Genomic DNA, 246351 nt, shown 5'->3' on the forward strand with positions numbered 1-246351 from the left:
AACTGATATACCAAAATGAACCATGAATTTGCACTCAGTATCATGCTTAATTCTTTTCATTGTTTCCATTACCCCCCACTATAACAAATAAATCTCTCTCTCACACACGCGCACGTGCGTGCACACACACACACACACACACACGCGCACACACACACACACACACACACACACACACACACACACACACACGGAAATCCATTTATTTTTGTAAAGGAAATCCACAATATTTGAGAGTTATCCAAGCTAGTGTATAATTAGTTCAATAAGGAAACTGATTTCAGAACCCCTACTGTGTAATTTGTTCCATTGAAAGTAAAATGATTGCAGAAACCTACTTTGATAGCACGGTTCAATTCTGAAATACTGAGTGGTTCAATATTCCATTAATGTTACATAAATTCATTCTCGCACTTTATTTCTCAGATATAGTTTGCACTTCTTCATACCATGGTGAGGTTATTTATTTTCCTTCTGTATCATAAATAATCACATGCCCAATCAGGTTCTTCTTAATACAAAACATGAAATGGACCAGAATGCAAAAAAGAATTTGAGTTATCAAAAATCAGTAGTTGAACAAAATGAATCAATGTCTGCTAAGGAATCCAATATTTTTTAATAAGAACATCCTCCATCATCTGCCAAGCTCATTCACTGTATGATAAAACACTGCTTTCAACGAGTATGGACCTGCCTCTTTATCACAGTTATATATGTGGGGTTTGAACACCCCAGGTGGCTGCTCCTTAATCATCAGTTATTATATAAATTACCCAACTGGTCCTTGTAGAGATAATTTTTGGCATTTGTACATTAATGCCAGAAGGCTGTTAACTTATTGCAAGTGAATGAGCCATTAATTTTCTTTCTTATGTGTTCCCAACAGACTTGCCTACCAAGTTCACGTATAGCTCCGCCTCTTAAATTGTCTTTTAGGCTGTTCCTAAGGGTTTTAGAGAGATTTTGGAGTAAAATATTCCATTTGCCATCTTCAGCTTTGCTGACTTTAAAAAAATTCACCAGCTGATTTTAAAATATCCAAAAAAACATTGAAGTTTACAAGGGAGTCCATTGGTCCACGTTGCCCAATAAAGAACTATTCAACCTATTCACACATCCCAGCTTTTGGTCCATAATCTTTCAGGTTTGGCACATAAATACTCTCCTGTCACATTTTAGTGAAAGCATATTTCTTCAACTTCCTTTAATCCAGCCATTTACCTTAAATCTGACCGCACAAGTTAATGACCTCTCTGCTGAGGGGAACAGATCTTCCCTATTATTTCAATATTGATCTGCCATAATCTAATAAACCTCAATTAAATATCCCTTTATCTTCCTGTTTCCCATCTTTGGGACGTGGGAAGAAACTGGAGAACCAGGTGGAGATCCATGCTATCACAGGGAAAATGTGCAAACTCCACAAAGACAGCATCGGAAAGACAGCTTGAAGCCGTGTTACTGGAATTGTAAGGCAAAAGCTCGACTAGTGACTAGCTGTGTCACTGGGTCCTCACACCTCTCTGCTTTGAATTCCATTTCCCCTGTCACCTGATCATTCCAATGACATATTTCTATAGCTTTCTCCCTTATTATCAATCACATGGCCAACTTTTGGATCATCTGCAAACTTCTTAATTGTGGTTCCTATATTTAAGCCTAAAGTGCTGCTCTCAAAAGATCAAAGGGCCCAGCAAACAGCCAGCCAGTCACTGGAACAGCTATCAACCATTACTTGTGGGAGACCCAGTGGCCCAGCTAGTCGAGCTGTTGCCTTACAATTCCAGTAACACAGCTTCAAGCTGTCTTTCCGATGCTGCCTTTGTGGAGTTTGCACATTTTCCCTGTGATAGCGTGGATCTCCACCTGGTTCTCCAGTTTCCTCCCACATCCCAAAGACATGCAGGTTAGTTGGGCCATTAATTGGCGATTGTAAATTGTCCCTAGTGTGTCGGTGAATGGTAGAATCTGGGGGCAGTTGATGGAAATGTGGGGAGAGTAAAATGGCATTAGTGTAGATGGGTGCTTGATGACCAGTGTGATCTCGGTGGGCCAAAGGGCATGTTATGTGCTGTATAATTCTACAATTCTATTTCCTGCTGCTGAACCAATTTTGGATTCAATTTGCCATTTCCCATGGGCTTTTCACTATGTGATTAGTTAGATCCTGTCCTTAACTGAAGTCTTAACTTCTGTATTCTTTAACAATATATTGGTTGCAGTAGGAATGAGAACTCTGGCCAATATTCTTTTGTTGCTAACTTTTACAATACCAGGCTAGGAAAAAAACTAAAACATTTACAGTCTATTTGGCTGAGCTTTTCACTGAAGAAATTGGTTGAGTTTTGGGGGGAGTTTTGTCAATCCCCACACTGGAGTATCTGGCTTCAAGTCTGGTTTTCCCTCTACCCCAGCTTTCTCTTCTACATGACAGCAAATGCTTCTCCTTTTCTGAGTTATTACTGATTCCTCAGGGCAGTGTCCCAGGCAATCCATCTTCAGATGCTTCATTTCTGACCTTCTCCACATTACAAGGTTGCTATTGATTGCACAATTTTCAGTTCCATTTGCAATTCTTTAGTTAATGAAGCAGTTTGTGATTGCTTGCAGAAAGACCTGAACAACACTCAGACAGACTGATAAGTGGCACACGACATATGTGTCAAGCATTAATCAAAAAATGAGATCCAGCCTCCTCTCTTTGATAATTATTGGCATTCCCAATGCTGAATTCCACACCGTAAGCATCTGGGGAAAGGGAGTGGGGTGGGGGCAGTGGAGGTTCATTGGATGGTCACCATTGGACAGAAACTTAACTGGACAGGCGTGTAAGTACTGAGGCTTCAAGATCTTGACTGGGCATTCATTGGCAAGTAACTCACTTCCTGACTCCCCAAACCTTCTAATGTTTGTAAGCACAAGAGAGTGTTCTTCACATGCCTGAATTAGTGCAGCTTCAACAAGAATTTCAACACCAGCTAGGACAAAACAATGTGCTTGGCACCCTATGCAGCATTTTCTCAAGCCAATTAGGAATAGGCATTAAATGCAGGTGTTCCCAGCAACACCCACACCCCAAAAATAGAAAGAACCAGTTATATCCTAGAAAACCTTTTGACTTCAGAGAATCACATAGTACAGGAGGAAGCTATTCAGCACAAGGCATTTGTCTAACTCTTGGGAAGCATAATGCAATTTCAACATAGCCCAGCAAATTTCAAATTAGCGTGTTCGAGATACCAACTCTTCTGCCAATGAAAACAGTCATTCTCTATCTATTCTATTATAATGTCTCATAATTTTGAACTTCTCTTTTAACCGTCTTTGCTCCAAGGAAAACAGTTCTGGGGAGAGCTTCATTTTGTTCAACTCATATTTTCACATTTTTCTCTCACTTCTTAGCATTATATTGTTATGCTTAAGTCAAAGTGTTGTATAAAAATAATTAAAGTTCATAACTCTCCTTTTTCATATCATGTGGATATGTGCTTCTAAAAAAATTGCTTCTTTGGGGTACATTTGTCCTTAATTTGATTTCTGCTGTTTGCTACTTCTCTCCTAAGACAGTCTCTCAGAGTCCAGCATAAATTGCTTTCATTCCATTTCTGAGGAGCGGAAGGTGTCTGTGTGTGATTTCCTTTAATGTGGGTTGCAGAGTGAAGTAACATGAAGCAAGGTCGACATACAATGACAAGGAGGTCCAAAGGTGACTGGGTGGACTACATTAACAAATGCACATGCACAAGCACATATTTAGGGCTTGTTCCTTTATTTTATGCAGGTAAGCCACTGTCCTTCATGTCAGTGAATCCACAGAAGCTCTTGTAAGCACAATCTGTATAATGGGTTTATACTGTTCTCTAATTCACACATCACCACTAACTCTTATAGAAATGATTACCACCAAAACCAATCACTGATATTGCCAATGTCCTGCTGTCCAATGAAATAATATTCTCCAGTAAGTTCCATTTCTTTGAGATAATTGTTTACTGTTGACTCAATCTTGATCATTTGCAATTTATCATTCGCCCATATTAATCAGAATGTTGCAATTTGCTTATAGTCCTATTTCATTACAAAGCAACTCTCTTCAGATATATTGCAGTTCTATTCAAACTATTGATTCCCATTATCTTCAACCACTTTAACATAGTGAAATGCAAGTAAGAATATTTGTAATGAGTATTAAACGAGATGGGACAGCATATTTTGTCACTGGAGCAGCAATCCACAGGCCTGGCCAATTGAATCAATATCAACATCCTACTCCTGTGGCTGGAGAATTTAAATTCAGTTAATTTAAAAGTCTGAAGCGTTGCTAAATATCAGAAATAGCAAAAATGCAACTAACAGATTATCGTACAAATGTGATTCCTTAATTTATTCCAGGCAAGGAAATCTGTCATTATCTAATCTGGCCCATATATGACTCCATTCATGCAACAATGAGGCCACCTTTAAACTGGCCATGTTGCAGCCTTCCAGACTCAATATCAAGTACTATAACTACAGGTAACTTGTTTTCTCTCTCTGTGTCAAAACTGACCATAATGAGGCAATCATCTACCTGTGATAATAGCTAGTTTTACTCTCTCCATTAACATAGCCTGATCTGTTTGGCATATCCTTTAACCCTGCGTTTTGCACCTTTTTCCATTTCTTTTCCTGTATTCCCTCTCTCTAAATGCCCTCATCTCATAGCTTTTGTTCCATTTCTTCTTTCTCTAACTGCCCCTATTAACCCATCACACTGATGATCTCTACAACAATTTCCCATGGCAACTGTGGCTTCACCCTATCAAAGACATTCCCTTTGTCCTATCCATTCCTCCTCCACCTTCTCTGCAACATAAAACTATTTTGTTTTCTCTCTCTCTCTGAGTTCTGATGAAGGCTCTCCAACTTTGAAACACTAACTTGGTTTCGCTTTCCACAGATGCTGCTTGACCTGTTTAATGTTTCCAGTATTTTCTGTTTTTATAGCCAGATATTTTCATTAATAGCTTGCAATTTCTTTTATCCAATGCAGCTGTTTTACCAGTCATCATCCCAAATAATGAACAAGGATGTGATACCACAAGGCTGTATGTCCCTTTATTTTACCAGCAATGCAGCCTTTAAATACACCAGGTATCTCAGTCAGGAATCCACCTGATGGGATACCATCACAAGTACCACCTGCTGGACGTATATGTAATTACATAAAGGGAAATACCCAGCTGCAAATGAGAATCAATACAGAACATGGCGGAAACACTCAGCAGGTGAATCAGTCTGTGGAAAAGTAGTTGGAGTAACATTTCAGATGCATTTTTTTCATCATCCATTTTCATACGAAAAAATGGTAAGGGCATTTATTCAAGGCTGAGGTGCATAGATTTTTTTGATAATAAGGGAAACAGGGGATATGGGGTTAGTGCAGGAAAGAGGTGCTGAGGTAAAAGATAACCAAAATCTTATTGAATGGTCGAGCAGACATGAATGAGCTACTCCTGGATCTATTTTCTACGTTCTTATGCAGAATTGATAAAGAAGTCAGGAATTAACAATGACATTTAAAAAGAAAATGCTGGAAATACATGAAAATAAAAAAAAACTTCTGATGTTGTAAATCTAAAATAAAAACAGAAAATGCTGGAAATTCTCGGCAGGCCAGGCTGCATCTTTGGGAAGAGAAACAGACTTAACATTTCAGGTTGAAAACCCTTTGTCAGAACTGGGAAGGAGAAAACAAAAGAAGCTTATTAAACCACAGGGAGGGTGGGGAGAGGGGTGATATCTCTATTAGGGTAAAAACCAGGGTAACCATGGGGATAAACTGCCAATAAGATTAATGAATGAATGGGAGCAGTGAGAACATTGACTCAAGAACATATATAAAAGAATGCAGGAGTTGTGAAATACAGAGCAGGAAGCCGTGCCCACCAGGTCAGACTGGGCATGTCTTCTACTACTGGAGGACGAAAAAGGAATAAAAGGGGTAAAAAAACAAGCACACTGAACCAATATCACAGATGAGTGACTGATACAGACATAGAAATCAAGTTACCTAAAGCTGTAGAATTAAATATTAATTGAAGTCAGCTGCAACGTGCCCAGACAAAAACTGAGCTTTGGCTCCAAAAGACAGAAATACTCAGCAGATTAGTTAGCAACTGTGCATAGAAGAAAAGCAGTTGATATTTCACATCCATGACCATTCACCAGAACGACATAAATAACAATCCTACAACATAGCACTTTTAATTAGTTAGCTTTCAAATCTTAGGTGACAATTTTGATCACCATCCTCTCTAAAATCTCCACTGACTTTTATATTCATTAAATGGTCAAAATAATTCATAAAGCCAAAATTACCTTCACTATTTTTAAAAGTACTGATTTTTTGTGCTGTAAATTAATGAAGCATAAACTATAATTAAAGAGTATCTGATTGAAATCTATCAGTATCAACAAAATATACACCTTTTGCTCTATTAACCACCACAATAAAACCTGCTTTTCCTTCTACTCAGTCTGCTCAATCTGAGTTTTGTCACAATGATATATTTCATTTCTGTCTAACCTCTAACACATCAACCTTTTGTCTCCTGAATCTAACTAAACTGTTAAACAGGGTTAGCTCACTGGATAGATGAAAGAAGCAATAATATCAACAGATGCTCCTTCTACCTTTGAATCAATCTGGTTCATCAGTATCTTGTAAGGGAGGAAATTTGTCATTCTTGCCCAATGTGATTGGTTCTTAAACACCCTTCGAAATAGCCTAGCAAGCCATTCATTTGGCAATTAAGAGAGACAATAAGTACTGTCTGAGTCATTGATGCCCATATCCCAAAAATGAATAGTGCCTCACTTAACACTGCCTCACAGAGCACCAATTTGTTACAGCTCTCTTGATCCTCCAGTTCAAACACTCACAGGCACTGGTTCCCAGTAATTTAAATATGACATCCACTTGGACTGTGCGCTGCTGTGCCATGAAACTGCTGTGAATCCTTACCCATCACTCACGCTCTGGCAGCAATGAATGTCTGTACAGATAGCCTGTCTGTGAGGGCTGATACTGGGTGAGCTGGGGCGAATGGTGCAACCACTCAGCACTGAGATGAAGAGCTCAGGGCTGTACCCTGGCTGCCACAATGAGTGCGGGCCATGGCTGGGGAATGTACAGGCTCAAAGGTTGATAACCACAGAAAGATCTCTGAGATAGAGAGAGCTGAACAGCCAAACAAAGAGAGACAGCAGCATCCATCACATCCAACAGGTGGTGATGAGAGACAGACTGCATGAGTACACCACGCACAATGCTGGAGGAACTCAGCAGGTCAGGCAGCATCTACGGAGGGAAATAAGCAGCCGACGTTTCGGTTGAGACCCAGTCCTGATGATTGGTATCGACCTGAAACGTTGGCTGCTTATTTCCCTCCGTAGATGCTGCCTGACCTGCTGAGTTCCTCCAGCATTGTGTGTGTGTTGCTCCAGATTCCAGCATCTGCAGAATCTCTTGTGTCTGTATGAGTACTCACCATGCAAACCAGGGTACAGCCCTGAGCTCCACATCTCAACACAAAGCAGCTGCACTGATCGCCCCGACCTGCCTAGCACCAGCACTTACAGACAGCCTCTCCACATCAAACCATGGGTTATTCTTTACTGGATTCACACCAGGTCCCTAGTACAGCAGTGATGTCAGTAGTTGGCATGCTAGCCTTCATTGGTCAGGGCACTGAGCGTAAAAGTTGGAAGTTTATGGTGCGGTTTTGTGCTCCACCATCAGACTCCCTGCACATAGCATCATGTAAGCAGCATTCACAAGAAAAACATAAATTAAACATAAATTATACACAACTTTTACAAGAAAGAACACAATTAGAACAAAAAAACAATGTCCATTTTAGTGCAAAGTGATCAAAGTGGTCATAGTATTGCTAAACTATAGTGATTAGGGTATTAAGGTTGGTTCAAGAACTGAATGGTTGAAGGGAAGTAGCTGCTCTTGAACCTGGTGGTGTGGGACATCAAGCTTCTGCACCTCCTGTCCAATGGTAGCTGCCAAAAGATGGCACAGCTCGGATAGTGGAGATTGTTGATGATGGATGTTGCCTTTTTGAGGCAGCACCTCCGTAGATACTACCAATGGTGGGGAGGGATGTGCCCATAATGTCTTGGGGAGAGCTCACTACTCTCCAGAGCTTCTTACATTCCTGCGCATTCAATTTGCCATATCAGACCATGATGCAACCAGTGTAGCCAACGCTTCATGATTGGAGCATTGGAAACTATTTTTAGAAATTCATGTCAGTGATCTTGTGTTGCTCTTGGATCTCCATTAATCATCCCAGGCAGCTTAGGAGATGATGATTCAATTTCTTATTCTGCTATGAATATATTATCCAAGATTTAGGTGTTTGTCAGAAACATCAGCCCTGTGATCTTTTTCTGCTGTCTGATGCCTCCCAGGTTCACAACATCTGTGAAAAACATATTTGTCTTTAATAATATGCCAGGTGTCCTTGGTATCAGCTGGGACCTCTCCAGACAGGATGTTAAATGGCTGGGTGCCCCACATTCTATCCATTGATTGTTATCATTAATAGTGAGGTGGAATTTCTGGATCCTCGGTACATATTTAAAACTTATTAATTTTGTTAATTTCTTCCAGTCCTGAAAGCTAACTTCTTTCTGCACTGATGAGTAGTTCTATCTTCACTTTAGATATCCAGCATCTGCAGCATTTTGCCTTAGTATTAGTGGAATGTAATCCTCAGCCGGGGCTGGTTCTAAACTGGTGTAAATTGGTATGGCAGTGTCTATATCATCTTGGGAGAAGGAAATGCAATTGTCCCAATCTTCACTGCAACCATCATTCTCACCACCATAGCACTATAGAATTATTTGACAATTTCAATAAATTTTTGTGGTCACTTTAACTTGGAGAGAATTTTCCAGAGACATTACTCCTGATAATGTTGAATTTCTCTGTTAGGTCAACAAACTGATTGGAGAAGGCCACATTTTGCTCTCTGTATTTACTTTGGAGCCATCTGGATGTTGTTGTCCCTCTTTCTGTTAAGTTGAATATTTTTAACAATTTGTCACACAAAAGAACAATAGTCATTCAAGGATCTTTCCAGCAAAAGAAAAAGAAGAAATGCCCTGGTGATTAGCACAAAATGATTTCCTTTTGCCTTGTAAAGATGGACAATAGAAAAATTCCTGAACTTCATGGGACTTTTCCTTTGTGCTACATAGGTTGTTTGTTTAGAGCATTTCCATTAGGTAGATACCACCAGCTGCTATCGGCCAGAATAATTTCAGAGCCAAGTGTCTTTCCACTTGATCATCTTTTGAAAGACAGCTTAAATTTGGAAAGAGAAAATACATAGCTGGAATGATCATAAATCAGTGATAATATCTTAGCATTCAAATTATACATCAGCAATTATCCAATCTCCAAAATCAGATTATTGTCACATTATCATTGACATTATTATCTTACAGACAATTTTAATGAGAATATTTTATTCGTCAGTTCCTTGAATTTAAACTGATCAGGCAAGGCAATTTCAGGAATTTCTGGAGCCAATAATCAAATAAAAGTATAACTGGGACAAAATTAAGGAAAGGAAAACACTGAATAGCTCTGAAGAGTCATTCTGAAGCCAAGAACCAGGATAGACAAATTGAAAATGGAGCATTCCAGCAGTGTGCAATATGTTATTCATAAACTTCATAATCAAGTATTGGAGTTCTAATAAATGTGACAGGCACACTGTGAAGTGATGAGGTCTAAATCTAAATCTCTGACTCTTTGCAAGGTGATTCCCGATTTCAGTCATGTCACTGTGATATCTGCTAAGCTGAGGCCAGCCACCTACCAGTACAAGATGAGCCAAAACTTCTGTTACCTATTTTTATTTAGTAATATTTTTTCTGTGTAGCTTCCTGCTCAGGCTACCAAACTAAAATTGCAGCCAAGACCTGAAGCAATATAGAGGACTAACATAAACAAGTAAAATAGCACCTTTGAAAGCGCTGGAAGTACTCAGCAGGTCTTTGACCTGAAATGTTAACTCCATTTCTCTTGAGGTGGTCTTTAGGATACCAACAGGGAAGAGTGGTGAGGCAATCAGTAACCAGAAGTTAGCCAAGTATGGTCAGAGCCATTAAAAAACACCAAATGCTGCCTGACCTGCTGAAAGTTCCCAGCATTTTCCATTTATATTTCAGATTTTCAGCATCTGCAGTTTTTTTTATTTAAAATGGGACCTTGCCAGCTTGTAGTGGGTGTCCTTAACTTAGCTTAGCATATTAAAATAAGAGAGTTAGCTTCTGATGACTTCATGGTACATACTAAGCTTTAAAATTAAGATGGCTTTACCTCGCGTTCTGAAGCATGATTTGGTATTATATAAAGGCCCTGAACATACCTGGCCTACTTCTGGTTATTGACTGGCCCACCACTCTTCCCTGTTGCTTTCCTAAAGACCACCTCAATTGCTTTTTCAAAAATTCCCCTCCTCAATCCAACACACACTCATCTCCTCAAAACAATTCCAATTATCTCCTCAACGTTCCCCTAGCATCTCCTGAGCTGACTACCCATCCTTTCATCTCCACAGGCAAATTACACTCTGCTCATCTCCACTGATTGTAATTAGAGCTTCAGTGATGGGCATGCTGCCCAGAAGAGGATCCTGACATTGACTTGCTTATCTTTCCAATGCATTTGTAGGATTTTGACAAGACAGCATCGGTGGTACCTTTCCAGTGCCTTGACCAAATCTCAGAAGCATACAGAAGGGCAGGGATAAATGCTACCCAGTAGACAATGCATCCTAGGGGAAATCTGTTCACTTTAGGCAATCCACTGTGCATACAAACTCTTTGGGGACTTCCTTCAAACTGCATCTGTTCTTTGCAGCAAGAATTCAGTTTATACAGGATTTCTACTGCATATCCAGCAAAAATACACAGCAGATCAGGGGCAGCTCCAAACAAATTCCTGGCATATGTTTACAAGGAGTAGCATCTTCTTCATTGCTTTTACAATAGAAAATAAACACAAAATACACAATGTCCAATTGATCACTGAGAATTTAAATTTAGATGAACTTACACAATCGGAGAAGATTTTTTGCCAAATGACTATGGCTAGCATGGTGAAGCCATGTTGTACACTTATCAGGCTGCACCATAGATGTTTGCATTTAATTCAGCTCAATTCATGAGTAGACCGCTGAAGTCCTGGAAACAGTACAGAGAACATAACAAGCTTGATTCTTCGAAGACTGAATTATCCAGAAAGGTTAGTAAAATTTGATATGTGCAAACAGCAAGAAGGAAAATAAAAATGTCAATTAAACACAAAATAGTTCACTTCAAAATAAAAACATAACTCAGTGCTACTTCTCGCCAAGAGAAAACATTATTGTCTGCAAAAGCCTTTCTATAGATGGGAATTTGCTCTGTAATTCCCCTACAGCAGCTTAAGATTTTAATTTATCTGTGTTGTGACTTGCTTTTTAATTAGTGTTCAGAATGTGTGACACACATTCATGGACATCCTGGGGCTTTAATGTGCAAATATCAAAAAAACTAATTATTCACTGAGAATAACTAAAGCTGTAAGTTTACCCTGCAGGCTATAAGTTTTAGGACAGATATAAAGTCAGATTTCCTCCAAGGAAAAAGTTCCAAGAAGTTTACAGATGTTGGCTTTGGGAGAATTATTCTGAACTTTCCTTCCTATGGCTTCTCAGTCTTTTTTTTAAATTATAATTCATCAACAAGGTTTCAACGTGCTTCAGGAACTCAATAACAGGGGCAGGGTTAGCTTTGCTGTTGTTAATATCTGCATTTACTTGTTAATGAGCCATTACAATACAGAAAAATAGATGTATTAAATGCTGAACTTCATAATCTTTTTAAACATAATTGCATGATATCATGCAAGCTGGAATGATGTTAATAGCAATCAGCAGTCATTTTCCCAATACATCAAGATTCACATGCACGAGGCTTGAGCCCCTTTTGGACCAAGTTCTTCATATCTGATGTAGAATCATGTGGGGAGGTAACAAAGGAAGTGAAAATCTAAGAAACTTCAGATGCTGGAAATCTAAAATAAAAACGGGCAAATGTTGGAAATACTCAGCAGGTCAGGCTATATTTGTGGGAGAAAAACAGAGTTAACATTTCAGGTCAAAAACCCTTTGTCAAAACTGGAAAGGAGAGGGTGGGTGAGGAGGGATGTCTCTGATAGTTGAAAATCAGGGTGACCAAGCTGTAAACAGCTCATCTAGTCAGTGAGTGAATGCGTGCCGTTAGAGAGTGAGAACTTAGATGAGAGAACATAGACAAAAGAGTGTGGGAGTTATGAAAGGGAGAGGAAGAAAACATAACCAGCAGGTCACACTGGGCATGTCCTCCACTCTCAGAGAACTAACAGGAAAAAAATGGGGAATAAAAGAATAACAAGCTGAGCCAATATCACAGATGGACAAATGATACAGACAGAAATCAAATTACCTTAAGTTATAGAATTCAACATTAAGTTCATAAGACTGCAATGGTCCAGACGGAAAATGAGGTGCTGTACCTCAAGTTTGCATTGGGCCTCATTGTAAAGGTAAAGGATGCCATGGACCGAAAAGGAGTGGGATATAGAATTAAGGCATCTTCAGCCAACTCATTCTTGGGTTGAACCATATATGTTTCACCAGCAACAGATGCCCATTGATCTACAAATCACCAGCTTCTCCAATGCCCAAACACCACCCCACACATACAGATCTAGTACCAAGAGGATTTCCACTCACTTCAGAGAACAGTTCCACAATTTACCCAATCATCCCAATTCCAATATCAGTACTGTCGTCTAGTGATACTATTTCATTTGGTAAATAGTCATTTTTGAAACCACTGACAAGCAGAAAATGCCTTCCCCATGAGCACATATAATCACCATCAAACATGTGTTCTCCTAGGACTGGCAAAGTTCAAAAATAAAACAAGGACAATCAAGAAGAAATGAACCTGCAAAAATCTTCCCTGTCCTAGTGCAGCAAAATATAAAACAGTGCCTGTAATCATATTAACCATTCATAAGACATGACCTTCTTCCCAATTAGGAACCAACCCAACACTTCATTTAGCATTTCACTGCATTTAGCCTAGCAATTGCAATCTTGGCAGCCAACAATGCACACCAGAAGAAGCTACTTCCAGCTACTGGAGATTGTTGCTGGTTAAAAAAATGAATGTTGCAATGAGGGGAGTGAAATGGGGAATGTTATCAGGGAGTCAGAGAGACCTGACACCCTTCAGAGCTGCAGCCAGTTACTCCTAGCAAGAAATTGCCAGGTAGATTTTTGTGAGAAGTAATATTGCATGAATTCAGTCTATTAATGCCTGAACTTTGGAGAAGCCTCCAAAGCAAGCAAATGTCCTTGCCTGTTCCACCTGAGCACTGCAGAAAAAGTAGATTCTACTTTCTCCCACTGAGCATAGATTTGGGAGATGTCCCCAATGCAGCAATGAGCAGCAAAATTATGAGATGTGGCAGAGATCAGCAGCAGCAATCAGGAAAGACCCTGAGTGCAGAAAGCTGAGACTAATCATGACCTTCTCCTCAATGAACATACTAATCAAGAATACATGGAATAATGTATTTATGGTCAAAGGAGGTCACAAGTTTCAGTGAGGACATTTTGAATCTTTGGCACTTTAAGGAGCATGGTTTCAGGAGAAGTGTGTTTAGTAAAAATTTGGTTGTTCTGTGAGTGAATGGTTTTTCAGACCAGTGAGGTTGAAAGTCATTTATGAAACTAGTGGAATGCAATGATACCAAAACTAATCCCTGCGGAATACCTATTAGTAACCTTCACTCTGTAACTCATCATTATTCTCAACAGTGCATACAATTTTGCACCATTGCTGCCCTGCATCTAATTTGGATCTTCCTAGACTCAACAATAAAGCTATCTATGTTGTTACTATGTAGCAGTAGTGAAATAGGATACAAATTTAAATTCGAGCTTTAAATTTGGGCTTTATCCAGTACCATTAAAGTCTGCTTTGAAGCTGCTAAGATATGAAACATAGGAGAGTGCAGGATGCTCGCTCTGAAATTTGTCAATGATGCCACTGCATCTTCTGAAGAAGGTTCTCTCCTTTACACAGCAATAGCAGAGAAGAAACCTACCCCCATGCCAGGTGTATTTCAACCCCCAGATTTCATTTAAATGCAACAGTTCAATATTTACTCATTCCAAGTGAAAAGCTGCACCTCACAAAGACTGCCCAACCAGACCAGATTAGTGTTGGCTAGCTGACAAAGTCATCCAGTTGGGTTCTAGTGATCATGACTATGTCTGAGGAAAGTGAGAATCGTGCATTCCTATGGGCCACAGAGACCTGTGAGCACTCATAAAGAGAGCACTCATGCTCACTGATGATCACCTCACACAATCTAATTCGAAACTGATTCATATTATTTCACTGATGGTCAAAAGAATTTTGAGGATTCACATTGCTTGTCACCACTGACCACATGAAGTGCACCATCAGATTGCATTCCAGTCAGTCTCATAGCATCTATAGTTTACAAATGCACCTCCAGTCATTTGAAGCCCTATGTAAGATATCTTTATTAGTCACATGTATTTCACTGTGTGTTTCAATGTGCATCTTTTGCGTAGAGTGTTCTGGGGGCAGCCCACAAGTGTCGCCACGCCTCTGGCGCCAACACAGCATGCCCACAACTTCCTAACCCGTACGTCTTTAGAATGTGGGAGGAAACCAGAGCACCCAGAGTAAACCCACACAGACAAGGGGAGAACGTACAAACTCCTTACAGATAGTGGCTGGAATTGAACCTGGCTCACTGGTGCTGTAGTAATGTTACACTAACCGCTACAATACCGTGCCTGCTCACAATATCTGTGGCAGATATAATATTAACAAGCAAAACTGCATCTATTTTTGGGCCTGCTGCAATGTGTCCTGGAGCAGCAACTTGCTCCACATTGTGCTACAGATATCCGAAACTATGTCAGGTGCCCATGCAGCAATGCTGTCTGTTTTCTGACATTGCATCCAGGCAAATGCAGATTGATAGAGGACCTTAGCCTTGTGGACGTTGAGTAAACACCCATCCTCTATAATGCTTTGGTACACAAGTCAACAATGTCTTAGAGCTCAGCTTCCAAGCATGTGCAAATACATGCATCATCTGAGAGAGCTAGGATGGCATTCTCTCCTTGCTTAAATAAAAAAAGATGAAATAATTCCTTCATGAGTGGAGTGTCTCAGTCACCTGTCTGATGTTGCAGTGATCAGCAAATTGGTGAGAATTGGCTATTGTTGCTTGGAACAAGCCAGTGACCAGAAAATTGAAAACCAGTCTCTCTTTGAGCTTCATGGTCCAGGAACTTCAGCAACTCTCTTGCCCTGGCATAAGAGAGTGGTTAAAGCTTCTCCCACAAAATTTCACATATCTCCATGATCAAAGACTTTGAAAACCTTAGCCTACAAATATATCGTATATTTTCTGTAACTGTTACGCTATATTCTGCATTCTATTATTGCTTTGCCCTTGTACTACCTTGATGTACTGATGTGATGAATGATCCATATGGATGGCATGCAAAACAAAGCTTTCCACTCTACCTTGGTACATGTTACAATAATAATCCAATTTAACATACTGCTCTTGTGACAGCTCCTGGAAGGGTTTGCATCTCTTAAAGACTCTCTGTTCTTTACAGATGGACATGTGTTTGCCTCCCACTCTAGAGTTCTCAACCCATTCTGCATGACTTGTCATGCCTATCTCAAGGTTTCCAGTAATGGACAGCTGCTGGCAGTGTTACCACTGAGCACCCACTGAAAAAGTATCTTAGCAGGTCAGCTGCCAAAACATTCTCTCCCTCGTTACATCACTGTGGAATTTAAAGAGTGCTTGAGCTGGTTGCTTTCAGTTCTGAGGCAACCCAGTCAGGTGCAGGTTTGCCCAGAAGTTCTGGTTGCCACATTACAGGAAGGATGTGCAAGCATTGGAGAAGGTGCAAAGGAGGTTCACCAGGATGTTGCCTGGATTATTGTGTATTAGCTGCAAGGAGAGGTTGGACAAACTTGGATTGTTTTTGCTGTAATGTAGGAGGCTGAGGGGCAACCCGAAAGAAGTATATAAATTATGAGAGGCACAGATAGGGTAGCTGGTCAGGTCTTATGACCTTATGAGTCTTATGAACTTCAGTCAAATGACTGGAGGCACATTTGTAAACTTTAGAGACAATGAGACTGACTGGAATGCAATCTGATGGTAACTTCATCTTCCCAGGATGGAAATGCCAAATACTAGCGGGCATAGGTTTAAGGTAAGAGGGGGAAAATTTAAAGGAGATCTCTGTGACAAGTATTTTCTTTACACAGAGAGTGGTTGGTGCCTGTAACGTATTGCCAGGGGAAATGATGGAAACAGATATGACAACAACATTTAGGAAGCATTACATGAACAGGCAGGGAGATTGGCATCATGGTTGGCACAGGCATCATGGACTGAAAGGCCTGTTCCTGTGCTGTACTGTTCTGTATTCTATGATTCAATGCAGTTGGACTCACTGACTCTCTTCTGCCAAGAAAAGACACTTTTTTTGTTCAAAGTGTTCATATGCTGGAAAGAATAAATACAAGGGACATCAACTGAACAATTTTGAAACTGAAATCTGAACCACTTCTCCCAAGAATATAGAGAAATGAAGCAAAGGCCTCAGGAATGACAATAGATTCCAATTTAACATCAATGTAATTCTTTTAGAAATGCATAGTTTCAGAGCCAATGAAGGTGAAAGTGTACTTCAGAACAGCTATCAGCAATTGAAATTTGCTTTTCAAACATAACAATCAAATCTTTCCAGAAGTCATTTCGACAGATTTAGCTTTAACCTTTCTTACTAGGTTATAAAAAGCAATTTGCATTTTGAGAAAGGGCTCTTGTGAAAGCTTTTTTTTGTGTCAAACCTCATTTCTGCAGTTAAAGATTTACCAAATGTTCTATTCATCTTATATTTACAATGACTGGACTTACTCAGTATTTGGAGTACAAGTAATTTTTTTGATGCAGGGAATTGATACAGAAATGAAGTATAACAGCAAGATCAATTAAACAAATTTTGCATTTGTCCAGACATTATGCGAATACAATAAAACATTTTATTAAGAAAATACGATCACCTGCTATCAAAGTTTGATGGGCATTAGCTCTATCAGATGTCGAAGACCACCTGCAAAACATAACCCATGCCTTGATTCATCACTTGAGGTCCCCACCCACCCACATATACTTGCTGTTATACTTAATTTGTATCACTTCCCTGCATCAAAAAAATTACTTGCAGTCCAAATACTAAGTAAATCCAGCCATTATAGATATAAGATGACTAGAACATTTGGTAAATCTTTAACTTGGACCAGATGCAAGGGGCCAAGAGTGCTAACGCCTGCATCAAAAACATGAAAGCAAAGCAAAATAAGTAAGAGATAACTGAATTTACCATACATACATTTTCCTATCTAATCTTCAGGATGAAAAAATCCCATTCAGATGAATGAAATCACTGCTCCTATACCTGGTACAATTAGAGTCTACATGGAGCACAGCAATGGAGCGAAGACATGGTAGCATTTCTTGACACACGCTGGCACAATTCCTGGACTTACAGGGGGTTCATGCAACATCAAGAGCTTGGGTGGCATAACCAGCTAGGAGAATGAATATTTTTATCTTGAAAAATGACGGCATAGTCATGTTCCTCAAAGCCATTGCCAATCCTCTGTTCAAAACCTATGTGGTCCTAGTAATCTGTCAGAGGGCAGACTGCTGGACTGCTGTGACACTTTGCAAATCTCCTTGAACACTGATATCGATAACCCTAATAGCAGTACTCTGACCTGCAAAGGTAGAAAATTAAATTTACTAGTCTGAACTTCATCCACTGCAGTACTCAGATGTTGGGTGTCTTCTGCTGGTACTACAATGGAAGCTGACTTCAGCCATTAGGTGTTGTATCAGAATTCTGCTTCACACAGCTATCCACCTCTCCCATAATGGAAAGGAAAGGCTCCTAGAACTGTGCAAACTCTTTTGCCTGACCAATTTTGGACTCTTCCATGCATGTTGACAGGGTACGCGATCCTTCTGGCAAGCTTCCCAGTTCACTGTTTCATCGTTCATATCCATCTATCTTCTTCTGTAGCCTGCCCCATTAAAGTCTACTTCTGAGTTTTATCCATCAGAGCTTATGTCCAACATCAATCTCCAGGATAGTGGAACCTTTACTATCCTTTTGCCCTGCCCCTGCTGCAAGCTATTGATGACCAGATTCTTACGATGTACCAATCCTATCTCTAAGTATCTGAGCTGGTGACTGGAAGTGTTAAACTGGGCGACAGTGTGTCTTTATCTTTGTTGTTTACTTGCTGTTGCTGTACTGCCTGCCCAGGTTACAGTTTTTGTGTATCTGAAAAGATAAAGGCATAAGAGAAGGTGGAAAGAGAATGGAAGAGATGCTTGCTTATACTGTGGACAACTTTTATAATAAGAGATTCATCATATAGATATCATCTCCTTCAGTGATTTCTGGCCAGACACTGGACATAGCCTGAGCAAAAGCCATTCTAATGATGATCATAACTGCCAGTCAGCTTCAGCTGAGTCCAGTTGCATATTGCCCTGTCCTACAAGAGAAAGGGTGTCAAAGAGACATGCAATGTGTTGACAAGATACATCAAGTCAAGCATGATTGTAATAGCTGATACTGTGTATAAGTAGTAAGGCCAGGCTGTGAAGACTGCAATAGTGTAGTGTCTGTGAGGGTTTATTACTCAAGATAAATTATAGACCAATGGAAAACTAAATTACAGAAAAGCAAAGAAATTTGCCTCTAAGTACATAAATTATTCATCAATAATGGATAAAAATGATTTCCCTAAATTTTTCAAAATGGAAAACAGAACTGAGGAAGAAATGCTTCAATTTTTTAGACCATGGTCAGAACCTACCTGGAGTAATGTGTATTTTCCATGATGTGAATTTAACTATAATGAAAGGTCACTATGATAAAAGGTAAGTATTACAAAGGGAAACTGATTAAACTTTTACCAAGGGTAATACTGTTAATTAAAGCAAAAGGTTCACTGTGAGTATTCTTCACCTTCTGTCTGAAGAGAAGTGGAACACTAATAAGATAGAAAAGTAAGGGTCTACAAGTGTTATCAATATGGACCTACAATAAGCATTCAATAAGGCTGCTCAAAGAAGTTTTCATCAAAAATATATTTGGAACCAACCTTTGAACTTGAGTTGGAAATTGGCCAGAGGAAAATGGGACAGAATACTGATTAATAGAATGTGTGATGTGCTATTCACTTGGGGTTTGTTATGCAACCTAATGTCCTTACAGAGTTCATATGGAGGGTCACCTGGCCCTTTATGGATCAAGTTCATAGCTCCACCTCTTCAACCAAGGCTTCCATAGCTGTGATTGGAAAACCTTGGAATTCTTTTTTTCTATATTATGCAATTATTTTCCAGGGCAAAATGAATTTATATTTGTCCCTATATCTAGACTTTACCTTACCTGTAAATATGTTTAATTAATCTGCCGGCAAGATTTTCCAATTGTTTTATTGGTTTGCTTTCTGCACAGGTAGCAATGGATAATTATTCAAACTGGAGACAATCACTGCTATACCATTAGCTACTTTTGCTTCAACAATGCAGCACAAGTAACTTATTTGCATTGGCAGTGGAAAATGTCTGCATTAATTGTCACTAATCAGTAATCATACCTACTGTTGGTTGCTTGCCAACACCTGGATTTTGCTGCTTGTTGTGAAAAACAAATGTCACTTTCCTCTTCTACACTTCTTTTCAAGAACAAACAAATCCATCACATCCACAGAGTGAGACATGCAGGAGAGGCACATAGAGGAAATGGCACACAGTGAGAAGGTGTGAAACAGTGTTAAGTACTGAGCCAGGCCCACAAGATGAGACATGAGGTAAAATAGGATGAGACTCAACATGACGAACATAAGGTGAAGAACAGTCAGACAATGAGGCAATATGGGTAGAGTTCAAGAATAAGAAAGGTGTAATCACTATGATGGAGCTATACTGTAGGCTTCCTGATAGCTAGCAAGAGACAGATGAACAGATATGTAGGCAGATTATTGAAGGATGTAAAAGCAACAGTGTAGTTGTGTTTAATTTCCCCAATATTGACTGGGACTCCCAGAGGCTTAGTTGAGGCAGATTTTGTTAGGTGCATCCAAGAGGGTTTCTTGAAACAAAATGCAGATAATCCAACTTGGGAAGGGGCCATACTATACCTTGTATTGGGAAATGAGCCTGGCCACCTTAACGGAGATTCAGTGGGAGAGCATTTTGGGAACAGTGATCACAATAAGATTTCAGATAGTTATGGATAAGACTGAGCCTCAAAGTGGTAAATAGGGGAAGGGCTAATAACAACAGTATTAGGCAGGAGAGTAGACTGGAAGCAGCTGTTATTGGGAAAGTCCACATCTAACATGTGGGAGTTGTTTAAAGGCCAGCTGGACAGAATTCAGGACCAACATTTTCCTGTGAGGAAGAAAGACAAGGATGGCAAAGTTTGGGAACCTTGGATGACAAGAGATGTTGCAAATTTAGTCAAAAAACATGTGAAACTATATGTAAAGCTTAGGAAGCTGAAATCGGACAGTGCCTTTGAGGAATATAAAGCAAATAGGAGAGAATTTAAACAGGGAATCAGGAGGGCTAAAAGGGCCCATGAAATGTTCTTAGTGAGTAGGATTAAAGACATTCCCAAGGCATTTTATACATACATTAAAAAAAGAGTGTAGGACTAGGCAGACTAGACAGAGGGTAGGACTACTCAAACATAAAGCAGGGAACATATGCCCAAAGCCCAGAGGAATTGACAGAGATACTAAATGAGTAACTTGCATTGGTATTCACCAAGGAGAAGGTCATGGAGGATGGTGAGATCAGGGAGGGGTATGCTCATATCAAGAAGGAAGAGGTGTTAGATCTCTTCAAAAGCATTCAGGTGGATGTCCCCAGGGCCTGATGGGATCTATCCTAAGTTGTTGAAAGAGGCAAAAGTGGTGACGGCTGGGGCCTTGACAGAGATCTTTGCATCCTCTTTAGCCATAGGCAGGGTCCCAAAGGACTGGGGAATAGCCAATGTTATTCCACTGTTTAAGAAGGAAAGTAGAGACAAATTAGGAAATCACAGGCCAGTGGATCTTACATTAATGGTAGAGAAATTATTGGAGAAGATTTTTAGGGATAGGATCTACTCACACCTGGAAAATCATAGACTTATTAGGGATAGTCAGCATGGCCTTACATAAGGGAGATCATGTCTTACCAAGTTTTTAGAGGAGATAATGGAGATGAGGGTAGGGCAGTGGATACATGGATTTTAGTGAAGCTTTCAACAATGTCCTCATGGTAGGCTGATCCAGAATATTAAGGCACATGGAATCCATGGAGATTTGGTAGAATGGATTCAAAACTGGCTTGGCCATATCGTTATTAGTCACATGTACATCGAAACACACAATGAAACGCATCTTTTGCGTAGAGTGTTCTGGGGGCAGCCCGCAAGTGTCACCACACGTCCAGTGCCAACATAGCGTGCCCACAACTTCCTAACCCGTACGTCTTTGGAATGTGGGAGGAAACCGGAGCACCCGCAGGAAACCCACGCAGACACAGGGAGAACGTACAAACTCCTTACAGACAGTGGCCGGATTTGAACCCGGGTCGCTGGCACTGTAAAGCGTTACGCTAACCACTATACTACCATGCCTGTGTTAGAAGTCAAAGTGTAGTGATGGAGGGGTATTATTCTGACTGGAGGTTTGTGACTAGTGGTGTTCCACAAGGATCAGTGCTGGTGGAAGCAGACATGATATCAATGTTTAGGAGGCGTTTAGATAGACACATGAATAGGCATGGAATTGAGGGATATAGATCACGTGTAGGCATCATGGTGGGCACAGACATCGTGGGCCAAAGGGCTTGTTCTTGTTCTATACTGTTCTATGTTAATAAAACTTGTTCAAACTGCAATACAAGGCATTGGTCTCAAGGACAATGGGGACAAGGGCCATGGGGCCTCACTTCTGTCATTGATCTTTATTGCCACTTCTTGTCATTGCTAATACATCTTGTCCTATGGGGGTCCTGCCGGGCCTTTTGGCTTCTTAAATTTGATGTTTTTGATAAAAATGTTTAAAGTAGCATCAGTGAATCTGATGAGCCTGTTTTCTTCATGTGCCCAGACATTTGTAGCCTTAACTTTTACAGTACTTGAGGTGCTGTGCAATGACATCCAGAAGAGGTTGGATTCAGTGGACAGCTCACTTCTAAGAGCTGAAATCTTAATGCCACTCACAAAACAATCACAATGCCACTAAGACAAAAAGATGCAGTGCCTGTGAATGTTAATGCATTTTATTATAGGCATTACAATTTCTAGTTCTTTTTGTCTGTTTTATATACTTTTGAAACAGGCAAAAGGTCCCTTGGATAGAAAACAAAATTGGAAATGTTAAATAATATTTATTTTCAAAAGGTAAGATACTAAATAAACTCTAAAATGAACTGCCTGTTTCAAAAGTATATAAAAATGGCTTATATAGTCCTTAAATATAAAGTTTATTTATTTATTTCCTCTAATCTTGAAATAAATGGATCTTGACAGGTCTTAACTGAATGAAATGGGATTTGTGATTCCCATGTCCGATTAGGGATCCCTGTACTTGTTTTCAAATAGAAATTCCTGAGGTTGGAGATTTACACCAGTTCATCAAGATTTATCACATCTCTGCAGAAATTGTTTCCTATATACAGGTTCCTACTTGCCTTGAATCTTCATTAGCTATGTTCAGTCTAGGTCAAGGATTATAAACCAATACATGTACATTCAACTTCAGATATATAGAAGTTTAGTATACAGTAATGTCGGACTGTTACCTGCCATTATACCTTGACTGCTTTATATGGTGCATTATGTCATCAAAGAAGATACTGCATGAATGCATCTTTTTTAAAATCTTATCTTCACCTTTCCAAAAATAATATTTTGCAACAAAAAGATAATTGTCGATATCTCCAAATTAAATTTGCTTATCATTAAATAATTAAGTTGTATTAAAAGGCTTATACTACAAATGTACAAATCAGGAAATCACCAATTCTCTATCCACAATTTACCTGCCCTTAATCAATTTATGCATTCATGGCAGAAGTCATGAGGAGTAAAGTATATGTTGAATGTAATGTCTGCATGTTTTTTTATATCTAAATGAAAGCAGTCGCTGATTTCCAGAATCCTGCCAGACAATTAAATTGGGCGGCATGGAGGGTTACTGTTCCTTTTGAACACTACTTCAGTCAACTGTTTGAGGCAACTTGGTTTACAAATTGATACTACAATGAATCTCTATGTTGGTCTGAAATCAAGCAGAGGTATAGCTATTGAGAAACCAATCTCTATTGTTGGCCCAGAACCTGCAGCAGCATTTCCCATATGCTAAGTGTGCCAGTATTGCATATATAATTGCTGATCAGGATATTGGTTGATCTACCTGAAATATTCTTTTTACCAAGTGTCAAAAAGCATAATTGCCTTTACTTTTCACTCTAAGGAAAGTTCTTCCCAAAACACAGGATCTGGAGGGCTGAATGCTAATGTTCTCAATTAAGTGTATAACCACAAAGAAGTGTGTTCTGTAAGTAAAGACAGCAAGCATATTCTAAGGAAAGGAGCATCGACCTCAAAACAGAAACATATTCTGATCACTGCAAAATCACTGTTGATGAGAATATTCCCATAGGTTCGAGTTCAAGCTTAAATTTTGGAAGAAAGGCTATCAATGAAGATGATTACCAGCACTTATTAAAAAAAACCACAGTTGTCTGAATCAGAATGTTAATATATATCTATTCCTTGCTATTGATAGGCACTCTTGAATTTCATCAACACACCAACACCACAAAGGTTATCCCATCATTAACACTAAAATTGATAGGACCAACTCCCAGTCAGAAATCTCAAGGACCATGCAAGAGAAACATTCATTTTTCTTTTTCCACTCAGCCTGCATAATAGTAACAGGAACAGAATTTGAATCAGTGTCTTCACAATTACGCTCTATTTTACTTATCCATCATCTCCCACTTTTGCTTTGCATCATCATACGTTTTGTCCTGATTTCCTTTCTAAAAAGGAAAAATGATTAGGTCTCGCATTTACCTATTCTTCATAACACATTCAAAAATACACATACAAGCAGATATAATCTCACATTAGGTCCTTTCGACCAAGGTGTATGATATTAGGACTTATTCTTTCCTGCAGCAGGCCTAATGATCAGCAGGAGGGGTAGTCAAATGGGACCAAGCACAACTGAGATAATGAGAGATACATACTAAACTCTTGGAAGAGCCCTTAAGTAATTTCCGTACATTATAAAGCCAAAAGACAATGTTTTGTTGGGGACATTGATTTGTTTGGAGGACCACTGTAAGCAGAAATGTATTTCTGTTCTGAAGAAAGTTCATCCACCTGAAGCATTACCTATGTTTCTCCCTCCATAAAGGTTGCCTGATTGGCAGCATTTGCAGCATTTTATATTTTAAAAGCAATATTGATTTTATATTAAAAGCAATACAGGTTTTTGCTTTTCAATGAGTATAGATATTCCCAGTGTTGCCAGAATATCATTTTAAAACTATTTTCGATGTTCCCACTAAGCAGAGCAGAGCATTGGACCTCACAATTTGGTTTGTCTCCTGTAAAATGTTGCTCAGTATCCCTGTTGGGTTAATTTTCATCTCGCATCCTTTTCTATGAAGCAAGGCTCCCAAGACTATGGGCTGGGCAACCATAACTCCTCACTGTCAAACCTCACACCTAACCTGTCTGGTAGCCGAGTAGTAAGGCACGATAGTGTCACGTTAGTACACAACAAGCCAGAGGCCTGGACTAATGAGCGGTAGAAGTAAAACATGGACAGCATGGACACGTTGGCTAAGTAACAAACAACAGAGCATTTTGGTGAATGCTTATTTTTCAGACTGGATAAAGGTAAATTGTGGTATTCCCCAGGGATCAGTGTTAGGTCATTGCTTTTTTTGATCTATATTAACCTAGTCTTGAGGGTGCAAGCTGGAATTCCTAAATTTGTACATGATACAACACCTGTTGATGTTGTGAACGGTAAAGAAGATGGTAATAGGTGCATTGCCATCAGCTCACATCACTCCCTGCCCCACCATCTACCTTCCCTTCCCATTTGTTTGCGTCCAACCCCAGATAAATCTCTTTCCCAGTTCACTTACAATTGCACTTTACACAGAGGGTTGTAAATCATAGCAACTCTCCACCTCAGCAGAATGTGAATGCTGAGTATATTCAAGCCTCTGATTGATATTTTCTGTATATCAAGGGAATCAGTGGACATAGGGATTGGATGGGAGTCCCTTTTCCTAAGTCATTACTGTATATTATATATTGATTAGAACCTTCCCACCACTGCACTAACCCTTGTGGCACCCACCTGATAACAGCCTCCCAAAATGAAAATGTTTCTTTTATTCCTACTTTTTTTGTTCTATAACCAGTCAATGGTCCATACCAGCCAATACCTCCAACCAGAGATTTTACTTTGCGAAACAATGTTATGAATGGCAACCCATCAAATGGACGTACTACATAATTGGTTCCCCCTTAACTACCCAGCTAGGTACATCCATAAGAAATATTACATTTGCAAAGCATAATCACTCTTCCATATATCCAGTATTCCATATCCTGCCCAATCATATTATGTGCTGTATTACCATATCCTTAATAATGGATTCTATCACTTTTCAGGACCATTTACGTCAGGCTAACTGGTCTTCAAAACATAGCGTTCTCTCTCCCTATTTTCTTGAATAGTGGGGTTTTACTTCCTACCTATTGGTACTAATCAAACATCTAGTGAATTATGCAAAATCATTATCAACTAGCTCTTCATCCACTTGTTTTAGAACTCAAAGACATAGGCCATCAGGTCAAGAATATTTGTTAGCTTCTAATTCCAACACAATTTCTTTATTAATATTAACTTCTTCTGGTTGCTCTCCTGAAGGTTGGACTGTCAACTCCCCATTCATTTTGGCATGTGAATTGACTTCAACTGTGAAGAAATATATAAAATACTTGTTTAACAACTTTGCCTTTTCCTTATCGCCAATATAATTTTGCCTGTCACTGCTTTTAAAGGGCCAATATTTACATTCACTACTTTCTCCTTTTCAACATATTCTTATAATCTGTTTATGTCATGCTAGCTTACTCTCAAGTATTATTTTCCCTGTCCTATCAAGCTTTGGTTAACCTTTGCTGGTTTTGAAAACTCTTCCAATCCCAGAAGTAATGTGTGATCTGCAAAAGTAATGGCTTATTTTAAATTAATTACTATATTTACCTTTTTAGTGATAATTTATTAAAGGATCAAATTTTTGATGGAATTTGTATTTCGCAATGAGTTTTATATTCATTATATATTCAAATATATTTCTTTAAATATCAAGTATTGTTTATCTGCTATCATGGCATTTAATTACCCTATCTATTTTTGCCAATTCACATTCTCTAACATTTAACTAGTTTTATTTAAGTTAAAGTCTGGTGGATGGAGACAGGTGTAAGGAACTGCAAGGTCAGTTGCAGTTAAAGAACTGCAAGAAACTGCAGAGCATTATGGACACAACACATCACGGGAACCAGCCTCCCCTCCATGGACTCTATCAATACTTTTCGCTGCCTCAGTAAAGCAGCCAGCATAATCAAAGACTCCAGCCACCCCAGACATTCTCTCTTCTCCCCTCTCCCATCGTGCAGAAGATACAAAAGCCTGAAAGCACGTACCACCAGGCTCAAGGACAGCTTCTATCTCGCTGTTTTAAGATTATTAAACGGTTCTCTAGTACAATAAGATGGACTCTTGACCTCAATCTACCTTGTTGTGACCTTGCACCTTACTGTCTACCTGCACTGCACTTTGTCTGTAGTTGTGACACTTTATTCTGCATTCTGTATCGTTTTACCTTGTACTACATCAATGTACTGTGTAATGAATTGATCTGTATGAACGGTATGCAAGTTTTTCACTGTTCCTCGGTACAAGTGACAATAATAAACTAATTTCAATTTCAATTCCAATTCCAGCAGACAAAATGTGAACCTCCAGGAAAATGAATCAGCCAGAGCGCTCTGAACAACGCCTCGATGCGAGTGGCAATAAAAGGATTTATTTTTACAATGGACAGGTGTTCTGATCCGAAACAAACCATTGAGCCCAGCTGATTGAAATCCCACTCCTTGCCTGGACCTGACACCAAGCTGTCTGAGCTGCTGAGTATTTCCAGCATTTCTGTTTTTATTTCACAATTCCAGCAGCTGCAGATTTTTCCGATTTTCAATCCCTATCAGCACACCCTTCATCACTTTTTCCCAAGCATTCCTCCGCATTAGTCTCTCCCGTTCGGTCGCCTTGAACACAGCGACTGACCTGAGCCCTCCTGCTTCTGCCATCTACTGGCGACCGTCGCCCTGACAACAACTCGGCCCTGTGCGCAACGATGTCGCGTCCGACCCGCAACGAACTGACGCTTTTAAGACTGTGAAAGAAACCATCTCCTTATCCGGACCGAAATGGAAAGAGATAGAAAATACAACATCACATTATTTTAGTTAGTGTCACCCACGAAGCGGTAATAAATAAATTGCGAACGGCTGCAGTTGCTGTCCGGAACTAGGAGGGGGCTGTCGGTTGACTCCGGACGGTAGTTGTTGGGGGACCGGGAAGCTGCTTCCGCTCGGGTAAAGGTGGGAGCATGGTCCGCGGCGGCACGTCGGAGTCCGAGTCCTCGTCGGACTCGGAGGGATCGGATCTGTCCGACTCAGAGGTCAGCGGGCTTTTGAAGCGCGGCTTCTCAGGCTGTAATAACGGGGGTTGGGGCGGTGGATTTGCTTGGCCTGGGGCTGAGGACGCGGGCCCAGTTGGAGGGGGCTCTGCGGCTGGACTCGTGGTGGCGGAGTGTCCGGCGCCTGGGCTGTGAATGTTCACCGTCGGAAGGTGCTCCACTTCTCGTAAACACGGCGGTGAATTAATTACTAGTGAATGAAGTGACCAGATCTCACATTTCTAGGTGATCGCCGAAGAAGCAGGGAAAGCAGTGTTAGTGGCAGTAGTGTTGATACGGAATTGTTTGTCGCTATAAAGTTGAATTAGAGAAAACACCATGGTGTGATCCTCGACCATTCGGATTGGTTACTTGTGCCAATTTGTTAACAAATGATTTTTCAGGCATTAGCACAACCGAACAAAAGAAACTGCAAAATTGTCTTCCTGGGCATCACGGTCAGCAAGAATGACTGATACTGAGCCGTGCCAATGGTGAGTCCATGGAGCTTGGGACTCACCCATCCACTGTATTGCCAGTCTACTGGCTCCTTAAACGTCCCACTTCCAAGCATGATGTAATAACACCATGGAATGGCACAGTGCAAAGCCTCATCATTTCCACCCACAAAATGTATCAGTCATCTGGGTATACTTTGTGCTTTTTAACACTTTACTCTGTTACCTATTTTGCTCAGGAAACAACCTGGTAGCGAGAATGGGTTGAATGTACACACCTATTTGTGTGAAATTTAAATGAGGTGCTTAATTGTTTTTGGCTTCATTTTTGTAAAGTTATTCCATAAACCAGCATATGAGATCTATGATAAAACAGAACTCTTTTCAGTTTCACATTGAAAGACATCTTAAAAATCTGAAATGAGCCGAAGATTTGGTGTTAATGCTCTGACATCAAAGAATCAGACAAGTTTTCTGACTGTTGAAATGTAGATTTTTTGTTTAATTTTTGCTTTTTTTTTGCTTAATTGGGAAAAACAGCCAAATCTTACATTAACTTAAAAATGAGAACTAAATATAACATTACACTATTTTCAAATAGTTAAAATACCCTTCTTCTAAACCTTTTGAGTTCATGTGAATCTGTGTGCACTAAAGCAGATACATTCAGTAATGGAGGTCACAAATAAAAAAGCACTATATTTTGTATTTCACTCAGCATCTTTGTTTTTGCTTGTACTTCTTTGGGGGCTTGGTATTGTCTGGAGGAAAATGCTGAAGTTTTCACTTAAGCAGTTACATTAAATGTGTCTGCATTAATCTTTATTTTTCTACAGCTTCAAGAAGCATATTCCAAAGGTTTGCTCAAACCTGGTTTGAATGTAGTAGAGGAGGTAGAGAAACAATGTGTCAACAATGTGGTGAGTTTTTAACTTTTCTTTTAACATTAGATTCTGCCTTTTCTCAATGTGCACTAGAAAGTTGATTATCTATTTTTGCTCTGAGGTAACTGAAGCTGTTGCCATGATCTTCTAACACAGTGAATATTAAACACATCAATGGTCCAAAACTGGTTCTTTTTTTAAATTTATTCATTTTTTGGAATCTGTTTATTGTTGGCAAGGCCAGCATGTATTGTCCATACTTCATTGCCCTTAAGAAGAATGAATTGAACTGCTCAGTCCTTCTGATGAAGGTACTCCCATAATCATGTTGGTGATGGTGTTCAAAGATTCAGATCCTACAGTGATACAGGAACAGCATTTATTCTCTGTTCAAGGAATGCAGCTTGAAAGGGTATAGGCAGGTGCTCATGTTCCCCTGTGCCTGAAACCCTTGCCTCACTTGGAGGTAGAAGTTGCAGATTTGGGAGGTGCTGTCAGAATAACCTGGATGAGTAACTGCAGTGTATTTGGTAAAAGGTGTACACTACAGCCATTGTCCATCACTGGCGGATGGGGTAATAATGAAGCAGGTTGCTTTATCCTGTTTGGTGTTGAGTTCCTTTGGTATTGTTAGAGCTGCACTTAATCGGGTCAGTGGCAAGTATTCCATTCAACTTCTGACTGTGCCTTGTAGATGGTGGAAAGCTTTTGAAGGTATCAGGAGGTGAATCACTTACTACAGGATACCCATCCCCTGACCTTTTCATGTAGGCACAACATTTATCTGTTTGGTTTGGTTGAGTTTTTGGTCGATGGTGACCCTAGAATTTTAATTGTCAGGTTGGGTGGTGGTGGGTGCTCCAATGCTGTTGGCAATAGTAGGCACTTAGACTCTCACTGGAGACAGTAAAATTGTTGGATCCAGTGATTTTCGAATCCGCAGGTTCTTTCAGGAGTCCAGGAATAAGTTGAAAACAACTTGGTGCTTCACAAAGTTTTATTGGAAAAATTTAAAACAAAGAAACAGTCACAGAGCACATGGCACTAGCTTTACTACTAGGAGAAGAGTCGAGACAAAAGGAACTAAAGATGAGCTAGGGCCGGGGGGTGAGAGAGCAAAGAGAGAGATTAACAAAAAATGACGCCTTTTATACCTAAGATAAGAGGTACTCCTTAGCTAACAACAGTCCAATCAGGAAACCTATTAGATACCTGTGGCCAAACCAACCAATGAGAAAACACACATTCAACTGATGGACAAACCAATAAGCTAGGAAGTGGCCATTCCTTGTGCAGCCACTTGAGGTGTATTAAACACTGTACATGTCAAAAAAACTACTTAAAACAGTCAAATCCAACACAGTCATTACCTGGCACATTTATGACACTTGCCAGCCCATGCTTGAATGTTGTCTAGGCCTTTTTGTGTGCAGTCTCGAACTGCTTATTTGCTAAGGAGTTCCAATGCATTTGAAAATTGTGCAATGATCAGAGAACATCACTACTACTGACCTTGTAATATAAGAAAGGTCATTGATGAAGCAGCTGAAGATGGTTGGGCTGATGATACTGTGCTGAGGAACTTCTGTGGTGATTTCCTGGGGCTGGGATGATTGACTTCGCTCACCCAAAGCCATCTTCCTTTACAAGTTATGATTCCAACCAACAGGTTATTTTCCCTTTGTCCTTTGACTTTACTTGAATTCTTTGATGCCATACTTTGGTGAAATGCTGCCTTGATTTCAGTTTGCTCCATATTTCCACAAAAATTATCAAGGGGCTTGGAGTCAAGTGGTCCTATAGGAACCCATCTGAGTGTCAGTGACTAGGTTATTGGTAAGTGCTGCTTGATAATGCTGTCAAAAAATCTTCCAATACTCTGGTGATTGAGAGTAGACTGATTGCACAATCATTAGCTGGATTGGATTTCTTCTGCTTTTTCTGAATAGGAGATATCTGTGCAATTTTCCACATTGTAGAATAGATGTTATCCTTGTAACAGTACTGGAACAGCTTGGCCAGAGGTGCAGCTAATTCTGGAGTTAAGTCTTCAGTAATACAGATTTGTTTTTTTTAAGGCCCCACTGCTTTTGCTGAAGCCAGTGTTCTCAGCTGTTCTTAATGCCACATATGTGAATCAAATTGGCTGAAATGTGGCTTCTGCAATGATGGAGCTCTCAGGAAGAAGCCAGAATGGATCATCCATTCAGTACTTCCAGTTGAACGTGGCTGTGAGTACTTCGCATTGTCTCTAGCATGGTGAGCCCTGCCATTGTTGAGGATGGGGATATTCATGGAGCTGCTTCCTTCCATTGGCTGTTTAATTGTCTGCCAGGACTCACGACTCGTTGTGGCATGACTGCACAGCTTTGTTCTGTTGGTTGTGAGTTGCTTACCTCTATTTGTTGGATACTTTCCTGTTCAACACAATACTCCTGTGTTTCCACTTTATCTCATTATCAGGTATGCCTGGTAATATTCTCAGCATGCCCTTCTGCGCTCATTGATCTAGGGTTGATCACTTGGCTTGATGCTAAAGATGGAGTGAATGATGTGCTGGACCATGAGGTTACACGTTACGATGATTGTATATTTCTGTTACTGTAGACAATCTACAACACTTTATGGATGCCCTATTTTGAGCTGCCAGGTCTCATTCCGTGCACTTTTAGTGCCACCTAACACAATAGAGAGTGAAGATGGGACTTTTTCTCTGCAAAGATTTATGTGGTGGCCACTTCTACCAGTGCAATTATGGACAGATATAGGTCGATTGGTGAAGATAAGGTTAAGTAGGTTTATCCCTCATTGGTTCACTACCTACCACAAACCATAATCTGTAGCTATGACAGCAACAAACCAAGCTGGCCATCAAACCACTCTTGGAATTAGGTCCCGTCTACTCCATCTTGCCTGTATACCTCTGTACCATCCCATCTAATGGGTCAATTCTGCCAGTGGGATGGGACATACCCTGGGATTACAATGGAGGAGTCTGGGACATCTCTGTACGGTATGATTCTGCAAGAGCAACCATGGTCATTGCTTCACTAATCTGCTCTCCCAATTTAGATGTTTTTGAGGAGAACTTTGCGAGGTCAAATAGGCTAGGAACAAATTTGCCTTGACTGAATTCATTTGATAAGTCAATGCAGGGAAGTCTGTCCATTTTTATTTTTTCTGTTTCAAAATGATGATCTTCATATAACAGAGTATTTGCTGGTGGCTTAATAGTCTAGAGCTGCATATAGGCCAGATCAGGTATGGATGGCAGATTTCCTCAGGTGGGTTTTTAAAGCAATCCAATTGCTTTCTTTTTGTCATCATTACTAAACACTTTCTTTAATAGTTCCTCATTATTAACTGGTTTTAAATCCCACAACTGCCATGGTGGGATCTGAATTCTAGTGCCTATCCTGCACCATTCAGTCACCATTGAGAAATATCCATGTACTGACCTCAAGTGGTATGGATTTTATACATTGTTTGCTGAACCAGATTGATTCTTGTAGCAGTTTGTGTTGTATTTCCTTTCGCATTACTACTGTTGGAATTACAAAGATTTATTGTAACAGTCACATAACTTATTGTTAATGGTTCTGTACACTTTCACAAACTGCTATTTACAGCATTCTCCAACTGAATTAAGGAAATTCACTTCAGGGTGTGTGAATTTTGTATATTTACAAAGCAGTCCCAGTACAAAATCCACTGGAAAATCTTGTACCTGGTCCTGTTCTCTTTTGGAAAAATATTGGAAAGACATTTTTAACATTATTTCAAATGTATTGAAGACTGATTTACAACTTTGCCCTATCACTGCAATTTTTGGATTATCAAGGATAGAGTCTGGCCATTTATCTGCTTCTGCTAACCGTATGATTGCCTTTGTTACGTTAATGGCCAAACGATCCATTTTGCTTAAATGGAAGGATCCAATGCCCCCTACTACTTTTCAATGGTTCTCTCAAACTATATTATGTTTAAACTTGGAAAAAATTAGGAGTGGTACTGTTGATCCTTTGCTTAAATGTGAAGATATTTGGAGTCCATTTATTCAATATTTTCACATGATATCGATCCCCTTTCAATAACTTTCCAACTTAATGGAGTTGATGACATAATATTGCTCTGTTTCTACTGAGACATTTTAGTCCAGTCTTTTTGTTTTTTTAAATTTTTCTGTTTAGCTTAGTTTGGTTTGATGTATTGTTTATAATTTTTCATATTGATTTGGGGATTTTTGCTTTTTTTTATATAATAAATCTTTTTCTTTCCTTTCTTTTATATTATATTCATTTACTAAGAGATTGTTGGATCTACAGATTTTTTTTATATTTTATTGTTCTTTATGATTATCTATGCCATGATTGTTGTCCTGATCTTTGTATTACATGTACAAACATTGTTATATATCAATCTGTATTAATTTGAAAACTAATAACAAGATTAAAAAAGAAAAGGAAAATCTTGTGCCGATTTAGAGGGTCTAAGTGGGTTTTTAAAACTGTACTATAAGCTTTAATTAGTGGTAAGCATACTCTTTTACTTAAACTCTCCAGCCTAATATGTCTAAATTTATATGTGGATCCCTTGCACAAATGAGATAAAAATATGAAAGGGTTTTTTTAATTTAGATGCAATTAGATGTATCTGTTCTGGTCTTTGTTTAACATGTTATATCGTTCATTAATCTTTTTAAAAAATTGCAACAAAATATTTTATCTGAGAAAGTTCTTTAATGTGACTGGATGCTCAGCCACTTTGACCGCAAACTTAATGTCAGGGATTGGATTCATTTGAACCAGAGCCTGGCAGCAGCAGCCATCAGAAAAAGTCACGTCCTTGTTGGAGCACTTTTAATTTAGAGCAAAAAAATCCTCTCTGACAAGGATGTACCTTGTCAGTCAGCATCTGTGGAGGGAAAGGAATAGTCGGCGTTTCAGATTGAGACCCTACATCAGCATTGGGAGTGCAGAAGGAGGATAGCCAGTACAGAGGGGGAGGGGTGAGGCAGGGAACAATAGGTGATAGGTGGAGTGAGGGATGATGGGCAGATGGAGTCAGGTAGGGGAGAGGGAGGAGTGAAGTTGGGAGATGGGGGGGGGTGATGGGTGGAAACAGACATGGGATAAAAGAGCAGATGGAGCCAGGCGGGTGTAGCGGAGAATGAAGGTGACGTGGAGGTATAAGTGCTGGACTCTGCTAAGTAAGGAAGGTGATAAGTGGAACCAGATAAGAGGGCTGAAGGGCAGCTGGAACCAGGACAGGGATTAGATAGGAGACCCATTTGGAAAAGTGTGTGGTGGTAGGTGGATGGAACCAGGTGGGGGAGGGGAAAAACTGGATGATGGTGGAACTGGAGTAGGTTATTGGGATATTGGTTTATTATTGTCACGTGTACTAAGATGCAGTGAAAAGCTTTTGTTTGCATGTCATCCAGTCAAATCAGAATCAGGTTTATCATCACTGACTTGTATGTCATGAAATTTGTTGTTTTGCAACAGCAGTACAGTGCAAAGACAAAAATCACTTTAAATTACAAAATAAATAGTGCAAACAAAAGGAATAATGAAGTAGTGATCATGGACCATTCAGAAGTGATAGCAGAGGAGAAGAAGCTATTCCTGAATCGTTAAGTTTGGGTCTTCAGACTCCTGTACCTCCTCCCCATTGGTAGTAACAAGAAGAGGGCATGTCCCGGATGGTAAGGGTCCTTGGTGATGGATGCTGCCGCCTTGAGGCACCGGCTCTTGAAGGTGTCTTCAATGGTGGGGAGAGTTGTGCCCATGATGGAGCTGCCTGAGTCTACAACCCTCTGCAGCCTCCTGTGATCCTGTGCATTGGAGCCTCCTTACCAGGTTGTGATGCAACCGGTCAGAATGCTATCCACCATACATCTATAAAAATTTGCAGGAGTCTTTAGTGACATACAAATCTCCTCAAACTCCTAACGAAGTAGAACCGCTGGCGTGCCTTCTTCATGATTGCATCAATGTGTTAGGCCCAGGATAGATCCTCCAAGATGTTGACACCCAGGAACTTGAACCTGCTCACCCTTTACACCGCTGACCCTCAATGAGAACTGGTATGTGTTCTTCGGACTTCCCCTTCCTTTAGTCCACAATCAATTCCTTGGTCTTGCTGACATTGAGTGCGAGATTGTTGTTGTGACACCACTCAACCAGCCAATCAATCTCACTTTCGTGTGCCACCTTGTATCCATACATAAGTACGTCGAGGTAATAAAAAGAAAAATGGAATGCAGAATATACTGTTGTAGCCACAGTACAGTGCAGGTAAACAAATAAGGTGCAAGGGCCACTGCGAGGTAGATTAGGAGATCAAGAGCTTATTTTTAGTGTCCGTTCTGATGACAACCGGATAGAAGCTGTCCTTGAATCTGTGGTACGTGCTTTCAGTCTTTGTCCAACAGGAGAGGGGAGAAGAGAGGATGACTGGGGTGGTAGGGGGTCCTTGATTATGTTGGCTGCTTTCCCGAGGCACCAGAGAGAATAGATGGAGTTGATGAAGAGAGGTTGGTTTGCATGATGGATCTGGGTATGTTTACAATTCTCTGCAATTTCTTGCTGTCTTGGGTCAGAGTTGCCATATCAATCTGTTATGCATCCAGATAGGATGCTTTCTATGGTGCATCTGTAAAAGTAGGTAAGAGTCATCAGAGACATGCGGAATTTCCTTGGCCCTTTGAGGAAGTAGAGGTGTTGGTGTGCTTTCTTGGCCATGTGGCTGGACCAGGACAAATTGTTCCTGATATTTACACCTCAGAACTGAAGCTCTCGACCATCTCAACCTCAGTACCATTGATACAGACAGGTGTGCACTCCACCCCACTTCCTGAAGTCAATGACCAGCTTCGTTTTGCTGACATTGAGGGAAAGATTGTTATCTTGCTACCATGCCACTAGACTCTCTATCTCCTTGTTATTGTTTAAGATCTGACCCACTGTGGTGGTGTCATCTTCAACTTGTAAACAGGGTTAGAGCAGAATTTGGCCCCACAGTCTGAGAGGACCTAAGTGGATCAGAATGGGGGGGGGGGGGGGGGGGGGTGGAGAGAGAGAGAGAGAGACACGGGATAAGGACTACCTGAAGTTAGTAAGTTTGTTGCTCATACCATGGGTTGTAGGTCACCCAGTCAGAATGTGAGGTGGTGTTCTAGTTTGCATTTGGCCTTGCCCTGGCAGCGGAGAAGGCCGAGGACAGGCGGGTCAGTGTGGGAGTTGAAATAGCATTCAACCAGGAGCTCAGGATGGCCATTGTGGACAGAGTGCAGCCGCCCTGCGAACCGGTTGCCTGGTCTACTCTTGGTCTCGCTGATGTAGGGGAAGCCATGTCGAGAGCACTGAATGCAATAGACAAGGTTGGAGGAAATGCACATGAATCTTTGCCTTTCCTGCAATGGCTGTTTAATTCCCCGGACAGTGGTGATGGAGGAGGTGTAGGACCAAGTGTTGCACCTCCTGAAGTTGCCAGTGAAAATGCCAGGGGCAGGGGGTGGTGGGTGGGTAGGTAGGCATGAGCAGACTAAGGAGTCATAGAGTGATCCCTGTGGAAAGAAGAAAGGGGTGGGGGCCAGGGAAGATGTGACTGGTGGGGGGACTGCTGATGGAAAATGATAAAGGATGATGTGCTGGATATAGAAGCTGGTGAGGTGAAAGGAGAGGACCAAGGGAACTCTATCTCTGTTCTGTCTGGAGGGAGGGGGCATGAGAGTTGAAATGTGGGAAATGGAGGAAATGTGAGGGATGGCTTAATCAACTACAGTAGGGCAGAAACCACATTTCTGGGGGGGGGGGGGGGGGGGGGGGGGGGGGGTGGTGAAGAGGGGAGAACAGTCCAGATGTCCTGGAATGGAAGGCCTTATCTTAAGAGCAGATGCGGCAGAGACAGAGAGACCAAGAGAAAGGTATGGCATCCTTACAAAAGACAGGATGGGAAGGGGTGTAGTCAAAGTAACTGTAGGATTCGGAGTGTTTATAGTAAATGTGAGTGTATAGTTCGTCTCCTGAGATTTGGACAGAGATGCAAAAAAGGGGAGAAGTGTTGGAATCTCCAAGTGAATTTGAGGGTGGGGTTGGCAAGAAGCAGCAGCAATGCATTTGCCGATGTACAGAAAAAGGGTTGGGGAGTGGTACCAAAGAAGGTTTGGAACAAGGATTGTTCCATGTAGCCAACAGACACCAGAGAAAGTTTGCATCGAGGACTGTTCACTTCTCACCCCCCAGCCTCTGGCTCTATCCCTACCTGGCTCTATCCACCCCACTTTTTTCCCTTGCCTGTTTCCACCTATCGCCCCCCCACCCCAGCACTATCTCCTAATTTCGCTCCTCACTCTCCCCCACTTGGTTCCATCTGCACATCATCCCTCACTCCACCTATTATCAACTGCACCCCCCCTCCCCTTTATACAGCTAACGTCCCTCTATGCTCTCAGTCCTGATGCATAGTCCCGACCCAAAACATCAACCATTCCTCCCCCCACCCACAGATACTGCCTGACCCCCTGAGTTCCTCCAGCAGTTTGTTTTTTGCTCCAGATTCCAGCATTTGCAGTCTCTTGTGTCTCCAGAGCACTTTTTCCATTTTCCCAAGGTTAGCAGAAAGTGTCTTTGCTCTGCTATTGCTAAGTTTCCAGCAGCCAAACTCTTTGGAATTTAATAAAGCTGAATGAGCTGGAATGCATAGCAGCTTTGATTGGTGCAGCAAATGTACTCTGGTCTGAAGACTTAGCAGAATGTTTACTTTGTTTGTGCAAGTGCTTATTATGTCCTCATGGTTATTGTTATGATAGTGATTGCATGTTTATAAATTTGCATATTTGTGTATCTTCAGGTGGGCCTGAACCAATGCCTAGAAGACTTCAAGAAAGACCTGAAGTGGGTGGAGAGGCTGGATGTGACAAATGGCCCAGCTGCTGACGTCATAGCAAAGGCTGAAGGGAGATGTGTAGGACAGGAAAATTCAAATATTGATCCAGAAGATGACTTTCAGCGTGAGATGTTCTTGTAGGTATAAGGTTTAGCAGTTAAGTTCAATCTCATGGATGTCTAATCACTATTAAGAGCAGTTACAGTTACTCAGGGTTTAAAATATTCCTTTTCATTGAAACATATTAATCAGAATGTTTACATACTTTGCTTTACAATTCTTATTTTATTATTTCTCCAAAATGCCTCCTCAAAGATGGATTTGCAGCATGCAGATTTTGTTGCTTTGCTCATAAAATATTTCTTGAAGTTTTGTATAGGGTTGAATTTTTAGAATGTGTATGCATTGCTCCCAATGGAAGATGCAGTAATGCAGGAAGCCATTACATAACTTTATCACTTCCAAAAACATTTGGAGTGGTAACATCATGCAATGGTTTTCTTGACGTTCCTGCAGCCTTCATTGTGAGATTGCACTTTTGAATTTTTGACTTTTTTTTTATTTGGACTCAGACCTTCCATTTATGTAGATGGATAGAAATGGAAGTTCTGTTTAGATAATGGATCTGTTGGGGTGACATACGTTGTTCAAAGTTTTGTCATGATTGCCCCGAGTCCTAATTTGTTTTTAATGATTACTGCACTGCAATACAGAATGGATAACAGAAATAGATTATTGATGCTTGAAAGAAAATCCTTTTTATTATATAAGGGTGGTGGTTACTTTAAAAAAAGACTGATGAAAGTTGAGATGGCAATAAGTTGACATTGTTAAGCTATCACAGTAGCAGGAAAAGGACAAACTTGAGATTAAATGTCTTTTTACTTTCGGTAACTGGTAAGAGACTGGTAGGAATGGAATGTTTAGTTTGTTCTCTTACACTTTTTTCATCCTAATTATCATGAATTGATTTATTTCTTATAGTTTATAACTTTAGACTTCCTTGTTTCATTTGCACCAATTTTAAAAAAAGTTAACATCTCTGAAGACACAAATAGTTAACATTTCAGATCAATGACCCTTCAACAGCTTTGCTGAAAGGTCATTGACCTAAAAGGGTAGCTCCATTTCTCTCCACTTTTGCTGCCTGACCTACTGAGTGTATCCAGCATTTTCAGCTTTCAATTTGGATTTCTAGCTTCTGTAATTTTTTGCTTTACAAAACAAACATTAACACCTTTCCCAATGCAGATTACCCTGCGGCAAAGTATTTTATACTTGTTATAATTTCACTTTAGTTATCGACAGGCACAGGCAACTGCATTGGATGCATTGCCTCGACTACAGCGACTGAAAATTGCAACAAAAAGACCAAGTGACTACTTTGCCGAGATGGCCAAATCGGATCAACAAATGCAGAAGGCAAGTAACTTCTTTGCCTATTGGAGGGATTTTTGCATTAACAGAACATTTGAAGGTTTAAAGGGTTGATATTAAAAAAAAACTATTTTACAATTTCATAATAAACACTATGTTAATAATAATTATGCAATATTTCCTAACAATCTGATATATTACCTATGATTCCAGGCTTTTTAAGAAAGAAAACGTAGATGCCAGTGGCCGGCTTACTTAGGATTTTTTTTGTATTTCTTAAGCAATTGAAGCTTGCATAAACCCTGATTGGTTGTGATGAGGATGCAAAGAGGCTTCAAGACAATATAGACTAGTTGAATGAGTGGGTAAACACCTGATAGATGCAGGGTAAATGTAAAGTTATGTACTTTGGTAGTGAAAACAGAAAGTCAGGTAATAAATTGGGACATGTTGATGCATAAATGGATCTGTCAAAAAGCAAACAAGCAGGTGAAAAGATGTTTTGAGGAGAGAAGCAAGAATGACTTGCTATAATAATAGTTTAAGTGTACAGTGTTGGTCTCCTTATCCAAGAAAAGTGTGCCATATATATAGTGTGCCTTAAAGCTTCCGCAGACTGATTCCTGGGTTAACAAGACTGCTGTACAAGGGGAGATTGCATCAACTTGGAGCCACAGAATACACCCAATTAAATGCATCTATTTTATGTCCTTACTCAGTTGGTAGTCTCACTGCTTGCAGCAGAAAAACATGTTTCAGGTGCCACTTTAGTTTCTCAGTACACAATGGACTGTTAAATGCAGTACTGAATTACCAGAGATGCTATTCTTCAGCAGCAATCCTAGCCATCTGTTCAGTGGTTCCAGGGAATGTTAAAGATTCCTTTTTTTTTGAAGAAGAAGGATGAGGAGTTCTCCCATTGTTTTCAATACTCTTCCATAAAGCAATACCAAAAAAAGCAAAGTAACTGCTTATTTAGCTGGTAGCTTGGGGAATATATGTCTGCGTATCACTGAGTAAAGTTTTAGGTAGTTCACTGCAAAATCTATTAGACTAACTCGTAATTTTTTTTCTCCCCTTTTTCTAGATTCGAGAAAAAATGATATCAAAGCAGATGTCAATGGAAAAGTCTGAAAAGGCCAAGCAGCTCAGAGCATTACGAAAATATGGAAAGAAGGTATTTATTTTTAATGTATGAACATCCAAGGTTCGACATTGTGGTTGATTTATTTTTCATTAGGAATAACAAATATTGGTATGGGGTTTTTTTATTTTAAAAAAAAGTAGGCAGATTCTGTATTGATAAAATTCAGCTATCCTTGCAACATATTTTCAAATGTAATGGTATATAATTTTAACCTATTAGTTTTTTTAGTCCAATGAAAATGATAGGGCAAGAATAATCAATGTTAATGTCTTTATTTTAACATGATTATAGAGGCTATGTGGGGATTTCTTTTAGGATTTTGAAAGGCACTGATAGAAATTTTTTTCTACTCTTCTATTTTTTTTCTACTGTCCAAGACTGGAGGGTATAACCATTGCCAGGCCAATCAATAGAGTTAGGAGGGAGGTCTTCACATATAGTGGTAAAGTGTAAAACTGTTGCCCACAAGTTATTAAATGTGAGGTCAATTTTCTTGAATCTCAATTTGTTAGACTTTGTTGGTATAAATGAACATAGAGCTGTGGATGGAGAATAAAGATACAGATAGACTATGAATGTAAGAGTGGCACCAGTGGTATTTAAGAATGGTGATATTTTAAGAGAATGCTTTAACTGAATATTCAGTATAGGGTGATTGTGTCTTGCATTTGTCTGTTTAACCTGCAGAAAACAGTATTGTTTCCACATCACAGAAGAGTAATGTTGGACAGCCACCTCAACAAAATATCCCCTAGGAATCTACAATTACTTTAGAAAGAACCAAATCAATTTCCTTTAGCAATCCATTTGTTAAATTGGAGACATTTTGTCAGATGTGACACCCCTGTGCCAACAGTATAGCATTTAGTTGTTGGTTTGTTGAAGAATAGGCAAAAGGGCTGTTCCGGGCTTGCAAAATATCCTGTGATGTGACATTCTCTAAGATAAAAATAGCTATCAGTAATTTCTTGAATCAGAGCATTTACTGTAATTTTCCACGTGAAGGGCTGGTCTTTGTTTTACCATTGTTCTCCAAATCCATGAAACGTATTCTGTGCTATTTCTATATGTTCTAATGTGGTCAAGCTGACTTTCTCTTGTGACAATTGAAACTGCAAGGAAGTGAATGAAGCATAACATGGGGATGATCTTTGCCTCTGATTTGAATTCCTTCTTTAATGATCCTGTTTCATGGAATGCTGCAAAAATACATCATCAAGGGATTTCTTTATCAAGAGAACAATTTAATCTGGTTCTCTTGATTAAACTCCACCCCCCCCCCCAAAAAAAATGATAACTAAATGCAGTATTTGTTTATTTTGAAAGAAACAGTGTACAGCTTGACTTTTTCTCCTGCCTTTTCAATGCAATTAAGGCAACATTGCTTCTGGTCACCTATTAAGAACTGGTTCAAGTGCCAGTTCTTAATAGGTGACCAGAAGCAATGAGGGTTAGCCCACTATTCACTTGCACAAAATAGAGTGTAACCTGAGCATGACCTTTCCAATATTCATTTAAATATGCTTCACGGTTGCAGATGAGGTACGACAAAGGCAATTTGCAACTTGTCAATGAATATTCTTTCATCAATAGGTTCAAGTAGAAGTTATACAGAAGCGCCAAAAAGAAAAGAAGGCCATGATGACTGCAGTGAAAAAGTACCAGAAAGGTTTGGGGTTTTTTTTTTGCACTTGCATGACAGATCTAAGGTTTTTTTTCTTTGTACCTTTCATTCTTTTCAATTTCTTGGGTTTTAACATAGAACATTGATGAAAACAAGCTAGATGTACATTGAGGTGTTTTATATTTTCCAACTTATTCATGAATGCAAAAGTACAAGTAAAAGTGATTTTTTTTTTCCCCTAATTTTCTTTGATCTTCAGGACTTTCTGATAAACTAGATTTCCTTGAGGGTGATGAGGCTTCTTCAAAAACAAAAAGTGGTGGAGGATTAGTAGCAGGATCTGCACAGCGGAAAAAAGGGTAAGATTATATCAATGAGAAAAGTACACTTTTGATCCTTATTGTGTTTTTGTTACCAAGGACGTAATCAGAAAAGCTAGCAGGTAACCATTTATTGTTCATGTAATGTTGTTAAATACAGTTTTTACTTAAAAGCAAGGCTTCCCAACTGAGGGTTGGAAATCAAAGTCAGTAATGCAAGAAGTTAAAACCAATGCTGAAAATACTCGAGCAGCATCAGGGGCAAAAAAAAGGTTAATAACATCCAAAACTGTAAGAAGTTTATAATTCAAATACGAGGCAAGGGAAGTGAAGTGAGAATTGGGTGGGGGGGTGGAATATAAAAGGTGGAAAACCAGAAATTTTAAATGGTAACAAAAAATGTATGGCAAAATAGTGATAAAGGGCAACTAAACAAACAAGCAAAAAGGAAATTAAGGATGTATAAATGATAGTTCAACAGCTGCTGTATGAAGAAATGAAAGCAGAAGTTGTGATCTAAAATTACTCAACCCAGTGTTGAGGCTGGAAGGTTGTAATGATGACGCTGTTTCTTGAGGTCCTGCCAGGCTTTGTTAGAACAACCTAGTAGGCTATAGATTCCAACCATTGAGGGTATGAGTGAGATGATTAAAATGACAGATAACTGGAAGCTCAGATTCATTCTTGTGGACTGTACAGAGTTGCTTGCAAAGCAATTGAATGCAATGTACAAAACTGAAAATGAGTAAATTGCTGTTTCACTACCAGTTAGACAGGGAAGGAAAATGTTGCGTCACTGTCGAGGACCAGTCATGAAAGTCTGTATCATTTGAGTTTTTTCCTTTTGTGTATATTGCTTGGCATGGCACATTGTTAATGAAATGTTGTGCATCAGCTAGTATTTGGTTCAAGATTGTTTTGCCTTAATAGGAGATGGTGTGCCAGAACCACTTTGTCTGCTTATCCTGTAGTGTTGCAACTTTAGAGACTTAAATAGAAAATTAAATCCAGTGACCTGGCTTGTATTCACCTGAGCATTAGGATAATACTTTATGCATCTTTGTAAATTAGTCCTGAATTTGTCAAGGTAAGAAGATGTAAGTAGATTATTTTTGAATAAAATTGTAGGACTGAAACAAATGGCTCTCAATAACCAATTTTGTTTTTTAATCCAGAATAAATGCAAAAAGGAAATATAAAAATGAAAAGTTTGGTTTTGGAGGAAGGAAGAAAGGCTTAAAGTGGAACACCAAAGAGAGTTACGACGATGTCTCCAGCTTCAAAGCAAAAATTGCACATTCAAAAAATGACCGTTTTGGAAAAGGAGGAAAGAAAAATGCAAATGTGAGTTTCTTCTTTATTTATATTATACTTTCAGGATGAGTTGACCATTAATGAAACCATGATATTTTAGTAGCAAAAGTACCCAGAAACCCATGAATATTCTCCTAGAATGTCACCTGCCTCTGCCAATGAGCTTAAATTCATTTTACTTCCAACTAATTGGAAGGATATAGAAGAACAAATGTAGAGGGGAATTGCAGATGTGAAAAAGCCATTTAGTGAAAATAGTGGATTTAATCTACCCTAATATTATCATAACATAAGGGATTAAAAGGAGGGAGAAGTTTTGTGATATGTTTTGGGGAAAATTACTATTGTTTAGTGGGGAATGAGGCAGGTCAAATTAAGTGAATCTGAGTCAGAAAACATTTGGGAAACTGTAAGATTTAAGCTATGGGAAAGGATATGGACCTCTAAGCTAAACACTAGTAATTCAAGAAGAACCAATTTTAATGAAATGAGAAGATATCTGCTCGGTCAAATTGGAATTGAAAATTTGCAAGCAAAATTGTAAGAAGGTGGTTCAGATATTTTCTAGGTCCCTTCCTATGATGGAAAAAGCAAAGGCAGTTTAAAGCCAGGGCTCCCAGAGCAACCAGAAAGGGAGGAGTAAAATAAGCAGGGGTAAAAAAAGATTGTATGTTAAATAGGTAACACAGATGAGAACCAGCTGAATAAAATGTTCAGATGGAAAATTAAAAAAAGAAAAAAATTAAGAGGGGCATGTAAACATTAAATGGGTAGTAAGAGGAGAGGTGCTTCAAATCAGACCATAGGGAATCTATCTTTGAAAAGAGGGGTCGGGGCCAAGGTACTAAATACTTTGGTCTTTCCCAAGGAAGACAATGCTGCAAGAGTCTCAGCAAAGGGAAATGTAGTTGAAATACTCACCAAGTTTTAAAAATTGATGGAGTTATTAAAGAGCTAGCTATGCTTATTGGATAAATCAGTCCAGATGGGATCCACCTTGGGTTGCAGAGTGAAATAAGAATGGAAATTGCAGAGGCATTACCATAATCTTACAAAGGTATGCTGATGCAAGGGGAGCTCCTGGGGGCTAGAAAATGCAAATTTTGCCTTTTTTTTTTGAACAAGGGTATATAGAATTAACCCAGCTTCTGCAGCTTAACCTCTGATGGAGGAAACATTTCAGAAGGAATAATCGAGTTTGGAATTAGCAGTCTCCTGGACAAGTATTTATTGATGCATGAAAGCCAGCAAGGCTTGTCTGATTAATTTGATACATTTTCAGTAATGGGGTCGATGGGAAATGCAGTTGGTATGGTGGACTTTCAAAAGGTGAAAGAGTAACACATAATAGGCTTGTCATTGAGGTTGAAACCTGTGGAATTAAATCTGTAGAAGCAGTATGGATGGAAAGTTGGCTAAATAGTGAGGACCACCATTTTCATAGAGTCATACAGCACAGAAACAGGCCCTGTGGCCTTTGAGTCCATACCTACATTAATCCTATGTTAATCCCATTCTTTTTCTCCACATACTGATCAACATCTGAGTGTGTGGAGCAAGAGAAGATTGTGCTAGTCACCTTCACACACTCTGGGCAATTTTCAGTGGCCAGTTATCCTACCAACTCAGATGTCTTTGGGATGGGGAAGAAAATTGGAACACCTGGAGGAGACCCACACATTCACATGGAGAATGATCAAACTCCACATACAGCACCAGAGGCCAGGATTGTGGGCCTACTAGCTGTGTCATTGTGCCACTCATAATGTATGTTACTAACTGTAGACTTGGGTGTGCAGGATACAACTTCCAAATTTGCAGACAGCATAAAATTTGGCAGCATTGTGATCAACTTTAGGAAAATATAGGCAACCTTGTGGAATGGGCAGGCATATCAGATGAAAATTAACACAGTAAAATACGAAGTGTCTGTAGGGAGAGAGAAGCAAGACAATGTAAATTATAGGGCATGATCCTTAAAAAGGGTAGAAGAACGGAGATCTGGGAGTATATGTACAGTGGCATGCATAAGTTTGGGCAACCCTGGTCAAAATCTCTGTTACTGTGAATAGCTAAGCAAGTAAAAGATGACGTGATTTCCAAAAGGCATAAAGTTAAAGATGACACATTTCTTTAATATTTTAAGCAAGATTTACTTTTTTATTTCAAAATAACAAAAAAGGAAAAGGGCCCAAAGCAAAAGTTTGGGCACCCTGCATGGTCAGTACTTAGTAACACACCCTTTGGCAAGTATCACAGCTTGTAAATGCTTTCTGTAGATAGCTAAGAGTCCTTCAATTCTTGTTTGAGGGATTTTTTTCCCATTCTTCCTTGCAAAAGGCTTCTAGTTCTGTGAGATTCTTGGGCCGTCCTGCATGCACTGCTCTTTTGAGGTCTATCCACAGATTTTTGATGATGTTTAGGTCAAGCAACTATGAGGGCCGTGGCAACATCTTCAGCTTGTGCCTCTTGAGGTAGTCCATTGTGGATTTTGAGGTGTGGTTAGGATCGTTGTCCTGTTGTAGAAGCCATCCTCTCTTCATCTTCAGCTTTTTTACAGACTGTGATGTTTGCTTCCCGAATTTACCAGTATTTAATTGAATTCATTCTTCCCTCTACCAGTGAAATGTTCCCTGTGCCTCTGGCTGCAACACAAGCCCAAAGCATGATTGATCCACTCCCGTGCTTAACAGTTGGAGAGGTGTTCGTTTCATGAAATTCTGCACCCTTTTTTCTCCAAATTTTCCTGCATCCTCACCACAAAATTCAGTGTCAGAAGTTTACAAAGGAACATCTAAACAAGCCTGATGCATTTTGGAAACAATTCCTGCGGACTGATGAAGTTAAAATAGAACTTCTTGGCCGCAATGAGCAAAGGTATGTTTGGAGAAAAAAGGGTGCAGAATTTCATGAAAAGAACACCTCTCCAACTGTTAAGCATGGGGGTGGATCGATCATGCTTTGGGCTTGTGTTGCAGCCAGTGGCATGGGGAACATTTCACTAGTAGAGGGAAGAATGAATTCAATTAAATACCAGCAAATTCTGGAAGGAAACATCACACCGTCTGTATTTTTAAAAAAAAAAGCTGAAGATGAAAAGAGGATGGCTTCTACAACAGGATAACGATCCTAACCACACCTCAAAATCCACAATGGACTACCTCAAGAGGCACAAGCTGAAGGTTTTGCTATGACCCTCATAGCCCCTTGACCTAAACATTATTGAAAATTTATGGATAGACCTCAAAAGAGCAGTGCATGCAAGACAGCCCAAGAATCTCTCAGAACTAGAAGCCTTTTGCAAGGAAGAATGGGTGAAAATCCCCCAAACAAGAATTGAAAGACTCTTAGCTGTCTACAGAAAGTGTTTACAAGCTGTGATACTTGCCAAAGGGGGTGTTACTAAGTACTGACCATGCAGGGTGCCCAAACTTTGGCTTTGGGCCCTTTTCCTTTTTTGTTATTTTGAAATTGTAAAAGATGGAAATAAAAAAGTAATCTTATAATAAAGAAATGTGTCATCTTTAACTTTATGCCTTTTGGAAATCAGGTCATCTTTTGCTCACTTAGCTATTCACAGTAACAGAAATTTTGATGGGGGTGCCCAAACTTTTGCATTCCACTGTATTATAAATCATTGAATGTAGTAGAGTAGGTTGAGAAAGAATACAAGATCCTGGGCTTTTTTAGGCATAAAGTACAAAAGCTAGAAAGTCACAATGAACGTTAGTACTGATTCGGTCAGAACTAGGGTTTTGTCCAGTTCTAGGTATCACATTTTAGGAAAGACATGAAGGCCTGAGAGAGAATGCAGAAGGGATTTATTGGAATGATTCCAGGAATGAGGGATTTTGCTTACACAGACAAACTGGAAAGCTGGGGAACAGTGAATTTTGAAGAGCAATCTTAGGAGGCAGTTAATATCATGAAGGAAGCAGAGAGTAGATTGGCAGATGGGACAAAAGGAACAATGTAGCAGAAGGTAAATGGCAAAAGAGGAAAGTTTTATTTTAATACAGCAATTGTTTGGAATTTGGAATGTGTTACAAAGGGGAGACAGATTTAGTTTGCAGTCAAAGCAATTTAACAGTTGGGCTGTTTGCTTTGCAATGTTGCAGTGACATTTTTTTAAAATAAGATTTTCCAGTTGAATTTTTTTTTAAAAAGACGTGGCCCCATGGTGTTTGGGGAAGACCACCTGTTGCACTACCAAAAACTTGTCTCTTTTGCACAGTTAACTTTACTTCACTGTCTTGTATAATTTATGTATAACTTATGTTCTGTGTGTTGCTGTATAAATCTACATGTCTGTGATGCTGCTGCTGCAAGCAGGTTTTTCATTGTACCTGTACCTCACCATACTTGTGCACATGACAATAAACTCTACCTGAATATTGGAGATGGAAGAGACAGTACTTTGTGCTTGGCTGTAAGACCATAGAGGCACACTGCAGTCCAAATTATTGGCCTTCAAGGGAGGAACAGAAAAATTAGGTAGTAAAAATAATCTATGAAAATGTACTTGTGGGATCCATGTTGTCTTCAAAGCTTTTGTTTATTTCATGGCCTTCCAAATTTTCTCTCTTGGGAGAAAGAGAAGAATGTTCAAAACTTACTCATTTGAAATACTAATTTCTGCATTTTGTTTTTTGCAGAAGCGGCCAGGGAAAAGGAATCGACAGAAAATGAAAAACAGGTCACGAAAATAAACTGAAAATGGATATATTTTCTTATCTAGTTTTCCCGCAGTGTGGGATTTAATGAACTTGGCTCTCCTCTTTTGTATATGTACATTGACGTTTACCTAAGTTTGGCACCAATAGATCTGAATAAAAAGACTTTGGATTTGGATGGAACCAAGTTCTGGAAACTCATTATTAACTGCAAGTTCAAAATGATTTTATAATAACTGGAGACTGTGATGAGCTAACTTTTAGTTGTGGGTAGATTGCACCATTTAGTTACTTATTACTAGATATTTGATGTTAAGTAATTTCCAAAACTCAATGAATGAAAGATTAACAATTTGTTAATATTTGATCCTGGAATAAGTGCATATATTTATAATGACCATGGAATAGTTAAACAATGGAAAATTAAATCCAACTTCACAGTTCAATTTATTTTTGTATCTAGCATAACAACGCACTTCAACTTCCTTTGATGTATTTGTTGACTGGTTTGGCATTCCGTTGTGCTTGAACCTTTAAATTGTCATAAATAACAATATTTTTAGCTGGTGGCAAATTTAAATCCATACTGCCAACACTTGTGTATAAAATCAAATGCTGTTCTGGCATACTGTAAAGTAACTTCAGAAAAAATTGCAATTATAATGCATTTACTGTATTGTAATTGCTGCCACAATAATTCCACATTTAGTACATCTGTTAGGTTTAACAAGAACACTCATGATTAAACACCATTCTTAGGGATTATTGTTCAGTAGTAGGATATTACGTTGGTTTTTACTTCTATTGTCCTTGTCCAAGACTGATTGGAAGAAACTTTTTTTTGCTAATGAAAGTCCCAACAGAAAGCTAAATCTTTGTGCTAATTACTAATGGCTCTGGAAGTACAGAATCCAATTTATCATCATTGACTTGTGTTGTGAAATTTGTTTTACAGCAGCAGTAGTGCAAAGACACAAAAGTTACTTTAAATTACAAAATAAATAGTGCAGGGGCCAGTGGAGGAATAACTAAGTAGTGTTCATGGACTGTTCAGAAATCTGATGACAGAGGGGAAGAAGATGTTCCTAAATCGTTGAGTGTGGGTCTTCATGCTCCTGTACCTCCTCCCCGATGGTAGTAACGAGAAGAGGGTGAGTCCTGGATGCTGAGGGTCCTTAGTGATGGATGCTGCCTTCTTGAGGCACCACCTCTTGAAGGTGTCCTCGATGGTGGGGAGGGTTGTGCCTGTGATGGAGCAGTTAGAAAGGTAAGAATTTGACATGCAGAGATAAACAGGAAAATATAATACTCAATGCTCTTGTAACAGAAGATAATACTTGTAAATAGGAGTTGGGTAATTTATCCCAGAGTGCATATAAGTTGTGCTTTGCTGCTCTATTTTTAGAGGGACTTGTGTGATGCTGTGAAAAATCAACTTGATAGTTATTATCTTTACTAAAACTCCCAAACCCAACTGTTAACATATGGAATTTTCCCCATGAGATTAAGTGATTTAATCTGAATGGAAAGGAAATTTGGTTTTTCCAACTAATTACTCACTGGTAGCTTTAGGGAAGATCATGTCTTTGTTGTCAAGTGTGGGGTTTTGAAAGTTGGGAAAGCACCAAAGTTTGTATTTTTGACTCTTGATAGATTTCTAAGCAAAGATTTTTTTTGTAAAAATAATTTTTCTCAATTTGCAGATATATAACTCTGTATAACACCATACTCTTAATTTGCATTACCTATATTCTGTGATCAAATAAGAGGATTCTTACACTGGTTCTAGCCCCTCAGTGTGCAATGGTGAAAGGCCTTAAATTGTGGTCTTTTCCCTTTAGAGTATTTGCATTGCCTGTACAGAATTTCAGTATGTTACTCAGCATGTAGTCCTTTACCTTGGAATGTGTCAATCTGCAACATTCACCAACTCTTTGTACTGGAGGATCAGAGTGTGTCTGAAGGAACAGATCCCATTGTTCCACAGCTGATTGGGATGAACTCTGACAAGGGCCACTGCATTTCCTTCCAAGACTCTGGCAAGTGAACATTCCAGTTTGGATGAAAATGGATGACGGTCTCACCCCCCACCACAGCAATGTTGACACTGATGTGCAGCGCCACTAACACCCTCACTATGCATGAATGATTTGACAGGAAAGGTCCTTTGTAGCACCAATCGAGCAAGGCCATGCTGTTTGTTTGCATGTTCTGATGAGGTATTCTGCCAAATGACTTTTGCAGTCAGATTGGAGGACCATTTTGCAGGATCATGAAGTGCAGTCCATTGACTTGTATCAAAAATGTCTTACACAGACCTTTCAATGAGGGACAGGAGGTATAACATGGTTCAACTGAATGGCATGTTTCCAGACCCATCCTTCAGAACAGTAGGGATAGTACTTAAGCACCTAGTGATAATTGTTGCTTGAGTACCCATGATCATTGCATAGTTTGACACAGCCACACACAAAGGTTGAATGCCACATTGAGTAGATTTCTGTCATTTGCAGGAGGTTTGTTCATTGCATCTCCATGAACACAATCTATATTCTTTCTCCAGAAAAAAGCTGATGACTGCTGCAGCATGGGAGCAGGGAATGAAACTCAGCTGCATAGTATGTAGCAACCGTGTGAGCACCTTGCATCTCATGACCAGTTTCTTTGTCCAACTGGGAGGGAGTGCAGTTCCCACAATACCATTTCCTGCTTCACCTTGGCCACACACTCCAACCAGTTCTTGCATGCACCAGCTCCTCTGAATCATGTTCCCAGCACTCTCAGTAACTGGACAGCACAGCGAAAAGGGCAAAGTATCAGTTAGACCAATTGGCACAGAACATGGCTTTGCTTTTGCTGCAATTAGTTCTGGTATCTGGGACCAATTTGAATTGGTAATAGTTGCTCAGCAATTCCAGACCAATTGTGAATGTGGCAGAAAGATGGTAACCCGGAGGCATTAACTGCCTGGTCCATTCGCCCCTCTTATATCCTCATCCTTGCTGAGGAACCAGAAGGGTCAAGACAACCCATAAGACATATTTGATCTGTTTGATATTTGATTGGGAAGCTTTATGTTTCCCATCTATTAAATAGAACTGTGCTACTGATGTCTTTGTAGATCTGTCATATTCAATTGTGAATTCCCTATCAAAACCCCATTTTGGAGAGCTTATCCATTAGGTACCTGGGCAATATTCTGTCAAAGGCCTTCTGGTCAAGCTGACCAGGCAGGTATCCACCCCATTATTCCACACATGTCTGATCCCAGTGAATCACCAGACCCGGGGCAGTCTGCTTGATTGGCAGTGATCTTGGACAGAATCTTGTAATCTATATTAAGCAGTGAGATGGGTTTCCAGTGAGACTGATCTTGTCCCACTGTTTTCTGCAAGCAGATAAAGGTGATGATGCCCTTCTCGTGAATTCATTCATATTGCAAAGCACTGTGCATTCCAGCAGTTATGGGCCAATCCAATGTCAAGGAGTCAAAAACAATTGACAGGCCATGGCCTCCAAGGATTTTATTCATCTTGAAAGAACACACCAACTTAGACAGCTCACCAAGAGTTGATAGACCAGAATCTTCCACTTTTTCGCAACTAAAACCTTGACTCCGAGAAATGGAAATTCTGGGAGGCTGTGTTGTCAAATTACCTTGCCCTGCTTGAAGGATTTGAGGATACTAAAAATTTCAGGCGATTCTGTTCTCTCTGAGAACCTTCTGGAGGAAGTGCAAGCTTGCCTCATTCTGGAGTTGGCACATTTCCTTCTGGATATCACTTTCTGAACACATTTGAGGATGAAGAATTTTGATGTTCATCCCAATTGCTTCTCAGTAGTAGACTGGAGAATCAAAGCCAAGTTTCACAATTCTTCAGTCTAAGTAATCACTCTTTAGATTCCTCAATATTTTCAGGGTTCATCAGTTTCATGTTCAGCTTTCATTTTCCCCTGATGGCCTTGCGGTCTTCCTGTAGGTAACATCAGCCAACAGTGATCAGAGAACACCAATGTGATATCAGTAGATTGATCTTGAGTGATTGGATCTCAAAAATGTAGTTTGTCTTATACTGAGTGAACTGACCTGTGTGGTCTTCACCAGGTAATTTTCTGCAGCTTCAGGGTTTGCAGTACATCCAAGGAGAACAGACCTAGCTTCTCCAGTCTCTTCTCATAACTGAAATGCTCCATCCCAGGCAACATCCTGGTGAATCTCTTCTGTATCCTCTCCAGCACTATAATATACTTCCTTTACCCTGGTGACCAGAACTGCATGCAGCACTCCTGCTGAAGCCTGACCAAGGTTTTGTACTATTGGGGCATTACCTCCCTACTTCTGTAGTTGATGCCCAGACCAATGAAGGCCAGTATCCTGTATGCCTTCCTATGGAATACTGAGCTTCTGTCCTGGCTCTTTTTTGTCTGGGCTACATTGCACAAGAAAATAGGAGCTGGAGGAGGCCACCCAGCCCCTTAAGCCTGCCCCGCAATTCAATATTATGGCTGATCTGTACTGGCCTCAACTCCTGTTATGTGCCAGTTCCCCATAACCCTCAATTCCTCACTTTCAAATATTTATCTATCTTCACCTTAAATATATCTAAGGCCTCCATACTCTCAGGGGCAGAGAATTCCAGAGATTCACTACCCTTTGAGAGAAGAAATTTCTATGCACTGCAGATCCACAGCATACACATTGCAGGAGCATTTGTTCCCCATGCTGATTTACTTAATCTTCAGCAGAGGAGAGATTGCTCTTGTCTAATATGATCTCTGGGAACCTCTTACTGCCTTGACACCCTGAACTTTGGCTCCTTTGGATCTGTGAGGTTTCCTCTTTCCTCCAGGTGTCAACCAGTCCATCCTAGCCACTGTTTGGCTTTCCATTTCTTCTGTGTCGACTGAACTGATCTCAGTGATGGCTGTGGGGTGTACATTACATTCCTCCTCTGTGCTGTTCCTTGCTCTATATCCTCCTCCTCGATGAGATGCTTCTCAGCTAGGGTGGTGGCGGAGGCTAGAGTTCTGGTCTCTTTTGGAGTAGCTACGATTGCTGTTATTTGCTGTTGTGTTTCCTTTCGCCTTGCTACCTAGGCAGGGTTGCAAATGTGGTTTGGGAAGGTTTTGTAGAGGTGATCCACATCCCCACACAAGTTGCAGCATTTGGCTTCCTGGTAGTTGAGTACCTGATGGCCCTCCATACTGCATCTTAGAAGATTACTGTATTATGAGGTTTGTTTTGTGCCTGGAGTTTCACAGGTTCGACGCATTTTGCATTATCCCTGGTATACTATGGCTCGTGACAATAAGAAATAGGATGGCAGGTGGATGATGTTTCTACTTATGTGTGCCCTCAGTTTCACCTTGATAATTCTTTTGCTGCTCCAGATATTATGCATGTCTTGAACATCTGTGATCCTTTCTGCTCTGTATTTGTATCTTCTCAGGAATGTGAGCATCATGACAACAGGAACAAGTAGGTTAAATTGGAATTGGTATATTATTGTCACATGTACTGAGGAACAGTGAAAAGCTTGTCTTGTATACCGTTCATGCAGATCAATTCATTACACAGTGTATCAAGGTAGTACAAGGTAAAACAATATCAGAATGCAGAATAAAGTGTAACAGCTACAGAGCAAGTGCAGTGCAGGTAGACAATAAGGTACAGGGTCAAAACGAGGTAAATTGTGTGGTCAAGAGTCCATCTTACTGTACCGGGGAACCATTCAGTAGTCTTATAACAGCGGGGTAGAAGGTGGTACAATGATACTAATTTAATAGATTAAATTAACTGCATTTGCTCCTTCTCCCATGGGAATGGGAAGAGAGATCCTCAAGTGAGGATCAACATAGACATTCTTTTCCTCTCACCTTGAATGTCTTGATCAACTTCAGACAGCCTTCAACTTCCCTAAGAGTAATGTAAAGTATCCACTCAGGAAAATCTTACAAGCTGAAAACATCTTCAGGTTTAAAACACTTTGCCCAAGACCTCTCTCACTAAAAATTCTTCACTCCCACATTGCATTCTCTTTGGAGGACTTTATATGCAGCCACATGGTGTTCCCTAAGGCAAGTTCTCTGTATCTCAGTTAAGGACACCGCAACTTTACCGGCACTGGTCATTGCAATTTCACAAGCCAGTTCTCCTTGTTATCTTTCTGGGTAAGCCTGCCAAAGTATCTTGAGCTTGTGCTGTGGACTTGTAGTAATTTGGAGAGATAAAAAGCCAGATTTGTTTCATTTTGTAGAATTAATGTGCTGGTATAGCTATATTTTTCTAACCCTCGTAAGTTTCCTGGCTAGTTACCTTTGGCCATAATGATGTTTAGTTTCATACCCAGGCTATTGTAGCAATTTAAGGTTGGCAGTTGAGGTCAATTGGAAGTTATCAGTGACTTTTAGTTTGAATTAAGTATTTGGCTTTTTCTTCTTTGGAGATCTAATAGTAATACTATGAAAGAAATACATCAATACATGTGCCACTACCTCTTACGAGTAAATATGTTACATAGAAATTTTTACATGTATATGAGTGGTTGACTCAAATCTTGTGATTGTGGTTGAAGAATAGACTGACTTAGCAAGAGTACAACTGCAGGACAGAATGGGACATGGAGCTTGGAGAACCATGTGTGAGTTGAAATTCCACACACTGGAAAACTCTGCCTCCACCTTCTTCCATGTAGGGCCCTCAGTTAAAACCCATTGAATCAGCTTTTAGCATTTGCTAACCTCTGCTTTATCTTGCCAGCTACTTTTGTCTGATTATGTTTTTGTGAAGCATCTTAGTATGTTTTCTTCTTGTTAAAGGAGCTATAAAAATGCAATTGTTGCTGTTAAATGATGTGGAATGAAAGAGCCAATCAGGAAACCAGTGCTGGAATGGGCCAGTTTCAGCACGAAAGGAACTGGTTACAGAAGCATGTTACAGTAAGCAAGTGTCTCACTTGGAGGAATTATGTTTTATACAAGATATCTAATACTCTGAATTGTTGGTAAGGTTTGACTATAGCAAGATTTCTATGATTTGTGGAACAGATTTTCTGTTTTCTCCCCACATTTCTCAAGTATAAGAAGCATTTGTTCATGTAACCAGCTGGGCAAAGAAAACAGCCTTTTCAGTTCAAATTACGTTATAAATATCAAAAGGCCAGGCCACTTGTTCAATTGCAGCATATGTTTTCACAATGAAGAGAACATTGGAGACAAGCTGACTATGATTTAGCACTTTTTTTGTGAAGACACTGAGCAGGTGTGTATGTGTGTGTTCATAACATCAAGGAAGTGCTATGTATGGAGGAATCATTTGCTAAACAGGGTATGGGGATAGGTGGCGACTGAAGAATGTTGCTAATATCTAGAATGAACACTGTTAAACTTTTGGACAGTTCCATGGACATTGTCATAGTTTACGGAAAGGTTTATGCAGCCATGTTAGATGGATGAAGTTAGGTTACAGATCAGCCACAATTTCATTGAATGACTGAACTGGCTCCAGAGAATGAATGGCTTCTCTTCCTATTTTTCTATGGAAATGGAAGTAGTGTCTTCATATTGTTATTGGATTTATTAAGTTATAAATATATTATTTGTTTTATTTAAAATCAGAGCCAATTGCAAAACATATAATCAGTCATTTTACAATAAATATCTCAGAATGACTTTCGGGGTGTTGCCTGGTTAATTGTTTTATTGAGTTTCTAAACCTTTTGATTTTAGTTATTTTGGTGTCTAATCAGGGCAAATGACTACTTTGGCACCATGATGAAGTGGAAGTCAGTCATGCCAGTTTTTTTTTTAATTCCAAACCCTGCTCAGTCTGAATATTCTTAAACTTATTGCATGTTCCTGGAATATAGGTGCTCAATTCTGAGTGATGTTATTGACATAAATTGTAATGATAGTGAGAAAATAGCTTTGAGTTTCCTGCTTTTGCATTTATAATATGCTCAGGATACACTAGAGAATTAAACGACAGCTGTCACCAGGATCAGCATAGACAGACTACAAGTGAATAACGTTTGAGCATAAAGTGTGTAGAGAGTTTCATTTATGCCTCCTCCAACTGGAATCAATTTTTGCAGTTAGTTTTTTGGCATTCAGTAAATGAATTAGCATGAAGAACAAGGAGCATCACCAAACCTAATGTATAACCTTGTTATAACTTTGTTACAGAACAATAGCTTACATTTGTAGAGGGCATGCATTTAAGGTGATGGAGTAAATTCAAAGGAGATGTGCAGGGCAAGTTTATCTGCACAGAGTGGTGGGTGCCTGAAATGCAGTGCCAGGGGTGGTGGTGGAAGTTGATATGATAGAGATGTTTAAGAGGCTCTTAAATAAGCACATGAATGTGCAGAGAATGGAGGGATATGGACATTGTGTAGGCAGAATGGATTAGTTTAATTAGACATTTAATTAGCAGATTAATTAGTTAGGCACAACGTCGTGGGCCGAAGGGCCTGTTCCTGTTCTGTAGTGTTCAATGTTCTATGTTTTGTATAGCACCTTTAATATAGTGAAAGGATCCAAGGTGCTCTATGATTAATCACGTCAGGACCTGCAGCTAAAGTCATCTGGTCATCCATCTAAAGATACTGAGGAAGGGTCATTGCCCAGAAATGTTTCCTAGTTTCTCTTTCCACAGATGCTGCCTGACTGGCTGAGTTCTTCCAGCCCTTCTTGTTTCAGATTCCAGCATCTGTAGTTTTATTTGTTTCCTCTGTAAACCGCTCCGCTCCACTCTTCTCTCTCTCCTCCCTCCCAACCCCTCCTTATCCCTTCCTCTTTTCCTCCAATTAAGTCTTGCCACTTTGCTCCACAACGTCTCTCCCCTTCTTCTCTGTACATTCCTTGCCTCACCCGTCCTTCCTGCTCTGCTTTCTCTTCTGCCCCTTTCTCTTTCCTCCCACTTCTTGTCTTCCCCACCCTCTTCTCTGTCCTGCCTCCTTCTCTTCCTCTGGTCCCCTCCCCTTCTCCCACACCCTTTCTCTTCCTCTCTCCGAACCCTCTTCCCCCCCCCCCACCCCCCTCCCCACCCTTTTCTCTTCCCCCACCGACTTCCCCTCTTCCTTCTCCACACATCTCTATCTGAACCCAGTCACCATTTCTCCTTTCACCTTCTTACCGTTTCCCTCTTTTTCCCTTCGCTTCTTGTCCCTTTTGCCATTCCTTCCCTTTCCATTTTCTTCCTTCGCCCCTTCTCATTTCCCACTTGTTCCTCTTCCTTCTGGTACAAAGCCCACCCTCTGCCCTCTCCCATCCCGCTTGAACTCCTCATCTGACCCACTGCCAATCCCACCCTATCCCATCCTCCACCAAAACCGTAGCATTCTCCTTTTCCATTGCCCAGTATATGATTCCATGAATCCACCCGAGATGTTTGTACCATGATGCCGTTCAATGGTTATAACCATTGAACCGATTTGGCAAGTAAAATACAATTATTTATTTTTAGATAAAAGGACTAGAATTCATTTTAAATGGTATATTTTCAAGAAAAAATGTTTCAGAAAATCCTTGCTCGTTTATTTGCACAGTAACAGTGTGTCAAAACACCTTACAGCCTGTGTATGACATCATAACGAGAATTACACACAGTCCTTCTGCCTCCTCTTAAGACAACGATGGCCTGATGCCTGATAGTTATGAAAGTTTTGCTGTGTGTTCATGTTTTCCTACAATTTTATTTGTTGGGAATTCACAAACATCAGAGTTTGGGCGACGTTACAGAATTCCTTCTGGATCCTGGAGCCTTAATTGACTGAACTTGCTTCTAATTCACGAATAACTACACTACTCGTTATTACCAGCAGGGAGACTAAATGTATCGTTGAGAAACGGTGTACAGATAAGACGGTAAACGCATCTTCCAAACTGGTGCAGGTGATTACAAAAACACATACATACACAATGAAATATATCTTACTCATAGTGCATTAGTCTATGATGAAATACAGCACTCCCTTTTATGGCAGCCATTCCCATAGTGCTGTGCACTTTCTTGCCACGGAGCCATATTGAGTAGGGATTCTTTATAAACAGGCTGAATGGGACGCGAAGAATTTTTTTTTAATTCTGTCATTTTGAATGAGCTTATCTGCCACAGATCAGTTTAAGCATTCCGCAGCGAAGAAGCATATGATTTTACCAGTGCGATGAAAAGGTAATCAAGCCTCGATTGTAGGAAAGTCTTCCATGACAACTCTGCATCAATAGTAATCGGTGTTTTGGGGCAACAAAAGTCGAAAGAGCTGATCGAGATTTATGTTGCTGCTGAACGTGGATACATTTCGCAGCAATGTTTCCATTATGTTCCCAGAGATCTGGGGTTGGTCATTTTGAGGCGAGGCGTTCCATTTTAGAACGTTTGGGATTTTGTTGTGGTGTGAAATTGACACAACTGCCTGGTAACCAGGTTTGTTGCTATCAGGCCGGCCTTCTCCCACCATGTAGTCGAAAATTATACTTGAGATTTCCTCCTCCCTCCCAAAAAAAAAACTTTAATTAAAACCTCGCAACATATTTGACTTGTAATCGTTTTATTCTCTGGCAAGGTAGACTTGTCTTCCGGATCTATTTTCGAATATGTGTGCGTACTGACGGTCCTTTAAATTTGATGTGTGTAGTCAATAGTCGTAACACAACTCTTTTCGCGAGTGCTGGGAACTTTTTCCGAAGGGTTTGGACCGGTTAGTTGAAGACTCAGGAATTACATGTGTGAGCTTTGAGCTAATTACGAACGTCGTTTACCATCTGGTGTTTGATTTGCCAGTGTTTGAGAAGGAAATATTCGTATTTTGTGCGAGCGTTTGGACTTCTAAATATCTTTTCCTGGAGTTTGGAAAGTAAGATGGTTACTTCTCCAGTTTTGGACACTGACTATTATTTATTGATCTTTTCGATTCCATTTGTGGCCGAATTTCCGTTCAGTCTTTGACGCCGACTTGTTTTATTTCATCTTTTTTTTATTCTGTGGGTATTTAATTGAATTGTGAAACATTGACGAGACATCTTAAGATTTCTTCTTCCTTAAGGTAGCTATACCATCGAAGGTAACTATACCATTGCACCGTACTAGTGAATACACGATGAATTATTCATTGTTTACCATTGTTTATGACATAGAAGTTTCCACTGTAAAAATAGAAATTGGAACTTAAAATGAAAAAGGTAGACCAGATGTGTTTACAAATGGAGCTTTTTTTCATATTATGGAAGAAATCCCCATTTTAAAATGTTTTGGAGCTTCCACTATTAATTAGAGTTCCAATAACATAAAAATAGAATAAGAATCAGGAAATTAAACTGTGGTGAGAACACGAGGGTGAGATGAGAAAGCGGCAAAATATAGTGAAAGAGTGAGGAGCTGAGAGTTTTCTTTTGGACTGATTAGATCATACAGAAGAGTAACCCATAATGGCATGTGAGCCCAAAAAGCTCCAGAGAATTTATTTGTCTAATAGATAGCATCAGGAATAGAAATGGGACTGATTATTCTTTGAGCTTTCCTTGCTACTTGACTTTATGCTGCTTTGATTACTAGACACTACTATGTAAACTTAATATAACAGTGATGGTATCAGAAACAATACAGTTGGCCTTTGCACACAAATGTTGGGCAAGCAAAAATTGTTTTTGGCTCCTGCTCCTATGCAGTATATTGTGGCATCATTTAAGTGTGTAGTTCGATTGGGTTTTGCCCTGAATTGAATAATTCTGTAGCCAGCATGGATCCTAATGTACTGCATAAATTGCTGCCTCTCAGGTGAGGCACTGAAGGCTCAGTCAATAGTCTCATTTGGGGAGCAGTGAGGGTTGCCAGAAGAATAATATCAGTGATTATTTTAAATAGAGCTCGGAAGTGATTTTATTTTTGTTCTTTAGGTCTAGTGTTGCTATTACCAATCAGTTTTAAAATAAGCCTCCAACAAATGAGTCACTTGGTGCTACACTGCCCTTATTTACCAGATTTCTTCTTGTATAGAGTCATAGAGCAATGTAGCATGGATGTAGCAGGCCCTTCAGCACAACCAGCCCATGCTGACCACGCTGCCCACCCAGCTAGTCCCAATTTCCTGTGTTCGGCCCATATCCCTCTAAGCCCCACCCCTCCATGTACCTATCCAAGTGCTTCTTAAATGTTACTATTGTACCTGCCTCAACCACCTCCTCTGGCAGCTCATTCCATATGTTCATCACCCTCCACGTGAAAAAGTTCCCCCTCAGGTCCCTTTTAAATCTTTCCTCTCTCACCCGAAATCCATGCCCCCTAGTTTTGGACTCCCCTACCCTGGGGAAAAGACTGTTACCATCAACCTTATTTATGCTTCTCATAATTTTAAACATTTCTGTAAGATCGCCCCTTATTCTCCTACGTTCCATGGAATAAAGACCTAGCCTGATCAATCTCTCCCTATAACTCAGGCCCTCTAGTCCTGGCAACATTTGCATAAATCTTTCCTGCACTCTTTCCAGTTTAACCACGTCTTTCCTATAACCGGGTGACCAAAACTGTACACAGTACTCCAAGTGTCGCCCCACTAATGACTTAATACAACTGCAACATGATGTCCTATACTCAGTGCCCTGACTGATGAAGGCCAGCGTGTTAAATGCCTTTTTCACCACCCCGTCTACTTGTGATACTGCTTTCAATTAACTATGCACTTGTACTCCTAGATCCCTCTGCTCCAATACACTCTCGAGTGCCCTACCATTCATGGTACAAGTCATACACTGGTTTGACTTTCCAAAATGCATCACCTCACACTTCACTGTATTGAAATTCATTTGCCACTCCTCAGCCTACTTCCCTAACTGATCAAGATCCCCCTGTATTCTACGATAACCTACTTCGCTATCCTCCTAGTTTCATATCATCTGCAAACTTACTGCTCAAGCCTTGTGCATTTGCATCCAAATCATTTATATAAATAATGAATTGGTATAGAACTACCTAGGTAATGAGCTGCAACCAATGTAGAGTGAAAGTCCAGTGCGTCATTCAAGCTCAACACAAGTGAGACAATGGAATTTAATCTTTGTTGCTACTTTGACTTACAGAGATTTGGCATGTGGACCTAATTTTAAAAAGACAAACCTCAAATGTTGCTGACTTTAAAATGGTTTTTCTCCCCCAAAGTAATATATACCTTAATTGCTTTTTTTGCTACATCTGTAAAAATAAATGAAGAACAGGAGAAAGAAGTATTAGGCCATACAGACCTGTTTTCTGCAACTGACTGTACAGAAAAAGTGAGATAACTGCTCATTTAGGAATTGGATTGAAGTCTATGGTGAGGTTTTTTAGGGGGAAATCAGGACAAGTTGCATATTTTACAGAGGTTTGCAATGTAGTGGATTATAAAGTTGTAACACCCTGTAATTGCTCTTTATTTCTTTTTAAGAACATAGAAATATATTGGAGATATAATTCCATGATGCCAAAAATTTTAAAAAGATTTGAGTTGTATTCATGGCAGAGTCATGAATATGCAAAGTGTACATACTGTGTGGAAATGGGCTTGATGATCCGAATGGTTATTTCCCATTTGTAATTTATGTATAATTGCTAAATATAAAATGATATAGTAAAGACAATGGGAATTTTATCCTTGCCACATTGATTTGAATTATGCATCCCGTTGTATAAAATAGATCAGGACTGAGAAGCCAGTTACATACAAGAAGATAGAGGTACCATTTGCCTTTTATAGTAAGTAATCACTTTATAATGAGAATACTGGACATTTGTAGATTAGGTTTATGATTTTTGCTGTATACATTATTTGCAGGTGCTGGATTTGATGCAATTGCTGTGGTTGATTTGACTCTGGAATGGCAACATTCAAACAAGCCACTTGTATTTCAGTCTAAATGTTGACGTTTCAGCAAGTTAATCCAAGTAATGTGACAAAGGAAAAGGATTGGGGATAAAAATTTGAAATTGGTATTAAAAATGGAATTAGATTTTGTATTGCTTTGTACTTAGATGGAATTAACTACAGTTGTATAAATGGGCATTATAAATAAGCGTTACTACCCATCTATTTCTCTCCATTTAAATTGATTCTGTTCTAGAAATCTAGTAAATCAGTTTTTGGGACACTAGATGTTCTATTTTCTTTAGCAATAAAAGTATTTCTGTCCTTTTTATGAATTCAGCAATTTGGATTTTTGATAGCTTATGAGCTTGGTTGGACACGGGGATAATGCCAAATGTATTCTCTAATAAGATTTAATTTCCTAATTTTTCTTTTGTATCTTTTACTTGTATGTATCTGGCCTCACAACCGAGTTACCAATTTCTCATCATTTACCTACTGCAGGATAGATGCAAGCTGAAGCCACAGTGTCTGGTACAGGTTATGAGGTGTTTCTTTCTTGACATGCAATTCCATGATCAAAGTTAAGGATATAGATCGCAGTGGATTTGTATTTTACTAAATGAGAGATTTGTTAATCTACAGAGTGAATTTACTCCAACAACAAGATCCAGCTGATTACATTATTCTTCATGAGTAAAGTTTGTTTATAATGATGACACTTTACAAATTGTCCTTACAACAATTTATAGAGTAGTTTTGTGGATAACCACAATGTGCTTCATGAAATAGTTTTCATTTTACAAGCTTTTAGTAATAGTGCATTATTTGGGTAAAGTCTTTAATACTTTGTGGGATTACGGGCCAGCAGCATTCTTGTAGTTCAAGAAGCAGGAAAGTTTAAAGTACCTGTGTTTTTTAAAAAAAAATCTTTAATCAGTATTTTCATCAATTTATTTTTTTGCTGGGGTTAGAGGGAAAATGATGGAAAGATATTTCAGGTGTGCTTAGGTCGAGGCTTCAGGAAACCCCTGTCATTATGTGACTTCTCTATCAGGAATAGCCAGCTGCCCAAATTATTCTGTATTCCTGGTTGAGCAAGAGTAACCTTGCAAGATGGTGAGAGGAAAGGATATCGATAAGAATGAATTCTGAAATAGACACTAAGTAGTAGTTGCTACTATGATTAAAAATCATTTGTAATAGTGAATTATACACTCCTAGATGGGACATTGTTGAATTACTGAGAACGTGGGCTCTAGATCCTCAGAATAATGTTGAGCAAATAACATGGGCACAATGAGGCTGTCTTGCTGGAGGGAGCTAAAAAGGCAGAAAAATTGGGATTGCATTCCATTTGAAAAGAAGAATAAGGTGCAATTAGATAAAATCTTTAACTTTGCAAAGGGAATATGCAAGAACAGAGAGTGTATGACTGTTTCTAGTTTTGAGGAGCCCAGGAGTAGGGAAGCGCGCAGCGTAGTGAGGCCTTGAAGTGCAAAATAGTGGTTTGGTGAATTGAAGTAGAGGCCTTGACAAGGTTTATATCGGGTCAGATAGGGTTGAAGGAAGGGGATAAAGACAAGTTTATTAGATTACAGGTGTCAACTTGCACAGAAGGTAAATACCAACATGGTAGTGGCCTGAAACTTGAGTCCATAATTTCCACGTAGAAGGTGAAGATTCACAGAATACCGGGGAAGAGTCACTTCATACCAAAAGAGCCTAAGTATCACAAACTTCCTTTTGAAAATGGTTTCTTCTGGACATATAATATAGGAGGCACTTGCACATATCTCATTACAGCAAGACTGAAGCCAACATTTTCTAAAGGGTGGATCTGCCACTCCATTTATGAGCAACCCTTGTAACAAAATACAAACATTGGTCACTACAAGCTGCATGTACCAGTAGCCATTGTAGTTTTTCACATTGAAACTAGTAGCTGCTGTTTGGGCTCTTCTCCGTGTAGCTGTTCTATGCCAGCTGTTTTCTGAATATATTCAGAAGCTTCCCTTTTAACCATGTTTTATAATCAGAGGCATAGAGTCATATAGCACAACAACAGGCCCTTTGGCCCAACTGGTCTATGCCAACCAAGATGCCCATCCAAGCTAGTCCCATTACCTGCGTTTACCCGTGTCTTTTAAACCTTTCTGAATCAGAGAACCTTTCAGCACAGAACCATGGCCTTTGACCTAACCTGCCCATACCAACCATTTATGCAATCCAACTATTTATGTAAATCCAATTTACTACCAATTGGCCGACAGGCTTCTATGCCTTGGTGATTCAACTGGGAAATTTACTTTCCGGTTAGTGAAAGACTGGACCCTGAGGTTTTTCGGAAACCACCTAATTCCCCTGATAGTGTCTTGCTGAGTCAGAGGTTAAATCTTCAAGCAGCATTGTTGGGTCTGTACCTGTAATCCAGGCCAACATCACTGGAGCACAGAAGAGAGGCTTCTTAAAGATACTCTCTAAAGATGATAAGTTGAAGGCAAGTTTATCTGCTGAGGTGGATATAAAAGATTCCCGCAGTTCTCTGTGCCCTGCAAACAATCACCCTTGGATCGATATGACTGAGACAGGCCACCTAGTCGTGGATCCATTTGCTTTTTCATGGGACCTTGGTGTCACTCATTGGCTATGAAGTTATTTTTGGGATGTCCTAAGGATGTGAATGATGCTACATAAATACATATATGTTTTTACTTTAAAGTAAGTGAAGGTTCAAATAGTTGGGGGTTGAGAAAAGGCAATTGTGATTCCTACTGAATATTCACTCTCAGTGTGGTACTGAACCGTTGATTCCTGGATCTGATAGATGACGTTGCTGGCTATATTTTACAACCTGGGCATCCATCCTACCTATTTATGTTTTTAACAGGAGCAAAACTCTTTGGTTAAACATTTATAAGCATTGGGACTAATGGCTGCAGCAGCAATTTTATGGCATGGACCTCTTTAGGAATGCTTTGAAGCTGCTGATAGCATTACAATCTGCTAGCCTGATGTTGAGAATTAGCGGCCTCTCAACAGGCTGACTTTATAACTGGTCTAGTTTGATATAACAGTTTTGCCTATATCATCGTTGCCTCAAATGCTGAAGTAAATGAGCCTAAGCAAACTGGGTGAGGCAAAAAAGTATTTTCAGGCACGTAAGTGCCACTGATTAAGCTTCTGCATGCTAATCTCTACCTTGTACAGAATTATAGGCCAACACCCTTGGCACAACCATGTGACAATGTTTAAAGAATTTTTGTGTAACAACTGGAAATCTAAACTAGTGCCATGACATTTTGTATCAAACCACAAAGTTGTGTAGAGTATCAAAAGTAAAGCTTTGTATATTGTTCTATTACATCATCTTGCTTTCAGACACACTACCTAATCAAAACAATATGTGATTTTCATGTAATTTGGACGTTGTCAGTATCAATATATCTTTGTAATAGGTTTTAATAATTTTGATGCATAAATGTTTTTTTCTGCAGGAATGCAAATTAGTAAAGGCTGTAGGGTGAATGGGACTTTATATCCTCAACTGGCTGACAGTGCTACCTGCTGTGTTGCTACTGCTTCCCTACTCAACTCCTGCAGTCGTGCGTATCCCATAGAATTATGGACCAAGAATATGAGCGGAGGCTTCTTCGGCAAACACATTTCCAAAATGTCGCTGAAAATATGCTTTCTCCGGTAAGCAAATCTGTGCTTGTTCTGTAGGGAGCAGTGAAGTTAGAGATTAATATTTCACTGCCTGAGAGAGGAACCTTGTATGTTCGTGGATTGAAAGTTATTATGTGGGTTTGTAGTACATCACTGAACTTAAGAACAGAAGCAGGACTAGGCCCATCAGTCCTGTGAGGCTACCCTGAATGAGATCATGACTGATATCACCTTGACCCAACACCATGTTCTCACTCTCTGCCCACACCCCTTGACTCTGTTGTACTTTAAATGTCCCCAAATCTTTTCTCTTGAATACATTCAATGATTCTGTCTCCATAGCACTCTGGGGTAGAGAATTCCAAAGACTCACAACCCTTGGAGATAAGAAGTTCCTCCTTAACCCTGAAATAGAGGACCCCTTATTCAGGTTTCCCCCACCAAGGGAAACATCCTCTCAGCATCCACCTTGTCAATACCTCTCAATCTTACATATTTCAGAAAGATCATCTCTCAATCTGTACTGCAGTGGGTATAGGCCCAACCTATTCATCCTTTCTTCATGCATCAACCTCTTCATCCCAGGAATCAACCTAGTGAACCTGCTGTGCCCACTGTGACACTTTACTCTGTACTGTTATTGTTTTTACCTGTACTACCTCAATGCACTCTGTACTAACTAAATGTAACTGCACTGTGTAATGAATTGACCTGTACGATCGGTATGCAAGACAAGTTTTTCACTGTACCTCGGTACAAGTGACAATAATATACTAATACCAATATAAGTGCATCCTCCCTGAAATGTGGAAACTCGAACTGTGTGCAGTACTCTAGGTGCAGTCTCGCCAGTGTCCTGCAAAGTTGCATCAAGACCGCTGTACTTAATGCTCCATGCCGCTTCCATTAACTTTCCTAATCACTTTCTGTACCTGTTTTCTTACTTTTTATGTTTCAAGTATTGGGATCCCCAGATCCCCTTTTATTAGAACATTTTGTAGACTCATTCTGTTTAAATAACACTTTCCTTTTTCATTCTTCCTTAATGGAGCAGAGATTTATATTCTCAATTCCCAGGATACTTTCAGTAGTAATATTAGGTTGTGCTTGAGATTATAACAGAAGTGTCACACCTGTAGTATTCAATGTCATGAGCTGTATTTTCAAAAAGCTAAACTTTACAAGATATAAGCAATATTACAGATCCTTATACATTGTGGTGTATCATTATTTTTAAATATCTGTAGCTCCTTTTCTGATAAAGAACTGTTGAAACATTTTCTGTGGTTTAACCAATCAGCAAAGATTGGCTGGGATTCTTTCGTACATCTGAGCCATGTAATCCTTCTGGAGGTGTGGTCAGGATATTCTCCCAGGGTTTCTGTATGTTGCAGTAAATTGTTTAGCTTCTGTAAATGTTGTAAGTGTGAACTTAGTTGAGCGAGTAGCTGAGCAGTACAGAGAAAAGACACTGAAGTTATGTTATTAGTTACTCCTTTCTACAAATAAGATCTCTTGACTCCACTGTCTTTGTCTTGCTTCCAACATCCTTTTTCCTCACTGAAAGTGGCTCCTTCTCCTCTTCTCATGGACATGATGCCCCTCAGCCACGCTGCCCATCATGTTCCATTCATGTAGTGATGATTCCCAGCTGTACCCCACAGACATCTCTCTCAACCCCTTAATCCATGTTTTTAGACAGCATGCCTGACATTCAATACTAGATAAGCAGGTATTCCTTCCAGATAACCATTAGGAAAACTAAAACCGTTCTTCATGGTCCCCATTAGTAACTTAGCCGCTGATCAGTAGTTAGGGAACAACCTCCTTGGCAACCACTTGAGCTAAACCAAACTGTAAGCTCGATCTCCTATTTGACTACGAAAGAAACATTGAACCATATATTCATGCTCTCATAAAAACATGAGTTTCCATGTCAGTAATGTCACCTGACTTTACTCCTTCCTCAGCTTATTAACAGCACGAGCACTGCCAGCCATCTTTCAAACCTCTGTAACCTTGATATCATCCAAAGCCTACCTACTGCCTGGTGGGTCCTTACTCCCACTGAGTGCTGTTCATCCATCACCCTTCTAACTGCTGACCCTGAATTTTCAAATTCTTATTCTTTCTAAATCTCTGTTCTTGTCTCCAGGTGGGGAAGTGGGGCTAAATGGGAGAATGGATCAGCTCATGATAGAATGGCGGAGCAGGCTCGATGGACTGAATGGCTGACTTTGGCTCCTTTGTCTTATGGTCTTATGTATATGCTCCAATTCTGGTCTCTTGAGCATCCTGGATTTTAAATCACTCCAATGGTGATGACCATGTCTACAGCAGCCAATACCCTAAGATCTGGAATTCTCTCCCTAACCCCTTCCCCCAACTCCCACTGCTTTTTAAATGCTCCTTAAAATTTACTTCTGATGAAAGCCATGAGCCCTAAGATCTCTTTGCATATCACAACGTCAAACTTGCTTTGAGAACTGTCTTGAAGAGCATTGGAAGGTTTTACTTTGTTCAGTGCATAGTGGTGGTAATAATGGTAGATCTGGGGTGCGGTGCACAGTTCTAGATGATGCATCTTTCCAAGAATGGATTGGCTTTGGAATGAGTGAAGTCTCAGTTCGCCAGAGTGTCAGGGATCCCAGGGCCATCTCTTGAGGAGACGTTGCATAAAGTAGGTTTGTATTTCCTGGGTGAAGAAGGTTGACGGGTGATTTGATTAAGGATTAGAAATGATTTTAAAGCTGTGGACATTTGTCCTTGATTCTTTGGAATAACCTGTTGCTGGAGGAGTCCAGAATAAGAGGGAGCAACTTCAAAAATTTAGAGTTGGTCCACTCAGGAGTGTAGTTAGGAAGCATGTATTCACATGAAGTGTTTAGCTTTTTCCTCACAGGAAGCAGTGGACGCCAGCTCAGATAATAATCCAATGCCTAACAATGATGGACTTCTTTTAGGAAGGACATAAAGAGGAATGGTGTTGGGGGAAGAAATCAGGCCAAATCAAACTGAATTCCATGACAGGCTTGAGCTGCTTCATGGTCTAGTCTTGATCCATTGTTATCCTGTTTGGGCTAGGGCAAATGGTGGAACTAGCAGAGTCAGCCTGAACACTGTTTAGCCAATGCATTGCTGATGATCTGCTTCCTGAGCAGAGAATTGGACTCAGCTTGAGGTCAAATGTCCTTCTGACATTTTGCTTTTAAAAGCTCAAATGAATATTGGTAGCTTGGGTGATGGAAACTGAGGATAATTGATACCAGTATATTAGTTTCAACATTCTGAATTTAAGGAAAAACTTTCTGAATTGATGATAAACTTCATGACGGGGGCTGGGCACGATGTTTATAGCTTCACATGTACGATATATACTGCTGATAGATATAGATATCTTTTATTAGTCACATGTACATTGAAACACACAGTGCATCAAAATACATCTTTTACATAGAGTGTTCTGGGGGCAGCCTGCAAGTGTCGCCACGCTTCCGGTGCCAACATAGCGTGCCCACAACTTCCTAACCCATATGTCTTTGGAATGTGAGAGGAAACCAAAGCACCTGGCAGAAACCCATGCCGACATGGGGAGAACCTACAAACTTCTTACAGACAGCGGCCAGGATTGAACCCGGGTCGCTGGAGCTGCAATAATGTTACGCTAACCGCTGCACTACCGTGCCTACCCTTATGAAATGCATGGGATATTCCATCATCCATAGCAATAGTGCTGGCTCTCTTTATAATGAAGTCTTCTCTTCTGGAGTCTGGGACTTTGGGCAACCTCCCTAATACAGCAGTGTGAGATGTGGCAGAGACCAACAGCAGCAGCCAGAATGGTCTTGAGGCCAGGAAGCTGAGAGTGACTCTGATTTCCATAGGCAAACCAATCAAAACACGTTGTTTGTGAGGATAAAGGAGATCACGGATTTCAGTGAGACAAAGGGTGGAGTTTGTGTGTATTGGCCCTTTTAAAATAGTGCAGTTTTGGGGGAAATGGGCTCAGTAAAACTTGGTCATTGTGTAAATAGGTACTCTCACTTTTCAAACCAGTGATGTTGAAAATCTCACAACAGCTGAATTTTGTGTTGCACTGCTATTGATATCACTCAGGAGTTTCACTCCATGGAAAAAAAAAGTTCTATGGGAATGAAAATCAAAAGCAAGAGAATTTCGTAACAGGTGCTGAGGTGTAAACTTGAGCAAATTTGTTGTATTACAGAGCAACAAATTTCTCAACCTATGTTTCTAATTTGGAAATATAATTTTGTAATGACAGTTGAAAAAAGAAAGCAACTTGAACTTAATTATTTTCCTTGGAAGGAAACACACATTCTCTGCAATCAATTTGCTTGTGAAATGTAGGTTTTGCTTTACTTTAGAAGCTGTTGAATGGGAAATAATTGTCATATTTTTTGTGTTTTACCTTTTATTTGCTTGATTGTAATCTCTACACTAATCCCCTTTCAGCTTCTTTCAACATGCCCACTGCCACCCCATCATTCTCTACTGGCATTTATCACCACTGCTTCCCCTCTGTTCTGAATGTCATTGGATTGATAGCTCATTGCTCCTCATGCTATTACCATAGAAACCGTCTCCATGCACTTTAACCACGGCATCAAACTTGAATGACGTGATAATTTCAAGGCTGATGCTGGAAATGTAAATGTGGAAACACTTTTTTGGTTTCTGTTTCCAAAATATGGCATCTGTTCCAAAGCTTTTGTGAACAACAGAGTTAAGAAAAAATAAACACAGACCTCATTTCTTACTGCTGTCTGGTGTTTGACTGTTCCGAGCAGTGGCATTGTGAAGTTACATGTCGTCAATGAGCTGTGTTTGTAAATGATGTGAATGGGGGTATCCTGTTTCAAGTGAGAAATTTCTGATAGCACTGTCATTCAAGCAATGTGATTCTTAATCTCTGTATGGTCCTGGGAAGGGTAGAGGAGAGATTTATCATTTTTATCTTCTGTCTCAAGATGATTTTGTTTTCTCTGGCAATCTTAGAGATTTACAGTAGACTTTTAATTTTGCAGTATACACTTCTCTTACTTAGTATTATCACCATACTAGGGCTTGTTTTGGGAATTGTTTTTGAAAGTCCCACCCCCACCTGCCTCCTGGGGATTCCTGTGAGTGTTACTGCTGATCCCATTTGTCTGAGGTAAGGCTGGTTAGTAGATAAAGGCAGGCTTAAGCTTGCAGTAATTAGTACTGTGAATTCCTAATATCTGCTGTAACTTCAGGGAAGGGTCTAAAAGAAAGACATGTGCACTGTAGGTAGACACCAAGCCAAAATTGTGGGGTGGGGGGTGGAATTAACTTGTGCCACCTGGATCAAATTTCAGAGGTTCCATGTCTGATCAGATGACTGGTGTTGTTTGCCATCTGGACTGATGCAGCATCTGTATGACATTGAAACCAAGTAAATCTATTGCTTGGTTCACTTCACAGGGGATCTTTTAATGTGCCTGGGGACACAAACCCTGGGAAAGAGCTGAAGGGTTAAACTGCCCCCTGTTATGTAGAGCGATTTGCACTTGCTTAGTGGCTTGTTGTAAATTGGTAGATAGCAGCATCGACTAAAAAATGTGCTGAGGTGAATTCTGGTGTCAGCTGGTTTGAACATCTATCGATGGATTCCTGTCTGTTGTTGGGCCGGCTTGTATAATGGGACAGGAACTTGTGGCTGAGAGCTGAATTTAAATACTTGTCAGAAAAAAATCAATTGCAGGGACCAGATAGTCAGCTAAGTGGAGGAGGAAACATAAAGCCCTGTAATTCTGCATAATGTGCAGTAAATGAGCAAACTTTGTGTCCTCTCCGGTCTTCGCCACTGTTTGTGTTCACTCGAGCTTCCTCCTGTATTTCCTTATCTCCCTCAGCATAAGCCTCTAATCCCTTCTGCCCTAAAATGTACTATTCCCTTCAGCCAGCAACACACAAGATGCTGGAGGAACTCTGCAGGTCAGGCAGCATCTATGGAGGGAAATGGATAGTCGACGTTTCTGGTCAAGACCCTTCATTTGGACCAGAATAACATTTTGCTATTCCCTTCAGCCACCTGAGTAAAGAAGTTTTTTTTTCCAAATTCCTTAAAGGATTTCTTTCTGATTCACTTATGGTGATGGTCTGTAGCATTGGCCTTCGTATACCTCCAGTCTTATCAAAAGATTTCACGGTTTTGAAGAACTCCATTAGGTCATCACTAAACATTTTCAGATCAAGAGAAAAGCCTTTCTGCCTGTTCATCCCTTCATATTGGACATGGCCCTTTTTATTACCCCTGATATCATCCCTGTAATTTTTTTTCTTTCTTCCTTCACTAACTCTGTATTACACAAGTGCCAGAATTGTATGCCATGGTCCAAGTACAATTTACCCAGGTTTGAAACTTGCAGATGATGCCAGTTTAGGGGTGAGCTAATCAATATTGAAGTAGACTGCAACAAAATTACAAGAGGGCATTGTTAAACTTGCAGACTGGTCAAATAATTAGCTGATGTGGTCCAACATTGATATATACAAAGAGGTACATTTTGGAAGGAAGAACAAGGAAGTGACTTGTTACTGGAAGTGCACAAGTCTGGGTGGGATAGAGGAACAAACCACTGACTCCTGAAGGCTGTCACACCCAGTTTCTCCACTACTTTTCTGTAATGTGCTTTGTTTTTATACCAGGCAGGGTTGTTAGCCCTGTGCCTAACCCCCCAAACTAGAGATCCAGTGGGGCTGTTGTGTTTAGCCTCTCCTTCTCGGACCAATCCTTGAACCTCCATTGCCAATTTTAGAGATCATTGGAGCATGCCAGCTGCCCCATCAGACCCACAATGGGTACTGCAGGTCAGGGAACCCATTAAGAGAGCAACCAAGCACTAGGGGTTACAGAAATGATAAGTAAGGACATTACACTAAACCTATATCAGACCTTGTCCTGTGTCAGACCTTGGTTAAACCACACATAGAATACCGTATGCAGTCTGATCACCATATTACAAAAAGAACAGAGAGGCATTGGACCAAGTACAGAGAAGATCTACAAGGTTGATGCCAGAAATGCAAGATATAAAAACAGAAAATGCTGGAAACACTCAGCAGGCAACGCTGAGTGTTGCTAGCATTTTCTGTTTGGATTCCAAATTTTCACCATCTGCAGTATTTATAATTTCCAGAAATGCCATAGATGTATGTATCAGAAAAGAATGAATAGACCAAGTCTGCTTTTTCTCGAAGTGTGAGGGATGACCTAATAGAGATCTTTTTAAGATAATGAAAGGTTTTGTTAAAGTGGCCACGGAGAAAAAATATTTCCATGTGGAAAGAGCATAACTTAGTCTGTCAGTATAAGAGCCACTGAGAACTTCAGTAAGGATTGACCCAAAGACCAAAGGTGAGAATGTGGAATTCACCACCACAGGGAGCGATGCTTTGAGGTGCATGGCTCAGAAGCACACAGGAAGGTGGGGACTTCTGTTTGGTGATCTGCCAACTTAGCACCACATTTGGAAAGGTCCAGGACCTCAACACCCTTCTCCGTCGGCTGAAGGCTGTGCTGGTACACGAAAGGTGATGGTGAATTTTGTTATCAATGTCTGCCTTTGCTGAGAGATGGCTACCAAAACATGAAAAGTTTTCAGGAATCCAGTGCTGGATCTTGATCGTCCAGTGAAGGAGTCAACAAAGACCTGGAGCTTGGTCTCTGAGTGTGCACGTTTGCAAGTGTTGTTTGCATATTAGAAACTGTGACCGAGATTGGGACGATCTTGGTTCTGGAGTGGAGGCAGCATGGATTGAACAATTTCCCTCCTGTCCTATAACTTAGCCCCACTGCAACTGGAAGCTTGTTGGAGGTGAGGAGTATTGAGAAGAGGGTTTGAGTGATGAAACAGCTTTGCTTAACCCCAACTGCGTAAAGATCAGGTCTGTGTTGGGCCCCGGTATTTTTGGATCCTGACTTCCATGTCTTTGTGTAGAAAATGTAGAATAGTGATAGATTTCTAAGGACTCAAGTACTTCTATACTTCCTCTTGGTTGACAGGGTCAAAGTCTTTTCTGAGGTGAAAGACAAAAACACTGTGGTCAGTGCTGCTCCTACAATATTTTTTCCAGTTGTCACATGAGGAAGATCATGTAGATCCCATCTCTTGATGGGAGAAGCCTCCTTGTTATTGGGGGGGCAGCTCTGCTGCCGCAAGGAGGATCCTAGTGATGACTTCACCAGCAGCAGGCAATAGGAATACACTCTGTAATTACCCCTACTTAACATCTCCTTCCTTGAAGGTGGTCTCGATGTAGTGTCTCTCACATCCAAATATGGTGCTAACCAAGTGAGGTGCTCCCACACCCAAACCGTGAATCCATTCCCATCAGTCAAGGAAACACAGAGGAACCCATCAACCTGTCTAGTTACTGTGGCGTGCTCACAGCAGGCAGCATCAGGTGGGCAAGCAATACTTTTCCTGAGGTTTTCTGGATCAAATTTTGTGTGGTTCTGCAGTAGTCTGCATGTGGTTTCTGTGCTGTGCTGAGGAGTAGGATGATCAGAGGATAGTTGTTGGGACCTGTGGAGGCAAGGTGACTCGGTTGACCACAAGCAATTTGGGAGAAGGTTGAAAATGGAGAGATGCACCTTGGAGGAATAGAAGGACGCTCTGAGGTTTTGTGGGAAGCAGGAGCTGAGAGGGAGGTAGGGAACTGAGGGAGAAGAGGATTGGCTATATTGCTCACTCTTACCCCTTCTAGAATCTGAAAAAACTCAGCAGGCCAGGCAGCATCCGTGGAGAAAAGCAGGCAGTCAAGGTTTCGGATCAGGACCCTTCTTCATGGATGCTGCCTGGCCTGCTGAGTTCCTCCAGCATCATCATGTTTTTCATCTAGATTCCAGCATCTACAGTCCTTTGTTTCTCTAGAATCTGAAAAACGTGGTTACGTAAAACATTGTCCATGCTGAGTGTTTACTACAATATTTTTAGTTTCCAGATATTTCATTATTTCCTCCTTTCAGTTGTGAATGTATGACTTTTCTTCCTACTGACATTAAGCTGCCTGTTCTATAATTTACTGCTCTTGTTTTATCATCCATCTTAAGTATAGGTGTTAGTTATCTACCAGTCATCTGGACCTGCACCATTTGTTTTTAACAAACTATTTAGATGTTTCTAATTTTGGCTCTGCTGTGTCTTCCTTAAATTCTTTTAAAATGGTTAATCCTCCGAGTTTGATTAGTCTATTTAATATTTTTAAATGTGTTTGTGAGATTTTGTCCTCTAATGTCATTGCCCTCTGTCTCCTTGATAAGTTCTGAATTATGCATTACTTCTGTTGTTCTGCCTGAGATTGAGTCCATCGCTCAGTATCTCTTTTCCTATCCTGATATTTATTTCTGTAAAATATTTTGTGTTCCTTGAGTATTTAATTTCACTGTTCCTCTTGGACCTCCTAATTATATTTTCGACCTCTCATCTGTTCTACTTGCTGCACACCTCTTTGCTTACCCACAACATTTCCCTTTTGGGGTCATACATGGGTCTCATTAGTGTTCAGTTGCTTCTTGTTCTTCAGCAGAAAATATTTTTCTAGCGCATTTTAAAATGGTTTTCATTGCTCTTCTGTATCATTATTTACCAATTTTGTCCATTGTAATTTCCCAAGTACCATCCTAGCCCTTTCTATTTGTGTTCTTACCTGCTCAAGTTCATTCAATATTGCTAGATCCAGTTCCCCTGTTGCTCACCTTGCACAGTTGATTTAAAAAAAAATGTAGTGCATATAAACAGGAGTTCCATTTTATTGTCAGTCTTATTACCACTTCTAGCCAGTTAGCCGCCCCAGTAGCGTGATCAATCCTGTATGTATTTTGCCTGAACCTGCATGAATTTTACTTGTCTTAATGATAGCTATATTGCTTTTTTTTAGCTGTCATTATGTGAACTTATAGCTGTATCACCTCCCTTATCTCTCCTGATTATATTTATGCCATGAGTCATTTAATTTTCAATCTTCCTTTCTTTCTCTAGCCATATCTCAGTAATCCCTACTAAATCTGATTCCTTGCACTGTGTCATTGTCTCCAATTTCCCTTGTACTGTAGACACTTGTCTGTTACTATAGAGTTTAACAAGTTTCTCAGTAGTTTTATTTGCTTTATTTTTAGCGATCATTTTACATTCTTCTATAGTTCCGCCTATTCCCGAGCCACTGACATTGCCCCTTTAGTACTGTCAGATGTAACATTTCACTCAGAGCTGGAAATGTGGGTGGTAAAGGGAGGGAAACGTTTGTTTGAAGGGAGAAGTGAGCAATTTAATGGTTGTAGTCAAGTGGGAAGAACTAACACAGGCTGTTTTCACCTTCTCCAATACTTACACAGCATCCCAATGCCTGAAGGAATTAAATTGAATTCAGAAGTTAGGCTTATGCTGAACTCAGTTACAAGAAATGTCATATACAAGAGTACGTGCATTTAAGGTGAGAGGGGGAAAGTTTAACGGAGATGTGCGGGGCAAGTTTTTTTTCACACCAAGTGGCAGACACCTGGAACTGGCTGCCAGGGGTAGTGGTGGAAGTAGATGCGATAGTGGTGTTTAATAGGCTTTTAGGTAGGTACATGAATATACAGGGAATGGAGGGATATGGATCACGAGCAGGCAAAAGAGATTTTAGTTTAATTTGGTATTGTGTTCAGCACGGGCATTGTGGGCCAAAGACCCGTTCCTGTGCTGTACTGTTCTATGTTCTATTTTCTAATTAATTTGCATTGTTTTAGTGCCTAGGGTCATTACAGATAAAAGTCTTCACAAAGATGATGCCGAGGATAAGAGTCCTAAGTTGTAAGAGGACACCGTAAAGAATGAGGCTCTTTTCGTTGGTTTTGATTTAATTAATAGCCAAGAAGGATATTTCGTATAACATGCGTTTTGTTGGATGTCCAACTTCTCGTGACCACTTGTACCAAAATCTTTTCAGTCTAGACCATGTATTTCAATGAACACACAACTCCAGATGCAACAGCATCACATTAGAACATACTGTGGACACATAGCAGGTCAGGAAGTATCATTGGATGGAGAGACAAAATGAATCTTTCAGATTGATGATGCTTCATCAGAACAGGTCCATTTATTGTCTTGAAATGTTAACTTTGTTTCTTTCCACAGATGCTGCCTGACCTGTTGAGTATCTCCAGCATTTAATGTTTTATCTCAGATATCCAGCAAGTGGAGTTACTTTTAGAACATTGAACATAGAACAGTACAGCACAGAACAGGCCCTTGGGCTCACAATATCATGCTGACATAGCTAATCCCTTCTACCTGCAGAAATCCCATATCCATTTTCCCCTCATTCATGTGCCCATCCAAGCCCCTCCCCCACTGAATTTGCCTCCACCACCCTATCAGGCAACGCATTCCAGGCATCCATCACTCTCTGAGTAAAAAAAAATGCCTCTAACGTCTGTTCTGATCCTCCCTCCCTCACCTTAAATACATGCCCTCTGGCATTGGAACGCTCAATAATGGGAAAAAGATGTTGCTTGTCCACCCTATCTTTGCCCCTCATAATTTTATACATTTCCAACTGATCACCCCTCAGCCTCCGCCGCTCCAAAGAAAAGAGCCCAAGTTTGTCCAGCCTCTCTTGATAGCACATGCCCTTTAATTCAGGCAGCATCCTAGTAAACCTCCTCTGCACCCTCTCTTAAAGCCTCGACATCCTTCCTGTAGTAAGGTGACCAGAATTGCATGCAGTACTCTAAATGCAGCCTAACCAGAGTTTTATTTTGTTTTGTTTCGTAATAAAGACTGGAGACTTTAGTTGCACAAGAAAATAAAGGTTAAAATAATGTAGACAAAAATGTGCTAAATATATATCTATAATTAATGTTGCCTTGGGGAAAAGCATGTATTATTTCTATAATTTGATAAACAAACTGCACCCATACATGTGGTTTCTTCACATGATGTTTAATGTTTAAGGGTGCTTTTGGAAGATGTTACACATTTTGAAGAGTTTGATACATCTTTAAGCTGATGGTTAATAATTCAATAGTTGCACAATACTGTTGTCTGATTATGCACTATGTACACTCTCTGTTTATTTCTAAATAGCTTCTGTTTATAATGCCCAAGATTAGATGCATTTTGAGATTAATTTATCTTTAACTGCTGCTGGACATTCTTTTTAAACAGTCTGCCTTGAGTACACGACATGTGACCTCAAACTCGCCAGCAACCCTTCCTCGCAAGACAGGTGACCGATTTATCCCAACGAGAGCGAGTTCCAACTGGAGCATCAACTTCCATACCATAAATGTAAGATAATATTGACAGCGATTGAAGAACTAACACTGGCTGTTGTTACCTTTTCCCAAATCCTTTGTAAACTATTGATGAGGGATGCTGTTAAATAAGACCGATATTTGAGTATTTAGCAGGGGAGAAAACATTTAAGTGCAGGCTGTGGGCACACTGATCGTGGCAGTGAAATGCATGCTGAAGTAAATATAAGAGATCTGAAATGCACACCAGTGCACTGAGGAGCTTAAGGCATCTTGTTGGAGCACTGAGGAACTGGGAATATTTGGCTGAACAACAACAGATGGAACTTTCAACACACCATAAGAAATTTTCCATCCATTTATGATAATAGTTGGAAAATTGGTGTCAGTACTTGCAGGATTTGGCAATTAACTGCCTGTTGCTTCAGAAGATGCATCAATTGTTGAAGGTCTTGTGAAAAAAAAACTTCTTTAAAAAATTTTTTTCAAAAGACTTATGATTTTTAAGAGTAATAAAATATCAGGTCCTGGCAAGCTTAAAGGAAGCACAGGAAACATCACCCACCCAAATGTCAAACCATCAGGATTTCGGAACAATGTGATAGCAGTTTATTGGAGTTTTACTGTAAACACTTCCTTTAGATTTTGTGACAATTATCCTGAACCCCATGTCCACACTTAAAAACTACTTTTTGTTCAGTGAGAGGGAACATGTTTCTGGGAAGGTGCAGATGACTGGGAAAGGGAAGAGGGAACATGTTGTCCTATCCCTCATTCTGAAGGGTACCAATGAGAAAAGATATTCACAAGTTCGTCAAAAAATTCCATTCCTTAAAAATTAATTGCAACTTTGTAACAAATACTCTATTAATCTATTGGTAATAACATTCTGGTATTAGCAGTACTGTGTTAAAAGTGTATGTGAAAAGAGAATGTTCTTTCAGTAAAGACTTTGCTGTATTTTTATCAGGAAAATGGAAAATCGCCAAACCAGAATCGAAAAACAAAAGAAGCAAATTCTGACAATGGGAAAGGTACAGTACATGTCCATATTCTCTTCAACATGGTAAAGTTAAATATCTCTTTACATTGAGTATCACTGTATGTTCATTGTCAGGGAGTAAGAGGAGTTTGTGATCCTGTGACCAAAAGTACAATACTACTGCCCAAAATGCTGGTATCTGTGACAACACCAATAGGTTTGAATAGAGAAACTGTCACTAATGACCTGAATATAACACGTAACAGTTTGATCTCCTGAACTTTGGAAGATGGAAGATCAATTTGTGAAATAGGAAATTAACTCTCCGAATAGAATGACCCATGACCCCATTTGATCTTCAACAATACCACATTCAGTCTCCTATTAATGAGAATAAGCCTCAATGCATATTATTTTAGAACATAGAACAATTACAGCACAATTCAGGCCCTTTGGCCCACAAAGCTGTGCCGAACATGTCCCTACCCTAGAAATTACTAGGCTTACCCATAGCCCTCTATTTTACTCAGCTCCATATACCTATCTAACAGTCTCTTGAAAGACCCTATCTTATCAGCTTCCACCACCGTTTCCGGCAGCCCATTCCATCCACTCACCACTCTCTGAGTAAAAAAACTTACCCCTGACATCTCCTCTATATCTACTCCCCAGCACCTTAAACCTATGTCCTCTTGTGGCCACCAATTCAGCCCTGGGGAAAAGCCTCTGACTATCTATCAATACCTCTCATCATCTTATACACCTCAGTCAGGTCCCCCCTCATTCTCCATCTCTCCAAGGAGAAAAGGCTGAGTTCCCTCAACCTGCTTTCATAAGGCATGCTCCGCATTCCAGGCAGCATCCTTGTAAATCTCCTCTGCACCCTCTCTATGGCTTCCACATCTTTCCTGTAGTGAGGTGACCAGAACTGAGCGCAATACTCCAAGTGGGGTCTGACCAGGGGCCTATATAGCTGCAACAATACCTCAAGGCTCCTAAATTCAATTCCTCGATTGATGAAGGACAATAAACAATATGCCTTCTTAACCACAGAGTCAACTTGCGCAGCCACTTTGAGCGTCCTATGGACTCGGACCCCAAGATCCCTCTGATCCTCCACACTGCCAAGAGTCCTACCATTAATACTATATTCCGCCAACATATTTGACCTACCAAAATGAACCACTTCACACTTATCTGGGTTGAACTGCATCTGCCACTTCTCAGCCCAACTCTGCATCCTATCTATGTCCCTCTGTAACCTCTGACAGCCCTCCAAACTATCCACAACACCCCCAACCTTCGTGTCATCCGCAAACTTACTAACCCACCCCTCCACTTCCTCATCCAGGTCATTTATAAAAATCACAAAGAGTAAGGGTCCCAGTATAGATCCCTGAGGTACACCACTGGTCACCAACCTCCACTCAGAATACGACCCTTCAACAACCACTCTTTGCCTTCTGTGGGCCAGCCAGTTCTGGATCCACACTGCAATGTCCCCTTGGATCCCATGTCTCCTCACCTTCTCCAGAAGCCTCGCATGGGGTACCTTATCAAACGCCTTGCTGAAATCTTTGGCACAATAGATTGCAGTGTATTATTTTTTGCAATGTAAGTGGAAATGGTAAATGTGATTGATTTTTAGCCCATTCTGTGCTGTTAACAGTAAGAATAAAATCCAATAATGAACCCATCGTGAGCACACAATATTTCCCTTACTCATTGTTGCATTATACAATTGTCATCTTTCTTTTGTAGTGTAGTATTGAGGGCAAGATTCCCCATTTATAACAAAGTGAGACAGATCTGTCATTGCCCCGAGATCACTGACCACCTGCCTACACTCCACGCTGTATGTTCCAAATTGATCATTGGCACAATGATCCATTGGGAGCCCAGCAGCTAGCATTTCAAAGTGGGGAAGCGCAAGCAGCTGGTTGCATTCACAGAATGATTTTAGACAGCCGTTGAGACCCCATCACCAGGCTGATTGGCTGTCAAAGTCTTTGATGTTCATAAAATTACTTGGAACCCAGTAGGGGAAAAAATCTTAATGGCTTTTATTACTGTAGCTAGAGGACCTTGTTGCAGAGCTTCTATCAAAGCTAGCCAGTTGGAATGTTAAGTCCTAGGACTCTGCCTGGCTCCTTTGATGTTCTGTCTATCTGCATTATCTTGTGCTTCACTTGGTCAGCATCAATGCAAATTTGCCCATTTTTTTCCCCCTTGATATTGAACGCAGTGATGATTTGCGGGAATCCGTCACGTGTATCTAGCAGTGTGTGTGGGATATGATGTCATCACGTGAGCGGTCCGGTCCAAGTCCCAACTGCAGGAGGCTAACCCCTGCTCCCAGATTTCCATTTGACAAAGCCATCAAGGACTTTGAATAATTCCAAATCCTCCTCCAGTTAAAAATATTGTTTACCTTATCCTAACCCTTCTCATTTGCCGCCTCCATTCATATGAATGGTCTAACCGGGAGCAAATTCAGTGGATAGATACCCAGCATAACTGCAGGAGGAGAATTGCAGGAAGTACACACACTGTCATTGGACTCCATGTGATCTCCAATATAAGAGCCCAGCTGAGAAGACACTGGCAGAGGTTGGCCAGCAAGTTCAGAACCTCCTCATTCATGTGGCAGCCCTGAACTCCCTGGCACTTACAGTGGTATTAAAAGCCTACAGTTTGGTTCTGAATTGCCAGCAAGTTCCAACTCATTTTCTATGAGGGTAATTAATACTTGAGGAAATTTTATATCTGCACATTTTTCTCATGCACTTTTCTTTGGCTTGACATTTACAAATAAATGTCATGTATCAAAAAAAAAAACATACTAATCCTGTACATTAAGACAAGGTTGAATGAAGATGTGTAACTTTAGCTTTAAAACCAATATTATCTGCTGTGGCTACAATTTGGATGTTTTTTTTTATATATCTGTCTTCTCAGCTTTCTGCTTAAACCTGCCTCTGTCCACTAGCTAATTAACACATTGTCAGACATCGATGAAGAAGTGTCACAGGTTGCGATACTTAATCTGATTAGAGAACTGAAGAATATTGTAGCGCAGAAATATGCCATTGGTCTAGCAAGGCTCTTTGTGATCTTCACACCCTAATAACTCCCACTCTGCTCATGTATCCTTTACAACTTCTCAAACTTGTGTCTAATTTCCTTATTTTAGGATGCGTAGAGATCTACTATCTATAGTATTGTCATAGAGTCACATACTACAGACACATGCCCTTTGGCCCATTATGTCCATCCTTGTCCATAGAAAATTCCAGATCCTAACAATCTTCAGTTAAGGAAATATATGTAATTTCTCCTTCAAGAGAAATAATTTGAAAATAATTAATGTCATCTGGTACAATGCTGTTACTTTGCCAAGCAAAGAGGGTCACCACTCCTTGAGCATCCAGCTACATTGTGACCAGAGCAATTGAATTGTCCATTTGACTGCTGGTTAATTTGGGAGCTCGCATGATTCCTTAGTCCTTTGGTTGTCATTGTCCTGGTATTATATTTAGGCTCATGAAGTTTGCAGGGCACCTATGGGAACCCATGCACCATGTGTGTGGTTGATGACCTCCAAGAACTAGACCTCTGGAGCGGCACACTGTGGAGCATGCTAGCACCAGTGGAAAGCTGAGCTTGCAAAAAAGCCGAGCTTGCAAGAAAGCCAAGCACAAACAATATTGCAGCTTTGTTTCCGGACTGCACTCTTATTAAGCATGGCATTATTACAGATACCATCATAGATATTTATGAACATTCAGTCCACCAATTAGGCCACCTTTCTCCAGATCTGAGTCACAGCAGTGGTATGACTGGTTCCTTCGCAGTTGATTGAGAAGTCCATTCCTCATTTACCTTTTTTTTTAAAAATAATTTTTCTACATTGTGCTTTGTTCTGTGTATGATCTTGGATTTGCTTCTTCCCACATGGTGACAGTCCACATTTGTGATGTAACTTCTAAGTCCAGTTTATCACCAAATGTCAGTGCTGGTAATTTTGTTCTTTAGTCAAAATGGTACTTTTACGTGAGCTTTGTATTCTGTACCATCTCTGACCTACCAATAATTGGTAATTTGATGGAAATAGTTGCTTCTTATTTCCCTTCCCATGAACCAGAACTTGCACTCTGGCAGACTGCTTTGTCTGCCAGTCCCTTTGTACCTTGATTTTGTCATGATATTTTTATTGCAGTCCATATGGATATCCCCGTGGATCCACCTACTGGTTGGCCTGCACTTGAACTTAAAGTTATGCAAAGAATCTTTTCTTATGTTAACTTGCACCCTCGCTCAGCATTGTAAATAAAGATTTCATTAGATATTCTGTATCTGGCAAGCAGAGCTCTTGAGCAATTTATCACAGTTTCCCTTGTCTGTAAAACTCTGGTTACACCGAGTACTTGTGAAGTAATGCTTTTGTGTTGAGTTTAAGAAGTGGCAGTTATGTTTGTGACATTCTAATGGTTCTGTTTGTTGGCCTAGCCTCTGATCACAAATGAGCCAAAGTTTTTTGTAATTCTTATTTGGGATATTGGCAGAGCTAGCGTTCTTTTTGGAAGAAAGGAAACTGATGAGAGGTTTAACTGAGGTGTACAAAATTATGAGGCATTTGTAGTTAATGGATGAAAGGCTTAGAAAAGAGATTTTGGGGGGGGCGCCTGGGGGGTGGTTTGAATCCATCTAGAGGGGTTTGGGTCTGGAACTCATTGCCTGAAAGGGTGTTGGAGGCAGAAGCCTTCACCCCATTTAAAATGGACTTAGATGAAGCACTCAAGGAAACATGACTTGCTGTATTAGGGGCCTTGAGCTTGGAGAGTTGCCCCTATGACATGGTCTAGATATTGAGAGTACAGATCCAGCCCTGAATGTAAGGTACTTGGATTGAGCAGAATCACCAGAATTTGTGACAATGAGTCTGCCTGGGGCTTCTCAGTAAGAAGCAACAAGTAGTATGGTTGGAATTTGAATCTGTAGAGTGCTACTTGGAATCTTTCTTAACAGATACTACAAACACTTTTTTTTGGTGTTATTTGAGATGTTGAGACAACAGAAAATAAAATACAAAACATTGTGAATTATTAGGCTGGTTGGGAACATCATGGAAAAGTTTGATCCCTTTCCTGTTCAGTCTCCATGCAGGAGTTACTGAATAATGATCATCTTGCTAACTTTGGCTGAATATCTCTGCCAGCCCAGCCTGGAGAGAAGAGAATGGCTGTCGGACTAAATATCACCTTTTCCGCTTCAGGATACAGTCCTGATGCAGGCAAATGGGATTAGTGTAGGTGGGCGAAAAGGTCAGCATGGACATGGTGAGCCGAAGGGCCCCTTTCTGTGCTGTACAACTAGGACTCTATAGCTTAGCTGGAAAGATTCACCCATCTAGGTCAGCAGGTTATGTGTTCAAATCCTACTGAGAAGAGCAGTGCTGAGGGAATTCACCACTGTCATGGATGCCATCTTTTGGATGAATGTTAAACCAAGGTCCCACCTTGTCTCTTAAACGATCCATGGCATTATTGAGGAAATTTGGGTGACCTAATGACCTGACCAGTGTTTACCCCTGTCAATATCACTGATAGATTATACCCTTGCTGTTTACTGCTGTTTGTTTGAATGTGCTTATATCTACTGAGCAGAACGAAGTGCTGATTTTCTTTCAATTGTGGTGTATAGTTGCTGGAGGAGAGACGCTCCATTGTGTTTAGGTGTGAATTCCAAGTGGTAAATGAATTAACATAGTGATCTGCAATAAAATGAGTTGCTGTTCTCCATGGTGATGATGGGATGGTGGTATTGCTGTAATGGGATTTCTTGTCCATTGGCAGATGGTGTGGCATATGCTGCCTTGCTAAAGAATGAGTTACTGGGAGCAGGCATTGAAAAAGTGAGTGATCCGCAGACAGAAGATCGGAGATTCCAGATGCCAATGCAGGAGCGACGCAATCTATTCAGAGTAAGTGAATAATGCCATTATTTATAGACTGACTAAATTAGCCCCTTTGTTTCTGGTCAGCCAAATTGTACTACGCACAATCAGAAGATGTTTCCTTTATTGAATTACTAAACTTGACAGCATTGCAGCTAGAGCTGAATCAGAAAGCTGCCTCTGATTTATAAAGAGTCACCACGTTGATTAATTCTCTGCCCCGCCACCCCCCGTCAGTTCTGTTGTGTCTATAGTGCATTCTGGGGTGAAAATGACATCTTTTTGGTCGGCTTTCGAGCAACTTAAATGTGTGTTTATAAAACTACCTCCTGCTTGACAGCCCTTCAGTCCAACAATTTTAGGTGCGGCACCTACAAATAGCCATATTCCACTGCAAGTTTCTTCTTTCTTTGCTTCTGAGACAGAAGGCTGTGGATTTGTGCCCCCCTCAAGGATGAATAAATAAACCTAGATTAGCACATTAATGTCTCATTGCCCAAGATCAGTTTGGCCTAGGGTTCAGGTGGATGTTAAGAATTTCTGGTTCTATTTTGAAGAGGATCCAGGAATTTGCCTGTTATCTGAGGAAACATTCTTTCCTCAGTTTAAGGTGCTAAAAATAGATTAATCAGCTCTTCTTCTAATTGCCTTGTGTAAAATTTCGCAACAATATTGATAGAAAAGTAATTCACTGTATGCTAGTTGCTGATGTGATGTCATTAGGTCCCACTTCTCTTTGATTTATTCTTCCACCCATGGTTAATTGATCTTCCAAAGGAGGCAGATACATTTAGGAGACTCCACAATGTTAATTTTTTTGACCCAGATTAGTGATAGTGAGCTCTATAAGCTGCTTTACTCACATTCTTGTACACTTTTGTGTTGGTTTTGAAAAGCTTTTAGTAGATTTCTGTCTTAAGCTAAAAGATGGACACACTAGAACGTAGAACACTACAGCTCAGTACAGGTCTTTCGGCCCACAATGTTGTGCTGACATTTTATCCTTCTCTAAGATCTATCTAACCCTTCCCTCCCACGTAGCCTCCCCATTTCTCGATCATTCATGTGTCTATCTAAGAGTCTCTTAAATGTCCCTAATGTATCTGCCCCCACGACCTCAGTGCATTCCATGCACCCACCACTCTCTGTGTGTAAGAAAAAAACTTAGCCCGACGTCCCCCTTATACCTTCCTCCAATCGCCTAAAATTTATGTCCCCTCGTGTTAGCCATTGTCGCCCTGGGAAAAAGTCTAGGTACCACTGAATCCTTTTTTTTTGAATAAAATGTTGATTTGCATCTGTGTATTTAAAATAAGCATGAGCAAAGGCAAAGTGGTCAAATATTTTTAATTACATATTGATGAACTTGGATTCTTCATTACCATAGCATAAACCTAAAAATAACTGTGAAATTCATTCTATTGTTAAAGGTTTACCTTGTATAAGGATTTCACTTGTTAGTACTTAATTCTGCTTCACTGTGTGTTGCTCATTGCAATAGAATGTGGTTTTGAGTCGAGTTTTAATCAGTGTTGCATTTTTTTTTACAGTATGCTTTGAGTACAAAGAGATCTACTACTGAAAGTGGGAATGAGATTTCTCCGTATTCATTATCCCCTGTCAGTAATAAAAGGCAAGTAAAGGAGCATTATTGACTCATTGTTCAATAATTCTTCTCTTTTAGAAGAATAAAGAACCGTAATTGTAGATTAATTTTAAAAATGAGTAGCGGACTTGTATGCTTTCTCAACCGACAGTCTGCCTCCAAATTTCAATGAGTGTCACACTTCCACTGCTTTCTTAAAATATCAGTCTTTATAGTGAGTTCTCTTCATTGGTGAAACATTCTTAGTCGAATTGCTGAGAACTTAATTTCTTAAACTCATTTTTGTTGCTTCCAACATGAACAATTGTGACAAATATTTGTGGTCTATTAATGAAAATGAATCTTTTTCAGATGAAGTCAGTTTATTTGAACTAGTTCTGCTTGCTCTCTAATGCCATGAGCAGTTATGATTCAAATTGCATGGTGTTTGATGATTGTACATGCATATTATATAGGCATCAAGTGAAGGATCTCAGTGTTAGAATGGAATTATGTTTCTAGCACTCGTGCAGCATTTTAAAATAATACATGTTTTAAGGGAAAACTAAGTAAGAGATAGAGCAATGGATTTAAAGTGACTCCAGGAATACACCAATGTAGGCAGAAGAGGCTGATCGTCTTCTTGGCTTTTACACATTCTATGGTTTCACGTCTCCAAGTACTTCAGTTGGAAGTGAATGGTTGGAGCAAAGGATTGGTAGAAGTGTATTAGAAGTAATGATTAAAAACAAGATCAATCAGCTTTGTTTTGAAGAACCATTGGAAAGAAAAGCTATGAGCTTGTTTCAGCTACTCAGAGGAATATTTCTCTTGCTCTGCTTTTTATAACTCTTTACCTGTTTCCATAGTGTTTAATTGCCAGTCTCATTCAAAAGCTGTATTTGTAAATGTTTCTCTTGGGCTCATTACTGGGGAGATCTCGGCAACTAACTCTGGAAAATGTTATAAAATAGGTTGAACCTGTTTTATGTTTTTAAACTAAAGGTTTTATCAATGATTTAAAAATTATGTTCTGTATCAACCAAGGCAGAATTTCCTTACTTGCCCAAGATTGGACTAAGCAAACTATATCTCTAACTGACCATAAATTTAATCTGCTCTCCACCTTTCTCAAACAGTCAAAAGTTGTTGCGGTCGCCACGGAAACCAACAAGGAAGATTTCAAAGATTCCATTTAAAGTTTTGGATGCTCCAGAATTGCAAGATGACTTTTACCTCAATCTAGTGGATTGGTCAGCAGCAAATGTCTTAAGTGTTGGTCTCGGTGCATGTGTTTACTTATGGAGTGCGTGTACCAGTCAGGTAAGGTGCAGCTTGGTTACCTTGTTACAAACTTGTTGAGTTTATTTTGTGCCTTTTCATATGAAGTATCTGATCATAAAACAGAAAAGCTTATCTTGCTATCCTGCTGCCTAGCGTCCTATTGTGTTGTTGTTCAGCCAATGTTTCCTTGGCAACAGTGCACTGGTAAGCTGTTCCCGACTTCCATTACTGTACATTGCTACAGAAGGTCAGATGTCAGCACTTCATGCCAAGGTGGCTGGTGGATGTAGCACAACCTCAATTATTTCCTCTGTGATCACTCACATTGATTAAAAAGTAATGTGCAGGTACTAAAAATCTGAAAAGCAGAAAATACTGGGAACGGTCAGCAGATCAGGCAGCATCTATGCAAAAAGAAAGATTTAACTATCAGTATTTTTAAGTAAGTTTATTGTTTTATGTTTCTGATCATTTTAATGATGCAAGTTATTTTGAACTGTTTTTAAAAGGTCTGTAATAATCAGAAATATTTAGAAGCAGCTCAAATGCCTTTGTTAGTGTCAAAGTCAAGTTTATTGTCATGTCCACAAGTACATGTATGCACGGGTGCAATGAAAAACTTACTTGCGGCAGCATCACAGGCACATAGCATTAGAGAGACAACGTTCACAAGAGAAACATAAATTATACAAGGAAGAACATATTTAGAACGAGGAAAAAAATGAAGTACATTGTAATGCAAAATGGTCATAGTGTTGCTACAGTGAGGTAATGATTAGGATTGTGCAGGTTGGTTTAAGAACCGAATGGTTGAAGGAAAGTAGTTGTTCTTGAACCTGGTGGTGTGGGACTTCAGGTTTCTATACCTCCTGCCCAATGGTACCTGCAAGAAGATGGCATGGCCCGGATGGTGGGGATCTTTGATAAATGTTGCCTTCAGGCACTGCCTCCTTGTAGATACTACCGATGGTGGGGAGGGATGTGCCTGTGCTGTATTGGGCTAAGCCCACAGCTCTCTGCAGTATAGTGGTCTAATAACAGCTTTGCCTCTTGATGGGCCTGTGTTAATATAGTGACATGCATTATCATGCCTTGGTAACATCTCAGCTTTTATTTTGCTCATGCATTGAGGATTCAATTCTGGCTCACAGTCTGAGGGAAGCAGGGGTAAATTAATGTTGCCTCTTTGGAGTTTGAGATTCAAAATTTACAAGGGCTTATTACCAGCAGAACCAGGAGCTTAGGAATGAACAAAAGGCACTCCATCTACTGAGTTTTTCTTCCAGAGGCAATTGAATTACCTTTTCATGTCCAGAAACAACAGGAAGTCCCACTGCTAATCCAGTTTCTTTAATAAATTTCTTATTAATTGCTTCCTTTTGATATTCTTTGAATCTATTTCTCTGACTTGCTTTCCTTTAGTGCCAAATGGACAGCCATCATCTGCAGTTTGAGATCACGGTCTTTCCTGCCCCACTTATTAAATGGGTGGCACATGTAGAACTGCTGTCTCGTAGCTCCAGTGACCTAGATTTGATCCTGATCTCTGCTGCTGTCTGTATGAACTCGTCACTTTTGCCCTATGATTCTATGGGTTTCTCCCGGATGCTCCGGTTTCCTCCAACATTCCAAAGACCTGCTTATTGGGAGGGTAATTAGTTACTGTAAATTATCCCTGGTGTAAGGTGGTGGGAGAATGAGGGTGAAGTTGGTGGGCATATGAGAGAGAATAGGCTATAGGGGAATAAAACTGATGGGATTGTTCTGAGAGTCAGCATAACTAAACGAGTCAAACAGCTGCCTCTTTATATTGTAAGAAAATCTGATATAATGAATTTAAACTTTGTTTTATAAGCATATTTTACCATTTAATTAGTTACAACCACAATCTCTCATTGCTGCTGTTCTTGCTGCATGAGAGAAAGCTTAATAAGGAACCTTGCATTTGGCCTGAATAAATCACTATTTCAATGATTCATGTGGCTTCTACCTAATAAAGGATTCTGGTCCTTTGGGACAATTATTCTGCAAAGATACCTGAGTAAGAGTGTTAAATTTGGGGGTCAGGGAGGAAATACAGATTTATCGAGGGATTGAATTTTGTCTTTAAGTAAAGAGAAAGCCACGTTAATTGTGCTTTGCTTTTTCGTTTCCTAGGTAACAAGGCTATGTGACCTCTCCATAGATGGGGACTCTGTTACATCTGTTTGTTGGAATGAGAGGGTGAGTGAAATCAGGTGCATGGTCATTACTTGCTGCATTCAATTCCTGCTCTGCTCCTTGATCAAATGTCCAGTGAAATTAGTTAGATTTTATTGAACACTTATTTCCAAATTTTAATGATTTTTTTCTCTTTGATATAAAGGCTATTATTTACAAATGAATTAATAGTAAAATATTGTGAAATATTACATTTTGTCTATTGCGTTTAGTTGATTGATGTGTCATGGATCATTTCTAATCTGTGCAAAAGGTGATTTGCTACTATGTTAGTTAAACTGCTGACTCTGGGTTAGCTGAGCAAATGAATAGATAGAAAATAGCTTCTAATTTTTAATTAGAAGACCTGGTATATATTTGAATGGAGCCTTGAGTTATTCATTTTTAAAAATAGAACTACAGATTCTAAAAACTTAAAACATAAAAATAGAAAGTATTTGAGAAGCCCTAATAAGACGGCATTAAAATGAAGATGATGTTTTCAAGGAATCATTTCCTCCCTACCTTGTGCAATGAATGGAATTACTGTTGACCAACTTCAATGCATAGGCTGAGGGGATACCTTGGATATTATGACAAAATGATCTGTAAGCAGTTTCTTCAGGTGATGTAGATGGGTCAGGAGTGCACGGAGAGGTTCTGTAAATTACAGGGATACACTTACTTCCTCCTTTCCCTCCCTTCATTCTGGCAATATGCCTGATCCATTCCATGGAGGTGCTTGTTGGATATTGCTTCAGAATTTCCCTCTATCTCGGTTTTCAGCTGTCACTACCAGTACCACTATTATTCATCTTGCATGGGAGGTGAACTATGGGAGCAAGTCATCAATCTATCCACTGCTGTCTTACAAGCAGGACCTTCATTGGTCTTTGGGGAGGAGGGTAGCACAGCTGGTAGAGCTGTTGCCTCACAGCTTCAGTGATCTCGGTTTGATTCTGACACCTGGTCCTGTGTGTGTGGAATTTGCGTGTCTTCCCTCTGGCTGCATGTGCTCCAGTTTCCTCTCAACATCCCAAAGTCGTGCAGGTTGGTGGGTTAATTGGCCACTGTAATTTGCCTCTTGAGTGTAGGTGAGTTGTAGAGTTAATGGGAATGTGGGGAGAATAACATGGGATTTGTGTAAGTTTTTTGTGGTCAAAGGGCCTGTTTATGTGCTGTATTGTTATTATGAAGATAGTAAAACATTCTTTTAACATGCTCAGGGGAATTTTGTGGCTGTGGGCACCCATAAAGGATACGTACAGATCTGGGATGCAGCAGCTGGGAAGAAGCTGACCTCTCTCGATGGCCATTCCGCTAGGGTTGGTGAGTATTAACTAGTTGTGTTTAAGTTGGCAGATGGAAGTGTGGGAGTATAGATATTAACAGATGGTAGAATCAGCATCTAAAGTGAATACCACTCTCTTGTAACTCTTCATGAATATTTGTGGTTTGAACGTGTCCTCATTTACATTATCTGTTCTGTAATTCTGGCATGTATCTTCAAAAGAGCTGGACTATTCATTGGTGCAGACAGGAAACTCCTCTTCAGAAGGGAAGTGAAAATCTGGATTTCCCTTTATTTCACCCCCCCCCCCCCCCAGGGTCAATTGAAAATTTCAATGTGAAGTTTGATAGATTTTAGTTTGTCAAGGTTTACAAAAACAAGGCTTTGACTTAGTTGAGTCGTAAAACTGATTTGAGGGACCAAATGAACTACTCTTATTTCTAAGTCCCCAATATAACTGTCTGTGTAGGCAACCCTGCATTGTGGGATTTTGTTTTAATTGTATAATTGTATGTCTTGTGTAACCTTTGGAAACAAGAGAGATGAACAGCTGATATTTAGCAGTATATGTACAAATAATATTTGCTTTGCACCATTTTCTGAAAGTCCAAATTGGGTAATTGAGTGAGATTAGTCCAATCAGCAGATTTAAGAAATGGAGAGAGAGGCTTGTGTTTCCATACCAACTTTAAACCAACGAAGGACAGTCATTGTTGTGGGAAATGTGGCAGGCATTTTGTGAGGAGCAGCAGTTGGATTCTGACCTGATTTATTTTTTGGTGTTATTGATTGAGATAAATATTATAAGGAAAGGTGGGATAATGCTACTACCTTCTCTTTGCAATAGTGCCAAGGAATCTTTTGCATCCTCCTGTGATTGTAGTCAGGGCTTTAAGATTTTTTTGAAGTGTACAAATGTGGAAAGGCAATCTAATGATACTAGGTTTTCAAATGGATTAAAATGACATTATTCAATTGTGAAGATTTAGGAATTTTATGCTAGAATCCAACAAAATTTATATTGTCCAGGAAGAGCAGGGCTGTTTGCTTATCGTTGTCCCCATTGTGTTTTATTGAAGGTTGGTGTTTTCAAGAGGATGGGGTTGGCAATAATTGCTTAAAATAGAAATTGTGGTGACACTATCAATGAATATAAATTCATGATTTGTTTTGTGAACACATTGTAAAGGCGAATTTAAGAAGAACTGTTTTGTGTACTACAATGCTGATGTATTTTGGTCTTCAACTCTGCTATCTTACTTTACTTTGTTACATTACTACCACCATCATGAAGTTTTAATAATATGTTGCCTTTGAGTAAATGAGGCTACTGTTGCTTAAATGTTTCATAACTGTTCTGAAATGACGATGTTGAGGGATTGAAGTGGGACAGCATTTATACAAATGCTGATTTTTTTTTAATGCTGTGTTGCTTGATCTGTAGGGGCTTTGGCCTGGAATGCTGATCAACTCTCATCAGGTAGTCGGGACCGTCTCATTCTACAGAGAGACGTACGGACACCCCCACTTCAGACAGAGCGCAGGTTACAAGGTCACAGGCAGGAAGTTTGTGGGTTAAAATGGTCTCCTGATCACCAGCACCTGGCTTCTGGGGGCAACGACAACAAGGTACCTGACATCTGTTCCACTGACGTCTAGAATTGGTACTGTCGTTAGAGTTGTAAAGTTTGTTAGGATTTGTATGCTCCTACACCAAGGAATAAAGTGAATGGATTGCAGATTCTGGAAAGTTGAAGTGGTGTGTGTAATTAAACTACATTCCTGCTATATTATACTTGACCTGGATGCGAGCGTGTTATTGTGACTGGGGAGTGGATGGAAGTTCTCTTGGAATTTGTCAAATTGTTTTATGATGTAAAGAAGTTTTTGTGAGGTCACAGTTGTTGACTAATTATATTTCTATTATATTATAGCTGCAATTTATTTATCTTTTCAGCTATTTGTGTGGAACAATTCCAGTCTGAGCCCAGTCCAGCAGTACACAGAACATTTAGCTGCTGTAAAGGCCATTGCCTGGTCCCCTCATCAGCATGGACTCCTGGCTTCAGGAGGGGGCACTGCTGACCGCTGCATCCGTTTCTGGAACACACTGACTTGTCAGCCACTGCAATGTGTTGACACAGGCTCCCAAGTCTGCAATCTTGCATGGTCAAAGCATGCAAATGAACTGGTGAGTTTCTAAAACTGAGCGTTGTGGCAAATTGAATCTTCAGTTTATTAGTAATCCACTGACGGATGTAGGTGTGTGCACAGATTGAGTTAGCGTAGAAAGGAAATTCTAGACTAAGGACTTTATTATCTTTTGAACATTTCATTCATATTGAAGACTACCTGTTACCTAAAAATATCTTAGTGGATTTATTCATTCTGTTATGTCTTCAGAATATTTAGCACTTCATTAATGTCAGGCTCTTCTCTGGGAAGCACAGTCTGTGTCCTTTACAGTTGTGGTAGACCATATATTCTTCACACCAGAGAAAGAGGCCATTGAGCCTATGCTAGCTCTGAGTTTTCCGGTCAGTCCTTTCCCCCAACCTATTCTTTCTCACATGCACAGAGTACACAGGGGAAACCTATGCAGTCATAGGGAGAAAACTGGTGAGACTGGCACACAGGCAACACCTGAGATCAGAACCATACCCATCTCACTGGAGTAGTGCAGCAGCAGTGCTATCTACTGTGCCACTGGATCTGATGACTATGAATTTAAGTGCTCAACTATAGATGGCAGACTTCAGGACATTTCCAGTTTGGCTTTGGATATCGGACTTGGGATTTTAACAATCTATTTTCTCTTTCTCCTCTTTCCCCCGGGAGTGGGAAAGTTACTTTGATCCTTTGTAGCAGCAGGTTGCTGCATCCATAAGATAAGGTGAAAATCAAAAAGCTGCAGACGCTGGAAATCTGAAATAAAAACAGAAAATGCAGCAAGGGTGGGGGGGGGGGGGTGTGGGAAGAGAAAACAAGTTAATTTTGGGTAGCAGAGAAGGTGGTCTTCTGGTCTTGCCCGATCAGAGATATTTCTCTTTATTCTACCCATCCCTCCCTCACCACCTCTGCTAGTGATTGTCCAATTCTGCAGCTAATGGAGTGCGAGTGTTCATAATTGTACCTCAAGGTGAAAACTAGTAATCTTCTAGCAGTGGCAATGAATCCTAGTTTACTCTGTTCTGAAGCTTATTGCATTCAGCAAGCAGACTAAAGTAACACCAGTTCTTTTGAACTGCCGGAGCTTCCTCCAGTACCCCTACAAAAAGTTGCAAAAGCTTTTTTAATTCTTGTTGTTTTTGCAGATGGTGCGCATTAAAGGCAGGATCTAGGTGTTACGGACTCAGTGAAAGTCCCTTTAAGATAGAGAGAGTGTGTGTATGTGTGTGTGGGGCGTGCTTACGTCAATAGAAGATAAAGGACGTAATGACGTTGTTGAAGAAGTTAGAAGAAGAAAGAGAGAGAGAGAAGGGAGAGAGACACCAGCCTGCTTGTTTTCTCTATCGATGGATGAGAAACAATAACTGTGTTTGCCACTGAAATCCATGTATGGAAGTTGGAAGTAATCCGGTGGAGTTCACTTTGTTGCTGACCTGTAGAAGGAAACAGGTATTTGTATGTGGACGACCACGGTTCGGATGCTTTTCGGGGTGAGGAAGTCACTACCGAGTAAACACTGAAGTGTCGTTTGGGTTCCATCGTGGAACATTTGGATTTCGTATGTACTCTCTCTATGTTTTTCTACATCTACATCTTATCTTCAGACAACGGTGGTTGTTGAAGAAGCCCTTGCTCATGTTTCACCTTATGGCTTGCGGAACTGAACTTTAAGAACCATTCAGGAACTGGGAGTTTTGGACTTTGTCACACACACACACGAAGAGTTTAGTTTTGGGGTTAACGTTCGAGGTTTAACATTCTTGAATTCTAACATACTAACATTTTTACTTTTATTTTACGTATTATCATAAGTAGTGATTAATAAAATAGTTTTTAACACTGAATCATGCTCAGTGTGTTTCTTTTGTTGCTGGTTTGTGACAAAAATTGGGGGCTCGTCCGGGATAGTTCCCAAGGTTAACGAGTGTCGTCTGGGATTGTACCCCAGATTGACGAGATTTGTTCGAGATTCAATCCAAAGATTTTTGAGGGAGGTCTGATAAATTCTTTTTAATTGGCTTGTGTGTGTGGAAACCAGCAGCAATGGATATTAAGGCATTTTTGGAGTCACCAACCCAAAAGGGATTGGAGGTGGCGAAAAAGGATGATCTGATAAAGATTGCTACAAGGCTAAACCTTACAGAAGTAAAGCAGTCTATGAGAAAGGCAGATATTCAGAGACTGATAGCTGGCCATTATGTGGAAAAGAAAGTGTTTGAGAAGGAAGTGTTAAAACAGTTTCCTGGCAGTGAAATAGCAATTTCTGAGGCACAGGTGCAGCTGGCAAAGATAGAGGCTGAACGAGAGCAAAATAAATTAGAAGCTGAACAAAAGCTAACTCAGATGAAGATAGAAGCTGATCTAGCAATGAAGCAGATGGAGCTGGATAACGAGGAGAAAAAGAGGCAGCATGAGTTACAAATGAAGCGTAGGAGTTCGGAATCTGATTCTGATGATGGTTTTTCAGCCAGTAGGGAGGTTCGATTAGTCCCTCCGTTTGAAGAAGATCAGGTTGATCAGTATTTCCAACATTTTGAAAAGGTTGCTGTGAGTTCAAACTGGCCAAGGAAAGGATGGGCTCTTATGGTACAGAGTGTGATTAAAGGTAAAGCTCAAAAAGCTTATTCTGCTTTGTCTGTTGAGGATGCAGCTGATTATACCAAGGTAAAACAAGCTATTTTGAAGGCCTATGAATTGGTCCCTGAGGCTTATAGACAAAAATTCAGAGACTTGAGGAAATCTGCAGATCAGACTTATATGGAATTTGCCAATGGAAAGAGAATATGTTTTGAACGATGGTGCCTGGCTAAAAATGTAGATGGGGATTATGATAAATTGACAGAATTGATACTGGTGGAAGACTTTAAAAGATGTGTTCCAGCTGAATTAACAACATATTTAAATGAAAAGGCAGTGGAAACTTTACAAGAAACTGCTAGGTTGGCAGATGATTATGCTTTAACCCATAAATCCAAATGGGGACAACCTAAAACCTTTCAAAAGAGTTACAAAGACAATCCAGGTAAACCAGAGATTAAATTGGGAGGTAATCAAAAAGGAAAAGATGAAAAGAAGCCAGGGCTGGAGAAACCTGTTGAGCGTACTTGTTATTACTGTAGGAAACCTGGCCACGTGATATCTAATTGTGCCCTTTTGAAGAAAAAGAAGGAAGCTGGGCCCAATGCTTGCTTTCAGGCAATTAAAAATCAAAAAGGTTTAGGAGATGCTGTTAAAGATCAGTCCTTGCAAGAGGGAAAAGCGGAAAAGTTGGAGGAGGTGAGAAAAGAATTCCGTTCGTATGTATCAGAGGGTTTTGTTTCACTGAATGATGAGTCACCCCAGGTGCCAGTGAAAATTCTTAGAGATACTGGGGCTAGTCAATCTCTCTTGCTGGACAGTGTTTTAAATTTTGGTGAAGAAAGTGACACTGGTGAAGTAAATCTAGTACGAGGCATTACAGGTGAGACCATGTCTGTCCCTTTTCACAGGGTGATTTTAAAGTCAAAGTTCGTAGAAGGACCAGTCGAGATAGGGATAAGACCTAGTTTGCCAGTGGAAGGAGTTTCTTTGTTATTGGGAAATGACCTTGCAAATGGAGAAAGTGATCCTGTGGTACGGTTAACAACCAAACCAAGGATTGATGAGTCTGAGGATGATTCAGATGTTTACCCATCATGTGCGGTGACTCGAGCTAGAGCTAAAGAATTAGCCAAGACAGACAGTCCGGTGCAGTCTGATGTGGTTCCTTGTGACAGTCCTAAACAGGAAGAAAATTTTGATGCCTTATCTGAGACTTTTCTGTCTTCACTGGAGGATCAACATCCTTATAGTGAGCCTGAATTTAAAGATTTGTCTTTGTCGAGGAAGGATTTTATGGTGGAACAGACAAAGGACCCTGAGTTGACAGAATTGAAAGAAAAAGCTCTCTCATGTGAGGAGATTGAAAAGGTGCCAACTGGATACTATGTCAAAAATGGAGTGTTAATGAGGAAATGGAGACCTCCTCATGTTCCTGTTACTGAGGAATGGGAAGTTATTCATCAGGTTGTTGTTCCAAAAGTTTATAGGGATGAGATTTTAAACCTGGCCCATAGTATGCCTTTGGGTGGTCATTTTGGTGTGAATAAAACTGTAGGGAAGATCTTGAAACAATTCTATTGGCCTGGTTTGAGAAAAGATGTGGTGATGTTTTGTCGAACCTGCCACACATGTCAGATGGTAGGTAAACCAAATCAAAAACCCCCTGTGGCTCCTTTGAAACCAATTCCTGCTTTTGGTGAACCCTTTTCGAAGGTGATTGTGGACTGTGTTGGCCCCTTACCAAAGTCTAAGACTGGAAATCAGTATTTGTTAACCATCATGTGTGCCACTTCTAGATTTCCAGAGGCAATACCCCTTAGAAATATTAAGGCCAAGACGGTGTCAAAGGCTCTTGTAAAATTTTTTACCTTGTTTGGTTTGCCAAAAGAAATCCAATCTGATCAAGGTAGTAATTTTATGTCAAAAATTTTTCAACAAATAGTCTATGAGCTGGGAGCAAAGCAGATTGTATCATCTGCATATCACCCAGAATCTCAAGGAGCTCTGGAGAGATTTCATTCTACTCTCAAAAATATGCTGAAGACTTATTGCTTTGAAAACACCAAGGATTGGGACGAAGGTATCCATTTACTTTTGTTTGCCGTTAGAGAATCGATCCAGGAGTCAATAGGATTTAGCCCGTTTGAGCTTGTGTTTGGACATCGGGTGAGAGGACCTTTGGAGTTGTTAAGAGAGCAATGGGTTAATGAGGAAGTTCACTTGAGTCTGTTGGACTATGTCCAAAAATTTAAAACTCGGTTGGAGAGAGTCTGCCAGCTAGCGAGAGAGAATCTGAAAACAAGCCAGATAAGAATGAAGACATATTTTGATAGACATGCTCGGCCTAGGACATTCGCAGTGGGGCAAAAGGTGTTGGTATTTTTCCCTAGCCAAAATAATCCCTTGCAAGCTCGTTTTTCTGGACCCTATGTTATTGAATCTCGAGTGACTGATCTAACATATATAATCAAAACACCAGATAGACGCAAGAAAACACAACTCTGTCATGTAAACATGCTAAAACCTTATTATGAGAGGGATTCAGTTGTGGCCTTGGTGGATGGTGAAAAGGTTGTTTCTAGAATGCCTGATGTTGATGTTGAGGAAGGCCAATTTAGACCAAATATTGTTCCATCGAAACTGAAAAACCAAAATATCATGGAGAACCTTGAAACGAAGTTGGACCATTTACAAGTTTCACAAAAACAACAGATGAGAGAATTAATTTTAAAATTTAAAAATCTGTTCCCAGATGTTCCAAACAGAACATCGATAATTACCCATGATGTTGATGTTGGGGATGCAAAACCAATCAAACAACACCCATATCGAATGAATGTGGAAAAAAGTAAACTTGTTGATCAGGAAATCAAATACATGTTGGAAAATGATATTATTAGACATTCTACTTCAAATTGGAGTTCGCCCTGTGTTATTGTACCTAAACCTGATGGAACTGTTAGATTTTGCACAGATTACAGGAAAGTGAATGCTGTAACAAAGTCAGATGCTTACCCTATTCCTAGGGTGGATGATTGCATAGATAGAGTGGGAAAGGCAAAATTTCTTACAAAGATTGACCTACTAAAAGGGTACTGGTGTGTTCCATTAACAGATAGAGGAAGGGAAATTTCAGCCTTTGTAACCCCTTCTGGATTGTATGAATACAATGTTTTGCCATTTGGAATGAAAAATGCTCCGGCAACATTTCAAAGAATGATTAATTCAGTGATTCATGGGTTAAAGCATACAGATGCCTACATTGACGACTTAGTGACTGGGAATGATACTTGGGAAGATCACATCTCTGCGTTAGAAAGGTTGTTTGAAAGACTTTCCAAGGCTAACCTTACAGTTAACTTGGCTAAAAGTGAATTTGGCCATGCCACTGTGACGTATCTTGGTTATGTTGTAGGTCAAGGCAAGCAAGCTCCTGTTCAGGCAAAAGTTCAAGCAATATCTGAGTTCCCTATTCCCACAGGTACGAGGACTGTTAGAAGATTTTTGGGAATGGTTGGATATTATCGAAAATTTTGTAAGAATTTTGCTGATATTGCTCTTCCCCTAACTAATCTTCAGAAGAAGGGAGTAAAGTTTGTTTGGACAGATTCTTGTCAAGAAGCATTTGAGAAGCTGAAAGCCATTTTATGCTACCATCCTGTGCTCAGAACACCTGACTTTGAAAAGCCATTTTCATTAGCAGTAGATGCCAGTGATGAAGCTGCAGGAGCTGTGTTGTTGCAGAAGGGTGACCTTGATGATATTGACCATCCTGTAGCTTACTTTTCAAAGAAATTTAATGAGCATCAAAAGAATTATTCCACCATAGAGAAAGAATTACTGTCGCTTGTTTTAGCCTTGCAACATTTCAGTGTATATGTTTGCACCGCTCAGAAACCATTGACTGTGTATACAGATCATAACCCATTGGTGTTTCTGAGCCGAGTCAAAAACAAGAACAGAAGGCTGTTAAACTGGAGTTTAATTTTGCAAGAGTTTGATCTCATGATAACTCACATTAAAGGCAAAGATAATGTGATTGCTGATTGTCTTTCCCGATGTTAAATGGGAAACATGTATCTGTACTAATCTGATAGTCTGTAGTTGTGTAGCATGATAATTATTAAAATTACTAACTATGCGCGGTTAAAATTTTCTTGGAAAAATTTTTTTTTAGGTGGGAGGTGTTACGGACTCAGTGAAAGTCCCTTTAAGATAGAGAGAGTGTGTGTATGTGTGTGTGGGGCGTGCTTACGTCAATAGAAGATAAAGGACGTAATGACGTTGTTGAAGAAGTTAGAAGAAGAAAGAGAGAGAGAGAAGGGAGAGAGACACCAGCCTGCTTGTTTTCTCTATCGATGGATGAGAAACAATAACTGTGTTTGCCACTGAAATCCATGTATGGAAGTTGGAAGTAATCCGGTGGAGTTCACTTTGTTGCTGACCTGTAGAAGGAAACAGGTATTTGTATGTGGACGACCACGGTTCGGATGCTTTTCGGGGTGAGGAAGTCACTACCGAGTAAACACTGAAGTGTCGTTTGGGTTCCATCGTGGAACATTTGGATTTCGTATGTACTCTCTCTATGTTTTTCTACATCTACATCTTATCTTCAGACAACGGTGGTTGTTGAAGAAGCCCTTGCTCATGTTTCACCTTATGGCTTGCGGAACTGAACTTTAAGAACCATTCAGGAACTGGGAGTTTTGGACTTTGTCACACACACACACGAAGAGTTTAGTTTTGGGGTTAACGTTCGAGGTTTAACATTCTTGAATTCTAACATACTAACATTTTTACTTTTATTTTACGTATTATCATAAGTAGTGATTAATAAAATAGTTTTTAACACTGAATCATGCTCAGTGTGTTTCTTTTGTTGCTGGTTTGTGACAAAGGATTGCACTGCTGCTTTACAGTAGAGCTTCTGGTTAGGAAAGTTTTGATTGTGATATTCAAGGCAAAATAGGAGATACTGGTCAAAGATAAGAGAATGAAGCCACGTTGTATGACCTTAAGGTTGAAGTACATTAGGTGACAAATATGTTGTTAATGTAGCCAATAAAGGCATTGTGTGATCAGCCAGCTTTGTTGATTTTTACTTGAATCGGTCTCTTTTGTATGAAGCAGGGTTATTTTTGATTAAAGTCTATCATCGTTTCATTAAGGTTCAAGTTTTGTTGTGACACTGCTTTGCCTTTCCAGGTTAGTACACACGGCTATTCCCAGAATCAGATCTTAGTGTGGAAATATCCATCCTTAACACAAGTTGCCAAACTGACAGGACATTCATATAGAGTGCTCTACCTGGTAAGTGTTTTAATATTGTGAATGATGACAAGTACTATAGGTTCTTTAGTAATAAAGTGTTACTGGCAAAAAGTGTAACATTTGTAAGTACAGTGTGTAAACAAGAGTGACTCAGATAATATTTCATATTTTTAATATTACCTCAAAGAAAGTGCAGAGCAGTATTCTGAGACTGTATGCTATAACTTCCCATTTGAACCTTATCACAGAATCTAAAAGACTGACTCTACTTCACATTATGATTACTTTCAACTGTAAAAACCTTAAGGTATCTTTAGGCAGTCCAAAATACTATACAGCCTAATTGAATAATAATAACACAGTGTGGTCTTCAATTATTAAATGTCTCTATTCACAGTGATTATTTCTCTTTCAGTTTGCTTAATGTACCTTAATTCTTCTGTATTTTGATACAGAATGTTGGAAATGTTGTACAGTGTATGTGAAATTAATGTTGGTATACCTTTTGTATCTGGGATATCTTTTGCTGGTATAAGCTTTCAGCTTTTACATAGTTTTACCTAAAAAGATTATTTGCACACAAGTAAATCATGCAATAGTAAATTTGTATTTCTCTCACTCCTTGGTCCTTTCTCTAAATTGCATTTTTCATATTTTACAACAAAAGGGTAAATAAGGAAATCAATTGAATTCACACTTGTCTTTTCAAATTCCTGTAACAGGTTTGTGCCACTGCCTTATCTATATGCAGAGAGCAATCCCTCCCTAAAATTCATTTTGAATGGATTATTTTCAAAGCAGTTGGTGTCCATGCTGGATTTCTGAATGTCAGCCAACAGAGGGCACTCAGTCAGTAAGCAACAGACTTCAAGTTTGACAATGAGGCTGTGACCGAGTCACATTAGCACTTCCATTAATGCTTGTTCTTATTTTTAAAATCTGGGACTTCTCCCCACTTGCACTTAACAGGTGTTCATGTGTCTCAGGGAATGAAGAGAGGAATATATTCTCCTTTTCCAGTTCCCCTTGTTAATCTGATGTCAGTTTCTACCATTTCACCCACTCTGAACCAATTAGTTTTGTTTTTAAATAGAGGGTAAATGAGCATTCCTTCAGTTGGAGAAGGATTGGAAGTGCTATTCTCCCAAAACTGGTGCAGAGTCCAGTTGTGTGTTAGAGCTGGCAACTAAGAATATTCATTAATTTTGTAATTCAAATGTAACTTTTATTGCAGAAGCAATTGACTCTAATAATCAATGGTATTATCATTCAAAACACATCCAGCACAAGAGCTAGAGGTTTAATACCTCTGACTTGCAAAAGTAGGGAAAGTTATTTAAAAATAATTACAAAATTCAAAACATTGGTGGTTCAGGAAGAAGTACAAGGGCAAAGTGATAAATTTGTACCACGTGAAAATGAAGAGGTTTTCAAAATTGTCACTTTTTAAACTTCAAGTAAAGGACTAGAAGATTTTTTTTGTGTGGAGGGTTGCTGAAGTAGGAGGAAACCAGGATAAGTATTTAAAGGAGGACAGCCATAAGGTTGGTTTCCTTTTGCTATCGAAAGCAGGTAGTTAAATAGCCTCCTTGAGTCATAAACGTAAGGTCTTGTATTTACCTGTACAACTTTGCCAAGCAATTTACAGATCTGAAATTCTGCAGAAGATCGAGTTGTCTTTCAGACAAGCTCCAGTTAGTTATGGTGGGACATAATGTGCCTGCACACACTTTCCATTTATGGTTTGTAATGATTTTCCATTTCATTGATCTTTAGGCCATATCACCAGATGGAGAGGCTATAGTGACAGGCGCAGGAGATGAAACTTTGAGGTTTTGGAATGTTTTCAGTAAAACCCGTTCTACAAAGGTATCAAGTGTTTTAATGTTGTTTGCTGGCAGAGTTGTGTTGTAAACAATTTGGTTAATTTATCAATATAGGTTTGTATTTTTAGGGGAAAGCATAAGTTTTGCTAATCGATTGCTGATAAAAATGCTTAGTTCCTGTTGTAACAACTCAATGTTTCAACTTTTGTCTTTTTTTTTCTTGCATTAGTTTGATTATAATATTCAATTGTACTTTTTTCTGTAATTATATACAACAGAATTGTAACCACTTCAGCCTGATTTGCGATTAAGTTAGTAAAGTAAAATTAATCCTGGGGAGCCATTAATCCATTGCCACAATTCAGAGGAATTAACTACTCCCCATTTCAAACTGACCCAGTGTACTTGTGACATCCTACCTTGTATGAGAGAGACTAATATTTATGTTGTACCCTTTCTCCACCTCCATATCCCACATTGCTTCGTATAAATGGAGCAATTTTTGAAACACGATTACAACATTGCATAAAGTAAGGTCAGCCATTTGACAAAGCCCAGAATTTTCTGGAAGCAGTGATTTCCCCTTGTATTAATCTCTCGACCCATTTAGTCCATTCTTGCCTTGTGCAGGTCCCTTGGAAAAAACAGATTGCGTATACTGTTCTGATTCTCATCAGTGAGGCCCTGTGTAGTGCAGCACATTCCACAAGTAAACTGTTCTTGTGCAGCCAAGCATCACTATTTTGTTTGTTAACATTCCTGTGAAAGCCTAGGGCAATTTATAGATGTGCCAAATAAATGGAACTACAACTACTTCACAGAACCATAGAAATGTTTCAAGAATACATTCTCAACCTTCATGGTACAGCAGGCTAAAAGAAAGATTATTTAGGCAAAATACACTAGGTACACTTAGTGGCCCAGAAATGTTGGTGTTGTTAGTGTTCTTTTTTTAGTTCCAAACGTAATTAGTGTGGTTGTTCATCACCCAAACACCATCCACACTCACTGCATCTGACAGAATTACTCTGGGTGCATCCCGTAAAATGCAAAGTGTTAGCTTCCTTTATTCATTAGCATTGACCATTTTTAAACACTTTTTCCTTGCATTTTCCATGCTCACTTAAAACAAAACATAAGTAACACATGGACTCCATCCACTCAACAGCTTCACCCCTTCTCCACCCCGACCCTTTTGTTCTGGCTGTGGGATTTATTTCCTCCCCCTATGAACCCACATTCCCATTAAACTGACTACTGAACTACATTCTTGTTACCATAGGAGCTGACGTTGTAAATCATTTCCTTGCCATTTCAGAATTATTTTCATCACTCTCTTGATCCTCTAACCTTTTAGAAAAAAACCAATGAGATCCCTTCAGGTGTTGGCATTTATACCACCAACTCTGGACTCCTGTACACCTGTTAATCCCATAATTGGCAATCATGCATTTGGCACCTATGATCTAAATAGAATTCCCTTCCTAAATTTTCCCCCTCATTTTCTTCTATTAAGCCAATTTTTTTTTGACCAATTATTCAAATCTCTGCTGCTCCACCCCAATCTTATTTTGGCAGGTCTGTGAACTGAGTATTTTTCATGCTAACTAAATGCAAGGTGTTGGAATGGTACAGAACAAATCAATAAAGTTGAAACACTTGATTTTTAAATACTGTTAGATTTTCTCAATAGCTTATTTGAATTGCTGCCTTATAACTAACCTTAGTATATTGTTAAATCTGATAAGTTTGTGCATACATTGTGCCTCCTGATACCACTTAATTGTTTAATTTCTCATTTTTTAGGAATCCAAATCTGTCCTTAACCTTTTTACAAGGATACGGTAAAACTATCCTGAAGAACACTGATAAAGCAGATTCCATCATCCCCAAACATAAGCAGCAGTAAAGTTCATCAGAGCTAACATAACTCCCTCTTCACTGTTTTTGTTCAAGTGGTCAACGCACTTTCATTTGCTGAGATTTGAGGCTGATTGGACAAGACAATGTTGGGACGTTATTAACTCATCTCAACACAGGTGGATGACAGAATGCGAAAGGAGTTTGGTGTTAAGGGAGAGAGTTCACTTTATATGTATCTATTGTACAATGTGTACAGAAACTATTTATTGGACTAAGGATGATACTTTGATGCTCTGTTAAAGTTTGCATGGAAATGGGAGTGTAGGGAATGGATCCAGAATTCCTTTGAATCTTTTGTATAGAAAAAAGCCTGAAAAGAGATTTACCCGTGGTGTCTCTTCAAAAAATTGAAAAGGAAGGTATTTGTTTTTTTTTATTTTAAATTAATCACCCCCATTCTATGTGATCATTTAACAGTATCTGCTTCTAGAGCTGAGGAATTTCATTTTCTGTAATTTACATTGCACTTATGAATCTTGTTCAGTTGGAGTCAAGTCATTACAAATGGGATCCATAATTAAAAATATTTAACATGCAAGTTTAAATTTTGTTTATTTATAAACTGCCTCCTAATGCTTCTTTACTGAGGAGAACCAACAGTTCAATATCTGCCTTAGTTGAAACCCACTCCACGAGTTGCCACTGTAAATACACCATCCTAGCACATGTTCACCTGAACCCTCTTCATGGATGATTTTCACTTTTGGGTTCCAGACTTAAATTTTCATGCAGTGTTTAGAGATTTGGGCTAGCTTGTATAAAATCTGCCATAATAGTCCACCTACCCCTTTTTGTATTGGATCAAGTTGGCTAACCAACATTCATAATTATTAAGATAACATATGAGTTATAGCTTCCAGTACAGTTAGCAAATGTGCATACATCAAAGCACATGAGTATGGACCTTGCACAATGTCTGCAAGACAAAGGTCCTGTTTTCTGGCAAAAGGTTTAAGGTGAGATTCTGAAAAATGTGCATCACTTATTACGTGGGAGCCATCTCTCAGCAAAGGCATTTGTCACTGGTGAATTCACCATTGCCTTTCAGGCACCAGCACAGACTTTTGTCAGTTGAGAAGAATAGTACTTAAAGATCAAGACCTCAAACCTGGCACAAACTTCAGTGTGTGCAAGGCAAAAGAGATCCTCTCCCTCCTATATACTTATGACACCTGGTCTACCTATGTACAGCAGGCACCTCAAGGAATTGGAAAGAAACGACCAATGCTGGCTCTGGAAGGTCCTCCAAATTCACTGGCAAGATAAATAAACCAATGCCAGGATCCTCCCCTCAAGCCTGCCCTGCCATCCATTATGATCATGGCTGATCTACCCCAGGCCTCATCTCCTCTTCCGTGCCAGTTCCATACAACCCTCAATTCCCTGATCTCTCCAACATTTCTCTCCTCCATAATCGTGCAGTGTGGAAAATTTCACCTCTAATCTTCTGCATCTGTGTTAACCATGGAGTTCAAACACATTAGTGCCTCACTGGTGTCAAAGATAGAAAAAGATAGCAAGTTACGTCCTTTTTTGGTTACAACCAGCTTTCTTCCATGATAACTGACTGATGGGTGTAAATGTGACCTCAAGGACTAGCAGCAGGTTCATGTAGTCTTTGTGATTTAGTTCTCGTGTCCAGTGTACCTGCAACTATTGAACATTGCAGTAAGTGTACACACTGCGAACCAATGTTGGAAGAGAGCAAGAAATCTGCTGGATAGCAGCATTGAGTGATAGCAGCCAAAGTATACTGGGTGCAAGAGAGAAGAGCCAAAGCATGAGATGACAACAAACTGCCCCATCCCAAGATTTAACAGGAAGATTGAAAGTCTTGCATTCTGTGACAGGAATATATTTAATTGCGTTCCAGGTAGGCCCAGTACTACTTCCCCATTACTAAAGCTAAAACTTTACCCCCTTCATGATCAAGGTAGTAGGGCTGCTGATAATATCTGCATCATAATTAGCTGCTTTGAATTGCCACACTCACCAGATGTTGACCTGGGAATTGCACTCCCATGCATCAGTCCTGTGGATGATCCAATTTCCCCACCAGCTGTGTCATCCCACAACTTCCTGCTTATAGTTTCAGCGCATTGCTGTCATAATTGACCATCTCTGTTAATAGCTTCACCTGTACATTTTGAAGATAGTGTAGTTATGGCAAGGCAAACTGTACTATTTTCCTGTGCTGCACTTCTAATTTATAGGAAGTTGGTATCACTACTAAGCCCCATCCCTAATTTCACACAAAATGATAACAGACCACTATCTAGCACTGCTGCAGCGAGATCTAAACAAGTTCCTCTTCAAAACAAGTGCCCGTGCTATTACTCCCACTGTTGCCTTTTGTACATTCCCAGAAGACAAAGCACATGCTTCCAGAACACCACAATTATTAGTGGAAGAATTGTAAGCACAAATTAGAAGTGGTAAAGCAACAAAGTGTCAGGACAACTAACATCATAAAAACACCATTTAGGTAGCATTGGTTGTGTGTTTGTATACTTGTTTAATGAACAAGTATTTTCACTCTGCCAAAGTAACGCTATCTGAGGCTGTATTCGGAACCTGATGGCATACAAGACAGATGCAACTTTGGAACTAGTTGCAGCGACTACCTTTTCTCCACATTAAAATAAACACACCGTTATTCAGGTTAAAAATTGCCTTTCTTTTAAAAAAAAATTATCCTTACTGTTCCTTTTACTTTATCTAAAAATGAACCATGTGCCAAGGGCCTTTGTTTCAGACAACAGTGAACTTCTTGCAAATGATGTCCAAATCCTCCCAATCTTCTATACAGACTTGGCAATACTTTAAATGCGAATTTGAAAATCTAGGGGGAAATGACAGATTTGTTATTACATAGCTCTATTTATTGCTGTGGTCATCCCAAAGTAAATTACAACAATGTTAGTCTTGCCCCGTGTGGAATCAGGCAGTCAAGTCAACTGACAGATTCAAACTTCTGAAACTGTCTGAATGTCCACACTTGACCATCTGCATTTTAACACTAAGTGGCCAGTGATTCAAATCTTGTTTCTCCTCAGGCTGAGGGGTTGGGGATTTGTTTCCAGCTCTCTAACAATGCACAGAAAAACCACACAGTCTCAGTCTGCATAACAATCTGGTCAATCAGGTAAGATTGCAAATCAGGATTACTTGCAACCAATTTATTCTCACTTCCTGTTGGGATTTGTGGTCTTTACTTGGTAGCACAATTAAAACAGTTCTCCACATGCGTCAAAATTTCACCTTGTACACCAAACTCCAGCAAATATATTTTATAAAATAATGCTTGCAATTTTTCAATAAAACATTACCTCCACTTTTTGTGAGGCATCGAACCCAGGAAGTCGCCTCATAGTTTCCCTTTTCAATTATTCGCACGTATTTGATCTATAAAAATGAAACTGTTATTCAGGTGCTTGTTTGGTGTAATATCTAACATTTGACCAAAGAAAATTATATTGGTATTGGACAGCAGTTGTAGAGAAAATCATGTGGTTGCCTGGAGCTCGTTACCTATTTATCCAGTAAGATTTTTCTTAGATAAATGACTCTTTTAGGATCTATTGAAGAAAATTGCTAATTTGAGGAAACATTTCTTCTAATGGAGCACGACTAACTAAGCTCATTTCAGAAAGAATGATATGCATTCTGTGAAATATTGAGAGAAAGCTAGAGTGAGAGAACAGTGGTGTGTGTGTGTGTGGTTGGGGGGGGGGGTTGTTGGCAAAGTTTAAAAGCAAAAGGGAGAGAAAATGAGGAATATTTTCATTTCATCAGTCTCATCTGGATTCCTATCAAGATCTCAAAGCTGAAGGAATAATAGATTTGATTGAACTTGGGACTTATCTCCAACTGCCTATATTGTCTACCTTAAATGCAGACAGCCTGAATTTTATGCTCAAGGTTTCTCATTGTTAGATCATTACTTGATCACAATTTTGAAGTCAAAGATTTGTTCATAAGATACTTGAAATAATTGGATTTCAAACACAGAAACAGAGACATTACATTGCACACATATGAAATAAGACAATGGCCTTTCACAACATGCATAAAGAGTACATAATTTAACTACACGAATTGAGCTTTCTGTTCTATGTCTAGAAGTCATGTTTAGAATTGTCATGGACAGGGATAGGAGCAAAGAGGACGGGAAGATATTTAATTGGGGAAAGGCGAATTATGAGGCTATAAGACGAGAGCTTGAGAGTGTGAATTGGGATGACATTTTTGAAGGGAAATGTACTATAGAGATGTGGTCAATGTTCAGGGATCTCTTGCAGGATGTTAGGGATAAATTTGTCCCGGTGAGTCAGAGAAGGAATGGCAGGGTGAAGGAACCATGGGTGACAAGAGAGGTGGAAAAACTAGTTAGTAAGAAGGAGGCAGCATACATAAGGTGTAAGCAGCAAGGATCAGACAAGGCTCGTGAGGAATATAGAGTAGCAAGGAAGGAACTTAAGGGGCTGAGGAGAGCAAGAAGGGGCTGAGGAGAGCAAGAAGGGGACATGAAAAGGCTTTGGCGAGTAGGGTTAAGGAGACTCCCAAGGCTTTTCACTCGTACGTGAAGAGCAGAAGGATAGCTAGAGTAAAGGTAGGTCTGATCAAAGACAAAGGTGGGAAGCTGTGCCTGGAAGCTGTGGAAGTGGGTGAGGTTCTTAATGAATACTTCTCTTCAATATTCACCAAGGAGAGGGGTCTTGATGACGCTGAGGACAGTGTTAGTAAGGGTAATGTTCTAGAGTATGTAGATATCAAGAGAGAGGATGTATTGGAGCTGTTAGAAAATATTAGGACAGATAAGTCCCCAGGCCCTGACAGAATATTCCCCAGGCTCCTTTGTGAGGCTAGGGAGGAGATTGCTGAACCGTTGGCTAGGATCTTTGAGTCCTCGTTGTGCACGGGGACGGTACCGGAGGATTGGAGGGTGGTGAATGTTGTCCCCTTATTCAAAAAAGGTAGTAGTCCAGGGAATTACAGACCAGTGAGCCTTACGTCTGTGGTGGGTAAGCTGCTAGAAAGGATTCTAAGAGATAGGACCTATGATCATTTAGAGAATCATGGACTGATTAGGGACAGCCAGCATGGCTTTGTGAAGGGAAGATCTTGCCTCACCTGCCTGATAGGGTTCTTTGAGGAGGTGACCAGGAAGTTTGATGAGGGTAGTGCAGTAGATGTGGTCTACGTGGATTTTAGTAAGGCATTTGACAAGGTTCCGCATGGTAGGCTTCTTCAGAAGGTCAGAGGCCAAGGGATCCAGGGAGGCTTGGCCGTGTGGATTCAGAATTGGCTTGCCTGTAGAAAGCAGAGGGTTGTGGTGGAGGGAGTGCATTCGGATTGGAGGGCTGTGACTAGTGGTGTCCCACAAGGATCGGTTCTGGGACCTCTACTTTTTGTGATATTTATTAATGACTTAGATGAGGGGGTGGAAGGGTGAGTTAGCAAGTTTGCTGATGACACAAAGATCAGTGGTGTTGTGGATAGTGTGGAGGGCTGTCGAAGCTTACAGAAGGATATTGATAGGATGCAGAGCTGGGCTGAGAAGTGGCAGGTGGAGTTCAATCTGGAGAAGTGCGAGGTGGTACACTTTGGAAGGACAAATTCCAAGACGGAATACAAGGTAAATGGCAGGATTCTGGGCAGTGTAGAGGAGCAGAGGGATCTGGGGGTTCATATCCACAGATCACTGAAAGTTGTCACACAGGTGGATAGGGTAGTTAAGAAAGCTTATGGGATGTTAGTTTTCATAAATCGTGGGGTTGAGTCTAAGAGTCGCGAAGTAATGATGCAGCTTTACAAAACTCTGGTTAGACCACACTTAGAGTATTGTGTCCAGTTCTGGTTGCCTCATTATAGGAAGGATGTGGAGGCATTGGAGAGGGTGCAGAGATTTACCAGGATGCTGCCTGGATTAGAGAGTATGGATTATGAGGAGAGACTAAAGGAGCTAGGGCTTTGCTCATTGGAGAGGAGGAGGATGAGAGGAGACATGATAGAGGTATACAAAATATTAAGAGAAATAGAGTGGACAGACAGCACCTCTTTCCCAGGCACCAATGCTTAATACAAGAGGGCATGGCTTTAAGGTAATGGGGTGGGTGGGGGGGGGGGGGGGTTGGAGTTCAAGGGAGACGTCAGAGGGAGGTTTTTCACTCAGAGAGTGGTTGGTGCATGGAATGCACTGCCTGGGGTGGTGGTGGAGGCTGATACGTTGGTCAAGTTCAAAAGATTGTTAGATAAGCCTATGGAGGAATTTAAGATTGAGGGATATGTGGGAGGAAGGGGTTAGATAGTCTCAGGAGTGGTTTGAAGGTCGGCACAACATGGTGCGCCGAAGGGCCTGTATTGTGCTGTATTGTTCTATGGTTCTATAAGTGTTATTCATCAATACCATTTTATTCAATTTTGGAAAGATATTATACAAACATTAATTAAATCCATGCCATCTAATATTATAAGGGTGTTTTTTTTTTAAAAGAAAGCACACAGTCTTGTTAAATATGAACAAACTATACCTGTAAACCTGATGCCGCTAGGTACTGGATTTTGAACTTCACTCTGATTGGAGGTTTAGCTTCAGGCTCCTCTGCATCTACACTCGGTAGTCCCAGATGTGCTTTCATTACAAATTCTTTCCCTCCCTTAAGCAATTGAGCAATGATAAAACATTATCGGATATCACATATTCTAGAAAAGGTTTTTATTAAAGATAAACTCCTAAACTGTTGGATAGTTATTTCCCATACTTGTTTATATTCATTGATAAGTAACCACAGGAAAGAAAACAGATTGTGTGTTCAAGTTGTTGTGAGAAGCTGTTGGTATCTTGTGGAGTGATTTCTAAGTTGTAAGATCTTTCCAACCACTGCTTGTTTGTGGGCTGAAATTACCACAAAACTTAATTTATTTAAAAAATCCTCGGTATAAATTATACAGTTCAGAAGAATGTGTTCCTACAACAGGTTAGTGTGAACCATAGGCAGTACATGGGAGTATGAGACTGTGTTTAGCTCATTTTAGTTAGTGTCCATAACTACTGACATGGACAAAGCCGTTCCATTTACTCATAACAGCAAAGCTAAATGTTATGAAATTCTGTAGTAATAAAATTATTTCCAAGGTTTCAAATAAGCTGCATGCCATTTTCACAAAATGAATAACTGCTAATTACAGCTTTTGTTAGCTGAAGAACAATAACATAATTTTAAAGTAAATTTAACTCAGCAAAAATGAGCTAACAGGAGTGTTTAAAGGAAATTACATTGCCAGGCCACAACTCAGCAAAAATGAGCTAACAGGAGTGTTTAAAGGAAATTACATTGCCAGGCCACAGAAAAAAAGATGTGAATGGTCTGGTTCGTAGAGAGGTTTTAAGAAGCATCTTAAAGGAGAAGTGAACAAGAGTCAGAGGTTTATGATGAGGATTACTGAGCATAGAACCAAGGTAGCTGAAGCATGGCTGCCAATGGTTCAGTGATTAAAATCAACAATGCACAAAATGTCAGAATCAGGAGTGCCAAGATCTCAGTGGCTTTAGGGCTGGAAAAGGATAAAGAGGAAGGGTGGATTTGAATGGATTTAGATGGATTTGAAACAATAAGGATTTTAAATTGAGATGTTGTTATTGTGAGAAGCTGTTGATATAGTCCTGCAAGCACATGGGTAGTGGGTAACAAAACTTGGCACAAGGGAGAACAGGAGTTGCAGAGTTTTGGACGAGTTCAGCTTTACGTGGAAGATCAGAGTGTATTGGAATATCAAGTCTGAACGTAACAAAGGCATGAGTGAGGGTTCCAGAAGAAGATCAGCTGAGAAAGAGTTAAACATCGGTGAATTGATGAAATTGTAAGTGGAAAGGCCAAGTTATATCATGGACACATGGTTAGGAAGGAGTAAACCTGCATCCTTACAACTCATAACTAGGTTAAAGATAACACCAAGACTGTGAATGGTAAGGCTCAGCTTCAGTGAATGGCCAGAAAGAGGGATTAAGGATCATAGTTTGAGGTAGAACTAGAGAGAATGGCTTCAGTCTTTCAAATATTTCATCTTGTATATTAAATTCTCAGATTAGCTTTAATGATAAAAGTGACACAGTGGAGTTGCAAGGCTGCAGGTTCACTCCTTTCTCTCCCCACTGCTACTTGGCTTCCAATCTAGAATACAATGATGTGGGATGGCCCATTATTTGCAGGAAAAGCAAACATCATTGTCAGTGTGATTTTGTGAACTATTAATAGTCAGCTCAGAGTGCCAGGCATTGATATGATTCTGATCTGCCATCTGTGCTTTAATGTTACTGGAGTACAGGGTACTATAAAGAAAATAAATGGGCTGTACCATCAGAAAAACTCTCCCAGGAATCAAATGCTGAAGGAAAATATACTAAGCAGATGCTTAATGGTGTCTGTAGTTTAATTGTTTCATGTATATAGAAAAACACATAGCAGTGAATGAATACTAATACATCAATAGCTGTAGAAATGGTTAGGATTTTTTCAATAAATGCACTCAGAACAGAATAGGTTTTATTTTTTAAAAATAAGCTTTTTTAAAAAATGCATTTCCTTTTGAATCATCAATGGAAGTCATGAAACCAATAATTTATTGGGGCAACTTAATATTGAATAATTACCATAGTCATAATTTGTTCTGGCTGATGTACTTCTTACAGATCAGTAGGGACTAATAGGGAATTAGAAATATAAAGATTTTCTGAATGCAAAACTCTGGCCTGGTAGAGTTCCACAGCAGGCAGCAAAGTTGGGCCTACAGAAGTATCAAAGGCACATTTGTTTTAGACTCTTCTAGTAGGTTTCTCATCTGTCATTAATGGATGTGTTGAAATTATCCACATATAAACTGAAAGGAATTTATGTCCAAATAAATACTACTCTAATTCTGCCAGTATTGAAAGAAATACAAGTACAAATATAACAGCAAAGTTGTAATAGAAATCATTTGTGGGTATTCCATTTATCCCAGATTCACATGTGACTGTTCAGAAAAATATTTTACATTAACTTACTTTAATTGAATTCATGGACCAGATGATGGCACTGTCCGCAGGTGCCCATTCTACAGAACCTTTCATGGTGCTGAATCTTGGGGATGAAGCATCACTGGGGACAGGGATAATAATGACAACATCTGTAGCTGTAATGCGCTCCTTGAATTGTCCTTTCACCTGCAACATCATAGAGAGTCAGCCATAGAATATCCATTTCTATAATTTTTGCAAATGTATGTGGACGTAATGTAATGGCTTAAGATACAATTCACTGTCTGGAATGATACTAACCCACACAGCAGTAAGGCACACATTTTGGACTTCCAGTCCGAACCAAAACATTTTTTTTAGTTGTGTTTGTTCTGTGGAGGGTAGAAAGGAGGTTACAAGGATGTTACCAGGGCTGGAAAACTTTAGCTAGGAGGAAAGATTGAACAAGCTAGCAATGTTTTCTTTGCAATAGAGAACATCAAGGGAAGAGTGAATTGAAGTGTACAAAATTGAGTGACAGAGTAAATAGGAAAAATTCATTCCCCTTACCAAAGGGGTCAAAAACTAGGAGGCAGAAAGTTAAAGTAACTGGTAGGAAGGTTAGAGGGGAGGTGAGAAGAAAAACAAATCACAGTGGATGGTAGAGACTGAAGGTCACTGCTGGAAAGAATGGCAGAGATAGGAACCTTCAACACATCTAAACAGTACATAGATATGCATTTGAAGAGCTGTAATTTGTAGGGTTACAGAAGGTTATAGACCAAGTACCATAAATCAAGTTTGGCTTGGTAGCTGTTTGTCATCTGGCATGGATATGACGGAGAGAATGGCCTCCTTCTGTGACATGAGTTTCTATGATTTTATAATTTAGCTTAGTGCACAACTGGACTGGTACAAATGCTGTCAATCTCCCAAGGTAGGGAAGAGTAAAAATTTCAAGGCACTTGTTTCTGTTCTTCATCTAATTACCCAAGGAGGAAATTATAAGTCAGGCAACAGCAAAATGCAATGTCTTGATGATGACACTACTCTTTGTTGGGAGAAGATAAAAGATCTTCAAAATGATGTGTTGGAGACATCTTTGAGATATATTTCTACATAATAGTCAAATGCACCAAAGAGGAGAAGTAAATAGAATTTAAAGTGAAAATCTCTTCACTATAGGATGCTATGCAGCTAAAGGATCTGGAACTATGCAAGTTTCTCAGTTAAATTAACACTGCAGGGTAAAAACACCACAAGGGTATCTCAGGCTATCATGAGCTTCAAAGCCAAAGGCTGGAGGCAAATTTCTTAGCCTTAAGTCTTGGCCGTTTCCACGTAGGAGGTTGGTTGAGATATTGAAACAATTGACTTGTAAATTCACAAGGCCAGGGAATAATGCAAAGTTGCAGGAGGGCGAGAGGATTAGGAGAAAGGGGGAATGAAAATACTTTATAAGAATAGATGGTTGTTTGATGATATTTCTTATGCAAACAAAATCCTACACATTGTGCTTACATATTTGTTTAAAATAACCTAAATCACCCAGTCTATTTCATTACCTTGTCTTCCTACTCATTTCCTTACCCTTGTTGTGATCTCCATTCTGCTATGTGAGTATTTCTGTAGAGCTGCTTCAACCACTATATATGGTCTGACCTGAACAGATATGTACCCAGAGTCATTTATACATTAATATGTCAATTATTTTACAATTCACTTTATATGGAATAAATGTTTTTGCACTTCGTTATGTGTATTAATATCTAGAACATTATTTTCATAGTTTACATTCCTTCCAATTTAACTTTGCAACAAAAAAAGTGAATATTGTTATAATATCTGTAAATAACTAAAAGACTAAGCTCTTCAAACAGTATTCCACAATCAGAAATCAGCTCTGTTCAGTTTTATCTTTAACTATCACCAGAAGGTGACCTAGCAACACATTATTGAAATAATGTATTCAAACAGCAATCATGTCAATTGAAGGAGCTTGAAAGTAGCTTTATAAATTTGTATAATTTATAGGTTATCTGACTGAATTATAAACTTGGCTTTTTAAAACAAGATGATTCAAGGATGAGAACATAAGTTCACTGAAGTGCCCAGTCTATCGCTCGGATGTTTCCTGAGAAACTTCCATCAAGTGTTATAATACAGGATAATACATTAATACAATTTGTCATATCTCACATGGTTGGTAACTCGATAGGACATCAGCTCAAACTCCTTGTCTGGTGGGATGAAGGAGATGACACGTTCATTTTCAAAGCGAGATAGCCGAACAGACGAATGGAATTTTATATCTTCAAAGTCCACAACATTAGCTTTTACTGCATTGGAATGGGAAAGTTAGTATTAATAAAGATCGAAACTCTCGCCTCATTTCATCTATAAATGAAATGCAAGTCGGCTTCATTTGTTTTAATAAAACAAATTTGCCAGAGAAGATGTTCAACTATTCTGGGAGGAATACCCTCTTGACTTTCATCCTCAGAGTGCATATTTATTTGAATTCAAGATTGGAAAAGTTTTAAAACATAGCACCTTTGCGTGTTGATTTCAAAATGGACACAATAAAAAAATAGAAGATTTATTTCTGGATAATTATATAATTTGGGTTTGATACTATATCCTGAAGCCCTGACATCTGTTTTAGATGGTGTTGGTGTATTTAAGCATGTGTACTGAATGTACCATGTGGTATAACATTTGATACATGGTTGTAACAGACACTGCTGTTAGTTGAGAGTTTGCTACCTTCAATAAAGTATGTACTGCTGATAGCTATTCCTCTATTTGGAATTGAAATATTATTGTCACTTGTATCGAGGTACAATGAAAAACTTGTCTTGCATACCATTCATACAAATCAGTTCATTACACAGTCCATTGAGGTAGTACAAGGTAAAAACAATACAGAATGCAGAGTAAAGTGTCACAGCTACAGAGAAAGAGCAGTGCAGGTAGACAATAAGATGCAAGGTCATAAGAAGGTAGATTGTGAGGTTAAGAGTCCATCTTATCGTACTAGGGAATCAGTCAATAGTCTTATAACAGTGGGATAGAAGCTGTCCTTGAGCCTGGTGGTACGTGCTTTCAGGCTTTTGTATCTTCTGCCTGATGGGAGAGGGGAGAAGAGAGAATGACCCGGGTGGGTGGGGTCTTTGATTATGCTGACTGCTTTACTGAGGCAGTGAGAAGTATAGACAGAGTCCCTGGAGGGGAGGCTGGTTTCAATGTTATGCTGAGCTGTGTCCACACCGCTCTGCAGTTCCTTGTGGTCCTGAGCAGAGCAGTTGCCACACCCCAAGCAGCAACTGTGAGTATTTTGCTGACAAGGAGATGCTCTGAATAAAACAACATTATATTGAATTCATTCTTAATTGCTGATGCAGAGTATAGATTGATTGCAAATACTAGTCATTGAATATGCATGTGATCTGGGTTAGGGAAAACATTTCTCCACCAGATCATCTCCCCAGGAAAAAAAAGTGCCTATCACTCAAAAGTATCAAATTACAGATTCAATACATTGTCAGTGGCAACTGAGATACAATGCTACCTTATAAGCCACAGAGTAAGATCACTAACACATTAATGATCTTTTCTAGGATTAAACATTTTTAAAAAGGTAATTGGGCAATCTCTGAAATTATGTCCAAGAGCATTATTCGCTATTTGATAGTAGAGACTTGTTTTAATCTCCACTGTATTACCCGAAATGGCAATGAAAACAGATTCAGCAGTAACTTAAAACAGACCAGGATATATAACTGAATAGGACAAAAGTAGATGCAGGGCTATAGCAATGAGTAGGATAACAAAACCACTTCAATAGGTCGCTCAGAGGCACAATGGTCTGAAAGGCTTCCATCAGTGCACACTTTTTCCATTTGGAAAAGTAACAATAAATGCTTGCAACTACACTGCCAAAAAATAAAGCGGCTTTTGTTACTTGTTAATAAAGTTGTCAAGGTCAGATAAATAGGGTCAAAGTGAACCTGGTCTGATCATTAGGTCATTCTCAGGGCTCCAGCCATTTTCCACCATTGAGCCTGTGTACTTACTTGGATTCTGGTTGAAAAGAGCATTGTCATTAAAACACAAGCTGACTTCAGGCATCCCACTCAGGCAGCAATTTATCAGAATTTGCCCCAGAATCTCACTGTGCACCACAGAGCCACGTGTATTTACCTGCAAAAATTCAAAGTTTCAGAAAGGTCCTCAAGTTCTTCACAAAAGTTTTACTATTTAATCTGTAGCTCTAATTTTGCTTATATGTGCTATAATGCAGCATGTGACAACTTCCACTTCTCCAACCATACAACTTCAGGAAATGCAAGGAGGACAACAACCTTCCCTGGTTTATGATGTAGAATTATGCTGATATCATAGCACAGAAAAACATTTATTATGCCTACCATTTTAGTACCAACCCCAAAATTATGGGGAAACATGCAGGCTCCATATCAACTAACAGATGCACAAAGTAAGCAGAAACAGTCCCGATAAAAAACTCTTTGTGGAAAACTGTATGAGAAACTGTCCTGAACTCGTCCTTATTTTCTCTCTCTGGCCCATTTTACATCCAAGTTGATACTACCTCCCTAATTCTCAGCCTTTAATCATCTTAAATATTCCCATGTGTGACACCACACACTGCAAGGTGGTCAATATGTATTGTCACATACTACAGCAATACTACCATTCTTCTTCCTTTCATACCCATCTGTTCCTCAGAAATGAATGTGTTTATTGTCGCTGCCAGTTTATGATTATGCAAGTTTCATAAGATCATAAGATATATGAGAATAGGAGCAGAAGGTCATATGGTAGCTAGAGTGTTCCACCATTAGGAAAGATTATAGCTGATCTGCTTCTAATTCCCTCCATTTATTTTCATTTACTGCATGCATGCACTGTGTTTTGGTATTTCACAACTTCTTTCCTTTTTTTCATTCAATTTATTTCCCTTTCTTCCCTGCTTGTAATGGATTGATTTGATTTTCCTTATCCATTCTCCTGATTATCATGTTATTGTTTGTGGTAAATTCTTGAGCTTTGCACATTTCTCTCACTGTGTGTCCTGCTCTCAAAACTTTGAATGGCTCTTCCAATTGTTCATCTTAACACATCATTGGCTTCCTTTCAGTGGCAACTTAAGCTATCCTTGCTGTATATCTTGCATCTTCCACAGAATTGTTATCAATACCACAAAAAATAACATTACCCCTTAGCTATGCACTGAACACACTAATCTCCCTATCATTCTGGCATGTGGCTGGGTATAATAAACCATTAAGCTCTTGCTCCTAAACAGGCTTCCTAATCTCCTAAACTTCTTTGGAAGATTTGAGAACTTGTGTTGACTTGCCACAGTGCTAAGAGGTTAGATAGGGCAAAATTTGTTAAGCACATCCAGGAAAGCTTTCTCACGCAATATTTAAATGGCCTACTAGAGAGGGGGCAACATTCAATTCCTATTGGGAAATGAGGCTAGGCAAGTGACTGAAGTGTCATTTGGGGAGTTGTATGGGACCTGTGACCATAATTTTATTAGTTTTAAAATAGTTATGGAAAAAGATAAGACAGTCTACAAGTTGAAGATTGGGTCAAAGATAATTTTGATGGCATTAGACAGGATCTTGCAAAGACTGGTTGGGAGAGGCTGTTAGCAGGTAAAGGGATGTCTGACAAGTGGGAGGCTATTAAAAGTGAGGGAGGGAGAGTTCAGAGCCAACATGTTCCTGTTAGAGTGAAGGGTAAAGCAGGCAGGATTAGGGAACCCTGGTTGATGAGGGATATTAAAGGCTCTGGTCAAGAAAAGGAGGCGCATGTCAGGTATAGGCAGGGGGAGAAGTGATCAAAGAGTACACTTAAGAAGGAAATCAGGAAGGCAAAGGGGGATAGGAGATATCCTTGACAGATAAGATAAAAGGAGAATCTGAAGAGATTCTACAAGTATACTAAGAGCAAAAGGGTAACTAGGGAGAGAATAGGTCCCCTGAAGGATCAGTGTGGCCATCTATGCATGGAGCCACAGAAGATGGGCAAGGTCTTAAATGAATACTTCTGGTCTGAATTTACCTTGGAGAAAGTCATGAAAGCTAAGGAATTCAAGGAAGAGAACAGTGATGTTCTGAGACAAATAGATATTATGAAAGGTTAGGTGTTAGCAGTCCTGAAGCACAAAGGTGGATAATTCCCTGCAGCCTGACCAAGTGTATCCTAGGACATTGTAGGAAGCAAGGGAAGAAATTGCTGGGGTCCTGGCAGAGATTTTATATCCCTCCTTAGCAATAGGTGAGGTACTGGAAGACTGGAGAGTGGCTAATGTTGTGGCTTTATTTAAGAAGGGCTGCAGGGACAAGCCAGGGAACTACAGGCCAGTGAGTCTAACATCGGCAGTGGGAAATTTACTGGGAGGGATTCTGAGAGACAGGATCTACCTGTATTTGAAAAGGCAAGGACAGATTAGGGATATTCAGCATGGTTTTGTGTGTGAGAAATGGTGTTTCACAAATTTAATGGTTTTTTTTTTGCGATGACCAAGAAAATCGATGAACCCAGGATCTTCATGGACTTTAGAAAGACTTTTGGCAAGGTTCCGCATGATAGCCTGGCTCAGAAGGTGAGATACATGGGATCTAGGTAAGCTAGCCAATTGGATACAAAATTGGCTTAGCGGAAGGAGTCAGAGGGTGGGAATGGAGGGTTGTTTTTCTGATTGGAGGCCTGTGCCCAGTGGTGTTCTGCAGGGATCGGTGCTGGGTCTTATTTTGTTTGTCATATATATTAATGATTTGGATGAGAATGTAGATCCCATGATTAAGTTTGCAAATGACACTAAGATTGGGTGTGGTGGACAGTGAAGAAGGTTGTCTAATATTACAACAGGATCTAGATCAAATGGGAAAGTGGGCAAAGGAATGGCAGATGGATTAAACTCAGACAAGTGCAAAGTGGTGCATTTTAGGAAGTTAAACCAGGGATTGACTTGCACAGTAAATGACAGGGCCCTGCGAAGTGGTGTAGAACAGAGGAACCGAAGGGCACAAGTACATACCTCTCTGAAAGTGGCGACACAGGTAGAGAAGGCAGTGTTTGGCATGCTCGCCTTCATCAGATGGGGCATTGAGTACAAGAGTTGGGATGTCATATTACAGCTGTACAAGATGTTTGTGAGATTGCATCTGGAACACTGCGTGCAGTTCTGGTCACCACACCATAGAAAGGATGTAATTAAGCTAGGAAGGGTGCAGAAAAAATTCACAAGGGTGTTGCTGGGACTGGAGGACTGGAGTTATGAGAGAATGGACAGGCTGGGACTATTTTCCCCGGCGAAAAGGAGGCTGAGGAGTGACCTTATAGAGGTCTATAAAGTCATAACATGGATTTTCACAGATAACGTGGATTTTCAGTCTTTTTCCCAGGGTAGGGAAATCTAAAGCTAGAGACCATTGGTTTAAGGTGAGAGGGGAAAGCTTTTAAGGAGACCTGAGGAGCAAGTTTTTCCACACAGAGGACGGTGGGTATATGGAACGAGGAGTAGGTGGTAGAGGTGGGTACAATTACAAAGTTTCAAAAAGGTATTTGGACAGATTCACGGATAAGAAAGGTTTAGAGGGATTATGGGCCAAATGCAGGCACATGGGGCTAGTTCAAGAAGACACTTTGTTCAGCATGGACGAGTTGGTAAAAGGGCTCATTTCCATGCTGACTCTAAGTAGATCGTAATGATGATATTCTCCCTTCTCCACAACCTTTTCAATTTTTCCCAAAATGTTGCTTTCTGGAACAATAAAGCATTTGGAACTTTTGCATGGGTCTGCAAAAACTAGTATTCACCCTTCCAATTATGACATTTCCTTTTTCTACCAACTTCCAAACTGAATTGTTCTCAAATTTCTTACCACCCCTTCCCCCTACAAATTGACACCACCTCCACAATGTTTGGGTTCACCTCAATGCTGACCTTGAGTTCAATTAATCTCAGGTGGAGACATTTACTACAGATGTGTGTTACCTAATTTAACATTTGTCTGTTGAAGCTTCTAAAACCTGCAGGAACCACAGCTCATTGTCCCTTCCTGAGTTGCCATTCTTATTTAAACGATTTTACTGGTCGTAATCAAACTATAGTAATCAATCAAATCTTAAGTAGAAGTTCAATCACTAAAAAAAATATTCTTGCCAACTGCACATCATTTAAAATATTCAAATGCTTAAATATTAGAATATAAATTAGCCATAACGGTTAAACATGAACATTAAATATAAACAAGTTCCCCTGCACATCAGAGCAGTTTTGTTCTTTATAATTGAAACTTAGCAGACCTGGCAATGCTAGGCACAAGTTTCTATCTGTACATCTAAGATTACCTTCAAAATCGAAACTAACCAGGAAATTAATCGACTCAATGATATCCATGAAAAGTTCATTCTTTCGATATTTGATTCCTTCTGATCTCCAGGATACTGCATTGGTTACAGCAGCTGGAGGTCTAGGTGCCCCCTGCTTCAATTTGTAGCTTTCCTGTGTGATGTATCTACATCAAATCAGATAGAAGATGGAAAAGACAGACAGTATTGTAAATTTTAACATCACAATAAAAACTACATAACAACCACTTTTGTTTTAGGACCTTTAAATTTACCTCGAACCACATCCCTGAAGAAAGGTAGAGGAAGTAAAAAAGCAAGATGCAAAAAGACAATGATGGATAGGGAGAATTAGGAATAGTTTGGGTTAAGGTCTGATGGAAGAGAGGGGCTTTGATAAAAATTTGGACTGATGAGAATGGCAAAGGATTTAACTGGGACATGTTAGGATTGGTCCTGAAGTAGTTGGGCTCTGCAAGACAAAAGTTGGCAGGGATTGTTAATGTATGTGGAGCTGTGCTAGATCAATCACTGGGTGCAAATGGTAGGTGTAACATATGGGAGCAGTATCATAACATTGACTTCATTTTTCCATGTATTTTCAATGATTTTAACTGTTTCCGGGAAAGGGATGGAATTGGTGGTTCGGCAATGGTGTTTCGGATAGAGATCAAAGACAATGCTTTGGTCCTCCAAATATTTAAACAGAGGAAGTTTCTTTTTATACAGTACAGCATGTCATCAGCAGACATGGAAACAGTCACCATGTTTTCCATTGATGCTGGAAGGAAGAAGTAGGAGGGGCAAGGATGATCTTCTGACAACACTAGAGATAATAACATGGGTATGAGAAGAGGAACCATTGCCAGTGAATCTCTATGATGAGATGATGCAATCCTATCCACCTGGGTAACAGTGGAAAGACATTGAATGAGAATGGTGTGGTTGATATCTTCAAAGACTGCAGAACACTCATGCAACACAAGGAGGGACGAATTACCTTACGTACCTATGATGGCATGAATGACTTTGATTAGAGCTATTTCATTATTACAACCATGGCAGAACTTAATAGTAAGGATTCCCGCAAGGACAACTAGAAAGATGGACGTGAATTTTAGAGGCTACAACACATTTGAGTAATTTGGAATGGAATCATTTGGAAGAGAAAAGCTTTGGAAAGGAATGATTTTGAGTACTTTGGAAAGGAAAGGGGTAATTTGGGAAGCCCTACTTCTGACATTTGCACTGGACATTAGTGTGATCCCAAAACGTGGATTCAAAGTTCTCAATGCCATCCCAAATATTTAGTCTTCATTTTGAGCAGTCATGGGCCAGGGAATTGCAGCAGCCAGTGGATTCATTGCACTTTTTCTAAGGAACCTTTGAGAAAATCCTTAAAGCTCCTGTCCACCTGATATTTCTTGCCATGATGCACCTTGGACTAGAGTGTCTGGATTGCAAGTCTGGTCCCAGGCATATGAATGAGATGGCCAGCCCACCGGAGAAGAAACGTAACTAGTGCTAGAATGTTGGCCTGGTGGTTCACCTACTGTGCTATTGCATATGGAAAATTGAGGAGACAATATTGGCGACATCTCTTGAATGTTTTCATTATCAATGTTTGCATTCAATGTGAGGTGGCTCCTGGTGGTCCACATTTTCCAGGATATCATGAATCTTTATTGTCAAAGGGTAGTATTATTCAGTGGGTACGGACTGGCAGAGGACATTTGCTTACGGATGTTAAGTGTACGGCTCTTTCTCAGACACTTCAGCATGTGGGTCAACAATGACTCGAAGCTCGGACTGCAACTTGTGCATGCACAATTGTTGTCTGTTTGATGTCTGATATTTTAGGGCGATCTTGGTTCAGGGATGGATGCAATATAGGTTGAACATGTGGTAACTTCTATTAGAAGTACAGTTATATAGAAGATAAATTGAAACCAGGTGGTGGCTCAGCTGTAATACATGACTGGCACGCCCTAATTCAGAAAAACAAAAAACAAGGTTACAAAGATTGTTCCACACCATTGGAATTGAGGAAGTGGTTAAATTAACAAAATATGGACAGATTTTTTAAAAAGCAGTCAACAATAACTACTTATGTCAATAAGTAATTATATAACTCAGCCTACCAAAATGAATATACAATTAATTTTCTTTTTACAATTAATTTTAAGATAACCATTTAGATGGCAGGAAAAAAACATTCAAGTTATTTCAGAGACAAATCAATATGGATTTACCCCAAATGTTTTTTTCAGGTTTATATCCTTCTGTACCACAGTGAAACAACAGCATGCCATTTAAGCCCAGCCTGCCATTCAATAAGACCACGGTTGATCTATGTGGTAACTCCTTTTTTTTACTACATTCCTCAATAATTTTAATGAACAAATATCTGGCAAACTCGGACACAAAGTTAACAATTCACCCAGCATCATGTGTCTTTTGCAGAAGTGAGTTCATGGAATGTACTAAACATACACCAGACCTGCAGAATATACCTACTCCTGCAGGATTGTTGTTTCAGTGATCTGTGGGTAGCCAAAGTCCATAATCTCATCAAGGAGCTCATAGATTAGAATAAAATTGTCTTTTATACTCTCCTGTTCAAGATCTCCAAAATACTCAATAAAAATCTAAATAATAAAAAAGAAAAATATATATTTAGCCACATAAACAATGAAGTTGACAGCTTTGCATTACAAATCTCTTTTGGTTTAATATTTGGGATGTTGTGCAGCTTTTAAAATTCTGATAATTTTACAACATGTCAACTACCAGTAAAAATATATTTGGCCAGATACATAATGGCACAGGAAACAGATGCGAGTGGATAATATTTATTTCATTAAATTCTGGTTGGAGAATTTACTTCAATAGATGGAATGATAGGGTACTACAGCACAGAAACAGGTCCTTCGGCCTATCTAGTCCATGTGACCTGATCTTCTGCCTCGTCCCATCTACCTGCACCTGGACCATATCCCTCCAAACCCCTCCCCACCCATGTACCTATCCAAACTTCTCTTAAATGTTACAATTGAACCCGCATCTACCACTTCCGCTGGTAGCTCATTCCACACGTGCACCACCCTCTGAGTAAAGTTTCCCCTCAGATTCCCCTTAAATATTTCACCTTTCACCCTAAACTTATGTCCTCTAACTTCGAGTGTCACACAACCTGAGGGGGAAAAGCCTGCATGCGTTCACCCTATCTATACCCTTCAAAATTTTGTATACATCTATAAGATCTCACCTCATTCTCCTGCACTCCAGGGAATAAAGTCCTCACCTATTTAACCTATCCCTAAAACTCAGGTCCTCAAGTCCCAGCAACATCCTGTCAACTTCCTCTGTACTCTTTCAAGCTTATTGATATATTTCCTGTAGGTAGGTGACCAGAACTGCACACAATACTCTAAATTCAGCCTCATCATCCCAACTCTTGTACTCAATACCCTGATTGATGAAGGCCAATGTGCCAGAAGCTCTCTTTACAACCCTATCTACCTGTGACGCCACTTTCAAGGAATTATGTATTCCAAGGTCCCTTTGTTCTACTGCACACCTCAGTGCCCTACCATTCACTGTGTAAGTCCTACCCTGGTTTATCATCCAAAGTGCAACACCTCAAACTTGTCTGCATTAAATTCCATCTGCCATTTTTCAGCCCATTTTCCTAGCCGGTCAAGATCACGCTGCAAGCTTTGATAGCCTTCCTCACTGTCTACTATGCCCCCAACCTTAGTGTCATCTGCAAATTTGCTGATCCAGTTTACCACATCATCATCTAAATCAAAATAGATGATAAATGACCACAGACCCAGCACCGATCCCTGTGGCACACCACTAGTCACAGGCCTCCAGTCAGACAGACAACCATCTACTACCGCTGTCTGGCTTCTCCCACTAAGCCAATGTTGAATCTAATTGACTACTTCATCCTGAATGCCAAGGTACTTAAACTTCTGGACCAGCCTCCCATGCAGGACTTTGTCAAAAGCCTTGCTGAAGTCCATGCAGACTATGTCCACTGCCTTTCCTTCAACCGTCTTCTTGGTAACCTCCTCGAAAAACTCTCCAAGATTGGTTAGACGACCTGCCACGCACAAAGCCATGTTGACTATCCCTAATCCGGCACTGTCTATCCCAAATGTTATGTATCCTGTCCCTTAGAATACCTTCCAATAATTTACCCACAACTGACATCAGGCTCACTGGCCTATCATTTCCTGACTTATTCTTAGAGCCTTTCTTGAACAACATTAGCTATCCTCCAGTCCTCTGGCACCTCACCCATGGCTAAGGACGTTTTAAATCTCTCTGCCAGGGCACCTGCAATTTCTACACTAGCCTCCCACAAGGTCTGAGGGGACACCTCATCAGGCCTTGGGGATTTACCCACCTTCATTCGCCTCAAGACAGCCAACACCTCCTCATCTATAATCCAGATACAGTCCATGACCTTACTACTCTTTTGCCTCAGTTCTGTAGTCTGTTTCTGTCTCCAGAGTAAATATGAATGCAAAAATTCATTTAAGATCTTCCCTCTCTCTTCCAGCTCCATGCATAGATGACCATGCCGATCTTCAAGAGGGCCATTTTTGTTGCTTGCTACCCTTTTGCTCTTAATATAGTTATAGAAGCTCTTGGGATTCTCTTTCACCTTGTCTGCCAGAGCAACCTCATGAACTCTTTTTGCCCTCCTGATTTCTCTCTTAAGTGTTCTCCTGCAATTTCTTATACTCATCGGGCACCTCATTTGATCCCAACTGCCTCTTCCCGACATGCGCCACCTTCTTTTTCTTTACTAGGGCCTCCATATCCCTCAATAACCAAGGTTGCCTAATCCTGTTAGCCTTGCCTTTTATTCCAACAGGAACATACAGATTCTGCACTCTCAATATTTCACTTTTGAAAGCCTCCCACTTACCAAGCATCTCTTGAGGAAAACAGCCTATCCCAGTCCATGCCTGCCAGATCCCTCCTGATGCCATCAAAATTGGCCTTAATCCAATTTAGAACCTCCAACTGTGGACCAGTCCTATCCTTCTCCATACTAGGTGCCAATTCTTTTGCAAGAGGTGCTGGAGCCAAGGCAATTGAGGAGCACATTGTGTCCCCTACCTGACCAGGACTCAAAGTAACCAGCTCTCAATTCTGACTTCTGGTACCTTGGGATACATTAGGGAAGGAATGGGGGTGGGGAGGGGAGTGGTGGAGAGGGGGGGGATGATGGAGGGTGGAGGGGGGTGGTGAAAGATAGGAGATGCAGCAAATTCCCCTGTGTTGGATTCTGTATAAGACATCCAAAACACTGATTCTTCGACTGAAAGCCAGAGGTTGATTTTACTTGTTGCCCATTCTCCAGCTCTGGCCACCAGCAGACTTGGAAAATTTGATCCAGATCCAATCCAGTGTCAGATTGCTCTAAAAGTGACAGTTCATCTCGGATCAACAAGTCACCAATATCCAGGAACCGGCGGACAGAGCAATGTGGTCTCTGGAGAACTCACGGGAGATCCAGGGAAATTCTGTGAAAGTCAAATTCTTCACCAGCAACTTGTCAATTTCAACAGGTATAGGTTGCAATATCAAGACATTGCATCCTCTTCGTGAGTTGTCCTGGCTTTTTTTTTAGATAATAATTACAGCCAGCATTTGAGACAACAGTATTTTTTGTTGGAAAAAAAGGACACCAAAATAACAGGTTCCAACATCGCTTCTTACACCAGCACAGATAAGCAACATATTTATCAGAGGCACTGCTTCAAGGCGGTGGGATCCATGAAGGATCCCCACCATTCGGGTCATGCCCTCTTCGCACGGCTACTGTCAGGCAGGAGGTAGAGAAGCCTGAAGTCCACCACCACTAGGTTCAGGAACACCTACTTTCCTACGATCCTTCAGGTTCTTGAACCCACCTGCACAACCCTAACCCTACATCAGCAATGGAACACTACGGATTAAGGTCTTGTTTTTACACAGTCCTTTTCTTCCCCCACTGTATGGTATAATTTTATGTATAATTTATATACAATTTATATTCTGTGTGCTGTCTGTACTTGTGTGCCTGTGATGCTGTTGCAAATTTTTCCATTGTATGGTACCTCACCGTACCTGTGTACATAATAATAAACTTGACAGGTTGCATCTGAGGTTGAACGTACCTAAAGGTTAGGGGCCCTCTTCCCCATGAGTGCAGCCTGCCAGAGAGTAAGGAAAGTCCTTCCCTCATTTAACCAAATCTCTTTGAGGCAAAATCTGGCACCGCTGCCACCCATGTCTTTTCGCTCACCTCATGCGCAAGGGTTTTCCATAAGTGCTTGGTGACACCATGACTCGAGTTGCACTTCCTGCTAGAAGCAAATACTTTTTATCCATTGTTTAGAGTCATGAATGGGACAAGGGTTGGGCGGGTGGAAGAGCAGAAAGAACAAGTTCCTCTGAAGTGCAGCTGAGTAAGAAAACTTTGGGAATACCGCAGTTTATAATTGACCTCACAGTGGGTTCTTGAGTTGTTAGGAGTCACTGACCAATCTCTGTATCACCTAAAGCAGTTTATTGAAATCATTAGAGTCAGTCACAACTCTCCTCCCCAATAGTGCAATGCAAACAAAAAGAGGGAAAATAGTTGTATTAAAGTTTATTCTTTTATGAAAAAGATAATTTTTTACTTCAATGCACAAAGGATTGTTTTTTTTAAAATTAGTTGAGATGAACCTTCTGAGAACTAAATAATTTGGCCATGTAGTGCAGAAAAGTGTAGGTGTACTTTCAAGAACTGAATGTACCACGTGGATTTCTGGTAATTTGCTGCATTAGATATTGCCTTTAGTCGAAAGGTTATTACCTTCAATTAAGGGTGCTTCACCTCTTGCTTTTCAAGCAGGAACACAAAAGACACCACAGACACTATGCTGGCAATGTGGATAGAATCTTGCTTGACAGAGTAGCAGGACAGCGATGTGGTATAACTAAAATAGAGAAAAGTAGAGGAGTGCGGATGACAGGCAGTGGATGTGGCAGGTAGTTGGCATGCTCAAGAGTTATGGTGGACTCAGGCCAACATCCACACCACTGTCATTGAGGCCACTTTAAGAAAACAGTTGGCTCCGTTGAGCATGCCATGTTGTCTGCATGCCAGACACTAAGCATCCCCAAATAAACACTCTATTCTGAGTTCTGTTACAGGAAGAGATTACCAGGCTGACAAAGGAAAACGTTTACAGATATACTCAAGGTTTCCTTGAAAAAATGCAACATGTGATTGAATTTGAAGGCAGAATACAAGGTTAATGGCAGGGCTCTTAGCAGTGTGGAGGAACAGATAGATCTTGGGGTCCACATCCATAGACCCCTCAAGGTTGCCACGCAGGTTGATAGGGTTATTAAGAAGGCGTATGGTGTGTTGGCCTTCATTAGTCGGGGTATTGAGTTCAAGAGCCGTGAGGTAACAATTCAGCTCTATAGAACTCTGATTAGACCACACTCGGAGTATTGTGTTCAGTTCTGGTGGCCTCATTATAGGAAGGATGTGCAAGCTTTAGAGAGGGTGCAGAGGAGGTTTACCAGGATGCTGCCTGGATTGGAGAGCGTGTCATCTTATGAGGATAGGTTGAGCGAGCTAGGGCTTTTCTCTTTGGAGAGGAGGAGGATGTGAGGTTCCTTGATAGGATGTCTACAAGATGATAAGAGGCATAGATCGAGTGGACAGTCAGAGACTTTTCCCAGGGCAAAAATGGCTAACATGAGGGGGCATAATTTTAAGGTGATTGGAGGAAGGTACAAGGGGGATGTCAGAGGTAAGGTTTTTTTTAAACACAGAGACAATGGTAGGTGCGTGGAACACACTGCCAGCAGAGGTTGTGGGGGCAGATACATTAGGGACATTTAAGAGACTTAGATAGCCACATGAATGAGAGAGAAATGGAGGGCTATGCAGGAGGGAAGGGTTAGATAGATCTTAGAGCAGGATAAAATGTCAGCATGACATCGTGGGCCAAAGGCCCTGTACTGTGCTGTAATGTTCTATGGGTACCCCATCCCATGACCACTCAAAGTGGAGAAGGTGCATTCAAGATGATACTGAGAACTTCAAGTCCATACACTGGGAACACAGTTTAAGACTTGTACACTTTACTAAAGGGGTTAAACAATGCACACAACACAGCTTTTCTTTAAGGCAATAAATCCATACAAACCATTAAATGATGAAAGAAATGCACCATCAGGCAACCCCTGCTCCACCTGTTGAAGAGTCTGGGGTTTCCATGTTGGCTTATCATCACCTCAAAACCCACAAAACCAGAGTGGAAGCAAGTCATCCTCAAGGGATTGCCAAAGAAGATGATCTTTAAGATCTAAATTGTACCATATGGTATGATTTTTGATTCCCTATCTTGCCATTCACTGCTATTGGTGCGATTTACTGCCTTAAGTAAAGGATGGTCTGCTGATAGCTCAGCTTATGTTATTTGCTTTTTAAAGCAGCAACACAAAACAAAATGTACAAACTCCAAATGTAGCATCATACATGACAGGTAGTTGACTATTCACTATTGGACTGGCAATACTTACAATTGGCTTACTTGGTCACTTCCGAACTTCAAAGTCTTTCCTAAAATCTATTTCTTGAACAATTTTAGCTAGTCACTTCTTCCATTCCCCTTCCTTTCCCAGCTCAGGCCTGATCCCCGTTGTTCCCATTGATACCGGGGGTTATACAGGTGCAAGTAGTTGATATATTGACATACAATTATTAAATCATTTAAAATCCAATATTAAACTTCAGTGAGATGCTGCACTTCCCTCATTTGCTAAAATTCTGCAGTATAATTCCTAAAGCTCACTCTCTATGTTGTGCAAAATTGTTTCTAGCAACATGGTCATGAATCACTCTTATTCACATTATAAGAATTTATTTTCTTAGGGAAAACTGTTTGCCTCCATTGTTGCTATTCAATAGACTCTCATTGAAACATGAACAGATCAAAATATTTCAGTTAAACTGAGCAAAAATTGACCTCAGGTGACATTGAAGGAACAGCTGGTTTGGATTAAATTATATGCGACTTTCATTTCAATGTCATGGACAAAAGCCCAACAACCCAATTTTCAAACTGTTCCACGATTCAGATAGAGACCCCTATGGAAACTAATCAGACATAATTTTTGAAAGATCCAATTTTTTTTGCATGTTTTTTTTAATTAAAAAAAGCTAACAGCAAAAGTAATAAATGTCAGTCATTAGACAAATATAATCATTTGATTATATGTGGACATTTGGACAACTGGACAAATGGAAATTGGCTGCCTTGTACCAGAACATTTTTGAACGCAGGAACAAAGATTAATAAACCAAATTCATGTTTCATGAAGATATTCTCTAACATTTAAATTTATCAGAACAAACTACCCCAAGACACTTAAAGTTCGAAAAAGAAAGAAAGGCAAGTTTTGTTAATTTAACATCCTTCACACTCAGGATAACCAAAGGGGCTTCACAACTAATGGATAACTATTGATGCAGATCATATAAGCAAGCAAATGAATCTCTCCATAGGGGACTGTTAATAAGGAATTGCATTATTAAATTATCCACACTCATCAGTTGACTTTCAGAATTTGATTCCAACTTTGTGCCAAATGCCATTAAACATTTAAAGGAAATTCTCTGAATTACATTACAATTAGTAATTTATAAAGGGAAATTAAACTCATCAATGCAACGGAGGAAGACAATGTATAAAGTCCAAATTTCTAATCAATTCAGCTGTGTAAATAAGGGCACATCAGTCAATGCAAGGCAGTGTAACCATAGATATTAATCATTACCTTCTAGAACTAACTAAGAATGGCATTGATTAACTATATTAACCAACTTCTTTTTTGAAACAGTATGTTTAGATCACTGTGGTTTTTTTAATCATAATAACTTGGGGAAAAACAAGTGTCTCCATAAACAGTCTCCAGTACCGAGGTACTGAATTACAACAATCTGTTAAACAACTGCTTCATAATTTCTGCCCCTACTAGTGAGATATAGTTGATTAAAACTGATACATGTCAACTAGTTGGTTACATCAGTTGGAGTTATTACTCAGTAGCTCATACATGGCAAACCACACTTCATATCATGTAATCTATAAACACAACCAACTTTTCAAAATGTTATCCAAGAATAGGGTATATATGGCTAGGTTCTGGGGATTATAAACAAATATTTCAAGTCGTCAGACGATAGAGACCAGGGCAACTGATTATAGGTGAAACCTGCATCAGGTGTGGAGGAGAAAGAAGATCAGTAAGGCACTAGATTTTATTAAAAAGTACATATGAAGACTTGTTTTCTTTTACAATTAGCTGAACAGAGCATACAAAGTGCTGAAGTTACTCGTATTCCATCTCTAGGGCCATGTGTATACCTCTAATTTATCATCAGATGTTAATATCTGAGAGGGCAAGGGAAATTACATCATTTCTTGAAGTTTGAGGCAATACTCAAGTAGGTGGAACCCATTTTCTTTTTTCAAAAGAGAGAAGAAGTCTGGCCTGACTTAAGTACCAGCTTAAAAAAATAAAATGATCTTGTTTTGCACAAATGAAAAATTGGAAAGGAGAAATTATCAATTATTTTCCACCTTTCTTATATGCAAACAGTTAAAAGCTTTGACCTCTAAATTACTAGGAAAGGCACCTGCAGCACATAATATAAAGTCATTCAGGAAATAATTCTGAGCACTTTCTGAAAGTGAAGGAATTGAGAAAAATTATGAAAGAAACAAAAATTTAGAGTAAAGAGGTAGATTTTCTGTAATTAAATACCTTTTCCCCTTAAGCTTTTATGAAATTAAAATTTTGGAATTCAGAGGCCTGAAGTCCCATACCACCAGGTTCAAGAACAGCTACTTCCCTTCAACCATTTGGTTCTTGAACAGGCAAAACCCTAATCACTACAGTTTAGCAATACTAATGAGCACTTTGCTCTAAAATAGACTTTTTTTTGTTCTTATTGTGTTCTTTTTTGCAAGAATTGTGTATAATTTATTCTTAATTTATGTTTTTGTTGTGAATGCTGCTTATATGATGCCTTGTGCCTGTGATGCTGCTGCAAGCAAGTTTTTCATTGCACCTGTGCATACGTGTACTTGTGCATATGACAATAAACTCGACTATGACTTTGAGATTAACATTTAAGTGGAAAAGAACCTCTTGAGTAAAGTACATTGGGACCTAATTATAGAATATAAATGTACATCATGTTGGCTCACCACATTCTACTTCAAACTGAAATAAACCATGAATTAAATATCAATTTATAAAAGGATACTTTGAGAAAAACTCCTATTTAATTGCTTTATAATGTCATAAAGAAATTGCTGAGAACACAGTATGCAGTAAATAACTGAATACATATTGCTGATAAAAAATACAACCATAAATATACATTTTCACCTCAAGTTCCTATCTTGCAACCATGTCTTGTCTTTAAGACAAATAAATTATCAATAACTTATTTTGAAAATTATAAGTATTTGCTTGGATGCATTTATAATCATTTTCCCCACAATTCATTCACTTACACATTTTTGTTAAATTATGGTGGCTGGAAAAATGATTCTCCCATAGCTGAAATCAGTAACTATTTCATAATAAGACTACAAAGGCATTTATTTCAATTCAGCTGCACAAAGTAGGGCAAGCATCTGATGTGAAACTAATCAGTGATACCACAAAATATTGAGATCTCCAAATGGTTCATTTACTGTAATTAATATTAACCTTTCTGGCTTCTGCATTTTAATCAGACTGGCAATGTTATTACATTGGACAGCTCAAAGAAAACAATGAAGCCAGCAGCACAATTACATTTCATTGTTAAGAAGGTAGAATAGGACTATATTTTTGTTATAATGCTTGAAAAATATATCTTAGAACAGGCTGTGGTATCTTTTACCTACCTGCTTTACTTTGAAGAGAAATGAAAATGATAATGAAATGTTGGTGTTTCTCTTAATTGTACACACCACTGGATTTCAGGTTAAGGTTCTATGACTTCCATAGTATGTGCCAAAGTACAAACTTGTGAAAGTATAAAATAAAAAAAACCTTAAAATTGAATTTAATTCAAGGATACTGAAGATGTTTTTGTATTTAATCCATAGAAAATAGACTTGGTCTTGCTTTAAAATAGGATACAAGGCTCCATCCTCCTCTTTGTTTTGAAGTAAAGGCATGAACTTCTCAATCATCGACATTTCAACATCCCCTCGGTAATTGCGCGAGATAAGAACCTGTAAATCATTACTACAGAATGTATCATTGACCATAAGCTACATAATTTCAAACATGGAAAGAATATTTATATTATTTTGATGGCTAATTGATTCCAAATGATGAAGTCCTCTCCACGTGAATTCAGAAACCAGCATAATGCTCTACATGCAAAGTTTAGAATAATCCTGTTGAAAGCATTGAATTCAAAAGAACACCAAGCCAAATTGGGAGTTAAATGATTGATGCATGCATTAAAACACAGGTTTATATTCAATTAAGAGTTATTTATTTGCAAGCCAGCACAATTGACCTATTTACATGCGAATCTTTAAGCTGAATACCTCAGGCTGTCTGTGACAATGTTACATTATTAAGTAGACGCATCACTCGAAAACATGTTGGTTTGTGGGGAACAGCACGTATATACTCAAAGTGTACACACTACAAATGACACAAGATTGCTTGCATTTATGTACCACCTTCAGGTTGAAGCATTTTCACAATAATTAAAATGCAATAACTTGTATAGGCAAACAACTTATTATAAGGATGTACTTTAAAAAGGAATCAAGCAGGAAAGTGGACAAGATGCAGGATGATTTATGATCTTATTGACTGATAGATCACAGGTAGATAGGGTGGTGAAGGCAACATTTGGCACACTGGCCATCAGTCAAGGCAATGAGTATAGGAGTTGGGAAGTTATGTTGCAGTTATACAAGACATTTGAGAGGCCACACTTGGAGTTACTGTGTACAGTTTTGGTCACCCTATTATAGGAAAGATGTTATTAAACTACAAAGAGTGCAGAAAAGATTTACCAGGATGTTGCCTGGACATGGGGGCCTGAGTTACAAGGGGAGGTTGCATAGACTAGGACTTTATTCCCTGGAACGCAGGAGATTGAGGTATACAAGGTCATGAGGGGCATAGACAGAGTGAAAACACCTAGTCTTTTTCCCAGGAAGGGGGTGCTAAAAACAAGAGGGTGTAGGTTCAATATCAGAGGTGAGAGATTCAAAAGGGACATCGGGGCAGCTTCTTCACGCAAAAGGTGGTATGTATTTGGAATGAGCTGCCGTAATAGTGGTTGAGGCGGGCACATTAGCAACATTTAATAGCAACATTTAAAAGCCATCTCAATAAGTACATGGATAATAGAGGTTTAGGGGGCTACAGGCAACACAGTTGGCATGGACAAGTTGGGCCGAAGGGCCCGTTTCCATGCTGTATGACTCTATGAGAGAGAAGATTTCAGGGGGTTATGTGTCTAATCCTGCTGCTATGTTTAAGTCTAGGCCTAACGACGCTGCACTTGAGTTGAACAATAGTTCAAGTTAATGGCCACAGTTTTCTATAGAAGAAATTTCAGATCTTAGTTAGGTATGCTTCAATGAAAAAGTAGTGGAGAATGGTCTGGTACTCCCAGAAAAGCAAGTTGCAAAATAGGACCAATTACTTCAGGCCATTTACTAGCCTTTTGGGATAGAATTGGGGCAGGTGTAGCGGCTGCTACCGTGATGTGAAAGCAAGACACTAGTCGGTGAGCTGCAGAACAAAAACTGATTTATTTTCCTGCCTTGCACGGGCCTTTTAAGAGGAACGGTTCCCGCCCACCGACAACGGAAATGACGTATGCACTACATCAACAAACTTCTCCTGCGCGCGGGTTCTCCCCATCACTCGGGGAAGACGAAGGCCCAATGCCATCTTGGGCCTCACTGCTCCGACGACGCGCGACCCGACCGCCGAGCCAGTTCACTTGCTCAGACGGTGAGTCGCTACACAACCACCCCCCAGAACCAGTGATACGGTCCCCAATATTCGCGGGCTGTGCTAGCCGTTGCTTAGGAGGTCAGCCTCTGCGTCGCAGTGTTGGGACCTCGACCAGTTGTTGTAGATCTAAATGGGCCAGTTTGAGGCAGTCCATCGTGAAGACCTCTTCCTTGCCCCCAATGTCCAAAATAATGGTGGACCCATTATTCCTGATGAGCCGGAACGGCCCCTCGTATGGTCATTGCAACGGTGTCCGGGGTGTGTCCCTGCGAACGAAAACGACCTTACAGTCTCGTAGTTCCTTGGGCTCACAGGATGGGGCTTGACCGTGCCGTGAAGTGGGAATTGGTGCCAATCTGCTGAGCCTCTCGCGCAGTCTTTCCAGGACTGCCATGGGTTGTTCCTCTTGGCCCTGAAGGGCGGGTATGAAATCCCCTGGGACGACCAGGGGCACACCGTAAATGAGTTCAGCTGACGAAGCATGGAGATCTTCCTTGGGGGCAGTGCGTATGCCGAGCAGGACCCAAGGCAGTTCGTCGACCCAGTTAGGACCTTTCAGGTAGGCCAGAGCTGATTTCAGATGGCGGTGGAAACGTTCCACCAACCCGCTTGATTGATGGTGGTAGGCCATGGTGGTGTGCAGCTGCATCCCTAGCATGTTCGCTAATGCAGACCAGAGGCTGGAGGTAAACTGGGTGCCCGTCTGAAGTGATGTGGGCCGGAAAACCAAAATGCAAGATCCAAGTTGTGAGCAGCGCCCGGGCGCAGGAATCAGTCATGATGTCAGATAGAGGGGTTGCCTCTGGCCACCTCATGAACCGTTCCACGATGGTAAGGAGGTACCGGGCTCCTCTTGAAACTGGCAGAGGACCAACGAGGTCGACGTGGATGTGGTCGAACCTTCTACGGGTAGGCTCGAACTGCTGTGGCGGGACCTTGGTGTGTCATTGGATTTTCGATGTCTGGCAGTGCAGACAAGTCCTGGCCCACTCACTGACCTGCTTGCGCAGGCCGTGCCAGACGAACTTGCTGGTGACTGGTCGAACAGTTGATCTGATGGACAGGTGCACCAACCCGTGTACCGAGTCGAAAACGCGTTTCCGCCAGGCTGCAGGAACCATAGGGCAGGGTTGACCTGTTGCGATGTCGCAAAGGAGGGTCTGCTGACCAGGACCGACTAAGAAATCTTGGAGCTGCAGGCCCGAGACTGCGGTTCTGTAGCTGGGCAGCTCGTCGTCGGCTTGCTGTGCGTCAGCCAGGGCTGTGTAGTCTACACCCAGGGACAAGCTGTGGATGGTTGGTCTAGAAAGCACATCAGCAACAATATTGTCCTTTCAGGAGACAAGTTGGATATCCGTTGTGAATTCGGAAATGTAGGACAAATGTCTCTGCTGATGAGCTGACCAGGGATCAGAGACCTTGGAGAAGGCGAAGGACAAAGGCTTGTGGTCAGTGAAAGCGGTGAAAGTCCTGCCTTCTAAAAAGTACCAGAAATGCCGGACCGCCAGGTACAGCGCTAGAAGTTCCCGATCGAAAGCGCTGTATTTCAGTTCGGGTGGTCTAAGGTGCCTGCTGAAAAATGCCAAGGGTTGCCAACGGCCTTTGATTAGTTGTTCCAGTACCCCACCAACCGCGGTGTTGGATGCATCCACCATGAGGGCGGTTGGGACGTCTGTCCTAGGGTGTACAAGCATCGTGGTGTTTGCCAGGGCATCCTTGGCCTTAATGAAGGCAGCCGCAGCCTCATCGTTCCAGGCGATGTCCTTGCCCTTGCCAGACATCAACGAGAACAAAGGGCGCATGATTTGGGTGCTGCAGGAATGAACCGATTGTAAAAGTTGACCATCCCCAGGAATTCCTGCAGGCCTTTGACCGTGTTGGGACAGGCAAAATGGCGGATAGCGTCTACCTTGGCGGGTAGGGGTGCTGCCCTGTCGCTGGTGATTCTGTGGCCAAGGAAATTGATAGAGTCAAGTCCGAATTGGCACTTGGCCGAGTTGATCATAAGGCCGAAATCACGGAGACGGGAGTACAGTTGGCGGAGGTGTGAAAGGTGTTCTTGGCGGTCACGGCTGGCGATTAGTATGTCATCTAAGTAAATGAACACGAAGTCCAGGTCTCAGCCTACCGTTTCCATCAGCCGCTGGAAGGTCTGCGCGTCGTTCTTAAGGCTGAATGGCATTCGAAGGAATTCGAAGAGGCCAAATGGAGTGATAAGCGCAGTTTTGGGGATGTTGTCAGGGTGGACCGGGATTTAGTGGTATCCCCGGACGAGGTCCACCTTGGGGAAGATGTGGGCCCCGTGTAGGTTCGCCGCGAAGTCCTGGATGTGAGGGATGGGGTAGCGGTCCGGGGTGGTGGCGTCATTCAGCCTGCGGTAGTCGCCGCAGGGCCTCCACCCGCCAGTGGCTTTGGGGACCATGTGCAAGGGGGAGGTCCAGGGGCTGTCTGATCTGCGACCGATCCCCAGCTCCTCCATGCAGCCGAACTCTTCCTTTGCTAGGCGGAGCTTGTCTGGAGGTAGTCGTCGTGCTCAGGCATGAAGGGGTGGCCCTGTGGTAATGATGTGATGCCGCACCCCGTGTTTGGGCATTGAATCTGTAAACTGAGGTGCCAAAACCGATGGGAACTCAGCTAGGAGCTTGGTGAACTCGTTGCCAGACAGGGAAACGGAGTCCAAGCGCGGGGCTGGTAGGCTGGCTTCTCCCAGGAGGTAGGTCTGGAAAGTTCTGGAGTGCACTAGCCACTTCCCTCGCAGGTCAACTAACAGGCTGTGGGCCCTAAAGGAAATCGGATCCAAGGAGCGGCCAGGCGACAGCGGCAAGGGTAAAGTTCCAGGTAAAACGTCTGTCGCCGAATTGTAATTGAACTGTACGGGTACCGAAAGTCCGTATCATTGTGCCGTTTGTGGCATTGAGTACAGGACCTTGTTGCCTGTTACAAGTGTTGCGGCCGGTCGGGGGCAAAATACTGACCTCTGCTCCAGTATCAACGAGGAAATGACGTCCGGACTGCTTGTCTTGAACAAATAGGAGGCTGTGTTGGCTGCCAGCCATCATAGCCATCAGCAGCGGCTGGCCCTGGCACTTCCCTGACACTTGCAGGGTGGGTGGCATCGACGGGCCTTCGCGCCCCACCTTTGATGGTAGAAACACAGCTGGTCGCCAGTGTCGTCGTCTGTGTTTCTGGGGTGTGGTCGCTCAGTTGCTGGGACTGGTTTAGGTAGGCGTTGGGCTCGCAGCCTGGCGATTTGGCTGACAGACGACCCGCTCTCGCGTTTGACCTTCCACAGGACATCTGCCCAGGCAGCTACCTCAAGTGGGTTGCTGAAATCAGCGACGGCCAACAGCAGGTGAATATCATCGGGTAGTTGTTCGAGGAAAGCCTGTTCGAACATTAGGCAGGGCTTGTGTCCCTCAGCCAAGGCCAGGATCTCGTTCATTAGGGCTGATGGGCATCTGTCCCCCAGACCATCGAGATGAAGCAGGCGGGCGGCATGCTCACGACAGGAGAGGCCAAAGGTCCGAATAAGGTGGTCTTTGAAAGCCGGGTACTTATCCTCCTCCGGAGGAGACTGGATAAAGTCTCCAACCTGGGTGGCTGTCTCCTGGTCCAGAGAGCTGACCACGTGGTAGTACTTTGTGGAGTCGGAGGTGACCTGCCGAAGTTGGAATTGTGCTTCAGCCTGGTCGAACCAGACGCTGGGCCGAAGCGTCCAAAAGGTGGGCAGCTTGAGTGCCACTGCATTGGCTGCTGCATTGTCGTCCATTGTGCGGGTCCAAAATCAGTTTGGACTGTCGGGGTCACCAACGTAGCAGCTGCTACCACGATGTGAAAGCAAGACACTAGTCGGTGGGCTGCAGAACAAAAACCGATTTATTTTCCCGCCTTGCATGGGCCTTTTAAGAGGAACGGTTCCCGCCCACTGAAAACGGAAATGACGTATGCACTACGTCATCAAACTTTTCCCGTGCACGGGTTCTCCCCGTCGCTCGGGGAAGACAAAGGCCCAACGCCATCTTGGGCCTCGCCGCTCCGACGATGCACGACCCGACCGCCAAACCGGTTCGCTTGCTTGGACGATGAGTCGCTACACAGGTGTCCTATCTGGTCTTGCTCTTAACCATTTGCTTTAGGCAATAAAATTTGTGGAATTAAATGAGTTACAATGGCAATGCTACATTTTTCATAAAACATTTTTCAAACATTTTAGATTCAATTTAAGGGGGAAATCAGGATTTAAAATCTAAATAATTAAGAAATCTGCCTTACACAAAGCTAATCTATTTGATTGATTTATATTATAAACTGATAATGCTCAATCTTCAGGAGGAAAGAATAAAGTAGACAGAGGATAAAAGTACTTTTACTACATAGCTATGCAAGTTTGGCTGAAACCCACCTGACCTTTGTTATCCAAAAAGTAAATGGCAGAAAACGCCATCTCCACAGTTTCCAAGCATATATTTAAGAACAGTGAAGATCCCTTTGTCACATTAGATGTAAACTTCTATAAAAGAACACGAATCCGGAAGAAAACTAACGTTTAAGCTTCAAAATCAATAGGACACTGTCTAGTGTAGGACAGGGCAAAAATAAAAGCAAACAAATTGAAACCAGCACATTGGTACTTTGGCCTATTGATTAATCAGAATGTGCACAGGTTTTGAAACAAAACTTCTGTGATGTTTGATAATATAATACATCACAATTTAATAGCTGACATAATTAGCTGCTCAATAATTATGGAATCATCACTAATGTCACAGTTTAATTCAGGTAATAAATCTGATGAAGTTTATTTGTCAACTCTAAGTACATAAAAGGTTTAGGAGAAATGGAAAACTTATTACTCAGTTAAACAGCACAATTATGAATTTAATGGGAGACCAATATAATTGGGAACAGAAGCTTACATTCCCAAAAATGGAAATAGGATGCTTTTAGGTTTAGACCTAAACTCATTTGTATCCAAAACATTGGTAGTGTTCATACAATTTTTTAAAAAAAAGTGAACACAAAGGAGAATTTTCTACATATAATTATGTACAAATGCTTTATCACCAAAATAGAATTGAATTCTTTCTGTGTTTAATTACAGGTCTTAATATCCAACCCTCAGTCTTGTTCTTCCAGGTTAAATATAATCTAATACATTCCTAACGTTGGAAAGAAATTACATACATGACTAAGACATTTTATGTTGCCTCTTGTTCAGATAGAGAATCTGGAAAATGAGCAAAATGATTTCAAAATAGGGAAAAATGGATGGAGGATTGTTCTATTGTGGAAAAAATGCTTTGGGGTTCTTTCGAGGGAAAATCCTGCTCCCAGAGAAATTGCATAAAGCTGGCTCAATGCCCATTTAGGGTCATACAATTTCTAGCCTCTTGAAGTCTTCCCTCCCTTTGTGGATCTGTTTTCCGGTACAGAACTCCTAAAAAATTAATATGGTCAATTGCTTATTACCAACAGTGCCAAATCCTCTGAGCAGACATTTTAGAAAATGCAGAAATTTGGTCACTGCCAAAAACTAACATGTTACCCATACTACATTGAATTTGGACTAAATAACTAGATTGCAATTCAAGATGCACTAAATGGTTGGGTGGGGTGGAATGGTTAGTGTGGAGGGAGGATCAGCTACATTATGGGGACCAATAGCAAAGACAGATGACAGATGCAATAAGTGAAATATCAAAACAACAACTATGCCTGATTTTCAACATTTTGCATCTCAAATATTCTGATTAAATATAGTAAATATCTAGCATGCATATAAAATTGTGAGAGGCATAGAAAGGGTAGATAGTCTTTTTCCCATGATGGAAAGGTCAAATACTAGCACAGACTTAAAGTGAGGGAGGAAGTATAAAAGATTTGCAAGGCAAGTTCTTATATATGCATGCACCGACAGACCGCAATCAGTAAGGATAGGCAGCGACATTTCCAGCACAATTATTCTCAACACTGGTGCCCCACAAGGCCGTGTCCTCAGCCCTCTACACTACTCCCTTTATATTCATGACTGCATGGACAGATTCTGCTCTAACTCCATCTACTGGTTTGAAGATGATACCACCGTAGTAGGCCGTATCTCAAATAGTGATGAGTCGGACTACAGGAAGGAGATAGAGAGCTTAGTGACATGGTGTCATGACAACAACCTTCCCCTCAATGTCAGCAAAACAAAAGAGTTGGTCATTGACTTCAGGAAGAGGGGTGGTGCACATGCACCTGTCTACATCAATGGTGCTGAGGTCAAGAGGGTTGAGAGCTTCAAGTTCCTAGGAGTGAACATCACCAATACCCTGCCCTGGTCCAACCACGTAGATGCCACAGCCAAGAAAGCTCACCAGCGCCTCTAGTTCCTCAGGAGGCTAAAGAAATTTGGCATGTTCCTTTTGACACTCACCAACTTTTATCAATGCACCATAGAAACCATCCTATCCAGATGCATCACGGCTTGATGTGGCAACTGCTCTGCCCGGGACCGCAAGAAACTGCAGAGAGTTGTGGACACAGCCCAGCACATCATGGAAACCAGCCTCCCCCCATGGACTCTGTCTATACTTCTTGATGCCTTGGTGAAGCAGACAGCATAATTAATGACAAGACCCCATCCATACGGGACATTCTCTCTCCTCTCCCATCAGGCAGAAGATACAGAAGCCTGAGGGCATGTACCACCAGACTCAAGGACAGCTTCTACCCCACTGTTATAAGCGTATTGAACGATTCCCTTATACAAGATGGACTCTTGACCTCACAATCTACCTTATGACCTCACACTTTATTGTCTACCTATACTTCACTTCCTCTGTGGCTGTGACACTTTACTGTCTTCTGTTATTGTTTTATCCTGTACTACCTCAATTCAATGTGTAATGAATTAATCTGTATGAACTGTATGCAAGACAAGTTTTCCACTGTACCTCAGTACAAGTGACAATAATAAACCAATGCAACACACACACACAAACAGAGTGATAGGTGCCTGGAGCATACAGCCAGAGGTGGTAGAAGCAGATAATGGCAATCTTTAAGAGGCATTTAGAGAGATACATGAACAGGCAGGGAATAGAGAGAAACGGGCAATGTTCAGGAAAATGGGATAAGTTTAGTTTGGCATCACGGTGGGTGCAGACATTGTGGGCCAAAGGACTTGTTCCTGCACTGTACTGTTCCACTCAAGTCATTGCTGCTTATGTCTCCCATATTCTTTATTTTATATGGTTTTTCAAGTCTTACAGTACGTTTGCTGGGTGGCCCTGTAATATCCTTCACACCTTCCTCACCACCATATCTATCTGTGCTGCCACCTTCAGTGATCCTTGTATGCCAAGGTCCCTCTGTTCCTCAATAGGTCCAAGGCCCCTACCATTCATAGGGTAAATCCTACTTTCAATAGTGCTCACAAAGTGCGTCACCTAACATTTATCAGGTTTCCAAGATCATCTATCCAAAAGGTCGCGCAAACAGGACACGCATGTTCCGTTGTTCATTTTTCGGTGTCTTGATGTAGAAACCTTGCAACCACAAAAGGTTTAGGTGAGCCTTAGCACCTTAGACATTGGTTGAATCAGCAGTTTGGTTTTACTTCCTTCTTCTAGTGGATTGGTGCTCACAACAGAATTGGCTTCTTTTCCTATGTTTTGTAGACATTAGGTTGTTGGCCACATGGCTACAATTCTAAAATGCCCTGTGAAAATGCCCAGCAAATCCCAATGTTGTACCATAAACAGAAATAAAACAGATCGCATCACCCATCATCGACCTGGGCATCAATTTGGGAAAAGGCAAAGTAACGTGCAGTCCAGCTGATTTTGAAAAGTCTTCTTTACCATCCCATCCACTTGTGTTGCCACTTTTAGGGAGCTATGGACTTACCGAGTCAAGCAACAGCCCGATAGTTGTCCTCACAGAACCATAGCTTAAGATGGCAGGCTGTTCCATTAGATTCCCACCAGCACAGACCCACCAGATACAATGACACAGTGATAAACAAGCAGGTGGGAGTGGCCCTAGGAGTCCTCAGCACCGACTTCAGATCCCATGAAATTTCATGGGCTGCAAGTCAAACCTGGAAAGAGACCACCTACCATTCTCCATCAGCACCAAAAGTAGCAGGTTGCAGAATGTACTCTGGGTTGGGGGGGGGGCCAGGGGGCAGTGTGAAAAGTTCAATATTTATGACAGCTTCTTCCTTGGTAGCACCATGGCTGCGTTGGCTAAAGGCCGAAAGATACGGCCCCCAGACTGAGCCTGTAGCAGGTATGAACTAACACTAGAAATTAAACTACTTGACTTTATCCTCACCAATTTACATGTGGAAGATGCATCTGTCCATGATGGCAGTGGCAGTGGTGATGTCTCCACAAGGACTATGCAGTCAAACTCCTGTTTTTATATCGAGGCCAATCTCCATGTATTATTCACTACTTAGCTTAACCACCACTTCCACAACTTAATACTGTTTAGCAATTATTTCACGGATTCACACTCGGGTATTCCCGATCTAAAGGGACTGGCCAGATTCACTCTGGGAGTGATACGTCTTCTCTGATCCTTGGACTTGTAGTCCTCCCCTTGGCAATAGTTTTTCTTAAGTCATCACTGCTTGTATCTCCGATATTTTTTATTTAATGTTTCTTCCAATCTTCCAGAATGTTTGCTGTGCCCTTGTAATATCCTGTACGCCTTCCTCACTACCATTCCACATGTACCATTGCTTTGCCCATCTTACCAACTGATCAATATCATTCTGTAGCCTTCGACTTTCCTATTAACAACATTAATTTTTGTGTTATCTGCAAACTCAATATTCATGTTGTATTCATATCCAAATTGTTAATGCATGTAACAAATAGTAAGGATCCTGCACCAATCCCTGGTAGTACACCACTGGTCACAGGACTCCGATTGCAAAAATCCTCCACCATAAACCTCTGTCTCCTATTATCATGCCAATTTTGGATCAAGTATGCTAACTTGCCTTAGATCTCATCAGCTCTAAGTTGTTGGACCAGGTCAAAGGCCTTACTGAAGTATTTCCACTACCAGCACATAATGGCTGTGGTGAACAACACCTATAAATTCACTGCAGTTACTGATCCAGATTGCAATCACAGCAACTCTCAAACTCATTACCTCTACCACTACATCAAGACCATCAGACCCACGAGAACACCATCAGCTTATGTTCTGTCCAAGCTGAACACCAGCAGACTTGGGAATATCATTGTTCCAGCAATAATACTTGCCTCAAAAAAATTCTGTGAGTAAATTCACAAGATCACAAGACAAAGGAGCAGAAGTAGGCCATTCGGCCCATCGAGTCTGCTCCGCCACTTCACCATGAGCTAAACTATACTCCCATCTAGCCCCAATTCCCGGCCTTTTCCCCATATCCCTTGATACCCTAATTAGATACCTATCAATCTCCTCCTTAAACACCCCCATTGATCGGGCCTCCACAGCTGTATGTGGCAACGAATTCCACAAATTCACGACGCTCTGGCTAAAGAAATTTCTCCTCATCTCTGTCCTAAATGGGTACCCTCTAATTCTAAGACTGTGCCCCCTTGTCCTGGACTCACCACTAAGGGTAACAACTTAGCCACATCTACTCTGTCCAGTCCTTTCAACATTCAAAATGTTTCTATGAGGTCCCTTCTCATTCTTCTGTATTCCAATGAATACAGTCCAAGAGCCGACAAAGAATTCACCAAAGAAAGAACAGCAGATCAACGTGGCAATTCACCATCACCTTCAAGGACAATTAGAGATCAGCAATTAAGGCTGGTCTCATCAACGGTGGCAGATTTTGAATAATGAATAAACATAAAAAACACATTCCAAACATGTTCCCATACCTTCAACATCTTTATATTACATTCTGGTAATCACTATTACCTTCAAATGTGCTGGGTATCACAATTTTTATTCAAGTGTATTTTCTCACATTTATTATAATTCAACTTATTTGGGGATGAATAACATGCACTTAGATAGTGGGTAATCAATTTGGTAGGATGCATTTATTTAAATACACAGCAACAGAATCACAAGATCACATAAGACAAAGGAGCAGAAGTAGGCCATTTGGCCCATCAAGTCTGCTCCGCTATAAGTTAGTTCAGAACTATAAATTAGTTCAGATTTTCTCACATAGCAAACGACTGAAAGTAATAAACTGTGATCTAGAAATTTAATTGCAAAGCTCTCTCACTTCGTCTTCACGCAATTGAAAATACACTTTTCACCAGAGAGGAATTTAATAACAATCTAGTATGATTTGTTACATATCACTCCGGAAATTAGAAGGAACACATTTTAGGGCTGGTCACATTTGCAGATCAAATGGTCGTTACCTGTGCAAAGCTCCTTTTGGTACCTTACAGAAAATTTGACTACATTGTCTTGTGAGCACCTATTTGAGGGCATTCTTTGAATAACATAGAAAGTGTGTATTGTTTTAATTAACAAAGTTTTATTCATTCTACTGAGATGGAGTTGTTAAAAAATTTTATTACTGATCTATGCTTTGAGTTCCATTGCCCCCACTATTTACCTCTAAATCTCCCCACTGGCCCAAGCCTTATCCAATTGGCCAACTAGCCCCGCCACCCCCTTCCCACCCTTTTCTTAGAAGCCCCAATGTTCACCTCCCCACCAAAAAGGTAATGGTCTCCAGCCAGTCAAATCTCTTCCCACCCCTGCCCAATCTAGGCCCCCAATGTCCAAGACCACAAGCCTGACCAGACCTCCAACCACCACCTTTCTCCCCTTAGTCTCAGACATATTTTCCCTCGTGCATAGTAGTCATTGGCACATTGCACAATGGTCATATAATACATCTTTTATGACACATCAATTTCTGGTATGCATCATTGACTTTAATCCCTAGAATTAATTCATAAATATGCTTTTTATTTTGTTTACCTTATTCAGATAACCGTCTCAAAATCAGACCTTCAAGTTCCTGAGAGTGATCAACACCAACAGCCTGTCCTGGTCAAATCATGTAGATGCCACGGCCAAGAAAGCTCACCAGCGCCTCTTTCTCAGGAGGCTAAAGAAATTTGGTTTGTCCCCTTTGATTCTCACCAACTTCTATCAATGCACCATAGAAAGCATCCTACCTGGATGTATCACGGCTTGGTACGACAACTGTTCTGCCCAGGACCACAAGAAACTGCAGAGTTGTGGACACAGCCCAGCGCATCACAGACACCAGCCTCCCCTCCTTGGACTCTGTCTTTACCTCTCGTTGTCTTGGTGAAGCAGCCAGCATAATCAAAATACCCCACCCACCCAGGACATTCTCTCTTCTCTCCTCTTCCATTGGGTAGAAGATACAGGAGCCTGAGGGCATGTACCACCAGGCTCAAGGACAGCTTCTACCTCACTGTGATAAGACTATTGAACGATTCCCTTATACAATGAGACTTTGACCTCACGATTTACCTTGTTGTGACCTTGCACCTTATTGCACTGCACTCTGTAGCTGTGACACTTTACTCTGTACTGTTATTGTTTCTATCTGTACTACCTCAATGCACTCTGTACTAACTCAAAGTAACTGCATTGCATAATGAATTGACCTGTATGATCAGTTTGCAAGACAAGTTTTTCACTGTACCTCGGTACAAGTGACAATAATAAACCAATACCTTTGTACTTGCCACTTCATTTTGTTTTCATAGACACAAATGTAAACTGCTGTAACTATTGTCAAGTAGAATGGCCGTGAACCCCTATCATGAGTCCCAATTTTTCTGAAGTGGTTAATTAATATTAAAATGACCATTATAATTAAAAACCTAACGATGGTTTGGGCTTGCATTTCAACTGTAGATGGCATTTTGAGTCCTCCTGTATTTTAAACCATTTCTGACAAAGGAAATAGTTGGCTTCTGTGTACTCACCTCTGGCAGCCAGTTCCCAGGACAAGTGCCAGTGACCTCCTCCTGACAGATCAGGCTTATCCCCCATTTTCATCGCTGTACTTTGAAATGTGGAAGTCAAAGATGAGCTGGACTCACCATCAACTCTGGGGTGAGACAAAATACTGTGTGGAAGTGTCACAGGCAGTCTCTTAGATTTGCACCAGCCATGCCTGTGATAAGTAGCACAACCCCATTCATTTGAATGCGATTGTCAACCTTAAATAATAAACAAAAATCAGTAAAATAAACCATTTACCTACATTTATTTTACCACTTTATAAATTAATTTTTCATAGTTCAAAGCATTTGAGATATTTAAATTTTACTTATGCCTACTTGAATTATTTTTAAATGTCTGCAATGATCAATGAGATTTGAAGCCTATCAAAAAGGCCATTGGTGTTCTGGGGCAGGGCTTCAGGATCCACCACCTTGGACCTAGTCACTTGCAGCCAGCTCCACTTCACAGGATGGCTGCAGTTTCCAAGCCTTGAGGTTGATTGGAACAATTGAGCTGCAAAAGGCAAAGGCGCTGGCAGGAAAAACACAGGTGGTCACATACAGGCTGGATAAAGATTGATCCAGCCAAGAAATTCCCAGAGCAAATGAAGCTCTGATATCATGAAGGTAAAGAGGTAAACCTATGGTGGGAAAAGAGAGCCATGAGTAATCCAGAAGAGCAATTTTCTGCATACTGAGTATCCCAAGGTTCTTAACTGCAAAAAGAACTTGTTTCTGCCCATGTTTCAACAAGCAGAAAATACGTTCAGATTTTATGAACTGTTGTTATTTGGGATCCTTAGCATCCAAAAGAGGTCCTAGACCATATTCACTGTGGAGAATTTGAATTATGTAGCAGGGGTGGAAGGACTATCCCAATCTATATCAAAGAAATCAGTCCACCACAGATCAATATCAAAGGTTTCTGAAGTGAAACCTAAAGTATCCAACTCAAAAAAAACTCCCAACACATTGATTTAATTTACAGAGATGCACAGCATTTTGTTCTGTGCACACTGTAAAAACAATTATAATCCATCATTCAAATTCAGGATTTCTATTAAAATCCTATTTCCCATTCAATTTACTCTTCCATATCCAAGTGAACAAAAAGATTCCCTGGAGCTACTCAAAAATACCATGGATTGTTGCTGATGACCTGAGCAATATTTATTCCTTAACCAACAACTAAAAGCACCTCAAATGGTCATTTTTCATTCCTATGCAGGATCTAGCCATGCAGAGCAGACATCTCATTCTACCACATTGTCCACTCACCAAACAGTGCTTCATTGTTAATTATTTTCAGGCATTCTGATGTTATGTTAGGCATTCTATTAATGCAATTCTTTTAGTGATTCTTAAAGGCTGGTTTTATAAACAAACATTATCCCAATTCAGCTTTAAGTCAGAGCATCTCAACTCAGAATTGATTATACTTTATTACAGACTATGGTATCTGCATATAGTTGTATATTACACAATATCTCTTTACAATTCAAAAGGTGTAAATGTTATGGATTAGACATATACTTCAGTCTGTTCTTGCTGAACCACGATAATTATTTGGGTTAAAAAGATATGGGGAGGAAAAAAGTCACACATTTATAAGTGAAGCTTTATTTCACAATAGAAAACGAATTGGCTGCAGTGTCATTTCTCATCAAGATTTCACTAGTGGGCTTCCTATATTAGTTTTAGACTAGAATATATATACCATATTTGTGGAGCTTCTAGAAAATCTAGAAGAACAGGTAAATAAGTTACAAGAACACAAGTACAGAAGTACAGCTTGGAGTTACATTAAGGTGATACCCTTTTTGACAGAAAGTAGCACAGAGCATATATATTACAAAGGTTTAAAAGATGCAAAATGAAATAGGGCTGTAACAAAGCTTTCAGAGCCTCAAAGCTTTAGCAGAGTTCTTGCTGCTTTTTGTCAGTTCATTGATTTAATATTCTTATTGTGCGATTAGTCAGATCCTTTACCTAGGTCGAGTCACTCTTTTTCTCTGGTCAGAAAAAGTGACTGAAAGCTCTGGTAAATTTCTTTAGTCAGTTTCTTTTGAATTAAAATATAAAGTTTTGAAACTCAAATAGCCATTGTTACAGTTACAAACAATGTTTTAAACGCTCAGACTGTTGCAACATCCTCAACTTTTACATTACAACAGGAATCCACATCAGCACATCCGTAATTAAATTAAAATGAAAAAATAAACTAAAATTCTAAATTTGTTTAAAATGGTTTCAGACATTGTAGCAGCATCACCAGTAATATTCCACAGTTGAATCATCTGGGATTAGCTCCCTCAACAAGATTTTGTGTTTACAAAGTGCCAAAAATCACAGGACTCCAGCAGCAAGTTATATTGCTTCCATAAAGCTTTAATTACGACACAAAACATGTACACAAATTACTTACAGGTCAGGGGCAGCTTATGCCATAAATTCCCTGGCACATTTCCCTCTATTAAATGACCCATTCCTATGACAGGAAGTCACTTTTTAAAAAAAAAGCCTCATAATATGGCTACACACGAGAGCATGTATTCTTCTCTCCTCTCAAATCCTGTGGTGCAGACACAAGCCCATTTGATGCTTTAAAAACATCTTTCACGCTAGAATGCATTTTTACAGAAGAAAATGGTGCAAACATGTGTTGAGGATGCAGGAAGCATGCTAATAAGGAGTGACACTTCAACGTAAATACTCAGCTTCAATATTCGGCTGCATACTCTGTACCATGAAGACCCCTGCACAGTAATGTGAACTCCTTAACAATGTCCTTTACTCTTCTCTTATTTACTCGATCTCTGTAAAACAGTAAAAGTTAATTTTTTTCTTTTTACGGCATTATTCCAGAAACACAAATCCATCAATCTATATTGTATTAACCTGCTCATGGCTGTACAGAATTGTTGTCAAGCTTCAACTTCTTATCCCATCACTCTGGCATACATTTTGGCACTGAACATTGGGAATGAAAGCATGCTTAAAATTAAAGGTTGGTAACTCTGGTTTCAATGATGATATTATCTTACTAAATACAGTTTTGTTATACGATTGCCTCTTCAGTTTGCTGGAAGCTCTCAGTCAAACTACATAGATTCCACTTAAAGTACAAGAAAAAAAAATGAAGGGAAGTATCCAAAGACAATAAATCTCTATCACTGCTCACATTTTGTAGATTGTAATCAATATTTGAATTAACTAAAATAACAGTAGTACACATTTTAGGCTCCTGCTGATCCTGGCGTGTGCAACATCTTAGACATTCTATGTTAATGTGTGCTACACAGAGATATTTTTGTCAGAAAATCATGCGAAGATCAATCCAAGCCTTACTGTTTGCTCCACAAAATCTGCAATTTTCCTTCCAGATCATCAATGCAGAGAGGCACTTGTACATACACAATGCTGTCTAATGCATACTGAGAAGACCCTTCCTCCTAGGTTTGTATATGTGCCCTACAGACAGCACATTTACTCAAGTTTGAGCAGTGACATAAAATACAAGCCATGCTTTATCTTAAAGGGGACATACCGGAACAGATTGCAGGCCATAGAGTTCCGGTAGGTCCACTTTAAATTAAAAATATTGTGGCAGCTTTCCATCAAGGCTCCCAGCAATTCCCTACCACCACATCAACAGCAAATCAAAGCCCCACCACCCTCTTAACCCAACCTCTGTGGTCCTAATCACCCTCCACTTTTGAGTACCTTTACCTTCTAAAGCATCAAGCCTCACGTCACATTGATGCACAATTCTATGAACCCTAAAAAATATGTTGGCCCACTGTTTAATGACTTTTTCCATATACTGAAAAATGCATAGGCCTTTCAGTGTCCTTTTCATATTTTATATCTTAGGCTAAAAATACATACATACAGTTTCCATTTAGACATGAAATACATAATTGACTCCATAGCTTTTTAAGAGTACGGAAAGTGCAGCAAACCACTGGGCTCTTACAGGATTATTTAAAGCTTTTCAATTTTGTGGAAATTTTCAGGCCACCACCTCACGTTTTCTTTTGGTACCCTTCCTGCTTCCCGTTTTCATTCTGAATTTGAGAATTTCATCAACTGAGTACAGCTCAGGAACAGGACCTTTGGCCCACAATGTCTGTGCCGACCATGATGGCAACCTAACTAATCACACCTGCCCACATATAGTCCATATCCCTCCATTCCCTGCCTGTTCATGTGCCAGTCTAAATGCCTCTTAAGCACTGATGTTGTATCTGCCTTAACACTTCACCTGGCAGTGCGTTCCATGCCCACTAGTATTTGACACTTCCACTCTGGGAAACAGACTCTGACCATCTACACCATCTATGCCACTCACAATTTTATACACTTATTTCAGGTCATCCCAATCCTCCAGAGAAAACAATCCAAGTCTGTCTAACCTCTTATGCACCCTCTCCAAAGCCCTAACATCCTTCCTGTAATGTGAATGCATGCAGTCACAGGGGGAACATGCACACTCAACACAGCAGCTGAAATCATGATCAAACCCAGGTTGCTGGAGCTATCCAGCAGCAGCATTCACAGCTATACCACTATGCCCGTGAAATTGGCAAGCATTGATAAAAGGCCATTGACCCAAAACATTTACTCTCTCTCTCACAGATACTGCTTGACCTGCTAAGTATTTCCAGCATTCTGTCTATATCTCAAAAAAAAAAGCACCTCAGCTTTCCATCTTTACAGCCTTTCAGAATCAATGCTTCTTTTAACAATTTCAGATGAGCATCTGAACACTTTACATTCATGACAGATTTCCAGCATCCACAAAATTTTGCTTTGGTGCATTCAGTTTTGCTTATTTACCCCGATTGTGCAGGTTGGCACCTGCTGAGAAAGCAGAATTGCCTGTTCTTCTCAACTGCTACGAAATCTTTGTTTTACCACAAGCAATGTTACAAGAAATCTAAACTATTACTTTTACAGGAGTTGCACATTTCTAAAGGAAATTATTGTTTATTTTGCATGCAATATTTATGGGGTTCATTGAAGAAGCATTTCTGTGGAAAAGCCCCCTATCAAAAAGTCAAATAAAATTGTTAAAATGCTTTTATAGTGAAGCCCTATGCAAAGATTGCTTATATGAAGTTGTCCCTATGTGATTGTTTGTTGCTTACATGAATGCTGCCCATAAGATTCAGATCTCATTCTCAATAAACGAGAAGGTATTTAGCCTTCTTAGAAAGCTTGAGCTCACCGCCCCATTAAACTGTGAACCAAATTGTCACTATCAATACAACATGTACTGATAGTGACAATTTGGTTCACAGGACACACAAAAAAGCACTTCTTTGGAGATAATTGCTGAATTTAAAAAAGGTTGAATGGACGGATCAATTCCAAGTAATGTTGTCAACTGGCAATTAATCTTTAAACCCAAATTCATATCTACCCAATTTACATGCAAAGTACTGCACATACCAGAGGCAAATTGAAGAAGAGTATAGATATCATGAATAGAAACATCCCTTGTAACACTTTTTTACAGTGATTGTATGAAAGCCAAATCAAAGAGAATGAAATTCCTCAAACTAAAAAAAAGTTATTTTGGCAAACATCCAACATGTGAATGGATTGACATTCACTGAAGTAACAGAAAAGAGCTAAATATTTGGATTTTCTATACCAGTTTACAAAAAGTGAACAGGTATATTAAGTATATTGGACAGTTTAAAACAAAGTTGATGCAATATTTACCCAACTAGTTTATTTGCAATTCTCATTATATCCCACTGGAGGAGGCTGCTTTGTACATCTGGTAAAATGAGCCTTAAGTTACCTAATTTTAAGAATTGTTTTCAGGAAATACAAGCAATTTTGACTCAAAACAAACACAAGAAATATACTGAAAAGGCTTGCAAAACAATACTATAAAATTTATTTTCAATTATTGATTTATCCAAATAGGAGTTAGCTCTGCCTCATGCATTTTGAACATACACACCTTAAAATTTGTTGACTAAACGTTTCTTTTTGTACTTGAGTAAGGCGGCTTGAAGGAAAATTCTGTTGCTGCATCACTTCCTTTAACCAAATACTCAAGTAGGTAACACAATGCTTGTTCAAAGCAAACAGTATCTCAGCAAAATGATCCATTAGATTTCTTGGGGCTTGTCCACCAATAGCCTGGCAAACACAAACAACCAAGTTAATGCTATCAGTGAAGTTAAAGAAAACAGGACTTCCATTCAGATGTGTCATAATAATTTAGAGCTCAAACTAAGCATTTAAAATATATAATATACCAACAATTGTATGGATGAGAAAAAAAATAATGGTACCATGTGATGGGGATAACAGATGCAGAACAGGAGGAAAATATTGCAGGTCTTCTAATGCAATCCAGTTACAGTTATAGCAATTGTGTTCCCTTTCATCTGGACTATTGGATTCAATTCTGGTCACCCCATTATAGGAAGGATGTGGAGGCTTTGGAGAGAATGCAGAAGAGGTTTACCAGGATGCTGCCTGGATTAGAGGGCATGTGCTATAAGGAGAGGTTGGAGAAACTTGGGTTGCTTTCTCTGGAGCAGAGGCGGCCAAGGGGAGACCTGATAGAAGTTTATAAGATTATGAAGGGCATACATAGGGTAGCCAGCCGGTATATTTTTTTCCCCAGGGTCATAATGTCTAATACTAGAGGGTATGTATTTAAGCTGAGAGGGGGCAAGTTCAAAAGATGTATGGGACAAGTTGTTATTTTTTTTTACAAACATAGTGGTGGGTACCTGGAATGCATTGCCAGGAGTGGTAGTGAAGGCAAATATGATAGAGGCTTTTAAGAAGTTCTTAGATAGGCACATGAATATGCAGAGAATGAAGGGATATGCACATTGTGTAGGCAGAAGGGATCAGTTTACTTAGGTGCTTAATCACTCATTTAATTAGTTCAGCACAACATCGTGAGCCGTAGGGCCTGTTCCTGTGCTGTCCTGTTCTATGTTCTACGTTCTACACCTCAACAAATCCATTTTCACAAATATTATGTCAACCAACCTCATTAATGCGATTGTTCCATACTTTTCTTAACTAAATGAATAGCAGAAAAAATTTGAGGACTTTGCTTGTTTTCCTGTGCCTTGATATACGGATTATCTAGTTTGTCATGGAACTAATAAATCATGGATGTTTACAGTGTACAGAGGAAACCTCATCATGAAAGTACTGATTCTTTGCCAGGACTGTCCATTACTTATCCCACCATCTTGCTGTTAGCTTGGAGCACAGTGTATTTTTCCTCAAAACGAAATTGTTCCTGAGATATGGGCCATGGACCTTCTGGAAGTATTGCCGTTCATGTAGCATGAGTTCTTTCACAACCCTATTAGATAAGGGATTCCATAATTTTGAATATATGTCAGTGTTGTGCAAAACTTGTGGGGGAACTTGGAAAAGATGGGCACTTCATGAACCTGGTGCTTTTGCCCTAGGGTGAAGAAGATCACTTGTTTAGATGCTACTGTCAACAATTCCTTGATGAGTTACTACAGTACATCCTGTAGATAATGCACACTAGAACTATAATACATGACGGTGGAGAGGTTAGTTTATTAGACTACTAGATGCAAACTGCTTTGTACTCGTGTCAAGTTTCTTAAACATTGATGGCCATCTTTTCAAACACACTTGTGAATTCTGTAGGTGGTGAAGAACCTTTGGAATGTCCAGAAGTGAGCACATCCACAAATACCCAGCCTCTGAACTACTCTAACAATTATGCAATTTATATTAAAATGGGCCACATGATGTAGGGGCATAGGACTTAGTCATATAAAATTGCAAAACAGACCTAGGGAAAAGATACTCGATCACCAGTGAATCATGGGGCGGAAATACTCCTGATCACGTGCTCATCACATGCCAACTACATCTGCTCATTGCTAGGGCATGCTGAACTCTGTACAATTAACAAGAGTTGAAGGATCAAGTTGTGGAAATATGGTGTAAGAGTAATTCTCCCCTGTTGGTAAACTGGAATAAATACACACCTGTTTAGCCCAAGTACAGATGTGTGCACAAGTGATTCTTTACTCCAGCTGAGTTTCTGGTTAACGGCAAGCCCCAGGACAGAAGTCATTGAAAATGAAGGAGGTGGTTAAATACTTTCTTACTGGCAATGATTATTGCCAGGTGTTCTATGGCATGTGATTTATTTGCCATTTATCGACCTAAGCCTAGATGTTGTTGGGGTATTCCTGCATACAAACATGGACTGTTTCTCTCACCCGAGGAGCTGTGCATGATGCTGAACACTCCAATCAAAATCACTGGGCCCAAGACATTGTCCTAAATAACTCATGTAACAATGGATTAGGGCTCCTTGGTGTCATATCTGGTTGACTCTGCTTTGAAATGAAGAACTAAAACCAAGTGATCATAATGGAACCCAAACTTAGTATTGGTGAGCATGTTAACAGTTTGCAAGCATTGCTTGACAGCATCTTCTTTAGAAGTTGGAATGATCTTTCCCTCAGCTACTCTCTGCAAATGTACATTTCACCTAAGCAACCCCCTCATTTTCTGGAAGCTTTATACATTTATAATCCTTTTATCATCAAATCTCCAGCTTGGGGAAATCTTTCACAGTTGTAAAATCTTTTCATATTTTTCTCTGGACCAATGAAAATAATTCCAGTGAATGTTCCTCCAAATAACCATAAATTTCCCATCTCTTATCAGCTCAACAAATCTACACTCTAATCCTGATAAGTGTGAGGTGATGTACATTGTGACAACTAGTAAGGGTAGGATATACACACAATCAATTCTAGGTCCGCAGAAGTACTGAGGAACAGAGAGATCTAGGTGTACAAGTCCCAGGATTCCTGAAAGTGATAGAACAAGTAGATAAGATGTTGAAGGAAATGTATGGGTTACTAGCCTTCATTAGCTGAGGCATGCAAGAGCAAGAGGTTATGATACAACTTTATCAAACATCAGTTAGTCCGCAACTGGACTACTGTGTGCAGTTCTGTGCACCACTTTATAGGAAGGATGTGATTGCACTTGAGATTCACCAGGAAGTTGCCTTACGAGGAAAGACTGAATAGGTTGAATTTGTTTTCCTTGGAGTGGAGGAAAAGGACCTGATTGAGGTATGCAAAATTATGAGGGTATACATAGGGTAGACAGTAAGAAACATTTCCCCACAACAGAGGGGTCAAAAGCTAGAGACTTAGGTTTAGAGCAAGGGGAAAGAGGTATAGAGGGGATCTGAGGGAGAACTTTTTTCATCCAGAGGATGGACCAGGTTGGAATCTGTTATGCACTTTCTTAGTGGATGGTTGAAGTGGGTACTCTCACAACATTTATGAAGTACTTAGACGAGCACTTGATTTGCCAAGACTGCAGACCAACTGCTGGTAAAGGGGAGAAGCAAAGATGGGTAATTGATATTCATCATGGGCATAGTGGGCTGAAGGAATTGTTTCTGTGCTGTATGGTTCTATGACTGCACTTTACCAAAAGGACATTAAAATCATTTAGAGGTGAACACAAGACTGTACATTGTCTTCCAGAAGGTGAGCCCATCATTCTACTGAACAATATCTCAATGAATTTTTTTTTAAATACATAAACAATCCACTTTTGCTTACACATTCCAGAAATTATACATCTGTACTTCTAGGTAAATATGTAATCCTACAACTATCAGTAACCTTGTCGAATTGATGCGCATTTCTTGTTTTTCCAAAACAAAATTCATTATCTAACACCTCTTCATGCATCTGAGACCCATCACTCCATGCTGTTAATCTTCTGGTAAATAACAACTAACTTTAAGTTAAATTTTATGTAAATGATTTGATCCCTGCCGAGGTCAGTTTTCTTCCTATAGCCTCTTTAGTTAATTTGTCATAATTACGTACTTCTAGAGTAGCTTGGAGCAACAGCTTTCCATTCTCATGGACAACTAAGCCAATAGGCTGTATCTCCCGACAACGTGGTAGTAGCTCAGTCTAACAAAGTAAACAGAGATGACAAGTGAAAAAAAGTAAAATTCTTCAATAACATGTGGTATTGTAAATTGGTTTGAATTCTATATTAATTTGCAAGTCATCCTAAACACTACTGAGAATCAGTCCAATGTATTACTTCTACTATGCATTACACAGTGAAGATAAATATTGAAACAATGGATAACATGCCTATGCATACTTTTTGAAAGACTGGGAGTGCTATTATACACATACTTAATAAACATTCTACAAATACATTATAAACACTAATCAGCAGTAGGATCTAAAGTGACCAGTTGGCCAGAATAGACATTTAAAGTGGGCGATTTTCTACGTAAACAACATTTCATCTCAACTTTGTTTTCAGTACTACAGAAGCATTGAATATTCTTCTGAATTTTATACCTCCATCAAAAAAGAGCTTTTAAAATATGAAACAGCAAAATATATACACACTAGCCATCTTTATTATTGTTAAATTCTGACAGAACATTGAATATATACATTTGCTTATTTTAGTGCAAATTATTCACAGAAATAACTTGCATTTAAATAATTTCTAAGGTATCAAAAGTTTTAAAACAATTGTGAATTTAGCATTTTAAAACTATTTCACTAAAAAAACAACTTGCTATAATATTTGAAGCATCACAAAACAGATATGTGGAATTTGTGTTTTAAACCTTTAATCAAAATATACAAATGTAGAAATCAACAAAACCACTTGAAATAGTGAAACTTGTTAATCCACAATTTTTTTTAAGAAATAAAAGAATCTTTGAAGCAAATAAAAAATTTTAATCACAACTATAGTTCTTACAGATATTCAAATGATTTTGATTAACTACAAACGTTGTGATCAAATATGCCAGACATAATGATATAAAGATATTGAAAAACACAAAAAAAATCTGTGGACATTAGAAATATGAAAATAAGAACAGAAAATGCTGGAAACATTCAGCAGGGCACACAGTATATGTAGAGACAGAAACAAGAGTTTATATTTTGGGTCAGTGACCCTTAATCAGATGATAAAAATACATAAAGAAACATTTCTTCCATTCAGTGGTTTTTAATATTTAGGATGCCTCTTTCCCTCAATTCACAAAGATTCTATTTACAAATTCTCAAGGTGATTTAATTTGACTCATCAGGGTAGTGTCATCAATTTATGAGACTATAGCAAACAATGCTTAATATTAACAATTGAAGTCCTAGGCAATTAAAATGTGAGAGAGCGCACACACAGTCAAGAGAGTGGGGGTGGAATAAAGAGTGGAGGAAAGGAGAAGGGAATGGAAGGGTAGAGGATAGAGATACAGGGTTCACAGCAGGAGAAAGAAATGGGAAGAGCCCAGGGACTGGGAGAAAAAGGCAGGCCAGAAAGCAAGATATCTTGTATGTTGCACTTGGCCAGTACTCCGAATAGCTACATAATGCATGTTTTTATTATCTTAAGATTTTATTAGTAAAACAATATTGTATTATTTCTGATTCATGTATTAACGTACTATTACTTTACCCAAAATTCTTGAGCTCTGAAATACTATCAGAATTTTTACATCAAAACTAATGGGAAAAATTAATTGATTTACAAGTCTGCTCAACACAACTTTTCCTGAAATTTAAACTCTTCATAAATCAATGAATAGTTGTATTTTAAAACTCAGGAAAAAACATCCCATTAATGTATTAATATTCCCTATTGAAAGTTCTTTTGAGAGGCTTCCCTGATGCCAAGGTACCTCACAGCAACTGCACAGGAATGAAGAAAGAACCCCAGAACATATGAAATAGGATGTGAACATTTGGAATTCCCACTCCAAATTTTTACTTTTTACTTGCAGGCCATGTGGATGTTGGGTCAGGTGTGGCTCTGCTTACTCCCCATGGTCAAACTCATCATTGGGTACACAGAGAGAATTGTCTGTGTTTTGCTAATTAAAGTCTAGTCACACCTGAATGAGTTAACAAGGAGTTGAAAATCAAAATAGGGGAAATAGCTTCAATACAACCATACAGCTGATCTTGATATTTTTGTTAAGGCGTCATATTTGTGATGGCAGTTGCATAATATTGTATTAGCTCACTGATAAACATCACGCTGCAAAGGATGTCTTTTGTGCAGAGACAATTTCAGTGAAATTGCATTCACTGTATAATAAAGCTGCTATAACTGAACAAAGATTGAGATTAATTCAATGAATTTCAACATTGCTCCATACACGTCAACAGAAGGTATACTTACAAAGAATGTACATGTTGCTTTGACTGTTGGAGCTTCTGGAAATTTCAAAGAGATGATCCCTAAGAACAGATTAAATTAATTGTAGGTTACAAACATCTTGTACTGTGTGCACACATATGTACAAAAAGTCAATGGTAGAAAGATGATACTTATGAAAGCCCTTCCCACTATTTAAAAAGATGCCTTAATTTACTGTTTGCCTTTATCACATATGGTAAGTTTTTAGATCCGAGTACTGCAGCCTGGGTATAGCAGTTAATGAGCTATGAAAGAAGTTTCTTTATACAATGTCATTTATTGAAATCCTGGAATAGCATGTCCCAAGTATTATCCTTGCACTCCTAAGTTATCCACAGAATGTATAGTTCTGTACAGCTTATACAGCTCTTCAGTTGCAAGCTTGTGGCCAGCATAGATGTTAACAATCAAATGAATCCCTGTACTTTACAGAAATCTCAGTAATAAATGACCTTCACCTCTCACCCTCATGCAAGATTAAAAGCTGCATCTCCAGAGAATACTGTGGTTATGGTCACATTGAATTCAGTATTCAGATGTTTGGCTAATGCCAGTTGCTCTCTACATGAAAAAAATAGCAGGCAGGTATGGCAAGTAGCTTGGAAGACAAATGGAATAGCGATCTTTATTGTAAGAGGATTGGCATTTAGAAAACAGGAAAGTATGGTTACAGAGCACTGGTGAGACCACACCTGGAGTACTGTGCACAATTTTGGTCCCGTTATTTAATGAGTATAATGACATTGGTAGTAGTCCAGAAGAGATTCACTGGATTAGTCCCTAGGATGAGAAGGTTGTCCTATCATGAGTGGCTTAAGAAATTATATCTACATTTTTTGGACTTCAGGAGAATGGGGTGATATTACTGAATCATACAACATCCTTGAGGACAGCACAGAATAAGTGGCCAGTTTTCCATTAGTGGGAGAACAAGATTAAGGGACCAGCATTTAAAACTGAGGAAAGTAGGAACTTCTCACAGAGGATAGTGAATCTCTGGAATTCTCTACCCATACAGTTGGGGAGGAAGCTAGACCATTGGGGTGGTGGGGGGTGTACGAGGAAGCAGATATATTTTTTGAAAGATCACGGAATTGAGGACTATGGGGAATTGGTACAGAGGAGGAAATATGGCCTGAGGTAGATCAAGCAGAACTGCCATGATCACATTGACTGGCAGGACAGGCTTAAGAGGCCATGTGGCCTCCTCCTATTTTCTTATATTCTCATGAAGAGTTTGTATTGTGGCTGGACAATGGATAGACCATGTGCCAAAGTCGGTCAGACTTCTGAAAACACAAAATCCCCAAAATAGTTTGCTGCTGTTGCAAATTACTTTGCATTTGTTTAGAGGTTTAGAACATAGAACAGTGCAGCAAAGTACGGGCCCTTTGGCCCACGATGTTGTGCCAACCTATATAAACCTTATCCACATTCTATCTATCCCCCTCTCTACTTCACCTCCCATAACCCTATTTTTCTTTTGTCCGTGTGTCTATCTAATAGTCTCTTAAATTACCCTATCGTATCAGCCCCTACCACCACCCCTGGCAGTGCATTCCGGGCACCCACCACTCTCTGTGTAAAGAACTTACCTCTGACATCTTCCCTGAACTTTTCTCCATGCACCTTAAATGGGTGACCTCCAGTATTGGCCATTGCCACCCTGGGGAAAAGATGCTGGCTGTCCACTTTGTCTATGCCTCTCATAATCTTATATACCTGTCAAGTCTTCTCTCATCCTCCGTTGCTCCAAAGAGAAAAGCCCTAACTCTCTCAACTTCTCATAAGACATGCTCTCCAACCCAGGTAGCATTCTTGTAAATCTCCTCTGCATTCTCTCCAAAGCTTTTACATCCTTCCTATATGTAGTGATCAAAACTGAACACAATATTCCAAGTGTGGTCTAACCAGAGTCTTACAGAGCTGCAACATTACCTCTCGGCTCTTGAACTCAATCCACCGGCTAACGAAGGCCAGCACACCATACGCCTTTTTAACCACCCTATCAACTTGAGCGGCAACTTTGAGGGATCTATGTACTAGAACCCCAAGATCTCTCTGTTCCTCCACATTGCTAAGAATCCTGTCATTAATCATGTACTCTTCAAGTTAGATCTTCCAAAGTGAATCACTTCACACCTCTCTGGATTGAACTCCATCTGCCACTTCTCTGCCCAGCTCTGCATCCTGTCTAAATCCCATTGCAACCTACAACAACATTCTTCACTATCTACTACACCACCAACCTTTGTGTCATCTGCAAACTTACCAACCCATCCTTCCACTTCCTCATCCAAGTCATTTATAAAAATCACAAAGAGCAGGGGTCCCAGAACAGATCACTGCAGAACACCACTAGTCACCGACCTCCAGGTCAAATACTCCTACCACCACCCTCTGCCTTCTGTGGGCAAGCCAATTTCAAATCCACACAGCCAATTTCCCATATGTCATGACTTTCTGAACGAGTCTACCTCGTTTTACACCTTGCTAAAATCCATATATAATCACATCCACCGCACTACATTCATCAATTTGTCTTCTCACTTCTGTTACGGACTCAGTGAAAGTCCCTTTAAGATAGAGTGTGTGTGTGTATGTGTGTGTGGGGCGTGCTTACGTCAATAGAAGATAAAGGACGTAAATGACGTTGTTGAAGAAGCCAGAAGGAGAGAGAGAGAGAAGGGAGAGAGACACCAGCCTGCTAGTTTTCTCTATCGATGGATGAGAAACAATAACTGTGTCTGCCACTGAAATCCATGTATGAAGTTGGAAGTAATCCGGTGGAGTTCACTTTGTTGCTGACCTGTAGAAGGAAACAGGTATTTGTGTGGACCACCACGATTCGGATGCTTTTCGGGGTGAGGAAGTCACTACCGAGTAAACACTGGAGTGTCGTTTGGGTTCCATCGTGGAACATTTGGATTTCGTATTTACTCTCTCTGTTTCTCTACGTCTACGTCTTATCTTCAGACAACGGTGGTTGTTGAAGAAGCCCTTGCTCATCTTTCACCTTATGGCTCGCGGAACTGAACTTTAAGAACCATTCCGGAACTGGGAGTTTTGGACTTTGTCACACACACACAAAGAGTTTAGTTTTGGGGTTAACGTTCAAGGTTTAACATTTTTGAATTCTAACATACTAACATTTTTACTTTTATTTTACGTATTATCATAAGTAGTGATTAATAAAATAGTTTTTAACGCTGAATCATGCTCAGTGTGTTTCTTTTGTTGCTGGTTCATGACAAAATTGGGGGCAGGTCCGGGATAGTTCCCAAGGTTAACGAGATTCATCCAGGATCCAATCCAAAGATTAATGAGTGTCGTCTGGTATCGTTCCCCAGATTGACGAGATTTGTTCGGGATTCAATCCAAAGATTGTTGAGGGAGGTCTGATAAATTCTTTTTAATTGGCTTGTGTGTGTGGAAACCAGCAGCAATGGATATTAAGGCATTTTTGGAGTCACCAACCCAAAAGGGATTGGAGGTGGTGAAAAAGAATGATCTGATAAAGATTACGACAAGGTTAAACCTTACAGAAGTAAAGCAGTCTATGAGAAAGGCAGATATTCAGAGACTGACAGCTGGCCATTATGTGGAAAAGAAGGTGTTTGAGAAGGAAGTGTTAAAACAATTTCCTGGCAGTGAAATAGCAATTTCTGAGGCACAGGTGCAGCTGGCAAAGATAGAGGCTGAACGAGAGCAAAAGAGACTAGAGGCCGAACAAGAGGAAAAGAAATTAGTGGCCGAACAAAAGAGATTAGAGGCTGAACGAGAGCAAACCCAGTTAAAGATAGAGGCCGAACGAGGTAAATTAGAGGCCGAACAAAAGATAACTCAGATGAAGTTAGAAGATTTTTGGGAATAGTTGGATATTACCGAAAATTTTGTAAAAATTTTGCTGATATTGCTCTTCCCATAACTAATCTTCTGAAGAAGGGAGTAAAGTTTGTTTGGACAGATTCTTGTCAAGAAGCATTTGAGAAGCTGAAAGCCATTTTATGCTACCATCCTGTGCTCAAAACACCTGACTTTGAAAAGCCATTTTCATTAGCAGTAGATGCCAGTGATGAAGCTGCAGGAGCTGTGTTGTTGCAGAAGGGTGACCTTGATGATATTGACCATCCTGTAGCTTACTTTTCAAAGAAATTTAATGAGCATCAGAAGAATTATTCCACCATAGAGAAAGAATTACTGTCACTTGTTTTAGCCTTCCAACATTTCAGTGTATATATTTGCACCACTCAGAAACCATTGACTGTATATACAGATCATAACCCATTGGTGTTTCTGAGCCGAGTCAAAAACAAGAACAGAAGGCTGTTAAACTGGAGTTTAATTTTGCAAGAGTTTGATCTCATGATAACTCACATTAAAGGCAAAGAGAATGTGATTGCTGATTGTCTTTCCCGATGTTAAATGGGAAACATGTATCTGATAGTCTGTAGTTGTGTAGCATGATAATTATTAACATTACTAACTGTATGCGCGGTTAAATTTTTCTTGGGAAAAATTTTTTTTAGGTGGGAGGTGTTACGGACTCAGTGAAAGTCCCTTTAAGATAGAGTGTGTGTGTGTGTATGTGTGTGTGGGGCGTGCTTAAAAGCTTACGTCAATAGAAGATAAAGGACGTAAATGACGTTGTTGACGAAGCCAGAAGAAGGAGAGAGAGAGAGAGAGAGAAGGGAGAGAGACACCAGCCTGCTAGTTTTCTCTATCGATGGATGAGAAACAATAACTGTGTCTGCCACTGAAATCCATGTATGGAAGTTGGAAGTAATCCGGTGGAGTTCACTTTGTTGCTGACCTGTAGAAGGAAACAGGTATTTGTGTGTGGACGACCACGGTTCGGATGCTTTTCGGGGTGAGGAAGTCACTACTGAGTAAACACTGAAGTGTCGTTTGGGTTCCATCGTGGAACATTTGGATTTTGTATGTACTCTCTCTATGTTTTTCTACATCTACATCTTATCTTCAGACAACGGTGGTTGTTGAAGAAGCCCTTGCTCATGTTTCACCTTATGGCTTGCGGAACTGAACTTTAAGAACCATTCTGGAACTGGGAGTTTTGGACTTTGTCACACACACACACACACGAAGAGTTTAGTTTTGGGGTTAACGTTCAAGGTTTAACATTTTTGAATTCTAACATACTAACATTTTTACTTTTATTTTACGTATTATCATAAGTAGTGATTAATAAAATAGTTTTTAACACTGAATCATGCTCAGTGTGTTTCTTTTGTTGCTGGTTCGTGACACTTCCTCAAAAAACTCTATTAAGCTCGTGAGGCATGACCTGCCCTTCACAAAGCCATGTTGACTATCCCTAATAAGACTATGCTTCTTTAAATGCTCATAAATCCTGTCCCCAAGAATCCTCTCCAATAGTTTGCCTACCACTGACGTAAGATTCACTGGTCTACAATTCCTGGGATTATCTCTTATACCATTCTTGAACAACGTTTGCCATCCTCCAATAGCCTCTTGTGGCCAGGGAGAACTCAAAAGATCATCACTAACACTCCAGCAATCTCTTTCCTCACTTCCCATAGTAACCTGGGGTATATCCTGTCCAACCTCAGGGACTTATCTATCCTAATGCTTTTTAGTAGCTCCAACACTGCTTCTTTCATAACCTCGACATGCTCCAACACACTTGCCTGTTCTATGCTAACCTCACATTCATCTAATTCCCTCTCAATGGTAAGCACTGAAGAAAAATATTAGGTTAGGACCTCCCCTACCTCCTTCGCCTCCATACACACTTTTCCCCCCTTATCCCTGAGCAGTCCTACCCTCACCCGAGTCATCCTCTTGTTCCTCACACATATGTAGAACGCGATCGGGTTCACTTGAACCCTACTTGCCAAGACCTTCTCAGGTCCCCTTCTAGCTCTCCTAGGTCCCTCCTTAAGCTCCTTCCTGGCTACCTTATAACTCAAAAGCCCCATCTGATTTTTGCTTCCTCAACCTTAAATATGCTTCCTTCTTCCTCTTAGCTAAAACCTTCCACCTCTCGTTAACCATAATTCCTTCACCCTACCATCCTTTCCTTGTCTCAGCAGGACAAACCTATGTAGAACCTCATGCAAGTGGTCCCTAAACAACCTCCACATTTCTGCAGTGCACTCACCAGAGAACAAAGCAGATTAGCTTTAGAGGAATGATATACAAAAACAGGGAAATTGCAAAGCATTTTAGATCACAAGTTTTGCCTCAGCTAGAAAATTAGGTTCTTATTTCAGTAATCACACTTTAGGAAATGACGTCAAAGCCAAAAGGAATGCAAAGGAGACTGGCACCAGAGATACAGGACCCATTATGTGGAGAGCCTAGAGAAGCTGGGAATGTCTCCTTACAGCAAAAAAAATAAAAGGATTATTATTAGTGTTTACATTTATCAAGGAGTTTGATACAATAAGAAGTTACAGAAGATAGAAATTTCATATAATTAGCAAAAGAACTAAAGGGGAATGAATGAGACATTATTTTGGAAAATGGGTAGCTACGATTTGAATTACTTGCCTGAAAGGGTGATGGAAGCAGAATCAGTAATAACTTCAAACATACACCCTTTTCTCTTTTGAAAAAGAAATTTGCTCAGAATGATCAGTGGTGGCCGAATTGGATGCCTTTCAAAAAACTGGTAAAGTCATAATTGACTGAATAGCCTACAATGTGATTCAATCAATAATCAAATAATAAACAATGCTGTAGCTATTCCTACCTATGAGCTTCCAGTGGCAGTGCAACACAGATGATGACAGAAATCAGTATCAATGCACAAAGCTTCAAAAAATCCAGCTTTTTTTTTGCTCTTTCTGCATACTAGACCACACTGTATCCTCTCTAAAGCCTCAATCTCCTTCCACAGTATAGGACTAGTATGACTCTCAGTACTCTTAAGATTGTACCACAGGTTCCCTATTTCTACACCTCACCTCAAGAAAGCTTCAATTTCTACTTTATTTTGTACTGTCCTATTTAACCTAAGGCATTGTATTAGTGCCCTGTAAACATCTACTATCTAAGTGGCATTGAAATAATTACATTCAAATAATCATTGAATGCTGCCTCATCAGTTGAGTACTTCCAGCATCTTTGCTTTTATTTCTAATTTCTAGCATCCTCAGTTATTTGGTTTTTTTTTTAAAATGTTATTTTGCCTTAACCATACCTCACCTCACTTAGACTGACTGACAATAATTTCCAGGCATCACCTGTCAATCCCTTTCCATCACCTTATCAACAGAGGTCTGCAGCTTTCTTGGCATTCTAAGGAATATTTTATATCAGTTGGATATTTAAATCTTATGAATGTGTCCAATTCTTTGACATACAGCAAACAAAAATGGCACTGAAAGTGAACATTGTGTGACACCACTATCCACATCTTCCTCACTTGTCCTCAACTTCAACTGTTCACTCACTACTGAGCAATTTTACATCCTTAAACCTAATTTTCTATATTAACCTCCCATATGGTACACTATTGAAGGTTTCTTTAGTTAGAGCAATGTGCATCATCATTAGGGAAGCCTTTGGCATACTGCTACTTAAAGGATCTTCTTCCTTAAAAAACACACTCATCCCTTTTGAAATACGAGCTGGCTACTATCTTTTCTTCATCTAGGCAGGTATAATCTTATCTTTCAAAGCTTTAAACATTTCCCTCACACAGGTCAATGAACTACTCTACAAGTGGAAATTCATAGAAATACTAGCAAAGCTGCTTTAGGAAGAGAAAGGAAACAAATGAAAAAAGAATGTTAGGAAAGAAAATAGGAGAAAATTAAATTTTTCTTACAAATAAGGATATATTGAATTTGCAAATCACTGTGATCCTGTCATTTCATCTCCTGGTAATTTAAAATCAAATTGACTAAAAGTACTTTTAATGTATGCATACATTGCAATAGCTAATACTAAAAGGGATAGTAATTTCCAAGCTAGCCCTTGGAGATGATTGAAAGACAGTGGGAACTCTGGAAAGCTTTGTTCATAGACAGGCACAACAGTTAAAAGTGTTTTGGGAAAGAGAGCAAGATGTCAACACTATAGAAACAGAAGGATACGTTCCACATCTGATGAAATTTGATCTCTTAAGATTAAACTTATTAAATAACACCAACAGCTCAAACGGAAATTAAATAGCTTAAGAACTGTGAAGCCAATACTGGACACTTCTATTACTTACCACACTGAAACAATGCCTTCACATCACAGTTCTCTGCTAAAAACAAATCTGGCTTCCTTTTGAGAGCCTAGGAATCAGATACAAAGCTTCATTAAATCATTCATAAAAGGTCTAACTCCAGGTTATTACCAAATCCTTATTACTGAGACTGCTCTTCATTTGCTGCCTCAGTTTCCACATGGGTGGTTTGGTGGTGTACTAGAGAGCCATGCTACAAAAGGCGAGACAGTGATAATATGGAACTCCTGTCTTCGATTCCCTATGGAGTATGTCATCAATCAATCCAATATAGGGACACATTTCTGCACAGGAAGGGAGTGAAATATTTGTTTACAATAGGGACTGTGCACAGAGTAACAAATGAGCTGGAAGAAAAATAAATAGATCAGAGCTATTATTCCCCAAAGTAAAAATGAAATGGGATTACAAATTTCAAAATACTTTCTATGAAATATTACATAATGCAAATGAACAAAAATCAGATATTTTACATATAAACAGAAATACATCATAAATCATTAATTTTTGAAATAATAGTGGATGAAGCCATCCCTGACTTCAATGTAGAAGACATGAATCAATAACAAATCAGGCACAGGTGAATTGTGCGCATGTGAGAGAAATAGCATTATTCTGTAAATACTGTGACCTTTATGGCTGTAGTTTACTGACAGATTGATTTGATGTTCAATAGTATTATTTCTCTGAAGGACACAATTAACTCACGGATGCAGTGAACACAACCCAAGCAATACCGCTGTCCACACTGTTGCATGATTATTTTAGCTACACAAGGTCATAAACTAATTCAGTTTAGATCTCGTCCATAATGTCCTTTCCAATACTCCCTCATGACCTTCTAGCCACTTGGCACATGCTTAAACTCCATCTGGCTACAAAATACAAACAGCACAAAACATTATGAAACCATGCCAAATCTTGACATGAAATTCACAAAGTGGTCTGACTGCTGATGTAATACACCTTTTCTGTCAGAAGACACAGTCTGTCAGTGAAAAACAGTGTTCAAAACTGCTGCCAATGCTGACAACTACACATCCACAAAACAGCTGTATTCAGTCATTCAACATGCCTTAAGAACCTCAAATTAACCTACAATTTATTTCTGCAAGCTTGTAAACAAAAAAAAGCTGATTTCAGGTTTAATTAAACAAAAAAAAGAAAGTGAATGAAATAAGAAACAAAAACACACCTGTGCCAGGAGTTGCATAAATGAATCAACAATATCAGGATGATCCCTGGGTCCTAAAATATAATAAGATGTAACTTAAGAAATAATATACAAACAACAAATCAATATTCTTATTGTCTCATGAACTCTACATAACAGTTACAGTGAGGGGGTACAATGAACAGCTTAAAGCAGTTAAAGAAAAGAATGTACAGAAATATGAAACTTCAGAACCCAAAATAAATAAACAGCAAAGAAGATTGAAACCCAGGTATAGAGATAACCGATCAAAAATGTGCTTTTTGTCAAGAACCCAAGGCAATTTTTCAAAGAACTGGAAACTTACAGAAATTCTAATAGACTGTGCCATTAAGTATTTTTGGATTTACTTTCCCACTGAAGAGGAAAAGTTGGCAATTCTATTACCTAAGACGTTATATCACTTGGGGATCTCTGACCTGACCATTTTTTGGAAAAAGGTCTGCAATACTGAAAATGTTACAAAAACACATTTTTGCAGATTTAGACAGACCACACAATTCACGAGACCTCAAAAGGTTAACGTTTCAATTTCTGTTCGTATGCCTCTGATCAGGGACAGATAAAATCCAAGACTCTCACTTTCAAACTTTTTATAAAAAAAGGAATGATACTTCTTCTCTGAATGTCTCTATTTTCTAATACTAGACAAGATCCAACAAATTATGCAGCTGTTGGTCACTGTCGCACAGAATTTCTGCAAGACTCAAAGTCATGTGAATAGAGGTCTTTAAAATGTAGAAGGTATAATACCTTTTCAATAATAACTCTCATTAGTGTCAGACTTTGCACCTTAACTTTGCTTATACAAGCGACTCCAAGCCAAGTCAATATATCAATACAAGGGAATACCTTTTTATTCCCCTATCAAATTATTGTGATCCAGCAGCATTCAGCAAGTTTCTTTCCAGCCCCTTCCCAAAAATAATTATTTAACAAGATACTACAGAGTTTTGGTATTATACAGTTCTTCTTAGATGCTGTAACAGAAAGTTACTTGTGGAAGTCATTAGTATAATTTCCAGTTCAGAAAACAAAATAAAAAAATCACTCATTAGGTGAGAATTCGAAGCTTCTGTCAGAGATACAAAAGGAGCAACTTTGAATGTATATGGGAGATTAAAAGGTATACAGACAAGAAAATTGAAAGGAAGAAACAATGATCTGAATGATGTGGCTTGAAGAGTTTTCATAGAAGCATAATGGGTGAAGTGAAAAATTAATGACTTATGGAATGCACAGCAGTAAAATGAAGAAATGTGGCATATATAGTCTGTGTTGGGTACACGGTAAACCAGTACCTTGCTTAGTGCTGGATTAGAATCACAAGAATGAAAACTCTGATGGAATCAGTGTTAAAAGGTGAGGGAGTGTGAGGCTTGGGCCTCTGCCAGTGCTCTAGCAATGGTTGGGACAAGTGGTCAGGCCACTCATCTTGGATGTATAACTAGTGGACCAATGCTGGGGACTGCTAACTCCTGCTCCATGTGTTGACTGTCCACCCGGAGACTTTGGTCTCTCATCATTTCCAGCTGGAAGCTGTTATCTTTTCCTTTATTTGTTTGGCTGCACAACCCTCCCAACCCATAGATTTCACGAAGGTAGTTTCAACAGTGCTCAGTGGTCATTGAGTTTGTTGCCATAAAGGAAGGTTTGTCAACACATGGACACATGCTGTTAGCTCCCAGAGGGCTGGAATTTGTGCCAGGTTCCTGACAGGGTAGTCAAGGAGGGCAGGGGCTCATGCCAGGTTCCCAGCAGAGCAGCATGGACCCCGAGTAAAAGTGGGTACATGCAAGTGAGTATTCAGACTGGAGGACAAAGAATACCATAACAAATCAGCACTCTGCAGGGTTATGCTAGAAGAGGTACAAGTGCAAGGAATTATAGTGCCATTAGTAGCAAGTTTGATGAGATGCAACAAGCATGTGGCAGATGTCAAAAAACATTCCAAATCATAGATCAAAGGAGGAGAAATTTGAAAAAGGTAAAATGCTTTAAATACTACATAAAAAAAGGCATCACTAGAAACGGTAAGCTTTTGGGAAAGTCACATCCTTCTTATTTAAGTTGCTGCCTAAACTCTGGATTCTTGTTCCCGACTCTATTCTACATCATAGCTTTTCAATATTAAATTATTAATTAAAACAGCTTTTGCGTAATGGTCTTCATCTCCACCAAAGCCTCAAATGTTACATTCAGTTCACCACCATGACCACATACTCTCATGCCCTAATTGCCCATCTTTACCCTGAGACTACGCTTAACATTGTTTGATGTGAATAGGTGGTTTGCAAGACCATTTCAGAAGGCAATGAAAAGGTAACAACATTGCTGTGAAGCAGGAGTTAAATGTTGGCCATTGCAAAACCGACTGGGTTTTGTGACAATCTGACAGCTTCATATCAATTGCATTCAAGTTCTAAAATTCCTATTGCGAGTTAGAACACGTTTAAGATTATTACCCCAGTGCTCTCAATTACTAATCCAGCAACATTATCACTCACACTTTATGTGCCAAAAAAGAACCATATTTCCACATCCCAAATTCAGTATGTTGCTAACTGACAGCATTATAAAATAAGTTTTCTACCAAGCCTTCCAGGATATCCCAAAGTGCTTTTCAGCCATAATTAAACGGGAAACACTGCAGCACAACAAACTTTAACAAACAATACGCGATGGACAGCAGATAATTTATTTTAATACTACTGGCAGAGGAATAAATATTGACCAAGATGGAACCTTTGATATCCTCGTGCAGGACAGGCAGGGCCACTGAAAGACGGTGCCTCCTACAGCGCAACACTCCGTGTCAGATGAGATATCATGCTCATGTCTTTGGAGTGCGATAGGACCTTCGACCCTTGGTTCAGAGGAAAGAGAGCAACTAACAAAGCCAAAGCAGACACACAGGGCACAGAAACATGTATATTAATTTAGAAAATTTGCTATCTTTTTCTATGACTAAATATATAAAACCACCACCCATCGAGAGAAAATCCCAATTCTGACTCTTCCTCTATACTGAACTAATTGATTTTAGCAAAGATAGCAACTGAAATGATGTGCCCATGTCTGCATACCAGGGCCTAGTCAAGAAAGCTACTAAATTTCACAATGTAATAGATTAATAACAATCCAAATCCTGTGGCAAATACTAAGAGGCTTTTTATATTCATGATACTTTGGCAAAATCCTATGGCTCTCTGGTAGTGCAGACATTTGGCTGTGTGCTGAACATGAACCATTTTCTGGGTTCAGTCTTATACAAATAATTTGGAAAATTTGTGCTGGGAATTAAGCCTCAAGCTCCATGGAGGCAGATAGTGCCCCAACTCCAGGTCACTAACAAAGGCAGAACTGTTAAATTCTGGGGCAATCACAAAGTATATTGGTCACCAATGCAACGCTGAGTCCCTGCATCTAGTACTATTATTGTAGTAGTAATAGCACACAAGTTGTTTATGGATAATTTGAACAGACACAACCTTACTTTCATACACTTCTCAAAAGCAGGTCGAATTTAAGAAATGGGCAAGTAGTGTAAATGAGTAGCAAGTTGACCAGTTTCCGTCTGATTTTTCACTAGAAGTTCCACTATTAGTTAGATGGACCACAACCTACAACCTCTTGAACATCATGAAAGCAATGGAGAACGGAAACAAGGGGAAGAAGTGCAATCAAATTCCACCATTTCAAAATGACCATTAATTACCTTAAAAGTGAAGTAACCCAATGAAATATAAAAATCTGCTCTCCACATTTGCTCCAGACACTGTAATAATTACACTAAAGTCAGAAAACTCTGGAAATACTGTCAGGTGTATCTATGCAGAGAGAAATAGAGTTAATCTATTAGATTGACTACCTCTCATCAACCTGGCAAAAGACTGTGACAAGAGGTCATCAACCTGAAATGTTAACTCCGTTTCTCTCTCCAAAGATGCTACCTGTCCTTCAGATTTAGAGCATCTACAGTTTTTTTCTTACTAATTATACCAACACTTGCAAAGCATCAAATAGGTATTACAATTGTATTAAAAAAGATTTTGGACATTTGAACAATCTGTAATTGATACCTATACCGACCAAACTAGATAGATTAGCATTTCAGAGAAGCAACAGTTTCCATTGATCTCCAATTTAGAAGCAAAAGCAAAATAACTCACAGGGTACATCTTTCTCCAGCCACATTCACAGACTTCCCTACATTCAATTATGAAGGAATGTTAATCCAGAACACTTAAGACCAACATAATGCACAAATGGCACTAAACATCCAAAATCTGAACATAATGCATGATTGATGTGACACTAAATAATTGTTCAAACATTTTAAAACTGTTATTGGGCAAGGAGGGGAATAAAGGATAGTGCACCATGATCATTGTTATAGAGGATGTCACTGACTACTGACTTATCGGTCCTGCAACAAGGACAGAAATCTGATGAGAGAGATTGAAAATGTGCTGTAGATAGAATAGGATGGAATAGATGGAAAAGGTGGAACAGATAAAAATAAAATTGCAAGACCATTTACAATAAAACTTTAACAGGGGCCAGGAAGGAAATCATAAGATCAAAGATTAAAATAAACACATCAGATGTGTACTGAACAAGTTGGCCACAAATAAGAACTATTGTTAAATTTTAAAATCGGACATTGTTAAATTATTGCAGCCAAAAGCATCAAGATACCAGGAAAAGAGAAATTATATCACCATCGAATGGTAAATGATTATATACTCATTGAATGGTGAACAACTATGGTGTTTAATGGCTTACACCTATTCCTATGACTTCAGAAAAATTAGGGAAGCTACACCAGACTGAAAAAAACATACTTTGATAAAAAACCTTTTAAAATGAATATGAAGTTTTTCCATAAAGGCACCTTATTAAATTGCACAATAGCAGTGCTCTTTTTATTATTAATTATCCTATTTATTCACAGTTCCAAAAGGAGAAATACAATAAAGTGTGTCTGGCTTTTCAATGTTAACAAACTAGTTTCCAATGTCTTTCATCATCATCTACACCTACTGATTTTTACCTCATTTAATTTGTCATGTTATTTAAGAAAACACAATTTAAATAGCAGCCATTTAATATGTAGAGATGCACATCAAATCTTTAGCATTCCCTATAAGTGTATTAATCAGCTAATGATAATAACAGCCGATGCAACCCAATGTACTGCATTTGGTCCATGCACCAGAACCCTTCATCTCATTCCTATGTCCTACAATTATTTCTGTGGAAATATCCATCATCTTCCAATATTCTTTGCTAAAGAGATCACTAGAATAGGTACATTTTGCAGTTTATAAAAAATCTTACATTAACTTCCATATCCATTGAATTTGGGTGATCTTACTGAGATAGACAAGATTCTGAGAAAAACTTGCATGTGGGTGCTGAGAAGCTTTTCTCTCAGCCTAGACGTTCTACAGTTGGGTGGGGGAAGGGTCAGCCATGTAGGTTTAAGAGGAGGAAGGCTTATTTGCAAAGAAGACAGATGCTATGGAATAATTTACCCCATTAGGACTCTAGAAGCTCAACTATTTAGTATTGCACATTGAAGTCCAAGATTGCTGGCGTTTTGGACATTTCATGGAATCAGAAGATATGGGAATCGGACACAGGATCAGCAATAATCTTACTGAATAACAAAGTAGGCTCAAGAGGCTGCAAGACCAATTCTTGCTTCTATTCTAAAACAGAAACAAAAAATGCTGGAAACATTCAGCAGGCCAGGCAGCACCTGTGGTAAGAGAAACAGGGTTAAAGTTCCAAGTTAAAGACCCTTCGTCAGAACAGAATCTTTGATCTGAAACATTAATTCTGCTTCTTTTTCCACAGTTGTTAGTTGAACAACTGAGTGTTTTCCACATTTTCTGATTTTATTTCAGATTTCCAGAATCTGCAGTTTGATTTTCTTCTACTTCTAGTCCTCTTGTTCTTATAGATATTTAAGAAATTTATTTATTAGTCACATGTACATCAAAACACACAGTGAAATACATCTATTTGCTTTACTGAGAATGTTTTGGGGGCAGCCCGCAAGTGTCGCCACCATAGCATGCCCACAACTCCTAACTTGTACGTCTTTGGAATGTGGGAGGAAACTGGAGCACCTGGAGGAAACCCACACAGACATGGGGAGAACATACAAACTCCTTACAGACAGCGGCGGGAATTGAACCTGGGTTACTGGCGCTGTAATAGCGTTACACTAACCGCTACACTACTGTGCTGCCACGGTATTCTTAAGTTCTAAAATTAATTGGTCAAATTGTGTTGGATTGAATCTGCCTCTCAGTTGATCACCCTCGACAGCCATACTAATCCACACTGACGCACTGATGTAACTTCACTGGACTTATGGATCCTGGAGCATCTAGCAAAGCAAGTAGGCATCAAATGGAGGAGTGTAATGGCCCTGCTCTGGAATACCTGCCTTTGGCAGAAACCAAACCTGGGAGTATGATTTTGGCTCTATTCAAACCTGTTTTTCCTGACAATTAACAAGTAGTTATTAATAAAATAGATTCTAACACTTATACACGGCTCGTTGAGTTTCTATTGTTGCTGGTACGTAACACTGTGTAGAGCAACGTCAAATTTTAGACCATTCGATCCAAGTCCAGCACTTAATTCAGTTCAAGTGACTTAAAGACAATGGCTTTGATGCCAAGACAATTCAAGGCTCTATGCTTCTGCTTCATACAAAGAAAGTTTACATTTTCCTCTCTATTTAGTTTCCTCAGCTGATTATGCGCGACCTACCTTGGGTTCTGTAGGACATGCTCCTTTTCTGAGAACATTGTTCAGTTATAGGCTTGCATATCTACACGTCTTGTTAACCTTTTTGCTCTTTCAATGACTAAATCAATAGTTAAAAGATCACTAACAGCTATCATCTGCAAAATTTAGTACATTCCTATATCTCAAATATTTCTAAGATACTGCTTTGTATATATTATATCATAGATTTTAAATTTTGTTTGTGCAATTTTCACTTCATATTCTTTCTACAAATTAATCAATTAAAGAAACTTGGGCCCAATATCAAGGGCTTCAGAGTTTGAGTTGAATCCCTCTTCTTAAGGCAGTACCATCTTCCTGGGAAATGATTTGGTAAACTTTTGTTGTACTAAGTATCTCTTTCATCAGATTCAGAGATCAAAACTGCATTGAGTATTCTAGGTGCCCTCTGAAAGTCCTGTACACTAGTTGCAAGACTTCCTCGATCTACCCCTCCAACTGCCTTTATAATACAGAGCAACATGCAATTTGCCTTCCTAAATACTTGCTGTTTGTGTTTTGTACTCATAGACACAAATCTCAGTAAAAATGAATATTTAATAATATCTCACTATTTACAATATTCTATTCAACTACAAAAATGAATAACTTAAAATTTTTCTACTTTACACCTGAGCATCTATCTTCACATCCACTTAATCAAAAAGTACATACATCTTCCCAGGCTTTCTGCATCTTCCTTGCAGCTTAGTTCCCTACCAAACCTTGCATTATCAACAAATTGAGTAAACGGCACTTGGTCTGTTCAATTAGTATACCAAATTCTAAATAGTAAAGCCCTCAGCACCAATTTTTATAGTACCCCAACAGTAACTGTCAACCAATTTGAAAATTACCCAACTATCCCTGTTCCACTTCTGCCCTTTAACTAATCCCCCAACAATGCTAATATATTAATCCCAATACTCGGATCTCTTAATAACGTACTATGGGAATGATTCTCAAATGCCTTTTTAAAATCCAGATAAACCACATCCACAAATTTCCCTCACCTACCATGCAAACTATAACCTAAAAGAAATCTTAGATTTATCAAGCAATCTGCAAGTCAGTGGTTTTTTCCTAGGTAATAAGGAAGCCAAAATAATCCTTCATCTGCTCCCCCCCCCAACTCAACTTCATTCTTACTTTCTTGAATTTTCACTTTGATACCCACCAATAACTTAAATTTACATAAACTTTTAGTATTTATCTCATTTGCTATGAAATACATTTTGAGGAGGATGAATTTAACACTTCATCCAGACAACCTATTTCACAACCTGTCCGGCAAGCAATCACTGGAACAGCAGTGAACAATACTGCAGTGACTCGCTCTAATCATCCCAAAAAGATTCCAAGCATTCACTTCGTGTGCATGCGAGTGCACAAATTATTAATGCACCATATGGTGAAAATGACAACAGTGTAAAACAGCTTCTCATCCTCATTTGATTGTCTTATTGGAAATCCAAGGTTATGAGACAAACACAGATGTTACAAGAATCAAACATTTTATTTTTGCATTATATATGCAAAATGATCACTTTTCATTGCTAATTATATACTTAATTTTTTTTTAAAAGATTCAGTAAGGATTACAAGGCTGTATGAACCTCACTGAATAGCAAAGAAACCAGGAAGCACACAGGAAAACCACCAGCTTGATTACTATGGTTGAAAGACAAGCAAACAAAAAAAAAGCAACACACATTAAACCGATTCAAATTTAAAAGTATGATAACCTACCTTGTTGGAAGATCGAGAGGGTCACAGATGTGACAAGGAGGAACAGAGCCTTTACTGGGACAAAATGAGTTGAATCAGTGGCAAATATGTGCACCAGCTGAAAGAGATAATAACCCAAATAAACTTTATATGGGTAGTCACACAAGGAAAATAAAGGAGCTAGATCAAAGAGAAAAGAGAAATTCAGTAAGAACCATTCATGACCAGTGACTTTGAGAATATTAATCTGGAGCATATCCAGCACGCTATGCAAATTGGGATTAGAGTAGAATGGAATGCATCAAAGAATGCCAATTCATGGATGCTTCACTTATAATGGCATACTTCCAATTCCGACTTCTTGCATATCCCCATTTTTAATCGCTCTCCCACTGGCAGGTGTGTCATCAAGACTTTAAAATTCCCTCCAAAGGTATCTTTACCTTTTTTTTTAAAAATAAATTTAACTATCCTGTGGCGCAACTTAGAACATTTTAATACATTTAAAAATGGTTATGGTTATTACAGTGGTTGGGTGAAGCCCTTTAGAAATGTTGCTCCAAGTGCTTATCCAATGCATTTATAGGATTTGAATGTGGCCTCTACTGAGAAGTTGGCTCTCGGATCCTTTACCAGAAGGGACCTAGTACAGAATCTGACATTCTACTGATCTCAAAGGAGACTGTAGAGCTTTGTTTTAGAAAGCAAGGAGAAAGTCAAGTTACATTTTTCTAGAAAACCTTCACGTTAATTTGCTTTTAATATGCTTAGTTAACTTCATCGTTATAGTTGTATGTAATTGTATTTTGTTTAACTAATTTGCATTAAGTAATTTGAAATGATTTTTAATTGCCTCTGTCAAAAACACTTTAAAATATTAAAAATGCCGTAGTTTTCATAACCAGGAAAGATGGGGGCAGGAGTTTGTTGGTTGCAAAAAGCTTTTGCGGATGGAGCCTCCTCACTACACTACTAAGAACCCAATTTCTGCTCAGGTTTATATCAATGGAGTCACAAGATGCCAAAAGTCAGTGAGAATGGTCTTCCACATCACAGCATGGACTTGCAAGGGCCATGGATGCTCTCTCTAAAGATATGGTCTGACTCATCTGAATACTTTCATTATTTTCTGTTTTTATACTATTGCATGCAAACATCATAACAAGAATATGAAAAAGAACATTAAGTCAATGAAGCCTAACTGATCCAGACAGGATGCATTTAAATGCTCTGTTGTTTGTGAGAAGAGATTATATGCTTGAAGGCAATGATAAAATGTAGTTTACCTAGTACTGTCGTAACCCAAAACCTTCAATCCCTGCTAACCCTCAAGCTCAGCTCAACAGCTATAAATATTCTTTTCTCTTAGAGACACAATGTTTTTTTCAAGAAATACAACCTCCATTTGCACTCTCAAATGCCAAACATTCCATTTTTTGGACTGTGTGATTTATTTAGGATAACTCCCAGGTCTCTCCTTACATTTGTTACACATATATAAACAGAATATAAATATAGCTGGAGTTTCCAAAAACTAATTGCAGCATTTATACACATTAAATGAGGTCTTGAGCATTTGATTTCTTTGTAAAAAGGATGTCTACAAAAGTTATAATCTATAGATCTATATACTTAGCAGAACAAAAGCAAATTTAGCTGTTGTAGAAGGCAATTTTTGGATGATTTGATTAGTTAGTATTTTGTGTGTACTTGGTAACTTTTCCTAGCTGCTTAATAAATAGCTTTTGATCAGTTTAAATGCATCAAATTTCATCAGTGATATTTGGCCCATTTACATTTTTTCTGCTTTTTCAGAACTTTGAGCTGCATTTGAGATAAGCCACAAAAGCACCATATTTTGGATACAAAATCTATACTGAATAATAGCGAATCCAACAGGATTTAACAAGAGTGCAATTAAAAGCCTGGTGCTTAGAAATCTCAGGTTTTCACCCTTCTTTTCTTAAGAAATCCATTGGTGATTAAGTGCAAGAATTTTGATTAACTTTGTACCCTCTCAATCCCACATGGACCACATATTGAAGTTATACCTTGAAGGTTGTTTTCATCCACAAACTGGTTAGATATTTCATTACGCTTTCATGTTAATTCACAAGTACCTTATATGATCAGAATAAATTTGCCTGTTCACATGGCACAGGAATGGGAAAGTGTATTTATAAAAAAAAACTTAATATTTTCCTAATTCCACAGAACTAGAAAAAAGTCAAATGTAAGAATATTTCTTTTTTAAAAAAACAGATTCTACCTGTCGTGTTAGTTCCAGTGCAGATGCCTGTGGTATAGTACTATACATCTGACCCAGCATTTCTGAAAGCTGTGGAATCATGGGAGCAAAATCATCCAGAAGAGTCTTCACAGACTTTTCAAAGATTGCACAAACAGCCTAAAAAGAATGATGAAGTCTCAATTAATCACAATACCAACGGTCAAATTAGACTTTTTCTTAAATTAAATAGCTTTACAAGCCAAGTCAAATGGAAGCCTCTCTTAAAGTATATATTTTTTTTAAACAACAAATAAATATCCCTTTAAGGCACAAAAACCCAACCTAGAAACTTCCCAGCTAACAAGAGAAAATAAAGACAGTATTAAAGTAAAGAGTGAAAAATAACAAATGAAACCTCTTAAGAAAGGAGGGGCAGAGAAAATTGAGAACTACAAACATTTACCTGATATTAGTAGGGAAGATGCGAGAGGACACTTCAAAAAAAATTTATAAAAGGGAAATTCTGTGTTACAGATCTTTGTAATGATACAAAGCTAAGTGGCAGTGCAAATTGTGAGCAAGATGTTGAGAGTGTCCAAGATGCCCAGAGAAGGTTACCAAGATGGGGGCAAGCCCACAAAAAGGGACATGAACACAATGAGAAATTTAAGTTACATGGCAAGAGGTTTTAAAACATTTTCTTCTGCATTGTTCATAAATATTGATGTTCAATTATTGGTTAGCAGTATAACTAAAACCACCAGTTTTCAAAAATGTTGTGCAATTACGATTATACATTTTATGAATTGCTTGTTAGCCCTGTACAGAGTCATACAGCACAGAAACAGGCTATTCAGCCTGCCATATCCATGTTAACCATCGAGTACCCCTCCATACTCATCCCATTTACTAGTACATGGCCAGTAGCCTTCAATGCCTTGGTGATTCAAGTGCTCATCTATATACTTCTTAAATCTGTCGAAGTACCTGCCTACACCACCTACTCACGCAGTGTGTTCCAGGTAACAAGCATCCTCTGAGTGAAAGAAATACCTCTCATAATTTAAATGCTGCATACCAGGCAACATCCCATTGAATCTCCTCTGCACCCTCTCTGATGCAATCACATCCTTCCTAGAGTGTGGTTGTAGAGAACTCTACATAGAACTCAGTATTTATAAAATTGTACCATAACCTTTCTGCTCGTATATTCTATATCCTGGTTAATAAAGGATTGCATCCCTTATGTCTCTACACCACCTTTGGGTATCCTTGGACTTGCACACCAATGTTCCTCTGTTCCTCAGTACTCCCTAAGATCCTACAATTCATCACTTAATGTCTTACCCTTACTAGTCCTCCCAAACTTTACTTATCAAGATTAAATTCCATCTGCCATTGCTCTGCCCATCTCAACAATTGATCAATATCATCCTGCAAGTCTAATACTACCCTCCTCACCATCACTAAGACTACTGAATTTCATGTTGTCTGCAAACTTAATCATCTCTTACTTTCATATCCAAATTGTTAATGTATTTAACTGCAAGGCTTCCTGCTGTATACCACTGGTCACAGGCTTCCAATCACAAAAGCAACCCTCCACCGTCACCCTCTGCCTGCTATCACAAAGCCAAATTTGCATCCTATTTGCTAACTTGCCCTGGATTCCATGAAATGCAACATTTTGGACTAGTTTCCCCATGCAAGACCTTGTCACAGGCCTTACCTATCTACATGGACTTCATCAAAAGCACTAGCCAAAACATTTTGTTTACTCTTCAAAAAATTCAGTCTAAGTTGGTCAGACAGGCTGTCCCCCTAATTAAATCATCCTGACCATCTTAAATTAGTCTCTGCCTTTCCAAGTGCAGATTAAACCAGTCTTTCAGAATGTTTTCCAATGACTTCCCTCACTGACATTAGACTTGCAGGCCTGTAATCATCACCCTTTGAACTGCCTACAGACTTGGCAGAGAAACAGTTTTTCTACAGATTGTTTCATTAGATCACTTGAGTGTAACTACAATGAACAATGCGGTGAATTTGGAGTACATCCTTATAGTAGAAAAAAGAACTTTACAACAGGAGGCCAACCAGCTCTTCTCAGCTACACTAGCTCTCTACACATGCCACTTATTAGCAGCCCCTGATCTTTCTCTACAACCAATTCAACTTCTCTTTCAAATATTTATCCATTTTTGCTGTTTTAGATAAGCCTCTATGCAAGTATGATGCCTGTGTTCTCTTGGTAGCCTTCCAATTATCAGCAAGTTGTTCTTCTCCTCTATCTTTCACCTTTACAAATTGATCTTCTCCAATTTATCCTCCCTTATTATAACAATGAATAATTTACAAGTTTAGCATTGCACTTGTATAATGTTATCTTTTGTATACACACACAATTATACACTATACTCACCCCTTGATAATCTTAATGACTGGGTTCGATGCTAGTTTTATACAGTCAGATTTTAACCTCCATTTAAGACACCGATGAGCAACATTAGCTAGGATGTAAAACCACCATTTTCTAACCAATCCAGAGTTTTATACAGAGTAACGCTGTTTAAGATCATCTCCAACTTTCCATACCTTGGAGGTTTTACTATTTATTGTACAGGTTCCATCTTCATTCTTCCTCCTCAAACACATGACCTCACATTCCTTTGCATTAAATTTTATCTGTTTTCTACCTAACCAGCTACTAACCCATGTTTCCCTGAAGTTGTTTGCAGTTCTCTTGCCTGTTAAACACATTTTAGTTTAAGACTGTCTGCAAGTTTTGATATTGAGCATCTATTCTCAAAATTAAGCTATATACAAGAAATAGTTTCAATTCTGACTCCTGCAGGCCAAAGATTCTACTTTCCTCAGATCTAAAAGCATCTATTCATCACTAATTTTCCTTGCTAACACTGTGGAGAAAGTAAAGCAAACAGATAATTATAGTCTTCACTATGCAAAAGAAATAATTGATATTGTAATTTTTAATAGCATATCTGGAAAGTTTAATTCTTGGCGAGTAGAAATGGCAACTCATTTTCGCCATTAATATAAATTGTGTTTTCTACACACTTTAAAGTTGACATGATTTGGCAAACACAGACACCTACAATTAGCTAAATGCAGATAGGCAGATGACATCCAAGGTGACTAGTTCATCCATGCACACTATCTTCCTTTAAAAGTAATTCTGAGGGATCAACATGAAAATTAACTTGCATTAACATACAAATAAAAGTCCCACACTAGAAAGTACAGCAGAAAACAAAATAATCATTCGGTCAAAAGAAACAACGTCAGGATAGGCAATCAAAAGTGTGACTCTATCTCTACATTCTTCTCCGCCCGTATAATCTCCTGAAATTCATGTTCTACTCATACAGGCCTTGTGTAATTCCCCAGCCTGCTCCTAGAAGACATGGTTTAAGATATCTAGGACTCAATAAAATTCCTTCTCTGAACCATCTGGCTCTCCACTTTTCTTCTTCCCATTTCCTTGACCAAAGACGGTAACCTTTTCAATATGTTCCTCATCCAACATACATTTTTGGCTGGTTACACCAGAAATGTCTTGAATGTTTTACTACATTAAAAAGGTGCTACATAAATGCAAATTGTTACTGTAAGAAACAAAGAAAAACCATGAATTAGATACAAACCCACATCCCACTAATTCATTGCATCGTGTGTTGATGTCCTAACATGATATGCAAATATAATACCCTAGCACTGAAAATTACTCTATGTACACAAAAACTAAGGGCTTGGAAACAAAGATTTATTTAAAAACTCCTAAGAAACTGAGCACAGCTAATTGATATCATTTTCTTTTAAAAGCCATGCTGCAAATACATAAACATGAATCTCAAGTCAAAATTGAAAACAAGTCACAGAACTAAAATTATTTTACTAAATTTAACACTCCTTAATGATCTACCTTACCTCAACAACCTGAGCATCATTCAGCCATTTAGACAGCACTTTCTGTATGAGTTGGAAGACTTGTTGGAGGACCACCACAACCTGTGGGTAAATCATCACCTTTAGTAGCCATTTTGAATCTCAGATTGAATTTATAAAACACAAAATTCCCCACAAACAAGTCCTTGTTTAAATAAACAGCATTCTATTTCTAAAAAGAGTAAGATCAAGTCATGAGAATCCCATGTTAGTACCACTGCTAGTACTTACAGGGTTAGGTCCTTGCAAGGTGGGTTTTTTCTTTGCTTCACTGCCTTCTGGCTCATCGTCATGGTGACTGATATCCAATGTGGTAAACAAATTGGACAACAGACCCAAAATATGTATTATTGCTAGTTTATTTGATGGATTTGGCTGCAAGGGAAGGTCAAAAACAAAGCTATAATTGCATGAAAACAGAACAGAATTATGAGCAACTTAAATGATCGATACTTACAGCATCAAAACTTAAGTATGTTCATAATGGCCATAACAATTCATAATAATTAACATGAGTATAATTATCACGGTAGGTACATAAACAAATAAATCTAATACAAAGAAAAATGATAGTAATTAACTTGAAATAATTACTTTTACTAGAAACAAATTTTTATACAAAACAAAATTAGTAATACTCATTACACAAGTTACATAAAAGACTTAAAAATTTCAAGAGGCAGTATCAAATTTACATTGCACAACAAGAATACAAACTACTGAAAAAATATTCAACTGATTATAAAAAAGATTTAAAAAAATATACCTACTCAGTGGCAAACAAAACTAGATACAGGAAAACAATGTAAATTGAGTAAAATCACAAAGAAAGTCCATGACCCTGAAAAAGGCAGAAAAAGGGAACGGACAAAGTAGTGAAGGAAAATGATGGTGATATCTTTGTTTAAGGATAGACATAAGAACCTTTCCCCAGCAGCTTCTCAATTTTATTAATAAAGTTTATTTTAAATATAAAAATATTGTGTGCAGTGGATTGAGATTAAAAATTAATCAAGTTGCCTTGAGCATTCACAGCCAAAGATAGGGATATGCAGCCAGCCATTTTTGGTCAACAACCCATCCTGCCAAAAGCAAGTTTATGGAGAAAGTGACATTAGGAAATTTAGCAAGCAGGCAAGGATGGAAGCAATCCACAATTAACATGCGAGCACTTTCAATCAAGTAATTTAATCTTGAGAGTACCTTTTTTTTAAGTGCTAGCTAATGGAGGTCCCGAGTACTCTGGAAAGCAAAAGTTAGTCAGATCTCACTTTTCATTTCCCTTACATTAATCACTGTACTGGTGCTTCTTCCTGCACTCATACAGAATTGCAAAATTTCATTACCTTTGCTGCCAATTTGCAGCCTGCAGTCACTTTCATGCAGTCTGTCTCTAACTTTTCCCCTCACTAAATGCTGGAGGAACTCTGCTGGTCAGGCAGTATCTAAAGTCCTGATGAAGGGTCTTGACCCAGAATGTCAACTGTTTATTTCCCTCCATAGATGCTGCCTGACCTGCTGAGTTCCTCCAGCATTTTGTGTGTGTTGCTCCAGATTCCAGCATCGGCAGAATCTCATGTTGAACTTTTTCCCTTCTCTTTTTGGACATTTCCACCACCATCTCCAGGAATAGGTTAGTGACCAACATCTATTATAAGCCACTGACTCCCGCAGCCATCTTACTGCACCTCCTACCACCCTGCTGCCTGTAAGGATTCCATTCCACTCTCCTAATTTCACCATGTCCATTGTATTTCTCCCACAATGAACCTTTCCACTCTAGTGTCCTTAAAGTGTCTTTCTTTTTCCTTAACCATGGCTTCCCCTCTACCACAGATGACAGGACTCTTAATCACATTTTGTCTATTTCCCACACTTTTGCTCAATCCCACTCCTCCCAGCTAGAACAAGCAGCAGGTTCTCCCTGTCCTTATTTTCCATTTCACCAGCCACCACATTCAAGAGATCATCATAATTTCCAAGACCTTCAATGTGATTTCAACACCAAACACATCTTCCCCTCCCCTTTCTGCACACCAAGGAGCCCATACCCTCCATGACTCCCTGATCCCCTCTTCTATCTCCAAACGCCTTCCTGTGTAACAGCAGGAGATACATCACCTTTCCTTTTATATGGCCTCTATCCACCATCCAACGGCCCAAATGGTCCTTCCACATGAAGAAATAATGCATTTGCACTTCTTCCAGTTTAGTGAGACGTGGTTTCCTCTACTATGGTTGAACCAAACACAGACTGGATTACTGCTTTGCAGAACAGCTCTGTTCTGTCCACAGAGGTAACCCTGAGCTTCCAGTCGTCTGTCATTTTAATTCTTTGCCCCACTCTGTCCTCTTGATTTTCAAAGGCCTACACTTCTCCAACAATGTTAAATGCAAGCTCAAGGAACAGCGCACTCTTCCATATGCACATGTTGCAGCCTTCAGGACTTAATACTAAGTTTACCAATTTCAGGTAACCACCTTTTATTTTCTACCCACAGATGTGACTGAACCATCCTGTTTCTATTTAGCTTTTCCCTCTCGTCTTTAATTGCCAGTTTTTAAAGTAATTATTACATTAATGACTTTGGTCAACATCCTAACATGGACATTCTCTGTTCTGTCCAATGCAACTTAAAACATACTGGCTTCCAATTCTGATGAAGGACCATTGACCGAATCGTTAACTCTTTTTCTTTCCACACATATGCTATTTGACCCGAGTACTTCCAACATCTTGTTTTTGTTTTTCAATTTTCAATCCAGGTTACTGTACAGCAGAATTACTCTCTCCCATTACAGACTACATAAATGTTAATGTTAAACGGTATGTGTTTGTATTTTCATACAATTACAAATAAAGGCTGTTAGTACACGTACTGGGAATCACTGTGCTTGATTCATCTGAGAATTCGTCGTGTTTCCCATCCCACCACACCAACACGCACAACTAATAGGAGATTCGTTTGTTCACGCGAGAGGCAAAATATATCTCCATACAATCATCCCTCAGTTTCAACCACTTAGTCCAAGTGCACATACTGACAATTCTCCTATAAAGGCTCTCAGTTATAAGCATCTGTGGTTTATCAGTTAAAAATATGTTCACTTATGCAGGCAGTCAGTTGGAGAGCATTTTCAGTTTCACACATCATTTAAATTCTATTTGTTCATTCATAATTGTTAACCTGATATCAATTTATTGTTAAACTTAATAAATTACAAAGGAGCCTTGAATGAATTATAAGCTTACTTCATTTGAACAACAGGCTTATAATTTCACCTGATGCTTAGATGTCATTAACCACAGTGGGAGACAATCATGTTCAACCAATCATGATCTCCAAATCTGCTGTAGTAGGACATCAGACCATAGATAAGTACAAATAGACAAGCCATTATGAACACGGCTGGCACAGCTCTCTATCAAATTTGCAAGATACAACAAAAATATACACCTGAAACAGCCAATTAAAGCACAATACCCAAAACATGAATAAACGTACACTGTTATTCCAACTATCACTAAGTAAGTAACTGGTAACTTGCTCTCCTCCACAATTTCAGTTAGATTTATTGAATACGTTAAAGGTAACTAATTTTAGTAGGAAGACCTTCTGGGTGTTAGAATTGGACATCACCACCCTGTAAATACGATAGTGCAATGGGTGGGAAGAAACTCATCTGGCATTCCTAAATCAATTTTCAGGAAACTGAGGATACAAGGACGCACATTCAACATTATTGCCAGGGATCAGACATCACTCCACGCAACTCCATTGTTGTTTCGGACTCTGTTGCCATTCTTTTCCCCAAGTCAATTGCCAAGCATTAGATGTTCAAAATTCTTTTGCTTTTTAATACGTCAGATTATTTATTTTCATTGTGTCCAGAGTTACAAAAGATGAACAGATCTATTTGCAAGAATGATTGGCTGAACTCAAAAAAACATAACAGCAAAGTGGTGTTTCACCAAGGCAATTCACCCATCTTAAATGTTTTGAAAGCATGATGTTAAACCGAATGGAAGAACTGAAAGTGATGCTCAAGGTTGCAGAAACTGCAGCTTTGAATTCAATGGGATTCTTTCAATGTATTTTGAGCTATTTGGTACAATGGAACATCTTTTGTTTGCATACTGACTGAGAAATTGTTAACTTTCAAACAAAAAGAGATAATCAATTCTTATTCATTTAATAAGAGAATTAATTTCAAAATTGAGATGTGATTTGAAATTTGCCATTTACTGAATGTAATGATTTTATATTTAAGAGCCAAGATTATAAATAGCATTTTTGAACAGTTTAGTCGGCAAAAAAAGAGATTATCTCAGACCCCTCTGCTCTCAAAAGGACTTACCCGGTAATTGAAGAAAAATCAGAAGTTTGTCAGGCTTCTGTAAAAAGAAAAGTTACACGCAACCAATTGGTATAACACAACCAATAATAAAACTCTCATCGTAGTGACAAGTTCTTGGTTTTGTAAATCTGTATCCTGCTAGTTATTGCCCCTAAATTACAAGGCACTCTGACAAGTAGTTTATTACTGACATTCTTCTGCACAATTAAGAAGGACTCATCAAAAGGAAGCTATCAAAAAAGAGAGAGCTGGCAACAAATAAAGGAAAGACTTTAAATACAGTGGGAAAGAAAATACTAAGGATGAAGATGTGCAGTAACTGGCAATTATATTTTCCAGCCTAGACAATAGTTAGCATTTATCAAACTCTGAACAGCATGCAACCTACATTCAGCTTTGGTGTTAATCTTTCTTTCCCCCCTCCTAAGGATTACATGTAACACTTAATGAATGGAGGGCAATCTAAACAGGTGAAATTCAGCCCGAATTTTAAACAGATTACAGAAATACAGAACATTACATTAATAAATACTCACTACAAAGGCTTATTTTCCAAAATACAAATGATTTTGGGCACAAAAGTAAAAGAAACTGCACATCAGCAAAAACTTACGCTGAGACACAAAACACAGAAATGAACATAATCAGTCTAGGAGGTTAAAGAAATAGGGAATTATAGTTAGGAATTGCACTATTGCTTTCTCAACAGATGCTGCCTGAACTGTTGAGTATTTCCAACATCACCCATTATGAGCTGTTGTGAGGTTTCAATACTCAAAACATTTTCATAACATTGAGTTGCACAAAAGCACGATTTGCTCAAAATCCTCCAAATAGCAAGGTATTTGAAATACAAATTTCAGTACAGAAAGAAAATACTCAAAAGACAGTTATTTTCTTGCCATTCATAAGAAACTAATTTTAAACATTTGCCTCAGATTTCACATACAACATTTATAATGCAAGGCCAAGTAGTTAGATTCAGTAACAGATACTTTGCTTCAATTACTACAAAATTGAGTTCCCTTTACTGTGAGAGCATTCATAGTTGAATGTATAAATAGATGTTATAACATAGAAATAAACCATATGGCCAGCCAGTCTACATCACTGTTTCCCTGCATGCAAGCAGCTTGATTATACTTAATCCATCCAGTTTTCACGTCTCTTCAACCCTTTAACACAATCCAAACTGATCTTGATTATCAGCACAGTTTCTTCCTTACCCATTAAACATGGCAGTGAATTCCAGTCTCACATTGCTGTGTAAAGACTTGTCCACTCTTTAGATCTAATAATGCCTCTTTCTTGACCCTTTATAACCAATGGAAGCAGTCTGCTTTTATCTGTTCGTCTGAAAATTGCATAATTTCCATCAGATCTCTGTATCACCCCATAATCTGCATCAATGAATAAAAATTGATTCTTTTTCTTCTTTTTTGTCTTTATTTTATCAAACATCCTAATGTGTCATACCCAAACATCTCAACATCTGCCCAGTTGTATGGAGACTATCAGTAACTCCACTACTTCACTGGAGGCAAAAACCTACAATTCTATTAGTGTTTTGTATATAGTCTTATCAACAGGAGGTGCTGCCTTTAATATGCTGTAAATATCTTCTCCCAAGTCACTTTGTTCTTTTGCAGCACTGACCCAACAAGTGTCATTTTTTTTTAAACAGGACTTTCACCTGGCATTTCTTTTTTTAAAAAAAGAAAAAAGACATTTCACCATGTTATGAAAATGCTTTTGTAGTTTCCTTTGGTTTTCTAAATTAACTGTTACTTTATTTTTATCTTTAGTTTTGGAGCCATCTTTAAGTCCAAACAACTCCCTCTAATAAGTCAGATAAGCAAATATCACCAACCTTCCCAACCATGCTGTAAAATTCACTTAACTCTGAAACAGCAATAAACAGTTTGTTCTCCTTTCTCTAGTTCCATATTCCTTGTTCTGTTCTCAGTCCCCCATGTAATATCTTGTCAAAGGCATTCATGAAGTCCTTGGCCTAGAAATTCTATAACGTGGCACAGCATTAACTTGAACTACTCAACTTATTGCACACAGACCATGATTTTCCTTCTTGATTCACCATGCACGTTGAACAAATGCAGCAATGCATTAGAAACCCAGACACCTACAGTTACATTCAAAAGCATGCATCACATGTATGGATGCGACTTCCATAAATTTCATGCATGTCCTGTCATTTACAGGCACATGTATGGCCTGTGAATGACACAAGGACAGGCATGTAGAGTCAGGGCTTCACAGGAGGAACTTAAAAGGGACCTAAGTAAGTCCCTGTAGATGGAGTCTGGCACCAGGAACCAGCTTCAGCGGCACTTTAAGTAAAATCTTAACCCCAATGGTAACTCCCCATTTTTCAATATTTCCCCAGGTCCTAATTCTAACATCCTAGCAGCCAATAACATCCCTCACCTTATGACTCGGCTCTCCCTAGGGATCGTGTGGTCTCACCAACTTCCAAACTGGTATTCCACCATCATTCCATTCCCACAACCCGACAACTCTTCAGGCATTTCTCTCCTGCATAGAAGTAACTATTCCTTTATTTAACGCTAAAGGAAAGATAGGGTCAACTTAAGGTTGGCAGATTATTACTATTAGAAGGCCACATGGATTAGTCCTGGGTCTTCAGCCATTTAATAATGCAGCAGATTTCCCATTGCCTCCAAAATATTGGACACCTGTCCTGAACTATTCAGCAGGGGTCCAGGCACAGTCTAGAAGCCCAGCAGATAGCTTGCTGCAGTCATAGGATGGTTTTGACAGCTGGTGGGAGCTGCCACCAGATTCACTAGCTGTCAAAGCTATCAGTGTCATTGAAAGCTTGTGAATTTCTTCAACATTCAATAATACTCAAGACCTGCCAAAAAAGGCATTTAAACTAATAATTATAAAGAGTGCATTTACCTTCCTCCCAGCAACCATTTTCTTTTGTTTATTTGTTGTACTTGCCCCAGCTTTAATCTGGTTTGGAGGGCAGGTTTCCCGGTCCGTGCTCAACTCCCAGCAGCATCACAAAGCCCTGTTGAGCACAGGGCCTTTCCAGGCATGTGGCCAATTCCACTCCTGAATGGGCTCAATAGCTGGCAAGGCCCCACCTGCAAGCTTATCAGATGTCAAAGCTGATAAATTCTTGCCACCAACCTTTTCTCCACCAGCTCACCCCGAGACTTGCAATTTGTCTTCAGGTGGCAAGCAAAGGCTAATCTTTTTAAGTCAGGCCTGCAGCCTTTGAAATGTCAAAAGGCACCAGCAGCTCACCCTAAAAAGGGTGCAACTTAAGCCTGCCTTGAGCATTTCAATTGGGGCACATGCTCTGTCCCTGGTACCCATTTCAAACATGAAACCTGGCCTAAAGCAATTCCACTCTCTTTTATTAAAGTTCAGTAAAGGATCCATTTAAGTGGACAATGTATGTATATTTACTCTGTAATAGTATGCAAACAGAGGATGTACTATTGTACCAAATGGCTTTTATCAAATTTAATGTTCTGCTGTGGAATGAAACAGCTTATTAGTTGAACCAAATTATGTCACAACTCAGGTAACAAACAGTGAGGGAAGATCTGTGGAGATCTTGCGTGAACATCTGGTTTATATTGGACAGGAATGGTACTAACAGATGCAGTGGTGGCAGGCAACTAGATGACTTAAAGAACAATTGACAGCATACTCAAAATTATCACTCACTGATCTGCTATAGGAGCAACAATAAGTCCAGGATTTGGAGAACCTTCCACTCTTCAGTCACGACCAAGGGCTTAGCATACCAGCATTGGCACTCGGGGACTGAATGTGGTGAGTTCGAGTGATGACACTCCAGCTTCAGTGTTGGAATGTCCAGTTTCTAGGGTGTACTAATGGAGCAACTGCCAGCTGTGTATCAGAAATTCCAACCCAGTAACAACTGTTCTGAATTTTCTCAATGCTAGGAACACCGACATGGTCGCAGCCTGACCCATGACATTTATTCATAGTTGAACCAAAATTTCTTCTAAATGAACATAGAAGATCAAAATAGCACTGTCAGCCCCAATCATATCTTCTTCCTCCTCCTGCACACTTGCTTAGAAACACCCAAATCACTTACAATTAATTTAACTCAGAGCGGAGCTTTAAGCTCCAAGTCTTTTAATTACTAAACTTTTTGCTTCAACCTCAAACATTACCACCTGTCTATTCCAATGCACTAAATCCAAAATCATTTTCAAATCCCTCCAGGACCTTGTCACCTATTCCAGTTGAAACCATTCTAGCTTTAATTTCCCTCATCAAACTTTGAACCTTTCCAATTCAATTCAAGAATCTCAGATTCCCTTTAATATTGAAAAGCTTGAGTTACCACTTGTTCCACATTGCAAAAGAACTACACTTTTGTTTAATTAAATGTAATGTTTCACTTTAGTTACTCAGGTTATACATAAGATTTATCTAACAAATATAATTCATTTTGCAATGCATACAAATGATTTTCCAGATACACATTTAAAAATAAAACACTTTTTCAACAACAATAAAAGTAACCCAAGTTACTTTGTTTGTTATTTATGAAAGGTAGCAGGATTGTATTAGATCAAAAATTATTTTGACATCAGAAATTATTGGGAGTATTATAACAATAGCATATTCCAAGAAGGTGATGACCAAAATCCAATTTGCTTTAATGGGAAACCAACGGATATAAACTCAAAGCACAGAAACAGGCCCTTCAGCCCACCAACATGGCACTGACCATTAACATATGGGAGGAAACTGGAGCACTCAAAGGAAACCAATGCAGTCACAAGGAGAACGTGCAAACTCCACATAGACCGCACAGGTCAGGACTGGACTCAGGACACTGGAGCTGAGGAATCACCTCTTCTTTTTAATTTCTCAGCACACCAAAACAAAATATATTTAATTTCACCAAAGCATTTACAAGACAGCTGCAATTAAACATATTATTTGGGTGCTTATCAGCAAATGATCTGTTAGAGCAACACAATCGTTAAATTATTTTTTTTAAAAAGGAGCCTACCAAGCTTTCTTGAGCTGGCTGGCAGAAGCATTTTCAAACTGTGAAAGTATACAATTGCATAACAAGATGCTTCAAAGGTTATATCTTCACAAGCAATATTGAAAACAAGACACTAGCACAAGCAGACATAGCAAGGCTTATTGAAATAAATTCACATTAAGTATTCAAATCAGTTAAAATATGTTAATGCAAGCCATACATCCAGCTGTCTAATGCATAGAAAATACAAGTAATATTTCAATCAAGCTTCATGCACATATGAAGTAGTGGTATCAGTAACCATGTACAAAACTGAGATTCACTAATATAGAACACTGCAGCATCAGTCATGGTGTTAAGAATTTTAGTCTGCACACAAACCAAATCTAGGATGTACTACTTGTAGAAAAACGACAAGTCTGATGCAAAAAGAACAGTGCAGAAAATCCTGGAATATGTCAGTGATCAGGCAACAGCCGACAACTTGTCTGTTCCCTCTACCGATGCTGCACAGGCTATTTAGCTCTAGAATTTTCTGCTGAATCAGAATATGGCTTTCAGTCTCACTCGTGGATTTGAGCAGAATCCATACTGATGCTTTAATCCAGAAAGCAGGCAGTGCTGGCTTGTTACATAGATATGTTAAAAAGTCTGTCCAGTAATAGACTTCAAGGCACTGTTTGATTACAAAAAACTGTTTCCCCCAACGTCCTGCTTAAGTAATACCTCTGCAAAAATAGGTTAACTGATTATTAAACTCAATTGACAATTGAGAGACTCTATTGGCCACAAAATAGCTGCTGCATTTTTTTATATAACAATCACTGCAATTTAGTTGCAAGTTGTGAAACATTTGAGACATGCAAACCATTTGAGAAAGTTTAAATGAACAATTTTATATGCACTTTTTAAATTTAAGCTTCAGGTAACAGTAGCATCAATTTGGAGACAATTTAAGTTTAAGACTGGAGTAGCAGCAATTAATTTTAAGCACATATCTTAGGAACATTTAAAAGGACATTGAGATTGTCAAGTTAATACACACAAATTGATCACAGACTCAAAACACACATTTCTCATTTTACCTCCCATTTTCTTCATCTTTGACTCAATTCGAGGGTAAAATGGACAGGGAAAATGATAGTTTAGACCCAAGGGTTATGAATTAAATAAAAATCCATAACGCGTTAGGACATGAACGTTAAAAGTCATAAATGGTTTGAAGTCTGCAAGAAATGTAATTAGATAAAGGAGGAGCATTCAATGGTCTAGCAAGTTAGACAGGATAAACGTATAACCAGGTTGGACAGAGTATATAAAATAGCAAAGAGGGATTGCAAGACAGCCACAATGGAATAACATCCCAAATAAAAATATTAATTTTTTTGCTACTGGACAGAGTGGATGGAAGATAAAGCAGCTTAACAAAAGGAATACAGAAATTACAGCATATTCACTGCTACAATTCAAAAGGTACTGTTTGTATAAAGGGTGGCAAACAGCCCACCAGACTTGAGGCTATGAATACTCAATGCAACAATTTGGACATGAATTTGTTCATGGATATTAAATGGCATTGGAATTTCCAGTTCACAGTGTAAGATAATTGATTTTTGGGGCAAAAGGAAACAAGTGCTCAAGAAGGCTGCAGTCAATCATACACATGATAAGAAGCATACTCAGCCATTTTACCCTTGCTGGGTCTATGCAATTCACTTCATTTTTTCCCTACAGCTTTGCAAGTCCACAGGCACCACCTCCCCTCCCCCACCCCCACCCCCACCCCCACAACAACATATCTGCAACTCTTTTGATATACAAATGAATCTGCTCCTGGCAGCCTTTCAGGAAATGCATTATGGACAATAAAAATCTTGTCTTCCCCGCCAATTCTATTGAAATTTATCTTAACTCTGTGATTTCTGGTTATTGATTAATCAACCAGTGAAAATATTTTCTCCCCATTTTAAAAACCTTTGTTATATTTTCTGATCTAATTAGATCTTAGCTTTTTAAACCAATAGGTCACAAGATTTCTGTAGAATGCAAGATAAAATTTGCAAAATAAATATCCAAATAAACAAACACCAAAATGGATAAATAAGGAAATTAAAATGAAAATTAAAAAGTAGTGTGGGGAAAACTCTTGGAGCACAGGAATTAACTATACTTTGGGAGTATAAAAATGTACCAAAATGAATTAGAGAGAGAATATCAAAAAACCTGCTGATCCCAATACTAATATTCTTCCATTAACACTAAATCATTAAGTAAGGAGGATTTTGTAATTCTAAGGCGGCATTAAAAGAAGTATCTCCTCCAAAGATATTTGTATTTTCCGATTTCCAAATCTTAAGAATTCATCATTTTAATCACTCCATTAGTGCCTGTGTCTTAAGCTTCTCAGTCTTCGAATTTCAATAACACCCTCCTACACCTGCTCAAAACCACACAAAATTCACTAACTTTCAGCTTTTCTTCCTGCAAGAAGCATCTTAAAATTAACCTCTTCACCAAGTCTGTGCCGATGTTTTGGTTGGTAGTGCTTTAGTGAATCACTTTGGACCACTACACTGCATTAAAAAGGTGCTTTCATAAATACAAGTCTTGTTGCGACTAAGCTAATAAATATTTTGACAGAATATTCATTGGATAGAGTATTGCTTTTTTTTTGTCACACTATATTTTTATATTGTCAATATCTTAGATTTCAGAGTCAATAGGATAAATACTGAAGTAGCTAACAGAACTAAAGATTAGTAAATTATTCAACCTTGATTGTACATATCACAGAATGCTCGAAATAATTTGGAAGAAAACCTGTGTGTTTCTAGATACATTTTCATGAATGCATCATTGTAGCTCCACAGCATTAGAAGAAAATATGTTTGTTTAAAAATGGAAAATTACCTAGCAAATGACCAGTTCAATAATCAATTAATAATGAAAAAAATAACTTAAGACTACTCAAAGCAACAAATTTTAACCTTTTTTTTTTCCATCTGACCCATCTTATGGTTCACCCACGTGACCCAATAATAATAAACAACTATAAATCTAGTTGGAGGTGCAATCAAATCACTTTGGGTAAACCTTAAAGGGCAGTGTCATTAGAAAATGATATTTCATGTTTATTTCAATACTACATATCATTAGTGTTAGTGTGTTTGGCATAACCAGGTAGAGGCAGGACATGTAATTCTCCAACCTTGCTTTTCCCTTGCTCTCCTTTGGGCCTTGATTCTACTGCATATTGTTCCTACTTATTATCTAAACTCATTGGGCTGCACATTACTGACCTTTTCCTAACCCATTTTGGTGACTTTTTTTTAAATAACAAGTCACAAACCCCCATCTTTAAAAGCCACTACTTTGACGTATTACGTATATTGCATCTTTTAACAAAAGGATATGAATGTAGAATGGAAAGAGTACGAAACAAACTTCTGACTTTTTTGATAACATTAAAAATGCTCTATGACTTGGTGAAGTGGATTGGAGAATTTCTCAGAGTGTCAGTTACAGGAACTTGTAAGAAATCTTGGAGGTCTATATGGAACTCATTGTAAGCTACAAGCTGCAGAAAACAGAGGTCATGTGTGAACAGTAGCTTCATTAAAAACCTGAATCAATGGTTACTTGATATATAATTTCACTTGGATAAAAGGGAAGAGCTTTTGGGTTTCATCTAATTTGTTCAATAACCCTAAACTAAATAGAAGCTTGACAAACTTTTGACTATAATAGGGAGTAAGGGAAAATGAAAGAAATTGCCAAGGAGTTGTGTCATTAAGAAAACATTACAATGTAAATTTAAGATTTATAAATACAAAATATTACAAAGTAATCAAAAGTCTACATAATGATTTTAGGATCAAAAGGGAATTAGGAGTTAAAATTATTTTTTCCACATTGGCTTGTTTGGACACTAAAATCAGGAGTAAAGGCAAAATTTATTACCAGCCTTATAAAGTGATATAGATATCCATTTTAAAATGGATGTGGGAAAAGAAAACACAAGAGACTGGCGGGTAATCACTACTTACACAATTAGGCAACATGTGGCTCTCTTCTGTGGGTAAAATTCAACAATTCTAAAAGTGGAATTAATGAGAGACTCAGATGAAGATCAGAGAGCAGCAATAAGGCTTGTAAATCTTAATGTTAGGACTAATAAAATACTGGAAAACTTAATTCAAATAGTAATATTCATGAACTGTTAAGGTTATAAAAAGGTATTGGATAGGGCAGTTTTCCATTCCATGATTTAGCCTATCAGGTCCATGTCAGCTCCTAGAAGAGCATTCCCATCAGTCTCAGAAAAAAATACTGGAATGCTGGAAATACTCAGGAGGTCAGGCAGCATCTATGGAGAAAGAAACAGTTAACATTTCAAGCCCAAGCCCTTTCATCAGTTTAACTGAGCATTCCCAGAACTTATCAGTTTTTATTTCAGATATCCAGCATCTGCAATTTCTAGCTTCCCTTCTGTCCCATCCCCACTAATCAACTCCCTTTTGAAAGGATTAACTGCACTTCCACACAATGAATTCTAGCTCCTAACCACTTCTCGTAAGAGTTTTGCTCACATGTCCCTTGCACAATTAACAAATGGGAATAGCTTTCCTCTATTTACCAGGCCTAAACCAAATCTCAAACTTGTACATCTCTTACCAAGTCTTTTCAGTTTTCTGCACTCCAAAGAAACAATCTCAGCTTCTCCATGCTAAACTTGTAGATGAAACCCCTCATTCCTGAAAATATTCTTGTAAAAATTTTCTGCACTCTTTCTAGTACCTTTAGCTAGAACTGGACACATTGCTCTAGCTAACCAGTATTTGTACATGTTCAACATGTCATCCTTTCTATTTATGAATCCAATGCTCATGTTTTGCTAACCATATCAAAGGTAGTCCTGCAGACCTCTTAAAACAAATGTGCCAAAATTAGGTAGGCATTGGATAAGGTATGGAGAAATCCAGTTAAACCTATTTCTGAATGGAAAGTGGTTGAAATATGAAAAAAAGCAAGCAGTGAGCTAAATAAATGGGAGGGGGAAGAAACACGATGACTTGGAAAATTAAATGACACATATAAAAGAGTACTGAAATTAATAAAGAAGAGAAAGACAAAAGGTACATTATATTAAAACTTGTGAAAAACAACCTTAAAAGAATATGAAAAGCTTTTTTATAAAAAACGAGGGATAAATGTTTTGTATAATATGCCGTATACATTTTAGTAGAGAAAAACAATAGAAATGTTTAAAATTCAGTAGGTTGCTAGAATGAGAGATCTCAAGTGTCAACAGTAAGAGTTTCAATGGGTTAAATCTGCTTTCCTTACTTTTGATTTTATCATTGTTAGGAAACACATTAACTATTTTTTTTAAAAAGTACGTGCTAAGATCGGAAGTGTTGACGTTTCAGGAAATACTTGCATACATATTGGCGTAGGGAATTGAAGGTTTGCAGTATTTTAATCAGTGCCAATAATTAAAAGTGGTCAAAATTTAATTGCACACTTTAAAAATCAGATAATAACTAGTTTTTAATTGTATGTACAATATGTGTTTGATATGAAATAAATACTGTGCAAGAAGTTGCTCATCTATGCCCTTATATTTCTATGGTGTTTATAATTCTTAAAATTTAACAAACTGACATAGAGAAGCAATGTTTTGAGATTCAGGATACAAGAAAACCACACAAAAAAAAAACACCTTACCACAAATCAAGGATGAGAAGTTAAGAAGATCAAAAGATGAAAACAGAACTGCTGGAGGAGTGACAGTAACAAGAGTTCAAAATAGTTTCATATAATCCTGAAATCTTGGTTTCAGGATAAATGTTAAGATGTTGGCTTTTCATCGTACATACCGGCTCTTCAGCAAGTTTCTCCAGTTGCTGGATGTAAGGGCTGATGAGGGAGTGCAGGTTCCTAAGGATTTCCTCCACCTGAAGAGCAGAGAGCAGGAATCCCAGTGCCTGCATCAGCCACATACACTGACTTGTCTAAAAAAAAGGGAAAAATAAAAAGCTCAGGTAAAGATAAAGTATTTTAAGTTTGAAAACGGAAATAACCAAAACAAATTATTTAGCATTTTTGCAACATCAAATTTAACAAAATTGCCTCAAAACAAAAACACCAGACCAAGACCTGTAAAAATCAAACAGCAAATAATATTATGGAATCTGGGCAACCCTACTGGATTTTGGAATACACACAAATAATGATAAATGGACATTCTGAAATTTTCTGTGGGAGCTTTGAACAATGCACACTCAACATTTAAATACACGTCTGTTATTTTCAATAACCTTTCCATAAAAAAAAAGAATTTTTGGGCAGATTATTCTTTCCCTCACCTCCCACCCCTCCCATTAGTTGCACCTGCAATCTAACCATCCAGTTAATTCAGTCTGTGTCTTGCTGAAATTACATTGTCATTAACTTTTCATTCACCAGCAACAGTGCTGTTTAAAGTGACCAAAAATATATTTGCAGATGAAAACTACAGAAGGTATACAATAAGATTCTAACAGCTCATTCTGTACCCAGTGACCTTATTTACATTGTATAAAGTATAAACTTTACACCTTTTTGCATTAAAACTAATCTTATACAAATGCTAGAATACATATACGTTTCCATTAGTAGGAGAGTCTAGGTTCAGAGGGCACAACCTCAGACTAAAGGGACACCCCTTTAAAAGTGCAATGAGAAGGAATTTCTTCAGCCAGACAGTGGTGAATCTGTGGAATTCATTGCCACAGAGCACTGTGGAAGCTACATCACTGGGTATATTTAAGGCAGAGATTGATAGGTTCTCGATGGGCAAGGGGGTTAAGGGTTACAGGGAGAAGGTGGGAGAATGGGGTTTAAAAAAAAACAATCAGCCATGATTGAATGGCAGAGCAGACTCGATGGGCTGAATGGCCTAATTCTGCTCCTATATCTTATGGTTATATATCTAGTCCAGATGTTTAGGGTAAGTAAAGGCCTTTCCAACTAAAATTTGAAGCAACTCAGTATTAATTATATATCTATCTTCAAATTTATAAATAGTGAAAGAATTAAAATTTATGGACAGATACAAATACTTCATTGATATATTTGTTATTAAATATCAGCGTTTTAACTGTAATCAGTAAATTTTAATCAACTGACCTTATGAATTTGTTTCATTAAAACTTCCTGTGGAAAACAACAGCAAAAAAAATACCAGTTATCATCTGTTAAATTGCAACATTCTACACACAGATGCCTATCCTTTAAACTCAGGCTTGACAAGTCTCTCACGGAAAGTTTCAATTCTTCAACTAATTAAAAAAATCATAAATAATTTGATTATTTCATCATACTGTTAAAGACATCTAGGTGGAAAATGGATACAAAAGCAACACTAATGAATTATACCTGCTTAATCTATTTCAGTAGAACTGCAACTTTTACACAACTGATTTTCAAATACAACTTTTAACAGCACACAGCCAACTTTACTCGTTTTTGATTCTGCACTTATTTATTTCAGAGTTTGTAATAACAGAAAATGTCAGAGAGATGTACAAGAAGTCCCAGGGTTACGAATGGGTTTCCTTTTTGACTGTTCGTAACCCGATTTTGTGTGTAACTCGGAACAGTGCCCGCACATGCGCACTTAGCCCGGGGACCACAAAGGTCGGTTCATAAGTACGGACATTCGTAAGTCGGGGACTTCCTGTATATAAAACATCAAAGTGTACCTCAATGTGCAAGGTCCTTATCACCAGAATAATTTGTGTACACACTGCAATTGCACTGCAAAATCTGACATCACTGCATGTCCATTTTACTCCTTATCTATGCACAATGTGCCAAGAGAACCAGAACAAAAATCCAAAAGTGCACACTAAGTACTTGACCATGGTTAACAATGGGGTTTTAGAGGTACAAACGTCTTGGATCTCTCAATGATATTTCATGTCTCAGGATGAAAATTTATTAACTGTTTTATCAGTAGACTTCAAAAAACATTATTTTATTTTTCTAAATAAGTGACATGGCTCACACATGTAGTCATGCTGAGAAACTAAATTTTCTATTATAACTAAAGCATACAGCCCATGATTTCTAAATATCAGCAAAACATTTAGTTCAGTCTCCTAGATGTAAGGAGATATAGTAACTCGCTGCTGCGAATATAGTTACTAAGTCTCAATGATCATTACCTGAGAAACAGCCACAATATTAGCAGCATAGGGAGGTAGGTCATACTTGCATTCTCTACAGATCTTCTTCAGTGTGGAAACACTGGATATGGAAAGCTCTGGGTTGCCCAAAGCATGCAATACCAGCGGCAATACACTGTTGATCATCACTGGGTGATCAGCTAGCCATTCGGCTAGTGCACCTACAGTAGAAATTAGAAGTAATAGGATTTAGAACCAAAGATTACACTTGCCAAAAATGACACTGGATGACACCAAAACACCAAAAGAATATGAATTTCCAAATTTAAGTAGGAATGGTCTGAGTGAGCTCTAGGTTTTTGGTTTTATTTTGCTTAATGTTACTAAGTGATTGTAATTCAATTGACTTGGCATGCAATTTACACATAGCCAGCTTCTACTAACATCAACATAATAATACAAAAGAATAATATTGCAGTTGCTGATAACTGGAAATTAAAACAGAATTAGAAATACTCAGGATAGCAAGCAGTGTTTAGGAGAAAGAAACAGCTCACATTTTAGGATAATCTGCTTTTAAGCGGAGGGATAAATATTAGCTAGTACTCCAGGGATCGCCCCCTTGGTAGGTAGCAGGAAACTTTTCCCTAGAACATACGTGTCAAAAGCTAGAGGACATAAGATTAGGGTGAGGGGGAAAAGAGGATTAATAGAGATTTGAGGAAGATTTTTTTCCCCACCCAAGGAGCAGTTGGAATTTAAACACACTGCGCAAATGGATGGTGGATGTGGGTACTCGCACAACGTTTAATACCTGTTCAGGCGAGCAGATGGACCAAAGGGCATGTTTCTGTGCTGTATACCTCTAACCTCTTACTCAAAAGTAGTGCCATACACCTGCAAGGGCAGATGGGATCTTGGTTTAACCTTTCACCCAAAAGCAGTAGTTGTCAGTTCATAAAATGGGCAGAGCAATGGTAGCTGGAATTTAATCCTGATAAGTGCAAGACAATGTACTCTGGGACAAGCAATGAGGATAGGACATGTACAATGAATGGTACGGCCTGAGGCAGTATTGAGGAACAGAGCGACCTCAGTGCGCAAATCCAAGGATGTTTGAAAGTGGCAGCACAGGTAGATAAGGTGGTGGGGCAGCATCTGGAATACGCTGAGGGTGGCTGGAATCTGGAACACGCTGCCTGAATGGGTGATGGAGGTGGGTACTCTCAACTTTAGTGAAATATCTAGACAAGGACTTGAATCACCAACACATAGATGGCTACAGACCAAGTGCTGGTAAATGGTACATACGTTCTTGATGATCAGCATGGACATGGGCTGAAAGGACTGTTTCTGTGCTGTATGACTATGACTCTGAGGTTATCCTTAGATTGAGAGCAAGCAAACCATAGCTATTAGGAATAGCTACCTCACTAACAAATATGTTCAAAAGCTATAAAGCATACCTATCGTAAACATTACTGTGTCAGCTAACTGCACATTACTGATGTTTATCCGTGGGATAAGACCAATCAATCCTGGAATTACGTCGGAATAGTTGACATCATTGGTTTCTGCAATAGATTGAAACCCATACAAACAGGCCTCAATGTGCTAAACAGAAAGAGGAAAAAAAGTCATACATACATCAAATCGAGCACTTTATAATTGTAAAGAAATTAGGATACAATTTATCCTAAATGTAGATTAAGTATTGTATTTACAATAAATTGAACATAAAAAATTATTAGTACTGGTGCAATCTTGTATTCACCTGCCATGACGTTGGTTGCTCAGTGTTAGTTAAAAGTCTTCCTAATTTGTCATACAGATTACTTAACAGTTCAGCTCCCAGCATTTCGTATACATACATCAGAGTGTCAGAGATATCAACTCTGCCAAGGAAAGATACAATATATTAAAATAATTATGCAAAATTATAAATTATATGCATCAAAAATTACTCAAACATTTTAAACATACAACTGAAAATCCAACTTTAAAATTTGCAAAAAAAGTATCAGAATTCTTTATTTCATCAAATGAAATAGAGCATTAATCAAGCACTATTTGCAGGTGTATAACCCATAATAGGTGATGCTATAATTAAGGAATTTAAGATTTTAGAACGAGAACACAAGAAATAGAAGCAGGATAATGCCATAGGTACCACTACACTTAATTTCACTATTTAATAATATCATGGTTGATCTATGACTTCATTTTCTTACCAAAACTGTAGATTTGCCAGGTATCTAAAAATATATTAATTTTAACTATCCTAAATGACTGAACATCCATTGTCTCCTTGGATAGCGATTTACAAATGCTTCAACAACACTGATATCTGACAGCACAAAGCACTTTACAGCCAATGAATTGGCATCAAGTGTAATTCTTGTTGCAATGTACACAAACATTGTAGATAAATCGCACACAAGAGATAACTGACAAGATAATTTGTTCGCTGAGCAATGTTTCAGTTAAAATCTCAGCATCTGTTCTTCCAGCTCTGCTCTTTAAATAGTATCATGGGGTTGTTTAAATCCTCCTCACAAAGCAGAGTGCATCAGTTTAAATTCTCATTGTAAGACAACATCCCTGACAACACATTTAATATTTATTTCGGTACTGCATTTAAGCCTAGGTTTAATGCTAAATGTCCTTGAACAGAAATTTAACACCCACCTTTCTGGCTCTCAATATTTTCACCACATTTTTCTCAAGGAATTGATTTATTTTTAGGCCAGTTCTATGATTGCCAAGAAAAATATTTCTCCCCAATTTTCTTTAGCCTTGCTAGGTATTCATACTACATACTAGCAGCTAATCAATGCCAACCACTCCCAATCCAGACCTCACTTTTCCAAGTGCCAGTTCTAGTAAAGGTCAATGCATAATGTCCAGAAGTGCAAAACCCAAAAAATTTTATACCTATCCTTGTGATAAGGCCAATTATAGCATCCCCTAGAATGATCGTCCCTGCAAATGCAATCAGATAACTTAGAATGGAGTTCCAAATCACAGTTGCCTTCCAGATCATTCATCTACTAACTGAATGAAGCATATTGCAAATTACTCATAAATAGAAACTACCGTCCCCTTTTCAAGACTATCCACTAAATTATATCCTGCCCTTAAATAAAAAGACCTCCTCATGACAACAAGGGTGACATCAGGAATTCACAAAATGAAAAACAAAAATCAGAAGCATGCAACAAATCAACCATCTGCAAAGTGACAAAATAGAACTGCATGTGATCAATAATCTGCAAAGTGCCATCACCAGCTATTCAACAATCAAGTTTCAACAATCAGCAAGCCAAGAAAAGAACAAGCAGCTTACAGGCCCACAAACACCCAAATATGTTCTGCTGTGAAGAATTATTTCCTTACCTGTATATTCTAAATTGTTCTTTTTCATCAGAGGACCAAGAGGAATATTCTTCATCTGAAGGGAACTGAGCCTTGTGGAGCAGAACATCAACTAATTGAAAGTAAACAGGACGATAAACTTGAAGATACACCACCTGTTTCTCAGCTTCAAATGACATTATATCATCCTACATGTCAGACAAGAAAAAGAAATTCTTGAATTAATAACTTTCAGCAAAACAAAACAGGTTCCCCTTCACTTTTCAAAGATAATTCCTAGCTACACATCTGACATTGAAATTCATTCCTTATTTGAGGAAGGGGAAAACTTACTGAACTATTGAAAATATTGTTTTTGTTGAGAATTACAACTTTTCACATACAAAGAGCTAAGTAATTCTAATTTTAAAAAAGCAGCTCAAAATAAACTTTCAATTTTTTTTCCAACTCCGTTATCTTCTACCCAGTCAACATTATTCGGAAACAACTGAATTTCTACCAAAAAGTGCCTCTCAGCTCTAAATTGAGGTTAGGAAGTTCTGGAAACATTAAATGGAAAAAAAATCATTATTTCCCTGTCAGATTGCATTGATGGGGTTGCACTCTATTGGGCTGAGGAAGGAATTACATTCAAGTTAAACTTAAGTGGAAAGAAATTGAATGAAGTATGAGGCTAATATGGCAAAGTTTTTGAAAGCTTTTGATCTCTCAAACCAAACCAGCTCAAGCTGACAGGTTGGAGGCAAAGCAGTTACAGGCAACTGCATAAGTAATGACAATATCTATAGAGAAGAAACTAAGGCGGCAAGAACTTGACTTCTATTTAATGGCTACAGAAGAAAGGTGCCAAAAAATTCCTTGCAAAAGGCTAATTCCCTTTTATGCCACATCACAGGAATGGCCCCACTGGAAAATACATTATAAACAGATACAAAATATTGGGTTTCTCACCAAAAGCTAGGCATCTCATGCTTGCGAGACTATGCATACGTACATAATAGTTTTAACATTAAAGTTCTCATCCTAACTTTAAACTCCTCCATGGATTCAGCTAATCTCTTTAACTTCCCACACCAGTAAAACCTACCAAGATATCAGTGCTCCTCCAATTCCACCTCCTGTACATTTATATCCATAGGTTTTGTGTGCCAACATCTTGTGATCATTTGGTCACTGCCATCCTATGCAATTAAATGGAGTCACTATAGAAGTAAAGATGCGGTTTCCAGTGCAATTGTCCTTGTTTCTGGTAAACTTTTGATGAACAACTTAAACATGACATAAAATGTAGCATCATTAAGAAAATTTATATGGGTAAATTTCAGGACACTGAATCCTCAATCAGGACATGATTGTCTTTCGCAACTTCTGAGTTTTCACTAATACTTTGAAAGTTAATGATAGTAAATGATTGAAAATGTTTCATAGTTACTTGATTAATTGGGCTCTCATACTGCCAATGTTTAAAAATACTGCTAAAAGTTGCAGTTGTAATTTCTGAGGAGAAAATAAAGATAATAGAAAAAAGTGAGAATCACAAAATCTATAAAGATGCCCAATGCAAATAAGTATTTCAATAGAATGAAACTTTAAAAACATTGTTGCCATGAACCTTGGAAGTATACAGCAAAGACAGGAATGTTTTCATCTTACATTTTGACCTAGCTGTGAGACTTGGTATTTGAACAATAATTTTTAAAAAAACCTTTGCTGTAAATTTATTCAAAATATATAGATATAGCTGGCATTTACTGTCCAAGTTTTATTGTCCCTGAACTGATGAAGCATTACATTGGTGGGTCTGAACATGCAATAGGCAGAGGAACCAGATGGGCTTCCACAGCAATTCCGTGATTTGTGATTTCTTGGTTAGCATTACTGAGACTGATATTCTTGGGGGGGGGGGGGGGCGGTGGTGGTGGTGGTGGAAACCAGATTTAGTTGAATTTAAATTCCTTAGCTGTCATGAGAGATTTAAACTGATGTTTCTGCATCAAAGGTCCAATAACTTAACTATGTTAACATTCCTTTTAGTACTGAAAAAACAATGGTAAAGATCTTCATTTTCCTCAAAATATGTTCACTGTCCACTCTCAGTCCTGATGTAGGGTCATGACCCAAAATGTCAAACCTAAAACCCACAATTCCTTTTCACCCGCACAGATAATGCCCAATGCTCCACATTCCAGAATCTGCAGTCTCATAGCCTACATAAGCGGGGCACTTAATTAAAGCAAAAAGGGGGGGGGGGGGGGAAAAGGGGAGCATTACCCATCACACAGAAGTGCTTACTGATGGAGTGCTTATTTCATAGTAAGGAAAGTTGGGCAGTGAATATACAAGCCTCAAGCTACTTCCCCACTGCCACTACTGTACAGATGGCATCAAACAAACTGGTCACAAACATCCAATATCAACATAAATGAACTTTGTGGAATTACTATGGCTGACCACTAAAAAAAAGGTATTCCTAGTAACTTGCCTTAGGTGATTCTAATAACCTGCTGCAAGAAATCAGTGGGCTGGTAGTTATCATAGTTCTTAACATAAAGCAGTGCTATTCTTTTACTCATTACTTAATTAAAAGGGAATAATACACACACACACACACATTTAACAGAAGTCTACAGACAATAATGAAACAAGAAGTTGAACCAAGTAGTAAAGATACAAAAATAACCCACTACTGTAAAGCTCAATAGACCAGCACTCTACTCAGAGTTTAAAAGAATGAGAGGTGATCTTATCAAAACATACAAAATTCTTGCAGGATTTCAGGTTAGATGCAGGAATGGCATTTCTTCTGGCTGAGGCATCCAAAACCAGGAATCACAATCTCAAAACAAATGGTTGGCCATTCAGGACCGAGATAAAAAGAAAGTCCTTCATCCAGAAGATAGAGGTTCTTTGGAATTCACCACCTAAGGGAGCTTTAGAGGCTCAGTCATTGTCTATTTAAGACTGAACAATAGATATTAAGAAAATTAAGGAACATGGGTTTTATACAGGAAAGTAGCACTGGCATGTTTTTGTGGAATGGCGGAGCAAAAAAAAAAGGTGGGAGGGCGGGCGTTGCCTACTCCTGTTTTTACTTATGTTCTTATTTTTGTAAATACTAACAATGTCATAGCCTTGATTGACCTACTGTACACCTTCCATTTCCTTCCGTACGCAGGATTCAATACCAACTCACAGAATTGAAGCAGGTATACAGAATACAGGCACATCATTGGACATTTGTGCTTTTTTTTAAAAACATAAAAGTGCCTCATCACACCAATTATTTACAGTTTCACAAGAGAGATTAAAGCTATTCGCACATGACCAAATTATCTAGACTATAATTAAAAATACTCTGCTTCACGAAACACAGAAACTGGATAGAGGCCAACATTCCTAAATGTCAATGTCAATCAAAAGATAATGAGCATGTAAATCCTATCATGAAACTTATCCCATAACTAGATGTTGAGGCATGGTGTAACATTCACAGTTTATTCAATGTGTGAAGTTGCAGGTCAAGTCAATTTTTCAAATCAGTAAATGGCAGGCTTTGGGGAACTTGAAGAGTTTTACTGAAAACACAATATCTATTCAGTTGGCACTATACTTTGGCACATAGCAATTCTGATTTATAGACAGTTTCCCCAAACCTTCAACTACTTGACAGTACACTGACTAAAATTTTAACAGTAATTTTATCCTGAGAATTTGTATCTTAGTCACGTAAAATTATTAGCACTTCAAGAGCTCTGTTATATCATTTTCATCAATTGCTTATTATAAACTGTCACTTTAACATTGAGAGTTCAAAATAAGAGGCTGACTGGGAATGAAAACACTGCTTTGCAATGAGCTTTAGCAAGCAGAATACCAATTGTAAAGATTTCAGTTCCCAAGGTGAGGGCAGATCAGTAATGTATACAATTTAATTGGTAGTTTATTCATGTATATCTCACATACAACCACTTGCATGAATTGCACTACGACCTCAGATATATAGTTTATGAATTCAAAGCCCAGCATGGCAAGTTGCGGAATGCAATTCAATAAATCAGGTTATTTGGGGGCTAACACTGGAAAAAGGCTTGATAAGAAATGCAGGATTACCATGGAAGCCAAACTATACATAGCACTCAAGATATGGTTACACCAAAGTCTGAACGATTAAAACAAAATTGAAAGGCATGGAATGCAAAAGGCCAAGATACCATGTCCTCAAACCTCCTGCTGTACCAATGGATTTGCTTTGTTTTCTATGAACCATCACACACAAACACATTTACTAGACTCTCACTTCAAAAAATTGTGCTTTTTCATTCTTCCTAGGGTGAATAACCTCACCTGTTACCACAATATACATAATTTGCTACTTTTATACTCATACACTTTACCTATCTTTATACCTTTGTGAAATCTTTACAACCTCAGTAACGGATTCCAGAATTTCAGCAACAACTCACCAGGCTAAATAGTCTATAGCTCTCTCTCCCTATACAGTTTTTTTTCCTCTATCCAAATTCTCTGCTCCAAAAGTCAATGAGTTCCAAGATATCCTGAGACAGAGATCCATACGTTATTTGTCAAGGATATCAGGGAATATGGAGGCAATGATGTTGACGCACATGTCACCCATACAAAAATCAGTAATGGAATTATAATTTGTACAAATTGGAAATCAAATACTGTTACCAAAATAAAAAAAAATCTGCAAGCCACATTTAAATCACACATTTTAACATAGTAATTATGCATCTCATCTTCACTAACTTGAAAAAGCAACTATTTTTGAATGACTTTTAAAAAAAGGAACTTCAAGAAGCTTAATCATCAGCACCTGAATTGACAAAGCATTTTAGACAACTGAAAGGAAAAAAATTACAGAACAGAGACAAATCTTATCCATAACTACCGAGCAATTAACGCTAATATACAAACAAGCATTTATGACCTACTTAGCTTACAAATAAAAGGTTTTAATTTTATTCAATAGAATGGCTTCAGAGGGAAGAGAGATTTCAAATGTATCTAGAGCAAAATGGTCGCAAATCAAGGTTTTGGCTTCATTGTATATCTTGTCTAATTCTCAAAACCATTTTAAATTGGAATAATGATGCCTGCATTTTTTAGTCAATTTGCAGTTGATCTTTCAGTGGTAGATTACTATGTATCACTGCAAGAAAATCAAAATCATCGAAATATCCTCTGTGTCCACAAAACAAATCACTAGTTGCACAATAAGTCATGAAAAGGTAAGAAACAACAGTTCACTTTGCTGAATTTCTAATTATTAATTCACTCATGACTATTTAATGAAAGGCATTTCAGAAAAAAATAAATCTCACAAGGTCTCTTTGTATCAACATATGGTGATTAAATGTGGTGCACCTTTCCACTTTTTAATTATAGTTAAGAACCTGCACTCCAGATAAACAAGGCATCTGTAACATCACCAAGTTCAAGCAGAAAGGCAATAATTAGAAATTCAGCACAGTGATCTGTTATTTCTTACCTTTCATGACTTACATGCAACTAATGATATATATATATATTTTAAATCGTTCTAACTGCATGTAACGTCTGGAATAACCAAAATCATAAAGCACCATGTAATTTTGAACTCTGAACTGAAGTATGTTTCAGCGGAAGAACATGATGGAAAATTGACCATATCTTCGGGTTCACAGTAGTTGTGAAAAAGGACAAAGAAAAACCAAACGCAAATTTATTTTTCTGGAAGAAGGCAAATTTCAGCTAGATGAAAAAAGATCCAGTCCAAGTGGACTGGAATCATGGACCAACACAAAACAATAAACGAGCTATCAGAGGCCATTTAAGAAGAAACAGTGGGGATATATATGAAACAAATATCCACACATTAAAAACAATGTCATCAGTGTGAGAGAGGATGCGCCAGTAATGAAGATCTGATCACTCAAACATCATTCTTTATATTTTAACACCAATATTTTCAGATGACAGTGTTTTAAATGGGTTATTGAATTTACTCAGGTTCCTGCATGTCTCATGTCACCTATCTTTTATTGTCTCAAACAAGCAGTTCAGAAAATAGCAACAATCTTTGTTGACTTTGGCAAGCATAATTTCATACAAATCAGACTTTCAAAGATTCAGCAATTCCTGAAATTTCTTAGTTCTAAATGGGAGGATAGAAAATTATAAGTGGCCATTGTCAAAAATAGATGTGTGTTTGACAAAGATGATTTCAAGAAGGTCTTGTCTGCAGGTTTTTGAACAAATATTTCTAATCTAAACTAAAAGCAAAAAAATCTGGATGCTGGCATTCTGAAACAAGTAAAGGAAGGAATAATCAGGTCAGGAAGCACATCGAGTTAACTTCTTTTTAAAGTAATGTTCAAATATTGTCAATTTTCCATGGAAAATTCAAAAATCAGAATATTTCTCTGCAGACTAAAGTGCAAACCATGAGAGAGAGAGAAAAAAAAAAATCACACTATCCATTATTCTGCAACAGGAGTTGGCATGGTATATTTGGAGTTTATGTGCAACCATAAAAATATTTTTCATACCTGTAGAGTATACCAAAAGGTAAGGGTTAAAGAACTCGTAGTTTCATTCACTGGGTAGTGGCCTGGAATCCCTGTACAAAACATGATCATGTTGACAAGTGCAAGAAAGGTCTGCCAGTGCTCAACTTGCTCCAACAATGCTCTGTACAGAAAGCAAGAAGCTTTAGTCAAGAACATTTCCAATAAATACATAGCCACAACATAATTCAGGAGCAGAAAAAAATGCAAAAGGTAATTCATAAACTCTGAAAGCTTTAGCTGATATTCAATATTTTAAAACTGATATCTTAACATTATTACCATTTGGTTGCTGATGGATGGTCCAGGTCTTGCTGCAACCAAACTGTTCAATGCAATAAAGCAAATTTTACTTAAACAGTGCCTCACACCAAAATAAATATAAAGACCTTATCAGTAGATTCACAGAAATCACATAAAATTAATTTCTTTCCATACTTACATTTTTTTGATATTCAAATTTACATGACAAAAATATTGTGATCCCTTCATGGTCAGACAACTGGATCTTACAAAAATGAGATTTACCTGGTAGTAATCAACAAATTGTCTAGGTAGGCTCTTGCCCCTAGCGTGGTTATAATGCCCATACTTTATTATTTTTTCCCAATAGCCATGCTTTGCTGTAGTTTGAGAAGTAAAACATGGAGTTTCACTCTTTTTTTTTCCCCCAACAAAATTACTCCCTCTTCAGATCACTTAATTATCAATTTGATAAGTTATTGCCCTGTTATTTTGGCATAAGTTAATTTATTGGCTGAGGTCCTGATACATTTGCTTCGTCTACTGATATTTTCTTCACATTCAAATCCCCATTGTAATTCATACTCCCAAAATTCAAAACGTTCTCAACATTCACACATTGGCATATCTGAATGGATTTCTCACATAGGAAGATATGATAATAGATCAAAAAGCTTCATCTAAATATTTCAAACCAAAGCAGACCATTTGTTCAAGAAAAGCAAAATTCACTGGGCTTTAGTTTTAGTTTCACACGATTATCCAGAAGGTGAGTTAGCATTGTAACAATTGGCAGAACAAGGTTGAAATACAAAAGGTAAATAAAAACACTGTAAAACCTTGAGTGATTTTCTCCAAGTGCCACAGCGATTCTGCAGATGCCATGTGATGTTTCCATATCTCCATTTTGGACAGCTTGTCTCAGCTGCTCCTGCAGCTGCAAGACCTGAGGGATCAGCTTTAGTAAAGTGTTTACGTATCTGTAGGTTCCCAAAAAGAACCAAGCGTTAAAACTAAGAAAGAGAAAATGCACATGATATATGATAATCTTTTAGCATTTCAAATCTATAGCAGTTATCAAATCCCAGGAATATTCCAAACAATCAAACAGATGAATGACTTCTCAAGTGGCATAAATAGTCAAACTACTGATACCAAGTTTGATTTTCCTCTTCAGGATTTATCCACTAATGATGTGCCAGTCCTCTGCAAACCTCTAAATGACAAAATAAGTAGGTCGAGCAAGTAAAGTAAAATAACCAAGCTCAAAGAAATGGCTCGGCCAGTTTGTTACCTTACAGGCTGTGTAACCCACGGGATGAACTCTACATCTAAATGCTGATTCAGTCAGATCAGGAAGGCTGAAAGATCAAAAAAATTGCAGTGCTGGACATCTAAAATAAAAACAAGGTGTTGAAATGCTCAAGAGATCAGGCAGCATCTGTGGAAACAAATGGAGTTAACAGTCCAGGTAAATGAATCTCCATTAAAACCAAGAAGCCGATCTATTCGACAGCTCCTCTTCACTAATCAAGTACAAATGCTTTATACCAACATACAGACTAGTCTAGATGGCAATTCAAAACCTGTAATATGGTTAGACAGCCAAGTGCATAATATACTCCATGTCCTCTTTTATATCACAAATTTAAAGATACCAAATTAACTTCAGTACTCAAGGGACCCATGCATTCAAAAACCAGGATTTCTCAAAATCAAAAGCAATTTGCAGGATGTAGCTAATGAAAAATAATAGGGATAGAAAATTTTCAAGTAATGCATTAATAGATTCTGTTTAATATGGAAATTATTACATTTGAAATAAAAATTACAATAACAAAAGCTATGGTGGTTAAACTACAATTGCCCTGTCACTCTAAAAAAAAACACAAATCTGCAAATAAAAAGTTAAATTGTCAAAACTACAAGCAAAAATTCTTAAGACCTGCAATGAAAAGAGACGTTTCACTGACTAAAAACTCAAAAATGAGGATTAATAAAATCAAAGGGCAGCATAGTGGTCCAGATAGTAGAGCTGTTGCCATACAGCTCTAGTAACCAGGGTTCAATCTTGACCTCTGGTGCACCCTGCAGTCTTTCACTAAAACTGTGAAAGAAAGGAAACAAGTTACTTAAGCTGCAGAGAGAGGACACGACAAAGATAGAGTGAAAGAATGATAGAGTGAGGCCAAGGTTGCCATCATGATAAACCACATAAATGAGAGATCAACAGGGAGAGCGCTGTGAGAGAGCACGAAAGACAGCATGGAAACAGGCCCTTTGGCCCAACTTGTCCATGCTGATCAAGATGCCCATCTAAGCTAGTCCCATATTACTCCAAACCTTTCCTATCCACTTACTTGTCCAACTGTCTTTTAAAAGTTGTTATTGTACCTGCCTCAACCACTTCCCCTGGCAGCTTGTTCCATATACCTTGACATACAACCAAGTTGCACATCAGGTCACTTTTAAATATTTCCCCTTTCACTTTAAACCTATGCCCTCTAATTTTTGGGGGGAAAAATTTGCTTTCTCTGGGGGGAAAAGACTGTGTGCATTCACTCCACTTATGCCCCTCATGACTTTATATACCATTATATGGTCACCGCTCACTCCCTATGACTCAGACCCTCAAGTCCCGGCAACATTCTCGTAAATTTTCTTTGCCAGACAGAGAGAACAAACAAAAGGGCACGTTAAAGCTATGTATTGCAGGTCAAAGCTGTAGGAAATGGCCAGCAGATTAGACAATGTCAATGGAGAGGGAGAAGAAAATTGATATGAATAACCTACAGCAGAACTGATCTGTTCTGATTTAAACAAAGAAACAGTTATCAAGTCCAAAAGGCTGCAATGTGGCCAAACGGAAAATGAGGTGCTGTTCCCCGAGTTGGGCCTCATTATAACAGTCCAGGAGGCCACAGTCGATGAGTCAGAGTAGGAGGTGGATGGAGAATTAAAGTGATTGGCAACTGGAATCACAGGGGTGTGCCTAAAGACCAAATGCAGGTGATTCACAAAGCAGTAACCCAACATGTGTTTGGTTTCCCTGATGTACAGCAGACCACACATTGGGCACTAAACACAATACACCAGATTGGAAGTACAAGTGAATCACTGCTTCATCCGGATGGTAGGAAGAAGTAAACAGACAGGTTTGCATCTACTGAGGTTGCACAAGGACAATGGTTGGTGGGAATGGATGAGCTGACCAGAAAATTGCATATGGTTGCATATGAAAGGGGAAAGAGAGTGGATGATATATCTGGTGACAGGATCTCTACTTGGCAGAAATTATGAAGGATGATCTACTGAATGTGGAAGCTGGTGGGGTAGAAAGTGAGGACCAAGAACATTCATCCTTGCCATGTCTGGGAGGAGATGGGGGTCAGAGCAAAGTTACAGCAAATAAAGCCACAATTAAGAGCTTTGTCAACAATCACAAAAAGGAAGCCACAGTTAAGGAAAGACGAAGACATCTCAGAGGCAGCTGTGTGGAAAGTCTCATCATTGGAGTAGACAGAATAGAGACAATGGAACTGGAAGAATGGAGTCCTTATAGAAAGCAGAGTGGATAGAATTACAGTCAACATAGCTGTGGACTCTATGGGCTCGTAATGGATGTACGTAGCTAATCTATCTTGAGACAGAGATTCAGACAGAGAAGTGTCAGAGATGGACCATGTGAAGCTGAAAGCAGGGTGAAAAATGGCAGCAAAGGTAATGAGATTGTTGAAATAAAAGGAAATCGGAAATAAAAACAGAAAAGCAGAAAACATTCAGCAGGCCAAGCAGTATCTGCCGAATGAGAAATACTATTAATGTTTCAGATCGAAGACCCTTTGTCAGAATGAAATGAACAATGCATTTTTTTAAACTTTTGTACAAATATAAGAAGCAGCACCATTGCAGTCACCAATGTACCAGTAAAAGTTGAGGGAGGAGGTTGGACTAGGACTGAAAAAAGGACTGTTCCGTGTATCCCATAAAAAGACAAATGTAGCTTGGGCCCATGCCACTTCCCATAGCTACACCTCTGATGTGGCAAAAAAGTGAGTAGAGTTAAAGGAGAAATTCTACAATGTGAGAACCACATCGAGCCTGACGATTGAGTGCATTAATGAAGGGACACTGCTTCTAATCTAGTATATTGCATTCAGCACTTATGATTTTATCACCTCTACAGTGGAGAAACCAAGAGCAGATCGAGTGACTGCTTTGCAGATCACCTGCTATCAATCCCACTTAGATTTACCTGCCTGCGACCTCTGCACTGTTCTAATAAGACCCAAATTAACTCAAGGAACAGCAGATGGAAGCAGCCTTTGGGAGTCTATGTCAAATTCAACAAATTCAGGTAACCTGTTTTCTCTTTTTGTATCAGAACTAACCAGTTCTGCAGTTGGTTATCTACATTAACTTAGTTTCTCACTCTCCACTAACAATGCCCAGCCCACTGGGCATTTCCTGCAACTCTGACCTGCATTTTTCTCTCTGACAGCCCTCATTAAACTGTAAAGTTAGAATCCAGGTGCTGCCAGGTTTCAGTACCAAAACAGCCAGATCTGATAGTAGATGGTACAGCAGATGGTACAAAGGCACTCAGAAGCATCTCTCTAAACTGTATTCTACTTTTCTGTACTTCCAAAGTCCAAAACACCGTATAATACTTATCTGACAAATATGTGCCACTCAGGGAATCCCTTTGCAGAATCAAACATTCTCCTCAAAACTTGCTTTCCCATATCCTTGTATCATCAGCATATTTAGCTTTAATACTCAGTCCATTCATCCAAGTCATTAATATAGATTGGAAATAGTTGCAATCCTGGCCCTGATCCCAGTGCCAGTCCAAACACTTAAAAAAAACTTCAGCTTTGCTTGTGCCTAGCACTGAGCTTTGGTCATCCTCAATTTAAAAATCCATTTCATTTTGAGTTAGTGTAATTGCTGTTTCATTAATGAATTTCTGGAACTGCTACAGAAATCTTATTTTGAAAGCTTCTTAACATACAATGTTAAAGTTTAATAATATCAACATATATTCTCCAAATACTATGTCAAAGCACTATCAAGATTCCAATGTGAACTGGGCTCTCTCACAGGAAACTGTTATTACAGAATCCAGACAAACTGAATAAAGCTTTAAGGTTGCATAATAGCCACCACCATGATTACTAATACATATTCAATTTCAATGATTTTCTATATATAAAGAACACTGCACAATTGTTGGTAAATATGAAGCAGCATCAAATATTGCTCTGCACACTGAGATGAGTAGATTTCAAACTGCAATAAATATTTTCAAACATTTACTGAGTAAAAAAAAAATCAGGTAAAATATACTGAACGACATGGCACTTTCTGCATTTCAAAATAAATAACATCAACTTCTTGCAGAATGCAGAGATTAGGGCACCAACACAATTGTTCAGACAAGCACAACACATTTCTGCTCAGCACTCCCAACACAGCAAACCTTTGACTTCATTGGTCAACCTCTGACTGGAAGAAAGAAGAGCCAGAAAGATAATTATCCTAAATCTGTCCCTTCTCTCAGTTTCTCTGTCTCCGCCACATCTCTTCTCAAGTTGAGGGCTTTCCACTCTAGGAATTATGAAATGTCCTCCTCCTCCAGGAAATGTGACTTCCCCTCTGCCATAGTTGGAGACTTACAAGCATTTCCTCCACTTCCCACACATCTGTTCTCACCAGCCCCTCCCCAGACAGAACAGAGTTCCCTTCATCCTCACCTTTCACCCCACTTACTTGTGTGCTTCCGCCAGCTACGACAGGATCACACCACCAGCCACATCTTCCTCCCTCTTCCATCCCTTTTTGCATTCCGTAGAGACTACTCTCTGTGACTCCCTGGTCCATTCTTCCATTCCCACTCACCCCTCCCCAGCCCGTGGTACTTACCCTTGCAACCATAGGAGATGCAACACTTATCCCTGTCCATCCTCCCTCACCACCATCCATTGCATTTGGTGCTCATGGGGTGGCTTCCTCTACATTAGCATGACCAAACATTGACTAGGCAACAGTCTTGCAGAGAACCTGTGCTCCATCCACAATGACCATCTCGAGCTTCCAATTGCATATCATTTCAATTCCCCTTCCCACACAGACCTGTCTGTCCTCTGCCTTCTCCACTGCCACAGTAAGGCCAAAAACGAACTAGAAGAACAGCACCTCATACTCCGCTTGAGTCGCCTACAACCCAATGATAAGAACATTGAATTTTCTAAATTTCAGGTAATTCACTCCCAGCAGTCCACATAGGGTCCCTCTCCCTTTGTTCAGCTTTTCCATCCCACCCTCACCTAGTTCAATTTGCCCATTACCCACATATTAATCCACCTGGGTTTCTTCTCCTTTGTTCATCTTTTCTATCCCCTCCCCACCTGGTTTCATCTGCCCATTATCCCTCCTTATCTGGTTCCACCTATCACCTACCAGCCTCTGTCTCACCCCTCCCTCTCACTTCTATAATAAATCGGCTATCTCCTCTCTACACTCTCCGTCCTGATGTAGGGTATCGACCCAAAAGGCCGACCATCCCTTTGCCTTCATAGATGCTGCCTGACCTGCTGAGTTCTTTCAGCAGTTGATCTTTTGCTCCAGATTACAGCATCTGCAGTCTCTCATATCTCCCCCCTGTTCATTTCTTGCTGTGCTTTCTTCGGAGCTGGTACAGATTTGATAGGTTGTTTTGCCTCCTTCTATGCTGTGATTTTAACTGACTGATTGATGATCTGTGTAGTGGACTTTCGAAATGTAGCAAGTTGACACTTTCCATACACTCCATGCCTGCATTCCACCAGGTATGACTCCCTACATGAATTTGGCCACATGACCAATTAGTATTATTTTATAAATTACTTCAGTGCAGCTCTAGCTGATTTAACCAATGGCTTTCCCTCTTCTCCTTTGTGTAGATTCTTCACATCATTCAGCACCACTCAAACTTGTAGCGTCTTGAACAAGACGTCTGTATAAATAAAGGCTTGAATTTTAATTTTATCAGATTAAAAATTAATGAAAAACCTTCAAAGATCTACTTGATCATTTTCTTCCCTCTAGCCAATAAAACTCCAAGGCTGCCAGTATGCACAATTTACATTTTCTTTCATTTTGCTTTAAAAGTTCTGTATGTGGTTTTCATAACACACAACTTAATACACAGTCAATACCCATTTGGTGGTTATTGGAGTTCTGGTGATGATCTGGTAGATGAAGATAAATTTTAGAAATTGAATATGCACACTACTACTGTTAAGATTTCAATTATGTTGAGCTTTTGTAGGAGAGCAAAAAGTTGTTGCACCTCCTGAAAGCTTTTCTTTTAAATAACCAAAAATACCCATTTTTTGTCAAAACAAAAAAAAAATCAGATCCTATGCATTCTACTAGACAAATCCATTACTCAAATTTCTTAAAAAGAAAATGCAAAGGTAGGCACAGGGTCCCTATAAAAAGACTATGAATCTCAATTATTAGAAGAGACTTAAAATTAACATTGAAAGAAAAAGAAGCCAATATTAACATTGGAATTTGCAGAGTTCCAAACAGAAATCTTTTATTTATCCATTCCCCCCCCCACCCCCCATTTCCTCTACAGCTTGCAAGTCAGTAAAAATAAAAATTGTGCTGGTAATGAGGGAGAAGGCAATAGACAACTAGTAAGAGCCCAGCAGTGCAAGACTATTATACATGAGCACCTCACAGGAGGTGGATCTGCAGTTTGATTTGCACCATCTTTCATACATATCCCCTCGATAATAAAAATAGTAAGAAAACAAACTAAATAGTTTACATATTTTCTGAAAGATCAGCTTTTTAGGAAAGTGACTGAGTATAGGCTTTAGAATGTACTCAGGATTTGGGCAAACAAGAATGGCAGACACTGCTAATGCCATGATGCTCAGCTACTACCACTTTCAGAATTAATTACATTGAAAGGCAAATACTGCAACTACTCAAACTCTGAAATAAGAACAAAATAATCTTGAAACAAACATGTTTATCAGCATCTGTGGAACCAACAATTACAAAGTAACCTTAATTTTTCTTCATAACAAGAACTAATGGTGTGAATGCTTCACCAGCTCAATTCAGCTTTGATGGGATATATATTTAAAAAAAACAAAAGATGAACAATAATTTCTCTCTCCCCTCCCCCAAGTTGTCCTCACTAGTATTAAAATGTTTTTGAAGCTTGTTTTCCAAAATTGCATGTTTTATTGTTTTGCTTTCACATCACTATAATATTACAGTCAAGTACTTAAGCTCCTCCTGTATAGATGAAAGACAACTGGAAGAAAATTAGTTTAATAATGCCCTTACTAAACATCAAGTGATGTCTTGATACATTATTGGCACTGTTTAAATGCAAGTTATTGCTGGTGTATCTTTAGAACAAGCTTCAGACAAGTAGGAAGAATTGTGTATTTTAATACAATGCTGTACTCTTCATGCTCCCCGTTGACCAGAGGGAATGAGAATTAGAAATACTTAAAATGATATCCTACAATTTGGAGTTGTGATGACAGGTTGCCATTATTATATAATGAAACGGACAGTGGCTTTCAGTTTTCCACACTCTTAATTTAACATAGATATCCAGAAGTTGCTGTCAGTGATTCAGTCCTCCTCCATTAAGCTATATCTGTTTTGTAGTTTTCCCCACTGTAATCAAAAGAAAGTGACTAATAATTCATATATTTAAAAACTCTGAAAGTATCACTCTTTTCTCCATGAGCAGCAAGGTTAATATGGCATTTAAACATTATAACAGGAAACTTTGAGAATAGCTTTGTCTAATCACCGATCAGTGGAATTTTACTCCTTTGTTTACATGTTTTGTTTTACGAAAGTTATTTGAAGTTTGGTGTTAATTTCAATGTTTATTATAAATTTAGAAATCATATGTTAGTGCTGTATTGCTCTATGACTATTTATTTATTAGTTTGGTTTTAATGCTGTTTAGTTCCAAAATAAATCCTTCTTTTAAAAATGTCATTTTGCTCTAAGCAGATGGAGCACTTTTTAAGATCACAAAATTAGTACGTTTATACCAATCTGTGAGCAAATTCCACCTTGGGCTTTTACATACAGACTTATTTGCGCAAAGGAAACAGAACCACTGGAGCAAAAAAATGAGCTGCTGGAGGAACTGTGGGTCAGGCAGCAGCTGCGGAAGGAAATGGACAATCAACGTTTCAGGTCGAGACTCTTCATTTGGATTGAAAGAACAGAGGGGAGATAGCCAGTATAAAGAGGAAGGGAGGGAGGGGTGGGGCAAGGGCTGGCAAGCAATAGGTGAATCCAGGTGAAGAGGAGCTGATTGGGAGATGGAGTCAGGTGGGGAAGGGAAGGATAAAGATAGCATTGTCTCCACTTATCACCTTTCAGCCTCTGTCACATTCTCATTCCAGAAGGGAACAACTATCATTCAGAGAATCCTCTGGCAAATGTTCAAGATATAACTGAATAATTGGAATGCACTCTACATGGTTCCAATACAACTGAAACTATTTCTGAGGCAAAATGTAATGAAAAGGAATATCTAACCTAATGAAATAATTCTCTCCCCAGCTTAAGCAAGCTCTGTACAATTCAAAAGCAAATTAAACACTAAACATTAAATAATTCACTGTCAGTTTATAGCAATTTATTTTCTTCTGCTTTGGTACACAATCTAAACTGATATTCAAGGTACTGAATTTAAATATAGCAAAAAGGAATTTTAAACAAAACTTTGCATCCAGAACATAAATTGGTCTGCTAACACATCACAATGTTAGCTTATGATCAGCAGACTCCCTTACCTTTGGGCATCAGGTTGGGAAATAGCATTGACAAGGGCTTCAACTGCTGTGTCAAAGAGTTCAGCATTCTGTAGCGATGAAAATGAAGCCTGCATCAAAGATTCACAATCCAGGAGAGGAATGTCCAGTTGCACCCAGCTTGAGAAGCACTTAAGAGCCTTCTGGCTGATGAACACAGGGGAGTCTGTCTGTAGCAATTGTTGAAGAAGAGGAAAGACAGCACCAGACTCTTGTGCTAGAGCATTTCGTACTTCACCTTTCCGATACTGAGGCAGACGGCTTGTTTGGAACTCTTCAGGGAGGACGGTTAGCAGTTCCAGCAAAGCCATACATCTGGCTTTGCCATCCACATCTGAACTTTCAGTCTGGAACATCTTCACCATGTCACCTACTGCATTTGGCCATCTCTCAGGCATCATGTTGAGTGCCAGTGATGCTAACGCCACACATAGTCTGGTGAGCACAATCTTGGAGCCAGAGGCAAAACAGGCAATCTGATTGAAAAGTTGGGATTTCAAACTCTCATATTGATCTGAGGGTATATCATTCCAGTACCGAGAAATCTTGATGTGGAGAGCACTGGCTCCGAAGTATTGAATCTCAGGCACTTTATTTGGACTGAGCAGTGCCCAGCTAAACTGCCAGGCTTGAGGTGACACCTGTGCCTGCATCAGCCATTTCTGAGCCAAGTTCTTATTATCAATGTTTGGATCATAGTACAACTGATGCAATGCCTGCAAAGATAAAGAGGGAAAAATATGAGAACGACATTCTCTACCCAGTGAGAGCGGATAAGGAAGAGACATACAAAATAAACCATCCTGAATCTGTCTAATTTATAAGTAGTGAACTGCAGATAAAATTAAGCAAAGGATAACAAAAAAAATGTGTGCCCAAATACTGTGCATTGTAACAATGAAAATAAAAGTGTATATCTTTTGATTTACAGCAGTTTGGGAAATATAACCCCAAAACCAACTTCGAAAATAAGATGCAAATTATGTGCCAAAATTCCACTTTTCAATCTAAAAATATGTGGGGAGTGTACACAAGTTTGGAATCAGATACCATGAAGAAAGAAAGGAAAGAATTTAGTAGTCTTTGGAAATACGTAAGAAATTGATTAATGAACAGTAATGGAATAGATTGTTATGGGAACAAAGTTGGATGGAGAATGAGTATACATTTAAATATGTTAATATTTACAAATGCATAAGAAATCAAAAGGAAGAAACAATTTGATAGGCAAAACAGATCTCTAGTTCCAGATAGGTAGAATTATAGGAAATAGATGGAAAATAATATAGAAATCTGTACAGTCACAAAGAGACAACAATAGGACTGAGGAAAGATTAAAACGATTTTGCTACAAATGCATCTAAATAAAATGTCAATGTAATAACAGGACCTCTGAAAGTCCTCAATATACAAGAGCATCATTAGACAATGCAATACATTCAGGTAACTTAAAAATGCAGGAAACATCTTGGAAAGTTTCTTGGCAACAGTATTCATGGAAGCTCTTGATTTTTCAGAGTGAGGGCTGATTCTGTCTAAAAGGATAACATAAGGACAACAGTAATACTGATAAGGAAGCAAAAGTGAAGACATTGAAAGAGGGCAAGGTCACACGCCAGATGCTGAATATTTGTGAAAGCAAGTGGTCAATAAAATTAGTCAGTGCAGGTGAAGGCCTCCGGCAGATCTTGGAATCAAGATTACAGAGGGGAACATAGCAGTATTCTAAACTTAATACAAGTTCTTAAAACTGCACACCAACGAGAGGGATTAATTGTGGATTAAGCCTGAAATGTTAGTCTGAAGCAGATTACAATGAAATTTCTCGTGAGGTTTGAATTTAGCAGTGCAAATCAGCATACACGTTGGGACCAAAAATAAAGGGAAGATCAGGAAATGGATGTTACATATTCTGATTAGAATTAGAACAATACAGCACAGGAACAGGCCCTTTGGCTCACAAATTGTTTAAAGGGTCAATGGAGATTTTGAGATAGAGAACACGGAGGAAATTATCAATAAGGATTCCAACTTAATGCTATATATCAGGTTAGTACTTAAAGATTGAGAAGATGTGACAGTTAATGAAGTAGGTTTGTAACTACACAAAAAAAAAGCAGAGGCTGGTTATGCATCAAGTTATGTTGGCTGGTGGCAGAAAGTGAATTGTTGCAAGCCCCAAGAAAATAACGGCTCTTTACTACAAAAAAATGCTTTAGAAAGATCAGAGGACTGGACAAAACAAACTAAATATTCACCAAAATGTATTGAAAAAGGTACAATTGGATTCAGAGACCAATGGGAAATGGCAAATGAAAATGCAATGCAAGAGAAAAATGACGTGGCAACTTAATTACTTTGGAACTATTACCAAGTTATTAAGCTACAAGATATAGTGAAGATAAATGATTTAGGATACTGTGGAAAGATTACTGAAATTAATTGCAATGTGGAGTGACGGTCTCATCAACAAGAACATGAGGATTGTTTTGCATTTAACATTTTCTTGTTTTTTTCTATATGAAAAGCAATAGTCTTCCTTCCACATTTCAAGATCCCACATTATAGTCCACCTGCCAACAGTTGCACACACATTCTTAACCTGCTTCTATTCCTTTTGCAGGTTCTCTCACTTCACCCAGCTTCACATCATCAAACTTTAACATTTTACACATTGTATAACAACATAAAAAAGACACGTTGTGAATGGATGAGGGTCCAGTGCTGATTCCTGTAGAATCCCATTAATAACAGCCTGCCAACTTAAAAATGAACTGTTTACTCTTTTTTTCTTTGCTGTGTTGCTACTACATTAACGACGACTCCATTACCTGTCATCTTATGCAAGAATCTTTTCTGTGGAACCTTTCCAAATTCCTTCTGAAAATCCAAATAAACCACATCCACTAGTACCTCTTTATGTAATCTGCTGGTTACATCCTTGACAAAAATTCAGGATTTATCAACATCATTTTTCCTTCTGTATCATATTTCCTAAGTGCCCTGTTAGCACTATACCTGTAATGGTGAATTCCAGCATTTTGCCAACAAAAGGAGGGCTAACTAGACTACTGTCCTTTTTTCCCCCTATTTTTCAAGACTACAGGCTAGAGAGGAAGATAACTCCACACTTGATGGCCCATAGCACCTCACAGATATACAGTTCTGTGCAGCTAGTAGGGCAATTCTGAATCTGTTCCACTTAGCATAATGGCAGTACCAAAATGGAATGTCCTCATGGTTGAAAAAAAATGGTTCTCAAGAAGTACCATTCACCAGTTACTCCCAATAATATTAGAAACAAATTCATCTGCAATAAAAAGACACTGCCAAATATGTTCATGTTGGTTCACTTGCCACCTGCCCCAAGCCTGGTCTTTCAACTACTTTTATTGGGACTTGGTGGCTTGATTGTTTTGTGATAATGCAATTTTGTGGGATTCAGATGCAATCATGAAGAGTCCCTGAATTACTTCCATCCAACTGTATATCAATGTCTCAATATCTGATAGAACAAAATCTACTCCAAGATGCCAAAGGAAGAGGTTGGGCGATACTTACCATTCTGGAAACACTATCAGGTCTGGCTTTTACTTTGCTAGACTGATGGACAGCTTGGGACAAAGCAACAGATGTTAGTTATTGTTAAAGAGAGGATAGTGGGGAAGAGTTTCTGAAATGTGTTCAGGACAACTTTCTTAACTAGTATGCTCATAGTCCACCAAGGAAGGAGGCATTTCTGGATCTGGTGCTAGGGAAAGAGCAGGCTATTTGGATCATGCACCAATTACAGAACACTTCAGCTAAGGGCAATCATTATAAGATTTAGATAGGTTCTTTCCTTTCTTCATTAATAATCTAAAGCAGAACTTCTAAACAGCAAGAGGCTAACTTTAATGAGATGAAAATGGATCTATTAAGGACAAATAAGGTGATACACAGTTGGAGATGTTTAATGAGTACTTTGTGTCAGCATTTATTAGGAAAGTGAATGCTGAGAAATTATCAATACAAGCATAAATGGTGATGGTAATGGAAAAGCTGGCCACCCTTAAAATGGTTCTCACCTGGTATAAAGAGTTGGATCCCAAATAGGGAAGAGGGATGGAGATAACAAGGTTCTTCCTATGTAATTCAAATTTTGGAAAGATTTGAAGATTAACAGAAGGCTGAACAAAAGTTCAGAATCAAAAGTAGCCATTGTCTACATAGATTTTAAGGAAGTATTTGACAAAGCACTTCATAGAAGATAGGTTTACAAAATTAAGACTATGAAATAGGAAAGTCATTGTCAACATTGTAGACAGTCAAGGAGAGAAGAAAGAGTTAAATGGAAGAATTGAAAACAAGAAAAACTTGGTCAGCATAAAGCTGAAGGGACGATGAGAAGTAGGGTCATACTGACATTTGGACATCTGGTTAGTGTCAGTGGGAGAAAGTAGCTGCAGTAATTTTCCACCTGGGACAGCTTTACAATGCTGTGAACATTTTCCCCCACTATCTCTGATACCGAGAAACACAGACAATCTTGAGATACTGTGTACCAGGGACAGTATTGTACAGGTCTAATCTCTGATAATTGCAGACCAGGTGGCTAAGGTGATTATGGGAACCAGCAGGAATTTGAACATATCAAAGCAACAAGTAAATACATGGAAAAGGAGTCGACTTATAGCCATGTAATTGCTATAAAATCAAAGCAACATCTGGAAAGTTTACAAAGAAATATAAAAAGATGCCTCATGAGCTGATTAATAGCAATAACTTTGAAGACCAACAATTGCAGAAGACAACACCAAGTTTCTGACTCAGAGAGAAACTTGCTACATCGAACCTGGCCAGGTACATCTACAGCAGGTAATATCTGAACATAATTAGAGAGTTTTGGAAGTTGTGAATCTAACTAAAGATTTGTGTAACTAAAGAGTTAATGAAGATTTTTTGGCAATACCGTAATGAATCTTTGAGTTGTTTGAATTAATCATGATTTATAAAGAAATACAGTTAATAGCCAAAGTCATTGTCTGGTGTGGTTTGTCGTATGCTGCATTTAATTGGGTATAATTGGCAACAGCTTGGATTAAAATAAAAATCAAGGACAGAAAGCAGCAACTGCTGTAAATGGTTGCTTTTTTTTAAACTGGAGGATGGTGTTCCACAAGGGTAACTGTATACATGTGTGCATGTAATGCACAAATAACTTAGATGGTGATAAGGGAAGAGGTAAGATGGTAGTGTTCCATCTCCTGCTGTTGCATGGGAAGATGCTGTGAAAAGAAGAGTGGCCGATGGTAATCATGCAAGAATGAACCAGGAAATTACAGAGGGAAGAGGCCCTTCAGATTTCTGAAGGGGGAAGGCAAGATATGTCATAAGGAGCAGAAATGAAAGAAAATGGTGCATTGAATATGGTGGGCTGAAAGGTGAAGACAAAGGGAACCATATTCCTGTTTTAAAGAACTCATTCCTGGTGAAGCAGCAAATTATTTGTATATCTTCCAATTTGGTATATTACATTCAGTGCTCACCTCTACATTAAGGAAAATAAACACAAATTGGAAAAACATTTTGCAAAACACTTCTATTTAGTCTGCAAGGGTGATCCTAAACCAGTTTTAACTCTCCACCTCACTTTGACTTCTGTTTTTCGCCTCTTGCACTATTCCAATGAACCCAGCATCTCTTCTTCCAATTTGGCACAGTATTAATCATACTGATTAATCACAATTTTTGAATTCAGTCTTTCCAATTTGTCAGAACTGGTCATTTCTGAGCAAGATAATTGACTTGAACAGTTAACTCAGTTTCATCCTCCATAGATACTGCCTGATAAGCTGACTATTTCTACTGCATCTGTATCCCACAGTCTAACATCATTTCTTCACCCCCCCCCCCATTTTGATTCTTTTCCTCAAATATATCAGCTGCCTCAAAGACTTCAGTCCCCTCTCCACCTGCTTCAGTAGTCTTTCCTGGTAAACCACCTCATCAAAAGATGTTTCTACTCTGCAATATGTCCCCCTTCTCTGCCAAATAAAAATGTATTATATCTATCCCCGCCCCCCATCTCTAACAAAAGATAAATTGACTTGAAACATAAACTCCATTTCTCTCTCCACAAATGCTGAATATTCAGCATTTTCTGTTTTCATTTCAGATTTCCAAAATTTGCAACTTTTGGACTTTTTTTTTGAAAACGAGAATGGCTCCAAGATTGAGGAATTTTAGCTAGAAGGATAAGTTAGAGAAGCTGAAATTGTTCTCGTGGGAACAAAGGAGAATGAGAAGAGATTTTGTACAGACGGATAAGATTATAACACATGCCTATTCGCGGATGGGTCAAGGACCAAGAGACACAGTTTTATGACCTTGGGCATGAGATACAAGGGCAGGTACAAGGGGTGTGTTGAAGATTTTTTTTAAAGAAATGAAGTGCCATGAGTGAACTGGAACCTTCTGATTATAAGGGTGGTGGAAGCAATAAATTGTATAGGTACTTAAGGGAATTAAAGTTTCAGGGCTCTGCATGTAGAATAGTAGAACGGATCAGACTAGATAGCCCTATAGCTGGCATTGTCTGAATTTGGGCAATTGATCTCCTATGCTACAATGATTTCATGCTGGCAACACTATCTGGAGATAGTGATTGTGTAATAGAAAAAGAAAACTTTGTTCAAAATGCTCTTGCTAAACCCAACAGCTAAAAGTGAAGACACAAGAGACTGCAGATACTGGAATCTGGAGCAACAATCTGCTGGAGGAACTCAAGTGGGTCAAGCAGCTTTGGGGGGTGGGGGAGGGGGGAGAGGAATTGTCGACAGTTCAGGTCAAAACCCTGCATCAGAATGATAAGGGGAAATAGCCAATACAAAAAGGAGAGGGAGAGTGGTGAGACAAGGGTCAGAGGTGATTGATGGACCAAGGGAGACAGACAGATCAAGCCGGGGAGGGGTGGAGTTGGGATATAGAGGCAGGTGGATGATAGATGGAGGCTGATAAGCAGGAGCACAAAGGCTACCAGTGCTGGAATCTGATAAGTAAGAAAGGTGATAATGAGAACTATTAGGAAAGAGGTGAAGGTCAGGTGGGGGTGGTGATAGCCAGTGGGTGAAATGTGTTGGTAGCAGGTGATTGGAACCAACAAAGTCAAATCCAACTGAACTGCACATCAGAAAAGAGGCACTGGTGGGTAATATGGTGGTCAGCCACATCAAAAACAACAGAGAAGGTAAAAATGATATAATCTTATAGAATGTTGATGGGGGCTCTGTTTAGGGTTGTTTCAGCTCTACAGCAGAGGTAGAACCCCCTGACTGAAACACAATTTCAAGAAAAATGCCCAGAAACTTGAGGCAATCCATTCCAGGATTATTGGTAAGGGAGGCCAAGTTCACAATAGTAGTAAGCAAAGAAATCAGATAATTAGAGACAACAGATTACTGATGGTATAATATGGAGCAAAAAAAAACACCAAACTGCTAGTGGAACTCAGCAGGTTAGGCAGCACCTGTGGAGCCAGAGGGATGGCTGAGATTTCAGATTGAGACCCTGCTTCAGGACTGAGTGTAGAAGGCAGATAGCCAATATAAAGAAGTGAGAAGGAGGGATAAAGCAGGGACTGGCAAGCGATAGGTGGAACCAAATGAGGAGGGGATGATGGGCAGATGGGGGAGGGGGATGGTGGCTGGTGGTTGTTAGCTAGAAACAGACAAGAAGAGAAAAGGGAGGGGTGGAGACCGGGGAAGTATAGAGGTAGACAGAGGCTGGAAGTTGGAGTCATAAGAGGCTGGGCTGCAGATGCTGGAATAAGGAGAGTAATAAGGGAACTAGATAAGGGAGGGATAATGGGCAGATGGAACCAGATGGCAGAGAGGCAGGAGACCCAGTTGGTTAAGTGAGTAGGCAATAGGCAGGTGGAACCAGGTGGGGGGAGGAGGTCAGAGAAAATCTGGGTGGATCAGAAGAGAGACCAAGAGAGAGAAAACAAAGGGAGTGTGGGTTACCCAAAATTGGAAAATTCAACATTCATACCGTTGGGTTTTAGACTACCCAGTTGGAATGAGGTGTTATTCTTCTAGTTTGCATTTGGCCCCACCCTAACAGGGGAGAAGACCGTGGGCAGGCATGGCAATGTGCAAATGGGAAAGGGAGTCGAAATAGCATGCAACTGGGAGCTCAAGATGGCCACTGTGAACAAAGCACAGGTGCTCCATAAAGCAATCTAGTCTAGAGAACTAGACTGATGTTTCGAAAAGGGACAAAGTGCCCAAGGAGAAGGAATCATTTATATTGCCAGCAGCCAGGAAGGGAAATTAGATGACTTGGTACTAAAGAGTACAAAGAAATCTTCTTAGGTCAGTCCAGGAAGCAGTGGCAAGTCCTTAGCTTTTGTTGTTCAACACAATGACAATGGTCTCAGTCTTGCCAGTATCAGACTAAAGGAACATGGATCCAAAAGTCATAGAATCATATAATTATTACTGTACAGAAGGATTCTGCCTCCATCACTTCTACAGGCAGTGAATTCCAGATCACAACTACTCTTCGTAAAGGTTTTTCCTCACATTGCCTGTCCGCCCCCACCTTTCAATCCTCGAAACACCTACTAGGAAAAGCTTCCTTCTATTTACCTTACCTAAACAAAACATGAAAATGTTTACTAAAGTGTTATTTAATCTAGATTGTATCTCCATATACTTTCTATTAAAGTGAGACACTCCGTACTTCTTCATGGATTATTTGCCATTTGTCTACCCAGTATGCTAACCTATATCCTCTTGGAGTCTATTGCCATCATCCTCATGATTTACCACATTCCCAAATCTGAGAATGTTACTTTTACCCCATATCCAAGTCATAAATATATAATCAAAATAGCAGCAGTCCCAACACAGACCCCTGAAGAATCCAACTGCCTGTAAATATGCCCATCTACCCAATAGCTACACACTATAAGACTTTATTCTTGTAACACTGGCCTCAATTCCTCCCACATGCCTTCAGCTACCTAGACTCTGGAACTCCCTTAATAAGCACTTTCACCTGTCCATTCTCAAGACTCTCCTTAAAACAGTTTTATTTGCCCAACATTTGCTTTGCTTCAATGGCTTTGAAATATTCTTCTGTATTAAAGCTGTAAATAGAATTTTCTGTTGCTCATAAATTCTCTAGCTATCCATTATCTTGCAAATCCTTCAAACTTAGTCAACTATAATGGGATCACTGACTTTTTTTTAAAAATTGCTTTAAAATGGGCTTTCAGATTTGGCAATCCTTGTTAACCAAAGCAAATTAGTATAGAAATTAGTTCCAAAGGTCAGACTCAGTTCTGATGAAGCATCTTGACTCAAAACATTAACTCTACTTCTCTCCACAAATGTTGCCCGACCTGCTTAGTATTTACAACATTTACTGTTCCATTTCATTCCAGTCAGGCTCAGGGTTCAAGTGCAATTCTAAGGCAAACCTACTAAGTTCATCATTCAGAGCACCACACAAAAGTGTGCAACTGTGATTAAGGGCAATTGTAGACCCTCAAGAGAGGGATTTAAAATTCATTCTGGTCTCAGTACACTTTCCTAGTTTTAAAACAGACATACCAGACCTCAATTTCCCATTGCTTCACATCCCAAGGGTGGGATTACATTTACCCCATTTTCTGCTTTTACGAGTGGCTTCAAGGCCAAGCTAGTAAAATTCCTTTGATTTTAGAGAAACTGTTTCTGCAATCATACAAATTCAAACGATTTTATTTTAACTTGTAGACTGGAAAATAATAGGATCAATTTCACAGAAAGAACTAGTGATGTTGACAAATAGATCCACATCTTAAAGAATGGCCCACTATTAAATATCTTTACCATGTTTTGATTTACACACAGGCATGCAAATCAACAAACTTCTTGCGCAATGTGCCTTTACAAAATATCAATGTTGTTTTTCTGAGAAAAAGGCAAATGTATATTTTCTCCTAAGGTAATCCAAGCTAAGCGTTTTAAGCTCCAGTCTGAAACATTATATAAGCATTAGAAATAGAATACCAACAATATGTAAAGCTTTATCTTTGTAACATATTAGAATAAAAGTTCTTAAAGCCATTGTTATACCTAGCTTAGCTACAATAATTGATCTAATAATAAACTGGAGGAAGATTGCAATACCATTAAATAATAACGTGGGAATGCAAGTTGATCATTTGACACATCTATCATTCATTTTTATGGCTGATCTGAGATCCAGTGCCTGTCTACCCACTTTTTAATCTCTTAATAACAATAATATACAAATTTCAATTTTAAAGTCAGAAATTAATTTAGTATCAGTTGTTTATTTCAAAATGAAAGTTCTAAATTTCTATTGCCACTTGTGTAGAAGGCTTGTTCCCTTTTCAGACATCATGCCACGTAGTCCTAGATTTCACAAGCAACAGAATAATTTTCTCTGATTCCCTTAATATACTGACAACTTGCATCAAGTCGCCCCTTAACCTTTCCCATTCCAGAAATACAACTCCAATTTGTGCAATCTCCCATACAGCAATCCTTCAAAAGGCCAGATACTGTTCTGATAAGTCTATACTAAATTTCCTCTGAGAATAATATATTTTCTAAGCTATGGTGCACAGATCTAGTTTCAGTATTCAAAAGGATTCATAAACCTATAGCACAACTTCTACCCCTTCTATTCTGGTCCTCCAGATATAAAAGGGCCTCATTCCATTGACAGATGATTTTTAATCATCCCTTAATGGCATTTTATTGCTTTGTACACGATTGCAAAGCCTCTTTGGATCTCCACTGTTTCCATCTTTCCACCTTTTAGAAAGTACATCATTATATCCTGTTTGGATCCAAAGTGGATGACTTCATGTTTACCACAATTTTGCCTATTCACTTAAAGCTATTACTAAGTGGCACAAGTGGCAATATAAACAGAATTCAAGGAACCATTAGATTTTAAGGATATTATCTAATGGCTCCTTTAATAGTGTTTATATTGCTACTTGTGCATATGTGACAGAATTGGCTAAGTGAATTCGTATGCCAACATTTACAAGCAGCTAATAGTTGCAGTTTTTACACAAAACCTTACAACACCCCAAAAGTAATCCAGCTAATTTTTTTGTTTATTTCATTAATTTTTTGGCCTCTTGGGCTTCACTTGCAAAGTTAAAATTCATTGCTCATCCCAAATACCCTTAGAAGCTAGTAGTGAGTACCTTCTTGAACCCTTGCCATCCCTTTGATGAAGGTGCTCCCAGCATGCTATTGTTTAGAACTAGCAAGATAAAGGAGAAATGGCACTGTTTCCAAATCAGGATGATGTGCGACTTGAAAGGACACCTGCATGGAGGGGGTGGGGGGGTTGTAGGGGGGTTTCCATGCATCTGTTGCTTTTGTTGGTGGTAAAAACTGCAGTAACAGCAGTATATTTTGTTGATGATACACACTGCAGCCACTGTGCACACGGAGTGAATGTTTAGGGTAGTTGTTAGAGTACCAAGTCAAGTAAGCTGCTTTGTCCTGGATAGTGCAGTGTAAACCTTCTTGGAGCTGCACTCATCTTTGTGCCTTGTAGATGATGAAAAAGGTTTTGGGGTTTCAGAAAATCAGTCACTCACTGCAGCATACCCAGCCTCATACCTGCATTTGTACTCACAATATTTATGGTCCAACTGAGTTTCTGGTCAATAAGCACCGCCAGGATGTTAATGATGAAGCTCTTGGAGATGATATTGCCACTAAATGTCAAGGATAGTGGTTGGACTCTCTCTCACACTTGTTGATCAGTGCCTGGCACTTTTGTGGCATATATGTTACTTGCCATCTACCAATTACTGACAGGGCAGAAATTAGCCAGAATGGTTTACTCCTGCTTTTTGTGTATACCTTGCCAATTTTCCACATTGTCAGGTAGACATAATTCCTGCAACAGAACTGGAACAGCTTAGCTACAGGCGCAGCTAGCTCCAGAGCATACACTCATTTTCAGTGCTACAGCTTGATCATTGTCCGGCTCCATAGTTTTTGCTGTATCCTGTCTCAGCCATTTCCTGATATCACTTAAAATAGGTGGTATCATTGACAGTGAAGAAGGTTATCAAAAATTACAGAGGATCTTTATCAGCTGGGTAAGTGGCCAAGGAAAGGCAAATGGAGTTTAATTCAGATAAGTGCGAGATATTGCATTTTGGAAAGTAAAATTAAGATAGGATTTTCACAGTAAACAGTAGGGGCCTGGAGAGTGTTGCAGACCTTGAGAGTTCAGGTACATGGTTCCCTGAAAGTCGTGTTGCAGGTAGACAGAGTGGTGAAAAAGGCTTTTGACATGCTGGCCTTCATCAGTCAGGGCACTGAATACAGGTGTTGGGAGGTTATGTTGCAGTTAGACAAGATGCTGGTGAGGCCGCACTTGGAGTATTATGTTCAGTTTTGGTCAGCCTGCTATAGGAAAGATGTTCTTAAACTGGAAAGAGTGCAGAAAAGATTTACAAGGATGTTGCCAGGATTCGAGGGAATGAGTTATAGGGAGCAGTTGGACAGGCTAGGGGCCTTTATTCATTGGAGTATAGGAGACTGAGAGGTGATCTTATCGAGGTGTATAAAATCACGAGGGGGCATAGACAGGGTAAATGCTTCCCCTCTCAACTTAAACCTATGCTCCCTAGTTCTTTTTCCCCAAGAACCAAGAACCGTTTGTTTGAAGTTTAAGGCGAGAGGGGAAAGATTTAATTGGAACTTGAGGGGCAGCTTTTTTTTTAAAAAGGCAGGGGTGGTATATATATGGAATGAGCTGCCCAGAGGAAGTCGTAGAGCAGGTACAATAACAACTTTTAAAAGACAGTCGGACAGGTACATGGATAGGAAAGGTTTTGAGGGATATGGGCCAAACCAGGCAAATGGAACTAGCTTGGATGGGCATCTTGGTTGGCATGGATCAGTTGGGCCAATGGGTCTGTTTCCATGCTGAATGACTAGGATTCTATGACACTTGGAGTGAATCTAATTTTCTAAGTTTGGCTTCTGTAAAGGCAGGAATTGCAGGTGTTAGCTGGGAGGGATCATACATCTGACAATTCTAGTTAAGCATGATTGCAAATGCTTCAGCCTGGTCTTTAGCACTCATATCTTAGGCTCTGCCATCGTTGAGGATGGGAATATTCTCAGAGCCTCCACTTCCAAATGGATATTTAACTATCCAGAAGCATTCAGGTTTACAGAAGGCAGGACCACAGAGCTTCAAACTGATCTACTGGTTGTACAGTTGCTTAACTTTGATGACAGTAAGATGTTCAGCAAAATCTAGTCCCAAGTCGCAGCTTTACTAGGCTGTCACCTCATCTTTAGGTATGCCAGGTGCTGCTCTCAATGTGACCATCTGCACTCATTATTGAGCTGGGATTGATCCCTGGCTTGATACTAAAAGTAGAGAGGGATGTACCAGGCCAAGAGGTAACATATTGTGGGGGTGTTCCTTTTGGCTGAAGATAATCCACAGCACCTCATAGGGACCCACTTTTGAGCTGTCCTTAGCACTATTCCTTGTGTCCTGCAATTCAACCAATTTTCCAGCCTGGTGTTTAAGAACACATTCAAATCTACAAGTTTCAACTCTCATTTACAGTCACTTATTACAAGTCTTTGGCAAATGCTTTCCGTAAATCCATTTAAATAACATCCATAAACATACCTATCACTACCTCCTCAAAATAATTTAATCTGGTTTGTCAGGCATGACCCACCATTTCTCTGACGAACTGAAAAATGCAAGGTAACTTGCAAAATACACGCGGAAATAAAGATTACAATCTTTCGTATTACTAAAAATGCAAAACACGATTATTCTTTATTTTATTCCATTTATGACTAACCACTGATACGGCGTACGTTTGCCAGCAAATGGTTTAAATATACCTGTGTTCTCATGTCTCGGCGAGATCACTGAAACCAAAATAGGATGACGAAAGGTACAGCGGTATAAATCAATGAAAACGTGTAACCTTACCTTTTCCACATTTGCAACCGAGTAATCCAAATTATCCTCGCTCTCTCCTCTTTCACGATCCATTTTAACCGGGCTGCGAAGGAAGAATATCACTATTGTTGCTCTCTCTCTCTCTTCGGTTTAGTAATAGCCCTGTAGAGATGGAGATGGAGGGGGTGGGGAAGGGGAGGGGTTGATGACAGTCAGGATGACCCTGTTCCAGCTCCCGCTTCCCTCCACCTCAGGGTAACAGCTGAAGCAGCCCCTCCGATCTCCTTTGTGTCCGCCTCCTCGTCCGCACCACCTCGCTCACCCACTTCACGTTAAATTACGAGAGAGCGACTCATCGTTCACCTTTTCTGGGGGAAAAAAATCACACGCACACACTGAACGATAACAATGGCGGTCTGGCGAGGCTCGGGGCTGCACGGACGGCGCCGCTCCCGCTCCAGGTTCCCTGCCGACACCGCAGGCCTCCACTGACAGCTCCGCGGGTCCTGGCCACGCCAGGGCGTCTGTGCAACCGCCGGCTTCAAAGGACCTGTTAAACAAACTACTAAATGAACCTGGTTTACTGTATTCTTTAATAAAAGTATTTTTTTATCATCTTTGATAACAAAGTTATCAGCCGTCCTTCTGAAACAGTGCAACGATAACTTAGATTTCAGCCTTACTTACTCGATGGGCGTTGCTACAGAAAGCGACCAGACATCTAAGTGACGTACTCCTTCTCTGGGCCTCCCAGCATTCTGGGTGATGTAGTTCTTCATTGGCCTCGCAGCATCCTGATGGTGAAGTCTGCTGGCCTCCCAGTGTGCTGGGTGAAGTGGTCTGCTGGCCTCCCAGTGTGCTGGGTGAAGTGGTCTGCTGGGCTCCCTGTATGCTGAATGAAGTGGTCTGCTGGGCTCCCTGTGTGCTGAATGAAGTGGTCTGCTGGCCTCCCAGTGTGCTGAATGAAGTGGTCTGCTGGCCTCCCAGTGTGCTGGGTGAAGTGGTCTGCTGGCCTCCCAGTGTGCTGGGTGAAGTGGTCTGCTGGGCTCCCTGTGTGCTGAATGAAGTGGTCTGCTGGGCTCCCTGTGTGCTGAATGAAGTGGTCTGCTGGCCTCCCAGTGTGCTGAATGAAGTGGTCTGCTGGCCTCCCAGTGTGCTGGGTGAAGTGGTCTGCTGGCCTCCCAGTGTGCTGGGTGAAGTGGTCTGCTGGCCTCCCAGTGTGCTGGATGATGTAGGTCTTCACTGGGCTCCATGGCATTCTGCATGATGTATCCTGCTGGTGTCCCAGTATTCTGGATAATGTGGTCTGCTGGTTTCACAGTGTGCTGTTTGACATAGTCTGCTGGCCTCCCAATGTTCTGGATGATGGGGACTGATGGCCTCCCTGTATGCTCATAAAGCCGTACAGCACAGAAATAGGCAACCTTTTTGCCCATTTACACTAATCCCATTTGCCCGCATTAGAATTGTATCTTTCAATGCCTTGCCTATTTAAGTGTATGTCTAAATGCCTATTACATATAGTAATTCCATCACCTCCTCTGGCAGCACCTTCCGGATATCAACCACTCTCTGTTTAAAACAACAGTCCTCAGATTCCCTTTAAAAGTCCTTCGTCTCGTCTTAAATTTATATTCTTTTTTTGATAAGGAAAAGGATTTCTTTATTTCCTACTATGGAAATAAAGATTTTGTCTATCTACCCTATTTATGCCTCTCATAATCTTATATATTTCTATTAAATCACCCCTCAATCTCCTTTGCTCCAGAGAAAACAAGCCAATCCAATTTCTTCCCATAACAAAGGTCCTCCAATCCAGACCACGTTCAAGTGAGTCTCCTCTGCACTCTCTCCAGTGCATTCCTATAGTGTGGTGTCCAGAACTGCATACAAACTAGATGATGTGGTCTACTGGTCTCCTAATATTCTGGATGATGTGATTTGTCGGCTCCCTGGTTTTTCTCGGTGATGTAGTTCTTCACTGGGCCTCCCAGTGTTCTGTGAAATACACTAAGCAGGAAAGACTGGAGATAGCAGTTAGAATATCTTGTATAACATGTGCCCACAGATCGTGTTGTATTCCTGTTGGTTATTGCCTACAGAAAACCATTCAATGCTCCACTAATTCAGTCATTCTAATTCAAATCCATATCTGTATTCAATTGCTTCTCCAGGACTTAGCCCCTTGCCACTGGGTCAAAACTTTGCTTTGTCAAGTCTGCGTGGCAGTGGCATGCAATAGCTATCTCACATTCAAAGAAACCATGTATTGGAATCACTCATTGTTCAGTGTGAAGTTCAGGACCTGAAAGATCAGGACCCTCTTGGGCAGCCCCAACAGTGATAGACCAGGAACTCGGACACTCCGACATTCTTCTGGATGGCAAACAGGAAGGAAAAACTCTGTAGATTGAGCTTTGTCTTGAAGAATGAGCTAGTCTGACATCTCAGTGACACCCTCGTGGGATAAATATGCCCCTCATGACCCTCCAGTTTACTCTAACATGGAAATAACACACTATGGTCATCAGTGCTTATGCCCAACACTGGAAGCTATAGAAGAAACAAAGGAGGATTTGTATTCCAACCTTCAAAAAACCCTGGCCCATGTCCCAGAGAGAGATAGACAGATGCTCCTAGCCAACTTCAATGCCAGGGTCAGAAAAGATACAATCTTCTGGCAAGCTGTGATCAGTAAGGTGGGAATCTAGAAAATGAATGCCATTACAGTCCTACTGTCAAAATGCTTGAAGTGCAGTCTTTTCAAAACCATCACCATGTTTCGCCAGGAAAGGCAAACACAAGACCTCACGGAAACAGCCCCTACCCAAGCACCGGGTAGACTATATTATTGTCTGAGGAGAGACTGCAAGAATATCTGCATTACCCATACCATGACAGGTACCAATGACTGTTGGATTAACCACTGCCTAATCTACCCTGTCCAAATCCAAATTTTCCAAATCCAAAACTTACCTCCATTAGCCTGGTCCTAAAAAAACTACAGCAACTGTGGCCTTTACAGACAACCTGATGACCCTGTGCAACAGGAGCCACAAAGCATACACTGCATCTGGATTGCCCTGAAGTCCACGATAATTTTCACTTGTGCGGAGGGGAGATGGCAAGGCTGAACCTGGTAGTTTGCTGTGGTATGAAGTAAAGGGTGAAATCATGATTTGGCTTGATTGAACTCTTGCTTTGTTTCCATTTCCTTTCTTCCTCTTATCTAAATATCTACAGAATTGTAGTATGGTTACGGCATGGAAGGAGGCCACTCAACCTGTTGGGTCCATTCTGACTCCATGTAAAAACAATTCAACTAGTCTCACTACCCGTCCTTTCCCATTGCCCTGCAGATTCTTTCCTTTCAGATATTTATCCTTTTGAATGCTACAATTGAATTTGTCTCCATGACTTCTCCTGGCAGTACATTCCACACTATCCATTCACTGTGTTTGAAAAAAAAGGCTTGTCCTAATACCATTTTCAGTTCCGAATCAGGTTTATTATCACTGGCTTAAATGTCATTAAATTTGTTGTTTTGCAGCAGCAGTACAGAGCAAAGACATAAAATTACTATAAATTATAAAATAAATAAATAGCTGCAAAAAAAAGGTATAATGAGATAGTGTTCATGAGTTCATGGACCGTTCAGAAACCTGATGGCGGGGGGTGGAAGAAGCTATTCCTAAATCACTGAGTGTGGGTCTTCAGCCTCCTGTACCTCCTCCCTGATAGTAGTAACAAGAAGAGGACATGTCCCAGATGGTGAGGATCCTTAGCGATGGATGCCACCTTCTTGAGGCACCGCCTCTTGAAGATGTCCTTGATGGTGGGAAGAGTTGTGCCCCTGATGGAGCTGGCTGAGTCGACAACCCTCTGCAGTCTCTTGTGATTGCAGCCTCCATACCAGGAGGCTCCAATGAAGGATCTGATGAAGGATCAATGACCTGTTCTGATGAAGGATCAATGACCTGATTAATTGTTTTTTCTTTCCACAGATGCTACTTGACTGGCCAAGTTTTCCCAGCTTTCTGCTTCTGTTTCAAATTCCAGCAGTTTTATTTGTTTTCCCTCTGCAATTTCCTTCCTTACTTCACTCAGCAACATAGAATGCATGTCATACGGACCAGGTGATTTATCCATTTTAAATCCAGCTAGTCTTTCTAGTGATTTTTTATCAATGTTTAGCCCATACAGAATATCAGTTACACTTCCTTTGTTCTTTACTTTACATTCTCCAGATACTTAGTTAGGTTCTGATCTGGTGATTTATTAGATCTAATTTGGATTGCATATTTAGCATACTTGGAGTCAGAAGTATTAAGGATTCCATCATTCGAGCTTAATCATGGAGTCCTTAACACTTCATGCCTTCAGAGCTCAGACTGTGGAGATAAGATCTTTATTAGTCACATGTACATCGAAACACACAGTGAAATGCATATTTGCGTAATGTTCTGGGGCGCAGCCCGTGAGTGTCGCCACGCTTCTGGCACCAACACAGCATGCCCACAACTTCCTAACCTGTACGTCTTTGGAATGTGGGAGGAAACCAGAGCACCCGGAGGAAACCCACGCAGACACGGGGAGAACGTACAAACTCCTTACAGACAGCGGCGGGAATTGAACCCGGGTCGCTGGCGCTGTAAAGCGTTACTCTACCGTGCCTGCCCATTTGAAGGCTTGGAGTTAGAAGTATTAAGGATTCCATGGTTAAGAATTCGAGGCTTGGGGAATATTGGGATCTAAAAGCCAGGTAAGCTCAATGCTTCAGGTGAAATATTAAGAATGATATAGTTATGATGGTAAGGAATTAAATGAGCTATGAAACATGAACATTGGACACAATACAACATCATCACCTTTTTGCCACCTAAGTCACTTATCTTTCTGTTGACAGGCACTATGCAAAGTTTGCTAAATGGTCTCAGCCAGATTCTAAACCATGGATGGCCAATTGTTGAGCAACGGCAGACCCAAAATAGAGGATGAGCACATATCCAGCACCATATTCAGAGAAATCCACAAAATGAGAAAGTGTACAGATTGTATGTGCCAACTAAGGATTGTTAAACACCAAGAGCATGATGTCTCGTAGTTATGGAAGGTAAACTTGCTTGGAGGTCTGTAGTTTCTGAAGCAATATGTATTTATATAGCTCCTTTTATGATCTCAAGGCATCCCAAAGAACTTAATAATCAATGAAGTACTTTTGAACTGTAATCACTTGTAGTGTAGGAAATGCAATATCTTATTTGTCGTCTTGTTCTTTGACAGTCCCTCAGAATCGAGGATGATGTGCTTCCACCTGAGTTTTTGTCATTTCTGAGGTGGCTGATGAGGCCAATGTGGGAACTACACACTCTTCCACAGATGGGAGGGGGCTGATGGGAGAGCAGGAGGGTAGTTTGTGATGTACTACTTCTGCCACTTACGCAGGGTTTATGCAGTACGTGGCCTCAGGGTTTTCAACACCATCCCAAATGCTTATTTTTCCATTTTGAGCAGTCATGGGTCAGAGGTTCACAGGAGAAAGTGGGAATTGGGACTCCTTGAAGGAACTTTGAGTGCATCTTTGATTTTTTTCTTTTTTCCCCTGGTAACCTCCCATAACAACCTAGAATAGTCCCATGCTACAATATGAAGTTTGGACCAGGATTGTCAGGAACCTCATGGATAATCTCAACAGCAACAGACCTAAATAGCACTCTGCTATAATAGCTCAGGAACTCAGACACTTTGACAGTGAGACATGTCAGGCAGGAGATGGCCAATTTAAAGAACAAGGTAGTGGGTACAACTTCTGGAGATGCAAACTGGAAGAGGAATGCCATCTTCATGGAGTGAGCTTTACCATCAAAAATGAGATAATATGGCATCTCAGCAACTCCCCTGCTGAATTAGCTAATGCCTTATGACACCAGCTCACTCTAACACAAACACAAAGGAATGGCCACATCCCTCTGGGCAAGGTATGATCAGCAGGGAAAGAGTACTGAAGTAACTCCAATGGGATCCTACCTGTGTTTTTTCCTGTTCTAATTGTGTTCTTTCTTATAAAAATTGTGTATAATTTATGTTTAATTTATGTTTTTCTTGTGAATACTGCTTATATGATGCTATGTGCCTGTGATGCTGCTGCAAGTAAGTTTTTCATTGCACCTGTGCATACATGTACTTGTGCATATGACAATAAACTCAACTTGACTAAATGCTTAGAGCACAGTCTCATCATAACGAACACCCTATTTCATCAGAAGGGCAAGCACAAGACATTGTGGCATCACACCCTGTCCAACCATTGGCACTTATTAGATTATATCGTTACAGGTTCTCACCAGGTTATGAACACCCGACTTATGTACAGCCCATATACAGGAGTGGGAAGTTGGGAGACTGATGGGGCGGATTTGCCAGCATGACAGGCACCACTGACTGATGGACTGACCACTGCCTAAGCCACTCTATTATCTCCATCAACCTGGCTCCAAAACATGAGAGTCAACAGGCGCATTGACAGAAGAAGATCAATGTCAAAGCTCTCAACAAACCAACAAAGACAGCCCTTCCCAGACAACTTCTCACAGACAATACCGAGACTACAGGACCACAGAAGTGTTTGTAGGCTGCCCTAAAGTTCCCCATAATTGGCACTTGGAAAGAGACTCTTGGCTTCTCTACCAATAAGAATGAGGACTGGTTTGATGAGAATGACATGAAGATTGAGGAGTTAATCAACTGCAAACATAAGGCATTCCTGGTTTGGAAACTCCAGCATAATTCAAGGGTGAAGAAACAGTTGTGAACAGTCATGAAGACAAAGGTTCAGCAAACAAACATGATCTGAAAAACAAATTGTGAATGGAGAGCACAGAAGCCTCAGCAGCTTGCTGACAGCTATGGTCCAAACACCCAAGGTCTCACTCCACTGAGAACCAACACTGGGGTGTACTCATCAGGGGTAGAGAGGCAATCAGCATTTGCCAGAAGGAGAGCTTTGAGGACGTCCTTTACCGTGGCTCTGTGCTTGACGTGGGCACCTTGGATTCCACGCCACAGCAATTCATTTGAGCTAGATTTGCCACCCCTGCTGGCTAACAAGAAATTAAGCCTATTTTACAAAAGTGCTATATGGTATTACCAGATGATTTAATAATATTGCTTACCAGATATTGGTTGGGACACACGAGTCTTCAAAATGATGTTAAAGCAGCCAGGGTCTTGGTTTAAAGCCCATCCAAGACAACACCTCTGATAGTGTAGCACACTCTCAGAACTACATAGAAACAGAAAAACCTACAGCACAATTCAGGCCGTTCGGCCCACAAAGCTGTGCCGAACACGTCCCTACCCTAGGCTTACCCATAGCCCTCTATTTTTCTCATCTCCATGTACCTATCCAACAGTCTCTTAAAAGACACTATTGTATCCGCCTCCACCACCGTTGCCGGCAGCCTATTCCATACACTCACCACTCTCTGAGTAAAAAACTTACCCCTGATATCTCCTCTATACCTACTCCCCAGCACCTTAAACCTGTATCCTCTTGTGGCCACCATTTCAGCCCTGGGAAAAAGCCTCTGACTATCCACCCGATCAATGCCTCTCATCATCTTATATACCTCTGTCAGGTCCCCCCCCATCCTCCGTCGCTCCAGTGAGAAAAGGCTGAGTTCCCTCAACCTGCTTTCATAAGGCATGCTCCGCATTCCAGGCAACATCCTTGTAGATCTCCTCTGCACCCTTTCTATGGCTTCCACATCCTTCCTGTAGTGAGGCAACCAGAACTGAGCACAGTACTCCACATGGAGTCTGACCAGGGTCCTATATAGCTGCAACAATACCTCCCAGCTCCTAAATTCAATTCCACGATTGATGAAGGACAATGCACCATATGCCTCTTAACCACAGAGTCAACATGTGCAGCTGCTTTGAGCGTCCTATGGACTCGGACCCTAAGATCCCTCTGATCCTCCACACTGCCAAGAGTCCTACCATTAATACTATATTCTGCCATCATATTTGACCTACCAAAATGAACCACTTCACACTTATCTGGGTTGAACTGCATCTGCCACTTCTCAGCCCAACTTTGCATCCTATCTATGTCCTGCTGTAACCTCTGACAGCCCTCTATACTATCCACAACACATCCAACCTTTGTGTCATCCGCAAACTTACTAACCCATCCCTCCACTTCCTCATCCAGGTCGTTTATAAAAATCACAAAGAGTAAGGGTCCCAGAACAGATCCCTGAGGTGCACCACTGGTCACTGACCTCCATGCAGAATGTGACCCTTCAACAACCACTCTTTGCCTTCTGTGGGACAGCCAGTTCTGGATCCACATTGCAATGTCCCCTTGGATCCCATGCCTCCTTACTTTCTCAATAAGCCTTGCATGGGGTACCTTATCAAACACCTTGCTGAAATCCATATACACTACATCTATGTGTTTAGCTCTCCCTTCATCAATGTGTTTAGTCACATCCTCAAAAAATTGGATCAGGCTCGTAAGGCAGGACCTGTCCTTGACAAAGCCATGCTGACTATTCCTAATCATATTACACCTCTCCAAATGTTCATAAATCCTGCCTCTCAGGATCTTCTCCATCAGCTTACCAACCACTGAGGTAAGACTCACCGGTCTATAATTTCCTGGGCTATCTCTACTCCCTTTCTTGAATAAGGGAACAACATCCGCAACCCTCCAATCTTCTGGAACCTCTCCTGTCTCCATCGATGATGAAAAGATCATCGTCAGAGGCTCCGCAATCTCCTCCCTTGCCTCCCACAGCAGCCTGGGGTACATCCCATCTGGTCCCGGCAACTTAGCCAACTTGACGCTTTCCAAAAGTTCTAGCACGTCCTCTTTCCTAATATCTACATGCTCAAGCTTTTCAGCCTGCAGCAAGTCCACACTACAATCCCCCAGATCTTTTTCCGTAGTGAAAACTGATGTAAAGTATTCATTAAGTACCTCCGCTACTTCTTCCAGATCCATACACACTTTCCCACTGCTGCACTTGATAGGCCCTATTCTTTCGCATCCTATCCTCTTGCTCTTCACGTACTTGTAGAATGCCTTGGGGTTTTCCTTAATCCTGCCCGCCAAGGCCTTCTCATGTCCCCTTTTGGCTCTCCTAGTTTCCTTCTTAAGCTCCTTCCTGTTAGCCTTATACCCTTCCAGATCTCTAACATTACCTAGCTCTCTGTATCTTTCATAAGCTTTTCTTTTCCTTGACTAGATTTATTATGGCCTTTGTACACCACGGTTCCTGTATCCTCTTGTGACTCCCCTGTCTCATTGGAATACGCCTATGCAGAACTCCACAC

At 39.5% G+C, this 246351-nt stretch overlaps 4 protein-coding genes across 10 annotated transcripts; 2 read left to right on the plus strand and 2 right to left on the minus strand.

Annotated features, from left to right (window-relative positions):
- Positions 1 to 27889: 27889 nt before the first annotated feature.
- On the plus strand, positions 27890 to 48920 carry ebna1bp2 (EBNA1 binding protein 2). The gene is made up of 9 exons (XM_052012596.1): positions 27890 to 28051; positions 29343 to 29426; positions 38247 to 38419; positions 39581 to 39704; positions 40747 to 40836; positions 42400 to 42475; positions 42690 to 42789; positions 43926 to 44094; positions 48720 to 48920. The coding sequence occupies exons 1-9, from the start codon at positions 27980 to 27982 to the stop codon at positions 48771 to 48773; spliced, it is 942 nt and encodes a 313-aa protein (XP_051868556.1). The 5' UTR covers positions 27890 to 27979; the 3' UTR covers positions 48774 to 48920.
- Positions 48921 to 58487: 9567 nt separating this feature from the next.
- On the plus strand, positions 58488 to 106711 carry LOC127568621 (fizzy-related protein homolog). Of its 4 annotated transcripts, none has more exons than XM_052012592.1 (14): positions 58488 to 58631; positions 66070 to 66271; positions 78439 to 78561; positions 79498 to 79561; positions 85365 to 85492; positions 87016 to 87098; positions 88190 to 88373; positions 90492 to 90557; positions 91760 to 91862; positions 93269 to 93453; positions 93782 to 94015; positions 101779 to 101883; positions 103621 to 103713; positions 105477 to 106153. In XM_052012592.1, the coding sequence occupies exons 2-14, from the start codon at positions 66197 to 66199 to the stop codon at positions 105516 to 105518; spliced, it is 1485 nt and encodes a 494-aa protein (XP_051868552.1). In that variant the 5' UTR covers positions 58488 to 58631; positions 66070 to 66196; the 3' UTR covers positions 105519 to 106153. The 4 variants fall into 4 exon arrangements, with proteins under 4 accessions (XP_051868552.1, XP_051868548.1, XP_051868550.1 ...); XM_052012588.1 differs by lacking the exon at positions 58488 to 58631 and adding an exon at positions 58766 to 58911 and having other exon boundaries at positions 105477 to 106152; XM_052012590.1 differs by lacking the exon at positions 58488 to 58631 and adding an exon at positions 59384 to 59593 and having other exon boundaries at positions 105477 to 106711.
- A 177-nt stretch (positions 106712 to 106888) lies between these two features.
- Positions 106889 to 141606, minus strand: LOC127568622 (AP-1 complex subunit mu-1-like). Of its 3 annotated transcripts, none has more exons than XM_052012593.1 (12): positions 141452 to 141606; positions 135134 to 135290; positions 134958 to 135025; positions 125500 to 125630; positions 123002 to 123149; positions 118668 to 118794; positions 116791 to 116930; positions 116182 to 116253; positions 114640 to 114798; positions 112127 to 112252; positions 108923 to 108998; positions 106889 to 108435 (listed from the first exon to the last, which is right to left on the minus strand). In XM_052012593.1, the coding sequence occupies exons 1-12, from the start codon at positions 141491 to 141493 to the stop codon at positions 108416 to 108418; spliced, it is 1266 nt and encodes a 421-aa protein (XP_051868553.1). In that variant the 5' UTR covers positions 141494 to 141606; the 3' UTR covers positions 106889 to 108415. The 3 variants fall into 3 exon arrangements, with proteins under 3 accessions (XP_051868553.1, XP_051868554.1, XP_051868555.1); XM_052012594.1 differs by having other exon boundaries at positions 141457 to 141522; XM_052012595.1 differs by having other exon boundaries at positions 135196 to 135290; positions 141452 to 141493.
- Positions 141607 to 150400: 8794 nt separating this feature from the next.
- Positions 150401 to 237550, minus strand: ipo13b (importin 13b). Of its 2 annotated transcripts, XM_052012586.1 has the most exons (20): positions 237040 to 237550; positions 223018 to 223751; positions 214021 to 214161; positions 212921 to 213062; positions 206391 to 206557; positions 204769 to 204889; positions 204461 to 204608; positions 203034 to 203215; positions 201994 to 202020; positions 200703 to 200837; positions 185664 to 185807; positions 185415 to 185495; positions 181506 to 181643; positions 179258 to 179354; positions 170681 to 170733; positions 169468 to 169534; positions 161244 to 161302; positions 158903 to 158992; positions 154978 to 155159; positions 150401 to 151816 (listed from the first exon to the last, which is right to left on the minus strand). In XM_052012586.1, exons 1-20 carry the CDS (start codon positions 237100 to 237102, stop codon positions 151720 to 151722), a joined length of 2868 nt encoding a protein of 955 aa, XP_051868546.1. In that variant the 5' UTR covers positions 237103 to 237550; the 3' UTR covers positions 150401 to 151719. The 2 variants fall into 2 exon arrangements, with proteins under 2 accessions (XP_051868546.1, XP_051868547.1); XM_052012587.1 differs by lacking the exon at positions 185664 to 185807 and having other exon boundaries at positions 150471 to 151816; positions 237040 to 237503.
- Positions 237551 to 246351: the final 8801 nt, after the last annotated feature.

This window comes from Pristis pectinata, chromosome 3 (assembly GCF_009764475.1).
Source record: "Pristis pectinata isolate sPriPec2 chromosome 3, sPriPec2.1.pri, whole genome shotgun sequence".
NCBI lineage: Eukaryota > Metazoa > Chordata > Chondrichthyes > Rhinopristiformes > Pristidae > Pristis > Pristis pectinata.

Excerpts from the sequence above, each read along its gene's own strand:
- ebna1bp2 (XM_052012596.1), top strand. The coding sequence starts at position 27,980 with ATGGTCCGCGGCGGCACGTCGGAGTCCGAGTCCTCGTCGGACTCGGAG. Across the intron at positions 42,476-42,689 it reads AGTGAAAAAGTACCAGAAAG|GACTTTCTGATAAACTAGAT; the intron begins GTTTGGGGTTTT and ends TTTGATCTTCAG. Across the intron at positions 42,790-43,925 it reads TCTGCACAGCGGAAAAAAGG|AATAAATGCAAAAAGGAAAT; the intron begins GTAAGATTATAT and ends TTTTTAATCCAG.
- LOC127568621 (XM_052012592.1), top strand. The coding sequence starts at position 66,197 with ATGGACCAAGAATATGAGCGGAGGCTTCTTCGGCAAACACATTTCCAA. Across the intron at positions 78,562-79,497 it reads TCAACTTCCATACCATAAAT|GAAAATGGAAAATCGCCAAA; the intron begins GTAAGATAATAT and ends TATTTTTATCAG. Across the intron at positions 88,374-90,491 it reads GGAGTGCGTGTACCAGTCAG|GTAACAAGGCTATGTGACCT; the intron begins GTAAGGTGCAGC and ends TTCGTTTCCTAG.
- LOC127568622 (XM_052012593.1), bottom strand. The coding sequence starts at position 141,493 with ATGGCGTTTTCTGCCATTTACTTTTTGGATAACAAAGGTCAG. Across the intron at positions 116,254-116,790 it reads CCTATCGAGTTACCAACCAT|GTCAGACCATATATAGTGGT; the intron begins GTGAGATATGAC and ends ATATCTGTTCAG. Across the intron at positions 112,253-114,639 it reads GGTCCATGAATTCAATTAAA|GGAGGGAAAGAATTTGTAAT; the intron begins GTAAGTTAATGT and ends CAATTGCTTAAG.
- ipo13b (XM_052012586.1), bottom strand. The coding sequence starts at position 237,102 with ATGGATCGTGAAAGAGGAGAGAGCGAGGATAATTTGGATTACTCGGTT. Across the intron at positions 206,558-212,920 it reads CCTTTTGGTATACTCTACAG|GATGATATAATGTCATTTGA; the intron begins GTATGAAAAATA and ends TCTGACATGTAG. Across the intron at positions 204,890-206,390 it reads GAACAATTTAGAATATACAG|AGTTGATATCTCTGACACTC; the intron begins GTAAGGAAATAA and ends TTTCCTTGGCAG.